This window comes from Eubalaena glacialis, chromosome 4, assembly GCF_028564815.1.
Source record: "Eubalaena glacialis isolate mEubGla1 chromosome 4, mEubGla1.1.hap2.+ XY, whole genome shotgun sequence".
NCBI lineage: Eukaryota > Metazoa > Chordata > Mammalia > Artiodactyla > Balaenidae > Eubalaena > Eubalaena glacialis.
The window spans coordinates 29,389,747-29,624,510 of record NC_083719.1 but is presented as its reverse complement, the minus strand read 5'-3'; the positions used below and the strand labels follow the sequence as shown (position 1 = coordinate 29,624,510).

General features: G+C 39.3%; 2 protein-coding genes across 2 annotated transcripts; both read right to left on the bottom strand.

The window, feature by feature from the left end:
• Nucleotides 1–31,545: 31,545 nt before the first annotated feature.
• On the bottom strand, nucleotides 31,546–210,556 carry SPEF2 (sperm flagellar 2). Its single transcript, XM_061187701.1, is given in 37 exon segments — nucleotides 31,546–31,635; nucleotides 38,068–38,190; nucleotides 38,386–38,625; nucleotides 45,062–45,241; nucleotides 58,361–58,453; nucleotides 63,915–64,097; nucleotides 64,802–64,908; nucleotides 82,054–82,283; nucleotides 84,969–85,107; nucleotides 87,138–87,266; nucleotides 89,451–89,598; nucleotides 93,379–93,559; nucleotides 97,670–97,821; nucleotides 102,833–102,970; nucleotides 106,093–106,231; nucleotides 106,315–106,442; nucleotides 110,805–110,953; nucleotides 117,632–117,706; nucleotides 121,441–121,614; nucleotides 124,879–125,036; nucleotides 126,070–126,178; nucleotides 132,681–132,937; nucleotides 135,582–135,685; nucleotides 137,615–137,676; nucleotides 139,041–139,101; nucleotides 140,628–140,776; nucleotides 142,663–142,882; nucleotides 162,793–162,961; nucleotides 168,168–168,355; nucleotides 172,442–172,630; nucleotides 180,558–180,744; nucleotides 186,053–186,117; nucleotides 187,950–188,090; nucleotides 188,672–188,842; nucleotides 191,930–192,182; nucleotides 199,715–199,817; nucleotides 210,427–210,556. Coding segments are annotated over 37 exon segments (5,442 nt in total). The 5' UTR covers nucleotides 210,485–210,556.
• On the bottom strand, nucleotides 183,234–183,872 carry LOC133089623 (large ribosomal subunit protein uL22). Its single transcript, XM_061187700.1, has one exon. It carries the CDS (start codon nucleotides 183,820–183,822, stop codon nucleotides 183,268–183,270), a length of 555 nt encoding a protein of 184 aa, XP_061043683.1. The 5' UTR covers nucleotides 183,823–183,872; the 3' UTR covers nucleotides 183,234–183,267.
• Nucleotides 210,557–234,764: the final 24,208 nt, after the last annotated feature.

The following is a 234,764-nucleotide window of genomic DNA, read 5'->3' as shown; positions in this document are numbered from 1 at the left end:
TCCACCTACACCCACAAATGGAGACATTTACTATATTGCCTTGTCATTATTGGCTACGGGAGAAGGGAGAGGGGAGAGGTGAGAACAGCAGATGTGGGAAGATGCTCAAGGCACCTGAACCTCCAACTGTGGAATCAAGATCTGAGCAAAAAGCAGTCTTTGATGGGGCAACTTGATCGGAGCTTACATTTTCTCCTTCTCTTCTCTCATCATTTCTTCTCATTGCTACCTTTCTCTTCTTTCTGATGTTGTCTTCCTTTAGCTTCTGGATTTCCTATGATGTGGTGAATCGTAGCAAAAGCATTTTATTGTTTCTCATATACAAAGAGAACAGAGTGACCTTGTAAGACTTCCAGGATCAGTTGATCCCATCTCTCCTTTCTTTCTTTTTTTGTGATCATTTGGACCATTTGTGAAGCTGACAAAGCACACAAAGAAGATTTTCTTTTATTTTCATACTGTAATAAGTTACGTGCCCTCTGTGTATAACTGATTAGAGTCCTAAAGAGCTCAGAGAACTGACCTTCTAGCAAGATTTGAAATTCTGTAATGTTTGAGTTGGAGGACTGTGTACACTCTTTGATTGTTTCTTGTTTGTTCACTTGGTAAAAATCCCCCCCAGGAAGTCCCATGTTTTCTCTTTTTCCCCAGTCAATAAGGACAAAGATATTGCTGAGCAAATTCAAGCTGAGAGCTTAATTTATTGCTAATCTTCACTATCTCGATTCTTCTCTTAGGAAGAGAAATTTTATTTCCATCCTTGACGGAAATTATAGAGTTAGTGGGATAGACAATGTGTTGCCTCTTTCAACACCCTTCGGAAACAAACTGTTTCAAAAGCAAAAGTATTTCTCTGAGTCAGTTTTTAGATGAAGCTTATAAAATAGCCCCAAGCATTTAGTAATTTGTCTTAAATGAGAAAGATGTAAAAGTCACTCACCTTGAGATTGAATATTAAAGGAAAATCAAGTGAAAACACGGCAACAATAGTAATAATAGGCAGTATGTTGCTATAGGAATACACTGAGCAAAATCCGACGCTGGAAAAAATACTCAAAAAGTCCCAAAATACATTCTTTGAAATCTGTATTAACCTCCCCTCTGCCCACTGTCACTTACCTTTTAAAATTAAAGATTAGATTTTACCCGTAAGAGGGAAAGCAATCATTGGCCCTGCCTTCTGCCGGAAAAGAGAAACCCAGGTGAGCTCAGTGGAGTGACTGGGGACCCCCGAGCGCTATGGGAAAAGAGAAATAAAAATGCCCAAGGGTGTCAAGTAGGCGAAGAAGGCTGTGGGGAAATCTAACTTTGCCTTAGTCCTAAGTCATTCGTCTTTAGCATTTTATCAGTGTGTGCTGAGTCAGGCCCCAGGCTTCTAAGGGGGAGTCCCAGCATCGTGAAGTTTCATTTCCAGGAGCACAATATTTTCCTTGTTGTGGCTCTTCTTTCATTTCCCTTTCCTCCTTACCCCACGTCTTCAGCCTCATGACTTGCTGTTGCTTGTGTTTTTTCTGGGCAGAGTTTGACATGCCAGAGCTGTTTTGTCTTTACAAGATTTTAGTCTCTGTCTTTGGAGGGAACAAAAAAGGAATATTTGAGTACCAACTGGTCACTCTTTGCTAAAGACATTTCTGCCAGAAAGTGAATAGTTTGATGCCAGGACATGCCCACATTTTGATAAAAATGTGATCACGAGTGCCGATCCTTCGGGAAAGTGGCACGCCTTCTGGCCATGGCTGCAGACCCCGGAGCTTCTGCGGGCATCTGGCAGGACATGGGTCTACCTACAGCACATGGTTTCTCTTCAGGCCCTTCCTGAGACGGTCCATGGCAGGCTCCTGCTCATAACTGTCAGACACAGTGTCCCACTGTGCTTTGGAGAAAAATCTGGATTGACACCATCCTAGACTGTGGCCCATGGCCCTGCACAGATTTCTTTGCCTTGGGGTGAGCTCCTACCCTCCCACAGAACACTTTCTGAAGGACTGCCATGCTGACTGCATCCAAACCCAGACAACTGGGAAAATTGGCAAGAGCCCTCAATTCTACATCTTACGCTTCCCCTGCCCTCTTAGATCCCAGCAGCTCCAAGAACAGCATTGGCATCCTCTGATGACCCAAGTGGAATATGCAAAGTCCACGTGAAAAGTGACCCTGACTGATACAGTTCATGGAATTACCACAGAGAGGCAGCATGGTTCCCATACGATTTGACTCTGGGCCAAGTTTTTAAGATACAATTGTCACTTCCAGAAACTTTTCAAGAAAGTACTTCCTATTTAGGCTTACCCACATGTAAGCCTTTATGCTTGTTCCTTACCAGCCTCAGGAGACTTTGGAATGGGCTATAACATGTTTTCATGGTTTTGGTATGTATTACTTGGGCCATGCTGCTGAAACAAGGAGGCCCAGAAATACAGTGGCTCTAAGACAGATGCAAATTTATTACTCTTTCATAGTAGATGATCCTTGGCAGGTAGACAGTTCCACAAGTTCATTAGTAAGGAACCCAGCCTACTCTTTTATTTCCTGGGATGTTGCTTGTGTCTACAGATTTGAGGTTAGTTTACCAGCACCATGATCCCACTCCAGCCCTTGGGAAGTAGAGACAACAAGTAAGTGAAGAGAAACCAGTTTCCTTTTTAAGGACATGATCTGAGAGTTGCATATATCACTTCTCTTATCCTATTGGTCACAAAATAGTCATCATCTTTAGCTGCAAAGGAAAAAGGAAAAGGTAGTCTGCAAAGGGGTAACTATGTCCCCAACTAAAACTAGAGGTTCTATTAGTAAAAGGAAGAAGGGAAGAATGAATGTTGGGGAGAACAAGTAGCCTCTGCAAGAGCTGTACACTCAGTAGTTTTGCAAAATTGTGCTCGAGGAAGAACACAGGTAGTAGTATCTCTCTCCACCTGTGGGAGGGGAGAGTAGGCATTCCATCTTGGGATTGAAGTATTTGAAATGACCTATCAGGAGAGTGGCCCTAAATCTGGGCAGGGCAGAGCTGGCACTTGGCCACTGGGGAAGTAAGACTTTTAAGGCTTATATCAGGGCCATTTTCTCTGATCTCCAATCTCTGATCCCAAGAGGCTTTAAAGAGAATCAAAAGTCTAAAGCCAGGGTTCCAAATCTGCGTACTCCATCTGCGAATCTCCTGAAACTTTAAGCAATATATAGGGATAAAAGGTCCTTTTCCTTTGTTAGAATCTCAAAAGGGTCAGTGATTCAAAAATTTAAATTCCCACACATTGACCCAGAGGGGGATACCATGCCAAAGCAGTTGACTTGTCATCATGGGTCCTCTGGACTTTGAGAGACCGGGCAGCTGTGTCTGAGACTCTTGATTTGGGTTTCTGTGTATTGAGATACTGTAGGATCTTGGCCAGTTCTCTCCCCTCCATCTTGGCAGGTGAGGGGAGGTATGTCCAACAGTGCAACTCACGCATTGAGCACGTGGTCTGGTCCTACCTTCCCTACTCAGGAGCAGATGGCAGAAGGCAGTCCTTTCTTATTCCAGCCCTGAGACAGGAGGGAGGTTGGTCTTGTTCCTGGGGAGGCTTCTCACCATTTTCTCCTTTGTAAACACTGCTTGTGCCTTTCCCAAAGCAACTCTCTTCCTCTCTACAAACGACGTAGTCTATTCCTTAACTCTGACCAAGTTGTGTGATTTCTTAGCTAAACTCTCTTCCACTGCTGGAAGCAGAGAGGATGGGATTTCTTTCTGCTAAACGTAGAATAATAAAGGGGCAGGGGCAGGCAGGGAACTTTAGACTTTATACCAGTGCACATCTTGTACTTGTTTTTTCACTCAAAGGACTCAGTTTTTCCAGTTCCTTATGGGAATCTGAATTTTGCCTACCCTGATCATTTTACAGTGTCTCCCCCAAAGGAAAAAAATCTATTTTAAGTAACATATCAGGTCATTCTGGGCAGCGTTTTATGCCCAAGTTTCCAGCGTGTCCTTCATAAAGGCCTTCATAAGGATGTGGGAAGGAAGAGGAGGAGCCTGAGCCAGCATGCTATGGGACTAGCCCCAGCATGGTGGTGTTTTGGAAACATTAATCACTGTTCCTCCCTACCCCGGCCCATAGGTTTTACTTCCCTTTTTTTTTTTTTCTCTTCTTATCCCTTGCTCCTCATGCAAGAGCCAGGCATTCTGAACTCTTGGGGAAGAAAGATGCCAGTTGAAAACACCGAAGAGAAGAATCTCTTCCAGGCTTTTGAATTTCAAAATCCTGAGCCTTGGAGGTAGTTAAAGAGAAGAGTGGCATAAATAGGGTCACAGAAGAAAGGATTATCAACTCCTCTGGCCCTGAAAATACCATTCCGTCCATCCCTCAGACTAGAAAAGGATTCATATTGGGGGAGAAGTGAAGGGAGAGAAGGATGGGAAAAGAGGGCAGGTTCCCAGGCTATGAGGGAGCAATTGGAGGAAATCAGGTGGGAAGTGATGGAGCCCAGAGCTGCAAAGCATCTACCAATACCTAGGACCTCCTTGCAAGGTGAAACAGAGCCCCATCTCTCCACTCTGGAGTCCCCCACACACCGCATAACTCAGAGCTCCGCCATATGTCCTTCCCATGGGGCCAGTGAGGACTTCACTTCAACACAGCCATCAAATTCCCCTCCGACTGCCCAATAAGGACAATGTTCTAAGATGGTCTGGCTTTTCCCCCCAAAAAGTTTCAGGTAATTGCAAAGTCCCGAGAAGAAGAAAAGTACAGCCTTGGATATTCAGAAGAGGCTGGAAATAGGGAAATGAAAATCCTGTTCTTTTATCCTCGCCATGGACCTGAAGGAAACAAAGTGAGAGTACTCTGGGTCAGAATGGTAACCTTCCTCCTGCACAAAAACCTGTTTTATAGTGTAGTTATCTGTGTAGGATTTTGTTTGAAAAATAAAGGAGTTCTGCTGCTTCAAATTTTTCAATCTCTGAATTCTAGTGAATAGCGATGGTCTCAGAATCACACTTGAGTTCCAATTCTGTCCCTGCCAGTGCCGCTCACCTGCACTTGCCTAATCTGCAAAATGGGGCAATAGTATTTAATTCTGAGGGTCACTCTGTGGTTGAAGTACATGGTTCAGTGCCTGTCACATAGGTATTTAGTGCACATAAGTTTTCTCCACCATCTGCTTTCATCAAGAGGGTAACAAATGTGGCAAATGATGTTGTAAAATGTTAAACCACATGTCTCCCCTCCCATTAACTTTTACCCCTTCCTCCAGCAGGTTTCCAACACCCCAAGTGAAAATTGTGATACTAGGAATCAGAGACTTTAAATTCCTGATTTTCTATTTCAAAAGCCACACTCCGTAAGACAGGAAAGATTTGGAACAATTGTTTGCCAGGTCAGACACTTCTCCCTTCCCTCCCTCATCCTGAGCCAATCCAGATCTCTCTCTCTCTCTCTCTCTCAACTAAATAAAGAGAATCTAACTGGAAAAGGGGAGGAAAACAGTGGAAAACAGAGACTTGAGTGCTGATGAACACTTATGAGAAATGTAGACTAATAAAGGGGCAGGGGCAGGCAGGGAGCCCAGCATCCTAACACCTCCCCGCAGTGGGCTGTAAATCCAAGGAGAAGGAGAAGGTCCCTGGACAGGCTTGGAGCATTCATGAGTAGAGGGAACCTATATTCCACTTCTCACTTGCATGCTGGGAGGTGGCCAACCCCACGGGTTTCCCTAAACCACTAGGGCACTGGACAGCAGAGTAGAGATGTCTGCTAAGGGTACCAATGCAGAAAGGCTTGAGCTAATCTCAGAGTCTCTGTGTGTCCCAAAGCCACAGGGAGAAGCCTGAGGTTTCTCTCAGCATTTCTGACAGCTGTGCAGATATGACACAGATGCTCTGGGGTGAAGGACTATTGTCAACAGATTTCACATGCATGGAGATGTTGGGGGCTGGGTAGCACCTCGGATACCTCAGCAGGTGACATTGTAGAGAGATAATGTGCATGATGTCTGGGTAAAATGACATTCCAAAAGATGCCAGAAAGGGGAAAAAGCACTTTTGGAGAACCATGGGCTCAAGGGCTACTCGCCTGATGACATGACATCACAAAACCATCACTCATGTCAAACCCCAGACAAAACTAAAAGTCAACCATAGAAGAAGAGCAAGGAAAGGAGAAAATCCCAAATGAATTAATGTAGCTGAACAGTAGAACTTCAAAACTGGAAGTGGGGCGGTGTGTTTAGGAGACTCTTTACATGGATCCCCTCTTACTAAAGAGAAGTAAAGTAAAGCAAGCCCAAGTTTAAATGCCTGCCTAAAACATTGGCTTCAGAGGTCACAGGGCAATTTTATAGGTGGAATTCTTCTAATTGCTGCAGGTAGATGAGTTTGGATGTTACCTAAAATTGGTTTGGTTCTGTGAGAGCTTCTGGAAAACAAGAGATTCCCGATGAGCTCTGCTGAGCCCTGGATGTCCTGCCCTTTCTACTGCAACTTATCTTTGTTTCTGTCCACATGGAGATTGCACTATTTTTCCAACATCAAAGAATGCTTTGATGTTCAAGAGATGTGATCCTTTATTTTTGGAACTCAGTTTTGTTTTTACCTTGAGTCCCTAGTCTACCAACGGTGAAAAATTTGACCTTGCCAATTCAGAATAAAATTCATATGTTTAAATGATAGTTGGGTCCCATGCTTAACTATGGTTTGAGTTTCCGGAGATGGTTGTATGTAAAGAACAGTAAATCTTGTGGAAGACACTAGAATAGATTCTTTTAAAGCATTGAGAAGATCTCTAGGTTTCTCCAAATTCCCAAGAGGTCTGTGACCTCAAGGATGTTAAGAACAAGTGCTTGTCTGGCTTAAAGCGGGAGGTGGGAGGTCGGACACAAAAAGGTCAGGTCAAGGGCTCAGCCTCCACTGTTGCTCCTGACTCCCTGACTCTAGAACGGGGGTCCCCAACCCCCGGGCCTCGGACCAGTACCGGTCCCCATCACGCCCCATCACTCACATTACCGCCTGAACCATCACCACCCCACCGTCCGTGGAAAAATTGTCTTCCACGAAACCTGTCCCTGGTGCTAAAAATGTTGGGGACCGCGCTGCTCTAGAATCTCCTTTTCTAGTGGTTCTCAATCCTGGCTGAGCATCAGACTCACCTGTGGCACATGTAAGACTTAGCCTGCCCAGTCTTACCTTAGATTTGCAGCCTCAACATCTGCTAGGGTGGGGCTGGGGAGTCCACTGGAGATTCTGGATGCAGGAATGATGGAGAACCACTGCCTTTCTCTTTCTCTGCCAGCTCCTTCCAACAGGTTGAGCTGGTTGCAGCTTTGACTGCTGACCCTGAATGCTAGCGCTTCTGGCCCCTCCCTATCCTCAATACATGTTGCTAATCTCTTTCTCACAGTTTAGTGGAACTGAAATTTTAAAAAGGGATCTTAAATTTTTTAAAAAAAGGAGTTTAGGGAGCATAGTTTTCTTTTCCCTGTTTAGATTTCCTAATGAAGTCTAATGAGCAATTGAGTAACAGCCACTCAACTCAAGTTGCTTTCCCATGCCTCCATCGATCCTGACTGGCAAACATTACCTCAAAACCCCCATTGTCCTTGAAGGTCATTCCTACCTGCTTTCATTTCCTCTGGGAATGGCCAAAACTCTCCCCACTCCACTCCCAAATAAATTCCATCTAAAGAAGAATTAGGACAGCTATATCCTCTCAGTGTTCCCGAATACCTGAGCCCCTAGGCCAGTGATGCAGGGCTGGTCCACCATCATCCTGGCTGCTGTGCTGTCTTGCTCTTTCCTCCATTCTGTGTCACATGTATCATTGTTCTCACATGCAACATTGTCATAGGCATGAGACAAGGAGAGAAGGCCCTCTCTGAATCAGGACTTCCAACTAAGTTAGCCTGCCTAACTTGGTACCTTCTCTAGAGACAGTCATGGAAACTCCTCCACAGCTTAGTTGGAGAACATGTGAGTGTTCCTCACTGCTGATCATTATCTGTATACTCTCACCCCTATCATCCAAGCCCTTCCATCACCTCTCATCACCCCTCACCCTCACTCCAGGCCAGGCTAGTGGCAGCCTTTGGATCTTTTACTGAAAAGTCTTATTGATGGAGTCTCAGAATATAACAGCTGTCCCAAAGTTCTCACCATTTCTCTAGGCAGAATTCTACCATATACAAAATGAAAAAGAACCTCATTCTTTTGCATATGTATATACCATCTTTGGAAAGGCTATTTGTTGAAAAGACTATTCTTTCTCCTTTCATTTGTCTTGGCATTCTTGCCTGAAATCAATTAACCATAAATACTGTATAAGGTTATTTTCCATGGCCAGTACTACACTGTTTTTATTACTGTAGCTATGTGGTAAGTTTTGAAATCAGGAAGTATGAGTCCTCTAGTTTTGTTCTTTTTTTTCATTGTTTTGGCTATTCTGGGACATTTATTTTCCATATGAATTTTAGGGTCCACTTCAGCTTGCCAATTTCTATAAATAAGGAGGCTGAAATCTGATAGGAGTAAGCTGACTAAACATCTACTTGGGGAGTATTGACATCTTCACAATATTAAGTCTTCCAATACGTTAATAAAAGGTGTTTTTCCATTTTAAGGTTTTTATTAATTTCTTTCAACAATGTTTTGTAGTTTTCAGTGTAAAAGTCTTACACTCTTTTTTTGTTATTTTTATTCCAAAGTCTTTTAATCTCTTTGATGGTCTTGTAAATGGACTTCTTAATTTCCTTTTCATATTGTTAATTGCTTGTATAAAAATACAATTGCTGGAAGGGTAAGTTGGGACAAAGTGAGAGAGTGGCATGGACATATATACACTACCAAACATAAAATAGATAGCTAGTGGGAAGCAGCCGCATAGCACAGGGAGATCAGCTTGGTGCTTTGTGACCACTTAGAGGGGTGGGATAGGGAGGGTGGGAGGGAGGGAGATGCAAGAAGGAAGAGATATGGGGACATATGTATATGTATAACTGATTCACTTTGTTATAAAGCAGAAACTAACACACCATTGTAAAGCAATTATACTCCAATAAAGATGTTAAAAAAAATACAATTGCTTTCAGAATATTGATCGAATATCCTGCAATCTTTTTGAACTCATTAGCTCTTATAGTTATTTTTTTCTTGTGGATTTCTAAGGATTTTCTACATACAAAATCATGTCATTTGTGAATAGATGGTTTTACTTTTCTCTTTCCAATCTGAAACACTTTTATTTCTTTTACTTGACTAATTGCTTTGGTTAGAATCTCCAGTACAATGCTGAATAGAACTGGAGAGAGTGGACATCCTTGTCTTCCTGATCACAGGAGAAAAGCATTCAGTCTTTCATAATTAAACATGACATTAGCTATGGCTTTTTCTTAGATAACCTTTATCAGGTTGACTAGTTTCCTTCTGAGTCCTACTGTGTTGAGTATTTTAATCATGAAGGCATGTCGTGTTTTGTCAAATGCTTTTTCTGAATTTATTGAAGTGATTACATGTTTTGTCCTTTACTTTACTAATATGATATATTACTTTTATTAATTTTCAGATGTTAAACCAAACTTCCATTCCTTGATTATGGCCTAATTATATTGCTGGATTCAAGTCTGCTAGTACTTTGTGGAGGATTTTTGCATATATATTCATATTGAACATTGTCTGTAGTTTTCTTGCAATGTCTTTGTTTGGTTTTGGTATAGGGTAATATCGGCATCAGACAATAAATTGAAGTCTTCCATCCTCTTCTATTTTTTGGAATAATTTGTGAAGAATTATCATTAAATCTTTAAATGTTTGGTGGAATTTATCAGTGAAGCCATTTAAACCTGGGCTTTTCATTGTGGGAAGTTTTAAAATTACTAATTCAGTCTCTTTATTTGTTTAGGGTTATTCAGATTTTCTATTTCTTCTTGAGTCAGTTTTGGTAGTTTACATCTTTCTAGGAATTTGTCCACCATCTAGGTTATCTAATTTATTGGCATACAGTTGTTTATTGTATTTCCTTATAAGTCTTTTGTTATTGTAAGATCAATAGTGATGTCTCCTCTTCCATTCCTGATTTTAGTAATTGGAGTCTTCACTCTTTTTTTCTTGGTCTAGTTAAAAGTCTGTGTAAATTTCATTGATCTTGTCAAATGTGTTTCTAATTTATCATGAGTGTAAATATTTTAAGCGAATAGTTGAGAGGAGCAAAGAGGGGAGGGCAATATCTCCATGAGAATGTCCCATAAAGTCCCATTCTGATATCTAATTAGGGAAAGTATTACTAACAAGAGAGTCATATTTTAATATTCTAGTCTGATTAGCTAGAATCACAGCACAAGTAGAGGAAGAGATGAATCATAGTTCAGATGATGTGATTTGAAAAATTATATATTGTTCAGGGGACTCCAGTGAGATTGGAATCTCTCTTTTCACATTAAGTAATAAACTCACAGATATGCACAGGGGACAGTGATCTCTCTTCTTTGAAACTGCATTTTATTTCATGGTAGCTACAAGCGTGGTGGAAAGCATATTGGAATAATAGGACACTGAGGTGTTCTCTTTGGATCTGAGAAATTGGACAAGATTAGTGTACAGCTGAAGGAATGGTGGCTGGCTCTCCAGGGGCTTGTTCCAAGGCACGGTGACCACGTGCGGCTGAGAACCAGGTGTTAGTATTGGTGGACAGGTGACTTGCTCTGTTTTCCTTAAGGAAAGAAATGGCTGTTGTATGTATGTGGGGAGAAACATGGGCATGGATGTGGAGAACTTGAGCACCCAGAGAAGAGAAGGGGATGGGGGATGAATGACAGAGAGAGATACACTGAGCTGATGTGACAACTGCCGTATGGCGTAAAACTTTGGATAAACTGAGAGTCTTAGGCTATGTTATGGTGTGTTGTAACATACGACAGCTCTGCTCCAAATTCTCAAGAAATCTGCAGTAAAATTATATTGGCTATCAATGCCTTTACTCTGTGTGTGTGTGTGTGTGTGTTTGATGTGACTACTTTCAGACTGGCTGTTTGGCAGGAGCAAGGTTATGAAAGGTATTTGATGGCTTTCACAGAGCTCTAGGCCTCTGTGGAGGTTCTCAGGGGACACGGAGAAAGGGTGGCAACAGCACTACCTGCTTCCTCTATAATTAGTCCAGGTCCCTTCATAATTTTTTGATATATTGCAACTCTTTTTAAAATTTTCCTTTGAAGAGAAAATTTCACTCTTAAGAGCTTTTGACTGAAAAACAAGGAACTAGATGATCTCCAAAGTCATTGCTGTAGAGTTACAGAATAAACGTGAATACACTGAAGAAAGAAATCAGAAGATACATCTGAGCTTTTAACTTTCTAGCAGCTTTGTTATCAGCAATAGTAAAGGAGAAACAGATGGGGGGCAGTGAACACTCAAGGGTGACAATTTAAATTCTTAAAAAGGCTAAGTTTATTTCTGCAACTTATTTATCCTGTCCCTCTACTTTGGACTCTCTTCTTTGTCTAATTGAAGATTTGGCCCTGCTTCTTTTACGTTTCCTCTTGTTATTTGACATGAAATGCAGGAGGTACAGCAGTATCAGTAACTGATAAACTGATCCAAGAAGGCAAAACTCGGCTGTCCTCTCTTCTTTTGATTATAGTGTTTAGTACATTCTCTCCTAGGTGTGTGCAAAAAGGGAGAACAGACAGTAATAACAGCATTGATAACAGACGCTTCCCATAACTAACTCTTTAGATTAACCAATGGTCTCTGTCTGCTCTGTAAACATAAACTTAGGGCACACTGACCATCCCAGGTGCTCTGACCAGTAGAGCTGTTTATTTACTGAAGATAAATTGTATTTGTCACATTGTTTGTGCCAGATGTACTTATCGTAATTATACACGTTAGTTACACACTACATGAACTGATGAACTATTAATACAATATACATATTGTTATTTCTATGAAGACACATTTGAATTGTCAACGACAAATTGGCACTTGCCATCTACCTCTATAAGGATTAAATCAAGAGCCACTGTAGCTGCTGACCTTCAACATCCCCTGAAAGGAGTTCAGGGTGGAGAATAGGAATGAGGCACTCTGTGCTCTGGGAAAAATTAGCAGAACAGGTCTTTAGATAGTTAGATATTTTCAGGAGAAGATTTTATGAGCCCAATTCTTGCATCTCTTAGTATCTAGAAAAACACTAGAATTCTTCATGGTGACATCTGCTCCTTGTGACTAGCAGTAACTTTCTTCAAAAACTATGTACTTGATTGCATGCACTACCCCTTCACCAAAATCACATATATACTGACCTTCCCCCCTACCTATTTGGAGCAGTTTCTCAGAGCTATCTGAAATGCTGTCTCCTGGCCTATAGTCGTCATTTTGCCCCAAATAAAACTTAACTCACAACTCTCATGTTGTGCATTTTTTTTCAGTCAACAGAGTTATTCAAAAAAAAGTTGATTCATTCATTGCATTGAAATATTTCAATCAAATTAGGTGTAGGACAAATGTTAATGATTGTAAGGAAAAAATCATAAACATCTAAACACATTCTTTACTCAGTTTCACAAGTATCATTAGCTTATTAGTCCATTTAAAAGAAATATAAACTGGAAATTATTGGATGAAGCCTTGGGAGTGTACATGGGAAACAACACCAAACTCCAGTAAGAGAATCTATACCAAAAACAAACCCCCCCAAAAACCCTTAGTCTTATATCAAGATATTGGTAACTGAATTCACATTAACTTTTTTTTTAGTAAAAAAAAAAAATTTAGGTTATGAGTTTTAAATGATTTTACTCTTTATTCTATGATCTTTGAAATCAGGCAGAACCCTGGAGGCCCTCTTGGGTACAAATCCTTTCCTTGTCTTGTTTCTTTTTTGTAGGAAATAGGCTTCATACAACCTCTGAGACCTTCCCTTAGTTTCAAAGGGCAGATTCAAACAGTTTCTAATTAGGGAACTGAGGGGATGCAGAAACAAAGAAGGAGCAGTCAAAAAAACACCAAAACCAAAACCAAACAAAACAACAACAAAAAAAAACCCCCAAACAAATGGAAAAAAAAAGCAGAGTCCGGGTTTCCTCCTCAAGGAATATACATAGAAATATATCTTTGAGTTCTTCTACAGGAAATAAGGCCCCCAACCAGGTAGAGGATAGTACTTACATACTGAGACCCCAGACTGGTTGGAACCAGAAGGCTGATGATTGAGATTCATGGAACACCACCCTGTTACCAATCAATCAGAAGAAAGTCATGCCCCCTGCAGCCCTCACCCCAAATTTTGCCTATAAAAATTCTTCCCTGAAAACCATTGGAGAGTTTGGATTTTTTTAGCACGAGCTGTCCATTCTCCTTGCTTGACTCTGCAATAAACCTTTCTCTGCTCCAAACTCTTATGTTTTGGTTTGTTTGGCCTCACTCTGTGTCAGGCACACAAACTTGCCTTTGACAACAGATGCAATCCCTGAGCATTGTCTCCAAGTTAACCTGGCCCCACAAGGCTGGAGGAGATGGGTAGCTGGGGAAGAAGGAACAAAGCTGCTCCATCTCTGGAATGATTTTAAAAATTCATCTTGCTGACAGAAGGAGGGTAGGAATAAGCAGTCTTTGCTACAGTCTGAATTTATTTCAACACTTTATGGTAGACAAGTATTTCCTACATGTTATCTTTTCTTCTTATGTGAATTTTTATTTGCCCCTCACTTGGCGAAAAAAAAAAAAAAAAGATTTAAAAAAGTTGTCATATTGTCAGTTTTTTTTAAAAGAATTCCTTTTAAAAAAAAATTTATTTATTTATTTATTTATTTATTTATTTTTGGCTGTGTTGGGTCTTCGTTTCTGTGCAAGGGCTTTCTCTAGTTGCGGCAAGCGGGGGCCACTCTTCATCGCGGTGCGCGGGCCTCTCACTATCGTGACCTCTCTTGTTGCGGAGCACAAGCTCCAGACGCGCAGGCTCAGTAGTTGTGGCTCACGGGCCTAGCTGCTCCGCGGCATGTGGGATCTTCCCAGACCAGGGCTCCAACCCGTGTCCCCTGCATTGGCAGGCAGATTCTCAACCACTGCGCCACCAGGGAAGCCCCCATATTGTCACTTTCTGTGAATGTAGATAGAGTTTTCTTCCCCTTTTGTTTTCCCATCAATTTTGGCTCACTGTTGTGCAGAACATTTTCTCCTTTTTGGTCCTCAAGATGATAATTCATCACTGTGCTTCACATTCACAAATGAATAGAGAAATGGGATCACAAAGTATATTTCACTATGTTTAAATTTATAGTTATTTGGAAATTTTAAATTTCATCACTTGGAAAATTTAATCAAAAATTTAGTTACAATAATAAAAAAGAATATTGGAAGTATGTACAAACACTACCCACCAACTCCAGACAAAGACTTCATCAACTTGAATAGTCTCATTTCTTCAAAAGTTTAGTCATAAAGCATCACTTTCAGTCTTTCTCTGATTAACACTGAAAAAAGAAACCGGTGCCACCTACTCCTTTCCCTCAACTTTCTAGGTAGATGTTTTGCAATTACAAGAAATGTTTGTTTATGAAACATTTAAGGGATTGACTATGATGCAAAGTAAGAATTCATTATTAATGCTGGCAGACAGTTAGGAATCGCTAAGACCATCACTGAGGGTGGGGAATCATGAGTACTTTTATCAAAAGAAAAGTCTGAAAGTTCTGAAAGGTGAGTGGAAAGAACCCCAGGAAGGAGAGAGAAATACAGCTCATAGTAGGAAAGCTACGAGTGAAAAAGCAATTCCCTGAAGGGCTGCATTGCAGTGAGGGAAGGGCAACTCTAATTAGGCTTGCAATTAGCAATGGTTCCTAAAAGAGCCAATTAGCATGTGCCTATGCACCGGGCTCACTATCCTACATCATCGTCATTGTCATCACCACCATCATTGCTAATACGTGCTGAGCACCTTGTTTTATCTCATTTAATTATTACAACCTTAGTTAGTAGGGGACTGAGACTTTGAGATGTTAAATAACTTCCCAGGACCATGCTGCTATTTTAAGGAGAATGCAGATCTGTATGATTCCAAACCCATCCTCTTAAGTGCTATACTAATCTGTCCCAAAGAACACAATTTAGAGATGATGTTTATACCTTGGAATGAGCCAAACTCTAAAAGTTAGTCTGGACCTAGAAAGACTCTCTCAAAAGCATCCCAGTAAGAGAAAACTGAATTCTATCTCGGAGAAACAGACTCCATAAGCTACTTTGACTCCAATCCTAGATGGTCCTCTTATATTGAACACATACATACTTCAGTTGTCCCTCTGCTGCATTCCCATTGCCTCCTAAGTGCTCATGGTAATGGGGAGTAATGACCTGTTTATTGGTCAGTGTCCTTCACTAAGTGGGGAGTTTCTGAAAAAAAGCTTCATGCCTTGTCCATTTCCATAGCACTATCATAGTACCTGGTGCACAATTGGTACTCAATAGGTATTGAGAAAATGAATGCATGGGTGAATATTTGCAGTTTTTTTATCAAGTAGGAGTCACAGAATCATAACCATATGGAACTTCATTAGAGGTCTTCTAGTGATAGTTTAATTCCTCATGAAAAGTTCGCTGAGTAAAGAGAGTTAAGCTAATTCCTTCATGCAGAATTTAGGCTCATTTTCTTTTGTTGAGGTCAGTAAACATCAAGAGTTGCTACTGACTGGTTTTCAGAGGAGCCTTCACATATACGAAGAACATAACATAAATTATGTGCACACCTCAAATCCTTTATGTTTTTATTGCCTTGTCATCTCCCAGCACGTTAGCTCTCTGAATGGTTTTCCAATGTCTCTCCAAATTGTTCTGCTCCTGCTTAGTTTAAGATCACAGAATGGGATTTGGGATGCCAGCAAATGCCCATCGGCACTGACTCTTGAGAGTCCTACCGTATTTGCTATAATCTGAAAAAAATACCCCTGCACCTTCCATGAGGGCAAATGCATATGTTGATATTATTTCAATGAAACAAGTAGAAAATAACAATTTTTCAGTTTTTCCAGGGACAAGGTAGCTTTTTATATAAAAATTTTAATATGAAAATAAATGGATTGACTTTGAGTTTAAAAAGAAAATTGTTAATCAACCTATTTCAATGTGCCCTCTCATTCATATTTCAATTAATGAAAGCAAGACATAGTCTTAAACACGTTTTTGCTCCTCTTTCTTCCTCTTCAGTCCCTTCCCTCTTTTTTTGCAGATAACACAATTGCAGATAAGACAATTGGCTGAGGTCTGATTGGCTACAACTATTCCCGTCTTGTTATCTTGCTATGATTACTATGAGTTACTCTGCGAGTAACTACGTCAAAGAAGCAATATCTCAACCATTGCAGGCAGCATCTTGATTTACCAACAGGTTTGCTGAACAACAACAAAAAGTGTTCAGGTAGGAAACTTCAGAGAGATTAGGTTTTCCTGTTTATGTAGTTTAGAAAACAGTTCTATCTTGACACATCAGCTTTTATTTTTGTGATGTACCAGAAGTTGATTTGGGTTGAGCCACTTTGAAGTAGTAGTACGCTATGAGACTGAGTTCAAATGTGTAGGGTTTGATCTTGTTTTCTAGGCAAGAAGATCAATAAAAATCTTGAGCCAATTTTGAATTGAAATGAAAAGGATTCCCCACATTTCTCTTCTGCTTCGTTTTTGAAGTCCAGTTAATCCTAAACCCTTTATTTCTGTAGACCCTTTACCTTTTGAGCTGTTAACCAGCATCTGTTCTAAGTCAGCACTTTGGGCCAGAACCATGTTGATATCAAATTTTGCTTACGGATACAAATTGCTCTTGAACAAACTGCGGGAACAAAGAGTTTGTTTAATCTGACACTCTGCTTGTGGTTTATAGGTGTTAGAAACATTTTCCCCAATAAGGGAACACCCAAAATACATGTAATTAGCACTTTGGTAATTATATAATAAAAATGGATGGATGGATGATTTATCTGGGTAATTCTAGAACTTACAAACACTAGACCCTCCAAAAGCTTAATCTAGTACCATTTTGAGTTGTATTTCCATGTCTCCTAAATAGAGAATATTTTATGTGCAGCAGTGTTCAGGATCCAAAAAGTGATATTTGGGCAGTGTCTCACATGATACTAAAAAACAAAAACAAAAACAAAAAACAAAGAAACAACTCTGCCAGATAATTTGTTCAAGTCCTGCAAACAGCTTTTTAATTCTGGGATTAAATAAATTCATTCAGCTATGAGTCATCATTCTAGTAAGATGAATTAAACTGGTCACTTAAGAGGAGGTAAGAGTTGACTAAAGGAGCAATTTGGTTCTTAAGGATAATTCTTAATGAATCATTAAGAACACACAAGGAGAAAAAAGAGGAATACAGAAAAGATGTCGCCATCTGAATAGTAGAGTAGAATAGACTTTTATAGTAGAATTTTCTGTCATTTTGCTTCTGTCTAATTGAAGAGGCAATTTCATAATGATTTTAATTCATGTGCCCTCTCAGTAAGTGTTTCAGAGAAACCTTATATAATTGGAAAGAGGTCAGCCAGTGTTTGTAAGTGATTTGCAATCGTACAACCCATTCCCATCAAAGTAGGTCAGGCCAGTGTTCTGCTAAGCACAATGCTACTTGTGTAAGAAGTAGCTCTGCTCTCACAATAAAAATCTATGTAACATTTGAAAACAAGGAGGAATAAAGTTAGGGTTACATAGCTCTTCTTGCAAAGTGATGCAGTATGAGTTGCAATCCATTCAATGGAATTGGGTAGAATGACCCAGCCAGTCAGGCTTCAAGCCAAGAAGGAAACAGATAGACAACAATGGTAACAGTAAAAATTACCTTTAAAGGAAAATATCTTTAGTGTGGCACCAAATACTTCAGAATGTTGGTCAATTAGGTAAGCTAGAAGGATGTTTAATTAGGTAGTATCAATAAATAAAACACTTCCTAGGTCAATACATTTAAAAGAAACAAACCAAAAACCTAAGATGGTATAATTAAGAGAACAACTTATTTTACAAGTACTTATAATTGCTTTAGAACCAAAAACATTCGTATGTGAATTTGGTATTATTTATTGCAATGCACCAAATCTAGATGACATTAATTTTAAGCTTCATTCCAATTTCAGAGATGTTAACTTGTGGGAAAAAAGCTAATTTATGAAAACTGTCCTTTGATCAAGAAGCACTTTTGTCACCCTAGTTCCTGTAAATGTTTGTCCTTAATATTTATAAACAATAGAATTGTACTGCTTGGAGAATGTCATATTGCTTATTCTTGTCCTTAATTCAGAAAGGAAGCCCTAGTAAATCATACAAATTACTATGTACCATGCTATGAAGTTATAAGACAGGGGGCACTCAAGTTGTAAAACACATGGCTTGTACGTGCTAAATCTTATGTCTTATCATGGGTTGTCCCTCCCGATCCATGGATCACCCTAGATTCCCCTGCAGTACTCTTCAGCTGCATTTCCAGGAACCAGCAACAGGTGTAGAACTCTGAATTCCCAATTGACTTTAATATTCTTAAGGTGCTAGGGAAAAGTAAGAGTGGGACTTTATCTCCCTGGTGCCTTCTTAACCTATCGAGGCTAATACTTTGTTGGGGACGGGGGGTCCTCGATACTTACTGCACAGGGGCAGTGTAATATTTGGCTGGAAGGGAAAGTTATGATGGATCAGCGGCTATGGTTCTTCCAATTGCCTTGGTGATGGCTCCCATTATCTTATTCAGACAGGCTTGGGGACTCTTTTTCTACTTGATGTTTCCCACAGATGGAGGGAGGGACACAAAGTTATTTGCCAAGGAAGACTAAATGTTTACACCTGGTAGGTGTCTGAAGCCCTCAGAACATCAACTTTTACAGACTCACCTTAACAAACCACGAGTAAACAGTATGCTGCCCATCAGCACTATTGTGAGAAAAGTTAATGCAGGTGACAAGAAAAATGAGACAAGGAAGACTACCTTTGTCCTAATCTTTGACTAGAAATTTCCTTTATGTAGGAAACTTCTCAGAAAAAGAAGGAAGCAGATAGCAGATGTTTTGGACGTCTGGATGTATAGATGTCTTAGTTCTTTTGAATTCGCCATAAAAATAAATATTTTGGGTGATAATAACTGAACGTATTAGATTACATGTTTGTTTAGGTCTAACAATTTTGCCATTGAAGTCAAATTAAAATCTGCTCTGCATTTTGGAAGGAGAAAGAACTAGAAACCTGGTTCCATTTCTGAAATAGTTAAAGCATTGCCCTGGATTATAAAACCAGAACAGTGGCTTGGAAGCAACCTTTTATATTATCTGAAAATCTTCAAAACAAAATGCAAGTGTGGCCATATTTTTTTCTAGCTGATCTGCCGTATGTGTATTTTAGGTGTCTGTCTGATTGCAGTCAGATGTGGGTAAGTGGTGGGGAGGAAAAAATAATGTTTCTTAGCTCTGAGGATAAAAAGACTTGAAATTAGGTGCACCTCACATACTTTGGTAACCTGCCCTACATTCTGCACCATGATATGGGATAGATACTGCTAATTTGGTGTTTATTTCTTTGGGGGAGAACAAGCTTTGAAAAGAGCACTGTTACGGATAGGTGACAACTTCTGTGCTATATGAAGAGGAATGGATGATACTGCTCAATGAAGACTTCAAGGGGATTTAATCAGTTATGGAGACTAGCCTTAGGAGCAACTGATTTTGGGAATCTCAAATCATGTCCTCTCTGGTCATTATTGAGATATCAAACTTCACTATCTGTTGTTTTTTTTTTTTTGCTGAAAACAACCAAACAGGGAGGTACCATGTAAGCACCAATGAGCTAAGAAAAGCTTCTTGAACATTCATACCAAAGCCATTTTAAAGCGATTAAGAGAGGAAGACCATGTTCTAAGTACATCAAAGTCTCCTGTTTTAGCTTGAAACGTTATGTATAGTTTGTTCCCTCTGGGCTAGAGCCTCAGAATGGAATTGCTGGATTGATGACTTCAAATATTTTTAATTTTAATAAATGTTGTCAGATCACTTTCCAAAAAGAAAGTACTAATTCACGTTCTACCAGGATGTATTAGAGTCAATACAGTGTTCTAAATACTTGCTATTCGATGCGTGATCCAGGGACCAGCAGCCTTGGCATCACCTTGGAGCCTGTTAGAAGTGCAGAATCTTAGCCCTACTCAAGATTGACTCAATCAGAATCTGCATTTTAATAAGATCCCTGGGTGATTCATACATGCATTACCATTTGAAAATCACTGTTTTAAATCACTTGCAATCTGTGTTAAACTGAGAAGGGTTGTATCGATCAAATATCTTCTCTGGAAGGATAATTAAGAAATTAGTAAAGGTAGTTGACTCTTGGGTGGAACATTGTGGGACTGGCAGAGAGAATGGAGACGGGAACTGGCTTTTGACCATATATTCTTATAAGCTTTGAACTTTTCCATGAGCATGCATTATCTATTAAAAAAAAATTAAGAGCAACTTCCTGCAAATATAGAGATTACTTTCTACCCGCAAATCTCCAGGGAGATGGCAGCCCAGTGGTTCCACGTGTTCTCCTCACACACGTCTCCTGACTTTGTCATGTTAGTGTACTCCGGGTTAAGCAGCATGGTGGAAAAGGAGAACTTTCCAAGCCACACAACTTCCTTTTTGAGGATATGAAAATGTAATGATGTCAGTGGGGGTTTAATCTGACAAGGGAAGATTTGACAGGGCAGACAGAGTGAGTCATTGGTCATGGGGCACCTTTGAACATTTTCTGTAACATACCCATAGTTTGAACTGTGATTATCATTCCCCTGTTCATTTTGCAATACTATACGATTTCCCAGCACCAGAAAATTGCATTTAAAATGTTACGACTGATTCAACTTCTTGAAATACAAGAGTTCTTGAGTTTCTTGTAAGTCAGAGAGCTGGCAAGCCGGTTTGGAACATCTCAGTTTCAGAGTCCACACTGGATCTGCTGACACCAAGACGGGGGCAAGTTTCAAGGAGTAAGGGAGGCAGCTCTACCTCTGGAGGATAGAAATGGAGCATCCTCACCGCCCTCTCGCTTCCTGGAAATCTTCCTAGGGCAAGAATCCCCTTCTCCCTCAGTGATCCACTGTGTATAGTACAACTTATTCTTAGGAAACGTTTCATACAGGCTAAATTGAAAACATATGGAAGTTTTATACAGGCTCTGAAGGTTAAAGTACATGAATCTTTTAAATCTAGTTTCTCCAGATGTTGCCACCTTACAGGTCTAAATAGTTTGATAAGAACAATAATTCAAACTTCTCTGGCCCTTGAACCCACCTACTCTCTCAGGACCACCAGCCTCCTGAAAAAGGTTGCCCAAGTATTCTGGGGAATCTTTGGGAGGGTAGAGGTTGTTTTTACATGTGCTCTCAAACCAACGAGGTGGGCCACCAAAAATCTGCCATTTCTTTCTTTTCCCTGACTTTGGCCCCTTCCTCTGAGCATCACCCCTCCTGTCAGGATTTTTTTTCCTTTTCTGCAGAGTATCTTCTTTCTCCTAGTGGGCATCTGTCTCCAGCTGCATCTGGGACACCGGAGCCTTAGCGTATGTGGGGAGTGGAAGGGATCGAGGCTGCAGGGCTTTCTCCTGGAGAGGAGCAAAGAACTTAGTCTTCTTTTGGTGTCATTCTCTTTTAGAGGCACCGTGTCCCAGGGTTCTTGTGAAACAGCCCTTGTAGCATTTACTTGCAGTACCCTCTGTCTTGAGTTCACGGCCATTTCACTGTTATTGAATCTACCTGCTCTAGCTCCTTCTATGCTCAAGGTACGTTTTGTCTCCGGATTTTATCTTCTGCCAATGGGCTTCTGAGTCTCATAAACCCCAAGTTTATATTAGGGTTCCTGCTACACCCCCAACAGAAACTCTAGGTTCATGAGAAATAATGGTTTATTGCCTGGACCTTTCTGGGCTCTGGGACCTAAATAAGAGGGTTTCGTGGCCAAACAGATACCACCTACTCAATTCTTGAGCAGCCTCCCAGGGCAGGGGGCCAGCCAGCTGCTCAGTCACGGGCTTCATGGTGGGGATGTTTGGTGTCGGTGGGTGGGTGGGAGTGCTGGGATGGAGGTGGGGAACCAGAGGATGGGAGGAGCACAGCGGGAGTGCCTTCGCCCACAGAGCCCCTAGAATCAGTATCAAGCTTTTCAAAAGATACATTTTATTTTCATAAAATATTATTTTATTTCCCCAAAGGGTGAAGGTGGTGTGATGGTGGCAATGAAAGGGGACAAGGTGATGGGGTAGGCATGGAGAAAACATCTCCTGACCATGCTCTTCTGTCTCTGGGAATTTCTGCGAAAAGAAGGGGGAGCCTTACGAAGTGAGTCTGCAGCCAATTTGGGGAGCGATCCACCAGCTGCGGTTTCCAGAACAACAGTGTGGTCACAATTGATACGTGCGTTGTTAATAATCACTACCTCCGTGGTCTTGCCTGTTCCTAGACATAGGGGGAGGGGTGGCGACAGGAAGCCGTGCTGGCTCTTCCATTTCAATTTAGTCTTGCAGGTGAAATTGAGAGTTCGGTAAGAGGCGCATGGCTAAACAATCCCTAATCCAGGGAATGTGTGGGCAAATGCCTGGGCAGATAGTGGGCGGCTTTGTGTGCTCCTTCTCGGATCTGCCCTAGTTCACCACCTCCAGGTTTCTTCAAGGCTCAGCCTTATCTGTCTCACGCATAGCTCTCTTCTACCCTTCCGTGTCTAGCATAGATGGGAGATGCAGGCAACAAGAAGACAGGCTGCAGAGAGGGTGGTACCTCTGATCTTAGTCTAGCCGTGCACTCCTAGTCTCCTGGGAGGTCGAATGCCTGGCAGCCCAGGATTTGCAGAAGGATGGCTGGAGAACCGTGGCCACTGACTGCCTTCCTTCTTCAGATTATTTTTTCTTTTCGTCCACATGGTTGGAGTGTCCAGTTGTGCTGGATGGGACCACGTCAAGGCTGCTGTGCACGGTTGGGCAGTTTGTGCACTGTGAAAATGCAACCAGCTGAGAGGAGAGTGAGGGTGAGCTCTGTTAGCCCTGAACTAGATCTGCCGTGGCCTGCCATGGTGCCATATCAGGCTGCAGGAAGGGGTGTCTCCCAGACGGTGCCTGGTGCCGTACGAGCTAGTGGTGGCCGTGGCTCAGGGTGTATTTGAAGCTGTGAAACATAGGGCTTGGCAGCAGCCTCTACTCTTGCTACCACGACCAGCCCTCTGACTTGCTTGGAGTGAGCCCCTCTGGGAAACCTGACCGCGGAAAACTGATAGGAAAACACGCAAGGCCCACGAACGTAATCGTCTGGCTTAGACAGAGTTGACCCAAACAACGTTTTAAACTATTTGAACTAGTTGTCAATATTTACAATTTAAGAGATTTTGCATGAGGTTCAGAATTTCTGGCTTCCCACGGCACTGCCAGGTAATATTTGGTCGCAGCCAATTAGTGTGTGACAGTCCTCGCCATGCCCTGAGGCCTCTCCAGCACTGAGGATGAGTGCTAATTGCTGTTTATCATAGCACTTGTGCTCTGTTTTCTGGTAGTAGAATAAAGAGAAGTGAAATCTATCCTGTGCTGTCTTTGAAAAGTGGGAAAATTAAAGATAGACTAGGAAGCCATTACAAAAATATCCTGACATGCTATGTATTTTTTAAATACCTGCCAAGTCCTTCTAGCACGGCTCCTCTGCAGTCGAGGGCTTAGCTTGGGAGGTGTTCTGGGGTCTCATCTGTCCCTCTGGCCTCAAGTGTTTTTGTCAGGACAGAGGGTTTAGACCCTTCCTGCTGAACTGGGGGGCTAGATCACAAGCGGTCAGGTTGAAGGTCAGAGAGAGGGATACCATGATAAGACATATGGAATCTGAAGGAGGAGGAGGGGGACGAAAGACAGAGAAATTGGGAACACAGACATACCACAAAAAATACCTGACATACCACAAAAAAGTCAGGTATGTAAGTCAGTGGCACCAGATTGCATAAGGCAAGGCCCCTGGTGGCAAATTTCTATCAGTAGGGAGGCATTGCTCAAAGGGCAGAGGGCTGAATCCTTAGCTGAGGGAACTATTGGGAATTTTACACACGTGGTTATACCTTGGGATGCCTCTACCTGATGCCCACATGACAGAAAAGCAGCGCGGTCCAAGGGTCAAGGGCAAAGACCCTGGAAACAGATTGCATCCCCCCCCAGGTAGGAATCCTAGCCTCTTACTAGCTGTGCAAGTTAGGTGAGCTCCTTACTCCCTTCACGCCTTAGCTTCCTCTGCTTTATAATGAGGATAGGTATATACCTACATTCTAAGGTTGCCTATAGATGAGAATTAAATAAGTTAATTCTTAGAAAGTGCTTAGAAGAGTGGCTGGCACTTGTCAAATACCCAAGAAGTATTTATTACTACCAGCTTGCTATCTCTCCCGCCTCCCCTAGGAAAACGCAATATTTAGAAACATGGTTATCAGCTTGGAGGAAGTTGTCCTCTGAAAGAAATAAGAGCAGCATAATTTTAGAGTTGCTCCATTCAGAAGGAAGTTGTAAAGTTCTCCTGGAACATGAGAAGCTAAGAGATGTCTTCCATCCAGGGCACTCTTCCTGCGGACACTTTTGCAAGGAGCATGGTGGCAAAGGCTCTCCTTGATTTATAGGAGCTTTACCGTGAAAGGGGCTCAAAAGGGGGTGACATTGGTGGGAGAAGGCTCAGCCCTCGCTCTTGGGAGTCCATGGCGCAGTCTGCCCTATGCAGAACACAAGGATGTTGTGGTTTCAGCCTGGTTTGTGGGGCGCATAACAAGGTGAGGCTGCTTCAGACAGCGCTCAGTGTCGCTGTCTCCCTGTGGTTAGCCGTGAAGTGAGCAAAGACACAACAGTGTTTGTTTGGAGCTCAAGTGCTCGGGGTGCTGCTTTGAGCCCTGTGAGGCCCTTGTGGGGCTTTGAACTGTGGCCACAAGATGCTAGTGGCATCTCTTTCCAGATTTGTTTTGACACACGCTTGAAAACAACGTTTCTCTCTGTCCTTCTGCTAAGAATCTGACAGTGAATGTGCTAGTAAATTTGTTTAGCCCTGGCTCAACAGAATCTTTGGTGATGCCTTGAGTAACAGAGGATGCTCTAAGTCTGTATCAGAGAACATGGCAGAGAAAACTTTGGAGGTGGAAGGAGCTATCCAACAGGCAATGTAAATTTCTTACTAAGTCAAACGTGCCAGCTAAGTACAACAGGAGACAGAATAAGTTGCAAAAGGTGTTGGAAGCAGAGTTAGGGCACCTTTTATTTAGAGAAAAAAAGGGTAGGAGCAGGGGAGGAGCCTGAGGGAGCCCAGACAGCGGGGGTTGCTGCACTGACCTGTTCAGGGTTAGACTAGGCTCCCAGCGCTAAAAGGAGGTGATTATAATAGGATTCTTGGTTCTCATTAGCTTCGTGAGTCATTCAGCCTCTAGCAGATGTACACTGATGTCACTCAGCCTCCCTCCTCCAGAGCTGCAGGGGGCCATTTGGGGAGGAGGAAAGTGACCCTCCTTATACACACACAGACACAGACACACACACACACACAAATAATATTGAAAAGATTAAATTGGTTCTCTCCACAGATCTAGAATAAGGGACATATAAGGTTGTAGGAACATCTTTACTGTAAAAAGGTACTCTACACCTGCTAGAATTTCTGTTAAAAGGAGACATTCCTCTTCACTCATTAATCCATTTCGTATTTATTGAGTATCTAATAAGTACCAGAAGCCATGCTGAGGGAAGCTGTGTCAAGTTGAGTGTGAGAAAAAGATGATAAGCATGGAAAGATAGAATCAGATTCTAAATAACATCCTAAGAGGTGTGGAATCTATTTGATAACAAGGAGGCGGAAGGAAGGTTTTTAAACAAAAATGTGACATGCTGAAGTAAAGATTCAGAAAGATTATTTTGTGAATAGTGTAGAGGCTGGATTGGGGTAGAATGATGGAGGCTTTGGGAGAAGACACAGAAAGTAGGGGGGTCAAATGAGGACCACTGCAAGAGTCTAGAAGAAGGATTTTGAGGGATTTTGAAATAGGGTGGTGAGTGGGCACTGAAAGGAAAGGAGAGATGTGAGAGATATTTGTAAGAAGTGATCAGTAAGATTGGGTGTGAAGGGGGGAAAAGGATGAAGAGACAAGGATACAGCCCCAGTTCTGAGAATAGGAGTCCAGGAGAACCATAGGTGCTGCCATTAGTATAGCATGGGAGGTTGGGAGGAGGAGCTCTCCCAGGAGAACTTCAGAGATGGGCTGGGCCATATAGTCATCTAGCCAAATGCTTCGTCCACTGTCTGTATCTCCTCTACTCCTATTTAATCCTCCCTTAGACAGCCCCAGGCTGGCCTGGACAGGATAACAGCTAAGTGGCTGGAGTATGGTAATGGACACCATGGGTAGGAATTCTAGTGCAAGGAAATAGGGGGTGCTCAAACAGTGGGATGAGCCTCCTCAAAGTGTTTTAAAGAGAGGTGAGATCCACACATGATGAAGACCACACTGAAAGGCCCCTTTGTGGAGATGGAAGTTGGGGTTGCAGAGCTGAGGAGCTGATTCAGTAGAGGTAAAACTACAGTCGGAGGAGGACAAAAGGGTAAAGTTCTAGGTTCCCTTCATGGTACCACATGGTACCCTGCATCTGTCAGAATACTTCTGGCAACAGGGAGCTTGTAGCTTCTCATGGTCAGCTGAAATCTGCCACGCTGCAACATCACCACTAGTGTTGGTTCATCCCTGGGGACTACAGAGAAGCTACTTCATCTGGACAGCTTTTCAAATAGTTGGAGATGGCTCCTTTGCCCCTTACATTGGAAGTTTCTCTACTTAAGGCTAAGACTATGGGGTTTTGAGTTTCCTCCCTTCTGAATATATATATCAGTTCCTCTGCATATATAAACTGTGCATATATTCAAGTGTGTGGCCAGGAACTGCACACAGAATTGCCGGTGAGGTCTAACCAGCACCGATCAGAGGAAAATCAGCATCTCCCTTCCTACCAATGATGCTCTGAGGACACTGGACTCTTCAGGGGACACATCACACAGCAAAATAGATTCAATTCACTTTGACCAAAACCCTTCTGTTTTTATTTTTAAACATTGCTAAGTCATACTTCTTCCATCCTGGGCTTATGCAATTGGTGATTTGTACTTCAAGTTGAGCAAACTAGGTAAGAGGATGGCTTTGGGTGCTCATGTTGGGTTCCTAGTCTATGTCTATAAATTACCAGCTGTGTGACTTTGGGCCACTTACATAATCTCTCTACTTGTCATTTTCATTATGTGTAAATGGCCATCTTAAGAGTACTTACTTCACAGAGTTATGAGACTAAATGAGATAATGCCTGTAAAGCACTCAGCACAGTGCCTGCCTCACAGTAGAACTTCAATACTATTAGCTATTATTACCTATTGTGACCTATTATTAATATCCTAACCTTGTTATTGAGTCCTATTTTTCTCATTAAGCATAATTTAATTCAAATTTCTTCCAACATTGTGCCAACCACAATTATAATTCACATGAATTCTATCTCTCTCTTTGAATTTCTTTTTGATGTTTGTATCACAGAAGTAAGAGAGACATAGTCAGTATTTCCTATAGCTAACAGCCCATTAAGGGAGAGGGAAAATAAATAATTCATGTCATGAGTCTTCTGTGTTTGTGAACCTCACTCTACTGGTTACAAACTCACTTGTCATTCAGTCCATATTTGTTTACGTTGTTCCCAAGGATAGCGTGAAGATATCATGAATAACCCTGTAAAATGTCACATTGCTGTCCAGAGGAGAGCAACTAGGATAAGATTCAGATTCATCTCATAGAAGCGAGAGCTGGAGAACATAGTCATATTTAGTGCCAAAAAGAGAGGAGATAGTGCAAATAGTGGGAGATGTTGAAGAGGGTGACAATTTGGTGTGTGAGTTGGATGAGGGTGGAGAGAAGGTGGGCATGGATGACGTGAACGTCCACTGAGGCCAATGTTATGTTGGCGGCAAATGATTCTGGAAGTAGCTGTTTCAAGCAGTCCATGCTGATACCTCCTTGACCTATGATTTAGAAGAAATAGTGGCCCCCTTTCGGGTTTTTCTCAAGAATTAGTCTAAAATATCAGTCTTTGTTAAAGAGGAAGAAATGGATCTTTGGAATAAGTGGACATTGACAGCCAGGCAAGAAGGAGGAGGAGACCTATACAGGGGAAGAAAGAGAAGAAAAGTTCATGGTAAAGTAGTGAACTTCCCCAGCTTCACTGCTCTCTCATTCATCTTAGGTGTGCCGGAACCCTAACCCTTTGCCTGTACCATGCATTAATGGACATTTTGTTTCCTTGACCATCTTTACCCAGGTAATCCCTTCATTGAGACATCACTGGTGATATATTTATTTTAGAAGAAAATAGCATCAGCTTCCCTTTCTTTTCATAGGAAATACTATATTATTTTTTGACAGTTTTAAAATGAGTTCTGGGTGATCCCCGAATCTTGTAATCTAACATACACCAAAAGTGCAATGATGTACATCAGAACCATTGCCTGGTAGAAAGGTTGGCTCAGCTGTTCATCATGTGACATGATGGCCTCTTGAGGGTTGGCTTTTCAAGATTGGTATTTGGGTTGAATGCACAGAGTCCTGAAAGGGATAGCTTCCTTTGGGAGATTTAAAATCAGATGAACTCTTTTGTTTTAAATTAGATGAGGACTTGCAGGGGAGCACAGATGCTGCCACAGGAGAGGGCAGACGGTTCGAGGCTCCAGGAGTTTCCCAGGAGGGAGTGAGGAGATTTCCTGTTCCAGGGCTCTGAGACCAGGACAGCTACGCCACCACGTAAGTAGACAATACACGTGTACTAGATGGTAGAATTGGGTTATAAATTTTCTTTTAACACCATGACAATAGAATACAAAAACGTATTTGAAAGATGAATTTAATAGGGTTATATGTAAATACCTGTACTTTAACAGTTTTAAAAAATGGCCTCTGTTAAGATAGGTGGAAATGTGGTTGAACTAAAGCACATGAAACAAAGGCTTAGAAGCTTTAGTTATTTGTAAGTTTAATATAAGTCATCAGTTTCTTTTGGTTCCCTCAGACTCCTCAAAATCTGCAGGTGTGGGTTCGTGTGTGTGTGTGTGTGTGTGCGTATGCCCATACACAATGGCTCTGACATCCTGGGCTGCATTAAGAGAGGTATCTTGATGGTGTATCCAGAGTCCGAGATCAGAGACTTCAGATCCGTCTCACAAAAGCAATAGCTGGAAGACATGGTAATGTGCAGGGCAAAAGCAGCCTCAGAATGATCTGAAGATGGTTGGGTGCTCACTAGAATTATAAGACTTGGAAGGCTCTTGGGGAGAGGAGCTTCCAGTACATTCTTTCTTCTTCTGGAAGAATCCCAGGCAGTCTCTGCTTTCAGTGTGAAGTTCCACCCTTGCCTGCTCCAGAACCTGCAGTGCGAAAGCTCCATTTACATCTCTAGGTCATGTTCCACCACCAGATCTGCTCCATCTTGATGACTGGAGACTGACATGGTGGCAAATACCCGCCAGGGAGACCTTTGTGTGGGTTGCTCTCCTACAGTTCAGATGAGATAATGGGCCTCAGGAGGGAAATTCTGCAATTTCCTTCGTTAACTACACTGTGCAAGAACATTATTACAGCAAGAAATTACAAGGAAATATAAGGCATTATTACAGAGCCATTGTCTCCGCTTTTAATTTTTTTCTAGTGCAATGTAATTTTGCCTTGTCCTCTTCAATCCTTAATAAAATGTGGGTTGGTTGGCTGCCTGTGTCCTTATCATGATATTTTATTTATTTGAATCCTATTTTCAGATGTTCCTCAGCTCCCTTCTCTAGAATAACTAGAACTACGAGTGAATCAGCTAGTTGAAACTGTGAAATCTCTGGCTGGGTTTCTTCTCCACCTCCTAAGCTTCTGCATCACCATCCTCCATCATCTTGAGGACAAGGGTTCTGGGAATGGAACCCACAAGAAGCAGATTTAGGCAATGTGTCACTCTCAAGAAATAGAATGAAATTCTCACTGACAATTGAAATTGTCTTTGGATGGCTCATTTTTTTGGGATCAATCAAAATGTGATACCTCTACACATTTTGCACAAACGTATTATAATGCAACTTAAAGCTGGCTATGATTTTAGTCTTAGGTTCAGGAGCATAGCAATAAAGAAAATACACAAAATCCCTTACTTCATGGAACTTACAACTTAGTGGAGTGACAGACAAACAAAAGAGTAAACATGCATTTGTCAGATGTTGATAAGTGCAATGGAAAAAAAAAATTAAAGTGGGCATGAGAGGTATGGGGATGGTGGGTTATTTCTATGTTGTATTATGTGTTGAGGGAAGGCCTTGCTGACAAAGTGGCATTTGAACAGAGGCCTGAAGGAAGTCAGGGGACAAGCCATGCAGATATTTGGGACCAGGCAGAGAGAAAAGCAAGTGCAAAGGCCCTGAGGCAGGCATGTGTCTGTTGTGTTCCAGGGTCAACAAGGTACAATTGTTGCTTAAGCAGAGTGGGCTGGGGGAGAATATCGGGAAATGAGATCAGACAGGCAGCGAGGGGTAAAATCAAGGTGAGGACTTGGACCAGACTCTACACGAGATGGGACTCCAATAGAGGGTTGGAGCAGAGGGGTGACGTGAAGTCTCCCTCTCTTTGGCTAGGATATGCTGAGTTTGTGATGATGATAAGCCATTCCTGTGGTAATCAAGTGGACAGTAAGAGAGAAGTTTGGATTTGGGGGGAAGACGGGAATAGAAACTTCAGCTTTGGCCCCATAAAGTCATGGAAATGGATGACTCATCCAGGAATTGACTGTGGACAGAGAAGGCTGAGTGCTGGGGCCCTCCAACTCTTAGAGGCTGAGTAGAAGAGGAGGGTCCAGCAAAGATCCACAGAAGGAGCAGCCAGTGAGGAGACCCAGAGGGGGTTTCACAGAGGCCCAGCCGCTGAAAATACATCAGTACTCACTTAAAAATGCAACGAAAACAACAAAAACAAAATCACTTTCTTCAGATAAGTATCACTGAATTTGAGTCACTAATTTATACAAGTGCTATAATTGTACCTCTATGTATACAAGAAACATATTCTATTAATAAAGAATTATGAATAGATAACAGGATCATGACTATACCAGCAGCTGATAACACAGCCTTCTCCTTGGCTAGTGAGATACACCTTGGAATTTTACGGAGCAAGAACGACAAACTGTATGCAGCCACGCTGCCCTGACGTGGAGCTTTGGGGGAATTTTCACTGTACCTGCCTAATGTAGATACTTCTCACAGGGACTGTTCATGACTTAATGTGTATGTTTATATTTGAACATATTGTTCTGGTGCCTTTTATTTTCAGAATCACTTCAAAATGCACTCCTCCTTACTTTGGATTTTTGCTTGGAAATTTAAAGTTTATTACAGAATATTCTCCGAGTTAAGGAAGACTCCCTTTTCCGTGCCCCTCATAGCCTGGTAGGGGTCATTTCTACACTTATGATGACAATGTATACAACAAACACCATGTTTACATTTGATGCTTGGAAGATTCATTGCCCCTCTCTTGTCTTCATTTCTTTTCCTCTGTGAGTCTTGAAGGAGACCTCTCTTCATCACTTCCTTGTACATGCTCACTCCTTTGGAGAATTATTTTAACATCCTAAGAGAAGAGATTCAAAGAGAAGTCACAAATATTAATAAATGAGTTAGAATTAATGATCACCTAATATGTGGCAGTGATTAAACAGTAAGTTGTTTTCATTTTTTCCTTTGAGAAAATTGTTCTCTATTTAGCTTGAATCCTGCCTTGCAACTTACTAGTTGTGCCCTTGGAAAGAGCAAAGATCTTAGAGATTCCATTTCCTCATCTAATAATATCTAATAACAGAGTTGTCATATCAGATTAAATAACATCTGTAAAAGCAGAGTTTGTCAATAATGGGCAAGGCAAAACATTATTTCCCTATCAATCAATAACAAACAGTATCCACCTTCTATTAAAGGAAAAGTCTAATGCCAAATTAATCATGTCTACAGATTTGTAGAATTTTAGAACAGCAGATTATTTTGAGGGTGGGGGGACTATCTCATTTCTGTTTTTTTTTTTTTTTTTTAATGTTAGAGATTGAATGATCTGTTTTTTGTCCACTTAAAATACCCAGCTATGTTACATTTTAAATCACAGATGTTTTCAAAATAAATTTAAGACATTATCACAATGTAGAAGGGGTACAAGCACGTGTGAAAAATGTAGAATTATATTTATGCAGTTTCTAGTTTTTTTTTTTGTTTTTTTTTTTTTAGGAAAGTGCTTTAAGGATATGTTTCTTTTCTTCAGAGCTGAGTTACAAAGGTTTCTTTTTTTTTTTTTAAATAAATTTATTTAATTATTTATTTTTGGCTGCGCCGGGTCTCCGCTGCTTTGAGCGGGCCCTCTCCAGCTGTGGCGAGCCGGGGCCACTCTTCCCTGTGGTGCGTGGGTTTCTCACTGTCGTGGCCTCTCCCGCCGCAAAGCACAGGCTCCAGGCACGCGGGATTCAGCAGCCGTGGTGCGCGGGCTTCAGTACTTGTGGCTCACGGGCTCCAGAGCGCGGCCCCAGCAGCCGTGGCGCACGGGCCCAGCTGCTCCACGGCATGTGGGATCCTCCGGGGCCAGGGATCGAACCCGCGTCCCCTGCACGGGCAGGCGGACTCCCAACCACTGCGCCACCAGGGAAGCCCCAAAGGTTTCTATTTGACCGTAGTCATTTTACTCATGAAAACATGAGTTAGTTCAGCGTCTGAACGGACCCCTGCTGAGGGACGCACACATAGCTGAATCAGTCACTGCCAGGAACCATAGTGAATCATTTTCTTGAAAGAGCTTGTTCTTTGAAAATACAGATCTCCTACAGCCAAGGTCAATCTTAGGTGAGCTAAGTGAAAAAGAACAGCTGCTCGCCCTTGACCATTCTGGTCCTACCCTCCACAGCTCTTACTAACATGTCTTCTTTGCATAGCATATTGTTTGTAAATGGCTAATGCTGACTAGGGACTGTTAACTTGGGGATTGAGGAATGAGCTGTCCTGTGATTACTTGACACTCCAGAGCAAGGGGGAAAATTATAAACTCTAGTATTTAAATCAGATTGGCTAGACTTATAGCTGAAATCAGGGGCCATAGTTTTCAGTAGCAGTTAGTGGAGAAAAGCCTGAGAGAGTCTGGAAATGTTTGACATGGGTGCCTTGAAAACACAAAGCGCCGAAGCAGCCATCATGTTTTGTTATAAACATAAAGGAGATGGTTGGAGTATATCTTAAAGTCAGATACCTTGAAGACTGTGTCCCTTCCAGTTACATTTATATTTATAGGTATTTTGCCCTCACGTAATTGGGTCCTGACTCATTTGTTTCTAAGAAATTCTCCTGTGACATTATGATTTTAACATGCAAAGATTTATTTTTATCTCCTAGTGAATGGAACCCTTAATTTTAAGGCTGTATGCTCGATGTACAGGCTTGTTAGAAGAAATCTACATTTATTCAGCATATGTTTGCATCACAAGAAACTGCATTGGCTGGATTAGTATAGAAAATCCAATGTCCACTTATACTTGTAAATCTATTTATCAGAGGAAATTAATTGACTTTCCTCACTAACCACCCACTGACAGTGTCCTCATTGATCTTGTTACATTTAACCAAAGCATTTTCTTAACAATTTAGGAACGTTCCTTGAAAATAACCTCTCTGTAAAAGATCTATGAAACTAAAGTTAAATAAGTGACTTTAGATTAAATAACTATAGAATCCAACACAAAATCTGGATCTTCTGCATAGGAATTGACCACATGGGGCTTCCTGGGACTTTGGTTTGGACCCTCTGTCATCATGGCACTGCACCAGTGAAAGCCTCCTTTCTTTCCAAAGAGCAGACACTGAATTCAGGAGTTGAAATGCCAGCTTTTTAGTTCATCCATGTACAATTTTGCACGGCTCAGAATATTTCCTGTGAGCTGCAACCACTGGCAGACCAGCAGTAATAATTACAGTGATAATAATTACTATGTATTGAGTGCTTTCTATCTACCAAGCATGGAGCTAAGCACTTTATATGGATTAAGTCATTTCATCCATACAAGGACCCTGTGAGGTATGTTTGATAATTAAGCCTATTTTACAGATGGGGAAACCAAGGCACTATGAGGTCACTTGCCCAAGGTCACACAGTTCTTAAGTGTGAACCCAATCACCGTGGTTCCTGACTCTGCTATCCTAACCACAAAGCCAGGCCACCCACCAGCAGGAGCAAAAAATACAACATAGCAAAATAATTACGCACACTTGCTTTTTTTTCACATGTATTTAAAATGCGTGCTGCTTCCAAACATGAACCTTGTAAACACAGAGCTGTTAGGCGACAACCTTCACTTCCCACTGTTTATATCAGCAAACAACATTCTAACCTGAAAAACCACACTCTAGTTTTTGCTCTACTTATCTTGAAAGATCTTCAAATAACATCACTGTGGTTAAAGTTCATTTTAAAAATGTGATCTATTTACTTGTACATGGATATCTGGAGCAAAAAAATGATGACAGGACGAGAGTGTTGGTAACTGAGTCTTCAGAGATTTTTTTTTTTCTTTTCCTTTCTTTCTTTTCTTTATTTGCTTAGTGAAAATGAGAATAGAGCACCTTACTGGAAAGGGAACCTCTTTCCTTTTCAAACATCACATTTAGGCTTTTCAGGTCCAAGGCTCAGCTCTCCTTGGGTCACAATCAGATGAAAGCGCCTGGATTAGATGATAGCGGGTGGTCCACTGTCCTCTCATGAGATTCCAGGTTGGAGCGACAGGGAGGAGATGTGAAGGACCAGGAGGGGAGGGTTGAAGAGGCTGACTCAGCAGAAGCACCTTGGCAATAAGGAATGAACCATCGGACAGACAGACAGATGAACTCTTTTTCTACTGTTAGAGTATCAGGGGATACCTGAGCTATTAGCCTGGTTCATGGGAGGTCAGATACCCTCCAGCTGGGGGGCTCTCAGCCAGAGGGGTCTGTGCACCAGAGAGGATTTGGGGAATGTGCAGAGGTCATTTTGGTCATCAATGCATCAAGGTGCTCCTGGAATATAGTGGGCTGCAGCCCAGAACATCAGACATCCTGCCACAACGGAGTCTGTCCTGTGCTGCTCAGAAACGTCAGGAGTGCTTCAGCTGGGGCGCAAGTTGATAAAACTCCTTCCAAAATGAGGGAAATATGCAAACTAACTAGAGCCCTGTGGACTTCAGCTTTCCCTGGGCGTCAGAACACATCTTCAAGGGACTTAACTTCAAAGGCAGTCGGTCATCTGTTGGTGGGTTTCTTTTTTCAGCAAAGTGCCAATAGAATCTTCTCTGCAAGTCAATCATATTAAGTCATTCTAAAGTCTCCAGAAGTAAGAATGTTCCCCAGATTGTCTTGACTTTGTAGGGACTTCTTCTCCCATTATAGGAGGAAATAAGCGTGGCATCGTTTTAGGGTCCTAATTGTTCTTGGTAATGTAAGATAAACCCTATTATATATAATTCTAAGGATTTGAACATTATTTTACTGGCTTAAAATAGGAGGGCTGTTCCCTGAAATGTGGAACACAATGTGTAGGATGAAATGCAGGCTCAAGTGATGGGCTTCTGGAACACATCTCACACAGAATGACGGTTGCCAGAGGAAAGCAAAAGCAGGGAGACACCCACAGCTGGCAGACTGCTGCCCATCCTTTCTGTGACACCCACCCACCCACCTCTCTCCACCCTTTGTCTAGTTCTGATGTGCTCTGTTCCCACTAATTCCAGGGTCACACTGACTTATCCCCTCCTCATCCTAAGCGGGGAAGAAAGCTGGTCTTTATTAACGAAAGTATGGAGTATAAGATGCCGAAAAGGGACCTGTGACGTATCAGTCTCAATGTGAAGAGTAAATGTTTGTGGGATGTATGAGTACAATGACTTAGAACATTGCCAACCACATTTCCAAATATTTGGGGCCTGTTTAAATAAAGAGACATGAATAATTTAAAAAAGAGGCCTGTTAAATGTAGAGACAAAATGATATGATATGATTACGAGACAAAGAAACACTTAGGGATGAAGAAATTCACATCACCTCATGCCCCTGCTCAGAAGCCTAGCCATTCTCCGTTGCTTTTCAAATTGAAACTAAATTTCCCCATGTGGTGTCTGGGTTCTTTGCAATCTGGCCTGATCTTACTAATTCAATGGGATCACTCCAAGCCCTTCACAGCCTGCTCTCTGCTCTTCAACCAGTGGGGTTCCACTCCTCCACGCTGCCCGGCTTCCATGCCTTCCCCCGGGCCTCTCTTTCCACCCAGGATGTGGTCTCCTCTCCACCCCTACAGCAAAATCCACATAGACCTTCTCTTCGCACCCTCTCAACTTTCTTAAACCCCAGCCATCTTTGAAGACTCAGTTTCTAGCACAAAAAGTCCTATGTTTTGAATTCCTGTAATTTTGCACTTGGGTGTGGTTTACCTTCTATCATTCTGTTATTGATGGAATTCCTGTGAGTAAAAATTCTGTTGCAGACAGAAGTGAAATTTGCTTGGGAACAGCAACTGAGTTTGGTACTCATGTTGCTGTCTCGCATGGAAACTTATTTTAGTAGCCTCAGTGGTAAGTGCTCAGTATTGAATAGATATCCTAACGGCCATCGTTTCTGTAGTACTTGCCATGTGTCAGATACTGTGCCCAGTGCTTTAGAGGCACCATTTCCTTTAATCCTTTCCACAACCCTTTGAATTATGAATGGGTGTTATCCCCATTTAACAGATGAGAAAGCCAGGGTCAAGAGAAAGTTAAGGTCAGGTATCTAGTGAGTGGTGGATCCGAGATTCAGTCCCATGACTTTATGATTCCAGAAACTATGTTCTTAAATGCTATCATCATACTTCACTACTGGAAGTGCTTAGTGTCTGCCAGCTGGTTAGAAATCAATTTCAATTATTGCCAACAGAAGTAATAAAATGTAAAAAGGATCATCAATTTAGAACAAATAAATGTAGGTACAAAGATATTTAAGTCTGGATAGTCTGATTTCTGGGCATAGCAGGTTATCACTGAGGGGTCAGGAGAAACGCCTCTTAGATCACTTGCATCTTATCAAAGTGAAAGCGTTTTTACCTTAAACTCAGCAAACTCTTTGTAGTCCAATAAACAACTAACAGGAGGCAAATAGGAAGACTTCACGCTGTTAAGTGTATGAGGCTTGTGAGAGGGTTGTAGCAACCTGCCACACTCTGAAAGGGGGTCACCCCCCGCTTTCTGTAGCCCTTACTGTTGGGGACCCGGGACTTGCCCGGTGGGAGCACATTCAGCACGTGTGGTTGAGATGTGCGTGGTTAAGGTAGCTCTGAGACACAGCTCTTCCTCTCTTCCTTCCTTTATTCTGCTGACTTGGTCCGGTCTCTTTAGGTTTTGTCCTCAGTTTTCCCATCTTGAACAGTTTCTCTGAGGGAACCCTCACACATTCCTTCATAAGCACTGTCACTGCATGAGCTACAGAGACAATGTGTACCATGATTAGAGTACGGTGAATAAGTCAGCACTTGGTTGGGGATCATGGTCCCCTTAGTTCTCTTTGGCAGGCGGACTCTATTTTCCATACTCTTCAATCATAGGCCAGGGCCATTCGATGGCTGGAATAAGGCAGAACATGAATACTGCCCCCCACCCAGCTTTACCTGCCATCTACCTCCAGCCTTCTGTGGTAGACCCAAGTCCTCAGGTCCCGGTGGGGCAGCTCCGTGGTACTATCCCTCGTACTGGTGGTCCTATCTGTAGTGTTAATAGTATTAGCCATATACTGATAGTCCTATCATGGTACCGATGTACTGATCGTCACCTCTACTCTGTCTGAACTTGCTGCCATTTGGGTATTGAGGGCTGGCCTTTCTGGCCTGATGCTGTTACCAGTTTAGCTTCCTCAGACCCTGTGCTAGCCTAGCCCAGCTTCTTCCCTCCTTCTTCTCCTCCACATTTGTGATATCCCACCAAGCCCTGAACCTGAACTCAACCAAACTAAGACTGTATTAGGACCTTTGGGTAATACTCACAGGGATTTTATAGTCTGGATAACTTGAAATCAGATCTTGAATAAAAGGATGCTTCAGAAGAACAGCAACTTCAATTGGCTCCAGATTCTTGGAACCTAGGTCCTGAAATACTTTTATGAAGCCCTTAAAAGGAAAAAAAAAAATAAAGTTGATTAACTTTACAATCCTGATGATGTTAAAATTTTTGTTTTTTAAAGGAATCATCATAATTTCTATATGATGATACATTTGGGGAGAAATTCTATGAACATGTGCTCAAAATTGAGGGAAACTTTTCTTGGGTACAGGTTGCCCCTTGTATGAAATAATCTAACCAACCTCTGAATACATGTTCTCTGCCTTTTGGTGGCTGGCAAATCTGTTAGCGTCCCATGCTTCGTTTGCTCCTCGGAACACTTTGAGTAGTGTTTCCATGGAAATCATTTCCGTGTTCGCATTTTCAGAGATTTCTTCTTCCTTTTCCTCCCCTTCCTCTTGTAATTCCCTTTCTTCACTTATAAAATTGTCTTCAAGTTCAGGATATTCCTCAATGGGACTCATATCAGTAAAGGAGGAGGTCTGTGCAATTCAATGAAGAGAACATGAAGCCTTTCCAGGAATAGAGAGATTTAGAAAACACCAGTTTGGTCCTGCACTTTTTATGCCCTGGGATGATAGTACCTACCGCAAACTAGCTAAACAAAATCTAGAGATAGAATATGCTGGCTGCGCTGGAAATGATGTTGAAATCCCAGACCAGTTCTGCTGGTAGCTGACAGAGGCCTCAGTGTAGGGGTGTCTTACTCACCTCCATACAGGCTGCTGCTTACTACCCTGCCAGATACACCGCATTCCTCAGAGAAAGGGCAGTGGAATGAATTTGTGTAACCACTGTCGGACTTTTACACATGAAGCTAGATTTCTGAACAGGATTTGCTTTGGAAATTGCCTGCAGTCAAGAGGTTGTGGGCAAGTTAATTTCTCAAGCTTGACAGATTCTAAGAAGCTTTGGGAATGTTTGTTTGGATACTGGAGGTTAAACCCGACTAAACATCCAGAAGGTAAAATAGAAAACAAATTGAATACAGACAGATTGGGATTCTTATTGCTGTTCTTTGACACTTGGCCAAGAGCCATGAACTCAGATACTGGCATTCTGAGCATGGGAAAGAGTGAATTGTTTCTGATGGAATTTCTTACGTATCAAAAGCCTGAAAAATATGCTTACCCTTTGATACCATAATTATTGATCTAGGAATTGATTCTAAAGAAATATTCATGTACACAAAAAGTTTTGTATACGGATGTTCATTCCGTGTTACTTACAGCAAAAATAGAAAACCTATGGTTCCAAAAATGGGGAATGGTGACATCAATGATAGTATTGGTCTGTGGCAGAATACTATGCTGCCGTGAACATGTTGGTTTAGAAGGATACTGAGTGACATGAGAAAACACTCATGGGATGAGTGCAGAAAGGAAACAGAACACAAATAATAAATATACCAGGATCCTCATCTTCTTATATATCTATACTTATAAATGAAAAAAAGAGAAACAGATACATTAAAGAATTGAAAGAAGTTACCTCTGATTGGTCAAACAGGTGATTTCTTTTTCACTTTGTTTTGTATTTTTCGAATTCTTTACAGTAGATTTGTACTTACTGCACTTACTGTTATAAATGTGTGTGTGTGTTTCTGATGATGAGGTAATAGATATTCAATGATTTGCCATAGAAAAATGGGCATTTTCAGAATGTTGACTGGCCCAATGTCAGAGAACGCCTGAGGGCTGATTCTCCTTTATTCCGATGAAGGAAAAATGCTAATTTAGGCGTAAAATTAGAGCAGGGTGCCAATACCTGTAAATGCTCAATTCAGCAGAAGCATTAAGTGCATAGATCGCGCAAGTTCTTTCCAAAGAGCCACGTAAGTCCCATGTGTAAAAGGATTATAACACAGCACAGAATTAAGCCTCTGGTTGTCATAAGCCCCTCTGAAGGATTTGCAGGGGCTGAGGATAGTGCAGTGGAGACAGGTTGTATTTGTTCTAGCTCTGTGTGGTCACCTTGCTTTAGTTGGGTTTCCATATCCTTTGGTAAATTGGGAATTTAATTTAATCTTGGAGGGTGGGGGGAGAATGCTCTAGCAGGTGAAGGTTTTGGAATTAAGTACAAATATCTATCATCTACCTATCTATCATCTATCTATCTATCTATCTATCTATCTATCTATCTATCTATCTATCTATCATCTACCTATCTATTATCTATCTATCATCTCTCTCTCTCTCTCTATCATCTACCTATCATCTATCTATCTATCTATCTATCTATCTATCTATCTATCTATCTATCTATCTATCTACCTATCTATCTATTCATCCAGCCTCTTCTCCATTTTAAACAGTTGAAATACTACTCGGCAGAAATGTGAAACTAGCTTTTTTGTCTCCATCTAAGAAGCTTGGGAATCATCACACTGGCTACCCGTCAATAATCCCCCCGGGGCGATAGAATATTTGCTGTGATGAAATGAACATAGTCGGGGCGATAGAATATTTGATGTACTGAAATGAACATAGTCGAGATGTAGAACATCTTGCTGAATGACTGAAGGATGAATGAATTTCTATTCAGAGGGCAGCACAGGTGCTACGCGGACAAGACAGAGACAGAACCTGTGGGTGAGCACATGACTAGTTGGGCTGGATGAGCAGGCAATACCAAAATTGAACAGAGAAGGAACCTGCTCTCTCTGCACTATTTCCATAACTACAGAGGGCCCAACTTCTCAAAGACTTGCTATAATCATCATGGGATAAATAGATTTTTTATTTTAGTCAAAAGATAACAATTTAAACATTTGAGTGAAGAATCCTTAACTTGTTATATCAGAGGATGCTTTATAAATGTTTGCTATTTTTGCTCTCTAGGGGGTTGGAACAGAATAGACTTAGTGGTCCAGTGGGAGGGCAGGGAGCAGAGGGAGGCCAAGATCGGGACCAAAGGAGCCAGTTCAGCATCCTGGCGGGACTGCAGGGTGTGCACAAGAGGGGGCTCCCAACAGACGCTCTGAAAGACCACGATTGTGAATGTGGGTGGATGAAAAAAACCAGGGATGTTGTTTTGGAAAAAAGCCTGGGCTTCTGAATGAGCAATTATTAGTGGCATCAAAACTCTGTGTGAGTCACATTATCTTCTAAGCAGCGGGGCAGATTGTGGCAGTAACAAACACTATGTCACACCCTCAGAGACAGCCCTCCAGGACTCCCAGCAAACGTGCCTCTGGAGTGGTGCCTGACTGTGCATTTCTACCATTCAGTCTGCTTAGTCCCACATCTCAGAAGGCAGAACAGAAGATCAGTCCTTGGGACTAATGTGAGCAAAGCATCAAAGAGCAGAATGGGATGCACATTTAAGTTTTTCGAAACCCAAGGCCTCAAACCATCTCTGTCAGGATGCTTTAACAAGACTCTCAAAATGTGGGAGGTTCAAGCTCATAATTTACTAAATTCCAATATCATAACCCCAAACTCCACAGGTCAGGATGAACCATTTTCTCAAATATCAACTTCTTTGAAGCTTCATGATGACTAGTGCCTGCTCATGAGTGCTTTGCTCTTGAGCTTCCTTTAAATTACCCCAAAAGCCGTGGGTTTTAACAGGAGGTCTGTGCCATGGTGAATAAAACAGTGTGAGTAGCAGATATAGACTAAGAAAGAATGACATATCAGGGAGATTTCCAGTTGTTTTTTGGAAAGCAAAAGCCGAGATCCCATTAAATGTCTTGGGAGTGAATATAGATCTATTGGAGGTGTTATTTCTGAGCAGGTTCATTTTGCCTTCCTGGGATAAAGTTGCCCAGGGAACTAGAATACAGTTGGAAAGGACACAGAAAGGGAGGCAGGATGGTGAGGGCTAGGAGTAGGCAAGAATGAGGAAGGTGGGTGGATCCTGTATTTCAAAAGCTCCTATGGTTCACTCCCAGCCAGGAGTAGTCCTGCGTGTGTGGTGTGTGACAGACCTGCACTCCATCCCTGCCCCACCCTGGTTTCGTCTCTGTTGTGCAGTGGTCATGGGGCAGTTCCTGTACAGTGTCCTTGGGCTTTAAAAGAGCTCTTGAGAGAAGTACTCCAGGGGAGCTGCTTCCTGGATGGGCACTAGCTCACGGTGAATGACCCACCGGGTCAGGGACAGAAGGGATGCAGTGCCTTCCTGTGCTAGCTGGCTTGGCTGCTACCCACCCAGAGAGCTGTCTGTTGCTATGGCAACCATTGTAGCACATACTTCCTTTTCCTGGTCTTTCTGGCTCGGTGCGGCCTCCTGAACCTGCTGTTGCCTCTGCCTCTGGAATGTCTGCTCTCCTCCTCTCTACCTTGGAGACGGGAGTCCCTCCCTTCCTTCTCTCTTCGTCACCTTCTTCCCTTCTTTCCCTGCCATGTTCACAAACACTAATCGAGTATTTGCTGTGTGCATTGCTGAGCACTTGCTACTTTGGAGGACATAAAGATGGGTAACAAGTCATCCCCAACTCAAGGTAGGAATAACAGCAGTAGGATTCAATAGATAAACCACCCCCTGCCTGAATTACTAGTTCTCCTTACTTCCCTCCTTTGCCCCCTACAGTCTGTCCTGTATGGGGGCACATTTTAACTCAAACGACCCTGCTCCAATGACTTCTCATCTCATCTCTTGACACAGTCAAAGCCAACGCCCCTCCAGGGCCCCTAGGAGCCCTCTCCCCCTTACTATCCTTGCCTGCTACTCTCCTCCAGCTCAATCCTCTCCAACTACACTGGCTGACTTGCGGTTCCTTAGGGTCCACCAGGCATGACCCCACTTGAGAGATTTTGCACTCACTGCTGTCTTCACTTAAAATGTGCTTCCTCCAGAGGTCTATCTGCAAGGCCCTCTCCCTCACCTCTCTGGGCCTCTGCTTCCATGTCTTTTCACAGAGAGACCTTCTGTGACCATTCTATTTAACACTGCAGCTCCCACCCAGACTCCTATATTTTTCCCTCTATTCTTTATTCCCCATAGTGTCTATCACCATTTGCTGTAGTCTTTATTTTACTTGCTTTATCCCCAGAGGTGCTGGATAAATGTTTGTTGAGTAAATGCACAGGTGCATGTGATGGTGCTCAGCCTTGCCAGAGAGGACCTGGATGTAAATGGGGCCCAGTTGCGGGAGTGCTCCGTGTGTTGGGGGAAGCTTCATGAATGATCTGGCGGTTGAAATAGGCCTTGGATACTGGGGAGCCCTCGAACCTTTCCAGATGAGCTGGAGGGGACAGCAAGAGCAAAGGTACGGAGGTTGCAAAGAAGAAGGTTTAGACCCCTCTTTTGATCTGTAAAGCCCATGTTAATCTGTCCTTTATTCTGTGTTCCCTCCATGTGTGGGCCATCATTCTCCCATTCTTTCCTGTATGGATAGGGGCAATTAAATGGAATCCCTTTAGGGGAGCAAATTTGGCTCTTTCTATATCCTTTGCAGATCACAGGGCTACACAGAGGGTAGGATTTACAAAGCTAATGAATGAAGTAATTGATTGCTCCACTCAATGAAATGTTTACTGAGCTCTGTAGCAGTAATTCAGATTCAGGAAGGCAGGTTAGGGGATGCAGAGCAAGACAGATGGCCCATCCCTGCCCACAGGGTGCCCAGAGTCCAGAAAGGAAGCTGACACTGTAGAAGTAGTTATCTATGAGGATTATGGTGAAGGGGGAAGCACAGCATGCTATGGGAACACAGGGCAGGGTTGCCTGCCACCAATCCAGGTCAGGGAAGGTCTCCCTGAGGACAGGTTAATTGAGACCTCCAGGCAGGTTATGACCCATGCCAGTGTTGGGTTAAGGAGGCCCAATCTATAGAGAGATGCAGGCAGACCACATCTAACTCGTCATTTATTTGGGAAAATGTAAATTGTCTTCCTATGTTCTAAGAAGACAGCATTCTTGAGTGGAAATAACAATAACTCCTTCCTGAACTTTCTGTCACTGTGTCAGTGTTAATGCTGAGTCTAAAGTACATGGAGGTGAAGAGCCCTGAGTTGTCATCTTCCTAGGCAGCACTCTGGTCTCGTCCTGCCCCTGATGGAAGGGGTAGGAGATCCTCCAGGTCATCTGCTCAGGGCTGAAATATAGGGCTGCCTTTAAAGAGTCTATGTCTTTTGGGATGTGAAAGCTGTCATAGGAACTACCCATTTTTTTCTCAGACAACCCAGCATACTCTGTTTTGACAAACATGTATGAAAGGAAAAGAACTGCAGCTAGGACATCCAAGGAGTCTGAACTGTGCAGCATCCCTCGCCCCTCTGTGTCCACAAAGAAGAGCAGAAAAAAGCATTCCATCATGAGGGCCACCGCTCTGTCCCCAAAAGGTCAGGTGAAGACTAAAAAGTCATGCCAATGGACACCTAATAAGTGTATTAGTTATTTCCCTGTTCTGAGGCTTTTCTACCTCCCCCAAAACAGGGAATGTCAACCCTTTAGAAATCGACAGGGGGATGTGAGGTTTTATCGGACATTAAGCTTTTCTGTCGCTGGATGCAGGTGACACAAAGTGCCTGTGGAATTCAGGTGGCTAGGTTTGGGCCTGAAATACTATCAAGTGTCACGTACATGTGGGATGTGTCTGAGGCCTGAACTTGTTTTACAAAGAATTTCCACAGTGTGTGACAAATAGCCTGGGTTGATACCCAGTTCTTTCTCATTTATCAGGATCAGCACTTCATGCAAAATAAAGGCTGCCCTTTACAGAACAAATTTTGGTTTCACCAAAGAAACTTTGAGCAAATTTGGATTTAACTACCAAAACATTTTTTAGATAGTGGGTCCCTAGTTCTTAATCCAATTGAGTAAGGCGTTATCGAAGACCTAGTAAAGTATCGTGTGAGAAACCTGGGAAAATACGGAGATTGAAAAAAAGAACAGTCTTTGTTCTTAGAAGTTTAGGATCTTTTGGAATCCCCTCCAGACCCCAACGCTAGTCCATTTCTGGACCACAGTTACCTTTTCTGCAACAAGAGGAGGCATTTCAATTGGCTGGAAGACATGAGTCCCAGTGGCCACACTGAGGGCCCTGTAGACACCTTCCATACTGTCTGGATGGCAAGCAAAATAAAGCAGCATCTGTGTGTAGTCAAGCTGAGGTGGAGCCTTCTCACAGTCAGCAAATAATCTAAAGAAAAACTGTCACACAAAAGAATTTCAGCCAGAGGTCAAATGCATACGCTTCGGTAGACAGTAGATGGACGGGCAATGAAGAATCCCTCCTGAAGTTTTGGAATACAGTCACTTTCTGAGGACTGAATTACTAAAACTAACATGTAATGAATGGTATTAACTGAAGAGTATGTTAAGTAAAAAAACATAAAATGTAGGGCTAGAAACATTCTGATGTTAAAGAAAATTGTATGCTAATCAATGGTACCAACATACTTAGGAATGAATGTGCTAATTAAGGTGGCAGGGATGACATGTTAAGTAGGAAAAGGGAGCAAAGACCCCTCTGTCCATCCTCAGCTCCATCCTGACAAACTGGACCCTGACTCCCAACCATGAAGCTTCTGGTACATCTCACTCCCTGGGGAGTAGGGAGAAGGCAGGGAACAATGCCCAAAGCCACTGGGACTTGAGCCATTAGACTCTTTAAACTGGCCCACGTTGCGCTGAACTCCCTAAACTATTGACTGTAATGTGACTTCTTCCAGTGTAGACTCCTATGCGGAAAGAGTGTGCTTATCACTGAATATCAGCTTGTTTGGCAAGTCTCTCTTGCATCCTGAATGATTGAGCTGATGCTCAGATCTAGATGCAGTGTCTCATGCATTTGACAGTGTGAGGAGTTAGTGCTCCAGGACCTAATATCCTCTGGGGCCCTGCAAATCCTAGGCCGAGCTCTGGGACACAGAGGTCACACCTAAGCACCTACTCGGCCCTGTTTGGGGAGGTGACTGGCTCTTCTCAAACATTTGCATTCAGTGACCTGGAGAATCTTTTTTCTTTCTTTCTTTTTTTTTTTTTTTAATAAATATGTCTGTTTATAAAGTCATGGAACTGTTTTTTTTTTTAACATCTTAATTGGAGTATAATTGCTTTATATTGTTGTGTTAGTTTCTGCTGTATAACAAAGTAAATCAGGTATACGTATACATATATCCCCATATCTCCTCCCTCTTGCGTCTCCCTCCCACCCTCCCTATCCCACCCCTCTAGGTGGTCACAAAGCACCGAGCTCATCTCCCTGTGCTATGCAGCTGCTTCCCACTAGCCATCCATTTTACATTTGATAGTGTATATATGTCCATGCCACTCTCTCACTTCTTCCCAGCTTACCCTTCCCCCTCCCCATGTCCTCAAGTCCATTCTCTATGTCTGCATCTTTATTTCTGTCCTGCCCCTAGGTTCGTCAGAACCATTTTCTTTTCTTTTTTTTTTTAAATTCCATACATATGTGTTAGCATATGGTATTTGTTCTTCTCTCAATTTCGTTTCTTTTTATGGCTGACTAATATTCCATCGTATATATGTGCCATGTCTTCCTTATTCATTCATCTGTCGATGGACACTTAGATAGCTTCCATGTCCTGGTTATTGTAAATAGAGCTGCAATGAACATTGTGGTACATGTCTTTTTTTGAATTATGGTTTTCAAGGTATATGCCCAGTAGTTCTATTTTTAGTTTTTTAAGGAACCTCCATACTGTGCTCCATAGTGGCTGTATCAATTTACAGTCCCACCAACAGTGCAAGAGGGTTCCCTTTTCTCCACACCCTCTCCAGCATTTATTGTTTCTAGATTTTTTGATGATGGCCATTCTGACCGGTGTGAGGTGATACCTCATTGTAGTTTTGATTTGCATTTCTCTAATGATTAGTGATGTTGAGCATACTTTCACGTGTTTGTTGGCAATCTATATATCTTCTTTGGAGAAATGTCTGTTTAGGTCTTCTGCCCATTTTTGGATTGGGTAGTCTTTTTTTTTATATTGAGCTGCATGAGCTGCTTGTATATTTTGGATATTAATCCTTTGTCAGGTGCTTCATTTGCAAATATTTTCTCCCATTCTGAGGGTTGTCTTTTTGTCTTGTTTATGTTTTCCTTTGCTGTGCAAAAGCTTTTAAGTTTCATTAGGTCCCATTTGTTTATTTTTGTTTTTATTTCCGTTTCTCTAGGAGGTGGGTCAAAAAAGATCTTGCTGTGATTTATGTCAAAGAGTGTTCTTCCTATGTTTTCCTCTAAGAGTTTTATAGTGTCCAGTCTTACATTTAGGTCTTTAATCCATTTTGAGTCTATTTTTTGTGTGTGTTGTTAGCGAGTGTTCTAATTTCATTCTTTTACATGTAGCTGTCCAGTTTTCCCAGCACCACTTATGGAAGAGGCTGTCTTTTCTCCATTGTATATTCTTGCCTCCTTTATCAAAGACAAGGTGACCATATGTGCGTGGGTTTATCTCTAGCCTTTCTATCCTGTTCCATTGACCTATATTTCTGTTTTTGTGCCAGTACCATACTGTCTTGATTACTGTAGCTTTGTAGTATAGTCTGAAGTCAGGAAACCTGATTCCTCCAGCTCCGTTTTTCTTTCTCAAGATTGCTTTCACTATTTGGAGGTTTTTGTGTTTCCATACAAATTGTAAAATTTTTTGTTCTAGTTCTGTGAAAAGTGCCATTGGTAGTTTGATAGGGATTGCATTGAATCTGTAGATTGCTTTGGGTAGTATAGTCATTTTCACAATGTTGATTCTTCCAATCCAAGAACATGGTATATCTCTCCATCTGTTTGTATCATCTTTAATTGCTTTCATCAGTGTCTTATAGTTTTCTGCATATAGGTCTCTTGTCTCCTTAGGTAGGTTTATTCCTAGATATTTTATTCTTTTTGTTGCAATGGTAAATGGGAGTGTTTCCTTAATTTCTCTTTCAGATTTTTCATCAGTAGTGTATAGGAATGCAAGAGATTTCTGTGCATTAATTTTGTATCCTGCTACTTTACCAAATTCATTGATTAGCTCTAGTAGTTTTCTGGTATCATCTTTAGGATTCTCTATGTATAGTATCATGTCATCTGCAAACAGTGACAGATTTACTTCTTCTTTTCCAATTTGGATTCCTTTTATTTCTTTTTCTTCTCTGATTGCTGTGGCTAAAACTTCCAAAACTATGTTGAATAATAGTGGTGAGAGTGGGCAACCTTGTCTTGTTCCTGATCTTAGTGGAATGGTTTCAGTTTTTCACCATTGAGAATGATGCTGGCTGTGGGTTTGTCATATATTGTCTTTACTATGTTGAGGTAAGTTCCCTCTAGGCCTACTTTCTGGAGGGTTTTTATCATAAATGGGTATTGAATTTATCAAAAGCTTTTTCTGCATCTATTGAGATGATCATATGGTATTTCTCCTTCAATTTGTTAGTATGGTTTATCACATTGATTGATTTGTTTATATTGAAGAATCCTTGCATTCCTGGGATAAACCCCAGTTGATCATCATGTATGATCCTTTTAATGTGCTGTTGGATTCTGTTTGCTAGTATTTTTTTGAGGATTTTTGCATCTCTGTTCATCAGTGATATTGGCCTATAGTTTTCTTTTTTTGTGACATCTTTTGTCTGGTTTTGGTATCAGGGTGATGGTGGCCTCGTAGAATGAGTTTGGGAGTGTTCCTCCCTCTGCTATATTTTGGAAGAGTTGGAGAAAGATAGGTGTTAGCTCTTCTCTAAATGTTTGATAGAATTTGCCTGTGAAGCCGTCTGGTCCTGCGCTTTTGTTTGTTGGAAGATTTTTAATTTCAGTGCTTGTGATTGGTCTGTTTATATTTTCTATTTCTTCCTGGTTCAGTCTTCTAAGGTGTGCTTTTCTAAGTATTTGTCCATTTCTTCCAGGTTGTCCATTTTACTGGTATAGATTTGCTTGTAGTAGTCTCTTAGGATGCTTTGTGTTTCTGCAGTGTCTGTTGTAACTTCTCCTTTTTCATTTCTAATTTTATGGATTTGAGTCCTCTCCCTCTTTTTCTTGATGAGTTTGGCTAATGGTTTATCAATTTTGTTTATCTTCTCAAAGAACCAGCTTTTAGTTTTATTGATCTTTGCTATTTTTTCCCTATTTATTTCTGATCTGATCTTTATGATTTCTTTCCTTCTGCTAACTTTGTGTTTCTTTTGTTCTTCTTTCTCTAATTGCTTTAGGTGTAAGGTTAAGTTGTTTATTTGAGATATTTCTTGTTTCTTGAGGTAGGATTGTATTGCTATTAACTACCCTCTTAGAACTGCTTTTGCTGCATCGCATAGGTTTTGGGTCATCATGTTTTCATTGTCATTTGTTTCTAGATGTTTTTTTGATTTCCTCTTGGATTTCTTCAGTGATCTCTTGGTTATTTAGTAGTGTATTGTTTAGCCTCCATGTGTTTGTATTTTTTACAGTTTTTTCCTGTAATTGATATCTAGTCTAATAGCATTGTGGTTGGAAAAGATACTTGATACAATTTCAATTTTTTTAAATTTACCAAGGCTTGATTTGTGACCCAAGATATGATCTATCCTGGAGAATGTTCCATGAGCACTTGAGAAGAAAGTGTATTCTGTTGTCTTTGGATGGAATGTCCTATAAATATCATTTAAGTCCATCTTGTTTAATGTGTCATTTAAAGCTTGTGTTTCCTTATTTGTTTTCATTTTGGATGATCTGTCCATTGGTGAAAGTGGGGTGTTAAAGTCCCCTACTATGATTGTGTTACTGTCGATTTCCCCTTTTATGGCTGTTAGCATTTGCCTTATGTATTGAGGTGCTCCTATGTTGGGTGCATCAATATTTACAACTGTTATATCTTCTTGGATTGATTCCTTGATCATTATGTAGTGTCCTTCTTTGTCTCTTGTAATAGTCTTTATTTTAAAGTTTATTTTGTCTGATATGAGAATTGCTACTCCAGCTTTCTTTTGATTTCCATTTGCATGGAATATCTTTTTCCCTCCGCTCACTTCCAGTCTGTATGTGTCCCTAGGTCTGAAGTGGGTCTCTTGTAGACTGTATATATACAGGTCTAGTTTTTATATCCATTCAGCCAGTCTATGTTTTTTGGTGGCAGCATTTAATCCATTTACATTTAAGGTAATTATTGATATGTATGTTCCTATTCCCATTTTCTTAATTGTTTTGGGTTTGTTATTGTAGGTCTTTTCCTTCTCTTGTGTTTCCTGCCTAGAGAAGTTCCTTTAGCATTTCTTGTAAAGCTGGCTTGGTGGTGCTGAATTCTCTTAGCTTTTGCTTGTCTGTAAAGGTTTTAATTTCTCTGTCGAATCTAAATGAGATCCTTGCTGGGTAGAGTAATCTTGGTTGTAGGTTTTCCCCTTTCATCACTTTAAATATGTCCTGCCACTCCCTTCTGTCTTGCAGAGTTTCTGCTGAAAGATCAGCTGTTAACCTTATGGGGATTCCCTTGTATGTTATTTGTTGCTTTTCCCTTGCTGCTTTTAGTATTTTTTCTTTGTACTTAATTTTTGATAGTTTGATTAATATGTATCTTGGTGTGTTTCTCCTTGGATTTATCTTGTATGGGACTCTCTGTTCTTCCTGGACTTTATTGACTATTTCCTTTCCCATATGAGGGAAGTTTTTAACTATAATCTCTTCAAATATTTTCTTAGTCCCTTTTTTTTGTCTTCTTCTTCTGGGACCCCTATAATTCTATGTTGGTGCATTTAATGTTGTCCCAGAGGTCTCTAAGACTGTCCTCAATTCTTTTCATGCTTTTTTCTTTATTCTGCTCTGCAGTAGTTATTTCCACTATTTTATCATCCAGGTCACTTATCCGTTCTTCTGCCTCAGTTATTCTGCTATTGATTCCTTCTAGAGAATTTTTAATTTCATTTATTGTGTTGTTCCTCCTGTTTGTTTGCTCTTTAGTTCTTCTAGGTCCTTGCTAAATGTTTCTTGTATTTTCTCCATTCTATTTCCAAGATTTTGGATCATCTTTACTACCATTACTCTGAATTCTTTTTCAGGTAGACTCCTTCTTTCCTCTTCATTTGTTTGGCCTGGTGGGTTTTTACTTTGCTCCTTCATCTGCTGCATATTTCTCTGTCTTCTCATTTTCCTTAACTTACTGTGTTTGGGGTCTCCTTTTTGCAGGCTGCAGGTTCGTAGTTCCCATTGTTTTTGGTTTCTGCCCCCAGTGGATGAGGTTGGTTCAGTGGGTTGTGTAGGCTTCCTGGTGGAGGGCACTGGTGCTTGTGTTCTGGTAGATGAGGCTGGATATTGTCTTTCTGCTGGGCAGGGCTGCGTCCGGTGATGTGTTTTGGTGTGTCTGTGAACTTACTATGATTTTAGGCAGCCTCCCTGCTAATGGGTGGGGTTGTGTTCGTCTTGCTAGCTGCTTGGCATAGGGTGTCCAGCAGTGGAGCTTGCTGGTCATTGAGTGGAGCTGGGTCTTTGCATTGAGATGGAGATCTCTGGGAGAGCTCTCGCCGATTGATATTACATGGGGCCAGGAGGTCTCTGGTGGTCCAATGTCCTGAACTCAGCCCTCCCACCTCAGAGGCTAAGGCCTGACAGCTGGCCAGAGCACCAAGACCCTGTCAGTCACACAGCTCAGAAGAAAAGCGAGGGAAAAACAATACATAAAATAAAATAAAGTTATTAAAATGAAAAGTTTTAAAAAATTATTTAAAAAAGAGTAATTAAAAAGAAAAAGAGGGGGCTTCCCTGGTGGCGCAGTGGTTGAGAATCTGCCTGCTAATGCAGGGGACATGGGTTCGAGCCCTGGTCTGGGAAGATCCCACATGCCGCGGAGCAACTAGGCCCGTGAGCCACAACTACTGAGCCTGCGTGTCTGGAGCCTGTGCTCCACAGCAAGAGAGGCTGCGATAGTGAGAGGCCCGCGCACCGTGATGAAGAGTGGCCCCCGCTTGCCACAACTAGAGAAAGCCCTCGCACAGAAATGAAGACCCAACACAGCCAAAAATAAATAAATAAATTAACTAATTAAAAAAAAAAAGAAAAAGAGAGCAACCAAACCAATAAACAAATCCACTAATGATAACAAGTGCTAAAAACTATACTAAGATACACATAAAAATCAGAAACTAGTCAATCGCATACAGCAAACCCCAAGTCTACAGTTGCTCCCAAAGTCCACTGCCTCAATTTTGGGATGATTCGTTGTCCGTTCAGGTATTCCAGAGGCAGGGTACATCAAATTGATTGTGGAGCCTTAATCCGCTGCTCCTGAGGCTGTTGGGTGAGACTTCCCTTTCTCTTCTTTGTTCGCACAGCTCCTGGGGTTCAGCTTTGGATTTGGCCCCACCTCTGCATGTAGGTCGCCTTCTGGCACCTGTTCTTCACCCAGACTGGGGGGCTTAAAGGAGCAGCTGCTTAGGGGGCTCCGGCTCTCTGAGGCCAGGAGGGAGGGGCACGGAATGTGGGGCGAGCCTGTGGGGGCAGAGGCCAGCATGACGTTGCACCAGCCTGAGCCGTACTGTGTGTTCTTACAGGGAAGTTGTCCCTGGATCATGGGAGCCTGGCAGTGGGGGGCTGCACAGGCTCCCGGGAGGGGCGGTGTGGATAGTGACCTGTGCTTGCACACAGGCTTCTTGGTGGCTGCAGCAGCAGCCTTAGCGTCTCATGCCCGTCTCTGGGGTCCGCGCTGATAGCCGCAGCTTGCACCCGTCTCTGGAGCTCGTTTAGGTGGCGCTCTGAATCCCCTCTCCTCATGCACCCCAAAACAATGGTCCGTTGTCTCTTAGGCAGGTCCAGACTTTTTCCTGAACTCCCTCCCGGCTAGCCGTGGTGCACTAGCCCCCTTCAGGCTGTGTTCATGCAGCCAACCCCAGTCCTCTCCCTGCGATCCAACCGAAGCCCGAGCCTCAGCTCCCAGCCCCCGCCCGCCCCGGCGAGTGAGCAGACAAGCCTCTCGTGCTGGTGAGTGCTGGTCGGCACCGATCCTCTGTGCGGGAATCTCTCCGCTTTGCCCTTCGCACCCCTGTTGCTGCGCTCTCCTCCGTGGCTCCGAAGCTTTCCCCCTCTGCCACCCGCAGTCTCCGCCCGCGAAGGGGCTTCCTAGTGTGTGGAAACCTTTCCTCCTTCACAGCTCCCTCCCACTGGTGCAGGTCCCATCCCTATTCTTTTGTCTCTGTTTTTTCTTTTTTCTTTTGCCCTACCCAGGTAAATGGGGAGTTTTTTGCCTTTTGAGAAGTCTGAGGTCTTCTGCCAGCGTTCAGTAGGAGTTGTTCCACATGTAGATGTATTTTTGTGGAGAAGAAGGTGCACTCTATGTCTTTCTCCTCTGCCATCTTGAAGGTCCTCTGGAGAATCTTTTTAAAATGTATGTATATGTATAGCTGATTCACTTTGTTATAAAGCAGAAACTAACACACCATTGTAAAGCAGTTATACTCCAATAAAGATGTTAAAAAAATAAAATAAAAATAAAATGTAGATTCTTATTAAGTAAACGGCTCTGGAGCAGTCTCAGATTCTGCATGTTTAGCAAGGTCCTGTACAATTCCCAAGCCACTGGCCCTGGCCTACACTTAAAGAAGCAAGTGCCTAGATCTAGAGATACCATGTTATTCTTTATTACTGACAATCCTTACAACTATGAGCAAATCTAATTATACATCCATGAGATAACAATTGGAAAAATTATTTTCTGATATTTGACAAATCCAATAAAATTTAAATAAAAATAACTTTGATAGGAAAATACATAAAGTCTGTTATGCTATGAATCAGAAAAGAATCTTAGAGGTCAATGGGCTCTGCAAGCTCGTTCATTCAGTCACCCCTTTTTATCAAACGTTTACTGAGGGTCTGCTGTGGCACGGAGCTAGGCTCAGATGCTTCAAAACACTCTCTGATGGTAAGGCAGCCTTAGGCATTTGAAGAGTCATGATCCAGCTTTTGGGTTCCTTCAGGACCTTATATTTTCTTCATCTCCCCACTTGCCTTTGGAAATCCTCAGGGATTCCCAGCAGGACTAGGGGTAGAAGGGAGCTGACACCAACAGATAACCATGGCATTGTCCTTTCATGTTTATCTTCCATTTCTTTCATATGAATCCTTGAACTTTAACATTATTTTCATTGAAATGCTCTTTAAAAATGCTGTGTAGGTGCAACACATTATTTCCATTAACAAAGAAGTTCAATATGATATATTGAAGGAAGATGGGCAAAAATAAAATAAGTTGACATGTGAACTCTTTCTGTAATTACACAGGCTTGATTTTAAACCAATGGATGAGACATTCAAAAAAGGTAAGGCCTACTATGTTCTTAAGATCATTTAAAACGTTGTTATAGGAAGACTCCTAAGAAGGCTTCGAAGTTTCCCTGGAAAACCCTCTCAAATACATATCTTGTATAATCCCTTCCCCTTGAATATGGGTGGGATTTGTAAATGTGATGGAAAGCCAATTTTCAGGAGTAAAGGTAAAGAGATTTTGCGGACACAATTAAGGTCCTTAATCAGTTGATTTTGAGTTAATCAAACGAGAGCCCAACCTTGGGCCCTGATCTAATCATGTGAGCCCTTTGAAAAAGGACCCAGGCCTTCAGGGAGAGATTTGAAGCCAGCAAGATGCTTTCCTGCTGGCCGTGAAGAAGCAAACTCTGAAACTGTGAGAGGGCGTGTGGCAGGGAACAACAGGCAGCCTCTCGGAGCTGAAGTTCTCAGTCCTACAACTGCACGGATCTGAATTCTGCCAGCAACCCACCTTGGAAGCCAGTCCTGGGACCAATATTGGAATTGGCCTCAGCTAAGACTGCAACCCCAGCTGACACCTTGATTTTAGCCTTCTGAGACCCTGAGCAGAGGACCCAGCTAAACCATGACTGGACTTCTGACTTACAGAAACTCTGAGGTAATAACTGGACCTTGGTTTAAGCCACTAAATTTGTGGAAATTTGTTACATAGACTCAAAACCCAACACAAATACTACGGTTTCATTCATTCAACGAGTACTTATTGACTGTGCAGAACGTTAGATGGCTCCAGAACGGTACTTAGGACCATTCTAGACTGTTCTAGGTGCTTGAAATGCACTTACTAGGAAAGAGATAAAGATGCCTGCTTTTGAGGAGCTTACTTTCTAGAAGAGGAAAACAGACAGAATAAATAAAGTAAATTAGATAGTAATTATGGAAACACAGGGAAAAAAAGTAGGTCAAGGAAAGGGGAATTGGAGTGAAGAGTGGGGAAGGGGGGCAGGTTGCAGAATTGAGAAGATGAAATTTGGACAAAGGTTGGAGGTGGGCAGGGAGTAGGCAGGTAGGACACGCAGGGGAAGGGCCACACAGGGAGAGGAGAGTGCAGAGGCCAGTGTCCTCAGGTGGGAGCACGCCTGCACATTTGATCAACAAGGAGTAGGCCAGAGTGGCTGAGGCAGGGGTCAGAAGAGGCAAGGCCGGTTGGTTTCTTGAGGGCTTTGGGTTTTCCTCTGACTAAAACACAGTGCTGTGGGATGGCTGGAGTAGAGGCTGCTGTGATCTGCCTGTGACCTGAGCCAAGACAAGGGAGACATGGAGGACCTGTGGTGAGGCCGCTGCTGTCATGCAGGTGAAGTTGGCTGGTTTCTTCCAGTGACAGCAATGGCACTTGGAAGAGGTGGTCTGATCTTGGACGTATTTTGAGGGTAGAACTACGAGGATTTCCTGAAGGACTGGACGTGGGGTTTTGAAAAGGAAGAGAACTGGGGATGACTCCTAGGGTTTTGGCCTGAGCAAGAGGAAGGACAGAGTTGCCACTGACTGACATGGAGAGGGCTCTAGGTGAAGGTGGGGCAGTGGGGTGGTGGGGATGGGAGGTCAGGGACCCAGTCTTGGACATGATGAGTTTGAAATGTCTACTAGAACATTCAAGTGGAGATGTCCAATAGGCAGTCGTGTCTATGAGTGTAACGTTTGGAAGAGAGGTTTGGGGTGGAAATAGACACTTGGGATTTGTTAGCAAAAGGCTAGTATTTCAAACCACGAGCCCGGCTTCAACAAATATTAACAGCCCAAAGAAATAGAAGGATTTCATATGGACGGAAGCTGTGGAGAAGAGATTAAGACAAAACCGTGAATTTGCATATGGTGAGATTAAATTGCCTTTTCTCAAGAAATCTCTATGAATTTTTAAAACACTGGAATAGTTGCTCTTGATGTTGTGTGGAAAGCTGGGCAGCCAGGCCATGGCTGAACCTTGTCAGTTATAAGGAAGTGACTTGTCACTGTCAGGGGACAACGATATGATTGCAACACAGACGTGTCTCAGGGTTCCTTTTTCGGATGCAACTGGACCTCTTACCCAGTGCCTAGGACTCTGAGGTCATCCGAGCCCACAGACGGCGGTAATTACGGTCTGTCTCTGGGACCCCTGGAGGCCCTGGATTGTAGAGAACACAGATGACAAAGCAGGGGAGCTGGGTGTGGCCAGCTAGATTGTAGGCCAAGCCCTCTTTTTAAGCCTGCAGAGGCCCTGGCAGGTGAAGGGATCTATTCAAGGTCCTACAGTGGGTCAGGTCAGCACTGGGAGCAGAGGCCAGGCATCCTGACGCTCAGAATTCCTCTTCATGGGGTGTTTCTTCCCCTGATTGGGTCTTTACTTATTCTAATTATGGCCAAAAAAGTAAACTTATTATATTGTTTTATGTTTTCCCTTTGCACCCCTTTCTTTAGCTTCTTAACCATTAACTGGTGTTTTACCATGTAGAGTTAGCGTGGTTAGCTGCTGTTTAGCTGACACTTACGTCGGGCTTACTGTGTGCCCATCACTGTTCTAAAAGTACCACACATATGAACTGACGCTGCACAACACTCCCAGCAGAGAGGGATGAAAATAAAACCACCGCACAGAGAGGGTAGGTAACTCCATCAAGACCTCGAAGCTTGTCAGCCGTGGCATCTGTGCTTTTAATCCCAGTTGAAGGACGTTGAGATTTATGAAATGCTGAGCATCCAGGCCATGGGGCAGAGAGGACACCACCCTCTTCTGTCCTCTGGACAACACACACACACACACACACACACACACACACACCTGTCAACCATCCTTTGCCCTGTAAGAGCGCTTCTTTTTCAGGCTCTGTGGTCCTGCCTCTACCCCCCACTTTGTTCCTTTCCTATGTTCACTTTCCAGCAGTTTGGATAGCAGCAGGTGGGAGCCACACCCTTCCTTGGCATCCCAAGGCCCTTTCCTGCCTCACTGTGTCGCAGTCCTCGGGGCTAACCAACACAGGCTGTCTCCTGCCTTTAGCAGCTCTGTGAGCAATGGAAGGGCTCTGCTCTGATAAACACTTCTAAAAACTTCTGGCTGAAAAGGAAGTTACTTGACATCATATTCAGACTGCTGGCTTCTTCCCAAGGAATGAAGAACCTGTTTATATTGTTGACAGATTTGTTCACAAAATCATATAGAGACACCTTCCAAAGCTGTACAGGAGAATTGAGCTCAGTCCTCCAGTTTATAAAACAACCAACAACCAAAACAAAAAACTGCCCATGCAACTGCCAGCCTCATGTCTTGGACTTTTTTGGGTAACTCCCTGACCCCTTTCTTTCACCTGCTCTCCTGCTAGCATCTAGCAGAGATGCTCAAAGAATATGCGTCCAATTGAAGGGAATTGCTCACTTTCAGGTTACGACTGGAGTCATGTTCAATTTTGCACTGCAATTTTTAACTCATGGCTGGCTGATATACATAGTTTGCTGTCATGTCTGAATCTACCATTCAACTTTTCTCATAGTTTATTGAGCTTGGCTGTGTTGAAGTCAGAACGGTTTTCAGATTTTAAGGGCTTGCATTCTATTGTGGCCTCAGGGATAGAAGCTAATGATAACAATAATGATGATGATGATATTTTTGATGATAATAATGATAATCTGATGGGTAGTGGGCAATACTGTATGCAAACTCTTGGAATGTTGCTCAAGTTAGTCAAAATCAAAGAGAAATGAATGAAGACATATATTGGTGAAAGTCAGTTCTTATCCAAAGCTTTTACAATTGGAAGGGCATTTAGTGAAAAATGTGTTCAGTACCAGCTTATTTGCTAGATGAGAAGAGTGAAACCCGGAGAGCTTATGGATATTGTCTGGGATCACATAGTGAGTATACAGGAGAAGCCTGTCTACGATTTTGGTCCCTGCCTCCCTCCAGACTCTCCTATGCTGTCACCATAGTGAATATTAAACTCTGCACTTGGGGGATACAACAAAGGAACCGGGAGTCGGGGTGGAGTCTAAGACTAATTACACAAGTGGAAGAAAAGACAAAGAAATGGATCAATGTTATGGTACTACATACAGTTTTTAAAGATTGCAGGAATTACCTCTATAAGATGCTCCTGCCTATTGAATGGAAGAGGTTCAAGGGGATTTTCTGGAATTTTTATATCTTCATCTCCCGTAAACCACAGACCAGCCTACATAGAAAACAAAAATGAGAATCATTAAAGTCACACTGAGATGTAATTGTTCCTCTGAAAGCCACAGAGATTGAAGCCATCTCTGCAGGTGTCTAGAGCAGTGGTCTCCAAAGTAGGGTGCAGAAACCATGGGGATGCTGGAGAAAATACTAGAACTTCCATTCACGTGTATTGGATCTCATTCTTTTGTAATTTTTATTTAAAAAATTTTGATAATGTATAGAATGCATTAGTGCAGTAGTACACGTGAATAATTTATAAATGAAACCCCACAAACTGGGATGCCTGCTATACTGTAACTGTTGGAGCATGCGACGGAGCTTGGGGGTCCCCGCCCTGGATGTTGCTTGCATAGCAGTACTTTGGAGGGGTCAGTGCCCTCCAGTAGCTCATCTTGCTCGTGTCCTGTTCATGTTGCTCTCTGTTCTCAGAGCCGAGTGTGGTGCTGGGGCAGATTGTTGGTGTTGGAAATCTTTGCTGAGTGAGTGACTGACTGAATCAAGAGCTCAGGACCTACTTTTTAATGACAACCTTCATTCTCAGCCCATGTCTGACACTAATTACCAAATCCCTAGGTTCCCATCTGGCGATGCCTCGCCCCCTCTCCTTTCCTCTCACGTCCACGGCTGCCACGCTGGTGTACAGCCTCCTTGCCTCCATCACGGGCTGCTCCAGCAACCTCGGAGCTGTCTTCATTTCCAGTCTCTCTCTTATTTGTTTCAGCTCAGACCATTTGACCATATCGATTTTCTCAAAACTTTAATCTTGTCATGTCATTCTCTGCTTAGAACCATTTCCTACTCTTGCTCTTTTGCTCACATCGTTACTCCTACTTGAGGTGACTACCTGTTCACCAATGTAAACCTACTCATCTTTCCAGACCCAGCTTAGGTCACACCTCCTCAGGGAAGCCCTCTTTGATGTCTCCTCAAAACTCCAGTTTGACTCGTTTATACCAGATATTTGGCATTCAGTTCATTCCTTTGGGTGTTTTCATTCATGTCTGCTATTGAACATCAGGTATTAATTCCTTGGGTTCGAAGAATGTGTCTTGCCAAGCTTAACTTTTATACATGGCAAGCACTTCATATACATAAGCATCTTGTTCCTAGGTCTTTCTCCCTTACCATCTTCCAGAGTGACAATCTACCCTCGGCACTGCCTACTTCCAAGAACCATTGACCAGCCTAACCTGACTCTGGCCTATGCTTGTGCCTTCTTTCCTTCGAGAATCACCCGTGTTTTGAGAGAAGGCTGGAGTGACACTAGGTAGCTTGTAAGGGGATGCAGCCCCCAGAGGTGAAGACCGGGTTTTCTTTTCATTTAGAACAGAGGAGTGCTGGCCATGCAGAAGCTTGTGAGGGAGAAGACACAGAAGAAGCTAAGGTCCAGCACGGGCTCAGGCTTTGAATGTAAGTGCCTTGCACTGACCAGGAAGAGTCCTTGCCCCGTGGCCAATCTGTGGACCATAAGTACCGCTCCATGGAGAATAGAGAGATGAGGAATGTAGGTAAGATTTATGCTTCAGGCCATGATGGAGCGACAAAGCTCAGAATTACCCTCTTGCCTTAAACAATAAAAAAAATGACCAATATATATGTAGCATAATATTTTCAGACATTAGACAACAGGCAACACAGGACAGTAATTCCTGAAATAAGGAGAGCAATGAGGAGCCCAACTATTGTTCAGGCTACAGTGTCAGGAGAGGCATCCAAATAGAGCTGGCATGTCATCCTGGGTTGAGAAGATAGATTTGGAGTTGGGGGAGGCCACGATGACTAGAATTTTCAGGGCAAAACACTAGAGATGCACTGAAAGAGAGGGTGAGCCCTAGAGATCTGTAGAAAGATCTCCTCAAGTCTTGACTGAAAGCCAACCTCTGGATGTATGTGTGGAAAATGCCAGAAGCTGGAGAAAGAACCACAGGAAAGGAGTAAGCTGAACTGTTCCTGAGTCTCACACAGGGCTGGGACTATGTTACCACCAGGGAAAATGTTACCCCCCGGCAGAGTGGAAGGACCTCCTGATACACAAGGCATTGGGTAGCACCCCCAGGAGGATATTGCCTTAGTAGTGGGGCTAGATTAGCCCTAAACTAAAGGTTGCTCTGGACCCACCCTTATCTATCTTAATGTAACCTTGAAAGGATAAAACTGATTGCAAATAACATTACTGCATGCCCGACAATATTTAAAGGTATACAAAATTGGACACCCACCAATATAAAATTTATAACATTTGGCATCCTATACAAAGGCATGCAAAAAAGCCAGAAAATATAACCCATAGTCAGAAGAAACATCAATCAATAGAAACAAACACTGAAATACACAGATGATAGAATGAACAGACAAGGATGTTCATTTAGCTGTTCTAAATATATTTCATTTATTCAAGGAGACAGAGAAAAATGCATATAATGAAGAGAGAAATGAAGGATATAAAAAAGACCCAACTTAAGGAGATAAAAAATATATTTCAAATAAAAATACACTGGATTGTATTAATAATAGATTTGACTCTGCAAAGGAAATGATCAGTGAACTAGAAGATGAAGAAGTAGAAATGAATACAAAATAAAGTCAGAGAGAAAAAAAATTGGAAAGAAAAAAGAATCCAGGATCAGCAACCTGTGGGACAAACATGTGACTGGATTTTGAGAATGGGGGAGAGGAGTACAGAAAAAATATTTGGAAAAAAATTTCTGAAAAATTTCCAAATTTGACAAAAACTGCAAACCCACAGGTGCAAGAAGCTCAGTGAAACACAAGCAAAAGAAATATGAAGAAAAGCACACCGAGGTACACAATAATCAAATTGCTGAAAACCAGTGATAAAGAGGAAATATTAAAAGAAGGATTCCTACTCATCCCTGATTTCTCAACCATCAATTCCATATCCAGTTGTTTCAACGCACAGGAATTTTCCCTTATTCTTAAAACCAAGAATTCAGTCATGTTAGTTTTTAAAAAATAGATGATATTTTAAAGATTAGGAAACTGTTTCAAAGTGTTTCACATACAAGAGGGTCACATGAGAAAGAAGAAAGAACCTAATCAGAGAACAACTTATATTTTTTAAAAAGTCATCCATGAAAACGTTAGCAGTGCGAAATGTTAAACGTGAATGTAGGGTTGGGTTTAAATTGATCAAGCAAGGTTCAGTCAACCACATCTTGCCCCACTGGAGAATCAGGTGATTTATCCTTGAAATGTGGAAATGTCCTTTGTACTCTCTTGCTAAAATATGGTCAAAGAATTTTAGGTTAGTTTACTTTTCCTTAGAGAACAAGTGCTGCGCTGTTTGGATCCTAGAACATCTGACTCATTAATCCTATGATAACCTGCATTCTCATTGACAGAAGATGAGTCGAGAGAGTTCACCATCAAAACATTCTGCATGAGTGTGACTAAACATCCACACTTGACAGAGGCAAGAGTGTGACGGCTGCAATAGGGCTGGAGCAAAGGCAGGTGCACTTTTATGCTCGCGTGGCTTAGCCCAGGTATGCAACCCCAGCAGCTTCCAAACGCTGTATCTTATTCCATTTTAGAAGCTGGGGAAATCAGCACACTCTTAAGTGGCGGTTATGGTGAACTTGCAGTTAGTTAAAAGAAAAGAAAAAAGACAAAATAAAAAGCAGAGTAGGGAGCTTATTTATTTATTTATTTATTTATTTATTCCCCAGAGAACTTCATTTCAGCAATGTAGTTGTACTATTTGACTACTGTATTCGAAGGCGGCATTTTTAACACATCATAAAATTTTGCCCTACTAGCTGTTTTGATAGTCCCATGAAAGAACTCTGTGTGTGTGATGTGGCGAGCGCTGGAGATCTGTGAGTCACGTGGGGAGGTCAAGCGGGCCTCTCCAAATGTCTCCTTGTCCTGAGCCTCCTGAGGAGTGGGCGTTGGGTGGGTAAGCTGAGAGGGCAGAGTTCAGAAATCAACTGCTCCCAAAACCCAGGCAGTGTTCTGATAAGTATTTCTGAGTTTCTGTTTCATGCAGCAGCCAACTTTCTCTAAGAAATTCACACTTTTGGTGAGGGAGCTTTCTGGTTTTGCTCAGCACTGTGGTACAAATTACCAACACCTAAGTTCGTCTCACGTTTGTGCAAAAAGATGTTTAAATTGATAACCTGTGTTCATTGGCACGTACTGTAAAGAGTGAAGGTTGGTACATTCACGAGCGCCCACTTTTTAAAATCTTAAGCCAACAAGAAAATGGAGTAAGTTTTGCCCTGCTGTTTATGTTTTTACACAAAACATCTCTATAAGTTGTAAGCCCAGGTCCAGGACAGTGAAAGAATTCACAAAGTGCTCTACTTGGGAAGTATGTAAATTAGAACCCAATCAGCTATGCACCTTTCTTGATCAGGCTTGAAGAACCTCTTCGATGTGGAAGTGCTATTTCCTCTGGCTCAATTGTCTGAGCGTGGGAACGTCAGGGCTGTCTATGAGCATGTCTTCCATTAATCAAGGAAGAAAAGAGAAGCAGGAAGAGATGTGATCTTTCAATGGTGAAATATACACGAGCTACAGGCACCTAGAGATTATCACCCCGTTTCAAAATCAGCACCTTATAAACGTTTCCACCTTTCGTGTCTACCAGCAATGTGAAGTGGTGAGCATTAGGATGAATTTGATTAGTAGACACAAAATAAGTCATTCAGGCCCTTCTTAGTTATGGCATTTCATTCTTCCTCCCTCCTTACTCAAGCTTCTCAAAGATGAATCGACTGTCTTATCTTCACTTCCTAAAGACCTATTTATTCCATTACTCCTCTGCAATCTAGACTCTGTACTCTCCCAAAATTGCTCTGGTGAAGGTCAATAGTTACATCCTATCTACAAGTCCAATGGCCAGGTACCATGTTCCTGGATTATCCATCACTTTACACACTTGCCTCAGGTGATCTGGTCCATTCATAACTCCAACAACTGCCTACGTGATGGTGACTGGCTTCTGCATCTGCCGTATCAGATGGGACATTTCTGTCTGCATTTCCCACAGACATTTCAAACTCAACTTGTCAAAAACCACCTCATCATTCACCACGCTTGTGACCAAAAGAAAAACATAAAAAACCCTGCCCCTTTCCCTGTGTTCATTGTAACTGCTGTTGCTACTCCCGGAGTATTTGGTATTGGGCATTGGGCTGATTAAAAGCTCTGCAGGCGATTCTAATGTACAGCCAAAGTTAAGAACCACTTGGTAGGAGGACAATTATGTTTTCTGTGATTTCTTTCAGAACGCTTAGCTCTCCAAGCAGTTCTGACATTTTCAGACCCTTCCCTGGGGGTGGGAGCCAGACTTCTACCTGGGACTTGGACAGTGCCTGTGCTGCCTCTAGGTGCCTAGACATGGGCCATGAGACCTGGTGTTGGGAGATCAGGGAGCTTCTTAGGTCAGAAGTACTCTGGTAGGATCAGTGCCACCAGGGGCTGGTAGTGACCTGCATATACTGCTCGAAAGTGACTGTGCCCAGGTGCTCCTCATCCACAGCCTGGAATCTCTGCAGGGTCTCCAAGAGCTCCTCCTCCAGAGGAATGGGCCAAGGCAGCGCGACTACTAACAAGAATTTCCGCCAGTCCACGAACTCCGAGTTTGTTACCAATAAAGATGTTAACTCCTGCAACTAGAAGAAAACAGGAAATGCCACTGGAATGTTTGTATGACTCTCTTGTGACACTCTACCTATTCGTGTTTCTTAGTAAGAGATTCCGATGAAGGAAGTAAGATTTTAGCTTGGCCAATAGGGTCAGTTCTCACTTTTGTTCCCTCAGGTTCTACCAAGCAATCCACACCAGACAGAACTTAGTGTTTTTGATTTTTTGCTTCCTTGACATTTGTGGTTTTTGCTTATTGTTACACAAGGAATTAACACTTGTGACTATAGTACACTTTGTACCTTTTCAACAGAGACGGAATAAAGATGATAATTACAAGTGTGGGAGGGCTCTACAGCTTGTAGGGAAATACTCTTTAACCACTTTGTTTTCTTAAGGAACAGAATACAAGGAAAAGCAAGCACTGCCAGAATCATCTACTATTACTAGTTAGGATCACTCCATCTGGTAGTAATAAATACAAACTCACTGGCTGAGCCTCATGGTCTCTGTAATGTTTCATTGACTGTCAGCATCATCACTCATTTTCAAATACTGAGCATGAACATACTACGTGCCTTAACTTGAAGTTCATTCATTTGTTCATCCAGGTTTATTGGCTGCTACTAAATGTCGGATACTGTGCAGGTACTGGTTATTTGAAAACTCTTGACTTATTGATTAAAGAAGAAGAATTCTCAAAGCTTGAAACCTAAACAAAATAGAAGCTTACTTCAGGTTGAGTGAGGTTCATCCAACTACTAGGAAAGCTGTTTGTTCCAAGATTCAGGGTTACCAAATCCAGCAGAATGTCAGCAAATGCTTTGTTTCCTATTATGCCTAAAATACAATGAGAAATATTTTTCCATTTTATTATGTGATTTGTTTCTTTCACTAAAATAGAACAAATAATGGATATTTGTATAATCACTTTATTCATTCTCTTTAAAACTTTAGCCTTTAGAGAAACAGAAGACACTTTGGAAACATAAAAATAATAATCAATTTCCTGATTTCCTCCCACGGTTGTTTCTCAGCTAAGTCAGCACGTCTTTTTCGGTGAGTAATAAATTGTTCAGACTGAGTAAGATACTGAGGCTTTATATTTTAGTTTGGAGTCTTCTTTGACCTTGTACTCAGAATAGGTTGAATTTTAAAAACTACTGCAAGGGCTCCTATTTTTCAGCAGGGTGCTAGAGTAAAATGTTTTGGTAAACATGGGATAAAAGTGTTTCAAACGCCTGCACATCACCACTGTGATCAAGGTAACACATTTATCCTCATTTTGCTTTTTTAGATCAGAATATATTTGTTTTGGTAAATGTCGGGATATTTGAATTATTAAATTACTAGATTGGAAGTGCTAATTTAGTCATCTAATTGGCTCAAACACTGTGATATATTTTATAAAAGATAACTAACCTTTTAAAGCCTTTTGCTCTTAAACACTAAACTACTTTACCTTGAGATGTTTATTTAGTCTGTTGCTCATTTCAAATTGCATGCACATGCATTAAAAAAGAAATAGGGAAGCAAAATAAATGTAGTTGCTTAAAAAATGTTTAACTCCCATAGTGTCGGTACCTTCTAGAACCAGGAGACACTCCTACATGTTTTCGGGTATCTTTCAGGTCCAGAGTATATAGCTATTCTTCTTTGTTTAGGAATAAAAAGAGTGAAACGTAGATGTAGAATCTCAAAGTTTTCTTCCTATATCTAAGTTTTTAGCATTTCTAAAGTCCAACATGAACTTTATCATTTCCTCTAACCTTTAGGAAAATGTAGTAATCCTTTTAAAATTTCAGTGGTTCAAATAACATGCACAAGGTTCAGATCTGGAAGGCAATTTTCTGGGTAGCAAGAGCAGAATCTTTCTTTCTTTGATAAGACTGGCCATCCAGCAGGTTGTTCAGAAATAAATTCTCTATCCTTTTTGATCAAACCTGAGTATCCAATTTTATAGAGATGAGAATAACTTTCCCAGGTAGTGGAACTTTTGGTAAAATGATCTTTACATAACACTATATTGGTTTACAGACAAGTTAGAAATTAACCATTCATGTTTCTCAAGATGAAACCACAAATAAACTCAATTGAAACCATAAAGAGGCTCAAAGTATTTAAAAATTCTGGTAGATATGTAAAATATTTCCACTGTCTCTAATAGCTATGGTGCAAGCAAAGTGTAAGAAAATACTTTCAGTTCACATAGGAATTGTTTATCTGGGAACTCTAGTGTGAAATGTGAAAACTATTTTGATATTTGGCCTTGTTACTTAAATGACCAAGGCATATAATAATATGGCCTTCACATATAATGCAGTAGCGGAAACAGATAAGCTTACAAATTTTGTTTACAGATCAAAAACAATTCTCTTTCCATTTGGCCCTAAGTTAGTTACCTAATGCGACCATCATTTAGAATTATCCAGGAAAAACAGTTAATTGTAAGCCAGGCCTAAAGGAACTCAGATCATAATTATAGTCTAGTTACCCTTAGCAGTAACTCTCAGAAAGATGACATCAAAATAATACCATTGCTTAGAAGTATATACTTCACCAAAAGAATGTGAAAGAATGTGTGAATATAGAACTAGAATCAGAAAGTCAGAGGAAAACCAATCTTTGGATTTTTGCTCTGTAGGTCTGGATGATGCCAAATGCCTTTTGTGTTTGATATGAAGACTGGTGACTTTTACTTTTAACTTTCAGGTTTTTGAAAATTGTTCTTTTTGCTATGATCAGTGATGAGGTCAACATTTGTCACATTACTAATCACTTTCGTCAAGCCTTTCTGAGTTTGATGAACAATCCGAGATAGCTCTTGTGTCACCAGTTGAAGATGGTGTTCTTGTATTCCATAAATGAATGGCTTTCCTAGGGTCAAAGTTATAAATGTCTGGAGAATTCAACTGAATTATCAGGAGATCTGTCATGCTATCAGCCTTGACCTTGGCATGCATTTGTGACTTAGTGCCCTTCATCTGACTAAAGCCACGTTCTGCTTCAGCTGAACTTGCAAGGAGGCTCAGCACTAGGTCCACGAGTGTTAGGATATTCGGATACTTGTGTAAATAAACAGAATTCACAAAATCCCAGGGCAATTTGCGGATGTTCTGAAATCTAGGGGGAAAAATGAAAAATGTAAAAGATTGAGACTCCTAAGTTTTACTCCAATATTTATAAATATCAACTAGGTTACTTATGCTCACCTAGCATAAATCTCTAATTTCAACATGCTCCATTCTGTGTCTACTTCTTAAATTTTCACCTTGGCAGCTTCCAGTACTGGTTCATAATGTGCAATCAGGATGGACACCTCTTTCTCTCCAAATTCTGCAATCAATACGCCAAACAAAAAGTCACATATCTTAAAGACATGTATACAGACAATCAAAGAACAACAGATTCAGAGCCGGAGTTCATACGTTACCTTGATTTATCTTTGCTGGCCATAGTTTAAAGCTCCCAATCGTGGCTGCTTTCACCACATCTTGGTTGACATCTCTGAAACAGCCTCGCAGCCTCTTGATAAGATGTGTTAAAACCAAGTTTCTCATGTCAGAAATGTTTCGCTTTCCCCCGAGGAGGCAGTTACCCTGAAAGTGTGTGACTGAATCCACCAGGCGTTCTTTTGGCCCTGGTCTGGGGAGGGAAAAAAAAAATCCCCCAAGTAGACAGTTACGTGCAAAAGCACCTAGCAAATGGTTTCCCAAGTCCATCTGTCTGGTTGGATTGACTCTCAGATCATCCTGGACTCCTCACCTTGTCTGATATATTCTGAGCATTTCCAGTGTTGACTCTAGGGTGGCAAATATATCAGCAATTGAAGAGTTTCTGTTCTGATTGACGCGGGACAGAATGCTGAGGACATCAATGACATCCAGCAAGAAGTGGACAAATTTAACAATGTCTGCCTGTAGGAGGGACTCTAGAAGGTCTTTAGCTTTCTGATGATTGGTGTCACTTCTGCCTTCCCTTGTCTGTAACATGGGCTAGGAAAAAACAGTGGTTTATCTTTCTCAAAATTATTATTTCAAATGGCTCAGTAAAAGTATTCTTTTTATTCTGAAAAAACTAAAATAGTACAGTATTTCAAAATTACTTACCGAATGCAGCTGCTGGACAACTGATATCCTTTGAGAAGGTTCTGGAGGGAGGCCTGTAATCCTTGAAGCCACCTCCGGCCTCCTACTTGAGAAGGTATCACAGGTCGAAGGTGAAGGCCTTTGAAAGTACCAGAGTACTCTTATGAACAGGAGAATTGTGATAGAAGTGGTAAGTGCTGCGGAGAAGGTCTCTGACATCGTTGTACAGGGGAACGCTCTGGAACGCCGCCTTGTAAGATACCTCGAGATGATACGCAGAGCAATACACAGTCAGCGCACGTGGCTGGATTTCTCTTAAAAGCAGGGCCACCCCGCTGCCGTCTTCTCGCTCTGAGCCAGGGGCACCATCACTTGCGAAACCAACCAGTTTCTTTGCCCAGTCTTGGTTCGACAGTCAAAGTTGAAGATTTCTCTCTAGAGTTTTCTCAGTGGCATGTTTTATTGCCAGAGGTCCCTTCTTTTCCCCCGTCTGTACCCCAACGATTTGGCAGTGTACTTTCCCTGCACACACGCACTGCTCGTACCCAAGGTCGGCTTCCTCGACTGAACTGTCTGGGATCCCATCTCTGAGGACGGAGAAAAACTTACTTTTTTCTAATTTCTCTCTTAGAGTTCTCCGTTCTGCTTCAGCAATATACTATGTAAATGTTCTGGCCGATTTGTTCGTTCTGAATACCTGGCCAATATCATCACCCTTCATATCATCCAACGAGCACATCCGGATAAAATCTTTGAGGGGACGTCCGGTCTTGGCGATGGCGTGGCAGGATGGGAACAAGTTCTCCACGCTCCCGAGGGTGACCTTGCTCGTGGTCCTCACCATCAGCTCCGTGGTGGTTCTGCTCCCTGGGGAACCGCTTGTCGCTTCCATGAGGGAAGGCTTGGCGTGAGCCTCGCTGACATGGTGCGCGTTGAGAAATTCAGTCCGGAAGTTGTCGGTGCCATAAAAAAAACCTCACTTGATTTGCCTTCGACTTCACTCCGTGTTTACGACACAGGCCACAGAACATAAGATCTAGTATCTTATCATACACAAGCCAAGGGTATTTTTTAAGTCAAGTTTTCAAAAATTGATTGTTCCTCTTTTGGAGGTAACGGTCAAGCTTCTGAGACCTTTTCTGCTTTTTGGTGACTCAACTCACAACATCTGGAGAATTCCTGCCTTTAAAATAACTCCATGTGGTTATTTTAAGTAATCACCAACGCCTACCTGCAGTTTTGCTTAATCCCTGCCCCCCCTACACTTGCTCATTATTCCTGGAACAATCTTAGTGAGTGCTTACTACTTAGCAGGCATTTTGGTTAGTATGCCAAGTGCTTTACATCATTTAATCGTCATCACCCAGTATCCCTATTTTATAGTTAAGAAAGTAGGCCAACTACTAGTATCCATCACCATTTTATGGGTCAAAAACCTAGGGCACAGAGAGGTTAATTAGTTTGTCCGATGTCACAGTGGTCATATGTGGTGAAGCTGGCGGTCGCTAGCAGGCAGTCCTACCCTCCACGTTTACACACTTCATATTACAGGTTTCTCCTATGGGCAAAGGGTGCTATGGTCTCCTTCCCCCTAGAATCCGTTTCTCCAGGCAGGAGAGGGGCACGGCCTTTTGCTGTCATTTCCTTCCCGAGGTGAAAGACAAGCATCACAGGACATGCAGGGTAGTGTGTCTGCAGGATTTGCTTTGGACGCCTCTCCCCTCCTGCCTCAGCCCCGTCTTCTCTGGCAGCGGTAGGGCCAACTTACTGCAAGAAGGGCATCCTTCCCGGATGGTCTTGAGGGACGATCAGACTGTTTCTGAGAGCGGCAGATGGCTACTGTCTCCCCTAAAAGCCTCAACTAACCAAGAGGCAGGGGTCAGCGTACCTGGCTTGTTCCCTGAACGGAGTAACTAGAAAGCTCTGTGGGTTTTCCTAGGCTTAGCATCTCTGAGAAAATTCTAAAACTATGATACTATATATCTGCAGGTAAGTAAGCCCCCTATTTTGGTCTGAAAGGTGATTAAGTTAGTCTGACACTTACACAAATCAAGAAATACAGAAAGATTTCTGAGAAAAGGTATGATAAGAAAGGACTGATGTTATTGACAGGAATAGCTCAACCAGGTGGCAAAATCTAGGGATCAGAGCAGAAAGGAGTGTGGCCCCCAGGTGCCCTGTGGTTTTCTCAGCGGGTAATCTCCTTCCGCTTGCTTAGATTCAGATCACAGAAATATGTCATGCAACGTCAAAATCTCAATGTAGATTCCATTTTCCCCGGTGCCTGGAATACTCCACCCCTGTTTCGCTTCCTGGAAAGTTCTATCCAAAAATTTCCCATGGGCTACAGCCTTTGCTGACCCACACAGGCAGCAACAACTACTTCGTCCTTGAATTCCTGTTAAAACCACGTAGCTGGATGATCTAGCCTGGCCAGTACAGCCTAGACTTCCTGAATTTGTGCCCTGTCTCTGAGACCAGTCACTGATTCTAAGGGTCTCTAAGAGGAGTTTGAAGGAGGGACCCTTGTCAGTTTTTAGAACAAAGTTATAGGCCTTGAACAACTAAATTCTGCGTTCCTTGAAGGAGTGAGGGTACAGAATTTGCTGGATGGTGTTCTCTCTTGATAGCCTCTCAGCAGAAGCCAAAATAGCTATGAACTGAATCTCTATAGGTATTACATAAAGTACTGATGGGCTTACAAGGAAAAGGAGTTCTTATGGTTTAAGTGGAGACTTTGGAACACTGCAAAAGTGTTCTAGTTTCAACAGACTCCAAATTGCTTCCCTTGGAGAAAGACTGTCTTCCTGATGTGCTGGCACTTGATGTTTGGGACAAGATGTACCTACCCAGAGCTTACTGCAGTACACAAAATGAGTGTTTTTGTTTTGGATGCTACAGTCCCCAGGGAGCCGCATACCTCATGGTTCAATTCCACCAGGTATTGTGGGTTTTTTCTGAAATTGTTCTAGGGTAATGCTGCAGGTGCCTACTAGGGTATGTGCACCTTCAGGATACCGAGCTCACATTTTGGATAATAATAAGCATAGTTTGTATCAATATTGTATATATTATATAATAATGTAATATTACTGTAATTATATAATTAAGTGATAATGGCTTATTTCACACTTAAATTGCACATTCAATGCACCAGACGCTTTTAAAACACTTTACATACATTAATTACTTTAATGGTCATAACAGTCCCATGAAATACCCCATTTTCCAGATGAGGAAAGTGTGACAAAAAGAGGTTAAATAACTTGCCCAAGGTCATACTACAGTCATTTGACAAGAGGGGGATTTGAAAAGAGCTATCTGACTCTCCTTACTCATGGATGGGTCTTCCTCATCCAGCCATGGGCAAGAAGTGTATTAACGTGGAAATGGTATTATGGGGGCTGATACATAGGGCCTAGCACCATGCCAATATTGGCTACTGACATAATTCTGAAAATACTCACTAAATCCCTTCTATGCTGGGACTATGCTCATGGGAATGATTCTTGGGGCAGTCAGTGGAAAGAACGTCTTGGTGATTCAGGCTCTCTCTTACTTAAGCTGCTTCTAAAATTCTGAAGTATAGATCTGTGCTGGGTGGCAAGAAAAATGCTAAGCATGATAAGTTGTTTCATTACATTTTGCATAATCTTGTGTGATTACCACATATAAGGTCATTTTTTTATGGCATATTTGTGACAGTCAACAAATGGTATTTTATGTCTAATTATTGCCTTTTCCAAAGGAGATTTGGAATCATGACAAGTGGCAGAATTTGACAAGGAAAGGAGTGCTGAATATAAGCACTCCTTATATACCATATTTGACAGTATATGATGCATTTTTAATTTTCCATTGTTTTCAGTAAGGACTATCTTAATGAAAACTTAATTTTCATATGGGTAACCAGTACTCAGTGAAAACTCCTTAAGCTTTACTTCTTTCCATTAATACCTTTTATTTTTTGAATTTTATTTTATATTTTTTATAGAGCAGGTTCTTATTAGTTATCTATTTTATACATATTAGTGTATATATGTCAATCCCAATCTCCCAGTTCATCCCACCACCACCCCCTCACCATGCTTTCCCCCCTTGGTGTCCATACGTTTGTTCTCTACATCTGTGTCTCTATTTCTGCCTTGCAAAATGATTCATCTGTACCATTTTTATAGATTCCACGTATATGCATTAATATACAATATTTGTTTTTCTCTTTCTGCCTTACTTCCCTCTGTATGACAGTCTCTAAGTCCATCCATGGCTCTACAAATGACTCAATTTCGTTCCTTTTTATGGCTGAGTAATATTCCATTGTATATATGAACCACATCTTCTTTACCCATTCATCTGTTGATGGGCATTTAGGTTGCTTCCATGACCTGGCTATTGTAAATAGTGCTGCAATGAACATTGGGTGCATGTGTCTTTTATTTTTTCTTTTTTAGTGTGATGCTATTTACTTCTGGTTTTTTTTTCAACATCTTTATTGAAGTATAATTGTTTTACAATGGTGTGTTAGTTTCTGCTTTATATCAAAGTGAATCAGCTATACATATACATATATCCCCATATCTCCTCTCTCTTGCATCTCCCTCCCACCCTCCCTATCCCACCCCTCTAGGTGGTCACAAAGCACAGAGCTGATATCCCTGTGCTATGTGGCTGCTTCCCACTAGCTATCTATTTTACATTTGGTAGTGCATCTCTCACTTCTTCCCAGCTTACCCTTCCCCCTCCCCGTGTCCTCAAGTCCATTCTCTACGTCTGTGTCTTTATTCCTGTCCTGCCCCTAGGTTCTTCACAACCTTTTTTTTTTTTTTAGATTCCATATATATGTGTTAGCATACGGTATTTGTTTTTCTCTTTCTGACTTACTTCACTCTGTATGACAGTCTCTAGGTCCATCCAACTCACTACAAATAACTCAATTTTGTTTTTTTTATGGCTGAGTAATATTCCATTGCATATATGTGCTACACCTTCTTTATCCATTCATCTGTTGATGGACACTTAGGTTGCTTCCATGTCCTGGCTATTGTAAATAGAGCTGCAATGAATATTGTGGTACATGACTCTTTTTGAATTATGGTTTTCTCAGGGTATATGCCCAGTAGCGGGATTGCTGGGTCGTATGGTAGTTCTATTTTTAGTTTTTTAAGGAATCTCCATACTGTTCTCCATAGTGGCTGTATCAATTTACATTCCCACCAACAGTGCAAGAGGGTTCCCTTTTCTCTACACCCTCTCCAGCATTTATTGTTTGTAGATTTTTTGATGATGGCTTTTCTGACTGGTGTGAGGTGATACCTCATTGTAGTTTTGATTTGCATTTCTCTAATGATTAGTGATGTTGAGCATCCTTTCATGTGTTTGTTGGCAATCTGTATATCTTCTTTGGAGAAATCTCTATTTAGGTCTTCTGCCCATTTTTGGATTGGGTTGCTTGTTTTTTGATATTGAGCTGCATGAGCTGCTTGTATATTTTGGAGATTAATCCTTTGTCAGTTGCTTTGTTTGAAAATATTTTCTCCCATTCTGAGGGTTTTCTTTTTGTCTTGGTTATAGTTTCCTTCGCTGTGCAAAAGTTTTTAAGTTTCATTAGGTCCCATTTGTTTATTTTTGTTTTTATTTCCATTTCTCTAGGAGGTGGGTCAAAAAAGATCTTGCTGTGATTTATGTCAAAGAGTGTTCTTCCTATGTTTTCCTCTAAGAGTTTTATAGTGTCCAGTCTTACATTTAGGTCTTTAATCCATTTTGAGTTTATTTTTGTGTGTGGTGTTAGGGAGTGTTCTAATTACATTCTTTTACATGTAGCTGTCCAGTATTCCCAGCACCACTTATTGAAGAGATTATCTTTTCTCCATTGTATATCCTTGCTTCCTTTGTCATAGATTAGTTGACCATAGGTGCCTGGGTTTATCTCTGGGCTTTCTATCCTGTTCCATTGATCTATATGTCTGTTTTTGTGCCAGTACTATATTGTCTTGATTACTGTAGCTTTGTAGTATAGTTTGAAGTCAGGGAGTCTGATTCCTCCAGCTCTGTTTTTTTCCCTCAAGATTGCTTTGGTTATTCAGGGTCTTTTGTGTCTCCATACAAATTTTAAGATTTTTCATTCTAGTTCCGTAAAAAATGCCATTGGTAATTTGATAGGGATTACATTGATCTGTAGAGTGCTTCGGGTAGTATAGTCATTTTCACAATATTGATTCTTCCAATCCAAGAACATGGTATATCTCTCCCTCTGTTTGAGTCATCTTTGATTTCTTTCATCAGTGTCTTATAGTTTTCTGAGTACAGGTCTTCTACCTCCTTAGATAGGTTTATTCCTAGGTATTTTATTCTTTTGGTTGCAATGGTGAATGGCATTGTTTCCTTAATTTCTCTTTCTGATCTTTCATTGTTAGTGTATAGGAATGCAAGTGATTTCTGTGCATTAATTTTGTATCCTGCAATTTTACCAAATTGATTGATTAGCTCTACTAGTTTTCTGGTGGCATCTTTAGGATTCTCTATGTATAGTATCATGTCATCTGCAAACAGTGATGGTTTTACTTCTTCTTTTCCAATTTGTATTCCTTTTATTTCTTTTTCTTCTCTGATTGCCATGGCTAGGACTTCCAAAACTATGTTGAATAAGAGTGGTGAGAGTGGTCATCCTTGTCTTGTTCCTGATCTTAGAGGAAATGCTTTTAGTTTTTCACCAGTGAGAATGACGTTTGCTCTGGGTTTGTCATATATGATATTTATTATGAAGTAGGTTCCCTCTATGCCCACTTTCTGGAGCGTTTTTGTCATAAATGGGTGTTGAATTTTGTCAAAAGCTTTTTCTGCATCTATTGAGATGATCATATGGTTTTTATTCTTCAATTTGTTAATATGGTGTATCACATGGATTGATTTGCATATATTGAAGAATCCTTGCATCCCTGGGATAAATCCCACTTGATCATTGTGTATGATCCTTTTAATGTGCTGTTGGATTCTGTTTGCTAGTATTTTGCTAAGGATTTTTACATCTATATTCATCAGTGATATTGGTCTGTAATTTTCTTTTTTTGTAGTATCTTTGTCTGGTTTTGGTATCAGGGTGATGGTGGCCTTGTAGAATGAGTTTGGGAGTATTCCTTCCTCTGCAAGTTTTTGGAAGAGTTTGAGAAGGATGGGTGTTAGCTCTTTTCTAAATGTTTGATAGAATTCACCTCTGAAGCCATCTGGTCCTGGACTTTTGTTTGTTGGAAGATTTTTAATCACCATTTCAATTTCATTACTTGTGATTGGTCTGTTCATATTTTCTATTTCTTCCTGGTTCAGTCTTGGAAGGTTATACCTTTCTAAGAATTTGTTCATTTCTTTCAGGTTGTCATTTTATTGGCATAGAGTTGCTTGTAGTAGTCTCTTAGGATGCTTTGCATTTCTGCAGTGTCCGTTGTAACTTCTTTTTCATTTCTAATTTTATTGATTTGAGTCCTCTCCCTCTTTTTCTTAATGAGTCTGGCTAAAGGTTTATGAATTTTGTTTATCTTCTCAAAGAACCAACCTTTAGTTTTATTGATCTTTGCTATTGTTTTCTTTGTTTCTATTTTATTTATTTCTGCTCTGATCTTTATGATTTCTTTCCTTCTATTAACTTTGGGTTTTGTTTGTTCTTCTTTCTCTAGTTCCTTTAGGTGTAAGATTAGATTATTTGAGATTTTTTTTGTTTCTTGAGGTAGGATTGTATTGCTATAAACTTCCCTCTTAGAACTGCTTTTGCTGCATCCCATAGGTTTTGGATTATCGTGTTTTCATTGTCATTTGTCTGCAGGTATTTTTTGATTTCCTCTTTGATTTCTTCAGTGATCTCTTGGTTATTTAGTAGTGTATTGTTTACCCACCATGTGTTTGTGTTTTTTACATTTTTTCCCCTGTAATTTATTTCTAATCTCATAGCATTGTGGTCGGAAAATATGCTTGATATGATTTTAATTTTCTTAAATTTACTGAGGCTTGATTTGTGACCCAAGATGTGATCTATCCCAGAGAATGTTCCATGTGCACTTGAGAAGAAAGTGTAATCTGCTGTTTTTGGATGGAATGCCCTATAAATATCAATTAAATCTATCTGGTCTATTGTGTCATTTAAAGCTTTTGTTTCCTTTTTAATTTTCTGTCTGGATGATCTGTCCATTGGTGTAAGTGAGATGTTAAAGTCCCCCACTATTATTGCCTTACTGTCGATTTCCTCTTTTATAGCTGTTGGCATTTGCCTTATGTATAGAGGTGCTCCTATGTTGGGTGCATATATATTTATAATTGTTATATCTTCTTCTTGGATTGATCCCTTGATCATTATGTAGTGTCCTTCCTTGTCTCTTGTAATGTTCTTTATTTTAAGGTCTATTTAATCTGATATGAGTATTGCTACTCCAGCCTTCTTTTGATTTTCATTTGCATGGAATATTCCATTCCCTCACTTTCAGTCTGTGTGTGTCCCTAGGTCTGAAGTGGGTCTCTTGGAGACAGCATATATATGGGTCTTGTCTTTGTATCCATTCAGAGAGCCTGTGTCTTTTAGTTGGAGCATTTAATCCATTCACATGTAAGGTAATTATCGATATGTATGTTCCTATGACCATTTTCTTAATTGTTTTGGGTTTGTTTTTGTACGTCCCTTTCTTCTCTTGTGTTTCCCACTTAGAGAAGTTCCTTTAGCGTTTGTTGTAGAGCTGGTTTGGTGGTGCTGAATTCTCTTAGTTTTTGCTTGCCTGTAAAGCTTTTGATTTCTCCATCGAGTCTGAATGAGATCCTTGCTGGGTAGAGTAATCTTGGTTGTAGTTTCTTTCCTTTCATCACTTTAAATATATCATGCCACTCCCTTCTGTCTTGTAGAGTTTCTGCTGAGAAATCAGCTGTTAATCTTATGGGAGTTCCCTTGTATGTTATTTGTTGTTTTTCCCTTGCTGCTTTTAATAATTTTTCTTTGTCTTTAATTTTTGTCAATTTGATTACTATGTGTCTCGGCATGTTTCTCCTTGGGTTTGTCCTGCCTGGGACTCTCTGTGCTTCCTGGACTTGGGTGGCTATTTCCTTTCCCATGTTAGGGAAGTTTTCAACTATAATCTCTTCAAATATTTCCTCAGGTCCTTTCTCTCTCTCTTCTCCTTCAGGGACCCCTATAATGTGAATGTTGGTGCGTTTAATACTGTCCCAGAAGTCTCTTAGGCTGTCTCCATTTCTTTTCATTCTTTTTTCTTTATTCTCTTCCACAGCAGTGAATTCCTCAATTCTGTCTTCCAGGTCACTTATGCATTCTTCTGCCTCAGTTATTCTACTATTGAGTCCTTCTAGTGTATTTTTCATTTCAGTTATTGTATTGTTTATCTTTGTTTGTTTTTTCTTTAATTCTTCTAGGTGTTTGTTCTTTAATTCTAGGTCTAGGTCTTTGTTAAACATTTCTTGCATCTTCTCGATCTTTACCTCCATTCTTTTTCCAAGGTCCTGGATCATCTTCACTATCATTATTCTGAATTCTTGTTCTGGAAGGTTGCCTATCTCCACTTCATTTAGTTGTTTTTCTTGGGTTTTATCTTATTCCTTCATCTGGTACATAGTCCTCTGCCTTTTCATTTTGTCTATCTTTCTGTGCCTATGGTTTTTGTTCCACAGGCTGCAGGACTGTAGTTCTTCTTCCTTCTGCTGTCTGCCCTCTGGTGGATGAGGATATCTAAGAGGCTTGTGCATGCTTACTGATGGGAGGGACCGGTGGTGGGTAGAGCTGGGTGTTGCTCTGGTGGGCAGAGCTCAGTAAAACTTTAATCCGCTTGTCTGCTGATGGGTGGGGCTGAGTTCCCTCCCTGTTGGTTGTTTGGCCTGAGGCAACCCAGCACTGGAGGCTACAGGATATTTGGTGGGGCTAATGGTGGACTCCAGGAGGGCTCATGCCAAGGAGTACTCTCCAGAACTTCTGCTGCCAGTGTCCTTGCCCCCATGGTGAGCCACAGCCACCCCCTACCTCCACAGGAGACCCACCAAAACTAGCAGGTAGGTCTGGTTCCGTCTCCTATGGGGTCACTGCTCCTTTCCCCTGGTTCCTGATGTGCACATTACTTTATGTGTGCCCTCCAAGAATGGAGTCTCTGTTTCCCCCAGTCCTGTCGAAGTCTTGCAATCAAATCCTGCTAGCCTTCAAAGCCTGATTCTCTGGGAATTCCTCCTCCTGCTGCCGGACCCCCAGGTTGGCAAGCCTGACGTGGGGCTCAGAACCTTCACTCCAGTGGGTAGACTTCTGTGGTATAAGTGTTCTCCAGTTTGTGAATCACCCACCCAGCAGTTATGGGATTTGAGTTTATTGTGATTGTGCCCCTCCTACCATCTCACTGCAGCTTCTCCTTTGTCTTTGGATGTGGGGTATGTTTTTTGGTGAGTTCCAGTGTCTTCCTGTTGATGACTGTTCAGCAGCTAGTTGTGATTCCGGTGCTCTTGCAAGAGGGAGTGAGTGTACGTCATTCTACTCCACCATCTTGAACCAATCTTCTCCATTAATATCTTGATACTAGTTACTCACAAGAATGTATTCAGTCACTTGTTTTAATGAAAGATTATCCATTTCCCTGAATAATTTTGTTTATGTAGCATAATTAGAGGGAACGAAATATAACTTAATCACATTGATACTCCTTGTAGATTTGCTAAAAAAAAAAATCTTACTTTGGGCTTAGTATCATAATGATTGTTATATGCAAATATGTATGTTGTTTCCTAGAAAAAAATTCATCTATTCAACATACTTTAATATATTTTAGTGAGCTTGAAGTTTGCATCTTAAATATCATAGGTTAAATTGAAATATGTGAAACAGTGTAAGAAAATGCTCACATTTCTTGGCTTAGAAATAACAGCAATTTTCAAGTTCAAGCAGGAAGTTCTATAGGATTCCACATTTAGAAATGTACTACTTGTAGCCAGTTGCTCTATACTTTCAAAATTGTTATTACTTCAACTAAGATCGTCTTTTGAAATTGTAGATTTCTAGGGTAAATACCATGGGATGTATCATAAAAGATTGTTTTCTAATTCTTGGAAGGAATATGACAAACACTTCATGTAAAAGATGGATTGGTGTGTATCCTTTAACAAGAATGAAGAAGAAAGACTCAAGTCAGAGGATGTTTTTGGGGCCAGGGGAACTGGGAGAAGGAGTGAGTGGTAATCATTGGACTTCCTCAGGCAGGGGTAACATTAACATTTGCTGCCTGACTTCTAAGATGTCAGCAGAGAACCTCTAATTCTGTGACTCTGGGATCCAGAAAATGGAATTATTATTACTTTGCCTTCCCTTTATACATTAGAAAAATGATGACAATTAATATTATTTCTATTGATAGATCCCCTGGTACTGTGCTAAGTATTTTACATGTATTTAAAAAGTGCCATATGCAATATATATATTTTCAAATAGTATAACTGAGCCAATAACAAAGAAAAGGGTTTAAACTCTTTGCTTATAGACCGTAACTCATTTTGTACCATCAAGATCCCCAAATCCCACAGTATTGTACAGCTTTGTCAATTCTGTGTTAATTACAACAATTATTCTTAAATCTGGATAATTCTCTAGCTTGGGTGGCTGGAGGTTGTTCCCCAGACAGAACTGACCTCTGCATCTGTTTTCCTGCAGTTCATGCAACTGGGGAGGGAGAAGCAGAGAGGTCCCTGACCCTCCCTCAAACATCCATACTCAAGCCACAAACCTACACATTTTCTGGTGGCTGTTCCCCCAACTTTAAATATCCTCTGTATCCTTGACATCCAGTCACTCTTTACTTCTTTCAATTCCTCCCTCCGAGGTGTTTTTCCACACAATTTTCCTGACCAACCTCATTGCACACTGATTCTCCTTTTCTTTGCATTCTTGAGCACTTTTATCAAGTTCAGATTCTGTTCCAGAGGAGAACCTAAATAGAAGTTTATATTTTCTTCTTCTTTGCTTGCCTTTTCAAATTACACTCTAAGTCCCTAGGGCAAGTGGTTTTCCTTTTACACCTACTTTTAAAATATATATATATATATACACATAACTATCACCCTTCTCCTTTACCTCCCTTTCTTTCTTCTCCCTTCCTTCCTCTTCCTACCATACTTTGAAAGCTGTTGTATGCTACCAAACTCTGAAAATAGAGAAATGTATCAGTTGACATCTTTTAGTCTCAACGGTTTCTAGAGTTAATCTTCTAAGACATACGTTATGTCAAGTTATAACTGATATTTGTAATTTATGTTTAAACTTTTAGTTGAAATGCAAACTCTGATTTTGAGGTTGGATCCAAGAATGTATATCGATTATCGCCATGAATACTAAGGTCCTTTCTGAAAGGGATTATGAGTGGTTGATAATTTTCCACCTACTCAAATGCCCCCCAAAACTTTTAATTTTGACCAGCTTCTAGTCACCCTACTTTAGGATTAAAGCAAATTATACTTCATATACTTCTTCTTATTTTATATGTAAACAATATGGATAAAATGAAGAGCAAAAGCAACTTTGAAGAAGGAAATAAGTAATAAAAAGACATTGTAAGCCCACACAAAGGGAAAGAGGATGGAATCTACCTGACTGAAGGACTGAAGGGATTTCATGAGCTGGCTTTATACAACTGAGATTTTTTCCTGTACCGGCTGATGGCCATATTTTTTTGACCAGCTGCTTCCTGCCTAAATGCTGCCAACCTGAGTTGGTGTTCATCCACTGTTGTAGTGTGTGCCTTTATATCTTGGAGGTGTAGACCCACTCAAGCTGATTAGATGAGGTGACACTTGCTAGGGTAGGGGTCTACCCAGGGAAATTGTTACACCTGTTTCACCCACTGGGCTTAGCAAGGAAGTCTTCAGACTTAGTAAAGTAATACTCTTTTGACTAATGAGATCTAATGTGGTTTTCTGGGAATACTGAACTTTAAAAAAATAAGTGAAGTATAACCATTATGAAAGTGAAATTGTGTTAGTACTAGACAAATGTCAGTTGACTATTCTCTAGGGAAAAGTAATGATTTTCCAGTAAGTAGGAGACGTTAGAAGATAAACCTCTTTATGAGAGACAACTTAGTTTAGTGAGAAGGGGCAAAACCTTTGAACCTGAAGAGTCCTGATTGATATGTGACCATAGGCAAGTTCTCAACTGCTTGTGACTCAGTATCCTGACCTATAACGTGGAGATGATAATCCTACATGTTCTGTCAGAATTACTTGTGCTATCAACTGATGGAATTCATTGATGAATATCTATAAGTAGAAAGATCCCAAATTAAAAAAAAAAAGCCTGTGTAGATGCTACAGAGCCATAATAATAAAATGTGAAGGAAATCAAGAATTTGTGTGCAGAAAATAACATGTACACTTACATGTGAACAGATTAATTAATTAATCAATCAAGCAAATATGTATTGACAAAGGTTCTGCTCTTGGTCTGTGAAACATTGAGGGAAAAGGCAAATATAAAAGGGAAATTCTCTACTCCCTGGTCTCCCTTCCCAGACTAGTGGGGGAGACAGAAACACAAACTCAGAATCCCCGTACAAAACTTAAACTAGAAGTATGTACAAAGACGGTCTCTCAACTGCCAGACAGAGTAATACTCAAATTTACCCACCTGCCAGCCAGGGGCAGGGAGGGCAGGAGAGGAGAATTACCAGGGATGAGGATCACCGCACTGCCAATGTATTAGCCACTGTCTTGCTCTGTTTAATTCAGATCTATGTTGTATGAAGCAAATATGAGATAAATTAGAATGAAACAAGGGCTTGTTTTAGTGCCACACAATCCCAGAGGGCTGTTTTCCTTGTGGACAGGTGATTGCCATCCTGGTTAATCTAACTTTATTTTGTGCTCTTTTCATAATAATTACTTTTCTTACCTTTGGGTGCTATCTCTAAGAACTGATCCCGAAGATTGCCAAGCCGTTCGATGGTCAGGGTGCCATTTTCTTCCCTTTCTACAGGTGGAGGGCGTATCGGAGGAGCTAGGTCTGGAAAGACTTTTATATCGCCGTTAATGCAGAAATCTTCTTGGTCTAAATAAAGTGCATTCTGAATTTTGGTTGATGTTTCAATGTGATAGCGAGCTACCTCAGTTAATTTTTCCACACTGAAAGTGGAAAAATGAATAGGGTTATCCTCATTAAAAATACTATCAGATTAATAGTGTTTTATTAGATATACACAGAGAGTTAACACATTAGAAAATTTGGCTAAGCTAGAAAATTCAATCCGCATGATTAAAAAATTCTAATTTCTCCTCAAAGCCGTTTGTAAAAAGGCAGGGTATAAATAAATAAATGTAGATTAGAAATAAAATACATGCTCATTCAGGGCTAAGAGTTACACATTTTATACAAATCTGAGCAAAAGAGACTCCACTAAAATGGTTTTATTAGTATTAGAACATATTTTACTATATAAACGACTATGTCAATAGATGTATTCATTTTAAGTATGAACCGGAATAAGGTTATATGACAGAAAAGCCTGTAAAATATGACTGTTAGAATAACACATTTATTTGGAATCGGGACAAATTGTATGTAAAGTGAATCAACTTTGATAATGGATGTCAGGAAAAGTGGCTTTTCTCTAACTTTATATCAAGGAGTTTGATGTTATCGAAGACACATTTGACAGAGTGGACTCTGACGAGATAACCCATTGAAACTGCTTTGCTATCTTCACAGAGAATAACAATTCCCAGCTAAATCACGTGGTATAAGCAGCAGTAGTTCGGAACCTTGTGGTGCAGTGGGAAGAGCCCTGGAAACTGAGCTCTCATTGCAGACCCCTCTCCAGCCATGGGTCCTTGGGAAGTGACTCAAGCTCTCTGATTTCCTCATCTTTGCAATGGAGCCAAAAACACACGACTCCATACCTTACGGTTATTCATGTGAAATCACATAGGGCATAGATTTAGGCTGTACTGGGGATTATAGTTATGGCCTTAATTAAAGGTCACTTTAAAGGCCAGAGAAATTTTATACATAAGTACAATATCACTGTATTACAGAAAGAATCTTATTTATATATTGCAATAAAGATTGAACATGGCAGAAAAATGCATATTTAATCTGCTTTTATATAACTCTGGAACACCAAATATTTGTATACTGAAAATTAAAAAACATAATATTAGTCACTTTCTTTCAAAAGACAGTCTGGAATTTAATTCCGGCACACTGTATTTGTGAGTGCCCATATAGTCTGTATTATCCAGGTACTTTTTGTGTGGTGGTGTTTACGTGCTGGAAGCAAAGGAAAAGGGCACTGGAGAACTACAGAGCTTGTAGCCCTGAGTGAGGAGGGACTCCAAATGTAGGCACCCAGCCAGAACCAGCACAGCGAAATCAGTGTGCCATCTAGTGGAAGGTTACCAAGAGTAACCTTCTCAGAAAGGGCGGGTGGGGAGGGGGGGCTAGGGAAATCCCATGAAAATGGAAAGTGGGATTTGAAGTTCAAAGGGATCTGCTAGGTCTCACTGTTCTTTTTTTTCTTATCACTGGAGAATTTTTGCAAGAACCAAAAGAGAAAGCATAGCTGGACAGTCCTAGGTTTTAATTTCTTGTGGCCATATTCAGAGGTCAGATGTATATATCTGACCTCACACACACGCACAAAATAAATCTGAGAAATATGAGTTCATCTGATAAAAAAAAAGAAACTTGGCCACGTGCCTCTTGACGTGACCGCAAGGATGGGCGCTGTGAACCCTAAGAATGAAGAAGATATGCTTTCATTTGTAGGCAGCAGGCAGAGAACAGAACTGAACATCACTGCTTCACAATGCTGATGAGTAACTGACAAATTATTTTAAGCACTACTGCAGTGAGGTTACCAGGCCGAGGTGTGTGTGTGTGTGTGTGTGTCTGTATGTGTGTTTTACTATAGAGCAACAGATACAAACAACTAGGCTGAGGATTTTACAACAGAGCTTTCATTTTGAGACAAGGACTGGAGAAAACAAACCCTAACAACTGTCTTCTAGCTGGCCGATGTTGCTTCTGAGAATACTTGCCATTTGTATACTATGTATGCCACAACTTCCAAATTTTCAGGAAATATTTATTGCAAACTGTAGTGTATCACAGAATCTAGATCTAGTAGAAACCTTTACAATAGCCTGGTTGGAGTGTTTTCTTTTACAGATGAGGCCTGTGGGGCCCGAAGTGGTTAGGCATGCTGTAATATGTGGACAAGGAGAGATTCCCCATCTCCTGGACCATCAGGTTTCCTGACTCTCCGTTGAGGGCTGTTTCCGCCCTGCTGAGCTGCCTCTTTATGCCTTTCAGGGGAGAATTAAGAGATGAGACCTGGTGTCCCTCACTAGCAATGAGGATCTGGAAAGCCTTTGGAACCCAATAGAAAAGTAGAACTGGCTGTCACAAGGGAATCGGCCTAACGGGTAAAACATTCCTGTGAATGACTTCATCTCCCATTCTTTGGCCCTGACTAATAAGTCTGGCATTAGAAAGATATGAAACATTATACTACTTCTAAAAAATATTTTTAAATTGCTTATAGTTTTACCTTGTAAACTAAGGTCCTCACTGAGCAGTGTGAAAACCAAATTTATAAATAATGTGCAATAGCGCCCTTTGATACATGACTTACTATTGTTAAAAAGAGGCAACACAAATGCATATGTGATTTCCTAAAAGGTCAAAATTTCTATTTGTAACTATAATTCAAGTCTGTAAACACCTTAAAAATCTTTGTCAATTTTGGTCTTCAGGAATTAACAAAGTAAATATTTTAAAATATTTTAAAAAGTCACACAGTACTTTACCTGGCCATTTCTTTCAAGTACCTCTCACCGAGCCACTGTTCCATGAGTTTATATACATCAACTGCCTTTGTTACTAACTCTTCCAGGAAAGCCAATGCTTTTACCTTGATCAGTTCAAGTCTGAACTGTGCAGCTATCTCTATTTAAAAAGAGAAGCAAACATTTTTTACATGTTTTATATGTCATGCATTTTCTGATTAGCCAAATTCAATTTTAAACCAATTACGTTTTAGTCTGTGAAGCTTTAGGCATACACTTGATATACCAGTATGGATAACTAATACCCTATCTGTCTCAGAAACAAAACAATGCGTGGTTAGAGTCGTTTGACAGTTTATTTAAACCAAAACTATAATTCAGCTTTACACGTAATTGCATTTTATTGCAATATACCCTTTGATAAATTGGAATGGGAAAACACAAATAGATAATTTCTGAATTTCAGAAAGGGGGAGGGTACTAAGTCTCTGGATCTCCCATCTCAGAACCTTGGGAAGGCGACGCCATCATCCTTCTCAGCACAGGTGACAGGAGGGTGAAGCCCATGGTCCCAGCGCCCATTGATGTTCTGGGCACACAGTGAGGTCTGTGGATTTTCCTCTAAAATATCTGTCCAATCTTTCTTCCTTGCTTTTTCTATCACCACGTTTGGGCACTGCTTTATGTCTCGCCTCAGCTACAGCAACTGCCTCTGTCCTGCTTTCTCCAAGTTCCTTTCCCCTCCTCAAATCCAAATCCACTTCCACCCGCCCCAGAGTAACCCAGCTCACCTGTGCACGTGCTCACAGGTGCTTTCTGCTCAGAATTCTTCACTAGCTCCCAGTCGCCATAAGGGAAATGTAACTTTCTGGGCAGGGCCTATGTGACCCTCCACCTCCCTGATCACTCCTTCCCAGAATGTGCTTCAGACTCCGCAGCTACTCCCCACCAGTCACCTAGCTCTCCTCCCCAATCCCTGCCGCCCCCCCCACCCCGCCCCCCGTCCCCTGCGCACATTTCCCACATTCTTCCAGCTCTGCTCAAGCATGAATTCATCTGCTCGGAAGTCTTTCTTGACTCCCGCCATGCTTCCTTTCTCCTGTCCGCCTAACCCCAATATCACAACATATTATAAGTGATTGTTTGCATTTCTCTTCCTCTAGATCGGGTTTTATTTTTGTTTGTTGTTTTGTGTTTGTATATATATATGTGTATATTTCTTTCAACTACTACAGGACCTGGCACATAGTAGAAACTCAGTGAACATTTACTATATAAATGAGTGAATTTAGCTACACTAGGCACCACGTATGGAATGAACTGAAGGATGAAGCATACTTAGCTACTGAAAGCAGATGTGGGGATGGGCAACGGGACAAGCATGTGTCCTGACTTCCTGTGTTCAACATCCTTCAGATTTTATGCTTGGAATTATGAAAGCAGGTGGTAGGAGGATGGAGAGAGGGAGAAAAGGAGAGAAGCAAGGGGTGGAAAGCATCTTTAGTAGTTAATTGTCATTGAGTAGTTAATGGGTCCCAGCTTACCCAATGCTGCATTTTTATGGTTTTGACATCTAGTATATTGACCATGGTTTCTTTCCAATTAGGATACTTTGGCTCAATTTCTTGATCTTTTCAAATTTCATTTTGAATTTATTATAAGCCAACTGGAAGAGCCAGAAGGAGACTATGTCTTGTAAAATTGTTGCTCTCTTTAGAGAAGGAGGCCCTTGAACATTATTGATCCATGACTGGCTCTTCTGTGGCCCCTGCTCCCAAGAACTCACTTTCAGGACCCGTTAGCCTTTAGTCAGGGTATACTTTCCTAATGAGAGGCCTAAATTATTCTTATTATAATATAGAAGCACCTCCTTAGGTAGCCCCAAGCTTTCTTTCAGCCTGTAAAATCACACCAAGTCTAAAGTACTGCTTTTGTTTCTTTTCCTTGAGATTTTAATTACTGCTGGTGCTCTCCTAACCTCTTCCCAAATTCCCTTTTTGAGAACCCAGCAGACAATCATACGACAGTCAGATCTAGTCTTCATATGGTCACATGAAAACAGCCAACTGAATGTTGTACTTTTCAGTTAGTTTGCTTTGTGGCCTCATAGACAAAAGCCAGCCAGGGGCTGTTTGCCCACTGGTCTGTTTTCTACTTAAAAGTATCATCTTAGTTCTTTCCAATTGCTACCTTCAAACTGCAGGGCAGCAAGATGCTCTTCCTTTATTCTGAGCCTCAGTTTGTTTTTTATTTCCATTTCTTCAGCCTCCTCTGCTGTTACTATTACAGGAGCGGTTTCTGCCATAGGTGGGGATTTACCTGAAAGGGCAATGAAATGTGCTGAGTTACCTGCCAACATACAAGTGTACACGAAGGGACTTGGATAAAATGAGTACAAAGTGGAGTGTGTAGGGCGATACGTGTCTGGTGATTTAGAAAGGAGACACCCCGGTCCAGACAGTGTGAGTGATGAAATATTGATAATCTTTCCTTGAGAATTCTCCATGTGGTGTCTGGCTGGACACATATAATAATGCTCCATTCGTCTAGCATCATGGAAAAATGAGGTGTGCGGCTCGTGCAGACAGGGTTACAGACACCAAAGAGGATGCAATTTAGTGTTTGGGGACAGAAATTAGCAAACCCCAACATACCGTTGGCCACCTGGAGAAGTACCACTTCACAAGGGATACTTGTATTGGCCAAGTGTTTCCCAGGTCCTCATCAAGAGAAGATCAGAGAATAACCTCAAGCAGATAAGGTGGAAATGTAGCTGATGGTCAAGAATTCGTAATCTACTTCATTGTCTTTTAACTAGTGCTTAAATACAAGTACTTCAATGATTACACACGAGAATTAGAAAATAAGAATTTGTCAGTGTTTGGGCTTCCCTGGTGGCGCAGTGGTTAAGAATCTGCCTGCCAATGCAGGGGACACGAGTTCGAGCCCTGGTCTGGAAAGATGCCACATGCCGTGGAGCAACGAAGCCCGTGCACCACAACTACTGAGCCTGAGCTCTAGAGCCCACGAGCCACAACTACCGAAGCCCGAGTGCCTAGAGCTCCTGCTCTGCTACAAGAGAAGCCACTGCAGTGAGAATCCCGCGTACCGCAAGGAAGAGTAGCCCTTGCTCACCACAACTAGAGAAAAGCCCGTGCGCAGCAACAAAAGACCCAACGCAGCCAAATATAAAATAAATTAAAAAAAAAAAAAGAATTTGTCAGTGTTTGAGAATTTGCCCATAAGAAATGGCAGTGAGATTCTAGCTGCAGGCCCAGCTTGTACTATTCTACTTAGTTCAATAAATCTTTCTTGAAGGTCTGATCTCAAGGGGTTCAAATTTTGGGAAGAAGACAAATGTAAACAAAGAAATTGTAATAAGATGTGTTAATTTCAATAGTGAAGGTAAGTATAAATTACAGATGAAAGAGCCCTTAATCTCTCTGGGTTTCTGTTTTAACATCTGTACAATTAAGAGGTTGGACCCAACCAATTATTCCATTAAAGTAAATGGAAGCATTTCCTTCAAATGCTGCTTATTTCCTTTATGCTCACCATCTGAAATGGACGCAGGTCGCCTGTCTTTACTGTGGGGCTACCCTTTCCTTGGCTTCAGGGGCCACCACCTCCCCCAACCCCCATCCTGAGGGCTTTGTCTTAACTCCTACTCTAGCTGCTTGGATGGACTCCATCTGGAAAGCATTTTCTACCCCCTCAGATGGAGTGAGATAACCGCGCTCTCCAGGGACCTCTACCTCCCCCATAAAGAACAGTGATCGGTCACGTGTCTGTCTCTGCCATTAGACTACAGTCCTATCAGGGCAGGGACCACGTTTCTGTTTTTTTAAGTTTACCACTGTGTCCTTCGTACCCATCCTCATCATGTCCTGCACGGTGGGGGCCTAACAAACACATCCGGAGCAACTGATCAGTGGAAGGACTTTTGCTCATGTGCTTCCCTCTCTTCCTCTCTTGCCTCAAGTCACTGCAAAAATGTACGAGTGGAAACATTCAGAGGGGAGGGTAATGTTTGTGGTAGAGCCCACCCTGTCCTCTTTTCATTCCATCCTGCCTCTGAGGCTGAGTTTTAGGTAGGAGGCCTCCAGGGCAGAAGGACTTGCTTGAATGAAACCTGAAACCTGAATTAGACCCGAAACTTACATACTCAGAATTAGCTTTTAACCCTTTCTTGATTAAGGCAGCCAGTGTCAGCCCTCTTGCACACACTTTTCAGATTACATAGTGTCATCTTGGAGTTCTTTTACATGTTCAAAACTGTCTTTGAGATTTATTTCACCCTGGATACACTTGGCTATTCGGAGAAATGCTGGCATGGAGAATGTTTGCCAGCTAACACTCCGGCTCACAGAAGACTGGGTCTCGAAGTAAAACCTAATGAACAGCATTCTAGTAGCTCAGAGGCTCATGTGCCTGGTTAAGTGCTTGTTCTCCACCAAGGAGAGGTTAAGCATCCAGGGTTCTGGATGCTAAAGCCATGAATACCTTTTCCTTTTTTGTCCTCTTTTTTTTTCTTGGGCGGCTCCTTTTTCACTTTTTTATTTGCAGCTACCTGAGGAGGTTTTTCTTTTGCGTCTGCTGGCTGGTTTTCTTTTTCTTCTTCCATGAGCCTCTGATGAATTTCAGCAGCCACCTGGTTGTATAAGAGCAACATTTCAGTTAATACAACATTTATGAAAGATGATAGCCGTTTGGATTTAGCCGTCACCCAATTCCATTGAAACCTCATTCTACAGCAAACATGCCATGTACTCAATCTTTACAGAAGATTTAAAAGATTCTACTTAAATGGAAACCTGTCCCTGTCCCAAGATGTAGCTTCCCTGAGGCCACCTGTGTGGAGGCCACTCACTTTCTCAAGCCCTGCCTGCCATTCGTCTTTAGTTACGCAAACATTTCTTTCTTTTCAATCTCAGACCCTATGGATTTAACACCCACTATTCTTCCAAGTTCCTGTTATTTCTTGGTCTTCAACCTGGGGCATTCCTCTATATCACTGTTTCTCAGGGTTTTTTTCATTATTGATTGTTTTTAAGTCAGTTTCTCCTAACCACATTCCCCTTCCTGAAATTTTAATACTGCAGAAGGGTATATGCCTATGTATTTTATGTGTGTCTGTGCTTCATACATAAAATTGCTGAGAATTTTTCACGTCCTCCAACCAAGTTTTGGGGGCACATGCCCTGTATTAATTGGGCTCATGGACACTTGAATCCTGGGCTTCCATTCTATTCTAACACTAGACCTCACCCCACCAAGGTGCAGTGTTCATGAGGATGACCTGTCCCACAGGCTAACTGCATCATTGCTTCTTAACTTCCTCTACTTGGGGGAAATTTCAGCTTCTCTCCATATCAGCACCCTCCTTCTTTCACTCTCATAGATTTCCTGGTATGAGAGATTAGTTGTGTGGTCACAATACAATAGCTGATGAAGGGCAGAGAGGGAGGTGTGCGAAGTGCTGCTGGGATCCCTCCATCTCGCCTATGAGGCTGGCTCTGCTCTGCAGGCAGCAGGAAAACCTTGTCTTGGGGCTTGTACAGCTGGGGCTGTGCCTGCAGTTAGAAAGACTGGACCTTTTGAACCATGTTTTTCTCCGGATATATGCCCAGGAGTGGGATTGAATTTGAAAAAGAATAAATACATGTATATGTATAACTGAATCACTTTGCTGTACACCTGAAACGAACACAACATTGTTAATGAACCATGCTCCAATATAAAATAAAAATTAAAAAAATAAAAAAGAGAAAGACTGGACCTGCTAAAATAAGTTCACCTGCCCCTGGTGAGGTGAAGGGCGTTTACGGCTGTAAATCTGAGAAATGAGAGCTGAGACGAGACTCCCAAAATGAAGAAAGAAAACCCACACACACCATGGGGGCAGTAGCAGCGTATGGTTGAAAACTTAAAAATCTCAATAAGGCAGCTGGTGAGGAAATGGAGGTCCATGGGAGTTTATTTATTTATTACAGTGCTTTCTGTGTCCAAGCCTGATGCTATTTCTGGGGAGAATTGGGTGAGGGGCCCAGAGGAGAAACAGGAAGTTGCATAGAGGTGAATAGAAAGATGAAGAGGGCACAATCTAATCTCTACTCTCAAAGAAGCTTGCGGTCTTGCGGGTGCAATAGACCAGCCAATTCCTGTCCTCTCCAGATTCCCACCACGCTTCATACCCACAGCTGAGCATATCACTGCCCCCAACTGTTCTACGAGTGTTAAATCTTGTCCCCAGTCTCCAAATGAAATGAGCGCTCTGGAGGGCTGAGCCAGCCCTGCTTCTTGGTTTTCTCCATAGCTTTTAGCATCTGTGCTATGCTCATAGAAGATGTCCAGGAAATGCTTATTGATTGATGGAATTTCTTTAAAAATAATCATATGCTACAGAATACACCCACAGCTTCTTCAGTATTAGCAGAACCTTGGAAGGATGCAGAAATGTTTCAGAGAGCAAGGCAGTTTTTTTGTGGGTGTGTATGCGTTTTTTTAATCAGATGTTCTTTTGATAAAAATGGATTTCATGATATATACTGTACTTTCAAATTCTTGGTAAAGCTGAAAGCAGACTTGTTAACATTCTCCCCTAAATTGCAAGCAATTCATTTTTGAATGTGTTCTTGCAGACCACGGTGAGTTAGCAATTTCCTTTAAAATTGGATTTTTCTCCTCTGTAAACAACCTTGTGATGATGATGATGATGATAATTATCATCATCCACATTTTTCTGGTCCACTTCCCTCAAACACCCCTGGGTCTCTTTCAAAAATTAACATAATTCACAGTACATCCAGCAATCTAGCTTGTAAGGCTGAAGAAACTCTAGAAATAATGCTTTGACACTGTGGGTGTTAAACATGACTTATTTCTTTGAAATCATTGCACACCTGCTAATTACAAGAAAGTTTTACTAAAAATTAACATAACGTACTAAATGAATAGCTCTTGGTAAAACTGCTGTGTAGCGAAAAGCCCATGTTAAAGTGCTCTCATTCCAATTGCCCTGATCTCAGCTGGTCCTGTTCTCCCTGCAGCAGTTTACTGAATCAGGCCTGTCTCATCTGAAACTCAAAGTTCACTTAAAGACATGTAATATCAAAGTCATAAAAGTCTATTAGAAATATAAAAGCAGGATTCAAATGTAATTATTAGGAATATTAATTACTAAACAATCCTTCCTCCTGTGCTTTCTACGTGGTTTTCAAAGGTTCACAAGCAAAGTGGTACAGTTTTGAATAAATTTCTTAATATAATAATCTATTATATTTAATTTCTAAAAAACTTTCATATACATTATTTCATTTGATCTTTTCAACCATTCAAGAAAGGAAAGATAAGGTAGAATGTCTCCCATGTTACAGATAAAGAATCGAAGACTCAGAGAGGTTAAGTGATTTTCCTAAAATCACACGGCTTAAACAAGAAGTGTAGCCAGTGCTCTTTGTGCTGTATGATACTCTCTTTCTAATAATCTAATATTTAAAATCTCATTTCCCCAGGTAATTTTAATGGAATTCATAAGACTTGTAAGTTGTCTTTATGTTCAATTAACAGTAAGGATAATAATTCATCTACTTTTTTTAGAACTTCTAGATCCAGTTTCCCACTCTCTGGTGCTTGGTAGCTGTAGTCTTTGCGGTGATCCCCCTTGCCATGACCATCATCATTTATATGAACATCAGTGTCACCAGCATAGTGGCAGCAGCATCTCAAGGATGTGCTGAGGACTCAGTATTGTGTTAGATGTGGGCATTATGCTGGATGTAGTGGATACAGAAAGTTTTAGAACCTAGTTAAGCATTCAGGAAAACACTAATAAGGTAAAAATCACAAACAATAACCTAGATACTAAGAGTCAAAAGTGGGAGAGACAATAAATGCTACAAGGATTAGAAGTGCATGCAATCAGAGAAGGCTCAGGCTTCAGGAAACAGACAACCAACTGGTTGGGAATCAAGGTAGGAACTAGTTCTGAAGACTTAAAGAAAGTATAGGCTGAATTTCTGACTTTAAAACTGGAAAATCTGGCCCTACTGGACCCCATTCTTAAATGGCAAGGTTGGCTAGGTGCCTCTCTAGATGGGGTTGTTACTTCCACTTGGCCACAGTCCCACTCCACCCTATTGCCTTATACTTAACCCATCTCATTGACATTTCCTGTAGAGCCCTGCACTTGGAGCTCTGGGCCAGCATAGAAAATAATCTAAATGTTGGTTCACTCCTTTCTTGACCTCATATATTTTCTGATTGAACTGTTTCACTTCTTATTTCTTTCAGAAAAAAAGAAAAAACTTCTGGGAGGTATAGATTTATATTGTGAACATTGTGTAAATTTTCTGTTCATAGCATATTACCAGCTTTGGAATTTAATGAATGGGTATTACTGAAAGGAAACGTAGTAACCAGCACTGCTTACCATGTGAGATATTGCTAAAGAAGACTGCTGCCACGTGTCCATCACCATCTTCTCAGCGGCCTCAAAGTTTAACTCTATGTTTTCCAGTGAGTAATCGATCTTGCCCTTCAGTATGGCTTTTGGTTTTGGTTTGGATAAAGCTGGCTCTGGAGAACTGGGTCTTTGAGGAACTAGGGGAATTCTTGGGAAAACCAACAAAAAAGAAATATAAAGATTTTATTTAACAGAATTCTATTTTTGTGTCCATGCTACTTGGTGAATTTCGTTGTCCTGCTTTAATCTCAATTTTCAAAGTTTTCTTGGAAGAACACTTTAGATGGAGAAAGGACTATGAAAGGTTGTATTATGGTCTACACCTCCTACAGAAATGGAAATAAAAACAAAAATAAACAAATGGGACCTAATGAAACTTAAAAGCTTTTGCACAGCAAAGGAAAACATAAATAAGACAAAAAGACAACCCTCAGAATGGGAGAAAATATTTGCAAATGAAGCAACTGACAAAGGATTAATCTCCAAAATTTACAAGCAGCTCATGCAGCTCAATATCAAAAACTCAAACAACCCAATCTAAAAATGGGCAGAAGACCTAAATAGACATCTCTCCAAAGAAGATATACAGATTGCCAACAAACACATGAAAGGATGCTCAACATCACTAATTATTAGAGAAATGCAAATCAAAACTACAATGAGGTATCACCTCACACCAGTCAGAATGGCCATCATAAAAAAATCTACAAACAATAATTGCTGGAGAAGGTGTGGAGAAAAGGAAACCCTCTTGCACTGTTGGTGGGACTGTAAATTGATAGAGCCACTATGGAGAACAGTATGGAGATTCCTTAAAAAACTAAAAATAGAACTACCATACGACCCAGCAATCCCACTACTGGGCATATACCCTGAGAAAACCATAATTCAAAAAGAGTCATGGACCACAGTGTTCATTGCAGCTCTATTTACAATAGCCAGGACATGCAAGCAACCTAAGTGTCCATCAACAGATGAATGGATAAAGATGTGGCACATATATACAACAGAATATTACTCAGCCATAAAAAAATGAAATTGAGTTATTTGTAGTGAGTTGGATGGACCTAGAGTCTGTCATACAGAGTGAAGTAAGTCAGAAAGAGAAAAACAAATACCGTATGCTAACACATATATATGGAATCTAAAAAAAACCAAAACTGGTTCTGAAGAACCTAGGGGCAGGACAGGAACAAAGACGCAGACATAGAGAATGGACTTGAGGACACGGGGAGTGGGAAGGGTAAGCTGGGATGAAGTGAGAGAGTGGCATGGACATATATACACTACCAAATGTAAAATAGATAGCTAATGGGAAGCAGCCGCATAGCACAGGGAGATCAGCTCTGTGCTTTGTGATCACCTAGAGGGGTGGGATAGGGAGGGTGGGAGGGAGATGCAAGAGGAAGGAGATATGGGGATATATGTATATGTATAGCTGATTCACTTTGATATAAAGCAGAAACTAACACACCATTGTAAAGCAATTATACTCTAATACAGATGTTAAAAAAGAAAAAAAATGTTTTATGGTCCAGAAAGTCTAACAAGAGGAAACTAGAGACAAGCAATGCTAAAACATAATTTTTAGGTCTAATTCTCAGTAATTACGAGGAGGGGGATTAAACAACGGCAATTATGAAGAAATGCAATTTTGAAATTTATCTGGGATATAAACTTCCGACAAGGTGTAAATCAGTCATGAAAAGCAAACCAATAGAACTGGACGTCACTTCTTTAAAATGACTAGCAGTTGGCTTCCGGAAGTAGACAGTTAAAAAGCAGGATATGACAGATGTGAGGTCTGCAAGGGGGTGCCCATGGAGGTGTGAGAGCTCCCGCAGCCCTCCCCACCCTTGAGAATGGGTGATGAAGGCTGTCTCTGTTTTGTAAAGTGCTATGGGAACACAGAGTTAAGCTCTCTCTCCCCCTTTCTCAACCATATTGCTGCCCCTATGTAGAGATTTTAGAGCTGCCTCTGGGAATGTTCTATCCCCGAAGGATCCCAGGATCTCAAAGGCTAACTGCAGGGAATGATCCACAGAGCAGAATGCTAATTGCGACTGGGATCCCCCCTCGGTGATAGAACATAGGAAGAGCTTTCCTCTAGGGCAAGGAATGGGCCGAGAGGAGCTCCAAGGATGCCTTTGCTAAAATTTGAGGAGGAACAAGCATTTGGCTTGGCAGACTCAAGTTGCTGGGGACCAGAGCAGGGATGCAGAAAGCTGGCTGTGAACTCCAGCACACAATTAGCTTGGCCTTGTTTTGAAGCATCAGGCGCGGTTTTCTGAAGTTGGCTCTTTGAGTCTCATAGCGCTTGGAATTCTGACAGTGCACCGTGCCTTATAAAGGCAACGTGTTGAGGGTCTACAACTCCGTACATGTCCACCCACAAGGACAGTTGACGTTTTAATAATCAAGTAGTGCTTAATCTCAGTCACTGAGACGTGAGATTCATGTGTCTAATAAGATAAAGGCTGTGTGATCATCTCTACATGTTTAATACGGGGCAATAGGCATTCCTAACACCTTGCTTTGGAGGACAGCAGTGGTGGCGTATCATTTAGAAAAGGAATCTGGATTTGGAATTCATTTACTGGGAAAAATTCTGGTCAGCTATCTCTCTCACTATCAGTAGATGTATCAGTAGATACGAACTGGGGCATGTCACTCGACTTTCTGAGGCTCCATTCCTTCTGGAAAAATACAAATATAATAATAATATTGGTACACATTATTGGTTATTAGTTAACACCATTATTATTATTACTATTAGGTTGTTGGAGGAATAAAATAGACAAGCTATGTGAACATGCTTAACACTGCTCGTTTCCCTATACATATTAAAGAGACTGGTTGGTTGGTTTGTTGGTTGATGCATTGATTGGCTGAGAGTTCCAGGTGATACTCACAGCAGTGATCTGAGGTTGAGATTGATGCAGATTGTTTTGCAAAAAGTAAGAACTGGCTGTTCTTTTGCCTGTTTCATTCTACTAACGAACATTAATAGCTTCCCCATTATGCCTGACTTGCCTTTTTGTGCTAAGAACAGAATGCCCTGCTACTGTAGACATTGAAACTTGGCCTCTTTTGATGACTCTGATGGTTCATATCACTTTGGGAAATTTTTATTGTTCTTAATTTCAAAGTTCTCTTTCAGAAGCTTGCTGAGTTAAACATTTCTCTTGTATCTGTGTCAAAAAGAGGGTTCAGACTTCTTGTGTGTTCTTGCTTACTCGTGGTCCTGACAAGGACATGATGGGACCAGATGGAAGAAGCCTAGAGAGAAATGGGCCTCAGATCACTGTGGAATCCTATCGTGCACAGGCCATTTCAAATCCTTTCTGGAATAAGGGAGGGTAAAATGAGGAGTGTAAGAACATGCGATACTCACAATTAAAATAGTGCATGTGAGGAAGAATAGTTTGTTGTCATATTATGCAATAATATGATGACGATAATAGTCATCACTTATTGAGAGTCACTGGGACTAGGTCTCAAGTCTTCTGACTCCCAGGCATGGTGCTACGTGTTTTGAGGATTTCATTTTCTGTAATCTTCACAACAACCTTACTTTACAGATAAGGAAACCAAGGCTTAAGAGAGTTGGGGTGACTTTCCCAAACAAATTGTTTTAATTTACTTACATATAACTAGTAATTGCCTGAAAATGTCATTTTTCTTCCACTCTTACCACCAAGTTTATTTTCTTACTGGTGGGAATCTGATGTTAGACTACTACTAAGTTTCAGTCTCACAAAGTCATAATCACATATGACTGAGTCTTTACTGTTTCTCAATTTCCTAACCTGTAAAAGAAGACTCATAACACCTTCCATTGTCATTTATATAATGCCATGCACACACACAAATGGACACATACACACAGAGCAGCTTGGGACCTTTCATAAAAGTGGTAGAGGGTCATGATCCCTTACTAGAAACCCTTGTGGTCAAAAGTGTTTCAGAATTCAGAATTTGTATATACTATATATTCCATGATATCCCCAGCAGTCTGTTGCAAGCACTCTGTAACAAAACACACTATATCTCTGCAGCAAAAATGAGTAGATATTCACTATAAGTGGGATAAATAATGCATATCAATAGTCTTGAGTCGAAGTTTTCAGTTTTTAGAGTTTTTTTTGGATTTTGGATTAGCAGATACAAGACTGTGGTTTTATTAGTGGTATTCAATTTAAAATCACAAAGCTTTATGTTGAGACTGATTACAGGGCAACGTGATAGCCCGCCTTACCTAAGCTGGAATTCCAAAATATCTTTACTATCCAGTTGGACCAATGGGACTTGAGTAAATCTCTTAGTGTCGTCTGTTGGGATTTTACCTTCCATTCCCCTGTAATAATCTTGAAGCAGTCTCTTCGTATCTTGGAAACGGTTCAGTTCTGCCTTTAATAGAAAATATGAATGTTGATACCCAAGACAGAACAAGCTGATCTGTACATATGTTCTATATAAGCCCTGTAAGCACTATTTTATTTTTTTCTAAGATTATTTATTTATTTATTTATTTTTGGCAGCATTGGGTCTTCGTTGCTGTGCGTGGGCTTTCTCTAGTTGTGGTGAGCGGGGGCTACTCTTCGTTGTGGTGTGCGGGCTTCTCACTGTGGTGGCTTTTCTTGTTGCAGAGCACAGGCTCTAGGCCTGTGGGCTTCAGTAGTTGTGGCACGTGGGCTCAGTAGTTGTGGCTGGTGAGCTCTAGAGTGCAGGCTCAGTAGTTGTGGCACACGGGCTTAGTTGCTCCGCGGCATGTGGGATCTTCCCGGACCAGGGCTCGAACCCATGTCCCCTGCAATGGCAGGCAGATTCTTAACCACTGCGCCACCAAGGAAGTCCCTGTAAGCACTATTTTAAAACACTGAGGTTGAAATCAGTTTTCTGGACATTAAGAAAGACAATCGGCTTCAATTGTATATCTAAAATTTCATAACAATTAAAGAAAACTGGTGAGTTTGCTTTCTCTGTACTTAGTACGATTCCACTTAAAAATATGACATTTCTATGCCTCTTAACAATGTGACAAAATGTTGTATGAAGTCTGAAGTAGTGTATATTATTTATTATTTTGACATTAGGAATTCTTCCTGTGTCCTGTATTCAATCAACCAATATATTAACAAACATTTGAGTGTCTTCTGTCATAGGTAACATATTAGTTGATTTGGGAGATACCAAAAATATTATATATACAAATACATAATATAAATACAGATACAGATACAAAACAACTGAAATGCAAAATAAGACTAGGTTTTGGTCCTATAGGACTATGTAATGTAGCTGTGGAGAAATAACAAATGGTGAGGTAAAGGGATAATGAAGAGTTCTCTTTTCACAGTTTCCATTCTCGCTCAACATGAACAGAAGGGTGATCACTCGTCCATGCTGACAGCGAAATCCCTCTGCTGGCTTTGCCAGTAGGTGTCTTGAGGGACAGGAAAAGGAGAAGCATAGAGGAGCATTGGTTATTCCCAAGTGACTCCCTTGCAGCCAGGTCGTTTCCCTTTGCAGTAACGGTGACATGCATGCACAATGAGACCCTGCACAGTGTCGATTACACAAACGTAGAGCATGAGTTTTCCAACCTGCTCTCCTGTTAGGTGTCAGATCAGTTAGCATATCTGTGCTTCTCTCTGGTGGTGTAACCATGACCTCCATCCTTTGCTTTAGTTAGTGGGGCTACTTAAACCAGTACCTGAGGGTTTAAATATTGAAGCTCTTATGCAGGTGTATTACATAACAGCTAGTTAATTATCGAAAGCATCTTTTCTAAAAAGAACAAAACTGACCTGGTGTTCAAAACCCTTTGCTGAACCTAACCCAGGATATTTATGACGGGATCCCTATATTCAGCAAGAAATTAATATGGCCATTTATTTAATAAAACATCAAGAAGTAGTCTTGTACTACCATATTCACAGTTTGGAACAAATAAACATCTGCTCTGCATTGTAGTCTACAACAAAAGACAAGGACAGTTTCAATAGGTTTCTTTTTGATACAGAAAAGTGTATGCCAAATTGCTCCTGAAAAGCTGTTCTCTGCATTAGTAAACTTTTCTAGCTAAATGATTGAAACAGGAAGAAATTTATTTGGTTAATTTGAATCTATGTTGTAAATAAAATTACCATTCATATATTATCTTAAATAATAGAACATGTTTTAAATACTCTACTTGGATTTTAAACACATATATGTTTAAGTAACTTTTCAAACTAGCATTTTGAAATGATTAGGAAAACTAAACATTTTTCTCTTTCCCTCAGAGAAACCAAATCAAGCTTTAAAATATTTATATATGAACTAATCTCACAGTTTGACAATAAATGTTTGCACCTTTTGTGCTTAGATTTGGTAAAACAGTAGAGAGAAAATGATTCTTGTAAACTATACTCAAGAGAATCTTCATGATACCACATTTACAACGAGTAGCATGCAAATATAAACTCAATTTGGACAAATTGAGTACTGACTAATAATTTTGGGGAATTAAAGAGAAATGTTGTGAGGCTATAAAAATTGTTAGTAAACCATAGTATTACATCATTTGGTAAATATATTTAGACATCAGAAAATTATTTCCTCCTTAACTTAGAGAACTGAACTCTTTAATTATGATTAAGTTTAGTAGATCCTATTCTATACAATTGGTATTTGAGACAGTGCTGGTATCCATGCCTTAGGCTAACCCTGTTATATTATTTTATATAAAATATTAATTTATTTGGGGGAACATAATTTGATTCATTATACAGCTAACTATGAATAAGATGCTATCATATATCATATAAGCAGAATTGATCAAAAGTCCTCTCACATTTATGGTAACTAGTAAATAATGCTTTCTTACTGTTTCTCTCATCACAGAAACTTAGTTTTGAAAGAAATCTTAGAAATCATCTAGCATAGCATTTTCTAAAGTTTATTTTGTAGAAGCTTTGTCCTATAAGCTCTTAATGAGCACCATGCTGGGAAAAAAACAAACAAAAACTTTGCAACGTCAAATAATTTCAGAAATGTTGGGTTAACATACCAAAAGAGTTTCTTTATTGCAGGGCATCTTAATATCTTAATATGTCAATATGCTTGTCAATCTCCCAGGGAGAGGGAAGGGTAGAGTACATAGCCCTTCCCAAAGTCTTTTGATCAACAAGTCCCTGTTTTGTGAAACATCTTGTAGGACTAGTGTTCCGTGGAATCCACTTTGGGAAACACTTATCTAGGCACAGGCCCTTGAAAACTTTCATGAAGATTCTTTCCCCTCCATAAATATGTGCAAGCTTCTGTTTATGAACTCCTGGACCAGCCGCTCAAGTGCCTGAAAAGTCTGTTATTCGATGGAGAGTTCCAATCATTAGGATCGTTCTTCATTTATTGAACTGAAATCTACTACTCTCCTGTAGTTTACAGCTTTGGGTTTTTATAGGATCATGCCAATCAGTGCAGAACTAGGCTTCTTCTGTTCTAGGTGGCTAGCCTTTAACTATGTGAACGCCGATGACAGAGCAGTGGTTAGGGGTACTGGCTCAAGAGTTAGATTCCCTCAGTCCAAATCCCAGCTCTCCTACTCCTGGCATGTGGCATTGGGCAAATCACTTCTTCTATGTTTGCCTCAGTTTCCTCATCTGTGAAATGAGGATTGTGAAAGAATTTACAGCCTAGGGTTGTTGTGAAGGTTTAACCTTCACATGAAGAGTCCTTAGAACAGGGTAAGAACTTAATAAATATTAGCCTTTATTTCCTTTACCCTCCTTTTTCCTAGTTGTCTTTAGATGTGGATTCTGTTTCTCAGGGAGAGGGTCTGAAATGTAGGTCTTGTGGGGTGTAACAGCTATACCATTTCCAAAAGAGGCACATATTGCTTGGACTAATGGGAATGATTTACAAAAATTCTCTAATCCCTTTGCCTTCGTTATTGGATTTCAGTTATTTCTACCATAAACTTTTGAAACAGCTGTTCCAGCATTCAGTCTCTGCTTACCCAAACTGGTGTCCCGGGGATGTCACCCAGGCAGGTTTAGGCTGCTGGCTGTCTTGCCTTCATCCTCAGCACAGCCCATGCCTTGTAGCCCCCACCTGGACCCCAGAGCTAGCAATCAGCGAGGCTACTCCTGCTTCTCAGGCTGCTGCCTCCCGTGGTCCAGCTTGCCCCCGAACCAGGGGCTTGTCCCTGTGAGTGCTGGAAGTACTCGCATCCACGGTCATTTGTTGAACAAGGATTTATTGAACACCTACTATGCGCTAGCTCCGGCGATCCTCAGCTAAATATTCTCATTCCCTGCAGTAACTCCTCCTGTAAGCTAATCAGTTCAAGACCTGAAAGGTACCCTTTCCCACTCTATCCTCACTGCTATTTTCTTAGGAAAAAATACTCAAGTAGACACAGCTTGACCAAGACAGCCTTCATAATCCTCTCAGCATGACTAAATTATAGACAGGTTTCTTCCTAACTCCAGACTCCTGACCTCCCTTTTCTTAGAGTATTTACTTTAGAAAACTTGTCTTTGTAAGTCCATTCTCTGTCCCTTTGAAATGTATATCTTTTCAAAATCTTCCTGCTGGTTTTAGAAATCAGAACTGTCTCTTTCAAGAACCTGGGAACCATCTCTTTGAAATGTAAGCATATGAAATGAAAATAGAACTCCTATGTCCTCCTCTGGGAGGAGAGGAGTCTGACTTGGGAAGACACCTTGCTCCAAGTTGTAAAACTACGTGCATCAAGAAGAGAAGGGAAAGTTTACTTTTCCTTTAGACGAGGCCAATCAAGCAACACAGGTTGTGCATGACACCCCACCTTGCCCCAGTTCTTAAAAACTCTCCAGCCCTTATTCTTGGCAGAGCTGGGTATCCAGACTTGGTCTGTGCTCTCTCCCCTATTGTTGACAATACCTTGGCGTAAAATCAACGTCTGTCTCTTCAATTTGTCCAGTGCAATTCATTATTTTAACAGGCTGCAAAAATAAATTAATCAGATTGTTCCGATGAATGGTCTATTTTTCCAATCTGGACACAAACGTTTTTCAGGGATCAAGTGCCTGCTGAGTCTGATCCAGCCCACGCTCTTGTGGCAGGGCTGCTTTCCCGGGGACACGTTGGGTGTCCGCTGGGAGAGGCTGGCGTGGTAACGACCCAGGACAGACACCATCTCTGCTGTGCCCTCCACAGCTCTAGGCCACCTGGAAACAGCTGGTGAGTTGTAGCTTGAGATGCTACCAGTTCTGGTGTTTGTCTGGCCGGGGACAGAATGGCTTATTTCAGCTCACCTCCTTGGCAAGTTGGAGCTCCGGCCGGGCAGAGTGCTGTGAGTAAAACAAGCCTCTCGCATTCCCAGAGGAGTGGTTACAGGACGGACGCGGCCATGGAGAGAAGAGTCTGTGTCATCCTGACCGGCCGCTCTTACCTGCATCAGTGAGAAGAAATGGTTCATCGCGATTCCCGTCGAGTCCTGCAACCAGCTCTCGTTAATGATGGCCAGACGTTCCTGCTCTGCCTCTTCCTTGCGGGCATCACAGATGTCCCACAGGCGGTCCCGTAAATCCTGAACACGAACACTGCTGTGAGGCTTCAGAATCACAGCTCAGATGACCTCCGTATAATAACACTAAAATCCTTTGCCTGTCTTAATGTGCCTGAAGAAAATTTAGACCTAATACACTCATATATTTTATCCCTTTGGTCAACAAATATTTATTTTGCTTCTACTCTGTCAGGCTTAACTTTCTAAGACCCCCTCAGCACACCTTGTGCCCAGGTCCACAGTTTACTTTATTCATGCGGGGCTATGTTTTAGGTATTCTAATCCTTCCTCACAAGATTTGATTGGCAGAAAAAGACCTTTCAGGGAATTTTTGAGGAAATGGTGTATTGTTGGTGGAAGAAATATGTTGCTTTATTGAATCCGAGGGCATAGGCTTGTTAATTAATCATGAATGGAGCATGTCATTCTCCAAGAAATAGGGTCTGAGCTTAATAGGATTGTCTGAAAATAAGCTTTGTATTACGGAGCTAGCAGTGAAAAAAAAAATCTTTTAAAGATCCCAGCTCTGCCACTTACCAGATCCTGAGGAATAATGATGATAATACCCTTCTATGTGTGTCAGTGTTCAGAATATAAGTCATTATACTTATATTGACTCATTTAATGCCTCACAACCACCTTGGGTCCTATTATTTTCTTCATTGTGCAGATGAGGATACTGAGTCAGTCATAGAGAGGTTATTTTCCTAAAGTCACATTATGAGCAAGTGGTGGAGTCAGGATATGAGCCTGTGGTCTTGTCTGTACCACTAGATTAGGGCTCAGTTCCTTGACCTGTGAAATGGGGATATTATTTACCCTTTGGACATGCTGCAGTTAGCCTAAGCCTATAAAGCACTTATCACAGTATTTAGCACACAATAATTCCTCAGTTATAAACAGTATCATAATCTTATTCATAGCAATAAAATATCTGTTTAATTAAAATCTCATTAAGAAAATATATACAGTCCAATAAAACTTGACAGTTTTCACGATCATAATAATTTATTGAACATTTACTGTGTGTTGGGCATTGTGTTCAGTGCCTGACATTGATTACCTCACAAATCTCCACAATAACCGAGGGAGAAGTTTCTGATGAGAAATTTGATGCCCAGAGAGGTTGAGTCACTTGCCTATGGTTTCAGCGTGGTGAAGGCAGGCATTCGAACGCAAGCAGTTTGATTCCAGTGCCTACAGTGGATTTTACTTCTGTGATGCTGTGTTTATGGAACACTTAGCATTTTGGTTTGTTATCTTGTGGGGGCTTCACATGAAATGAAAACATCACAGGCATTTTTATAGCTCTACGCTAATATCAGAACAGTACGCCGTTCTTTTAGATCTGATCTTGATGTCCCCCTGGTCTTTGCACAAATGCTATATCAGACATCAGTGAGGACTAGCTTCTGCTCCTCGAACATTTATACATTTTCAAAAGACAGGAGAGGAAGCAGTTGAGGAGAAAGTACAAAAGCAGGAGCCTGGGACCTCGTTTCTAGTTCTCTCTCTGCTCCCGACTCACTGGGAGGCCTTAGCAAGTACCAGTGTCTCTGTGGCTTGGTTTTCTAATGGTAAAGTGAGGACAACATGATAGCAGAACCTTTCCATTAACTTCTTAGGATTGGAATGAAAGAAGCCAAGAACAAGGAATATTACCAGGAATAAAGAGGTTAACTACTGGCAAATAGGATTATGGATGTGTCATTTCCAATTTTGCTTCTTTTAAATATCTAATCTGTCTCCAATAAACATATGGTACTTTTGGAATACAGGAGGGCCAGGATTGTGAATAGGCAGGAAAGAGATAGGAAAGGCAGATATGTTTTAGGATTACCGTTTGAGGAATGCCTAAGAACAGGTAAAAGGCTTCAGTTTACTGGGACATTGATTAATTCAATACTTCCTGGATTAAACCCTCCAGCACCCTGGTCATCCAAGTTACCATAATGCCCTCACTTAATTTCAATAGCTTCCCAGTTGGTTTTCCAACTGCTCTCAAACACACCAAGTGTCCTCCCTCTTCAGTGCCTTTGCTTTTCCCTATGCCTGATACACTCTTCCTCCCCAAATCTGCATGGCTTATCTCATTCAATCTCTCCTGTCCTGAGTTTGCTCAAATATTGCCTTCTCAGTGGGCCTTTCCACAACTACCATATACTAAATGGTACATCAACGTTCCTTTCCTCCCTGCCCTGCTTTCCTCCTTCACATAGCTCATATTATCAGCGACATACTCACTATACATTTACTTGTTTATTGCTTATCCTTTGCATTCTGCCCCCAGAACATAAATATCCTGAGGTCAGAGGCTTTTTGTTCAGTGTTGAATCCCCCGCCCCTTGAGCAGTGCCGGGACCATGGTAGATGCTCAATAAATATTCACAGAGCAGATGAATGGGTCATGGGGTAGAGCTTGGGAATTTGTTGTTGTTGACAAATAAATACTGAGATTATAATCAGATATGACTACTAGTAGCCTATACTTAAGGTTGTGGAAGGGGAAAGAATTCCCCTGACAGGATAAGGGGCTCTGTAAATCTACACAGGAAAGACAAAAGGTGAGAGATTGAAATCAGGCTTCATGTACATCAGAGGACCTTTTCTAAAGCATCAGGGTAATATACTCCATTTATGAATTTATCAAAATCTGCCTGTCTACCAAGTGCCAGGCACTGTGCTGCTGGAATACAAAGATGTATGAGATTTGGTACCTTCCCTCAAGGGATCTATTCAATAGTGGCAACACTTTAGGCTTTCTGGGATGTTCCCTCATTCCCCTTCTGCCTGACATCAACCAACCATATAACTGTATCCAAGAGAGTCACGTACTTAATACCAGGCTTGGACACACTTACATGACCCAACAAAAGGGTTAGGAGTCTACAAAATACATGCCCGGAATGCTCTTGCACCGCTGGCCTTGGCTTCTCCTTCCAGAAGCATTGGCTACCATATTCTCATTCTGAACTCAAAGTACAGAAGAGCGATTGTTCTTGAAAGTCGGCAGGTCAGTGTTCAAACCATTTCCCTCCTCATCCTCACTCCTCATGAGAGTAAGAAGGGGATGAATTAGGCTTTTGAAGTACAAGATTTGAGAGTGTGGAAACTCTGGCCCCCCGGGTCATGGATTCCCTTACATTCACTCTTTGGTGTAGTTCAGCCTTCGTTTCCTCATCATCCCACAGGTCATCAGGAAGAGAGTTGAAATCAGCCTGCCACTGAGATACAAAATCTTGCTTGTGGTCCGGACGCCTTAGAAACTGCTGGAAACCTGTTCTGTAAGGCATTCGGAGAATCAGACGGAGCTTATATGTCCCGCCTGTAAACTACACAGTTGTAACTTTGAAAACTTTACTTACCTAATATCATATAAGTAAGCAATCACCGTATGCTGGCCTTCTCTCAGGTGCCTGAGTACTGTTTTGATGGAATTTATATAGGAATTTTCTATCAGTTTCCAGTAAGGTACTAAAAATGATCGTATTTCCTGTTAAATGGTAAAGCATAAAAATCATAATTTCGAAGTGAAAATTCTTCTGTGTAATTGAGTCAAAAGGGCACTACTAAGCAAGAAGCTCAAGATGCAACTGAAGCCACTTAAGGCATCTCTGTGAAACTTCTTGATCCTCCTTCCTCCCCCTCCCCCAGCTAATTCCTATTTCAAATCATTCTTCGTGTCTGAGCTCAGACATATTTTTTTCCAGAAATCCTTCCCTGATCCAACAAGTGCATAGGGTCATCGTCTGAAGTTCTGAAGTCCCATGTTAGCACCCTGTACTTCTCTCATTAGAGAACTGATGGCATTAACTGTAACTGCTTATTTATTTGTCTGTATTCACCTCTAGAACAGCAGTCTCATAAAACCAGGAAGAATTACTATCTTATTCACCACTAAACAGTTTTTCCTATAATTACCACAGTGTCTGGGACATAGTAAGTGCTCAGGAAATATTTATTGAATGAATGAATTGAATAATCACAGACCTCACATTTTGCCTAAGTTGGAGAACACCTAGGGTTCATGTCAGGGTGATGATGAGTTATTTCTCTGAATTCCCCCTTGAGGTTTTACCTTTGCTGTAAAGTGCACCATGAAAATCAGAAAGTTTCTTTTACATTATCTTTAATGATGCAAATAAACAATGAAAAATAAGAAGTAATCAAATTGAAATAAAATTGAAGATACATATTATATTTTAATATAAACTTGCTGTACTAATTTTTCCCTTATTGGTTGTGCATTTATTTATTCAGGGACTTGCACATGGGGACCTTGGAGGTCATCTGGGCTAACTTCCTCTTCAACTGAGAAATACTAAGAGATCTAGAGACAGATTATCCAATCTCTGTGGACCTTGCTGATACATTAGGCACATTTCAATGCAACCCCCTCCAGGGCCACACAACTTGTGTCAGTGGAAAATGCTTCCTGTGTTGAGCAGAAATTTGCCTTTCTGTATTTTCTACTTATAAGCCCTAGCTGTGCCCTTTGGAGAAGGACAGTCTACATTCACACCATCTTCCCTATGACAGCCTGTCAAATATTTGAAGACATTGGTGAGGAGAAGTAGGCTGGGATTCAGGATGAAACTCGCTTGCTTTTGTATTTCCAGCACCTAGTACAGCATTTGCAAATAACAGGTACTTAACAGATGTTAATATAGATGTAAGCAGAGTCACCTGAACCCAATTTTATCATCAGTTAAATTTTCAGGAGACTGGATGGCTTCATCTGGTTCTAAAGGCCTATGATTCTATGTCTAACCATACTTCAAGTATTCATTTATCATACACATTTACAGTTCTTTCAATGCTCCTCTGAAATTATTTTAACACCTTTCTCTTACCTAGAGCCCCTCTCTGGTTTCTAATTTTTCATGATCTCTCTTAAAAGATGTGGTATCCAGAGTGGTGCTGAAGACCATTTTAAGTAAGCTGACTACTAAACCTCCCTCCTGGTGACTTCAAGCCATTAATTAACACTCTGTGCGAGGAGAGTTACCACCTAGGAATGGACCTAACTGAACTAACATCCTGTTCACAGTTCTTATTTATTTACAAGAACTTCATGAGAAATTGTCAAATACTATTTTGAATTCAAGATATACTATGTTCATGGTACTTCTCTGACCCACCTACTCAACCTTGCTATCAAAGAAAAGGAACAGGCCAGTTCAGCAGGACTTAGTCTTAGTAAACCTGTCTGACCTCTGGGTGATCATTTTGTATGTTACAAGTGCTCAGAAGGCATGTGTTTAATAATTTTCTTTCCAATTTTGGCAGGGATTAACGTCTGGATCATTGGTCTTGTATGCTACTAAATCCCGTCCACCTTTTGTTAAACATTTAGTCATTAGCCCACATCTGGTCGTCTAGATTCTCCCATATCTTCTGTGATTTCTGTGAGTTATCGATAATGTCCCATCTGTAGTTTATTTAATTCTCTGGGATGTTATTTTTCTGGGTCTAGGCACTTGAACTTATGTGATGTGACTAGATGTTAAGACCTATCCTTTCGAATTAAATAGTCTTCTCTTCATTGACTGAAGCATAACAGGAAATTGGGTAGCCAAAGCAAGTATCTTCCAAGCTTCAGAAGCTAGAAAGCAAAGACCTATCACTCCACTGCCTGCTTGGTGGTCTCTGAACCTTCCCTTGGGGCTGGCAAAGGGATAAGGACCCAGGCTCCCCTTGAACTTGGTTTCTGTCTCCAACTGAGAGATCCAGATATGGAAGCAATCCCCCTCTTTCTCTCACTCTGTCTCCTTCCCCATGCCTATTGAGGTAAGGTATATATGGGGTCCCTGGAAGGCCTGGAACTAGGGTTGCCAGATAAAGTATAGGATGCCTATATATACTTCATTGATTATCTGAAATTCAAATTCATTTAACTGAGCATCTGTTTTTCCTCTCCATTAGTAGGTAAGCTGTGCAGCTCATGTGTGAGAAGCTTAGAGTAGAAAAGGACTAGGGTAGGTCATATGGCCTGCTTTGTTTCCAGGTTCTAGGCTAATTCTGCTTGTAGCAAAAAGGAGTTCTCTACATGATTTCACTTAGGTAACTAGAGGTCCGGGCTGTATACCCTCCCATCGTCCCCCCAGACCAACTCCCCATCCTTCACTCTCCATCTTGCTCAGTGATTTCTCTAGGAGGCTAACTCATGTGAACTATTTCAGGAAACTGCCTTGCCTTCCACGTCCCAGGCAAGAGATGTGAGAGCAGGAAGGACATGAGGTCTGGTTATATGCTTCCCTGCTCCTCTCTGCTGGTCACTGTGGGTGGCTGCATCCTCTGGGAAGGCCACAGCCCCTGGCAGGTGGCCCTCTCCATGCACAGGTCTTCTTGAGGTCTGGACATCTGCTCCCTGTCCTCACCTTCTCAGGCCTAGGGGCCATAATAGCTCCTGGCTATCTCTTGTTGAGGGTAACAATCTAATCCTTGTAGATTTTCTCATTTACTGGCCACATACATATAAATCATCCTTTATTCAACTTTCTTTAAATTATCTTCTGTTTTCTGCCAGGATCCTGACTAGAAGATCTACAATGGAAGCTGGTGCCATATCTCAGTGTGAATATTTATTTTTCACTCATGTTCTCTATTTCCGTCTTGTCCTCTATGAATTTATTTCTCTCAAGGGCGTCAATGTTTGGAATAAAGGATTAGATTTTAATATTTTTGTCCCTCACTCTCCAACTCCTACCAAATATTATCATTTTAATTTTATCTCCTTCCTAACAACCACTTCTGTATCCTGCTTCTATGACAGTTTTTGAATATATTTATTTTTCAAAGTAGCTACTATTTGGCTGAGTGATATTAATTACACACATCTGTAATTCTATCATTTAATGTTCTCATCTTCAAATATTTTCTGTTCTAATTTCTCCCTCAATGCTAATTAATTCATCAGAGCCTTATCAAGAATCTCTAGCATACTCTTCACTGTATTTGATTCTGTATTGAATACAGTGAACTGTCCCACATGTTCCTACCCTCCCCCAAAGAGTTTACAATTTAATTGAGGAGATAAGTAAGACATTTCCCCAGGAATGCTCAATAATAATTGCAATTCATGATTGGGTGTCAAGTGCCTGGCACAGATGGTCAGGGCTAAGAGTTCATAAGAGTAAGAAACCATGGAGGACTGGAATTAAGAAGACAGGGACTGAGTCTTTCAAAAAACTGTTTGTCTTTTAAAAAGTTTTAAAAGAAAGACCATTCTGTGTGATTCTCCCAAGATGATTTATCTATTAAAGCAGCCCGATTTGCCTAGGTGACAACTGGGCTTTGCAGCTGTCAGAGCATAAAGAACTGAAAGGAGCTTCCAGGGCTCACCTGGGCATCTCCTTGCCTGACACTAGGGTACCCATTTAAAGAGTTCAGGCCAGATAGCTCTCTGTTCTTTTATTAGTTTAGTTAGTTTCAAAATTTTCCTTCTATTTCTAAAAAGTCAGGGGTTAAACTTCACTTGAAAGCATTATGATGTGGGCATAAGAGCATGGTTGGAGGGCTATAATTTGCTGGATATGTGTTCTGGGGAAGATATTCTTCCAGGAAACTGCATCTCTGCTTGTCCCTGGGGTGAAAATTGGTCCTCAAAGAACCCATTTGTTCCCCTGATTGCAGCACTCAACAGCCGCTCAAAGCATGACTCAGAAACTTTAGGGAGCAGAGAAAGCATGGGATGTGATTCAATGAGTATTCGCAAAAGATCACCTCGGCTTTTTGATGAATATATATATTACCAGCTACAAAAGGCCTTTCGGATGGTGCAAATAATGGTGTGAATCTTCCTATAAAGAGGAGAAAGAACAGATTCTACTAGCTTGAGTCTAAACTGCCGTACCTCAGGAATTGGTTCATTCACATACACCCATTCTTCTGATCCTGGCTTAGATGGGGGTGGCACTACTGGGGCAGGTGACACATCTGTAGAGTCAGCAGGTGATTTCTTTACTGGAACTTTCCCTCCTGGAGATTTTCCTCTGGGAGAACCTTAAACATGCATATTAAATCATGCCATTACAAGGAGATGAATGAGACCAGATTGTGGTGGATTGATAAACCTATGATGCCATGGATTTCAGGCAATTCATTAACTACTTTTTAAGCAACTTTGGACAGCCTTATCAAATAAAAAATAAAAAAACATCATTCTCTATAGCCCCCAAATTAACCAATAATACCAACAGCAATTTTTTTTTAAAGCAATGCAACTTCTCTTGTCCAATTAGCTGTGGAAAACAACGATATTTTATTTTCATCTCTGTCCTTGCTTCCACAATGAACACATGGTTTTTACAAAGTTTAGGTGCCAGAGAAAAGTGTATTTTATTTACTATTGCAAAAACTGGCAAATTAAACACTCACCCTGAATGAGAAAGAGGGTAGCTATAACAGGAGCAGTGCTCTTAGTGTTCTTTGAAACCCAGGGGAGGAGCAGGGAGAAAGAATGCTATTGTAGGAGTCAGTGAGGGATGTAGGGGAGGAGAAGGGGTACCTCCTGAATATTCCACATTCCCTGGATGAGACAGAGGGCTTCTGAGCGGGGAAACTATATCTCTTTCTGCAGTCAGGGTGTAGGGATGAAGGCAACTGCTGTGCTCTAGGTCTGGCTGAATTAAGGCATGCGGGGGAGGGGAGAAGAAGAGAGGGGAGAGAAGGAGAGGGAATGGAAAGAGAGGAAGGAGGAGAAGGAAGAAAATGAGGTGGAGGAGGAGGAAGAGAAAGAGGCCTAATTTCAGTTCAGAATCCAGAAAGGGCATGTGCCCTACTCTCTGTGAGAACATCCAGGGTGGGAATCTAGACCCGCGAAGCAGTACCCTTATGGTCTGAAAGATCTTGTGATTGATCAAACTACCTTAACTCAGAAAGCACTGATATTTCCTCAAAGGATCAAAGTTATAGTTTAGAAATTCATTAAGTTTAAATTCCACTTATTTTCAGTTTCCTTATTAAGATTTTAGATGCAGTTTATAGATGCCTACAGAATTTGCAGCACTTTCTTTCCCCAAAATATATTTCTTTAATGAGTACTATTTAATGATAATGCTGTTTAGAAAAGTAAATACATCTTCCACTTTTATACTAGTTTAAAATATATGGATTATAAGTAGACGGGATATTGTTAATTATGTCATATGAACAGTTTAAATTACTTCTACTTATACAATTAAAACCAGTATTCGTAATCTACAAGTTTAAAGTTGCATCTAGGTTTTTTTAAGTAGAAAAATTTAAGAGTATCTTTGTTCAGGTGAAAACCAAAAATGTTCATAACTTGATATATTTTTCTATATGATAATTTTTCATTCTCTGAACTGAATCTCTGGTGAAATAAAAGTGACAATACTATGGCCACTTTAAGATGAATTTCTCAAAGGAGAATTCCTAAGGAGAACTTTGTAATTATAAACGTGAGACTGGAATGAGTTTCTTTTTCTTCTTTTCTTACATATCATGAACATTCAGTGAAAACTAAGGGAGCCAGGGAACATTTTTGGACGATGTGCTTTGATTTCATTTAACTTTTATCTAATTGTTAACAATGAAAATGCTAAAGGGTAAAAGATTTGAATGAATAAAAATGTATCTATGTCACAGTGAGTGAAAATAGGTGCCACTTTTGAACAAAATCTATCGACATCATGAGGGTCATTCCTTTTTAAGTACCACCCATGCAACCATGTGAAGACTTCAGTTTCTAATAAGATATTTGCTTTCATTTGGAAGTTGGATTATTGAGTCCTCAGTGTGGCCATTCTTCATGCATAAAATTCTCGAGAGTAATCTATGCTTAGCATACAGTAAAGATAGATTTTAGCAAATTTTTTTTTTGTCCAGTTGTAAGAACTTAATGGTATTACACAGAAGCACATAGAGTGAGAATAAGTATAAATAAAATGAGGTCAAAAGAAAAATGCAATTTTAGGACATGGGATTTATTTAATCATTTTATCAGTAAAATAAAGGTCAAAGTTGAAACGATAGAGCAATAGGCTTGAGCAAAGAAAATAACATAGTAGGAGCTCAGTAAAGGTAAGAATAAACTTCATCAATTGATGAGAGGACATTAAGAAAACTAGAACACTTTCAGATTAAGTTGGCACTACTCAGGGAGATGAGAGGATTATAGGAAGAAGGAAAAGATGCGAAAAGTCTGATTTTTTTAAAAGAAAGGCATTATTATTACCTTTCAGTCCTAAAATATTTCCTAGTAGGATCTGGCTAAATTAAGGGCTTCCCTAGGTAGAAGTTAGAAGACTGGTTAACAGTGATGGCTTTCTTATTGCCTTGCTTCAGCGAAAAATGACGCTGGGTGGTAACTGAAGTGGAGACTCAGGATGCCTTGGATAAGATGAAAATTTTTGCTCTGCAGCAACGTGGCCAGGAAGAGAAAGAGGTCAATGCCAGGTAAGGAGCCAGAGATGGAACATGAATCAGCTTATTCTCTAAATCGCTATTAAGAAGCTATTTTGGAAAAGTTTTCTCTCCTTGGTGTCCTAGAGTTCACGTTGTTAGTCTATGTGGAGCTGGAGATATGGAACGTGGACAACTATAAAGTAATGAGGACTGGTTATTTGGAATCCTTTATAGGACCTGATTTTAGTATAATTATACTCAGTGATAAGCGTTGGAAACTCCTTAAGTCAATTTTGCAAAGGATTCCCCTTTATTGCCCACAGTCTTTAATAACTTGGTCTGGAGTCAAAAATCATATCCCATACTTATTTAGCCCCATTTACTCTGAGCCAGATTCTGTTCCAGCTGCTTTTTTGTATATTTACTAATTCCTTACTACAGCCACAGAGAAGTTACTTTTATGACCTCATTTTACATACGAGGGAACTGAGGCTCACTAAGGTCAAGTTACTTGCCCTAAGTCACTCGTATGGTAAATGGCAGAGCTAGAATGTCGGCCCAGGCAGGCTGGCTCCAGAGTCCATGCATTTGACTGTCATACTTTATTGCCTTTTAGTGTCTATTGATGTAATTCATGTTCAAAAGTGTTCATTAGATTGATATTTAGAAATTTGCAAGCTTTAGAGTAGTTCTTTTAATACTACTTGCTTGGCTCATAAATTGATTTTAAGACTGTGTTCTATTTACATTACATTACAATTAAATTACAATTTAATTTTTCTACTTGTGGTGAAAATTTTATTAAAAGCTACAGTCTGAGAAATCAATTCATTGAAAGACTCATACTAAAGAGTATAAATAATATTATTTAACTCATTTATATTAGATGATGGTATTAAGGCAAAATCCAGGGAAGCTATGAGAATAGTGTTGAGAGTTAATATGGAGTGTAGGTTACATTCGCCAAAGTGTAAAGAGGCTCTAACTTTTCCTTCTCATAGGTTAATGATTCCTAACAAAACACTACCTTATTTATTTTGACTCTCAATTTCCTCATCTTTGAAGTGGGAAATGATCATTTATACCTCACAGGTGGTTATGAGGATTATGTGAGATTATAAAAATTATCTTGTATAGTGCCTGGCGTAGGGTAGGTACTCCATAAGAGGTAGCTTGTTACTATGATTATGAATTATATTATCAAAGGAGATTGTTGAATTTTGATATCTGAACCATGATTGTAAATTAATCATCAACTTTCTAATGTGTGGCATCAACTTTCAGATGAAACCTAACGTGTTTTGCATGTGGTCTAAAATCTATTAAGACCTTGTATATTGCACCACATACTCTCCTCTGTTTAAGGTCCCAGGTGATAAAAAATGTATTTTAGAAATTAATCCTAGAAAAACTTAGGGCTTTTTATTTCTATTTCAAAGTATTGTTATATACATGTTGTTTTTAAAATTGTAATCCTACTTAAATATTTTGGGGAACAGGACATATTATAAGTAATACATTAGAAATAATTGAATGTTTCTGATATTCCAATGGCTAAAATAGAACAATAAGTCTTGGGCATCAATATGGTAGTTCTTCAACTTTAGGGATCACCAGAATTCCCTAGAGGGCTTATTAAAACACAAATTGCTGGGCTCCTCCAGGAGTTTCAGATTCAGTAGGTCTGGGGTGAGACCAAGCATTTGTTTTTCTAATAAGTTCCCAGGTAATGCAGATGCTGCTGGTCCAGGACTGAGCTTAAAGAGCCACCATGTTAGTAGATGCATCTAGGTATTTCAATTCCATTTCACTTTCATCTTTTTTCTCTGTTCTTCCATGTCTTTCCAATTAAATGTCATTAATGTTTATAACATTGACAAAACATTTATTGCTACGTGGCCTGGTAGCACCTAAAGTTTACGTCAAATCAGAAGGCAAGCACTGGAACAGTCCCAATACTAATACATGGGCAGGCCAGAAGAACTAAAGAGGACATGATTTCCAAACATTTACCCCACAGAGCTCTAGTCCCAACGGATACCCCTTCAAGAGAGAGTTCTGCAGCCACAATGTTTTGGGATTTTACATAGTGTATCTCCTACTGTCTTAGAGATAGATGATTACAGGAGATACATATCTATATCGACATCTATCTCAGTTGAGATTAAAAACATTTTAATTTGGTGTAACTCAGCATTTTCTGAAATTGGTTGATTAAGGAAAACTCTTCATTTAGCCCTTAATTAACACCTCCTACGTAAGGTCATAGAGTTGAAAAGCCCTTATTTTATGAAGGAATAAAATGGGGCCATGGCAAATGGTTGAAGATAATAAGAAATGCTTTAAGAACATCATAAATACAATTGCAAATGGCATTTCAGTGTCAAGATTTTGGAGGGAGAAGGTTGGGATTGATCTAATACACAGAGAAAAATAGGGATGAGTCAAAGATGCCAATAGCAGGAAACAATGATAAGCCTGAAGGAAGGAAAAAGGAGATGGTTCCTCAAACCATAAGAGATGCTTTCAGTATAAATGGCATCAAACAGCCTGTGAGGTAAACAGATAACCAATGAATAGTGTTCACCCCTAATGGAATTAGTTCCAAATATTAAGAATTAAAATCATTAAGTCTTCCTCTTAATGAAAGAAATCCTGTTATACATGCCAAAACAACAGAATTTCTATGTAAAAGAAAGACTTCTAAATCTTGATCGAGAGTTTACCTATTTCAAATATTATTGAACACAGTAGAAATTGTGTTTATGGAAATAGAAACACAATAGTAAAATAAAAGCAAAAAAATGTTTGAAAGTTCTTGGAGTTACTTAAACTGAGCTAACTGCATGACTCCAGTGAATATATATTTTACTGGTTGAACTTGTAGTTGCTTATGGTTTGAGTGTGTATACTTTTATCTAAGGATGCTCTCAAAGCATGTGAATTATTATGTCTAATGATGATTTGGCACCTAATATGCATAAATATATTTAATTCCTATTTTTGATGATTCTATGCTGATCCTTCATTTGCTTTTGCTGATCACAATAAGAAAGCAAGGGATGCATAATGTAAATGTGAAAATTATTCTCCTATTTGTAAACAGGTGAGATAGAGCAGAGCATAAATTATAGCCAAAATTATAGCTAAATTTTTCATCTCAGTGTTAACTCACCAATGACTCTAGTTATATAAGCCTATCAGGTCATATAATCAGAGAAGTATAAGATTCTTTGAGAATCATGGTTATGCATCTTTAAATGCCAAAATAAAGATCCTTTTAAGCCCATCATTTTGTGAACATGGCACAATCTTGGGCTGCTACTACACTGGCAATTTGTAATGAAAAATTAAGCAAAGGTACATACTTCATGACAACCCCCTTTGTATGTACCCTGCAAAAGTCAACTGTATGTGTCCATAACTGCATTTCAATCTTTAATTGGTTGGTGTAGCAGCTTCAATGTACAATCTAACTAATATGCTTTTTAAAGCCTATTTTCTTCTACCAACTATTAATTATTTACAAAATTTTATCCTCCTTATTTCACAGAAATAATTAAAATAAAACAGAAAAAAAAAGAAATTAGGGTCAGGAAAAATACAACTTAAAGTAGAAGGTCAAAACCAGGAGAGGAATTAGAAAGCAGACTCTGGGATCTAGGTCCTTGCACAGATACTAAAATCTTAGACACTAATTTGTTTCTGTACTTCTAGACAGCCAAAACAGAAAAGGAAGTGCTATCATTTAGAGGTGCTAATTATCTAGCCATGCAGAGGAAGAAAGATTTTCCAGTTCCTTGATTCTGAATGAAATTTCCCACCTAGGATTTCACATAGGGGTGACTGAATAATATAATGGGTATACTATCCCTTCAGAAAATAAAATACCAGGTTATTATTGGTATAATAAATGTTTTACCTCCACTGCTATTGTGTTGAGGACTTTATATCAAAGTGCTTATCAGTGAAAGCAATTCCATGGGGGGCCCAAGAAAATATGGTTCAGCATGTAGTTTTCTGATGGCTTAGCTTAGCTCAAGGATAACACCTATAATATCTATGATGAATGGATATTCTGTATCTTAGATATTCTCTAAATTATTCCTCACAGGCATCACTTTTCTCAGCAGGACCTTTGCTAAGACCCAGGCTACAGAAACACTGAGGTTCTGTTTTATTGGCAAGGGCTTATGGTTTACAAATGCCTGAGAGAGGTATTCAGTGTATACTACTACATAAATATAGCTATTTTCATGGAAAATTATAAAATGCAGAATTATATTTAATCATATCTATCTTGATCTGTACCTTTTCTTTTGAGTGAAGTTTCACTTTTCTTCCCTTTTCCTTCCTGAAGAGATTCTCGATTACCATGCAGGGGTTCTAAACAAAATTCAACACATAAATATCATTGATGATTTTCTTCAATATCCTGGGCTATGATTTGTAAGCAATCAAATGTTATTTCTCAAAAACAGTTATATTTGTGAACTGCCTAAAATGGCTTAGGCCTTTACTGTGAGTTAAAATTAATCTGAAGACAGACTGTGAATTGAAATTTCTTGAATGACAACCCTGATAGTACTATTCTATTTTGTGACACTGAGAAGTTGAGTCCTAAGCTTAATATCAACATTTGGTAGTGCATTTGATTGTAAACTCTTTAATGCAACATAGTTGCAGAATTTTAAAAGTTAGTCACAAGTCCATTTGAAGCAGATGGCTCTATTTGGATATAGTTCACTGGAATGATCCCTATACAATAAGACAACTAGGTCTGTGACAAGAATGATGCCAAAACACCTTGAAGAAGAGTTAAATAACCACATTGCTTTGCTATGGAGCATCCTTGAACTTCTATTGACCCCACACTTGGTTGCCTTGTGACTTCTACATTCCACTGTGCATTGACTGTAGCTTGTAATGCAAAGGATGGTTTGGGAATATATACGTTGTGTTCCCCGGAATCTAATTCAAAAACATATTGGAAAGGGGAAAATGGGAAACTGATGAACTGGAGGTCAATAAGATGTCCCAAATAATAATTAGTTCTTTGAAAAAATCACTACATCCTACATAATTTACCAAACAAGTTTAGTCGTCTTCCTCCCTTTGCCCTGGGCTACAGTTTTGTTTTTTTTTTTCCTTCATTGGAAGAATGCACATACGGGACAATTTAAATGCTTGTGATGGAGAGATCATCTGACCTATTCTTTGTATTTAGAAGTGTTTGTTAGTTATAAGAATGTGTAAATACATAACTCGTATCACTTACATTTGAACATCTCAGCTCCAAAAACCAAGATTCCATAGAAATAAGACAAGTGAAGGAAAGAAGGATTAACCCTGAAACTTTGTTAACCTCCATAAAAGGACTTTTAAACATCCAAATAGTTGAACACCAAACTCATTCATAAATAAATAAATAAATCCAAACATTTAAATTAGTTGCTTTTTTTTTTTTTCTTAGAAATAAGCTTAATAAAAGAAGTCTAGATAACCTCTTAGTTCCTTTAATAACAATACTCTGGGTAACCAACAATTTAGCTCTAAACTTTAGCAAAAGGCAACAGCAAAGAAGGTAAAAATAGAGACACCTAAGACATTGAACTTATAAAGTATTGTGAGCAAGTCTAATTTCTGCTGGGGATAGCACGCACTCTGCCTATTTTTAAAAATTATTTCCAAAATGTATTCTGAAATTGCAAAATATATTCCTAGCAGCATGGATAGATAGCAAGCACTACCATACTTTGTCATGCTCAGAACTTTATTTTTAAATTAAATTCTGACATTTGGTAGTAGACTTGGTAATAAACCCTTTAATGGGACATAACTGTGAAGTTTTTCAAATTTAATCTCAAGTGCATTTGAAGCAGATATTAAATACAGAACTGTAAAAAATTAATAAACAGAAAGCACAAATAGAGTCAGGAAACCAGAAGGGGGAGCTCTCATGCCCTAAGAGGACAGCATTTCCCAACAGGAGGAAGGAAGACTCCTCTTCTTTCCTGGCAAGGACTCAGCCAATGAAAAGTCATGGACTCATCAAGTACTATGGCCCTCCCAACTTCCTTTTCCCCTCTATAGAAGCATTCTCCTTCCCTTGTCATGCGGAGACTTGCACATGGCTTGCCATGGTTGCAGACCCCGAATTATAATTTCCTGCTAATTCTGAATAAACCCATCTTTGCTGGAGAAATATCTGGCAGTCTATTTGTTTCAGGTCAACAGACCCATATACAATGTAGAACTATATTTGGACAAAATGACTATTAGTACTCAGTGTACTATGCTTCCTTCTTTACCCTATTTCCACCCCCTTTTTTTTTTTTAGTAAATAATTTCTCTTTTCTTCTCAACTTTTAAAGGAGATTGTAATTGGATGTTTGCTTTGGGCTTGTTCAGAAGCCTTAGGCTTTTAGTTCTGCAAGTATGTTCTTTTGGAAAAAACTGTAAGTTATTTATATAAAAATAAACAAACCTGGGAATTTCCCTTCCTAAAATCATTTATCCCAGCTTCCCTGAGCTGTAAGGGCAGTGCAGCCTGCGCTATTGCCTCATCAACATCTACTGGCACTGAGATCTCCTTGCAATGATGCGTTGCAGTTGGAAGGCAGTAATTGGGCCCCTGGGGATTTATTCTTCTGTACATTTTTAAAGATCAGGCACTAACCCTGCCCTTGGTGGAAAAAAGAGACAGATACAACCACTCTTTGAAGCAACAATAGCTTTATTATTCCTCAGATGCACAGTATTCAAGTATACAATTTTATTTACTTTCACGAGCAAACAAGAAATTTAAAGACTGAACCGTGTTGTAACCAGAAATGCTGAAGATGGGTTTCAGGGAATGGCTCCAATCCACAGATACTCCTGACTGTGAGGCTGAGGGGAGGAAAGGGAGGGGAGGCCATGGCCATAGGTTAAAGGCCTAGATGGGTAACTCCAGGCTCCCTTGAGCCTCTGTGGAAACTGTCTTCCCTGGCTAAACAGCATTTTTAAGGTTTCCATTTGTCCTTCAGACTGCTTTGTTTTTCTAATGGGGAAAGTATGTATGGTTAATTAATTGCTTTGTGCTTTATTGTTTCATATGCTAAAATTTATTTTTAGAATTTGCATATTTTGCCTTAAGCCCCATTTTATTGGAGTACAATGGTCTTTAATAGACCATAATATATGTTATTAAAGTTTTCAAATGTATTTGTTTAATATAAATAAATTTAATTAAAAAAATCAGACCCATCTCAAATCTCCATGAAGTAGAAATATTATGGAGTTTAGAAATGCAATCATGACACAATATCAAGAATACCTAGGTAGACTTGTGTAACTGCATAGCCAGCTACTTACAAAGCTAAAACCAGCCACTAGAGCCACATTTGTTTCATACACACAGCACCAAACTGATCCTGACCTTCTCCCAATATCACACATTTCAACAATTGAAGATTTTACTTTTGTCATTATATTGTCTACCACTTGACTTAATGGTCCTTAGTGGTTAAGGATCTAGAAAGAACTTAAGCTAAAAAATATTCTCTATACAAACTCTATTCATGTATGTTATATATTATAAATATACAAGTTTACTGAGATGTCAGGTGCTTGTTTCTAGCCTTTTATAATCACAGAGCACTGAAGAGTGACAGTTACATATAAATTTTAGTCTCTAAAGAATGCTGTTGGTATGTTTCCTTATTCCTATGGACAACAGGTTGTGCTAACTCATTTTCTGAAGATGGTCTCGCTTTTTACATAAACACAACTCTATCACTCTGCAAATAGATGTCTGTCCTCTTGATCTGCTCTAATCTCCTTCTGGTTATTCTCTGCGCCCTCCCTCCTCTCACCTGTGGTCTTATTCTAATCAGTAGATCTGGGTGTGAGGACTCCACATTCCTTCCCACACAGTAAAGCACCTCCGCTCTGTGACAGCTGTGCTCTCAGTGACTACTGCTTTTCCTCTTCATCTGAGCAGACAGCTTGCTTTCATATGACTGAAGTTGCTCAAAGCCTGAATCTAGATAAATGGACTGGTACTATCATTTATAATTCTTTTCTAAAATGAACATGAGAAACTGGCAAACAGGATTAGAAATCATTCTGTCAATCACCTGATGCTGGTTTTCCTTTTGCAGCAGGAGTTTTGGAACGCTCATGCTGAGGGTGGACTTCCTTCTCTTTTTCTGGTTCAGGAGGAGGAGGGGGAGGAGGGAGAGGTGATGTAGCCTCAGTTGGGGAAACTTCTTCTTTTTCCTCAGCTTCCTTTTCTTCTAATTTCTTTTTCACTTCAAAAGGATGATAAGAATGGACCTTTATTAGCGGCTCCAGACACCTACTATTTCACTTGAACTAAGATAAACCTAAATTAATATAAAACTGCTCTTACTGAATTAGAGCGAAATTCATGTTTTAGGGCTCTCCTTTAAATCATTCAGTCCGTAAAACTAAGATTTGAAGTCTTCTCTGCCTGGTTAGAAATACCGTCTCCCCTGCCTCTGTTGGGGATGATGTGTGTGGGTGTGTGGGTGTGTGTGTGTATCAGGTGGGAAGGCTTGTTGAGGGGGTGCCATGTGTAAAACCAACAATCTAGAAGTAGCTGGTGTGTTGGGATAGAAAAATAAAAAATTATGTCAAAATTTCCAGGGGAAAAACAAGGTGAAAAAGCACAAAGAGAAGGTGAAGAGCGATGTGACAGAAGAGGTGAGGGTCGGGAGGACACGGAAGGGAAAAGAAATGCGCGGCACCGACATCTAGGGGTAAATACATATGAAGCATTTAGAATGATGCTCAGTACACAACTAAGTCTTAGCATTTCATTCTTTTATGCAGCAACTACTTATTGAATCTGAGTTGTGCCGTGAAGAAAAGGAAGGGTTATAACAATAAGGTAAAACTACACCAGTACTGTCAGTAATAATAATAATAATAATAATATGAACAATGCTAGGCACAGTTGTGGTTGCCAGAGATACAAAAGTAAAACAAAAGAGAAAAATCACTGCCTTGTGAAGCTAAATAGAACAGAGTAAAGGGGGTCAGGAGTGCTGTGGGGCAGCTCTTAAAGTTTATTTAACCAGAGTGCTTTGCAGGGTAGACCCGCTGAGAAGGTGGCATCTGAGCAAAGACTTGAACAGGTTCAGGGAACGTGTGCTCCAGGCAGAGCAGACAGTCAGCCCAAGGGGCTTGAGGGGCGGAGCAGGGCTGGTTCCTGAATGTCTAGGCTGCTATCGTTGTTATGACCCTTTGCCTTTTGGGATTCAGGCTCACCCTTCCCAGCATGCCCTCCCCACCCTCCCTGACTTCCCAGCCCTCCACCCTGGAAATGGCCGCAACTTTACCCCTGTAGCAGGGGCAGTGAATAACTGCACCCATGTATGGCTTTTTTATCCATACTCCCTTTGCCCTCAGATTATTCTTTTCAATTCAGCAAGCCAAGGAGGCTTCATTCTATTAGATTTTTTTCCAAACTGGAATTTTTTTTTCTGATTATAAAAGTGATATATAATTATTGTTTTAAAAATTCCAACAATTTAGACAAATAAGCAGGAAGAGAAATTTCCTGTTAAGTCTCTTTGTCCTCCTCCTTCTCCCTCATCAAGGATTGTACGGCTAAAGAGAAAACCACAGGCCCCAAATGGCGTCACTTGCGCTAAATAAAGCCCATGATACCAAACCTAGACTTACCACCTGCCTCAGTTGCAGTTTCTACCTACTTCAGAAAAGTAATTTTAATCCACCAGCTTGGAATTTTCTGGTCAGCACCAATGAGGTGATCTGTCATGTGGGTCCTCTCTATATCTCCCCACCCCCCCAAAGAAGAAGAGGCAATCTGCATGGTAAAGACCCTTGCAGTCCTCTTCCTCCAAAAAGAAGATGTCCTGGCCCAAAATAACCCTTTTTTTTTTTTTTCCCCTTTTGCTAATGACTTCCCTGCCCCACCCTCCTATCTAAAAAAGCCTTCCATTTGTATTGTTCCTCAGAGTGCCCTTCTAGTTGTTAGATGGGATGCTGCCCAGTGCAGGAATAGTTGAACAAAGCCAGTTAGAGCTTTGAATTTACTGGGTTGAATTTTGTTTTTTCTTAGCATATATTGTCAGACTCTTTTCTGTGCCTATATATTTAATAATAGACATACTCTTAAAAACAAAAAAGGGACAATTTAAATATAACCTGATTTTCCCTACTTGACAGTATATTATGATCATTTTTAAATAGCAGAATATTCATAGAAGCACCGTATCCTTTTATTTTTTGTTTTTAGCTTAATCAGGATGTTTAATACAGAGCACTGGGCTAGGTAAATGTTTATTATTTTAATGACAAAATATTTATTAAAAATAATTAACTAATTGGAGTGTAAATCTTAAATAAGTGGCAGTAGAGTCTGTTAATGTAATAAGTGATCAGAATGTAAAATCTTTAGGAAAATGTTGAAGTGAGTCTGATAGCTGGCAAAAACACTGATTCTAATTGGTAGATGTTTGAAGGTACAGCCTAGAATCAGTTTGCTTTTGCCTCCCAATCAAGACCCTAGAGGTTTCCTCCCTCCTCTCAGCCTAATTTCTGAGTGTTAAATAACATGTTAAGCCTCTTATATAATATATGGGTTGATTTTTGTTTTGTCTGAAAGCTTCACATGGGTGTTTTTGGGGAGCAGACGTTTCGATGTGGATGCTTGTCTTTCTAAGTGTGAGCTCCTGGGTCCCCAAGGTGACTGTGGCTTATATCTATGCACTATTTTGGTGTCAGTTCACCGATACATTATAGTAGTTAGGTCATAAATCTAAGGATGGGAGACAGCATGCTACCAAGGCAGTTTTAGAATCCTTGTGATATTATTAATTTTGACCATTTTTTATTATACCAAGAAATTGCAGTTGTCAGTATAGTCAGGGGTGATTGATAAACAAAAGGGAAAGATTTATTTCTGAATTCATTTCTCAAAGGTAAAATCTCCATTGAAGTCTGGCATTGACAGTATATGAGCCTAAAATTCCTTTCAATAACAAATTCCAATAATACTATGAAAAGTTAATGGGCAATTACTATTGGTTGAATGAAGGAGGAAGGAGGTTGGGATGGTTTAATGTAGGTGAGATGCACCCAGAAGCAGGCTTATAAATAAGTAGTTAATAGTCAGTAAATTCATACCAACACAAGAAGATTTGGGGGGAATAATCTGCCTAGTGTTTTCATCCTAAAAGGATAATTCACTCTTTGCTTCCTTATAATGCTGAGGTCAACAGATTGAAATCTTTACTCTTCTCTATAACATCTTTAATTTTAACTCTGCTATTTTTTTTCACCTGAAAGCAACCTTTCAGCAAGATGACCTCTTTTGATTAAATTAAATTAAAGTGAAGAGAGAAAAATCTTTTATTTAGAAACATTTGCAGTGGAAAGCTAAAATCAGAGGTAGAAGATACTTATAGATGGTATGATCCAACGAGAAGAGAGAAATTTGCAACCACATTTTCACTTCCTCCTAAATTCATTAAAACCACACATTTTCGTTACGTAAGCTCAAAATTATAAAGAACTGTAATTACCTTTATTCTCTTTTTTCATTATTTCAGTCATAAACATTTCCTTTACTTTTTGGCACAAAGACTGTTTATCTATGTCAGCATTAATTTTTATCAAAATGTTTTCTGGCTCTGTAAACCATTGCTCCAATAAAGGCCAGTTGTCCAAGAAGCCTACAATTCTGCAAAACCCAAATGTTATATGAATATAACATATTGACTGAAATATTAGAGTAACATTAAGCATGATTTATCTGATGTACATAATGAAAAAATAAGCTGCCAAAAAAAATCTGAAAAAGCGACTTTAAGAAATCTACAGGCAATGAAATACTATCCACTTTAAAGAAGAAATCATTTAATGCCGTCTAGCCATATATTTTGAGGTATATGAATGAGTAAAAGAAGATTTGGCAATTCTATCACTTCAGGAAACCTTTAGTGTGGGTTCATGTCTCTAAGTGAAGATCTAAGGAAACATCACCTATACTCATAGCAGACTAAACTCTGAACACCCTTCTGATGGTAGCTACAGCCTGGGCCACATAGGTCACCTACTTTTTCTTAGAGAAGTTAAAGAGACCTTTGAGTAAGTAGAGATGGCTCTTACTTATTTGCTTTACTCAAATATACTCTTGGAATGATTTTTGAAACAGTCTTGTCTTCCGAGAGTAGACAGGCTTAATGTAGCTCAAATTCCTCTTCCCTGGTTCACTTCATATTTTTAGAGTTCTCAAGGTTTCAAAAAATTGTCTAATTTTGTCTAATTTTTTTTCCAATGAGCAAATTGCATACGATTGAAAGAAGGTTTTTTAAGCATAACTTCATTTTAGTAACACAGAAGTAGTTTTAGAATTACACTCTATAGTCTGATGCCTAGCTCTTTGACATTCCATGATCTTCATTGGCATTTGCTGAATGAGGGCTGAATTAGGATTCTATATAATGAACTTGTAAGTTCATGTAGCCATAAAGAGAAATGTTGCCTGATTTAATTCTTTTCTTCCCAGAATATGATGACTTGTGCTCTGAATATAAAAGCTAACACATAAATATTTCACTCAACATCGAAGCTACTTAGTTTTGTTTTACCTGTAAAAGACTGAATGCTAAGAAATACATCTTTTTTCTAGATCTGATGATTCCAAAGTGACTAGTTGTCAGTCTGTTCAAAGGGTAAGAAACAAGAAGCAAGACATTGAGTTTTAAACTAACCTATGGTGTATTTGATCTCTTAAATTCTGGTCCTCATCCACATCTTGGTTTTTAGCAGCTACACGTTGACTGATGTCTTCATGAGGAGTTTCACTTGAAAATGCTTCAGCTATGTTATGGAAATTACTTAATTAGACAATTTGCTAAAGCAGTCAAAGTTGCAGTAGCACTGCTAAAATGTACTGATACAAGAAAGTCAAATACACATGGTCCTGCCTTTGGTCCAATATTAATTAAAATGTTTAACAAAATGTTGAAGAAGTATAGCTTTGGGATCAGAATTCAAATTTCCCTTGGAAATTGGGGAAAAGGAGGTAAAATACAACATTAAAGAGGAGCTGTAGTTTTAAGGTAGAGCATCTTGGGACTGACCATGAAGAGATGAGAATAAAAAATGATGGTTTGTCATGAATAACAAATTAGGAAACAATTAGAAAATCAACACCATGCTGTAAAAGCTAAGAATGAAATAGCAGGGTGGCCATAAAGTCAAATATGCAACTTATTTGTGGATATTATATTACAGTACAATAAAGTGATTTATCTTTCTTTCTAGACTTTATGATTTTTCTAGAAGAGACATAAAGGAATATACGACAAGAGACCAAAACCAAAAACGATCTCAACTTCTCTGATTTAGTCCTATTCAGGATTAAGGTACAAAGTCCAGAATACTCATGAATTCAGAATAAATGGAAAATCATAAAGAGGAAAAAAAGCCTTGAACTAGATTAAAAGGAATTAGATTACTCAATGCAAGAGAACATTGAAGAGCGAATTAATAGTGTTCAAGAAAATGAAGGACCTTCACAGGATATAGCAATCAATTGTTCTCCCTTTACATTCATGATAGAAAAAGAGGAAATTAGGTATTATAAGTAATCTAGAGATGACTTAAAGTATACAGGAGGATATGCATAGGTTCAATGCAAATATCACACCATTTTATATAAGGGACTTGAGCATCCTTGCATTTTGGTATCCGAGGGGGTTCTGGAATTAATCCCCTACGAATGCTGAGGGAAGACTGTATTACATTATTTTATATTCACAACAAAACTTGTGAAGTAGGATTGTGATTCTAAAATTGTCCCAAATGGCATAGTTCATAAATGACAGAGAAAGGATTTGATTCCAGTCAATCTAATTCCAAGCTCTGAACTTCTTTTTAATTTTTAAACTATTTATTGAACTATACCTGCCAAAAAGAATGCATACATGATTATATAGCTAAATGACTTCCCAAACTGAAAACAGCACCCAGATCAAGAAACAAACATTATCAGCCCTAGAAGCCCCCTCATATTTCTTTTCAGTCACTATAAGTGACTAAAGTTATCCATCCAGAGCCTGCACTCAAAGTCTCTCAGTACCTCTCCCCATATTATGAACACTGCTGTTCCCTCTCAGGCTGACCAATGGCCCAAGGCACTGGCTAAAAACCCAGGCAGCCACCTATTCTTCCCTTCTGACAAAAGCTTATGCTCCCACACTGGCTGAACCTTCTCCTTAGGTCTCCCGGTCTCCTTCCAGTTGGCTTTGAGTGTGGGCCACTCCTCTCTGCCCAGCCCTGGCAGGACTGATGTTCAGTCTTTGAGCCCGCTTGGCTTTGGCTGCATGAAGGCTGCTTCCCTGTGATGACATTCTTCAGGCTTCCCCACGGACCCCAAGCATTGCAGGGCCATGCTGCAGCCAATGCTGGGCTCCCACACCCCAGCCCAGGCCTCAGGACCCCAGCCCACTGGTCTGGGAGGAGGAGAGAATAACACCTTTATTTTGAAAATCTGTCTTCCTTTGGCTTATATGACATTACTCTCCCTGGATTTCTTCCTTTCTCTCTAGCTGCTGCTTCTAAACACTTCTTCCTTTGCTCTCCCCATTGGCTGCCTTGGCTGTCATCCTGGGTATTTTTTAAAATACACTTTTCTTCCTAGATGATTTGTCTTACCTTCAAGCCCTTAACTTTAGTACACACTTCCCTCCTGACATCGAGACCCATTTATAGAACTGCCCTCTGAACATCTTAGCTTAAAAGTCCCATAGGTACCAGGTACTTCAAGTTCAACATGTCCCTAAAGAAACTCTTGTGTTTCTTTCCATATTGTCTAAGTGAATGGTATTATCATTCAAAAAGTTGTGCCAGTCAGAAACTTGAAGTCACCCTGTTCTCCCTGCACTAAATTCACAACAAAATGAATGCCCCCATCCCAACTGATCAGTAAGTTCTATAGTTTCCCCCTAAATAGCATCTGAAGCTGACTCTTTTTACCTTGCCTCTCTAGCTGTCTTAATGCCTTTGTTGCTTTTCAGATGGTAATAGTTTTATAACTCATTTCATTGCTTCCAATCTCATTCCCCTTCCAATGCATCCTCCACACTGCAGCTAGAATGACCATTACGAAAAGCATATTGAATTGCATTAAATCTCAGCTTTAATAGAATTCAGTGACCTCACATGGCTTCAGGATAAAGTTCAAACACTTTAACTTGGGGCAAGACTTTTCAGCTGGCCCCTGCCTACCCTCCAGGCTCATTTCTGTCACTCTTCCACACCCTGCTGCCTCTCAGTCCTAATGATAATCTTGCTGTTCTCTAGATGGACCCTGCTTGCCAATTCCCTCGCCCTTCCTCCCTGTCTTGGTCTGGTAAATCTCTTCCCATGCTGGGCTCACCTAGTATAGCATATAAGTGACTATACTATAATAATCAGCTTACTTTTGTCTCTTCTCCCACTACATTGTCAACGACTTGAGGACAGGGACTTGCCCTTCATTTCTGTACTATCATTTCCTGCCATGTTATAAATGTTAGATAAATATTTACTAGTGGCACCCTTTTAGCTCCCATCACTTTATAACAGTGTTATCTGATAAGACAGACCTTTCTGAGATGATGAAAATGTTCTGCATCAGTGCTGTCCAGTATGGTAACCATTAGTCACATATGTATATGAAATGTGGTCAGCGTGACTGAGGAACTGAATTTTTAATTTATTAATTTTAAATCATTTAAATAACCACCTGTGGCTATTGGCTGCCGTGTTGGAAGTACAACTCAATACTATAACTCCTTGTTTCCTTAGCTACAATTTCCACTAAATTCTTTGAAGGCAGGATCCATTTCTTCTTTATTACAGTATCACCAGTGCCAATCACAGTGTCTGGCATTTAGCAAGCACGCAATAAATAATAAATGAATATGTGAATGAACGAGATATTTTTGAAGGATAGAATTTCATCTGTCCAAAAGAATTCAGGTGGGGTCTTGCTTAAGATGAGGAGAGCAAATTGGCAAAGTGATCTTTCAATGGCCATTCCAATCTTATATTCTAAAAAAGAAAAATCTTAAGATATGTAAGAATCACACTTTATCTTAACTTAAAATACTTGAACATAAAAGCTAAAGATAGATTTTCAAAGTTGTGGACATATTTAGCCTACTGAGTTCTGACCAAAACAAGTAAGAACTATAAACTCAATGATTTCATACTAGTTTTTGTGATTTAGAAGAACCTAATCTAGTAGTTGGCTCAGTTCACTTCAGACCTAGAATATATACGATTAGAAATACATATAAAAATAAAAAAATTAATTGTGCTTTAACACTAAGTTCTGAGGGTAGATAAGTAAGATTATTTATGTGTATATGTACAAAAAACTTGACAAAAAAAAATTCTCCCTGTCGTAGTGAATAAAGGGCATTTCTGAGACTAGTTATAAGTAAGTGGTCTAGAATTAAGAAATTAAACTAGTTAGATGCTAACATCAGCTTTGATAACTTTTCCAGAACCATTTGTCATGTAATTTTGATACAGAATTGAAAGAACTCAAACTGGATTGAGTAGATTTCTTGAAAAATTTGTGCCAATTGGTTTCCTTCTATTTTTTGAAACACACAACAAATGCTTCCTAGGGATCCTCAAGAGGGTAGGCAAAACTTCCAAGGCCCTTGTAGGATTATAATCAGCTTTCAGGGACCATCTCACCCACAGGTCTTTGTGTGTACTTAATAACTCATCATATCTTGAAAGCAAGTCAGACTGATTTGAGTTCAGGGCCTTATTCTGTCAGTAGATGGCCATGGATTGGCAGTATTCTTTGCCAACCGTCAGATGATCCTGAACAGGGATGAGAATTTGGCTGAACAAGCAGAATCATCACTACTGTCAGCATAGCTCCCTTGTATGGAGAGAAGTAAATTCTCCCTTTTGAGATCTGATGGACAGCATCCAGTTTAAACTACTGGGCTCAACAGCTGAAGTCATATCTAATGGCTTTGTCATTGTATTTAAGTAAACAATGAAAGGAAGATCTCAAAATTATACAAACTCAAAATAAGGAAGAGTGTGACCTTGGACAAGTCAAGTGCTCATGCTTTAAATGTCCACCTATAAATAAAGGCACCGGAATAGATGATCCCCTAAGTCTCTCCTAGCTCCGAATGTCATTGTGTTAGTAGTAACAGCAATAATGAAAGAATGATGTTACCATTTGTTAAAGGGCAGTTTTTTAAAAAGGTAAAATCAAGACACTCAAACAAATGTAAAATGACATCATCTAATTTTTCAAGTAATGAGGGAACCAGTAAGATGTGATGTTACAACTAGTACAAATGACAATCTGAATAACAGACCTATTTACAGGTAGTCAGGAATGCTGAAATAGATGGTAATAGATGAAAGACTGGTTACTATGCATACAGCAATGTAATATTTGGAATCATCTTTTCAAAGTATAGAAATTAATTTTATCTTAATTAAATCAAATTCATTTGCATGTCCATGAACCAGAATCATTTGAATTATTATTAGTTTTCTACAATTTATAGTTACAGAAGAGCCGAGTCAAAGCCAATGAAAGGCATAGACCCCTCTGAAACCAGACACTCCTCGGGGTCCAAAAGACAATACTCAACCTTCTATTGAAAGGATATCCAATAATCTTTTGTTCATTTCAAAGTCTTCCACTATTTTTCCTAGCGGATACTATGTGCCTAGTATCACGTACCAGATTCTATCCTAAATGTTTAACATTTATCTCATTTAATACCTGTGATATTGTGATATAATAAGAAATATATATTTGGACTTTGGCTCCTGACACAGAGCTCTGAAAACCCTTGTAATTTCCTGAGTGATAGAGGTAAAAGGAGCATTTTTTTAATTCATAATATGCCCCTTTCAACTTTATCTGAGTTTATGCCCAAGAGGTGACTCTTGGAATGGTAGGACCCTGTTGCCTGAGAAACCAAGTGACTCGAGGGCTAGAACTTTCAGTCCTACCCCCTGATCTCTAAGGAGGGGAAGGGACTAGAGACTGATCACCAACGCTCAATGATTTAGTCAATCATGCCTACATAATGGAACCCCCATAACAACTCTAAAGAAGGGATTCAGAGAGCTTGTGGGTTGGTGAATGCATCCATGTGCCAGGAGTGTGGCACCCCCCCCCAAAACTCCATGAGCATAGAAGCTCCTGAGCCTGGGACTCTTCCAGACCTTACACTATGTACCTCTTCATCTGGCTGCTCATTTGCATCCTTTATGGCATTCTTTATAATAAAACAGTAATAGTAAGTAAAGTGTTTCCTTGAGTTCTGTGAGTCATTATAGAAAATTTTCAGACCTGAGGAGGGGTCATGGAAACCCCCAATTTGTAGTCAAGTCAGACAGGAGTGTGGGTAACCTGGGGATCCACTACTTGAGACTGGCATCTGAAGTGGGGAGAAGTGTTGTGGGACTGAGCCCTTAACCTGTGAAAACCTGTGATAACTCTGGGGAGTTAGTGCCAGAATTAGCCTAAATTATAGGACCCCCAGTTGGTGTTTTTCAAGAATTGGAGAACAGGGTGCTATGGAAAACCCACACACCTTTGGTGTCAGAAGTGTTGTGAGTAAAGAAACAGTTTTCCTTTAATATCCAAAACAATACAATGAAGCATTCTATTATATAGGATGTGAAATGGAGGTTTAGAAGAATGAAGTACCTTTCCCAAGATCAAATGCCTAATAACCTGGAAAGCCAGGGTTCAAGAATATGTGCTTTTACCCATAACCACTGAATTTGTGGAATAAAGTAATGTTTTCATTTCAACAATGAAAAGTAGTTAAATAAACCATGACTCTTGGCAAGACTATTTGACCCCAGTGTGGAAGGACTGCAGCCAACTGATACCTGCTCCTCAGTTAACACGCAATCCAAGGGAAGGATGTTACCAGATGCTTGCTTGCAGCACCAGTGTGGTTCATGAACTTCATTTGGGTGGCACACCAAGATGTACTAGATAGCTACAAGAAGCTCCTCCACGTATGCAAGCCTCGAAAAGGAGGGCGCCTCTGGGCCAGGGGAGCTGCCAAGTTGATGGAAGGGTTGAATGCGATGCTTGTAGTTGGCATGGAATTCTCCACGAGCTCCAGGCTTGGGCTACAGTGCTGAACACTGACAGAGCCCCAGGAGGCAACTGTGCTGTACTAGGTAATTCTTTGGAAGCCTGAAATGGATTCTTTATTATCCACTTATAATTGTAAATGGCAATATTCACCATTTCAGGCAAAGAAAAATAAAGAGCTCTGAATTATAGAAAAGAATATTTTAAAAAAGGTGTCCAGCTTACCCATGATGTCATTCATGCGATTCAGTGAGGAATTATCTGAAATATCTAATAACATGACAAAATCAAATGCAGAAGGGGGAAGAGGCACTTCTCTGGAAGTTGTAGGGTCAACAGCCAATGTGGATATTTGTGATTTCTTTCCCTCCAGTTCTATGAGGTTTCTGTTGCAGCCTGTGAGTGCTTCCTCCAGAAGCTTCGCTTGGTTTAATGTCATTGGAAAGCCATCCAGGACCCAGCCTTTATATATAGGTATCTGACTAAATTAGGAAAGGACAAATCATTAACATTTTGATAGACGCAAGTTCTTCAGAAATAACACAGTGAATCTTGCTTTTATCTTTCTTTCAATTTCACAGTAACCTCCTTCTGCATGAATTTTATTTCTTTACAGCCAAAATTAGGTTTCCTAATGTACCACAATCGCTCCCTTGCTCAAAATCCTTCTGTGGGTTCCTGCTGCCCTCCAAATCTATTCTAGAAGCCATAACATGGTATTTAAAATGAACTGGCCACAACTTACTTCCTTATAACTTCTTCTCTCACAATTTTGAACCATTCACTTTGAACACACCAATCTCCTCACTGTTATGTGAGTATAAATTGCACTTCCTAGCTGTGTTCATAGGCTGTTCCTGTTTATAACCTCAATTTCCTCATCTATACAGTGGGATAACATAACACACCTCACAAGATGCTGGTGAGGATGAACTGAAATGACGCATTTTAAGAACCCAGCACAGAGTGTAGCATATGGTGGATACTCACATCGTCAACCTGGAAATTTCTTCCTACTCCACCCAATCCAGCATGGAGTCATAACAGCCTGATCTGAACTCCTCTGGACCCTCATTCACTTCACCACACAATTTGTAATTCTTATATTTCTTGACGGAAAAATTCAAGTGAGTCTTCTTTATCTCAGTTAGATTATAAGTTGCTAAAGGGCACAGGTCATTTCTTTGGTTTTTGTACTTAGTGCAGCATCCTCTATAGAGAATAGGTGCTCCAAGAATTATTTTAGTTCTTTAAATCGGAAAAAAACTTCAAATTTGCTCTTCCAAAACCCTTTAATTATGTAAGATTAAGATTTTGATTTTTGGATAAAAAGTTATGATTTCATTTCTTTCTCTGTTAGAACTCATTTAAATAATTAGAATCCCTTTCTAAAGGCTTGGAAGTCTGCTTTGGTGCCTGTACGTGATCTTTCTATCAGTGTGGCAAGGAAGAAGGGGGAAAACCAAAGTTCAGAGAGGTTTTATTACTTGTTCAAAGTCGTAGAATTGCAAGTGACCCCAAATCCAGTGATCTTTCCGCAGTATCAAGCTGCCTTCAGGTCACTGCTTCTATTACCCCTATTAGGCTATGAAGAGCAAGGGAAGCCTGCATTTTGCTTTTATAATTTGTCCAGAGTGTGGTAAGCATTCTGCACAGAAAGAGTTTGTTGATTCATTGGCCTCAGCTTGAGGAGAGAAATTTCTTGAGCACTTTACCAGGTCTGAGGGACCTCTTCTCCCACCTCCAGTCTCAGGAGCTACTTCAGAGGGAGGAGAAGGTCAGGGCCACACTTGTCATGCTGTAGTGTGAGGACACCAGACAACAGGGAGTGAGGAGATCTGGGCTTTGGCTCTGGCTACGCCACTAACCAGATACGTGACTGGATTGCCTAACTGAGCTGCCACGTGCCTTCCTTCCCTCACTGAAAAAGGACACATATGGACTAAATGAAAGGATGTCAAACTGATGACAGTTCTTTAACGGTGCCTCAGGGGCAGAGGGGATGACGGTAGTGGTGGTGGTGGTGGGAGGGTAGTGGAGTTCTGGGGATGGGGTGTAGACACTCCAACTTCAGTGAAACCACAGCTAAGATCTGCTTTATAGCTGATGCTTTTCATATACCACTTTCTTTGAACAAGGACTCCCATGGCTTATTCCAGTACTGAAAAATGTTGCAACTATTAGAATGAGATCCCTTCCAGCTTTGAGAATAGCATCTCTGTGGCCCAGTTTCTTCAGTGTTGCATTCAAAGAGTAATCAGTCCAAGATACATCACAACTGAGAGGCAACTTAAATCTTTAATGAGGTCTCTTAAGAAAACTCTAAAGGGGGAGTCCATTCCAGATGCCCGGCAAAACTTCTCCCAAACTTCCGGTTCTCACATCTCTCAGTCTTAACGTTTCCCAGGTAGCACAGCTACCCCAAACCCCTCACTCACTCGAAGCTCTGCAACACCCTGCAACAGGAGCCTTGTTGATTCCTTTTTCCAGCCTGTTCAGCCTCATTTCTTTATTACACGGATCAACAGAGCCCTTATGGATTCTTTTAATTTCTCTCTTTTCTGTATTGTAAAGGAGGGCTGAGGAGAATCCTCTATCCTTAGAAAGGAGGAATTACAATATTATAGCCTACTTAAATTTTTTCTTTACGCTTATTGCACATCATCTCTGTGCTATGCATATATGTGAGTCCTTGCCTGTGCAACCTCTACTTTCTCATGGTCTTCCTACCCTGCACTGCCCAGCCTTTAGGTCGCAGGGGTCACTCCCTCCTTCGGAAACACAAAATGAGGAAGCACACTGGCCCGTGACCACATAGTTAGGGTCTCCCTTCTCCAAAATCTGTCCCTTGGCTTTTCCAAGTATCTAATGTCTCCTTGAAGTCCCCACACGGGATAGAACTTAACCTGAATTCACATCTGGGTGTATGAAGTCAAGGTTGGTAAAGGGTGGGGGGGAGTGAAATATAGACATGTAAATCACAAAATTTATCTTTATCTTGCTGTGTTTTCTTAGGTAAATTCATTAGATGCTGAACATAAAAATATTTCTGTATTATTCTTTATACAACTCTATTTGATAAAGAACATATTAAATAGATATAAAAGAGAAAAGTGTGATACATACTTAATAGCATTTACCATGATGCTGGCTAGCAACATATCAGATATGCTCTTTCCTTTCTTCAGCAAATTTTCTGATTTTGCACCAAGCTGAGCACGCACGGTGAGCTGTGAAAATAAACAATGGTAGGGGACAGCTAATTTAAAAGTCAGATTCCAAATATTTGGAGGGAAAAAAAATTAAATGGTTGTGTTCTCTGGAGAAGACACTGATCGTTTAGCACAATTTTGGAATCAGCCAAGCGTTTAAGGAAAATGTATATGCAGATTTCGGGGCTCCTCCTCTGGCTCCCTCCTTTCCAAGATCTTCCTCTTTAATTATCAGCTGCTCTGGCATCCCCAAACTTCATTCTCTAATATCTTAAATCAAAGAGATTAGGGCTTTCTGCTCGAGTTCTAACCACTCATGGCACGCAGATGCGGCATGTCCTCTGGGGTAACTTGCATAAACCTGGCTTTTGCCCACTGAAATTTTCTTCTGTCAATGGTCAAATCCCATATATTTTCTGCCTGGTTTTTGCTGTTTGCTTTTTTGCTGCCTGCTTCAGGCCCTCAGATAATTAGCTTTTGTATTTTGTCCAGACTTTATCTTGTTATCTGTAGAGGGCTAGTCTAATTAAGCTACTCCATATCCACAGGAACATCCCTAGCGCCTATTCTGAAATAGAGTCAGCCACCAGAGTGAGCTTTTTATAAGTCAAATGATACTCTGTCTCTACTGAAAACCCTGCAAAGGCTCCTCCTTTACTCCCAATGTCCTCATCACTGCCTATAAGGCTCTGGCTGGCCTGATTCTTCTCCCTTTCCACTCATCTCTCTAACCTCATCCCTTCTCTTCCCCCACCTTGCTGGCCAACCACCTTTCTGCCTCAAGACTGTCGTCCAGCTATTCTGGCAGCCTGAAATGGTTCCCCAGATCCAGTGGGTGATTCTTTCAATCTGCTTAAATCTCACTCTCTCAAGGTGATCTCCTTACGCTCCTTTTTCTTTTTTGATGGCATCATCACCATCTAATGGTTCCTATAATTCATTTATTTGTGTATTTATGGTTTATTGTCTCTTTCCATCCTTTAGATTGTAAACTCCATAGAGTCCAGGAACCCTGTCTTTTTTGTTCACTGACATACCCACTCCCCCTTTACAACAATGCGTGGAACAAAGTATGCCCTTTGAACTGAATTGAATATGGAATTTGGGGGATTTGTAACTCAATAAATGTAAATATAAAAATATACTTAGCCTTTCTGCTAATTTACATTTAAAATACACAGAGTAAAAATTATAAGTCCCCGTTTATCACTTTCTCTAAACCCATTTCTCTCCCCATAGGTCATCACATTTACAGGTTGCTGTATATTCTTCCAAAACTTTTTCTATCTTTAAGCAGTTTTGAAATCTAAAATATTATGAAACTGGTTTCCTTGATGAAACAAACAATAAAAGTAATCAAATATACTTTTATTTATTTACTTTCATTTTATTTAATAAAATCCCACTTGATTAATCTGACCATTCTATTTGATGATCAGAAATGTTTCCAATATACAGTAAAGCAATACCATATATAGAAATATTAGTTTGCATTAGAAGCAATAGGCTGTAGATTGTTGTAAACATTTTTTCAGGGATTAATAAAAAATTCTGCAGAGTCAACAGTAAGTCTAAGGATAAATTCTGGAAAAAAAATACTTAAAGGTAAAGAAATTGTGAAAGGAAATAAAAGTCATAAATTAAGTGATAAAGAAAAATACATAAATATAAATTTGGCATAAGTCTAAACTTTTTAAAAGCATGTGTATACTTTCTTACATGGCAAAACTGAAAGCAATTTCCACTGCTTTAGATTCAAAGAATTTTAAGAATATAAAAAATATCAAGTAAATTCAGGTTTAGCTAATTTCACCATCAGATTTATTTTAAACCAAAGAGGAGCACATTGCTATTTCATTTCATTTGAAGATGAAAATGCTGTGAAAAGGCTACGAATCAAAACACATTTCAATACACTAGTAGCCAAAGTTAGGTTATAGTACTTACTTCAGAGAAACTCTCACTTGTTATGACTTCTTCAGCTTTTCGTGTTTTTCTAGTATTGGTACCTAGCAATAAAAAAAAGTGGTAAGAACATACTCTGGTATTTACAGCTAACAACCATGTTAACATTTGACCGTCTATGGCTTTGGACATGTGGGTTATCGGATTCAGCTATGCCTGAGATACTCAGAGGAAAGGAGTAAAAGCAGCAGCACAGCATGGCGTTTACCTTCATTCCACAACATTAAGTCCTGGCCACTGTGTGGTTTGGTGTTTTCTACTTCCTTTCAGTATGGCTCACTCAGAACAATATCATTAGAAATACTTTAACATAGTTTGGGTTCTCTTTTCGGAAAACAAGCCAAGATCTCAAGAGAAGTCATTAAGATGTTAATTTGTTACGTTTTTACTTTCCTGGATTATCAAGTTATAGGTAACAAACACTTCTGAAAGTGGAAAACTCTAGAAGTCAGAGGGTTTTTTAGTTAAATTCCACGGAAAAAATAAGTTTTCAGAGTCTGTTTATAATTTACTGGACTTCTGTAATAGAATATGTCACAAAATATACTTACGATAGTTTAAAAAATCAATTAAAATTATCTTGTAAGAAACAATTAACTGAAACAAGGGACAGGTTATATTCTTTTAAAGGGTGGGAAACTTGACTGCTCTGGCGGAGTTGCCTGCTCATGATAAATGTGCACATTGTCCAAGGGTGATAGCAAGAATTGTGATGGCACAGAAGGAACCGATTTCATGCTAGAATATGAGGCAACAATTGAATATGGCAAAGCCTTACTAGCACAAATAGAAAAGATATTTAAGATTTAAAATTGTTTTCCTTCAATGGTTCTACCTAGGATCTGAAGGACTAAAGCCCGGATCCCAAGGGAGGTAACGTTTCGTTGGGTTTGGGAAGCTTCGTTCTATTTGCTTTGCTCAAGGCTAGGAATAAACTTAGCTTTATCTAAGGAACCACTGCTCAGGTGGGTGGAAGAGACAGAGCCGCAGCCTCCCTCATCACAGTGAACAAAGCAGCAGCGTGCAGAGAGCACAGCAGTACTCCCCCCAGCTGCATAGGTGAGAAGAAACCATAAACTACTGTCTGCCTGCAAAGCCAGGAAGAGTGACGATGATTTAGCCTGGTTGTTTTCAAAACCACAGCAAAACTGAGCAGCTACTTGAAGGGGTGTGAGAAGATTCCTTTGAAATTGTCATCTCTTACCCCCAGTTGTAGACAGTGGTTAGGGACGTCTGGGTTTATCTTGCTGTCTCTGTCACGTGACCATGTAGACAGGCATGCATCCCTCCCCATCTCCCCTTTCTTTCCCTGAAAGCTGGTTTGTGCTCACATCCGTGTGCTCTTACTGTTCGTCTATCTGTCTCTCTCATGAAAATGATGGATTATTTGTTTCGATATCTTACTTACTAAGTCTGCTTTTATCTTCTGTTTCTGGTAATGCTTCAGCTGAAAATACATTTTGCAGATCCTTTGGGGAGGAAACACACGCGAGCACACATGGAGAGATTTTAACATTGTCATATTTTAATAACATTCTTAATTTTATGTCTATAAGTAGGGTTTAAAAACATAGACTATTTTATCTAAAACATTAATGATATTAAGAAGAACTCAGTGAGTTCTGGAAGCAAACAAAATTTGATAATTGTACTTATAGAAACACATAGTAACCCATGGTATAATCTGTCTTTCAATTTCTATGTAAAATAAAGCAACTGCCATTTTGAAAGTATAATGGAAGCTGAGAAAGAGGTAGAGTTTACGGAAAACCACCTTAGAAAGAACAATCTTAGAGGTGTCAATCATAGCCAAAAGGGAAATAAAGGAAAAACATGTACATTATCTATCACCCTATTGATTAGAATACAGAGTACCACAACAGAGAAGAAGAGGCAGCCCACCGTGAAGAAAAACTCTCCCAGTTATTTCCAGAATCACGTTTAAATGGTATTTATTTTGCAGCTTATGCAAATGACCTGGATTAGATTCTCCACTAATTTATTCAATTTCAGAAACAGGATAAGGCAGGGAAAAGAGTACTGGATTTAGAATCTGGGATTCCAATCACAGCCTAGCCGTCAACAAGCCTCTGACCCTAAGCAAATCAACTCATGCTTAGGGTCTCTACTGTCTCCCTTTAAAATGAGCAGGTTGGACTACACCATGATTCTCGGGGGGCGGGGGGGGGGCACATTCTCCTAATTCCTGCCCTAGAATCTTTATGTAATAATGTAGCAAGATGCAACACTGACGGAAACGGTAATGCAGGTAAACCGTAAGAGACCTTCCCCTACCAGCCACCCCTCAAAACTGAGATCTACTAGTCTAGATCAGAGGTCTGCAAACTATGGTCCCTGGACCAAAATCGGCTGGCTGTTTTTACACAGTCTTTGGGCATCACTCCACAGGATAGCATTGTGAGGACCAAGCCAGGTGCCCCCCTCGTCCTCTGTCTGCTCCTCTTCAGCACCCTCCTTGGCTGCTGCCCAGGACTGGCATCAGGGCTGCATCTACGAGATGGGGACTTGCTGTTGGCCACTGTCAGGCTCTCGGGAGTGGAACTCCATTCTGAAAGCTGGTGACGTGGTGAACTCGTCCAAAACACTCATACCTCACCCCTCTCCAAGCTCTCACAATTGGGCCCCTCCACCCCTTTACCAGCTTTACCAGCTGGTGGCTCTTTCCTCAGGAGAATGTCTCCAGCTGATGGTAACTGGGCACAAAGCCAGCCCACCACCCTGGGATGGCCCGCCTAGGCCAACTGATGTGTGTGTATGTATGTGCGGAGTGGAGAGGGGGGTTGAAATTTTCTCTCGTTATGTAAGTACCTATGTAATATCCTCGATATTGCTTCTGGGCCCATAAAACTTAAAATATTTACCCTCTGGACCTTTACAGAAAAGTCTGACAACCTCTGGTCTAGAGGATCTCTAAGATGCCATCCAGTTGGAAATCTCTAATGTACAAGGTGAAGAAAACTAAAATCTCACTTGCCTGGCTTTCTTTACTACCCTCTTGCCTAACTGGTAGAGCCTTTTCTTCGGCTGCTTTCTGAAGGGCTCCGCTGATCTTCTCATTGTTGTGAAATGCTTGGATCGCTTCTTGGACGAGAGTGTCAATAGAAAGTACCTGAATAGGAAAGCCTAGAATACAAAAGACAATTTTATTAATAACTTTTCATTTAGGAAATTGACATCATTGTTCTTCTGTGCTGGCTTCACCCTTAGAATACGCTCTTCAGGGTGCCCCAGCAATGTTTTTTGGATCAAGCTGGTTTTTTTACTATGGCAGTAAAATTCACATAACATAAAATGAATCATTTTAACCATTCTAAAAGATGCAATTCGGAGATATTTAGGTCATTACAATGTTGTCCAATCATCACCACTACCTTTTTCCAGAAAATGTTCATTACCCCAAAGGAAACCCTGTATCCATTAAGCAGTCACTCCCTATCTCCCTACCCTTACCCCCAACAACTAATTTTCTTTCTGTCTATGGATTGGCCTATTCTAGATGTTTCTTATCCATGGAATCATACAATATGTGGTCTTTTGTGTTCAACCTCTTTCACTTAATATAATGTTTTCAAAGCCTATCCATAGCACATAGAGTATTTCACTCCTTTTATGGCTGAATAATATTCCACTGTATGGATATATCACATCTTGTTATCAATTCAGCAGGTGATGAACATTTGGATGGTTTCCATCTTTTGTCTATTATTAATAGTGCTTCTATGAACCTTCCTGCATATGGTTTTTTTGGAACACCTCTTTTCAGTCCTTTTGGGTATATAGCAGTGGTGGAATTGCTGGGGTCATACGGTAATTTTTTATTTAACTTAATGAGGAATCACCAACTACTTTCCATAGTGGCTACACCATTTTACATTCTCACCAGCAATGTATGAGAGTTCAGACTTCTCTATATCCTCACCAACACTTTTTTTCCAATTTTTAAGAATTATACCCATCCTAGAGGGTGTGGAGTGGTATCTCATTGAGCTTTTGTTAGGCTGCCTTTTAAAGAGGTCTATTTAACATCTCAATAATGACTTACTCTTCTCTGCCTTGGACTGTTACAAGACAGACTGGCCTCAGTGAAAATTTTGAGTTTTCCAGTAAAAACAGTAAAAGGTAAGTATTAGTGAAGAAAAACTAATTAAATAGATGGAAAACTATGATTTCACTTCTAACTGAAAGAACTTCTAGATAAAAAGCCAAAAGTTTATTAAAGGGAAAGAACTCAATCAATGTGAAGAATTAAAACATTTATAATTTTAAGTTGATTTCCTGTCTTTCTTTTTTTTTAATTAATTAATTAATTTATTTTTGGCTGTGTTGGGTCTTTGTTGCTGCGTGTAGGCTTTCTCTAGTTGCGGTGAGCAGGGGCTACGCTTCTTTGTGGTTCCCGAGCTTCTCATTGCAGTGGCTTCTCTTGTTGCAGAGCACGGGCTCTAGGCACGTGGACTTCAGTAGTTGTGGCTCGCGGGCTCAGTGGTTGTGGCTCACAGGCTCTAGAGTGCAGGCTCAGTAGTTGTGGCACATGGGCTTGGTTGCTCCACAGCATGTGGGACCTTCCTGGACCAGGGCTCAAACCCGTGTCCCCTGCATTGGCAGGCGGATTCTTAACCACTGCGCCACCAGGGAAGTCATGATTTCTTTTCTATTTGTGACAAGTTATTACTTTCCTACTTCATCTATTGGTAAAGTAAAATCTATGATGAAAGTTTAAGTAAAGTTTAAGACATTATTTCTCTTTATACTGTGCATCATAATTATATAGCAAGCTCATATATCCGGGTTTCCCTGGGACAGTCCCAATTTGTGACTCTCTACTCCTAAAAGTGTCTGACTTGGAAAATAACTTATGTGATCACCCTATTACAAAATTCTTGATGACAGAATTTCCCAATATAGTTGCAGATTCTCATGTATGTTTTCTACAGACATAGCCATTTGCAGCTACAGTCATTGTAAATAGAATCCAATAAAGGAAAAAAACACAAACAAAAAAGAAATTTTACTTTTCTCTAGAGACTTTAGAGCAGTAGTTTTTCCACTAAATGTTTTCCCCAACACGCATCCTTTTATAACAAATGAAGGTAACTCAGGTACTGTTGATTCAACTTGAGGAGGAAGAGAACTTTCAATTAGTCTGTGAATCACATGGCCCAATATGCAATTGTTGGAGGGTGGTAAATTATCAACCATTTCTTCTGGTAGGGCCCATTCTCCAACCATGTTCTGCAAAAATAATAATGAAACAAACAAAACAGAAATATTCTTAAAAGTGGAATTTAAGTGTGTAGGAAATATGAAAATTGAAAGTAAATACAAATTATAGCAAACAAAAGTGAATCAATACTTTAAATAATTACATTACATAAATGAGTAATAACATGAATAATACTTTCATATTAGACAGTGAAAAATGAGCTTCCCATATAAAAGTAAAAAAAAAAAAAGCTTCTAAAATACTTAACAGTTTATGAAAGTAGGCATATTGAGTTGAAACAAATTGTAATGCAAGTTGAGCATTAAGACACTTAAATTGATATTATCGGTATAGAGATAAAAGACAGTAAGAGTTATTCGGCTACCCTATGCAAGTACTAAGCTTAGTTTTACATATTTTAAAGTAAGATAGATAAAAGAGAATTTTCATGCCCAATATGTTGTCCTCTCAGTTTACTATGTTCGACTTCCAGTTTTTTGTCTTTTTTTAAAAACATCTTTATTGGAGTATAATTGCTTTACAATGGTGTGTTAGTTTCTGCTGTATAACAAAGTGAATCAGCTATACGTATACATATATCCCCATATCCCCTCCCTCTTGTGTCTCCCTCCCACCCTCCCTATCCCACCCCTCTAGGTGGTCACAAAGCACGGAGCTGATCTCCCTGTGCTATGTGGCTGCTTCCCACTATCTATCTATTTTACATTTGGTAGTGTATATATGTCAATGCTACTCTCTCACTTCGTCTCAGATTACCCGTCCCCCTCCCCATGTCCTTAGGTCCATTCTCTACGTATTACTCAGCCATAAAAAGAAACAAAATTGAGTTATTTGTAGTGAGGTGGATGGACCTAGAGTCTGTCATACAGAGTGAAGTAAGTCAGAAAGAGAAAAACAAATACCGTATGTTAACACATATATATGGAATCTAAAAAAAAAATGGTTCTAAAGAACCCAGGGGCAAGACAGGAATAACGACTTCCAGTTTTTTCAAGTTTCTTGCTTAAATGATCAAACAATTAGAGGGAAAGAAAAACAAAAACAAAAACAAAAACTGTACAGTCCACATTCTCTGACCTCTGTGTAATAAAACTAGAAATCAATTTTAATTTAATTTTAAAAGTTAAAAACAGTTTTTTGAGTGATTCTTAGATTAAAGAATAAATTAGAACTATAAATGTCTGTAAACAACAGATTAAAACAAAACATTAAATATAATAGATTTATTAAAAAATATGAGATGGGATCAAACTGTACTCAGAGGAAAATTCATAGTCCCTTAGCCTAAAATGCTTTGATCTAAAATAAAAAAGAAGGAAAATAAATGAACTAAGCATGAAAATAGGAAAAGACAATTTAAAAATAACCAAAAAGGAACAAGGAGGAAGAAACTCGTGATAATGGAAGTTGACAGAGAGCAAAACTATTGAGATACTTTTTATTGATATATTTCTAGAACTTATCCATATTAATTACAATGAAATTGCTACCAGTTCTGAACAAAGGTGAAGAATAGCAAGTATCAATTTTGTAACATAGGAATGAAGGTAACAACAGATTTTAAGGAGACTTAAAAATCCTTAAGAAATAAGGTGTTGAACTGCCTTGGATGACAGATTTTAAGCTTCTTTACCTTTTAAGTGATCAGTTCGATATTTGCCTTTAAAATCTTTTATTGTCACTTTGGCTAAGTGAAAAACAATTGTTTCACAGCAATGTATGATCTTATCTGACTGAGTGTTCTAAACCCTTTTGTTGTTTTTTTTTTTTTTTGTTTTGTTTTTTTTAATTTAATTATTTATTTATTTATTTTTGGGTGTGTTGGGTCTTCGTTTCTGTGCGAGGGCTTTCTCTAGTTGTGGCAAGAGGGGGCCACTCTTCATCGCGGTGCGCGGGCCTCTTGTTGCGGAGCACAGGCTCCAGACGCGCAGGCTCAGTAGTTGTGGCTCACGGGCCCATTTGCTCCGTGGCATGTGGGATCTTCCCAGACCAGGGCTCGAACCCGTGTCCCCTGCGTTGGCAGGCAGATTCCCAACCACTGCGCCACCAGGGAAGCCCCTGTTTTTTTGATAAGACTTCCCAAATCAAATTGTAATGAAGTTTCTTTGACCTCTAGCTAACTTTGGGGTGCTTCAAAGGGCCTCTCAAACATCCCAAAGAGAGATGTTACACTAATTAGGTTCATTTGGTATGTTAAAATTACATGGGAAGTGTTGTCAAATGTGTAATAAATCTTCTTAGGTTATATTGTATGGTAATTGTTACTAATATAGATATTCTAGAAATTATATGGAGTTTCAAAAAAATTCTGATATGTCCTGGTAAAATGTTATCAGTCATAATTCTAGTTATTATCTTAAGCATCATATGCCACAACAGTAACCAAGTTACCTTGTAAATTACATTGTAATCAGATTTTTAAACTTGCCATAAGTCTTTTGTCATTAGAGACACTTACAGTTTCACTCTGAAGCTTTTGCAAAGATGCTTCCTCTTCAAGAAGATTTATAAAAAGGACTTTTGGATAAATGCAAGTTTCTGACTTTCAGACCATAATGCTAAACTGGATATAAAGAAGCTCTTCTCCTCAAGCTACTTTAAATCAAACAGTCAGGGCTATGGAAAATCCAAGACGGCTGCTTGGCTTTTTCCGGCTCCCTGATAAACCTCATTTTTTATTTGATGGGATAAAGCCTTCCCTGGTTGCGGGGTTAATGCCCTCACAATGAAGAAAAAAAATTATGTTTTACTGAATATTAAATTCTAGTTTTGTTAATTAAGGTCTGTGTTTACCAAGACTCACTTCCCAGATAGTTCCTTGCAGTTATGTTATATTGCTAAAAAGTTTAATTGAATTATTAAAGGCCACTCTAAGTTTGTTTCTAAAGCTTATCTCAGTAATCTATCTTTGGATGAAGATCAGATGCCCCACGGCCTACAACCAGGGGATTATACATACTGGAAAAGACATAATTTAAAGGACTATCTCCAAACTGATGGAAGGACCCTTATCAGATTACAATAGGTTCACGTCAAGATAATGATGATGCAAAGATTCCAGCCATTTCTCAGAACAGATCCTGCCAAAACAAAAACAGAATTCACCCTGGGGTCCTTAATAAGACAGGGCAAGAGCTCTGTGACCCCAACTAGGTAGGGTCTATGAACCCCTTGCCAGCCTGAGGAAGCTGCAGAAGACAGACCGTCGTCCCTCATCCTCCCAGTAAAGATTTCTTGGGGTTCACGTCTCTCAGGGGGGATTTGAAATAGGAGATAGATGGGCCCCTGGGCCGGACAGCTGGTGTTTGTCAAGTGGAGCAAAACTGAAGTTTTGTCCTCAGCCAGACAAGAACGACGCCCGTTTCCCTTCCTCCATTGATATAGAGGGAATGAACTAGCAGTGGGGAATTTGTTGCAGCAAAAATAGAAATGAAGTTTTCCCTCCCCTGAGAACAAGGGAAATAAAGGGAACAGTGAACAGGCTAGAGAAGAAACATAACCTGGCCTGAAAGAGTTAATCACGCCTTGGTTTACTTTAACTGTCACTAATTTGTAGTAACTAGATTTGTACTTTACAAAGCTAACCTCACTCCCTGACACTATGTAATTCACATTCGGTACCCATCACCCCTAACTCTGTGTGAGTTACATCCCGTGCCTCTCACCCCCTAACCTTATTATGTCCCGGCACTTACATTCTACATGCCCCTGGTAAGAAATCACCCCCTATAGTTTTTGCATTTCAGAAACAAGGTCACCGGCCAATAAACCAGAGGCAAACGGACACAATTACCAGACTGCCGGACCCCAATTACCGGGGCGGCCTGACGCCAGCTATGACTGTTTTGAAATAATGCAAAGGAAAGGAAGAATTCAAGACCTTCACTACTTTGATCCTTATCATAGACTCCGGACTGCGAGCCCCACATATAAAATCTTCCCTGATTCCCAAGGAGGGACGGCACAGCTCTGGAGGCGCTAGCCTGCTGTGTCTTCCCTTCTGCCTGGCAGAAAAATAAAGCCATCTCTCTCTTCCTCCCAAAAAAAAAAAAAAAAAATCCTTAAGAAAATATTATGTACAACTCTACCATAATAAATTTGAATTTATTAATGTATGGTAAAAATGATATTTTAAGAAAGTACAAATGATCAAAGTTAATTTAAATGGAATATTTGTAAAGGTGAAAGCCATGAAAGAAATGAAAACATTGTCAAAGAACTATACCTAGCAAATGTGACGACACTGATGGTTAACAGAAGAAAACAGAAAATTTTTCATTCCTTAATTAAATAGAAGTTTAAATGTTATTTAAAGTCTTCTGAAATATGGAAGAAGATAGAAATCTTTCCAGCTCACTTGGCAAGACTAACAAAACACGGATACCAAAAAGGTGTCAAAGATAATTGACAAAGACAGCATCCAAAAAGAAAATGACAAGTCAATCTCATTTGGAAATACATTGCGAGAATCATGCATACAACATTGACAAAATCAGTCTATATTAAGATAAAATAATTATATTAATTGACATTTATTACACACTCAGTATATCCCATATATTGCTGTTTTCAGGAATTATCTCAAATGATTCTCACACAACTCTCACATAAGTATTATTATCTTGCCAATTTTGCAGAAGAAAACCCTGAGAATTACAGAGGCTGTTACTTGTCCATGATCACAGTAAATAGTAATGGCAGAGCCTAAATTAGGACCCAGGCAGGCAGATTCCAGAACATGTGCTCATAACCTCTATACTATATTGAAGTTGTCTCACCATGACTGAATAAGAGTTATTTCATGAATACAAGGAAGGGTAAATATTAGAAAACCTATTATTATATCACGTTAATAGGTTAAAATAAAAAAATACAAATATATGATAATTTTGACCCAGACGCATCTGATAAAATTCAGAATTCGTTTCTAATGAGAAAAAAATGTAAACAAAACAAATCTCTTAATATGTTCTGAATCAAAGATGATTTCCCTAACATTTTTACATATCTTACTAATATGTAATGGTGAACCAAAATGAACAACACATTTTTCCATTAAAGGCAGGAGCAAGAAAAAGATGCTCATCATTTACATTAATAGTCACATTATTCTGGAAGTTCTAGCCAATGCAAATAAGATAAAGAAAGAAGTAGCAAATGAACATATCTACCAAACAGAAACAGACTCACAGACATAGAGAACAGACTTGTGGTTGCCAAGGGGGAGGGGGGGGTGGGAGAGGGAAGGATTGGGAGTTTGGAATTAGCAGATGCAAACTATTATATATAGGATGGATTAACAACAAGGTCCTACTGTATAGCACAGGGAAATATATTCAATATCCTGTAATAAACCATAATGGAAAAGGATATGAAAAAGAATGTATATATATACATGTATAACTGAATCACTTTGCTGTACAGCAGAAATTTACACAACATTGTAGATCAACTATACTTCAACAAAATTTAAAAAAAAAAAGAAAAAAAAAGAAGTAGCAATGTTCCTAGAAGTAACAGTTGAGTTCCTGGTGCAGAGGTAGCTGCTGCAACCTGAACCTCTAGTGCTCCGTGGTGGTGACAGTTTTCTCATCAGAACTTGCTGTGATGGTTCTGATCATTTTCCTTGGAAGTTTAACCTTGTGCCTGGTTCTTGAATCTACCTACTGATTCACTAAACTACCCAGCATATTTTGAATGTGTTTTCTGCTTACTCAGCATAAGTCAACTTTTTTGCTTGCAATTAGAAACTTTGACAAAAAACATTGGAATTGACAAGAAATAAAGAGAGAGCCTATATATAAACAGCCTCATATTTCTACTGAGGAGTGTAAGAAAAATGACTTGAATAAAGGGAAAGTCAAGAAGGTCCAATATTATAAGCCATTTAATTCTTCTCCAGATTAATCTGACTTAATGAAATGAAACAAAAGTGTTAGTGTCATTTTTGTTTTCCTTCAGGATGATATCCAAAATGGTTCTAAAGTTGAAGCAGAAAAAGAATTGTAACGGATAAAAACATTCACTTAAAAACTGAAAAAGAAAAGTAGTATGGGAGTGTTGCCTAACCAGATATTAAAGCACTTATTAAGAACAAAGTAATGAAAACAAAGATTTGCAGAAACAGGGTATTCAGTGCACAAAAATATAAATTCTAGAAACAGATCTAAGTGTGTGTAAGAATTTAGTACCTAGTGAGATTTATATGTCACATTAGCAGACAAAAAATTAGATTATTTTACAACTGGTATTATCTGGTTTGGTGCCTGAATTTATGATATGAGAACACAAGAGATAAAGAAATACTTTTTGAAACAAATAAACAAAAAAGTATTCATAACAGGTTTTTCTTTCAAATTGGTAGAATTTATTAGTATATACATATATTTGTCACTTCTATACAAACTACCCTTTATTTGTAAAATTTATTTTGTTTTAGTTTAATGCCTTTGGTTTTTCTAACAACTCTGTGCATAATAATTACATGCATTATTCAAAATTAGGTAAATACTGAATTGATTTGCATAATTATTGATTATTATGATTGATTACTTGTTTCTGCTTTCATTCATTGGACTCATTTATACTTCTAACTAGACAAGTGATAATTATTCTATGTAATGTGACAATCAGAAAATAACCAAATAAAAAATGGAAACCAGAGAAACTGTGCTATTTTAAAATTAAAAAGGCTATAAGTCCAAGGTCAAGTTTAAGTGGAAAGTTTGAATGTTCTAATGATTTTTGTGCTATGCAGTCATTTAATTCATTCTGAAGGAAACAGTCTAGGACTTAAATCAGATGACCTGGGTTCCCATAATAGTTCTCCTACTTACTTGTTTTGCACCCTTGTCAATTCCCTCACCTTTGTATGATAATAATATCTATCTCACAGGGTTGTTGTAAAGATTGAGTGAAAGGCTTGTGTAAGTAGCCTACGTGACCACTGACTTTAAATGCTTAACTAGAAGTTCTCAGGATGCTGCTGCAGGCACATAGTAGTGCCCTAAAGGAGGGGTGACAGCAGTCATATTTCTGCCCAAAGAGAAACCACGTCCAGCTTGTGCCACAATCAGAAAGGCGTGCTTCCTCACAAAGGGTTCAGAAGAAAGCCCTATTCTATCACTGATTAGTTGTAGAATGTGTCCAAACACAATGGGGTAGAATGTTGACTGTGAAGAGAACTGAATGCTGAGGTCAGGGAAAGGACTGAAGCCTGACCAGTGGAGATGGACAAATCGAGGATTTGATAGAACACATTTTACAGCATCACCTTAAAGATACAGTTGTGAAATTCCTAATAAGACTAAAGATAAAAGATGAGTAAAGGGAAACATGTCAGGTTGGAACAAGAACATGATGAGGGAAAAGGAGGTCAGGAGAACTGAAAAAAGAAGGAAATTAGACCAGAATAAAGATGACTAGTTTAATGACAATGAGCTAAAGAGATTTTACTAGTTCATTAGTGAACAGGAACCAGAAATTTTTACCAGATCCTTATTTTATGTTTGTTATATATAATTACATTAATTATATGATAAAATTACATAAAATTATAAAATAAAGTATATAATTCTTATTCCTTCAGGTATTATTATAAATTGACATCTGACTATTAGTTTCAAGACTTTGATGCCCAGAGTGGGCAACACCAGGTAAGTATCACCTGGTACAAACTATTAGTTTACTAAGACACTTTTTCTGTGTAGATGTGTTCCATGATACTTGCCTTGATTACTATAAACTGTCATGCACATATAACAAATAATTATTATCTCTTTATTTTAATATTAATATTTTTATTGTACCTGCATAAATATCATCTGTATGCATTTTGGAGAAGGTATAAGATCCACCATCACCTAGAGTCCACCTGTCTTTGTGAATTCTTGTCTACCTACACACAGAGATCATGAAATACAACAGAGAGTAAACAGCCTCTGCCTTTGGTCACAACCTGTTCACCAGTACTGTTTTTATTAATTTACCTACACTGAATTTTCTGGAAACTGAATCCTGCCTTGAGACCATGGTATCCACCTATTCTTCCCATCTTCACAGACTACATGGACCTAACACTGTTTTCCAGGCTGGATCCAATACACTCACATGCTTCCCTGTATTCTGTTGTAGGTACCGCATGGTTACCCAGACTTCCCACTCTGGTTGCTTCCACCCTGTCAAATCCTTTTTGTTTCCTGTGGCCTAATGTGTCAGCATCCTTGGTCCTCTTGTTAGTAATCATGGCTAAAAGCATCATGAGTATTTACAGACAGCATCAGCTCGGAACCAATGTGCTTGAATGTGGGGTGAAGTGCACACTTCAAGGGCAAGCCTAAGATTGTCCATGTATTCAGTCCACTAGATTCCTCCTTGCCTGAAACATTGCCCAAGTGGTTGGATAATGATGCTGGTGGAGCTGCGTGGTTTTCGCAACAGATTCTGATTATTTCCCTGCACATGATTATCCCTGGACCAAAGCAAATGCATCTCATTCTCATTTCTTGCCACTTCTAAAGATTCAAATTGGAAATACAGCTTTCTGATCTACCCTTTAAAGAGGGGGAGATGAGGTTCACTTTGACCAACTTACATAAACAGAATCTGGGCCTTGGGAGATATTCACTAGTCCATAAAGTCTGAGTGTCACTAGCACAACATTCAATAAAAAACATTGGGCTATGCCAGTGACATTTAGCAGTGATATTCAAATGTGGATTTTGGAGAGTGGTGGTACTAATTTGAAAGTACACATGATCCAGTGTTTGTCCTCATAGATTGCTAGAATTTATCAACATCTGCATGGCCTGAAGTACCCCAGATATTCCCAGTTTGGTAGGCTCCAAGCATTTCACAATTCAATTACTGGCGCATTTGGAAAAACAGGACAAATGCCTTTTCTCCTAAGACAGAGAAAGAACCTCCTAGGGGATAAAACACACTGTTTTTGACACCTGCTAGTTTCCTTGAGCTTTCCTGAAATGCAATCTTCTTACTTATAGATGATAAAACCCAACAACAGATAGATTATATTGACGCAATGGCCAAAGGACTTAGGGTGAAAGCTTCTGATAAACTGACTTCAAGAAACAACACAGGTAGCAACTCCACAAATCAAGGCTATGCCCCTTTTAGAGTACAGCTTACCAAGACATTGGAGCTACCTTAATTCTGCTTTTCCCATGGCTGGCTTTCTCTTGGCACACCACTCTGCAGTCAGTGAGGAAGAGATGACCCTTCGTGATACCTGAAATACAACTAAGGTTTGTAGTAGCAGCAGCCTCAGGGGTTGTTGTAGCTATCGCCAATCCTCAAGTTCCAGGGGACATTATACTTATATTCATCATGATGGACTTCTCTCTAGCCATCCAAGGCTTCTGGGTCAACCACTTCACCCAATGTCTCCATTATTTATTGGTCTGAACCCCTGTGAGGGTACCTCAACCTGCCCAGTTTCTCTTGTTGCACAATTTCCACTTGTACTGCATCTTCTAAGACATTTTTTTTTAACCAGGTCCTTCCATAAAAAATACAGTTTTGCATTGTTACCTACTATTTGTATACAGGTATATATAGAACAGAAAAGAAAAAGTTTTATGAAATGCTCATCCTTACTACCTGGTAATGTGCTTTATTTTCTATTATATTGCATTGTATTTCTCTTATTTTGTTGTGTTTTCATTTTTTTAAATAAATAATGGTTGTGATCCATAAGTTAATTTCATAATCTAGTCTCAATCTATTGTTTGAAAAATAAAAAATAAAGGATCTTTTATTCGACAAGACATCAGGAATCCTCAGTTCTGATTTCATGTCTTTAAGTACCACCTTGGATTCACCTCTTAGATATCTGCAAATAGGAAGAGTAAATGCTTAACTTTATACTAACGATGACTCAAACCAGAGAGGTACAGAGTAGATATTTACTTATCAAATACATTTTTAACATAATAATACAATTCTCAGTGAAATTTCTCATAATTGGTAATAATTAAAGATCCAGCTCATATTTTTAGATCTTATTTTGTGTGATTTAGATCTTAGTTTAGCTTGCTTATTTTATAGTATCTTAGAAAATAGTTCTTTGTACAATTCCTGTTTTTAAAATTTTTTCATAATGTAAATTTTAAAAACTACTATCATTTATTTTTATTACTCAAAATGAAATAAAATTTTCAGGCCTGTTGGAAAACAGACCAACTAATAGCTAAACTGTATCCAAAGGAAAAGTTTTTGTGAGTGGGAAATGAGGGAATTTGTTAACTCAAGACCAAATGCGTTGGGCAGGAAATGATGTCTTAACCAGGTACATTTGCCCAATTGTCCATTTATAATATTTAAATTCACTGGAAAATCTACATATTTCTCTTTAAAGTTTTTTGGACATACTCAAGGTGATATCTTTAGCAGTAACTGAAAAATTCTGATGAGGCAGGTGACGACTCTTAATTAGGACACCCAAAATACTTCCTGAGCTTAGTTTTGTCTACATGCTTGAAATTAAATGAAATCATGGAGAAAATACAAAGATAGGGAGAGAGTACAAGTATAAGCTCACAGTTCATAGGATTAGGTCAGTTTTGAGTTAATACCTTTAAACCAACTGACATCTACTCATATTTCACAATTCAGTTGAAACTCATCCCTTCTAATGGGCCCCCCATAACCTCCGTGTTTATCCATACTTAATATCATGCTCTGGAATGGTTTTTCTCTCATCCCCACTAAATTGTGAGCACCAAGAGGGAAGGATCTCTATCTTAATCAACTTTATATCCCTAGTTCCCAGAACAGTGCTGGAACATAATAGGTGTTCAATATTTACTGACTGACTGACTGAATGAATCAATTAGCTGTATAGGCTCAATATATGTGAACTGAATAAATGAGTGAATGCATGGATATTGCATTTTATTAATTTTGATTACATACAAAGATGACTTAGTTCTCCAAATAAGATAGGCACAACCCAAGCTAAAATCTAGGAACAAGACCAGAAAGTGTCATCCTCACAGATGGAAGTTAGCAAGAATCCACACACTATGTATGAAATTAGCTAACCCTGGAAGCACTTCTAGAAGTAACAGCTTGTAGTATGATTTTGAAAGAGCTTCTCTATTAAATCAAGCCATCCTTTTTTATGGCAGCAGAAAGCATATCAGTTAAAATGTACTAAATTATAAATAATTTATAAATTGGGACTTGTAAGAAGTTCTGCCAGAGATTTTAACAGGGTCCAGAGGGGATAAGGAGCAGGCTGAGTGAATGGATAGGTAAGGTCTGCTCTATGGCAAGCTGTTATGACCTGGTTACTTTCATATTCCTAACTGGATATTTGTCTTGGGTCTCCTAAACTACGTTGACCCAAAGGTGTACCACATGACTGGCAGATAATAAAAATAAGCTGCAGAAATTCCAGCTCTGTTTGTGGCAATTGCCCAGGGCCTCCTTACTTAACTTCCAAGCCTTTCATCTGAGTCCTGGCCTGTTCCAGTACTGCCTAACTTCCAACCTGCTGGCTTCGTTTCCACTTTCTAGTCTGTTTCTTACCCAGTCTCAGCTTTGATCATTGACTTGCTCAAAGGACTTGGCTTGATCCCACCTCTGCCTCTTCCCGTTTCTGGCTACTTCAGGTAAATTATCTTGACCACCTTGGTTCCAGCTCTAAGAACCCAACCCCTGGCACTAGCTCTCATGGTTGGCATTCTGTTGGGGTCTGTCCTGTCTCCTACCAGAAGGAATCAGATATAGAAGCACATCTATTTTATGGCAACATGGAAAGTCTAGTGGCTATATTACAGCTACTGTGCTTGGGGAATTTGGCACCCAGGAAAAAACCAAACTTCACAGGGAAATACTGAGGTAAAACTTCGCAGCTTTTGGAGCCTCTGTTCTTTGCCTTCTCTTCCCAGGCTCTTTCTCCTCCAACCATCCAAAAACCCTGAGAGAATCTGGAGGAACTGCTTAAATTTGTAATTCAGCTGTTAAAATTCCTCACAATTATCCATGGTTCTCAGGAGAAGAAGAAAGGATGGTTGGATATCTTGCCTGATGGGGAGTTCAGCTCATGTAACCTGGCAGCCCTACAGGGTTTCTTGACCACTGTGTGGGACCTGTTTGATAGGCAGGTTCCTATCAAAGATTGGCAAGATTGATGGAAAGATGGATGCTGCCTTCTACTGCCTCTGACAAGCAGGAAGGGAGGACGGGGAGTTAGCTGATGTGCAACTCAATCCTGACCTCTTATCCAAGAATTGTCATGGAACGGGCTCTCTATCGGGACCCAGTTCCAAGAAGCCCTCAGAGCAACTTCAAAAGATGAGCTGGCCCTGCTGAGTGAGTTTGGCAGCCTTTCCAAGCCACCTGACCTCCAGTCAGGTCAGAGTATGGTCAGCTGCCTGGCCACACCTTCCTGCCAGACAATTTGGCCTTCAGCTTCCAGAGAAGGCAGGGGCATGGTGATGTACAGTTATCACTGACATTGGCATGGTAGGTGCATCTGCAGAGAGGAGGCATGCCTCTGCACTAGAGTGCTGAGTGTGGACCACATCTTATCTATGGCCAGGAAGTGCAAGCGTCGCCCATGGTAACGAGGGAAAGGCAGATGTTATCACTACTTCACCTGCTATGCTCAGCTGAAGACTGTTCGGGCTAGAAGCAGCATTGTGAGTAGCCAATGCCTTTCTATAGGTCGATCCCATGGTTAATTCTGGCTCATCAGGAAATCTGAAGAACGGTCCGAGTCCAATAATGGCTTTCATTCAGCAGCTTGCTCACTTCTGTCCCAGCAGTGGCCTTCCCCAGTCTGCCCTGATCTAATACTATGGAAACAGACATATTTAATTCTAGTCTGTCACAAAAGAAGACCCAGGACAACAGACTCCATCTACCTTGTGGTTATTTTTGGAGGGAAATTCAAATTGGCCATGGTCAGTTAGCTAGAATGTGACAAAGATCACTGTCAAAGCCTACAGGCTCACACTTGAGGGAGCCTGGCACCTCCCTATGCAATCCAATAGCTCTAGCTTCTAACAAGTCCAGAAGTTCAGAAAGCTCAGCAGTTGTGAGCAATGGCAGGCTTCTTTTTCCAAAACTCCGAGCTACTGATTACTTGTAAGTTAGGCAGCTAGAATCATTGGGCTGATACTTTGTCTTACAGGTTTGATTACCAGGGGTAACTGAGACTAAGCCACTCTGAGAGGTCCTCTGTCCTGAAAACTTACATTTCAGTGCTGCTGTAATTCAAGGACAAATCAGATGCAAACAGTGGGCAGGGGCTTCTGCTTAGCACTCTGATTCGACACGCGCAAAGTGACCCACTGAGATCGTGTGGAAGAGTAGCTTACCTGCCCCCAAATGACAGGCTCCTACTCTTGGTTCCATTCTCTGTCCTGGAAAGCCACATGGCCCTCCAAGGCATTGATCATGGCACACTGGGAGCTGCAGCAGCTGTGCAGCTAGCCCAGTGCTTTTCAAAGCAGAATTGCCTGGGTCTAAAACAAATTAAGACTAAGGCTACTGCATTTCTCCTGATGCCCTAGTGCCCTTGGGACAGCAACACACTGGACTTTATATCACATCTCTCCTTGTGCCATAAACAATTCTGGCGGTAGTGGCCATCCTTATGAAAACAGTAATCTCATTCCTTAGATGCTCAAACTACGCTCTGTTCATCATCAGGGAGGTGGTAGTCTTCCTCAAGATCACTTTTTTACTAATTTCTGTGGTGTTGCGGACCACAGAAAGAACTTTTCCAGAGACTTCTACATCCAAATTCACCTATCTGTTGCCACTGCCCAGCCAAGGACAGTCAGATAGGCTTGGTTAAAATTTCTTAAATGTCACAAAGCATGGAGACACTATGACTTGGTCTAACTCTCTTGTCACTGCAAAATTCACACAATTTTTCCACACAGAATACCCTCTCTCATAATAATGACCACTGTCACTCTCTCTATTTTCTTTGTTTCACTGCTAAGGTTGATACCTCAAAGAGGTGTAGAGCACCCCAAAACAGCTTAGAAATGGCATTGACCAATATATGAAAGACTACTCTAGGGCCAATGTACTAAAGAATATGGCTGACAGACTCTGGGTACTGGACAGGAGTGGTAGGGTACGGGGTCTTGTGGATGGGAGTTTCTCTGGTTCTCAGCCCAACACATCTGACCAACACCAAAATTCAAAGACTTTCTTGGATCCATTCAAGTTTCTTGTAGTTACCAACCCCAATGTATTCTTGCCATATTTATCTGCCAAGACATAGCTTTAGTGTTCAGATCCCCAGAGCTAGCTCTAAAATACTAGATGGGAAGTCTGAGCAATTGATTGAAGAGAAGCTGGACTTGAGGCATAGAAGCTGGCTTCCACAGTTGTCCAAATAGGTAAAGGATGAACCAGAAAATCAGTGGCAGGAAACCCAGGGAAGACTTGACCATTCTCTGTCTTGCCTGGTCCCAGATGAGAGGGAGCCTGGGAGAGAATTAGATTCTCCCTATTCTATGTGATCTAGAGCAAACAAAAATGAGTGGTGAACGTTTACTCTAGTCTCATTCATATCAGTCACCCAGGGATCTTCTCGTTGGCTATGTCCTTCTCACTCCTCTTTCCATTCCACTTGTATCTGGGTGCCAGTTCTTTAACTCTGCAAACCATTTCTCAATTCTGGTCTAACGCCTTGAACCTGACACCTTAATTCAACTATTCCTACCATGGTTTTCTAATGAACTCAGCTTGTCTTCAATTCTAGTAATTTGAAGCCAAATACCCTTCCCATGACCCAGGCTTCCCTTCTATTACACAAGACACATACCCTATAGACACAGCCCCAGACCTCTGCCAAGCCTACTCCAGCCATCTGAAGTCCTTGGCCCACAACAGTTAGAAGACACCCTTGGGCCTAGGGCAACTATAGCTCCCTTTGAAGACTAATATAGTGACATTTTGTTTTGTGAGTTAGTATCACTATGCTTGATAACCATTAATCAGTATTGTAGGGCATAATGGTGATTCCACCAAGACACAGACACACAGTGAGGTCTAACCTGAGAAAGCCTTACCATTAGAGGAGAAATTTAGTGAGAGCCTGAGTCAAGAATGTAAGCAAAGGGAGAGGAAAATTACAGCAATGAATGCATAGGACGAACCTGGGAACGTTCCTTTCAGTACCAAACTTCTTTCTTAGCTCCTATTTTGGAGGCTGATAATGGTTTTGTTACCTATCTTGGAAAATGTTTGTATTTTAGCAGATGCCTCTGACGTCTCCATCCATGTCTGTAGCCCACATGATAATGTGGGCCATCAGGTACAATGGCAGGCAGGAGTTCTAAAGCAGAATGGCTTGACGGAAAATCTCAACTCCCTTCATGTAAGCAAGTGTTTACTCCACCTACTTAACAGTCACATATATTCCTGCATATCTGAAAATAAAAGATATAACCATCATAAATTCACAGTCAAAAAGTAAGTCATTAAGACTTCTTAGCAGGGCACAAAAGAGGCTATGAAAAAAAAAATTTCATTTGAAATTAGGGGTTCCTTGCTTGACTAGTAAGCTTGCACTTTGCGACATTTTATAAGCGTCCTGAATAAGCACATATGTCATAGACTGAATTGTGTCTCTCCAAAATTCATTTATTGAGGCCCTAACCCCCACTGTGATGGTATTTGGAGGTGGGGCCTTTGGGAGGTAGTTAGGTTTAGATGAGGTTATGAGGGTGGAGGCCCCATGACAGGATTAGCGTCCTTTTAAGAAGAAGAAGAGAGATCAGAGTTCTCTTTCTTTCTCCTCTATGTGAGGACATGACAAGAAGGTGGCCGTTTGCAATTCAGGAAGAGAGTCCTCACTGAGGAACCAAATCAGCTGGGACCTTGATTTTGGATTTCCTAGAACTATGAGAAATAAATTCCTATTGTTGAAGCCACCCAGTCTACAGTATTTTCTTATGGCAGTTTGAGCTAATACAATGGGTATCTTTAAACACACACACACACAACAAAAACAACAATGATAACAGCCACAAAAAAAATAAGATGATCTATTCACATGACCTTAAGACTCATCTACTAAAATCTATCACTGTGCTTGGGTCAGTTATCCAGTGACATCACTTGAGTGATACAGGCTTCAAACTGATATTCTGCCCACAGGGAACTGATTAAATACTAAACCATGAAAATTTGGGTCATTCATTGGGAAGCCAGGGAGCAAGGCAAGAGCTAGGCTGGAGAGTCCACTGTCAGATGTCAAATCTAAAAAGCCACTGGATCAGCGCCAAAGGCTGGGATTGGAGAGTAAGAAGAAGATAGTATCTGGATAGTGCCTTTAGGTCAAACAAGTCAGATGAGACTTATATAGGAAGACAAACTACCCAATGGTGCATTTAGTCCCACATTCCTATTCCCCAGTGGAAAAAGACCTCGTGATAATAAATGTCATTCTATAAGTAAATTTGGGGATGGGTAGGTATACATCTGCTGTAGTGACAAGAGTATGAATGTTAAACCATAACATATACAATTACATCTTAAAGTCTAGTTAAGGGAAAATCATAAGCCAAAAGTGCAGCTGATAAAAACGTGCATTTCAACACACGCTGTAGGGTTAGCCCAACAACCACAGCAAACTCAAGTGATCATTAACTTCAGTAGTAATTTTCATTAAAAACAAAAATAACAGCAATTAAAAACTATGACCAGCTTCAGACAACACGGATGATGTGCTGGACACAAAACATCCTTCCTCCAAATTGTAGGAATTCCAACTACAACTTGTTCGTGAGCATGCGCAGTAGAGCCCTGCAAATTGCCAAGTGCTTCGTGGCATGGACTTCTTAGAAAAATCTGCATCAGCAGGAAACCATGGCCATAAGCTAATTTTAGTTTATGAACACCCCATTTTAGTAACTCAAATTCATTCAGTAGATAACTGCTAATAAGCAACTTATGTTAAAATAAAATGCTATGGAATTGTGAGTCATTTGCCAGGAAGAATCATGGAAAGGATTTGCATTTCGGGGAGTCTGGGGTTTACCAGGAGGAGTCCACTGCATAACTGAGAACCAGTGGCTGCTATGTGGGGGGTATGCTGTTAGCTGAACTGGAGCAGCTGGGCTCCTGGCTTAGCCTGCTGCCCGGGGTCCATAGGATTTCGGGGCTCTTCCCCACTCTCTATTAAACAACTCCTTGTTATCCTATGGCGGTTGGCTGGGAATCCCAGTAGGGTTTGGCTGCTCCATGATGTTGCTTCTGCCTACTTCTTAGGAGAGATAAATGATAGTTTTGGCCACACCATTCCTGGGCTACAGCTCTCTCACATGTAGCCAGTCTATAAAGAGAGTATGATGATTGGGAAATAATGTCAAATTTTTGGCAGCTATATATGACATGGACATGAGCAAAATTTTGTTTTTATGCCAGTTTCTAGGTGTGATATTTAAAAATTTTAAATATGATAGCTTACTCTAACAGAGCTTTAAAAATATGATCTCAAAACCAGGAAGCATCAGTTCTACACGGATGGTGGGTACAGGCATTAATAAAATATGCTAAGAATGTAAACTTTTTGAAGATCAATTTCTAAGCTACGTGTTTGCTTGACGGATTAAAAATCCTGAGCAAAGTTAGCACTTTGCTAAAACTGTTTCACGTTTATTAAGCCAGATGTGTTGATCCTCTGCCTGTTGTGAAAGACTATTTAAGCCAGATAATGTATTTTCCAAGTTGAGACATTTATTTTTTACTTAAATGCAAAACATTTAACAAGTATCTGAAGAGACAAAAGCTCTAATAATAGGGAATGATAATAGGATAGTTACAGTATATGCTAACACCTGTATGTGGTATATTTTCCATCATGTAGTCAAAATGAACACAGCATATAAACACATATCAGAAATCCTAAGGTAATATTCACTTCTAGGACAACAGCAAAGGCCATAAACAAAATAAACTGCATTACCAGACGTCCACGTACTCCTAAAAAATGTTTATAATTTCTTGCAAAAGAAACGTACCTGCTGCTTCAGGATGTGGGTGAGACAAGCATGTTCCTGTGGTAACAATTTCCCAAACAAGAAAATAGTTAAAAAGACAAATCTTTGCTAAGCTGCAGACTACCAGGTCTCCTGATTTATGAAAGCAACAAGATAGAGCTGGTTAAGAAATAACTCAGAAATAAATATTTCATGAATCAGCAAAATCTGTCAAGTAAAATGACTTTTGAATTTACAGTGGAAAGAAATGCCTTCACATAGTTTGACACTGTCAAAGCATTTTATTATGTAGCGTTGTACTTTAGGTTGACATACTAGATCTAGAATATTCTACGACCATGCAAAATAAATATGCACATATATCCCGTAAGGTTCTGGCCAATCCTTAATAAATAATAATTATTTTAGTGATCCAAATATAGATTCATCCAATTAAAATATGGTGTACGTTTAGTTTCTCATAATCTCATTTTCTTTCCTTCTTTTTAAAATAAGCTTGTCTTCTTCAATAGTTACATATTAGTGCTATTTTACACTTTGCCCTGTTCATTGTCGTTCATTCATTTTATTCGTGAATCCTTTCAACAAACATTGAGTATTTGCTAAATACCAGCAGATGATTGGGTCAAATCATCTTTTCTTTTTTTAAAAATTTATTTATTTATTTTTGGCTGCATTGGGTCTTCATTGCTGCGCATGGGTTTTCTCTAGTTGTGGTGAGCGGGGGCTACTCTTCGTTGTGGTGCGTGGGCTTGTCATTGCGGTGGCTTCTCTTGTTGCGGAGCACGGGCTCTAGGCGTGTGGGCTTCAGTAGTTGTGGCACGCGGGCTCAGTAGTTGTGGCTTGCAGACTCTAGAGTGCAGGCTCAGTAGTTGTGGTACACGGGCTTGGTTGCTCCGTGGCATGGGGGATCTTCCCAGACCAGGGCTCGAACCCGTGTCTCCTGCATTGGCAGGCAGGTTCTTAACCACTGCACTGCCAGGGAAGTCCCATCTTTTCTTTTTTTCATGTTGCATTTACTACTCTTCTGAAACTCATTCAATAATATTTCTAATAATTAAAAGCCTTATTCTTTACCCCATTGCTGATGATCTACCCAGAACTTCTATCCCATAGCCATTCATTTCACATCTTTCCCACTAAAGGTGAGGTGAAGTGGGGTAGGGAGGGCAGGGTGGTGAGGAAAGAAACTGGTACATATTCTTTGCATCCAACACTCAGTGCACTTGGTTAAGTGTTTAACACATATTATCTTAAATAAGTTTCACAACAACAAAATAAGGTAGTCATATTATTATCCCCATTTCATATATCGTGAAACCGAGACTCTTAGCACTTAAGGGACTGGCCACCTAAGGTCTCACAGTTAGCAGTTGGCAGTGCCAATAATGGGACCTTGGTGTGCTTACCCCAAAGGTTTTTCAGCAGCTCTTCTAAGAAGCACAGTTGGCACCCCATACCTTTAAAAAACTCATTGAATAAAATTTTGTTTGCATCTATGCTACTTGGAAAACTCAGACCTCCTCTTCTTCCATTTTCCTCCAAAAACAATATGCTATTTAGATAAATTACTAGAAAAATACATTTAACCAGGGGTTTTGAAGCAAAGGTAGACAGCTCACACAAAGAAAATTGCTAATGAACAATTAAAAACTTTAAAATTCTGAAATCTACCTATTGCATTATGTGTAATTTTTTTTCAGACCACCCTCTAGTATTACTGGAAGTAACAGATAATAGATTATGAATAGGTTAGGTATTTAAAAGTTAGTACTATAAATACAAATTAAACCAAGGGAAAATGCAAACATAAAATGCCCAGTTTTATTAGTAGAGATGAAAAGAAATAATATCACAAAATTAATGCTAAAGCAACACTATTTATTATGTTGCATTCTCTTTAATTATTCCACATCAGTAGGTACCTTATATTCTTCATAATCATTGTTATCTAGCAAGTCCCTTTTCTCCAGTTCTATAAGCTGTTCTGCAGAGAGCTTAGCTGGCAGATGTTTAAGAGATGCTTGCTCATATATGGGCTTTCCATTAAAAAACAGTTCCTTCCAATCATGCATCAACTTATATGGAATCAGGCTACAGCAAAAAAGAAGAAAAAAAGGTCGAGAGGAATCAATGGTTAGTTAAATACACATCTTAAATCTTAGTCTTTCTATTACCATGTTCATTCACCAGGATCTGCTATTTGAGGTCAGAGGTTCCTCTTACTATGACATTTCTAATAGCCGTAAAATGGCTGAAACTTAGTAGGTTTGAATGAATAAATGTTACTAAAGCCATTGGTTCTTCAAATTTTCTTTGACTGTGCACTGAAAGCACAATATATCTAAAAATACTGACAACTATCACAAAACTTAGGTTCTTTGATTTCCGGCTGTGATACTAAATGGCTGTGCAAGCTTTGGAAATCAGTTAAATGCTCCAATATCAGTGTCCTCCTATGCAAAATGAACAGACTGAATACTTTCCAAGGCCTCTTTAAGATGACAGTTGGTTTACATATTTTCAAATAATTTGTAACAGAAAAAAAATCTAATGTTATGGTAGTCTTATTGTCATTGCACGTTTGGTAATCTGTGCAATTATTTTTCAGTACTTTTTCTATTTAAGTCAGATGAATGACTTGGTAATCAGGACAGAGTGATGGGAAAGTAGTTCCAAGAGGAACAAAATGTGCAAAGGAAGGAAAGAGCCTGACATGATTCAGATGCATTTCTCTAAAAATAGTGGGACTAAAGCTTGAAATTGCAACTTAAAAAGTTGTATTTCATTCTGATACATGCTACAACATGGATAAACCTTGAAGACATTATACTAAATGAAATAAGCCAGACACAAAAGGGCAAATATTGTATGATTCCACTTACATGAGGACCCTAAAACAGACAAATTCATAGAGACAGAAAGTAGAACAGAGGTTAGCAGGGCTGGAGGGAAGGGGAATGGGGAGTTATTATTGTATTTAATGGGTACAGCACTTCAGTTTGGGATGATGAAAAAGTTCTGGAGGTGGATGGTGGGGATGGTTGCACAGCAGTGTGACTGTACCTAATGCCAGTGAACTCATAAATGGTTGAAAACCACTTAAAAACGGTTAAAATGATGCATTTTATGTTATGTATGTTTCTCTACAATAATAAAGTAGTATTTCGATTAAATGTGAACTTCAAATATAATCATTGCTTTCCATTAATAAAATATTTATATTCGTTAAAGATTAATTTATAGAGATATGAAGTTTAGAAATTAATAGCTTAGGCATAGAAAAATTCTGTTTTAAAAGATAAAGTCCTATTTGTTTTTTTCTGGGTTTTTTTGTTTGTTTATTTATTTGTTTATCTGTTTATTTTTGGCTGCGTTGGGTCTGGGTCTTCGTTGCTGCGTGCTGGCTTTCTCTAGTTGCCATGAGCAGGGGCTAGTCTTCGTTGCGGTGCAGGGGCTTCTCACTGTGGTAGCTTCTCTTGTTGCAGAGCACGGGCTCTAGAGCACGGGCTCTAGAGCGCAGGCTCAGTAGTTGTGGCGCATGGGCTTAGTTGCTCCGCGGCATGTGGGATCTTCCCGGACCAGGGTTCGAACCCGTGTTCCCTGTACTGGCAGTCAGATTCTTAACCACTGCGCCACCAGGGAAGTCCCACATAGAAAAATTCTAACATCAGAATTATTGAAATGGCATTGGCTCCTATGGTGAAGTAAATGATTAACAACTTATATATTGTCCAAAACTTAATGTTGCAATTACTGAATTAATATTCTATTATCTGAATATCAATTATTTTATTAAGGAGCAGTCTTAACAAAAGTCAGTTCATGTAAGTAGGCTGATACCAAGAATATCCTTGTGCTTTAGAAAGAAATATATATTGATAACATCTTGTTTAGGGAAGTACATAGGGAGAATAATGTGAGTTTATCTCGACTGTTAGTAGTGTAGACTAAAAAGATCTTAACATATACGCGTAATCATTGTATTCAGTTGCAAGTAAAAGATACTTATAATTTCAAAGTAAAAGACCCCTTCAAAGTTTAGGGTATCAATACCTCTGGAACTTTAAAATTTTTTGTATTTTTTCATTAAAATAAAAATGGCTTCATATAACCAATATATTCTCAATATTAATTTTCACGAAGCAGGATTTATAGAGTAATAAAAGGCAGACTATATATGAGTCTGTGAAATATTATATTAGTCAAACTCAATACACACAGGAGGTCCTCAACTTACTAATAAGTTGCGCTCTGTAAGGGGATTTTTAGGTCACCTATTTGACATAGAAATAATACTTCTAGGACAGCTGGTTACCATCTGATTCCTTTCATGCTGGCCCCCAGCCAGTGCTACTGGGACTATCTCCACGACCTCTCCCAACAGAAGCATTCATGGAACTGGGATTTGAGGAATCCTTTTCCCACAGTCTTCTTTCCAGGCTCTCCCAGGCTGGTGTCATGGGGATCTCTGGCATTCTCTGACTGGCAGCTTCATGACCCGTCGTTGTCACATGGTGTCCTCCCTGTGTGTCTCCTCTCTACTTCTTATAAGGACACCAGTCATATTTAATTAAGGTCCCATCCTACATGAGTATGACCTTATTTTAACTAATCTATCAGTAATGACTATTTCCAAATAAGGTTACACTCTGAGGTATGGGGGATTAGAACTTTAACATATCTTTCTGGGGGGACATGATTCAACCCATATATAAGCATCTATATATTGCCTTTTTAGACACTTAAAATTTCAAAGTATTAATAAAAGCTCCCTTAAAAGTTTATGATACCAATACCTCTAGAACTTTAATTTTATATACTCAGTTTTTACATTCAGTTTGAGCTCTTCCTGGTTCTTGGTATGATGAATGAGTTGTTATTGAAGTCTGCACATTTGCGGATTATGTTGCAAGACTCTGAATCTTGCATAAACCTTCTGTTCTAGGTGTTTTTTTTCTGACGTTGCTCAGGCAAGGGAAAGAGAAGAGGCCATCGTGTTACTGGCAGGTGTGGACAGAAGTCCTCACGTGGCCTTCCTCACCACCTGAGGGGAGGGCATCCTTGTTACTGCAGGAGAAGGTAGCAGTTCTGGCCCTCCACATGGTCTCCACTGCAGTGCGGGTGGCCTTGTGACCACTGGGCGATGGTGAAAGTCCTGACCCTCCCTAGGCTCCTCTAACACCGCCCCAGTAGGGAGGGGAGGAGTGGCCAGTACTGCCAGGTCGGGGTGGAAGTCCATGCTTCCTACTTGGCCTCTGGGACACCACCCTTGTGGTGTCCCAGAGGTCCCTCGTTACAGCCTTGTGAGGGTGGAAGACAGGCTCTCTATTTGGCCTTTGCTGGCACGGGTGGGAATGGGGCTACATTTTTGTGAGTGTGTGTGGTATTTGGGGAAGAGTGGTTATTGTCTAAAAGTTTTCCATCTTGCTAGGCTGCTCCTTAACTGGTTCTTTGACTAGAGACAGCAGGCTTCTGTTGGGGCTATTTTTGTCGACACCACTGGCATGTCTGTTGCCAGAATATTCAGTTCCAATCTGGGATGTGTGAGGACAAGGAGAACCCAGGAAGCTCACCACTGTGTCCTGAGGTCCCCAGCCAGTCTCACTTCTTCTGTCCATCTTCAGAGTCTTCTTATGTTTGTTTCACACACAATGTTCAGGGCTTGTCATTGTACTTAGTGGGAAGAATAGGGAAAAACGCATTCTACTCCATTTTCCCAGAGCAGAATGGGATTTGCATTTATGTTTTAATTTGGAATTATGAGCCTTTATTTGTTTAGGGAAATCAATCTGTACTTTTTTCCCCTCTGAATTATCTTGTGTTACGTTTTTATATTTAAATCCACTATATTTATCTTCTGTAATTTAATCTATTTTTTTACCATTATAATGCATTGTATCACCTTTCCTTTTTAACTCTTTTATAGATTGCCTTCCTCACAGTTTTATTCTTATAATTTCTGAACTTTTGAATTTATATTAATCTGAAAAGTATTTTTAAACATTTACTCTTGAATTCATTTCAATTTTTAGTCTTATTTATTTTCTTTTCTCAATCTTGTACCCTTATAGTTTTATCTTCAAACTGTCCTCATCATTATGTTATTTCATTTAGTAGTTTTTATATGGCAGTACATCAGAAATATAGCTGTTGGGGTGAGAGCTGTGGAGAAAGCTCCTATCAAGTCCAGGGGTGATGGGATGGTTTACCCATCTTCTATCTGACCCTGAATATCATGTGGCTTTCATTATTTTCACTGTGGGTTCTCAAGAAATCTCAGTCTGGGTAATATTAGAGGTCAAAACTTTAAGTGGAGTGACTTATCCTTGTCCTTGCAGAGATGCTTTCACTGAGATCTGTTGTGATGTCATTCCCTTCAGCTTCCAGGAAAGGACATCACAAGAAATAGGTCTCTGAAGCCAGATGCCAGAATGCTGAGGTCATTCTCCACCAGATCTACTACACTGCTCATTATACCTTAGGTGGGGCCACATGAGAAAATCATTATTCTAAACTGAGGACCAAGAAAAGTTTTGTATTTTGTAAAGAACTAGAATGGAAAACAGAAATCATAGGACAAACTGTGTTGCCCTTTTTGCTTTGGCCACCTGGAAGCTCAGATAAAATTTGCAGCTCAGTTGCAGTATCTGGCAAATCTACTGGTACCGGTATAACTGTGTTTTCATGTATTCCTTGTTTTTAACTTTCTACTTTATTTGAATTTTCTTTTTCTTCTTTTTTTATTGGTCGCACCATGCAGCTTGCGGGATCTCAGTTCCCCAGTCAGGGATTGAACCCAGGCCACGGCAGTGAAAGCCTGGAACCCTAACCACTAGGCCACAAGGGAACTCCCATCCTTTGTTCTTATTTTGGCATATTCTTAATCTTTTTTTGTATTGTTAAATGTTTCCTTACAAATAGGTTGACTCCTTTTAGAAAGAAGGTGCAATGAAAATCTATTTAATGATTAGTAAAATAATCTTTAAGTAATTCCTGTCTTCTAGGAAGTTCCTAGTGTTTCAAATAAATTATCATAGCTGTCTTTGTAAATTATAGAGAAGTTACACATAAAGTTTAAATGTTAAAAGACATAAATACACCTTAAATCAGGCTAGTCATTGGGTGAATTAAGTCTGTAATCAAGGTATCCTGGACCCCAAGTCTTAGTCTTCATTTCACAAAACATTGTTACCTCTCTTTACTTATCAACTTAGTGCCTACATCACAATCTTACCTTTTTCTCGTTTGCTGTGGTGTCTCTATTGTATTAACTACTGTAGTAAAAAACAACACTTACTTATTTGTCAACATTCGATAGTCCGCCACTTTAGTGGACAAATCAAGGATTTGATCCAAAATTTCTGCACATATTGAATAATGCTTTTTGTAATGAGCTTGAACCCTTTCCACGGCAATCTGCTCATGAATTTCCTTAACTCTGAGGGCTTGTTCTTCAAAATCAATCTTGGCTTGTCTGGCCAAAGCCTAAGAAGCAAAGACATATTTTTAAGTCACTGTAATTGGGCAATGATTCAAGTAGAAATAATGTCATCATTTCAATAGCCAAAAAAAAATCTCTAAATAGAATGAAACTTCCTTTTATATCAGGAAAAAATAAATCATGAGAGAGCACTTTCTCCTTAATACATTAAGTACTGAGTGTGATGGCAAAGACAATATTGGAAATATCCCACCCTTAGCTTATGTTATCAGCAAAACCCAGTACAGAGAAAAGTGTGCTATGTGGATTAATGATAAATTGGATCTGAAGTGTTTAAAAAGAAGTCCTGAGTTCATGGACTGCAAATAGAGTTGGGGATCACAGAGAAACAGGCAAGCATAGCTGGCTCCTTTGTACCCATCTCAGGAGCCTTAACCTGACACATCTGCTCTGGCCAATGCCCTATGTCTTTTAGTGGGAGACTTCTAGGATACTGATTTATACTTAGAAAATATTTTGGAAATTCCCTGATTATACTGGCTTGAGAATGTAACACATTTGCCAACAAATGTTAAATGTGTTTAGACAACAAAACCTTCTGCTGTTACAGCCTTAATAAATAGATAAAATTCATTCATAGAGACATGTATTTCTGCAGAAAGTAAGAAAATACTTAAATAGTTTGGCATTACCCTCTGTCTGCTTTGCACTATTATTTTGTTTAGGGAACCCACTCTTCACACTAAGTACAAAGGTCAAACTTGGCATGACCAAATGTTGCTTTTCAAACAGTTATACCAATTCCTTGAGAAATTCTATCCTGTGCTAACGTGCTCCAGAAACAAGAGCTGCCTCCTGAAACTTAACCCAACAAGTGTACGATGGCGGTAAACATGGGTCTGGCAGAGCTGTGCTCGAATTCAGGCCTCAGCTTGTACAGGTGTCAAGTACTAGCTGCGGGACCTTGGCCAAATCGGAGCTTCCCTATGTCTCCACTTCCTCTCTGTGAAGCGGGGATGGTCAAAAGACTTGGCATGAACAGAAATTAACTGTCAGAGCAAATACCTATGATACTATTCACAAGTAACTAAATGCGTGACCGTGGGCTGCTACTGTCCACTGAACCAAATGGAAGCTTCATTTGGTTTGTTATTGTTGTTTTATTTTGTTAGTTTGCTTTATTTTTGTTGGGAAAGAAGTTGGTCTGGGTGACCTCTGAGGTTGATTCTGTACATTTGGCACGTTCAGGAATGACACCAGAATTTGTTATTGTTGTATTGTTTTGTAGGCCCTGTTTTCATGGAGAAAGCATCCAGTTTGAGTACAGAGCCTTACGGCATGCTTCATGAAGTGTGAAGAGTTCAGAGGGAAGAGGAATCTGAGAGAGTAGGAGCAGCCAGATGAGAAATTACGAAGCGAGCCAGTGAAATGGGTTGTGAGGCTGGTTTACTACTGAGTGCCTGGAAAGCATGTGGAAATATTTAAGATGCCACAGAACCAAAACCTTGACGGGAGCCCAAGAACACCCCCTGCAGGAATGGAGCAGCTTTCTCCCAGTGTTCTCTCCCTCCCTCCCTGCTCCGTCTCTCCTTCCAGGCCTTCTTCCTTCTTTTTAGCCATGGAGTCTGCTATTTCTACCCGCTCCCCATCCCCCGTGCTACACCCACCACAATTTCCAGTCCCGTTACAGCAAAGTGGCTTGTAGCCCTAAATAAAGAAAGAAGGAAAAGGAAAAAGAAGTCTGTGGGAGCTAGTAACTCTCAGCGGTGATGAGCCTGGACTTTAGCCTCTGAGAACCGCTGTGCTAGGGCCACACCACCAAGCTGTGCTAGGGCCACACCACCAAGTCGTGCTAGGGCCACACCACCAAGCTGTGCTAGGGCCACACCACCAAGCTGTGCTAGGGCCACACCACCAAGTCGTGCTAGGGCCACACCACCAAGCTGTGCAACTTTGAGCTCTCTGAGTTTCAGCTTCCTGACAGATGAAATGTACACAAGAACAGTATCCACTGCCAAATGGTGCTGTGAGAATTATAATGCATGTAATGAACGTAGCTCAATGCTGGACTCAGAGTGAATGCTCACAAGCGTTAAATGCTATTGCAATGAATTACTGTGAATAATAGTAGGTGGCACTGAAATTTGAAATCGGCAACCGTTTTTAATTAATATAGAATAGATGACCATTTGCCTTCAAAAAAGAGATCAGCAGATTTAACCTAAAAACCAAACCAAACAAACAAAAACACCTGATGGTGAAAAACATGAAGTTCTCTTTGCCTTTCTCCCTCTCCTCCTCCCTCCTTACTTAGGAACCAGCCTAAGTACTTAGGAACCACTCCTGCTGGAGGACGTGATGCATTCAAACTGTGAAATCAGGCCATCTCATGGGGAGGGGTGCCCGACAAGCAGATACCTCAGCTTTGGGAAAAGGTAATTGTGTAACTTTTTTTCAGGGGCTTCAGAGCCTCACAATTCTGGCCTCTGAGGCTCTAGCAGACCGAGTGCCCCAATCCTCTGAAGTGAGTCCAAGCCCAGGTAAGGAAAGAACAGGTCATGCTTCTCATCACAGTGAGACCCGTCCTGCTCTGAGACGGGTGCTTTACTATTTTGCACTGAATTAACTGGGCTTGTGAAGCAAACATATTTAGCAAACAGGCACTTATTTCTAATGTAGGCAAATGCCACTCAATTCATTCAAGTTTACTCTTGTCAAAAAAGAGAGATGAAACAATTATCCAGATAATTCAGCTATTAAAGACACTTGAGATCATGCAGGTCAAATTCATGGGGTATGGCTCCCCACTCTACTCCTAACGTTTTGGCTATGTCTGTTCTACAAAGGCAAAAGCACCATTTTCCTGACTCCGGAGAATACTGTACTTTCCGAATGACATTTCTCAAAATTGCATAATTTTGGCAAAAAAATGTGTTTCACTTTCATGGAATATCACAGTGGAAACCATGATGCTGATAAATAAAGCATTGCCTTCCTATTTTCTGTAAGGTTTTCTCTTCTGCTTAGCCTGGTTTTATGAATATTTTATGGCAGTAAAGACAGGCTATCTAAAATGCCACTCATATGAGCTTTATATTTCTTCAATCAAATCTGGCTTAACAGACTGAATAAATCTGAAACCACCCCAAGAGGAAAAAGACAAGAAGTGATTCATATAAATCCCTTGATAAAATAAATCTATTTTGGTTATTAGAACTGTACATATAAAGATAAGGAAAATGTTAATATCTCAAATAACTAAAAGATTAGATAATTTGATTTTCAGAGTTATAAAGGGCCTAGGCACAATGATACCATGGTGGCCAAGAGCACACCTGGCACCCAAATCTTGGCTTCTGTAACCATTCTCAGCTACAGGGAACCAGGGTACCCTAGAAAAGTGTCTTGTTCTAGTTCTGAGGAAGGAATAGTACAGTATGGGCCTGGGAAATCTTGTTTTACCAGAAAGCAAGGAATTGCTTATTAAAGACTAATGGTGTCTTATCAAAAGCAGGCAGCTTGAAAGTGCTCTCACTGCCTGAAAATAGCATTCACTTAGAATAATGAACACCAATAACATTCCAGTGAACTTAGTGGACTTTAAAGAAAAAGAAAGTCCTTTATGCGTCTAGAAAACAAGAGTAATGACTCAAGGAAACAAAATTTAGATTATCATTCTTTTTTTTTGACAGCACACTTTATACCTGAAGAAAATGGAATAATGTATTTAAGATATTCAAGGAAAGAAAATGTGAACTTAGGATTTTATATACAGCAAAACTGACGAGTATAAAAGGCACATGCTGTTATCAATATGCAAGCGCTCAGGGAATATTGTTCCCGTGAGCTGTTCTTGAGGAATCTACTGGAGAGCTGCAGACAACAGAAATGACCAGAGAGATGTGGACATAAGGACTGATGGTGAGAATAAAATATTTGTAGAACCAAGAGTAAAGGGAGAGAGTATAGTATGTAGATGCTATGTGTGCCGTCAGGGGAGATAACAGAGAGATCATACAAAAAATTAACTCATTAAATGATTGGCATCTAAACGCAGCCTTGTTTACCTTGACTTGGTAGGAAGGATCAAAAGTAACCTTAGGAAGGTTTTTAAGGGATATATTGTTTACCGCTTCTCGATCGAGAGCATCCTGGAAGTCTTTAAGCCGTCTTTCCTCATATTGTTTTTCTCTGAAAATTCTGTTTTGCCGTAAAACTTCCTTTTCGTGCCGAACGTGCATGAGCTGCACGGCGATCCTGCGCTCCTGCTGGGACTGTCGCATCAGCCGGTTGATGAGCTGCTCCTCCCGATAAGCCTCCTGGAAACACCATTGCGAGAGCCAATCATTTGTCAAGGTGATGTCCACATTTCCCACTGGGCTGAGAAGCCTACACGTAAACCATGTGTAAAAGGCATAGTATTCACCTGCAGAATTGATATTCTGCTATTTGATTTAAATTTGAACATGGCAAAAATCGAGTTATAAAAATGAAAATTTCCACCGACAGTTGTATAATTTTGGTATCCGGAAACACATGGTTTTGCAAATCCTGATTCTAAATGAATTATTACTTCCTTTAAAATCGGATCAAAATAGATTAGGTAAGTTTTTTCAAGGTTTTATAAACAAAGGGTGTAATTTTCCATTTATAAGCATGTTTTCAGAAACTTGGAATAGTGCTATTTGCACTCTTAACATAAATACTAGTTGTAAAAACAAATGCAGACATTGTCTGGCTGAGGACGGCAGATCTGCTTAGTTCCCAGGGGGGCCATCTCAATTCCTACATGATAGATTGGGCAGATTGGAGAAGAGGTTAAGGGGAAATGACCTACAGTTTATCTTAGAAAATCTGAGTGGTTGTAACCTGAGAGAGAAACTAGATGCACTCTCTTGGCTCCCTGGGCTATTTTAAGAGAACCGAAGGGGAACCAGCGAACAGTGGAAGAAGCATCAAACGGGGAATCAGAGGCCCTTGCCAGTGCAGCCCCAGCTGTACCATTAACTGGCTTGCAGCCTTGGGCAAGTAACTTGGATTTTCTGGGCCTATTTCTTGACAGGGGAAATGAAGGGTTTGGGTAGAAGATGATCTCCAAGGCATCTTCAAGCTCTCTCACTCTGTCTAAACAGAGACACCATGTGGAAGGAGGCGGTAATTAAAGTTCTCCAGGGAGAAGACTTAGGAGAACATCTAACTAAACATTGGGGTTGTCCATTTAACACTCAACAATCGAATTGTTCAGGAAGAAAATCTGGCATCACTAGTGACACTGTTTCAGATTGTGGGAGAAGTACTATATATATGTTCAGAATCAAGATACAAATAACAATAACACTCTGTGGAAAATACCAAAACTTGAACTTGGGGATTATATAAAAGTGTAAATTAAATAAAATTCAACTGAAAATAAATATGAAATTTTTTCTGTTCTTAATATATCAGATAAGAATAAAATCATGAACAACTTTGAAACATATGTCTCATCTAGTTACAACATTCTAGAAGCTTTAATGTTAATCATTTGTTTCTTTTGAGGTCCAATAGTGGAGGTGAGGCAGAATGTAAAAATGGCCACAGATTCTTCAGTTTTCTTCATCCACAGCCTCCAATGCTATCCTGCAGATATTCCCATCAAAAAGTAGAATCTATTTCTTCACTCCTTAAATATGGGGTATGGGGTGACCTCTGACTTGAACTCACCAATGGGACATTAGCAAAAATAAAACAAAACAAAACACTTGCGGTCTGACTTTCTTAATTCTCTTGCAACCCTTGCCACTGTCACCACAGTTTCTGCTCATCTAGAAAATGAGAAACCATAGAAAAAGAGACACCAGCCTTCTCAGCTGGAACTAATGAAACTCTTCCAGGTCAGCCAGCCTCAGCCAACCCACCAGCCAACCAAAGACATCTGAGAGAAGCCAGGTAAGACCAGCAAAAGGCATACATCTGAGCCCAGACCAAACTGCCTACCACATTTTGGGGGTGGTTTGGGATACATAAAGCATAGTCACAGCCATATTTTTTAAAAGTAAAGCCTTAATTTATTATTCCAAGTGAATTCTATATTGAATTTGGAATATATTCTATATTTGTCTGTGTCTACATGGCAAGGCAACTTGGTTGTTGAGATGAGAGCTGGTCATTCTGACCCTGATGAAGAAATGTGTTGGTCAGATATGCCTTGGTTATTGCTTAGATGACAACACATTATGATTAAAAAGGAAAAGAAAAGAAATTACTGTTGAATGGCTGAGTCAATGCTATGTATATGAAGCTTCAGTATGAAGAACCATCAAGTGTATTAAGACCTGCAACCAAAAATTGAGTGGAAAATATTCTTTTTTTGTTCCATTGTACAAGTAGTTCATGTTTTAGAAATATACTTTTCCCCAAAGTTTCATTACAATTTGGGACACATTTTCTCATAGAAAAATATGTTACGGTTAAGTGCTTAGGGCAGCCTACAGATGTCTGTTTAACCCTTAACATCGATGAAATAGTCTACATCTGCAACGAATAAAATAGAAAATAAGAGAAGTCACATTTCTCTTTTCAGTATATTTAATCATATTTGGGTAAGACTTATAGATACACAGTCCAAAACATGCTCAGTTTGATTGCCAAGACCTCTCCTTTCCCATGAGTTGGAGCTAGGAGCTTACTCTGGTGCATACCATTGCTTTAATTCTCCAAAGATGCCCGAGTGGCTCTCCTGGAGGAATGGGGCATGGCAGGAAAGACGTGGAAGCTAAGTATTCAAGGGTCTTTTAGTTAAGAGATGGGGGGGCTGTCTGGTGTTCAAATGCCAGTTCCAAGGAAATAATCCAGAAAAGGTTCTGGGAAGGTAGAGTTAGTTGTGCTGGAATGAATCCCAAGAACAAGCTAAGATGCTGGCCAAATGATCACACTACCAGTTGGGAGCCATATAGAGTTCACGGTCTGAAAGTCTCCACTTAAATGCTTATGAAGTACTTAAATTCAACCAGTCCTAAACTAAACTCACTAACTCCTCCTTAGACCTGGTCCTCCCCCAGTATTTTCCCATCTCCACTGATGACACTATAAACCTATGACTCGGTGACCTAAAATGTTAAGGTCATCCTAAGTCCATTCCTCTTGTCACCCTAATACAATTCTTGAAGAAGTAGTCTATTTTGCCTCCTATGTATGGTTTTAAATCACTGTCTACTCCATTCGGTACCTATTGACACTGCCCATTGACACCCCATAGTGGACAACATCAGCCCCTCCTTACCTTGCCTTCCCCCCAATCCCTCTCCAGAATCTATCCTCTAAAAAAGTTAAAGTGATCCTTCTAACCTTAAGTCTCATCATTTCATTTACATAATGACATCTCTTTATGGATAACTAGGCAAGATAGCAACCTGAGCACAGATCTCTGGCTCTCTCTTTATAAGTCCAACTAAAACAAGGGTCTGTAAACTCCAGAGGGAGATTGCAACAACTTGGAGGCTAGAGCAGATATTATGAGGCATTTCTGATAGATTCACTGCAAATGGAGCCAAATAAAAGTATCCAGGGCTGACACAAGATTCATGTCACGCTCCCGAAAAGCAGCAGATACTTGAGGGAAGCAGAGGAAATGCTAACCCTGACAAGTACCATTTTCTCTTTGGAGGAGAGTAGGATGGATGGGAAGGCAGACCATGGGGCACATTCCACCACTGTGGAGCAGGGGCACTTGGGTCAGCGGCACAGGCAGGTGGGGACACTTAATGGGAAGGAAGCAGTGGGAGCGGAGGTCCCTTGCTGCATGACCCAGCCTGGTTCTAGAAGTAGCAGCTTCCCCAAACACAGAGAAGAAGCAGCACAGAGATGAGCTCCCTTGGTGGAAATATCATTAGTTAGAGCACCGACCTCCTTCAATGTCTCTTAGGTTGCAGGATCCCCGAACAGATCTCCAGCTAGAGCCTTAAAAAATCAACGCTAAGAGCATCCTGGTTGAAAGTGAGGAAAGCTAGAAAGAATTCATTCACCCCACTTTCTAGGTAAATATCAATCATGGATTATAAGCAGAAAAATAGAAAGAAAAAACCTAGCAGCCAACACACAACTGTTTTGTAAAATAAATGAAAGTGTGTTCAAAATCCTATTGCTAGTTAATGAAACTTGAAATAGGTAGTTATTTTAAAATCTACTTTTTAATCATCTAATTTTCATAATTTGTAATTCTTTTAATTAAAAGAGTGACTATCAAGCTGACTGAGTAAAAATATATGTGAATCTGAAGTAAGAAATAACCTTTTAGCACAAAGAGATGGCAGAGTTATTCTCTGAATTTTTCACTAGGAAAGGAGTGACTGCATGGATAAACAGTTTCACTTCTTCATACTTACATGAAGCTTGGATTTCCCTTCAGTTAACAGAACCACTGAGCAGACCAGATGTAGTCAGGTGAATAAAAGAAGTATCTTCAAATGGTCTTTCACATTTCAGACATACAGATTTGTCCTATTTACATTAACAACTCAAATCACCTTCCTCCCCAAGTGCGTTCCTCTTACCATCTTCTGTATCACAGCAAATGACTCCTTCATCCACTCAGCTGCCCAAGCCAGACACTGGGTCCCTCATCCCACGTTTTCACTCCCCCATGTCTAATGAATCAGTAAGTCCCATTGATTTTACTTCTAAAAGAGCTCCTGAAGCCACTTCTTTCCATCACTACTGCCACTCCCCTAAATTTAAATGGGGATAGTTTCTTACCTGGATTACAGCAACAGCTATAACTTGGTTAGCCCTCCTGTAATCTATTCTTAAAACTAAAGCCAGAGCGATCTTTCTATAAGGCAAATCTAGCCTTGTCACTCTTGTTCCCCTTTGCACTCAGGACAAAATCTGCTATTTGCCTCTTTATATCTTACAAGGCCCATTATGATTTGACCTCTGGTGACTCCTGCCTGATGACATTTAGTTTGCTAAAAGCCCTGAGCCTTTCTATACGATATTCTCTCTGGAGACACAGTTTGCCTTCCACCATTTTGGCTTCTGCTGGAAACTAACCCTCATCCCCACCCCCTAAAATCACCCCTACCTTCAATTAGCTAACTCCGACCCTTCCTCATGCTTCTGTGCTATCCCCCTCCAGAAATCATCTCTGAACCAGGCCAGGGCTGGACTTCCCTCCCATGTGTCTCCTGTCCCTCCCATCACCCTCATGGCGCCTCCACACTCCAATGTAGTTGCTTGTTTACAGATCCTCTCCCAAACAGCAAGGTCTGTGAGAGCAGATTTCCCATTATTCTTGTTCACTGTTGTATCCCGGGACTAGGACAAGTCCCCAGAGCACAGAGGAGGTTCAGTAAATATGTGTTCAACATAAGAGTTGATCAGTGATTCTCAATCTATAGCTGCATCAAATCACCTAGCGGGCCTGTTAACACGGATGATGGGACCTAATTATTCACATTCCTAAAAGTTTCCTGCTGATGCTCATGTTGTTGGTGCAAGAACCACACTTTGAGAACCACTGGATTAGATCAAACTGAGAGGACTAACTAATTTTCCATGTTTTCATTTAAAAGTTCCCTTTTTGATAATATCAACTGATACAGAAAAAACATTTGAAACAATTCAGTATCCTTCCATTATAAAAATTCTCAACAAATTAGGTATAGAAGGAATGTAACTCGATATAATAAAGGTCATATATGATAAGCTCACAGTTAACATCATACCTAAAGGTATGATGCTAAAAGCTTTTAGATTTTCACCATTCCTCTAAGATTAAAAATAAGACAAGGATGCCCACTCTCACCACTTCTATTGGTACTGGAATTCCTAACCAGGGAAACTGGCAAGAAAGAGAAAGAAAAGGCATCCAAATCAGAAAGGAAGAGGTAAAACGTCTCTGTTTGCAGAGGACATGATCTTATATATAGAAAACTCTAAAGACTGACTAAAAGAAAATGTTAGAACCAAAAAACAAATTCAGTAGTTTCAGTATACAAAATAAACATATAAAAATCATTTGCATTCCTACACACTAACAATGAACTATCTGAAATGAAATTAAGAAAACAATCCCATTTACAATAGCATCAAAAATAATAAAATATTTAAGAATAAATTCAACCAAGGAGGAAAAAGATCCACACTGAAAACTATAAAACATTAATTAAAGGAATTGAAGAAGACACAAATAAATGGAAAAGATATCCCATGTTCCTGGATTGGAAGAATTAATAATGTTAAAATGTCCATAATACCTAAAGTGATCTACAGATTCAATGCAATTCCTATCAAAATTCCAATGGCATTTTTTACAGAAATAGAAAAACAATACTAAAATTCATATGGAGCCACAGAAGACTCCAAACAGCCAAAGCAATCTTGAGTAAGAAGAACAGAACTGTAGGCATCACACTTCCTGATTTCAAAATATATTACAGAGATGCAGTATTCAAAACAGTATGGTACTGACATAAAAACAGACATATAGACCAGTGAAAGAGAAGAAAGAGCCCAGAAATAAATCCACATATGTACAGTCAATTGATCTTCAATAAGGGTGCCAAGGCTATACAATGGGGAAAGGACAGTCTCTACAACAAATGGTGCTGGGAAAACTGGATATCCACATGCAGGAGAATGATACTGTACCCTTATCTCACACCATATATAAAAATCAATTCAAAATGGATTAGAGACTTACACATAAGACCTAAAACTATAAAACTACTAGAAGCAAATATAGGGAAAAACATTTCTTGACAGTAGTCTAGGCAATTATTTTTTTAACATGACCCCAAAAGTACAGGCAACAAAAGTAAAAATAGACAAGTGGGATTTGATCTAGCTAAAAATTCTGCACAGAAAAGGAGACAATCGAAAGAGTGAAGAGGCAACCTACAAAATGGGGGAAATTACTATTTGCAAACCATACATTTTGGTTAATATCCAAAATATATAAGGAACTCAAATAACTCAATAGCCAAAAACCATATAACCCAATTTAAAAAATGGCCAAAGGATCTGAACAGACATTTCTCAAAAGAAGACAAACAAATGGCCAACAGGTATTTGAAAAGATGATCAATGTTACTAATCATCAGAAAAATGCAAATCAAAACCGAATAAGATATCACCTCATATCTGTTAGAATGGCTATTATCAAAAAATATAAAATAAAAGCAAGAGATAACAAGTGTTGGCAAGACTGTGGTGAAAAGGGAACCCTTGTAAACTGTTGGTGGGAATGTAAATTGGTACAGCCACTATGGAAAACAGTATAGTGTCTACTTGAAAAATTAGAAATAGAACTACCATATGACCCAGCAATCCTACTTACGGGTACATATCCAAAGGAAATGAAATCAGTATCTCAGAGAGATGTTTACACCCCCATGTTCACTGCAGTGCTATTCACAATGGCCATGATATAGAAACAACCTAAGTGTCCATTGATGGATGAATGGATAAAGAAAATGTGAGACACAAACCTACATACATATGTATGTGTATATATATGGAATACTGTCAGCCTTAAAAAAGAAGAAAATCCTGTCAGTCTGTCAGTTGTGACAACATGTTTGAACTTGGAGGACATTATGTTAAGTGAAATAAGCCAGACATAGAAAGACAAATACTGCATGATCTCACTTAAATGTGGAATCTAAAAAAGTTGAACTTATAAAAATAGATCTTAAGTATTCTCACCAAATACACACACACAAATGGTAACTATTTTTTTTTTTTTTGGTGAGGTGTTTGGTGTGTTAATTAGTTTGATTATGGTAATCATTTCACAATGTATACATATATCAAAACATCACATTATACATCTTAAATATATACAATTTTTATTTGTCAATTATACCTAATAAAACTGGGATGAAAAGTTCCTTTTTACCTCTAAATGTAACAATAGATATACATGGCTGACATAGATTTTAGATTCCTATTTTTTCAGTATTTTTTATTGTGGTAAAATATGCATAACCTAAAATTTACCATTTCAATTCATTTTTAAGTGTACAATTCAATGTACAATTAAGTAAATTCACAATGCTGTATAACCATTACCAGATTTTAGATTCTTTAGTAAATGTTTTATGTAGATTTGTTTTCTGAATGTTATTTGCTGTTATGATGTGAGGATGTGACATTGATTCAGAGTAGCACATAATACATACATAAGATACACATACGTGTGTATAAAAGACTACATTTTGTAAAATCTTCCAGCACCATTATTCAATCAACAATTAAATATCTTACCTCTTGTGCTTCGTGGGCTATTAACTGGTCCATTAAGAGTCTCCGCCGTCTTTTCTCCCTTTGTTCTCGTGCAAAAGCATCTTCTTCGAGGCGCTTTTGGATTTTTTTAATGTAGTCATCATCCGAATAAGTGTTTAACAAATCAGCGGTTGTCTGGCCTGTTGTATCTAAAGAAGTCTTGGATGCACTAAGGACAATAGTTTTTATTTAAATTTTAGAAAATAACTCAATCACACACCACTACTTGTGACTGTGGAGGAAGACCTCTGGAGACGGCTCCCTTGAGTGCTCTGTTCATTTATTAATACAAGCATCGAAGCAAATATTAGAACTTCAGTGTGAGATCCACAGCTTATCAACAGATTCCATTTGCCTCACCCCATTTCTGGACTCTGTATCTGTGAGGTCCTTAGCATAGCCTTCTTTCTAGGCCTGGCGCCTACTTACTCTTTTACTTCTCATGACCTTCACTGTGCCCAGAGATTCTGGATTTCTCTCCCTCTTCTTCCTGCTGGCTCTAGGCCTCCTGCCTCCCCTGCTTGGAGTCAAGAGTAAGGCAATATCGATAACCCAAGTGTCAGGGAAGGCATACTTCTACAAGAGTCAGCCAGGTACACTAATGTGAGGACCCTGAGAGTACTTCCATGGATGGTTCTGTCCACTACAACTCTCCTCTCACCTATGTGAATGCAAGTTGCTCTGTGAGCTCCCAGTAACTTTCCGACTCCTTAGGGCAGCAGCCCAGCTCTTACTAGAAGCTCAGCAGTGGAGAGTTGACTTGCACCACAGGTCTGACCTAGCCTCTTGCCCAAGTCCTGGAGAACCAAGTGAGAAGATCTACCTTGGGGCTCTTGTCCTACCTCATGTCCAGAACTTACGGATCAGGAAGAGTTGGTGGTCTCACCAACAGAAAGCAAACACACTCAATTTAGTGAGGCAAATGGTGGCTTAGTACAGAATTTATAGATTCATTCAAAAGTTGCCTTTAAAAGTAAAAGATACATTTTTATGTACCTAAGGATCAAATAATCAATTCTCATCTGCATACTCTTTAAAAAATAACAAAAATACAACAGTACAGTGGTATAAGATATAACGTTACTTGCCAAGAAATAATGAATTTTAATATTATGAATAATTATTATTCTTAATGTCATAAGTTATTGATGTGTTCAGTTTAAAATATAACTTATAATCTTATTCAAAAGACAAGGACACATTATTATGGTATGCAGGGATTCAACAGTCATCAATTCTCATATAGACAGAAGTGTTCTTATAAAAGCATAGCTAATTCATGTTTAATGAATAATCACACGTCTTGTTTTTAATCTGTGGCCATGCAGTTTCATTAAATCAAAGATCAAAATCATTCACATAGTTGAATTAAAATTCTTAAATTATAATTAGTTCTGTTTAATAATCACATATTTATGGTACGGATATTTTATTATAGTTCATTATTTGTACATTTGCCGCTTCCAGTTGAACTCTGAGCGCAGAAGAAAAGTATCCTAGTTTACTCTCCTGTGTACCTGTGCCTCATAATCCTGACATGTAGCTAATGTCTGCTAAATTTCAAATAATATGCTAAGAAGCACTATACAAGTGTAATATAACTTAAAAAATCACACATTGAAATTCTGGTTATTTTACCAGCAGGGGCTCAACCTTCGATTGTATTCTGTCACTGAGAGTCACTGAGCAGAAATTGTGTAGCTAACAAAGCCTCAGTAAGATCAAAGACAAATTTTAACCCTATTTATTTATTAAGATTTAGTGCAATTAAGTATTTATGAAAATTGTGTGGCATAACTTTTTCAGATCCTTCATCAAAATCCTTACTATATTTTTACTTAAATGTGTTGTTTAAAAGATTTTGCCTCAGATTGAGCACAGGTTAATAGCTCTCTCAACACTGTATTTATGCCACCAACAATATACTTAAGATACTGGTTCTCCTTTGTTCATCAATCAGTCTGTCCAACCATCCATACATACACCCATCTGCTGTCTTATGCCAATTAAGGCCTGAAGAAAGCTACTTGAATAAATATTCATTTTACTGAGATGTGGGTTTCTTGAGGGCAATAATTACGTTTTCTTTATATCTGTTTGCTTGCCAGGCCTCCATAGAGTTAATAATTGTACGTGTATGAATTATTAGTGATAGGAACCTTGGCCAAATTTGTGTATATATATAAGCAGTTGCTAGAAGGAGACTAAGGTAAATCTGTGAATCCAAATGTCAGATTACAGCAGCCAACAGCCTCAGCTAAAGAAACAAATAGCAGATGGCATTTATTATTTGTCTTAAAAAATAAAGAAATAGTTCATGTGGGGAAAAAGCAGCAGTGGTTGTCCTTGCATTGCTCTCACTGAGACATCATTTCATTCTTTCACAAAAGAGAAAAGATAGACTTTGAAGTGACATCCCTGGGAAAGTCTTTCATGAGCAGGCTGTTAAAGGGGCAGCTGTAGAAATTGCTCCTAAGGTCAACCCAAGAGATGATTTTAGTGCTCTCTGTCATCAAGTAGTGTGAAGTTTCTGGAAAAGCCCAGAACATGCTTGATTCTAAGCTAAGGATTCAGAATGAACTAAAGAAGCAGTGGTCAATAACAGAGATTAAGAAAGGCCACATTGTACCGTAGCTCTTTTTTTTTTTTTTTTTCTGCTTTTACTTTTATTTGCATTTATTTTTTGCAGCATTTATTCCCGGGCCATAAGTTTTTGTTTCTTCAATTTCTTCTGGGATATCTTTTTCTTCTGGGCAACCTCCTCTTCTGGTTTAGGAACAATCTGTTCTTTTTCAGTAAGGATCATCTCAATGTGGCAGGGAGAGCTCATGTATGGGTTGATCCGACCGTGAGCTCTGTATGTCCTGCGCCGCATCTTGGGGGCTTTGTTCACCTGGATATGCTCAATGACCAGAGAATCTACATCTAAGCCCTTAAGTTCAGCATTACTCTCTGCATTTTTGAGCATGTGCAGTAAAAATTCAGCACTCTTTTTGGGCCACCGACCCTGCGTCCAGCCCCACTGTTTGGCCTGGGCACACCTACCGACTCCACCATTGTAACGACGGAACGGCACACACTGCTTCTTTAAAGTGACATCCTTCAGATACTTGGTGGCTTTTCGGATATGCATACCCTTAATGGCCTGGGCTGTTTCACGAGTGTTCTTAAAGTGAACACGAAGATTTGAACCTCTCGACTTGCATGATTTTGTGGGGTTTTCTGGGTCAAGTGAATAGCGAACCATTTTGAGAGGTCACCTCAGGCCGCTGACCGGAAAAGGAAGAGTGGGGGTTCATGGGAGAATTCATGAGAACTCGACATCTCGCCTGTACCATAGCTCTTTTTTCTTTAAAAGTTTGCTCTAGACCAGTGCTTCTCAACATTTTTTATTTGGGGGTCCATCAGAAAAAATGTCCTTTGTGAAGTGTACTGGAAGGGATTTGGAGTCACAGATGGGGCTGCTCACAGCCACAGGTGACTGGTCCAGGGACTCTAGCTGCCCCAGGCCCTATCCTGCTGCTCTGAGAAGTGAGGATGTCCATATCTCATGGGCCCGCAGCGGTAAATCTCTGGCAAGACCAAGTGGAGGCTTCTGCAGAGAAAGGACTTGTGATAGACACTGCTATTTCCCTCCCTTTTCCCTCAAAACAGAGCCACGGTTTTATTCAGGAAAACAACTTACCCAGCTAAAGTCTACAATTCCCAGCCTCCCATTCTGCTAGGTATGGCCATGTGACTGAATTCTGACTAATAAGGCATAAGCAGAAATGTTATATGGGGCTTCTGGGGAGGCTCGTATAAGGAGCGATTTCAGATTGGATATCCACTTTTTGCCTCTCCTCCTTCCTGATATTGGAACGTGGGCCAAATGGCCGGAACCTCGGAAGCTATCTCTTATTTGCGAACTTGACTTTGAAGACAGAAACCACACATCAGGACAGTGGAACTAAAAGGAAGGCTCAGTCCTTGTTGACCTTGGAGCAGCAATACATGCCCTGGGCTGCTTACCTTCGAATTTCTATTAATATTATAGGAGAGAGAAGTAAATATCCATCTAATTTAACCCACTCTGGTTTTGGGGTTTCTAAGCTAACTGATAGAGAGGCCTAGGTTCAGGTTGGGCTGGGAAGGCAATGAGGATCAGGGTGAATGTTTGTACAGGAAGGATCTTTAAAACATTGAACCATGGACAGGGCAAGGACACTAACGAATCAAAATGGATGCTGGTACAGGGATTGGAAGATGCTGTTGTGCTTGGTGTTGATTCTGGTTGCTAAACTGTGTGGAAATCGAGGCGTCCCAAGAAAGGGGTGGGCTGCGGGGCTGCAGAGAATACCATTCACGAAAAGCAACAGAGTGTTTCAATATTTTAAGATAGTCATTCTGGTGGACACCGTCCGTTTGTCACTCTGGAGCATGTGGCTGGTGAGATAGATGAGTGAAAGAGTTGGAAGAAGTGGAGTGGTTTCATGGGCCAAGGTCAAGGGTGGGCGTGGCGGGTGTCAGGTGGCAGCTGCATGGGGGAGTAGGCTTGGGCTGTGGTTATTTTAGGAGTGAGGTGAGCACTGATGAATATGGGGAGGGCTCAGAGTAGGGCATCAGGAGTTTCTGCAGAGGGAAGGGGGAAAGGCAATTAATGTTTACATTCTTCATTCTGCTTCACTTTCCTTTCACACTTGACTTCCTCACCTCTTCTCCTTCTAGCTTATTCTTATTCCTCCTCATTTGACTCTATTCCCTCTCCTCAAAAATATTAATATGGAACTGAAGTATATAATTCATGTATATTTTTCTTCTTTAAGAGATTTATTTCCTATTCTATAAAACATAAATGAGTAGAGTTTAGATAGTTTCCATGAAAAAAATGCAGAGAAATTCAAGCTGTTCCTATATGTGTAGTCCCTAATCAATTATTTTCTGTGAGTCAATGACCCTTAATAGGAAACAAAAGGGGAGAAGATCTTTACCTTTAGGAAGAAGAAGCCCATTAACCAGGCATTTTCTGTAAAGAACTCATTGAACTGTTTTAGTGACATTCAGTCAACAAACTCATTCAACAACTTTTTACTGCTGGTCCCTGTGCTAAATGCTGAGGATGCAACATGACAGCAACCAAACTAGAGTCTAATAATGGCTTTTTTGTGACAAATGTAAATTAATAGTAACTTGAAAAAATGTTAGTGAGTGTTTAAAAAATATGTGTGAACTTAAAAGGGTAAGTATAATGTAGAAAAATAAATTAACCTCACATCTCATAATAGCCACTTTCCCTTTTGATCTTTACAAAAATTGTTAATGAACAACTAATCTGAATTTTAGCTCATTTATCATCCTTAATATACACTCTTAATGAAGATTCTACAAGGTGAAAACATCTTTGGAACAGCTATTTCAGGTAAACTATTTCTAAATATTCAAAAGTTAAAGTAGAACGGAATGCAGTTTTGTGATTACTGAGATAATTTGCATCCCACCTTTCTTTTGCTTGGAGATCCTTTTTTATTAATGCTTCAAACTTCTTAATCTCATTGGCCACATCCTTTAAAGGAAATTCATTATCAGTTTTTCACCTCTAAAAAAACATTGAACATTTTCATTTACCACATTCATTCAAACTTATAAAGTGACATGCATTACTAATTCAAGCTAATTAGGAAGCAAGATCTGAAAAGCTACATTCTAGAATATTTTTCTATTCTGATTTGTTACTTTTAGACTAGGCTAAATATATCTAGAAGAAGGTGAAAATTGCCTAACCCAAATCATTCAGTTCACAAGTCTAGCTCTGACAGTACATCAAAGGGCATTTAATGAGAATAAAGATTATCAAACAGTCAGGATGTGCACTGTTAATTACAATTCTTTTAAATGAGAATAAGCGTTTTTTTAGACATAAATATTTCTTTAAAATCATCTTGAGTGTTTTATACATTTAAGGTTGTGCAACCTTACCTACACTATTAATTTGCTCTCTGAAAATTAATTTTAGCTGATCCTCTGCCTCCTGCAAATCCTTATTAATAAGCTTTAGTCAACTCAGGGAAACATGAGAATTAAATACTTTTACTAAAATTGGGTCAGAAAAAATGCCTCTGTGGGTAGTACTTTTTAGAATCTAACTATAGGATTTTTTAATATTAAAAAAAGTGAGGGGCTTCCCTGGTGGCGCAGTGGTTGAGAGTCTGCCTGCCAATGCAGGGGACACGGGTTCGAGCCCTGGTCTGGGGGGATCCCACATGCCGCGGAGCAACTGGGCCCCTGCGCCACAACTACTGAGCCTGCGCGTCTGGAGCCTGTGCTCCGCAACAAGAGAGGCCGCGATAGTGAGAGGCCCGCGCACCGCGATGAAGAGTGGCCCCCACTTGCCACAACTGGAGAAAGCCCTCACACAGAAATGAAGACCCAACACAGCCAAAAATAAAAATATAAAAATAAATAAATAAATAAAAATGCAATAAAATTTAAAAAAAAATGTGAATTAATATAAAATGCAATGGATTTAGAAATCAGAGAGACCTCTCAATCTCTGCTTTAACAGCCTTGTGTACTTGGGTAAAACATGTCAGTTTTCTGAGTCTCATTTTCCTTATCTAAAAAATGGGGAAAATAATACCCTACTTAGAGAATTATTTACAAATTAAAGATGATGTGAAGTGCCCAACACACAGCCTGGCATATAGCAGATGATCAATAAATGGTAGTTATTAATCTTTTTTCTTAAGGGAGAGAATATCCCTAACAATCATTATAGCAGTATGCAGTGTAGATTGCAGGAATTAGTATCAAAATGTAGTATTGTTCCCTTGTGAAATATAATGAGATGGCATCCTATTGGAATGATTGACAGCTGGTATGGTCTAGTAAAATATCAATAGTGTAAGTATCTTAAATTTAAATATGATGAGAGCAAGCAAGTTTCTCAAAAATCCTAACATTTCTAGGATTCATAGAAAGACAACATGGGGAGGAGGGTATTGAGGAAAAGCAAATAGTAGGAATGGCACATGCATGGTATGGGTACCTGGACTGGCCCCTGTTGTACCCATGGGTATCATGACCCATTACAACAGCACCCACTCTAGCATAGTTTGTTAGTGACCACAGAATCCACAACACAGGAGCCACACAGGTTCTGTCATTTAATAGAATTTGCCATCCCTGTCCTAAAGCTACATTCTCTGTTTCTGAACAAATAACTATAAAATGGATTGGATATGCATATGGTGGAGGAGTTTTAAATGAGAAGGGACAATACCAGAAGTAATTTGAAAAGGAAGTAGGGAGTTCAGGGAAGTCTCTCTATATGTTTTAGGGAAAGATCATCCTTTCATTAAGATAAACACAACACATTATTAAAGGGTTATCACTTACCTCTGCCTCTTTTTTCTTTTTCAACATTTTTTGAGTGTCAAGTGCTTTCAGAATACGGTTTGATGTGGGTTTAGGAATCTGTATGATAGCTGCTTGGATTTTAGCCATTATTTCATTTTGTCGTCTTCTGCTCAAGCGTTGCTAAATATCCCATACACATTAGTTTAGTTATTCAGTTCGTCAGAATAATATGCAATGTTATACACTCACAGGTACACAGATATACAAATTTTCCATTGAAATTTTCGGAACTCAGCAATTAACCAATGGACTGGGTGTTACAACTGTGTAATGTTAGGAAGCAAGTGTCAGTATAACTTATTTTGAAAAGTATGATATTGAAACACAATTTTGGAATCTCCAAATTATGCCGATCAAATGTGTGTATTTTCATTCTGGGTAGCAACCCTCCCCCATATCACGAAAGCATCTGAAGCATTCATTTCTACCAGACAACTTAAAAAGAGGTCAAGTTGTCCCACTGTTCCAAAGAATGGCAGTTCTAGTTCTTAGCCGCAGGGAGATGCGACCATCAGCAACAGTGGAGACAGAGAAAGGGGAAAAGTGAGGGAGAAAAAGGTGAGAGCAGGCAGAGCATGAGTCATGTACCAGGAGCTGGCAGCTCGGGCTGGATTCATGCTTATGCAATGCGTAATATAGACATAGGTGGCAAACAATATAATATGCGCTAATGAGTTTCTGGAAAAATTGTTCTATAAAACCTTTTAGATTTTAAAAGATCTTTGTTCTTCCTGGAGTTTTTGAAATTTTTCAAGTTTCTCAAAATGCATGTGGACAAGATCTTCGTTCGTGTGCCTATATTTTTCTTGAAACCTAAGTGTAACCTGCGTCAGATTGAAATCAGTTTGACGTGGTATCAGGTTTCTATGTCTCTAAATGAAGAAAGCATTTCAAGAAGATTCCATTATTAGAGAAAAAAGAGTATATTGTCATTATAAGCACACATAAAATTTGCCTTCAAAATAAAATTTCTGTGAATTACTACTGTTGATGGCTAAAGCAAATTCAAGTCCCATACCAATCACTCACACCCTTAATTGATGTAAGGACAATGAAAATGCATGATTTGAATGCCTTCTTACAAAAGTCTCATATATACTTTTTATAATTAAACTTTTTGCCCTGAGTTTGATTTTCAATGAATGGTATTTGTATCCTTACAAATACATTTCCATAAAAATAATTTATAAAACCAATTTCAACATAAAAGAGATAATATACAAAGCTAGATTCTGTCCATTACTTAAGCCACTTCCTAGTAAAAAGTGAAGAAATAATGAAAACTTCCAGGCCACTGGCAATGAGGGTACAATAGTAAAAGAAAATGAACTCTCAGTGATGATTGTGAAGTGGGACACAGAGCAATGGCTAACGTATTTAACTAAAACTTTTATATTCAAAAGTAATCTACTTAGAAGCTGATGACTTACTAAAAAAATTTTTTTAAATGGTACCATTGCTCAAACCATTCTTGGTCCTTCTTTTCTAAAACTGCCTCAGTAGATACTGACACTTACTCAGAAGATCAGTTAAGGCCCTGTGAGCTGTCTTTAAGCACTTACACACACCTCTGCTCTTTTCACTGTTAAAAATGTCCTGGCCTCCATCTTCACAGTGGCAATGAACATGTAAGGTCCTTCAACATCCTACCACCTCACTTCAACATATATATATATATATATTTTTTTTTCTTCAACTTAATTCTATTTCCCCCCAGCCCAGGAAATATCCATTGAGCCATCAAATAGCCTGCTGTTAAATGTGTGGAGTCAGAGTGCCTAGGTTTGAGGCTTAGCTCTACTACCTACTAGCTTCATGAAGTTGAGCAAGTTACATAAGCTCTCTCAGTTTCATCATCTGTAAAATGGGAATAATAAAAGTACCTATCTCATAAGATGGTTGTGCAGGTCAAATGAGATAATATACATAAAGCACCTGGAACAGGGCCTGGCATCTCACTATGTATGTTCAATAAATTTTCATCATTATTGATATTAACATGTAATAGACACCTGCATCCTCCACCTATATCAAAGAAAAAGGCATCTCTACTTTTTTCATAAGATATCTCCTCCTTCATCTGAACCATTGATTCATTCTTCCTCTTTTCTTCCCCAGAGGGTCTCCTTCCACTTGGGTCCTCACACCACTCATCACCTGCCACTGATTCTTTTTCTCAACTGCCAAGTTGTCCCAGTCTCCACGTCCATAAAATGAACAAATAATCTCACACTTCTGTTGAGCTTCTCTCCTGCAGCTACTGTTATTCTCTCTTCTCCTTTATCTCCATGTGTCTTGAAAGAATAGTCTATGCTCCATTCTTCCTCATCTCCACTGCAATCCACACCACTCTGCTGAAACATTTTTCTCTCCCCAAAATGTAAGCTCTAAGAGAATTGGGGTTTTTCCTGTACTACTCACTGTGTGAGTGCCTGACATAAAGTAGGATCCCAACAGATCTTTGTTCAATAAATGAGTAATTGACTTTGGAAGGTCACCGTGGCCAACATTAAACCCAATGGTTTTTTGTTTGGACTCAGCTCCACAGCACTTGTAGCACTTGTTTACACTGACTGTTTTATACTTTACAAAGAATTTTCTTATATATTGTTTTTCTTGAAGTTACCAAAAAACCTAACTCTCAGGCAGGTAGAGATAAACATCCTTGTTTTTAAAGTTGGAAAAAGTGAGACTGAGACTGTTCCAGGGACTGACCCAACGTTAACCAGCTTGCACGTGAAGGAAGCAGGATGAGACACTAAGTTATTGACTTTCAGCCTAATCTAATTTCTAGCTCTCTGTGGGTGCTGAGTTCATTCTGCTACCAGACTCATAAGGATGTCCACCAAGAGTAGACAAATCTAAAAGTGGAAGTAGCTCTCACATTTATTGTCATTGCTGCTTCATAAATTAAATTTTAAAATTTAATTATTTTCATTTATTTTTGTGCATTACATCAGTACAGTACTCCCCATTATCCTACAGACCTGGAAAAGTTAATGGCCTTCACTTATCATAAGGAAACAGCACAGGAACTACAGAGATTTGTCAACTAAAGAGTTGTATCAAACAATCAAGAGACACTTCATGAGTATTTGCAATGTTGAAAGCATTGTACTAGGCATATTTCTTGAACTTGAGGAACTAAAAATCTTGTGAGGCCATATGACAGATAAATAATGAAAGTGAGTCAATACTATCAGCAAGAGGAGGTTAACACCAAAGAGTAACGATTACCTGTGCCCTATGAGCTCTGCAGAAAGAGTCCATGTATACTGGGAAGGTTGCACAGAGTAGACGGAGGAAAGTTTGGGGGAAGCGGAGATAGGAGAAGGGTGAGCTTGGGTGGTAGAGTGGGAAGAGCAGAAATATACAAGTCCTATTCAAGGACAGGCTGCCAATCAATGTAGAAGAAAGACTCTATGCTGAGGGTTATGAAGAAATAAAGTTAGAAAGACAGAATGAGACTCTTTAGTGAAAGAACTTGGATGCTAGTCTAATTTGGTGACAAAATTATTTGTAAATTATCAGGTTTCTGAGCAGAAGAAACCAACAAAAGTGGAATTGAGGGCAGATTCACCTAGCGGTTGATTAACCTCCAGTAGAAAGCCTGAAGATCGGAAGCCGCATTAGTAGGTTACTGCAGTAGCTCAGCAGGAGGTCTGAGCAGATAGGATGGGGTAGAAATGGAAAGAGAGGAGCAGGCATAGAAAGCACTGGGAATTAGGAGCAAACAATTGATAAGTTATTGGCAATTGGTGGATAGGATGGAGAGAGGCATCAAAAATGGATAAATGCATTGAAAATATTAATATAAAATAAAACCCAAATATGGCCAATAACATACATCAGGGACATATATGCCCGATGGGGCTTCTTTGAGAATGCAACATCACTGCTGTGTCCCTTTACCAAGCTTTATACTGTGATATGCTTATAATATTTCTTTATGTACTTACATCTTGAAAAGTCTCGCTTTTCACGTTTTGAACTTTTGTATTTGTCAGGGGTTGCATGGTTTGCATTTCCACTCCAGTCAGCACACCTTTCTTTTTTCTCTGGAGAGCAATGTACAATTGATATAAGAGTTTCGTGGCCGCCCCAGGCTTTTCTGTGATGATATTGTGGGCCACATTCCGATCAAACTGCACACCCAGAAGGTGAAGTGTGGGCTCCAAGCGAGAAAAATTATTAAGTTTGGCACTTGAAATCCTAGGCATTAAAATATTTTACATAATTAGACACTGAATTAAAACAACAAATATCAGAGGTATTACCATGATCCCAAATTATGAATTATTCCATGTTCTTTTAAATATATCAATTCTCTCTAAAACCACTTAATCATGTAGATACATTGAGATTTTGTGTATTGTCCTCACTCCATGCATTTATTTCTCTTGAATGGCTAAACTAAAACCCATTAATTTCATATACTCTTCTACTTAAATAGATGCTAGAATTTCTGCAAGAAGCCAGTACAAAAACATAACTAAAGGCCTTCTTCTAAATGGAAAAACTTAACTATCGTTTTGAAAAATACTTTACTCAGAAGACAAAATTGCAATTTAAATGTCCATTTCTTTAAGTGATGTCATTACTAGAACCTGAAAATAACCTTATTTTCAGTTGCAGTGACAACTCTCACAATAACCCCCTCAGGCATTATCAGAAATATTTAATTAAATAACATTAGCTATACAACTAAATTAGTTATGTAATCTTCACTGTACACTTCATATTACTTCTTCAAGAATCGCTAAAGACTTTCTAAAATATATGTATTATTGAATCACCTATTATCAAATTAGGCTCACATTTTAGAAGAAATTCATTAATTCATTTATTAATTTACTCTCTCAACTATACCAATAATTTATTTAATTTAATAAATTTTTATAAATTTATTAAAGTCTTACAAAGATAAGACACCCTGCCCTTTAGGAGGGAAAAAGTGAGAAATAGTGGGAAAACAGATGAATAACAAGTAGTGATAAATTGATGTAACTGTTGTAATAGAGGTCTCAAATGACCTAGGGCTGTCAATAAGCCTATGAATCCAGTGGCAGAAAGAAAGCAAAAGATGTTAGATGCATTTTCAACTTTTGTGCCTCTCTGTGATCAAACTGCATGCAAATGTCAATTTTAACCACTGGTCTATTTTCTCCTTACTTTAACTTCCAAAAACTCAGTGACATTCTTTGATGGAAAAAATACACTGAATATACTTAAATATAAGTCAAAGTCACATCCTCTCCCTGAAAAAAGACGATACTTTAGAACAGAGGGAGTTGGCGGAATTTCTAATATTATAGGGTTACTCACTCAATAACTTCATTTTGGACTATAATATTATTTGGGGAAGATACAATGACCTTTAATGACCTCAACTGAATGTTTAGAAGCTGAAAGAGATCACTTAGCACTTCTTTTTTTAATTTATTTAATTAATTTATTTATTTTTGGCTGCATTGTGTCTTCGTTGCTGCGTGTGGGCTTTCTCTAGTTGCAGCGAGCCGGGGCTACTCATCATTGCGGTGCGTGGGCTTCTCTTGCTGCGGAGCACAGGCTCTAGGCATGCAAGCTTCAGTAGTTGCACGTGGGCTCAGTAGTTGTGGCTCGTGGACTCTGGAGCACAGGCTCAGTAGTTATGGCGCACGGGCTTAGTTGCTCCGCGGCATGTGGGATCCTCCCGGACCAGGGATTGAATCCGTGTCCCCTGCACTGGCAAGCGGATTCTTAACCACTGAGCCACCAGGGAAGCCCAATTAGCACTTCTTAAACTTTATATACTGTTCCTAGTATATTATTTCTCAAGAGATAGCTCTCAAGAAGTGGTTCTAAACCTTTTTTTTTTTTTTTCTTAATCACATATACCATCCTTTGGAAATCTGATGAGAGCTATGAAACCTTTTCCACAGGAAAGAAAACACGCATTCATGCATATACACAAAATGTGTATACCATTTGCGGGTATTTGTGAACATCCTAAAATCTAGTCTAAAAGTGCCTGTTAGCTGCCAAGGAGGTGGATCTGGGGAAATATAGGAATGATTTCTAAATATAAATAAGGAGCCAGTATCATGCAAAGGCCAATGTCAACAAATGTAGTGACACAAGACACTGAATTCCTTTTCCAGTTCTGTGGTGTAACTTATCATCCTATTTCCTCTATTTGGTTAAGTGTATTTAGTATGGCATACCACATCAACCAAACTTTGAATGAAATATTTTAAATTGATAAAGAGAAACAGATCTTAGAGGGGATAAGAAGAGATAAGGAATGCTACAAGGTAATCTTATCAACAAAAAGGGTAAAACATTCTTTTAGGTCTTCTCATGTCATGTCCAGTTTTGCAATTTGTTCCCCCACAAATGACCTTACAGTTTGAGATAACAAACACTGGACTAAAATGATTAGGGTACAGCAGACCATGTTTTGAAGAGTCTTATTGTGACAGAGGACGGTCAAATTAAAGACCTGTGTTCACATTCCTTGGACGGGCACCTGGCATCCCCTTTTGATCTTCCATCATAGTTCATCCTTTCATGTCCTTCCTATCCTAGGAGTCCCGTATGCCTTGTCCACTACACTTACTTGGAAAGATATGGCCTGAGAGCCACTTTTCAGAGATTTTGCCTGGGTCATAACCTTGGGCTTCAGAGGTTAGAGGCACCATAATTAGTGAGGGAGAATCCAAAAACAAACACTGTTCATTTCCAAATTTTATCAAAATTTAGCCCTGTACCCAATAAAAGTGAAGAACACTTCCCCTCCTCTTTCTTGTATTACACAACCCCCAGAATGCAGTGTAGCCTGCTAACACTAGGGTTCAGTGACACAGTAGGCTTTAAAATGACTTTTATGGTCTGGCCGAAGTGTCCAGGTGTAATAGTATTTCCCTCTGGAAGCTTTTAATATATACTTTAAATTTCCAACCAAAATTTTGGGAATATAACTGGTGTGTAAATTGGTGGAGTCCACTCTTGTTACAGTATATGCTCAATCAGTATAACATGATAATCAACAGTTGTTTTTGAACCCAGAGAATCCACTGGGACATCTTTGCTCTGAAGACATAGCATATGATGTAAATGATGACCCCCGAGGGGATAAGGAATGTATTCTGGGAAAAGTCTTCTCCCTCTCTACTTGCAGTCCTTATTTGCCAAGGGATTACCAATCTCCTCTCCTCCTTGCCACCTGGTGAGGGAATACATCTCACAAGGTAATTAGAAGCTGCCCTCCCAAGGGATATCCATGTTCCTTTACTTTTTATTCTTTTAACTAATCTGCTCATTTTTCACCCTCTGAGATGGACTAAAGATATTCCAAAACAGAATTCTTTCAGAGTTAGATGAGTTATTCTTAGGATTAAGTAATTCCCAAAGCAAATAACTTCAAATTAATAGCAACATAGATTTAGTTTACTGTTAACATTTTAGACTAAAGACCCTAGAAAATATTACACAAAAATCCCCAAATCATGAGCTCTGGCACTAGCTAGCTGTCTAAAAAACAGGCTTTACAAAGAAGGGTCCTTTTCCCCACTAAATACACTATTACAAAGGTCAGATCCACAGAGTTACTAATTCTTGCCTTCTTTAAAATACCATGTGCCCTGGAAAAAATGTGGGTTGTTCCAGGAACTAAAGATGGATAGTATTTGGTTGTCAGGACAAGTAGGTCCCTCTCCCCATGTTAAGAAAAGTAATGACTCAGTGGAACAGAAAGTGAGTCCTCTGCAGTGAGTGAAGGGCAGGACTGCTACACATGATAATACTCAGGGCACACACCTGTGCAGGGGTGGGGCAATACCTGGCATGAGGTTGTTTCAACCAAAAAGGGGCTTCTTTTTCTTTGCACAGAGGTCTCTCTGTTCACTAAGACCTGTGTCTTCACGGTTACCTCCATCCATATGGGGTCTCTATTTCCATTTCACACAAAGGTCTTCCATGGCCTGGCTAACAAGAGCCAACTTAGTACACGTGAAATACTGCATGCATGATCTGATCAGTATGGTTCTTTAAGTTTTCTGTACCGAACCAGATATACTTTCTGAAATCATTCATTTATTTAATAGAGAAACATTATTGTGTGCCTGTTATGGTCCAGGGACAATGCCTGGAGCACAGAGAATAAACATACTACGCAACTTTGAGCAACTTTGCAATCTAGTTAAGGAGTAAACATTCATATATTCATTATCAAACATTATTTGGGTTCCTTCACGTGGCAGTAACTCTGATAAGAACTGACATATAAATAAACAATTATAACTTAATGTGATAACAAAAAGGGATGCCCAAAGTGTTATTAAAACAAAGAGAAAAAAAAAAAAACAAAGAGGAAAAGAAAATTAAATCTGCTAGGGAACCAAACACAGTTTAGAGAAGAGGTGGATTTTTAGGTGGATCTTAAGGATGCATAAAAGTTTCTCATGGTGGAAGTGAAGGACGAATGTTAATATGCAAAGTTGCAAGGCATAACAAAAACACATGACATGTTTGTGGACCAAAGCAGTTTATGTTAGGGCTCCAGACTGGTGGAAAATGTGGCTGGAAAGGTGGATGAGGGTCACACAGGGAAGCATTTTGTAAGACAGGCCTTGAGAAACAGAAACTGGAATATCTAAAGTTTCTTAAGCTGATGGGGAAACCACACTTAAAAATGTGGGTGTAGAGCTCTATCTGCCTACAGAGACGTTCAAACAAGGTGTCTAAATGCAGGATTTATCAGGATATGCAGCCATTCATTAATTCAAAAAATATTTACTGAAAGCTAAACATGTGCCAGGCCTGTGATGGCCCTGGGGATGCAAAGAAAAATAACTCATACCCATAACTTTAAGGCACTTGAATGTACAATGTGCAACGTGAAAGAGACACAAAAAAAGAAACTGACAACAAAGTGACCAGTGTTATAATACGTAAATGTACAAGATAACTTTATAACTTTCATAAAGGGATAATAAGCAACAACAACAAAAAAGGATTGGAAACCTGGTTACATGCAGACCATCACAAATCAGTCTGGTCATATGAGAACTTGTGAGAAAGCAAAAGGAGAAAAGAAGGGCATAGACACTGACTTATCTACCCTGGAAATCTTATACCTTAGAGGCTGATGCTGGCTTCCGTTGGAGGGGAGGAAATTAAGGTAGAAGCAGAGTGGGCACAGGGCTAGGAGCTCAGGCTGAGGAGGCAGTTGGGGCTAAGCTGTGAAGGACCATGTATCCCTTGCCCTTGAGGAAGAGATGTGAGACATGGGGTGTAGGGTATGGATTAGAATGTTACCCAGTATGCTAGAAGCTTAAGAAATTGTCTGGGATTAGCAACAGAGGCTTATTTGGTATGAAAATGTATTTCCAATCCATGGCTCCTCTTGTATTATACTATTATTACCTGTACAACTAGCATAATCTGGATTGTGAAAGAATGACTCACCTCTAGAATGGAGGTACCAGATTCTTTTGCCTTAAAGTCTTGCAACATAGGTACTGCTCAATGGAAGCCTACCATTCCAAGCAACCAAAAACTAAGAAATACTTGAGTGGGAAATATCAGGTTAAAACATGGATATGGAGCAGGATGTCAGGAGTGGTAGAGCAAGGACCTCCAAAAATCCATTCCTCCATAAAGGCAAAAATAAAACTGACAAAAATTATGAAAATCAACTTTTTCATAACTCCAGAAATTATCCAAAGGCTTGTAACAATCTAAGAAACATTTATTTAAGAAAAAACTTAATCTCAGCTTCTCCCCAGCTCTACAGTAGCCTTGCAACAATAGAAGCTGTAAAAACCAGCAGCCTAGCAGCCATCAGAGAGGACAAACAGGTTTAAACCTTCTCAAAAAGTCCTATCCTCAAGACATTGTCATTATTTGATATTTTTTAGAGTTCAATCACTGAAAAAAGACTTATTCCCAGGGTATTAGTAAAAAACAATCAGTGGCGATTGTTTAAGATCAGAGCTACCTAAAGCAGTGATACCACTGGAGCAAATAAGAGCCTACCCAAAAACTTAAAAGGAAGATATAAGAATAAAATATCCCTTGGGGGCTTTGAAAAGCTCTGACATATTCCTGGAGATCTAGAGGGCCATATACATGTGTAGGAATGTTTGGATAAGCAGGAAAGACAGAAGGAGGCCCAAATCTCTCACCTCTGGCTGATCTTGAGGTTTTGTACAAGCAGGAAGTAAAGGCTAAGACAGGGTTGTAAACTATGAAAGCATTGGAGACACCTCAACAAACTCACAGTCTCTCAGTCAGGAAAGATTTATCAGTTCAAGATATTTTGAAATATCTCTGTTCATTTGCTGAGCTCTGTTCATTTGCTCTATTCACTAAGCTAACCAAGCAGAGTCTTCAGCTGCTGTACACAACAAGGAATACAGACTTTCCAAAATTAGTCCAAGAGAGTCATTAAACAAACAAGAAGCAGCAGCAACAACAACAAACCATGGGAAGGTGGGATAATCTGAGTTAACTCGTATTATTTTAAATGTCTATTTTCAACAATTATGAGACACACAGAGAAAAAGGAAAGTATGGTCCATATATAGGGGGAAAAAAGGTCAATAGAAACTCTCTGAGGAAGCCCAGATGTTGAATTTATTAGACAAAGACCTTAAGTCAGCTATTATAAATGTTAAAAGAACAAAAACAATCCATTTTTTAGCCATTAAAAAAGAAAGTATGAGAACATCTCAACAAAAATAGAATATCAATAAGGAAATTGAAATTATAAAAATAAGAACCAAGTGGAATTCTAAGGTTGAAAAGTACAATAACTGAAATGTAAAAATTCACTAGAATAGCTCAACAGGAGATTTGAGTTGTCAGAAGAAAGAATTGGTACACTCATAGATAGATCAACTGAAATTATTCATAGGAGAAACAGAAAGGAAAAAGAATGAAGAAAAATGAACAGAATCTCAAAACACATAAACTCATTCTAACCCTGAGAAAAAATATCAGACAAATTCCAACTGAGGAACAATGTACAAAATACCTGACCAGTTTTTAATTTTTCTAAACTGTAAAGATTATCAAAAACAAGGAAAGTCTGAGAAAGTATCTCAGCCAAGAAGAGTCTAAGGAGACATGGCTATAAAATATAATGTGGTATCCTGGTGAGATACTGGAACAAAAAAAGACATTAGATAAAAATTATAACAAATCATTGGTACAAAATGTACCATACAAATATAAGATGGTAGCAGTAGGGGAAACTGGATGTGAACAATATGGGAACTCTCTGTACTATCTTTGCATTTTTCTATAAATCTAAAACTGTTCAAAATAAGAAGTTTATTTTTAAAAATCAACAAAGCCTCAGAGACCTGGGGGATACTGTCAAGTATACCAACATACACATAGTGGGAGTCCCAGAAGGAGAAGAGAGAGAGAAAGAAATGGACAGAAAGGACTTTTGGAGAAATGATGGGTGAAAGTGTCACAAATTTGATAAAACACAGGACTGCAGGAATACAGAAGATATTAAAATGGGGCCCATCTAGAGATGAGGGCTTGCTGCAACCTTATAACTTTCTCTCCTTTGTACTCCTGGGACAATGAAGTATGTATATGTGAGGAAGCAGCAATTTCCATACCAATGGATGCTTGTCTGGTTTAGGGGAATCTTGTGATAAATGATTCTTTAATGTTAACTTTGGGCTAAAACCATCCAAATGCCAAAGGAATTGACCTTTTTTAAAGTAAGGAATAATCTCACTAACCTGCTTTCTGAAAATTCTGCAAAATCATCCTGAAGTGCAAACTTGTGCAAAACTTCTCCAATTAGATAGCCATTGGAAAATGCCTTTGCAAATGACTTGGGACCTGAATTTTAGAACGTAGAGATTAAAAAAGGTAAATATAATGTTGTACATAGAACTTATATATTTTCACTATATACACATAGAGTAAAACTTCATAATTTAACTTGAACTCAGAATGCCATGAAAATACTTCTAAAAACATCCTGTAATAACCAAATGAAAATATTGAAGTTTAACAGTAGACATCTTATAAAGACCCCTGAATAAATGTAGATCAGTACTTGATAACATATGACATTTTGAAGGAAAAGACAACTTTTGATCAAACCAAACAAAACACAACCAATAAAACATATAACCTTAGATCTAAAAACAAACCCTCAATATATTTTATAAAATTATACTCTAATACCTTAGTTATCAGTAAAACCTGTGGATGATGATTTCATATTCTGGCCAGGTAAGGTACAATCTAACTTCTTTAAACCTCAAAACTTAATTTTAACCATTTTGCAATGGAAATTTTACAGAAATCATCTGCACCTTCTTAAATAAAGCCTACTGAACATAATCAAGCTTTTCCTTGTTGGCTCCAGGGTTTACCCCAGTCTAGTTGGTGTTCTGTGCAATGATGGAGAAGCCCAGAGGAAGACAGACTTTGGAGCCAGAGATATCTATGCAGAAATCTTGGCTCTGCCTTTTACTAGCTGTGCAACCTCTTCCAAGCTGCTTAAGCTTCCTGAGTTTCTGTCCCCTCATCATATCTATATCTATCTTGGAGAGCTATTTTAAAGATTAGAGGTAATGTATGAGAATTCCTTGGTACCATGTCTGCTACATAGTATGCACATAATGATGAGTGCAGAAAAAGAAATTAAGTGTTAAACAGAATTTGCTTTCTTTAAAAGTGTCCTTAGTTTGGGGTCCCTTGTATTTTTCTTATGAAGTGAAGGATATAGGGTTACATGGTGTTCAAGAATGATATACAAAATCGATACATAAAATAAATATGTATAAATAAATATCATAGGACAAAGCCATCATCTCTCAAATGACTTCAAAATCGTCTGAAAATCTTCAATGTATTTCTATCAGAGTCCTTTAGGCAATAGCAATACTAAGTATCTATAAAATATTATATATTATCACAGTATCGCAAACTCATTCATACTGAATTATCCTCTTTTATCTGTTTGACTATTAATAAGGTGGCTATCTGAAAATGAAGAAAAACTAATTTCTTCATGATTTGTAGAACTGATGCTTGGTGCGTGGTTGCAGGGAGGTGAGTTGAGTTGCTCCACAAAGGCCACTGTACAGAGACCTTACTCAGAAGACTTCACATTATCATAAGACTCTTGCATATTTGACACCAGCCCACAATTTTGCCCAAAGCTTTCCTAATATCTGTTCTCAAAGTATTTGATACTCAATAATACCCCAATTCTTAGGTTAAATCAATATAATTATAAAGTAGTTTAAAAAGATGTCAACTATTCTCACTGACCCTGTTTACTTGGGGTGAGCCCCTAAGCTATCTAGCACTAGAATCTATTGACTGCCTTCTGGCAGCATACAGCAGTAGTCTTGGAAGCAACTGAAATCCAAATAGCTCCTTCTTCCCTCAAAAGGCAGAGGTGTGCCATCTCCTCTTGCTGAGTCACTGCAGATTTCTCCTTTCCTCACAGACTCACCACTGCTGGCCTCCAACACTATTCCCTGGTTTTCGGCTGCCACCACTGTCCTCACTGTGCCATCTGGGCTGCTCTGGCTGTGCCTTGCACCTCTTCTGTCTGTTGCTTTCTCCTTTCTGCTTCTTTCCTTTCTCTCTTCTATAGCCCGTCCCTATTCTTAGCTTTCTGAAGTGCCATTGGACATACAGTCATTGTCAGACTATGGATTCCTACTAAAAATCTAAAGACTATTATTTTGTATTCAGGGGCTACTGCTATGTTGCCTTTGGGTGGTCTCGTTCCCCCACTCTCACTGGATTTTGCACTTTGCCTATTGTTCCTGTTGACTGAAGACCTGAAATCTAGCCTGTGAATAACTGGGGAATAACTGTATCCTAGTCCATCACTCTCAATTTATCAGGCAAATGGTCTGTAGCAAACTCTTTGCTACAAAAAGTCACTAGAAAAATAAAATCATAATTCACTTCCTTTGAAGTGGCAGGACTTATTAATAAGGCAATTCTGATACGGTTAAAATAGGGGCATTTTGGATATAAAGGTCAAAGAAGAACAGTAAACACATTATTTCACTGTCAAGTAGTTTACTATAAATAAGTATGAAAGCATGTGTCTGCAGCTCTGTGTGTATTAGACACTTTCAGATTTTTTTTTTTTTTTTTTTTTTTTTTTTTGCGCCACAGGAACACAGAAGAGAATAATGAGTGAAGAGCTATAGCAAACAGCAAAAGTAACAGAGAGAAAACACATAGAAAAAATGAAAGAGGAGAAAAAAGAAGAATACATGCAAGAAATCAGATGAAGAAAAAGCAGATAAGCCAGGAATATGTAGATTAAAAAGTATGGAAAGGAAGATAAGAAGCCAGAGAGAGAAAGTGAAATGGAGAGAGGAGAGGGGAGGGAAACAGTAAGGAAAAAAGAAAACTCAAAGGAAAGATTTTTTTCCCTTTGGTTTATCAAATTTTCCTTCCCAGTAAATGTTCCGGAATACCATGACTAACTTCATGACAGCCACCTCTGTAAGTTAATTGGCACTCACAACTGGAATTACCTACAGGAAAGAAGAGGTGGGTTGACTCTAGGGTAAGGAGCAATGCAGAATATGAGAAATACATGAACCATGGGAGCCCAGTGACGTTCTTCACCCTGAGGTCTAAAATGATCCACATCTGGGAAACGTTGTTCAGCAGCCACTCAGCCATGCCTCCAGTCTTCCAAGCCTCAGATCTGACCCCCATCACTAATGTTTTCATTTGCTGAAATCTTTGATGTGGGCCTTTGTCTACCTTAGGCTGGGACAGAGGGCAAAATGGTCTATGTGTTTCTCCACCTGAGCCAGCTGGAGAAAGCACAAAAAAAGATAAGCCTTCTACATTCTAAATGGTAATGAGGAGAGCACAGGCTCTGGAGAAATATTCTCTAGTTTGACTCTTTGACCATTTATAAGCCCCGGGACTTTGGATAGTTACACAGCCTCAGTGTCCTGTCTTTAAAAGAGAGAGAGTGATGGGTTCTACATCCTGAGAGTTGGTTTGAGAATTAAATGAGATAATTGCATGTAAAGTGCGTAGCATAATTCCTGGCATATAGTAAGTGCTCAGTGATCATTTTATTGTTATTATTACGGCCTCCTAATCTAAGACAACAGGTTATATCAATTACACAATTGTTAAGCTCAGTAATAGATCCTCAATGACTACAGTACAAACATCTTTATTTAAAGGTAACTCAGTACTCAGAGAACAAATATTTGACCCTATCCTTAAATTCAGATACAGGCCTACTCTTGGGGCCAGATAAGCTATAACACTCTCGCCAGTCTGGGGAAGCACATGTAATAAAACATAGTTGATTTTTACAGCAAACCATTTGAGTGGGAGAAATAAAGACAAAACGTAGCCTCACAGCATTTCTGGTCAAGTTTTGCCACCAAATGACTAAAGAGATTTGGGGATTTGGGGATTGTAGACAAGGGGCTATAGACCTACACATTCTATGCTAAGTGTCCTTTGCTACTCCTTCACTAGAAGATCAAAGACCTAGCCTAGGTGATCAACCACATTTTAAAAGCCAAGCAAATTTACTTTCATTTGAGAGAGAGAAAAGCAGCTGTTGGTGGCTGGGTACTGGCCTGGCCCAATTAGGCCCTGGTGTTCCTAGGAGTTGGCCCAGCACTCACAGCTAGACCTTGGCCTTCTCCTGCTGAACATAATCAATTTCATATCACACTAACACCAGACAAGGCTACTCAGTGACCCTGATGGATTAAGACAAAAACAAAATCTCTCTGTAATCATGTCTGAACTCAGCCTGAAACAGTATTGGCCAAAACACAAAAAATGATCAAATATCATATCCCCCTATTCTGACTGATATGAGTGGCTGCTGCTTTTTCTTTTTCCTTGCTTTGCTCTCCCCACTTCCTAGATAAGTTTTATTAAGATATCCAATCATAGAGTTATCTATGCTTCCTTTACAGGTTCCAATTCAGAGCAAAGCGCTGCTTCCTTGAGCCCTCCCCAAAAAACACCTAACACAAACCCAAATGCTATAAGGCCTTTCTAACATCCTCTTCTTGAGATGCCCCACAGTTCCTCATGGTATGTGTTGCAACAAGTCAGTAAACTCAATTTTGTTCAACTACAAATGTATCCTGTGCTCTTTGGCTGGAGGACATTGACAATTTCTTTTCTTCCAGTACCAGAATAGGATGATCAATTTTTATAATTTTCTCCTTTGAAGACTTCATCATAATTCTCAAGATTTACTATCTGAAACAAAATCTCAGTTGTTATATTATATAACCTTCTTTAATGGTTAAAATGTTGGGTGGCATTCTTGGAACTTCATATCTTAAAATTTTGACGTTGATTTATACAGCAGTCTTCTGTTATTAGATTTGCTGTCTCAATTTCTAGTCAACAGAGGCCAAATTTCAATCAAGGAAAATGCTGCTGAACTAACCAGGAAATATCAAATAATTTGTTACATTACATGACAAACCATGTATTTCCTAATGACCCTGAAAGGCTAAAGTATGAGAAAATGTGTGGTTTAATAATACCTGGGGGAAAGAGGAATGAACTAAAAGTCAGCGTACTCAGAATCTGCTACTAACTTTCCACTACCTAGTCGTATAACCCTAAACAAATCTCTACACATATCTGATTTGATTTCCTCATGTGCCAAAGAAGAATTAAATGATGTCTAAGATCCTTTTTCAGATCAAAAATTTTATGTCTCTATATGGTAAGGTCACAGGCTAATAAAAGGTCACTACAACACATTATAAAATATGGTATATAAATAAATATTCAATAGGATTTTTTGATATCTCTATTTTTTTCTTAAAATAAAATTTGGTACTTTTGAAAAAGTGTGGACATAAGACCTTTAGTTAGTGTACAAGGGCACCCAAATTAAGTATAGTTAGTGCACAAGGGGTTAGTTAGTGCACAAGGGGGTCCAAATTAAGGATGTCCCTAAAATTTGGGACATCAGTAGAAAATATCACTCTCTAAAACAAAAACTACTGAGATTTAATACAAAAGGACAAACTTAGCCACCTATGGAAACCCACTTATAAAAAAAATACCAATTAACAAGGAATATAGGCCATCTCTTAAAACTCACAATTTATCTATTTAAATTTTTTACGCATCATGTAAATGATAATCTTGAAATGTATTAGTTAAACTTATTCAGAATAGAGATATGCTGCAATGGAAGAAAAATACACAAATATCATAATTTTAGAAGCTTTTGTAGTAGTAGTAACACTGGAAAATATCATTGAACAGTATGATTTCCCCAAGCACTGGGGGAAGATAAGGAGGAGGAAATCTGACTTTAATCTAATCTAACTTAATCTAATCGAATCTAACCACTCACTGATATCTAGATAAAATATCTCTAGAGCAGAAAAGTAAAACACATCAAGTATTAGCTTGATTTGAGGATTCTTTTGGTAATGTCTGATTTCTAATTGTCAAGGAGCAATCTGATCTATAAATTTGGTCTCCTCCTGAGTGTACCAGCCCACCAAGACTTGCATTACGTTCCATTGCCAGTATACGTTATTCTGCTGTCCTTTTCCACATGATGAATTGGTACTGTAGCTGATAAAATCAGCAGAATGTAATTTCTGTTAGCATGTGACAATTCCTAAGAAGGTGCTTTAAGTAATAAAGCAGAGCTTCTGAAATCACAAAGGTGAGGATCAAAGCACCCAGGGTGATCTTTTCGAGATGAACAAATCCATAAGGTTCAGTCAAAAACAGTACTTTACCCTATTTTTGTCTCACTCATACATTCTCATGTAATAAACAATTATTTACTAAGTGTCTATTATGTGACAGGCACTATAATAGACATACTTCTAAAGTGAGAGGCAGAAAAGTGGTTGAAATAATATTTGAGTATCTAGCTCTAGTATAGATGATAGGCACTGTGGTAGATATTTTCCATTTGCAATCTCATTAGATACCCTCCCAAATATATAGCAATTATTATTATTACTTCTCAGGGTATAAAATCGGGACTAGAGATCATTATTTATAATTTGGCTACTACAAAATCAAGACTTAGAGATACTAAACTTTCTTAACTCAGTTTTCTCTTTATTGGTTCCTTGTTACTATTGATAACAATGTTTAAGACTATTGAAACAATAAAAATATGCAAAATAAGGTATTTACAATTTTCAATATAGCTCAATCCAGAATCCAAAATAATATGGACTGTCTTACACATCCATTTTTACAAAGAATCTGATCTGTTCAGTACATGGAATTCAAATGCTTCTACTCATTTGTGGAGAATGTTTAGTTATGACATTTTGATGCCAGTTTCCTCTTACAGTGTATTCACAGGCGTTTTGTAAAACAGAGGCAATGCTTATTCTTGAAAATAACTGAGAGTTTGTAAAGAATTTTACAGCAGATCTCTTAGTAACATTATTCTATATTGCTTATTTTTGTTATAAAAATAATTGCTTGAATTTCAGATGTGATTTTGTGTTGAACAACTTTTTGTATTTTAAGACATTTCATTAACATATACGTCTAAGCATTATTTTCCAGGACAAACCGTTTAGTTAAACTTAACTCACTGGAGATCCTTAGCTTTAGTAACATAGATCTGAATCTTCAGGTGTTGACACTAATCAAGCCTCTGGTGACTCCCAGAAACCTCATTAAGTGGGGGGAGACTATTCTCAATTGAGGATCATTGAAATTCATTTTCTTACTGCTGATATTCAGGGTAGTCCAGACAACACAAAATTCAACATGAGATGCTTTATCCAAATTGACTTCTACCTTTCAGAATAATCCAGAAATCAATCGGCTTTAGCTACCCCTCCAATGACAGCAATGCATTCACTTGGCATTCTCATTCTGTTTTCTTTGTCCCAGCAAGCAACATATGGACTCAACCACTTTTTAAAAACACCAATAAATCAACCTTTGCCATTTAAGCTTCTAGGAATTAGGTTATGCCCTGTGAAGTTACAACACGCCTGGGTGGTTGAATTTCTGTACTGCTTGTGACTTCAAATTGAACAATAATCCTCATTAAAAGGAGCTCAAATGAATACATTTGGGAGGGTACATTTTTTAAAAAATATATTACCTAAGCATAAACTCTAATATATAATACAGTGCCTAAGAGCACTAGTCAAAGATCTAGCTTCGGGGGCTTCCCTGGTGGTGCAGTGGTTGACAGCCTGCCTGCCAATGCGGGGGACACGGGTTCCAGCCCTGGTCTGGGAGGATGCCACATGCCGCGGAGCGGCTGGGCCCGTGAACCACAATTACTGAGCCTGCGCGTCTGGAGCCTGTGCTCTGCAGAGAGGCTGCGATAGTGAGAGAACCACGCACCGCGAGGAAGAGTGGCCCCCACTTGCCGCAACTAGAGAAAGCCCTCGCACAGAAACGAAGACCCAACACAGCCATAAATAAATTAAAAAAAAAATCTAGCTTCAAATTCTAGTTCTAGGACCTACTAGACGGGTGACCCTGAACAAATTACCAAGCTCACTCAGCCTCTTTCGCTCATCTGTACAACTGGGACAATGCCTCTTAGAGCTTTTTTAAAGATTAGAAAAGAAAAACTATGTAAAAGGCTTAGCACAGCGTCTGGTGTAAATACCTAAGTACTCAAGAAGGGATAACTTTAATTATTATTCTTCTTCCATTTATAAACTTTATTAGAGAAAATAACTCTTATGTAACCCTCCAATACTTTAAGATACTTACTATATTTCAACCAAAATGTTAAACCTCTTTTTCTCCTATTTTGTCATGTGATGTTTGAGCTACTTCTTTGATTTTATATTTGTAAGGCTATACTGTATTTTCCTTTCAAATTATAAAGGCAATACAAGCAAAAAGCCAAATAACACAGATGTATTAAAAAAAAGCCAGTAATCTTCTTTCCCAGGGTAACCAATACCAATACACTGGTTTATATCCTTCCACACTTCTCTCTATGCTTACACAAACCACAAAATGAAGAGTTCCGTGTATGTCAACAGCCCAGTATATGCCTCTCCACACTTTTCTCTCACACATCCTCATGCAACAATGAAATTATACTGGTTACAATAAGCTATAACTTTTGTGTTTTACTTGAGCATTCTTTAGGTCAGAAGTTATAGCAACTAACTCATTTGTTCTAACAACTGCATAACAACCCATAGCATCATCTACCCAAGTATTCTGCTACTGAAGGTTATTCAAACGGTTTCCATTTTTTTTTCTTTTTGCCCCTACAATCCATGTAGCAATAAACATCCTTGTTCAAATGTCCTTACATATTGGTGATTTTATTTTTGTATGATAGTTTCTGTAAAGTAAGATTTGGCATTACTATGTCTCAGGGACTATTCTAAATGTTTTACATTTATTATCTCATTTAGTCTTGACACAACTCAATGCAATATTATTATTACCCCTATTTTGATTATCGTAAAATTTAGGTAAATAAATTGCCCAAGGTCACTAGCTAGTAAGTGTGAATAAGTGATTTCAACCTAAACAGTCTGGCCTCCAAATCCTTGCTCTTAACAGGACCCTTACCCAGCAATTGCCCAATTACTTTCCCCAGAGGTTGTACCCACTTACAGTCCTTCCATGAGAGTTCCTCTAAACCATTCTAAGCCTTCCATTGTACACCATAGGATGGCTTATCTAATGACAGAAATCAACTGGCAGTGTGCTTCTTAGGTGCACAAATCCTATCTTGTTTGTTTCCAAACACAGTTGAATGTGTGCCCTACAGTCAGAAAAGCCTTTTACAATATGGAATTTGGTTACTTAGGGGATTGTCTCTCTCTTTTTAGGCTCCTCTTAGCAATTGGGATCAAAAAATGAATATGTATTGCTAGTGAATGGGATGCAGAATACTGCAGCTGTCTCTGCTAACAGCTTCCACCGTTATGCTTCAGGAAAGCAAACACTGGGAATTTTCCATTTATAGTTTATGTTATTTAAATTCTTACTTTAAAAATCTCCAGTCTTTTAATATTCACGAATGAAGTAATTCTTCCTCCTCCTCTCACAACCAAAATTCCCAAACTGATTACAATTAGAATGGCATATTACTGTTTTTATATATTTCTTATGAATTTTATTTACTTTTCTCAAAAGTGTTTCAATATACAACAGAGTCTTAGGGACTTGAGCAAAGGGTGCGGTTTTTATTAATCAAGTAAATAAACCAAATTAAACTCAGCAATTTGTAACTGCTTTTCTTCGGAAGAGTATATCTTAAGGGCATGTTATTACATTTTGGCTCCTATGGTGAGAAAGGAATATGAAAAGAAAAATGCTAAACGCCATCCTGAGATCAGCATCGTATTTTAGGTGAGGAACAGTCAGAGACACATGGGATGATCATAGAATCCTGGGGAAAAAAATTACTGCGGTTCCCAGGGCATGTGCCGGTGGTGGTTTGGCAAAGAAAAAATCCGGGTTTTATGCCTCAAGAAAGGCAACTGGAGAAGCTCCAAAGTTAAAGATCTTAAACGCTGATAACAAATACTGTGCGGCTGCTGAAACACTACTGATCTAGTAAATTCTGTGGATGACTTAAGACTTAAGGTTGAGTTGGCACTATTGCCCCTCTGGTAGCAAGTTGGCATTATGCAAGGATGAAATGATTCGGTCTGAAAACCTCTTGCTTTGAGCAAAAACTGTACCAGCTGGAAAATGAACTGCTTAAGAGACAACAGAAAGAAGTTGAATGGGGTGTAGTGCTATTCTGGAATTTTGGCTGTCACAGAAGGTGCCAACATGTAAAACTGCCTCTGTGGTTGTGAGATTTAGAAACTTGGGGCGGCAACTTCATGGCTCGGGTAAAATCAGGTTAGTGAAGAAGGTCAGCTTTGGGAAGAGTGAAAAGTGGTCAGAAGCAGCTAATGTGTACATTTGAGCTGAGACTGCTGAAATTTGTAAAAGTTAACATATTCTGCATTAACTCATTTCACACACCCTCCTCTCCTGCGAGGCAGTTAGGTATGGCAAGTATGACTGGATCCATTTTATACTGGAGGAAACACACTGGAAGAAGGAGAAGGTATTGTAACTTGTCCAGGGGCACACATTTAGTAGCGCGGTAGCTGGCTTTCAGGCCTCATATTTCGTTGGCTTAGTAGCACACCACGCTTGAGTGTGAAAGGAGCAATGTCAGGGCCAGACGATAGAGTCCAGAAAATTCTTCTCTCCAAAGGAGCAAGGGAGCCCTCCCTGAAGCCTCTGATGGCTGAGCACCATGGTAGGTCAGAACCTGCGGGATTGGGACCACCGTGCTGATGGATAACTCTGAGCGGCAGAGCGGAGGCGGGAGAAGCCCTGCAGCGGCTGAGGTGAGCCGGAGCGGGCAGCTAGCGCCTGCCCCGCCACCTTCCATCAGCGCGCCGCGCTCCAGGCTCCGCGCCCCGCTCGCCCCGGCCCGCTCTCCCCAGGCTGTGACACTCACTCACGGTCTGGGACACCTTCAACTCCTCGTTGAGCCACTGGCACAGGATCTCCGACATGGCTCGGCCCGCGCCTCCCACCGCAGGCAGGTGCCAGGAACGCGCGGGAAACCCAGTCCTCCCGCCCGCGTCCTCCTGTTGCCAAGGGCGACCCGTTGCTAAGGAAGCGTCTCCAGGCCAGAGCTAAGGGAAAGGCTGGGAGAAGAAGGGCGCCAGAGCCCAGCCGAGGAGGACAGAAAATCGTGACTTGCCCCCTGCTGGCGGGTAAGACCTGGATGTGCGCAAGCGCAGTGGGCTTCGAAGGCCGGAAGACGGTGGTGCGGACTCTCAAGAGCGCTAAGTTAGCAGGAGTGGGGTGCGGAGGGGCGAGGCAGGGAAGCTAGTGGACTGAGCAAGGGGTTCTTGGACAAGCAGAAAGAGAAGGAAAGAGTCTTGATTGAAAGGGAATTTTTTTCTTCCTGTTTGTCTCTTAAAGAAACCTATGGAAGGTCCTACTCTAATGGCCAGTTTTAATTGCTACATTGTATGGGCTACCCAGACAGGGACAGAATAGGTCTTATTCATCTTTTAATCCCAGAACTGGTATAGGTCCTGACCCGCAGCAAGCATTCAAGTTTTGTCGGTGGTGGTGACAGAACTAACATTTAGGGTAATTCACTTCTTTATATTGTTTTGAGAGGTGAATATTTAATGAGCTTCTTTTCTGGTCAGTTTTGCCTTCCAGGTAATATTTTTAAATTGTAGTTTGAGAAAGACTCTCACCTTGCCCAAACCCGAGTCAGCCTCCTCTGAGCCCTCTTCCCTCTGAGGTCCCACCTTGAACTCTGTCCTTGGCCCCTTTGTCAAGTTTTAGCAAAAATCCTGCTGGGTCAGTTTAGTGAAAATCCCCCACCCATATCTGATCTAATACCTCATCCCTCACCCTTGACAGCTGACCATTCTGGCCTGTCTTCAGCAGGGATCCTGTCAAGTCAGTTTAGCCTTTAACCCTGCTGTTTCCTCTTAGTAGTTTTCCACCCATAGACCCAACCCTGCTCCTTGGCTGTAAATCCCCACTTTTCCTTGTTGCATTCAGAATTGAGCCCCAACTTTAGCCCCTACTGCAAAACCTCACTGCAGTAGTCCCTTGAATAAAGTCTTCCTTATGGTCTTTAAGAAAAATTTTCCTTTAATAATTCCTACAAGTTTAGATAGAATAATGGGAAAAATTATATACATATATAATAGTATATATATGTATGTCACAAATATAAGGAATTTTCCCCCCCAAAAGCTTGGATACATCAAATTATGATTCTTTTAAACTGTAAGAATAATAACAGTAATGTCCTAATAGAAGAAATGTCTTAAGATTAATCTGAAATTGATCCATGTGTCCTGATTGGATAAAAGTTTAGTACTATTTCACTGTTGGCTTTACTTAACTTTGAAATCTCCTATCCCATGAGTTTCCTCACACCCAACACAGCAGGCATAACTAAATACAATGGGAATTCTGAGGGAGATTTATTGCCAACAGAATTGGAGCCTGATGCATTTGCTATGTCTCACATTAGAGTTATCCAAATTCGGAAGACTATAAGATTCTAAACAGCCTCTACAGCTTGGGGGAATATATCTAGTAAACCTTTATCCATTGGAAATAAGTCATCCCTGAAAATGCTTCTAAGGGATGAATACCTGCCTGGAAATGACCTCCAAGACACTCCTGCTGCTTGTCATCCCAGTAGTATATTTAAACTGAAGACTAGTGTTACACATTTATTAAGAAGTTCCAAGCTTTAATTTCAGTCTATAAAGCCTGGGGGATAGAAACCAATGTTTTCTAGATTGCTGAGAAAATTGCTTTTGGGGAAGGTGTAGATGAGGGTGCATCGAATTCCACAGCTGCACCAGAAGAGAATGCCTGAGCTCATAAACCATCCATAGATATGTGCTATTATTCCCACGTCAGAGCAAAATATTTCTGTGCCCATCTGTAGGAGCTGTTTGGTTGTTGTTTGTTGTTTGTTTCAAAGAGTTATTTGTAGTGTTTGTCTTTGGAACCCAGCTCCCAGTCGGCCAATGTGGTATTTTGGAAAAGAGATTTTTATACAGAATTTAGATAAATGAAGAACAGACACTACAAAATTAAGGCAAAGTCTTTCATTTCACAAAAAGAGTATGATAATTTTTTTCAGTTCCTAAAGCATCCCAGTTGAAAGTGATCTGACATTAAGATATTAATGAAAAATTTGAGCTATTACTGAAATACATGCATTTTACTGTGTGTTTTTTCTTGAAATTGCTAGTTTAGTTATTATTCCAAGTTTCCCATTAAATCTATTGTCTTTCCATTGAAATCCCAGCTCTGGGCAAGGTTTCTAGCACTGCTCATGTTGGTGTTTTGCATTAATATGATATGTGACTTGTTTGTTTCCCCATGTGGAATCAATTGGGAGAAGAGATGATTAAAGAAATGGACAGTTTCCCATCTGTTCTTGAGATGGCATCCTTACTGTTTTTTAATTAAATTTTTAGCATATCTGGATCTTGCATTTAATCGTAACTATCACAGCAATTTTAAAACTAAATTAAAAATTTATTTTTTAAAACATTACCTGTCATTTATTTATAAATCCTTATTTATTCTTTGTAAATAGTCAAGGATGGATTACAAAGAGTTATTTTGAGACCACAAGTTGGCTTGAAAAGTCCTGCTGTGTACCGAAATGAAATACACCTTATTCTTTTAAAAAATAATTGTAACATTTTTTCATAAATAGAATTTTACACTATCGATAAAGCCCAAGCTTTGGAACCAGATACACCTGGCTCCAGATGTTTGCTTTTGATCCAACTAGTTTTTTGACTTTGGAAAAACTACTTAACTTCTGAGGCTCAGTTCCTTATCTGTAGAACAGGACATCAATATTTGTTTGACAGAGTTATGAGGATTAAATGAGAAATTGTACATATTAATGTCTGACTCATTGTAGATGCTAAACGTTTCTTTCCTTTTCTCCTGAGGCTCTATGAATTTTTCCATTACATTGATGGTTGGCTTAGTTTTGAGTAGTTTAGATTTGCTTCTAATATTTCAATAAGTTTTTGAGACATTTATTTCATAAATCTGCTTTGATTTTATTTATTACTAATTCAATATTTATACATACATAAGTATATATACATAGATGGATTTTTTAGAAAATCTTATTTGGTCCTCTACATATGTCTTGCATGCATTTCTTCACTTCTCTCTCATCACCTTAGATCATTCTCTCATTCCCTCTCCTCGACAGGTTTTGCAATGTCCTTGCTCACTTTATATTCATTAATTCAACAAATGTTTCCCCTAGTGCCCACAATTAGCAGCCAAGCCAGATTTCCCTGTCTCTTCCCCTCTAGTCACTCTCTGCAGCCAGTCCAGTTCATATTCCCTCTCTATTCTTCAACTCAGACACTTTCATGAATTTCACAAGAGCAGCATTTACTGACTGTGGGTTTTGACCTCTTAAAAGAATATGTAATTCCTATGGTGGATCATGTCAGAATTCTTTAAAAATGAAACAGTGAAGAATACAGTGGAACAGAAAATATCAGAGGGCATTTCATGTAGGGAGGGTGAAGGTGGGGTGGGGCTGGAAACATTTTTGGAGCCACTGTCCTGGAGGAAAAAGACCCCATTGGAGGTTCTTTACAATCTAGCTTCAATCCAAACTTAACTGTAAGCCACACATTCCCTTTGCACAACTTGCTCACATTTCTTTACTATATCCCACTTTTCCCATCTCTACATCCTCTCTTTGCAAAAAAGGCAGCTTCCTATCTCAGCCAATTCTACCTGTCCTTCAGGGTCCAGCTCATCAGTTACCACCTTCACAAAACCTCCTATTCTCTCCATCATCCCAATCCCTTCTCAATTCTGAAAGCTCAGAATAAGTGCTTTCCTTTCAACTTTCATCCAAGACACCTAACTCTTACCAACTACCCATAACTTGGCCAACAACTCAGTTTTGCAATCTTCTAATGTCTTTCTCAACACATTTTCAAACAAGTATTGATTTAGGTTCATATTATTTGTGGCAAATAACTATAATGCTGTGAGAATTTAATTCTGTTTCCAAATTCTTGAGGTCTTTTATATTGAAGCAGATATGACCTTTTCTTTTATGTGTCATATTTTCCAGGCCACATGATTTGTCTTATATATGGGTTGTGCCTTTCTCAGGCAAACACTTAAATTTTCAATCTTAGAGAGCAATCAGATTTGAAACAATATCAAGTTAAAAACAAAACAAAATAAGACAAATAACTTGGTACCATATGAGAAAAAGTGAGTCATATGTTCTATGACTGAGATAAGCCAAAGTTCATTTGTCAGAATTCTTGCTTTAATTTCTTATTTTCCCATGTTGAAGTTTTCAGAGAAACCAAAACACCTTTAGTATCTTAAATTTAGAGCCATGAATTCATTTCTTACTTTTTTCTTCCTCCAGGAAAAAAATACCATTGCCAGTAAACCCTTAGTTTTGCTGAATGTGATCAAATTATTCTTATTGCAACATTGCACTTGTGTACATAGGCCCACATCTTTATCTCTCTCATGGAATATGCTTTAGAGCAAACTGGATCTCTACATGTGCCAAGTTTGACAACTAACTCCACTGTAGTTTCTCTATAAATGAATAATTTCCAGAGAATTACAGTTTTGATTAATTAATTCTTGAAAGTCATTATCCTCTATACTTCTCCTCTTTTTTTAAAAATAAATTTATTTATTTATTTGTTTATTTTTGGCTGTGTTGGGTCTTCATTGCTGTGTGTGGGCTTCCTCTAGTTGCGCCGAGCAGGGGCTACTCTTTGTTGCGGGCTCTCATTGCAGTGGCTTTTCTTGTTGCGGAGCACGGGCTCTAGGTGCACGGGCTTCAGTAGTTGTGGTGCACGGGCTCTAGGGCATGCAGGCTGCAGTAGTTGTGGCACGTGGGCTCAGTAATTATGGTTTGCAGGCTCTAGAGTGCAGGATCAGTAGTTGTGGCACAAGGGCTTAGTTACTCCGCGGCATGTGGGATCTTCTTGGACCAGGGATTGAACCCGTGTCCCCTGCATTGGCAGGCGGATTCTTAACCACTGCACCACCAGGGAAGTCCCTATATTTCTACTCTTGATAGGATCTTTTTTTTATTATGCTTCCAATTTTCCATACGCAGATAAAGACTTATCCTGTTATTTCTGAATACTTCTGGCAGTCTAAACTTCCTTCATCATGCTATTCCTTCCTTATACATTACAAAACTGCAGTGGTTCCCCACCTCCTGTTAAAAGTATATGCCTGACTTTCCAGACACTCCAGAATCTCTAATTCCACACATTCCATCATGAATAGCAATATAATGTACCAATTCCTGACTCTTCTTCCTGACCAATTGCACCAAAGCCTACTCTTTCATTCAAGTCAGATTTTTCTTAAAATTATTATTGACAGCCCTAATTGGTAACCTTTTCCTCTCAATTCCAGTGGGCTAAAATGTACCAGTAGAATCTCGGATATCTGAATACATGTACCGCTTTTCATTTTCAGATATACAGAACCTAGAAAAATTTTCACAGACCCAAACCTAGAACTGTCAAAATGCTCACTCAGTAAATATTGTGGGGTGAATCTATGTATGCCAACAGGATGTTTAACATGTACCAGTCATTTTAGCACCTATATTTATGTTGTATAATTTGTTTTTGTTCTGTGTCACAGGCTAGGTCCCATTCCTCTGTACTTAGGACAATGATGATCACAAAGGGACATGTGAACATAAGAATTGCTTCTTCCCATGTTCTGCTTCTGGTTATGACCATGACGGAATTAAGAGTATCATGCTTCCCATCCACTGTAATCAATTATAAAACTAGAAATATATATAAAGCAAGTTTTCAGGCAGTGGACATATAGTGCACAGTCTCCCCAGATTTCTTCCTGGGGGATATTTCCTGACTGTGACTTGAAGAAATGGACACTAAACAGAGGGAAAATGTCTCACTAAGTGGAGGAAACAGAGATTGGAGTTTCAGGATGAAGAAGCAGCTGGAATTTATGGGATAGAATAATGGAGTAGAAGAAACTATGTACAGAAGTAGCTGTAGAAATTAGCTCAGTGTCTCCTTGGATCTGACCAAAAACAAGCCTTCCCATGCACAGGGGGATTGGGAGCTGATTGGAAGTTGCACACTTCTAGAAGTGACTGGAGTTTCAACCAGCTAAAGTGGAGAAACTTCACTAAAGACTCTGAAAATTAGGGTGAGAACCCGGAAAGAAAAGATGTCTTTCATTGTAGGGATACTTTAACCATAACATAAGAGTTAACAAAACCTAAAAAGAAATTCTAGTAAGATAAAGTTGATTATCCAATAAATTAACTGCCAACCAGAAAAAAAAAACAAAAACCTTAATCTTTACAGGAAGACAACAAATTTTAGAGTTTCAACAATGTAGCATCTTTGATGTCAAGCAAACAGTCAAGAAGCAGAAAAATGTGACCCATAATCAGAAAAAAAAATCAAAAGAAACAGATTCAGAAATGACACAGATGTTGGAATTAGCAGACAAAGACAATAAACAACTGTACAAAATATAAATATTTTAAGGATGTAAATGAAAATATGGATGTAATATGTGAACAGATACAGAAGCCAAGCAGTGCAATGGAAATTAGTTTTTTAAAAATAGATGGAAGTTCTACATCTGAAAAATCTTTTTTCTAAAATGTGAAATGTATTGGATGGACTTAACAGTAGATTGGAGACTTTAGAAGAAAATATAAATGAACTTGAAGTAAGACACTAGAAACTATCCAAACTAAGCACAAAGAGTAAAAAGATCTGAAAAAAAAAAATAAACAGAGCTCCAGTGACCTATGGAAAAATATCAAAAAGTCTAATATGTGTGACTGAAGATTCAAAAGAAGAGAAAAGAGATACTGGTGCAGAAAAAAAATCTTTGAACATACAATGGCCATTTTCTGAAGTTGATTAAAAATATATATACATATACAATTATAATATACATATAATTTCACAAACAGGAAAAACACAAAGAAAAACTACACAAAGGCTTATTGTCAAATGTCAAATTGTCAGATTGCATAAAGATAAAGGATAAGAGAAAACCTTAAAGTACATAGAGAAGAAAAAAATATTACATACACTAGAGGAAAGCAATGAGAAGAATGACAACTGATGGGATTAAAGAAATTCAAACCAGGAGACAATAGAATATCCTTAGAGTATTGAAAGAAAAAACCTTCAACCCATAATTCCATATCCAGCAAAATTAATCCCTCAACAATGAATGCAAAATGAAGACATTTTCAGATAACAAAAGCTGAAGAAATTTGATACCAGCAGACCTGCACTGTAAGGATGTTAAAGTAAATTCTTCAGGCTTAAGGAAAATGGTACCCCATGGAAACTCATATCTACATAAAGGAAGGAAGAACACTGGAAATGGGGAATGTCTTAGTTAATAAATATGAAAGACTTTTTTCTTGTCTCATTTTTTAAAGGCAATCAATGAATGCATGTACAAAACAATGTATTTTGGTGTTTATAACATATATAGAAGTAAATATATATGCCACCAATATGGCACAATGAAAGAGAGGGGAGTAAGTAGAACTATATTATTGTAAAGTTCTTAACAATAACTTAAGGTACTGTATAATATAAATTAAGGTGTATATTAATAAATTCTGGTTACATATTTAATCCCTAAAGCAACCCACTAAATTTTTTAATGATATAGCTAAAAAGCTGGTAGAGAAAATTTAGGAAAACTAAGCAAATACTTAAGTCAACAGCTTGTAGGAAAAGAGGGAAAAAGGAATAAGAAAAAATGGGACAATTATAAAATAAGTAGCAATATAATAGACTTAAACCCAAATGCAACAATAATTCCATTGTACATGAATTAAACAATTAAAATACATAGATCATCAAATTCGATTTAAAAAAAAAACAAGACCCAAATGTATATTGTTTAAAAGAAATGCACTTTAAATATAGAGATATAGATAAGTTAAAAGTAAAATTGTAGAGAAACACTTTATTATGTTAACATCATTCCTGAGAAAGCTAAAGTGGAATCAATTTCTGACAAAGTAGACTTCAAGACAGGAGTATTGCTAAAGTTAAAGAGATACACTTCATAAGATTTTAAAAGTTAATTAATCCAAAATATATATAATAATCCCAAATACCTAAATGTAAGGCCAGATACTATAAAACTCTTAGAGGAAAACATAGACATAACACTCTCTGACATATACCGCAGCAATATTTTTTGTGATCCACCTCCTAGAGTAATTAAAATAAAAACAGAAATAAACAAACGGGACCTAATCAGACTTAAAAGCTTTTGCACAGCAAAGGAAACCAGAAACAAAATGAAACAACCACCCACAGAATGGGAGAAAATATTTGCAAATGAAGCGACTGACAAGGGATTAATCTCCAAAATACATAAACAGCTCATGCAGCTCAATGTCAAAAAAATAAACAACCCAATTGAAAAATGGGCAGAAGATCTAAATAGACATTTCTCCAAAGTAGACATACAGATGGCCAAAAAGCACATGAAAAGATGCCCAACATCACTAATTATTAGAGAAATGCAAATCAAAACTACAATGAGGTATCACTTCTCTCTGGTCAGAATGGCCATCATCAAAAAAATCTACAAACAATAAATGCTGGAGAGGGTGTGGAGTAAAGGGAACCCTCCTACACTGTTGGTGGGAATGTATACAACCATTATGGAAAATAGTACGGAGGTTTCTTAAAAAACTAAATATAGAACTGCCATATGACCCAGTAATCCCACTCCTGGGCCTATATCCGGAGAAAACCATAATTTGAAAGGATACATGCAACCCACTGTTCATTGCAACACTATTTACAATAGCCAAGACATGGAAGCAACCTAAATGTCCATCGACAGAGGAATGGATAAAGATGTGGTACATATATAAAATGAAATATTAGTCATAAAAAAGAATGAAATAATGCCATTTACAGCAACATGGATGGACCTAGAGATTGTCATACTGAGTGAAGTAAGACAGAGAAAGACAGATATCATAAGATATCACTTACATGTAGAATCTAAAAAAAATGGTACAAGTGAACTTATTTACAAAACAGAAATAGAGTCACAGAGGTAGAAAACAAACTTATGGCTAACGGGGGAAAAGGGGGAGGATAAATTGAGAGATTGGGATTGACATATACACACTACTATATATAAAATAGCTAACTAATAAGAACCTACTGTATAGCACAGGGAACTCTACTCAATATTCTGTAATGACCTATATGAGAAAAGAATCTAAAACAGAGTGGATATATGTATAACTGATTCACTTTGCTGTACAGCTGAAACTAACAGAACATTATATATCAAATATAGTCCAATAAAAATTAAATATATATATAATAATCCTATTTGTCACACAACTAATAATAGAAGCAAAAACTGGCAGAACTAAAGGAAAATTAAAATTATATAAAATTAAAATGAAAAGTATATAAAATTATATTTGAGACTTTGAAAATTTACTCTTAATCAATAAAGTAGATAAAATATTCTTTAAGGATATAGAAAACCTGAAAAAACACTATATCAATCAAATTAACATAATCGATATTTATAAAGCAATATACCTAACAATATACATTCACTGCCCATTTTGAAAGGAAAGAGCCATTGAAGGCTGATTAACTACACGGTAGTACAACTAGAAATAGAGGTAGTATAGATTAGGTTGATTCTCTGATGACTTCAAAAATCACGTGGAGAAAGTTACTTTTAATTTTTCTTCTCACTATGAATCTGTATTTTCATCACGATGCATTAGGTTCTACACAGTTAAGCTCTCATTGATTTTTCAAACTTCATCTGTTCACATTTTTTATTGGCACCTTTCAAATATGTTATCAAAAACTACCATTTCATAATCATTTCCCTAGATTACTAGAAGAAAAGTTTATTGAATTATGTGATATTTTTAGGTCAAAGGAAATCACAATACTAATTTTATAGGAAATACAGGATTAGAGGGAAAGAAATATGATATCTTGGCAGCAGTTCAGTCATCCATGTACTTCATGAAATAAGCTATAACCATACTACCGTTACATTCCCTCTTGATTATTTATTTACTTTTTAGCTTGCTTTTTTGTTTGTTTCTTTTTGGTTTTTTGTGAAGAGAACTTCTCTGAATGGACAGAGCAATAACATAAAAAACGTTCTTTGGAATGGTTTATAAAACCAAAATAATAATTCTCTTTCATTTAGCAAGAATGAAGGAAGGATGTGTGCTCCATGCTCCAAGTGTGATAATGATTTCCAGACTCTTGGATTTTCCAGCTGGTAATATTTCAAAGGCAAATTTGAAAGCCAATGTCAGGTTGCCAATTTTCTTTCTTTTATTTTATTTTTTCAAGTAAAAACATAAAAACAAGCACCATATCTTCTCTGGCCATCATTTCACATAGGAAAGAATGTTTTACACCAAAAGATGTAAGAATCAGAAAATTTGAGAATGAAGAACAGTACTTTAAACTGAATAGACTTTATGAAAAGCCCACAGTATGTTATAATAGACTTGTGAATGTCTTTATAGATTGGACCTATTGTTGCCAAACTCTGTCCCAGAACCTGATACCTAGGTACCACTTGAATCTGGATCCTCAATCTCCATGGTATTTGCAACCTTTCCACATTGGAATGCTGGAAAGCTGGGAGGTGTGTGTGTGTGTGTGTGTGTGTGTGTGTGTGTACATGTTAAAGGCAAAGTATCTGTGGGTACTTTTTTCAGCCTTAGCCAGTTTCTTTTTTTTGAGTATTATCTATCTTTCTATGTCCTCCAAAAGAATAAGTAGAGGGTTACATGTTGAGGGGAACATTCTTAAGGCCTACATGAAGATTACAAACTTTCATAGAATTTGAAGGTCTTCTATAGGATCAATAGACACCACAGCCACAAACTTTACCTCAGCATTCCACAAAATTCCACATAGTAGGAGACAATTGCCTTTAATAAGTCAAATCCCCAAGGAGAAAACAGTTTGCCTTCAGATTATGCGCCACCCTGGAGACAGCTGAATTCTTGTACTACTAAACTGGATTCTTTAAATCATGCTATTTTGAATTGCATCAGGAAGTACAATCCAAAGTAAGGCCTGTATTTGCTCTGGCTACTAGCAATTTCCATACATATTCTTACATATCTGATTTAAGCATGTGATTAAACTTTCAAATCCTCTAAAAGTTTGAGAAGACTGGCTAGAGCCATGCAAAGTAGATCCAGACATTTAAATGAAGCATGAAGTTAACTTCAGTGTTCTTACTTAGTTATCATCTACGGTATTTCACCAAGTAATAACAGGTCTTCAAAAATTTTATTTATTCCAAACCACTCAGATGTGAGGAACTGTGATGAAGTTATAATGAAAATACATAGATATTTATTAAGAAATTGATTTTTTATGCTTAATTAGTTTTTGAAAAGTGGAACTCAGTGTCCAAGTACTATTAATAATTTGATATATCTACCAGATGGATCTCTTCTTATATTAAATTCCTGCTGGCTTGCCAAATAATTCCTATTAAAGATACTTAGGGTGTCTCCAAAGACAAGGCAGGATTTTAACAGCATCAGGAAATTAATGATTGTAATGTATGCTAAAATCGTGATGATGTGAAGACCAATAATTATATTAAGTTCCATTGCTTTGAAAGTAACATTATTTCGTTAGTCAAGGTGGAATTTTTATTCTGACAAAATGTTCATGAGGACAAGTCTACTGCATATGAATTTAAATAAATTGTCAGTAGAAAATGAAAATATGCTGTATCAGGAAGTCATATCCAAAGAATGGATTCTATCTTTGCCTCTTCATGCTAGCTACTAGCAATTTCCATACCATATTCTTTGATATGTGTATCCATATACATATATATTTATACGTGTGTGTGTATAAAACCTTGCATAAAAAGTGGAAAGAGAAGAAATCACTGTGCTTATTTCTAGTACAGGTTGAAAATGCATGAGTATTTGGAAGCACAGAATAGACTAACATTACATAAGAAGCCTGTTAAAATATAAGCCCAATGTCTATCATATAATTCTAAAAGCTGCTTTTCTTTCAGTATTTAAAGTTTTTAGAAATCAGGAGCCCTCTGTTAACCCGAAGACCGTTGGAAACTTAAGGGATCACATCTTATACCTTATTCCACTTACACCATAGTTTTATGTTAATTTCTTAAAAAAGATTAGCAGAAAATGGGATGCAGGAAGTTGTAGATGAGCTGAGTGTAATGAAAGAGATAGTAATCCTGGAAATGGAAGCGGGAACTGATAAAGGGAAGAAGGACAGACAAACTTTTATTCCTTGTGAAATTTACATAAGATTAAGTCTGATCTTTAGGGTGAAATCTGGGGTCAAGAGATGCTACATAAGGGAAAAGTCAAACAAATTCTGATTAAAATATAATATTGGGTTGGCCAAAAAGTTCGTTTGGGTTTTTCTTTATGATGTTATGGAAAAACCCAAATGAAATTTTTGGCCAACCCAATATTAGGACTCCCAGAATTGATATCAACTTTGAACTACCATGAATGACTGCATGGGATGTGGGGCAGGAAGGGAGCCAAAAGAACCTTCTGACAAGGAATGGGCAGAGAAACTCAAAGATGAATGATGTAATATATCTCTTTCTCCATTAAAGCCACAAATACAAGAGTGAAAGATGTGGCAAGAGAGGTAAAAGTCAAGAACCCCAATGGAGAAAAAGCTGTTAGTTGTTTAAAAATTCACCCAGTTACAATTTGATGTTGACTTGGCATTTTTCTCGACGCCTTACTCATATTACGGAAATAGCTGATGAGGGAGAAGACCAAAGATGGAAAATTTGATATGGTGATTTCCTTTTGCTAAAAACATCAATCATGTAATTATCAACAACAACAAAAATATGCCAAGTGACCGAATTCCTTTATATAATATGAATCCTCGCAACTTCTCACTGTTTCTCAGTGAATGTACCATCTGACCATGCATTCCCCTCCAAACCTGTAAATCTATTGACAGTTTAGCACCCAGAGGTAAGTAAGTTGGTTTAACCAAATTTAGGGTTCTAAAGCTTCTGCAAAGTGGAAGAACTGAATCTGAGCCACTGACATAAAGCCAGTAGCCTCAAAGTACTCCCTCATAGGCTAAAAGATTCCACCCACCACCTCAGAGAAATGTTGAGAAAACTTACATGTTTTTGTGTGTTTTTTAATCTTTCAGACAGCTGGAGGTGTGGGCAAAGTCATCCAAAAAAAAAAAAAAAAAAAAAAACCCAAACAAACAACAACCAAAAAACACCCAAAGCTTTAAGACAATACTATGTGTCAGATTTTCATTTATACAACCTGTGTGGTGCTAGAACTGAAACAAACAAACAAAAAAACATAAAAACAAATGACAGGTAGTAAAACATGATGTGATCCAACAATAATACATTCTGGAAAAGGCAAAACTATGGAGACAGTATAAAGATCAGTGGTTGCCAGGGGTTTAGGGGGAAGGAAGGGTGAATAAGTGGAGCACAGAGGATTTTGGAGGTCGTGAAAATACTCTGATACCGTAATGGTGGATACATGACATTATGTATTTATCAAAACTCATACAATGTACAACACAAAAAAATGAACCCTAAAGTAAACTGTGGACTTTGGGTGATAAAAAACAAACAAAAATCCAAACAAAATAAACACTTTCCCCACACAATATGTACTTGAAAATTAACCAGAGGTGTACACGTACACACACACACACACACACACATGCACACACTTCTATATAATCAGTGCATCAGAGACAAAATCACAGCACAAATTACAAAATATTTGGAACTGAGAAGCACTTAAAGAACTACATATAAAAAATTGTGGGCTGTAACTAAAACAATATTTACCAGAAAATTTATTTCCTTAAATATATATATTAGAAAATAAAAAAATTGGAAATCAATGTGCCTAGGCCTTTCTCAAGAAACTGGAAATTAGAAATGTTTTTTAAAAAAGAAAAGAAATAATGTGTTAGAATTGAATTTATTTTTAAAAATGGAGCTGATCAAATTAGAAGTGTGCATGCCTATAGTAAGGTCTCTGTGACTGTGAGTTATTATTATAGTTATTTAATTGTAAAGAGGTAATGGAAACATATTTTATCTACTTAGGGTCTGGAGATCTGTTTTCTAGTTCTTTTTATTTAAATGACTAGATATTGTGTCACTTGGGTGATTCACTTTGCTCTTCTGGACCTTGATTAATACTTATTAATGTAAAATGAAGAATCTGGAGGAAGAGTCACACCCAGCTCTTCTGGGATTCTACTTTTCCAGGGCTCTTGGGGAGGCAACACTTTGCCTGATAGAAAATTCAGCGTATAGAGACTATTGTTGTCAAATGGACTGCTAGTGCCTGCTTGGGAGCCTGGAAAGTGAAACAGTGAGTTCCATCTACACAGTGCACAACATTATTATTATGGTTAGTAGTAGCAGTGATGGTGGTGGTAATGGTAATAGTGTAACATTTATAGTAAAGGTGACTCTCTAGCTACTATTATTTCCTTTGAGTGTGGTCACAATTAGTTCATAACTAAATTCTCAGCACTAAAACCCAAAACCTTTCCTCTCTTTACAATATTTTCAGTAAAATTTATAACTCTCTTCCAAGGCACTTTATAGAAGTTCCAAGTTGCTTCTAAGTGTTCCTAGGGCAAAGTGGCTGACAACTGTTTTGTTAAATCAGTATTGTGTTCAATTACTCGAGACTCTGGTCTGAAAAAATAATCACCAGGCTCTTTCATTTTTCTTACAACGAGAATAAAATAAGACTCTTTCTTTTTCAAAGTTAGAGAAAAAATTCACAGTGCGTTTTTGCTCATAATGTAGAAAAGTCTTCCTTCACTTTCTCTTGCTCCTTCCCTTTTGCCACATTGTAAAAAAGATGAATGACAGCTGGGAACAGGATACCAGTGGACCTACTTTTTCTCCCCCTCTCCTATCTGTTCTCTCTAAACCAGTGGTTCTCAGTGTATTGTCAGAGACCCTTCCAAGGGGTCTGTAAAGTCAAAATTATTTTCCTAATAATACTAAGACATTATTTGCCTCTTTCATTCTCATTCTCCCATGAGTGTACAGTGGAGTTTTCCAGAACTATATGACATGTAATGTCACAGCAGCTTGAATATGGAAGCAGATATGAGAATCTAGCTGTCTTCTATTAAACCAAAGGTTAAAGACATTTACAAGAATGCAAAACAATGCCATACTTCCCACAAAGTATTTCTGGCTTTGAACATATGTTTTTCATAAAGATATGTTCTTTATGTTAATATGTCAAGGGTTTATTATTATAATATATATTAATGTACTATACATAATTTTAATGTAGCATTTATTTATATATTTATTATATAAATAATAATTATATTTAAATTAAACTAAGAATTATTATATACATTTATTATATACATTTATTATATATTTAATTTATTTTGATATATATTAATAACTAACATATATAGTAAGTGAATAATTCTCCATTTTAATCTCAAAGGTGGTAAATATTGATAGATACTAATCCACATGAACAAAATTTCTTTATAATGTTAAAGAATGTAAAGAGTTCCTGAGATCAAAAATTTGAGAACCACAGCTTTAAGTAGTTCCTTCTGTAGCAAAGAAGAAAAATAGAAAATAAATGAACCTAAAATCCAGAGAAAAGGACAAGAGGCACTTAGATGCTGAGCCAACCCCAAAAAGGAGGATAAAGCACTTGGAAAATTTCTCCCAGCCTCCATAATTGTTTAGACTCAATGTGAGTAACAAATAAACTCTTTAATTCAAAATCATGTATGAGATTAGGCTGGGATGAATAAAATAAAAGAAGAGTTAAGGATAAGTGCGAAAGGGATCAAACTGGACTCTAGATTTTTAATGCTTTATAAGGCACTCTTACCGCTTATCTTAAAATATACTATTTGCTAAATGCTCCATGAATCTGTGTGTTTTAAATGCCTGGGTTGTTGTATGTGTAGCATCTATGTACATGGTTTAAAGTTTACTGTTCAGAACATGTAGCCCTGTCCTCCAATTCTGGATGGGAATGGTAGCGTAGGCTATAAAGGTTCAGAGCAGAGATTCTGGAATCAGTCTGGCTGGGTTGAATCCTAGTCTTTCAAGTTACTTAGTTTCTTCATCTATAAAATGGGGTTGATAACAATAGCGACTCTGTCATGGGGTTACCATGATGAAAAAGTGAGTTAATATTTGTGACTACTTGAAAAGTGCTTAGCACAGTGCCTGGCCCACAGTGTGTGCCATATACATGTTGGATTAGCAAATAAGTATAACCAGAGCTGCCCAGGTTAGACGCCAGGAGAAAACAAGGGCCGGGGCTGTGAAGCAAACACAACCTGGGGGAGCAGATCGGAGTGAGTTGCTAACTAGGAAAAACAGACAGCAGCCTTTGGGGATAGAATGAGTGGGCATAGACAGACCCCACAGCAAGTCGTCAAAGCTCAAGGAGCCAAAGAGGCTTTAAATGAGGGGGCAGGGCTTGGGATTGGGCCAAACACAGTCTCATGAGAACTGTTTCACGGAGACTGAGCGTCGTGTGAAGGGCCAAAGGAGGCTTTGCCCCTGCTAGCTGACTTCCTCAGGGCCAGAGGCACCACCCTCTGAACCCAAGCATCTCCTCCTCTAGTTATAAAAAATTACCACCACCGCTTGATGGCAGTGTGTTCAAATCACGCACATCACACCATTTTCCGTTACTAGATCATTTCCAAATGCTGTCCTAGTGCACTGAAAAAATGTATTTGAAATATTCTGAGATCCAAAGAAGGCGGAGACTTTTTTTTTTTTTTAAGTCATGCCACATTTTTCTTTCCAGGGGAAATTTAATTAAATTTGAAAAAAGTGAACTTTGATTTACCCTGGCATTTATATTAATCTGTTCTAATCTCATTAAGAAATCCAAATGCTTTTGAAAACACCCTTGTTAAGTATTTTATAATAATTACATTTTAATTAAATGTACTATTTATTTAACTAATCTTGTTCAAAAATTGGGCCTTGCTAATATATATTAAATGTATAACTCACAGTTTGGCACGTATGGTTGTAAACATATTTTTTTTAAACAACAAAGACTTTTAACCATTGTGTATTCAGAAGTAAATACTTGGCTTAATATTTTAAAGTCAGACACAATTTAATTTCTAGTAATTAAATGAGTCACAATAGCTAAACTTCAGAGTTGCAACAGAAATCCGTTTGTTTCTATGAAGCTTTAGATAGTTGAGGTAGGAGGAATTATTCTCCGACCACAAAGTGCCTATAGTCTTTTCCACCCAAATACAGGATCAAGTCACCATCTTTAAGCTTATGGTATAACGCCAGAATTGCAGGATTAAACTTTTGGAGAAAGATTAACTTTCTAGTATGCACACTTCCTGTAGTTGGAATCCAGTAAATGTACAGATAATGATTATAATTGGAAGGCTTCTTCTAGAAGCAAAGTAGAGGAACACAGCCTTCCAAAAGTTCCAAGCTGATTTCTTCTCGGTGGTATTATATAAAAGAACGCTGATGCTACGTACTAGGGAGTGGCTTGTCTTCCTTCTGTTCCTCTTTAAGAACAATAGGGAGGGACTTCCCTGACAGTCCAGTGGTTAAGACTTTGCCTTCCAATGCAGGAGGTGCAGGTTCAACCCCTGGTCGGGGAGCTAGGATTCCCACATGCCTTGTGGCCAAAAAACCTAAACATAAAACAGGAGCAATATTGTAACAAATTCAATAAAGACTTTAAAAATGATCCACATCAAAAAAACAATCTTTAAAAAAAAAAGAACGATAGGGAAAAGTTAAATAGGTATATTTGCTTTCGTTGGGAGAGGAACTTGAATTGAATACTTGTGCTTTGAAAGTGACATCTCTGCTGAGCGCTTGTGAAGTGTTTTGTATGTATAAATTTTTAAGCAGCCTCTGGAACGAAGCATAAGAAATACAAGGATTATGCAGGTTATGGGCACACCCCTGATTCCTTCAAGAGCAAACTTTTCTAGAGAGTTTAATAATGAATTCGTAACACCTGAGGACAAAGTCAGTTTCATTTCTAAAGGAAGCTTTGAAAAAGGAGATTTTTGAGGCGAACATTATGTCTTCTTTCCCATTCCTTTCTATTCCTTAGTTGTCCTTTCACTTACTTCCTTGCCTAAGGGGTATTCATTCATTTATTCAACAAATATTTGTTGGGTGCCTATTCTATGGCAGCCACTGTTTTGGGACTGGCTGACAGTGTTGAATTTTACCTGGGCCTGGAAAACAGGATTCTCCCGGACAACAGTGAGAATCATTGAAGAGAAGATCCCCACACATGCAGTAAGACCTAAGGAATCAAATTCTTGTCTTCAGGTCCAGTAGTAGTGAAATAAGTCCTCCTAAAACTGAGTTCCTCTGATGAGTTTATGATTAACCTCTCTATCCAAAACTTTATTCCCTTTCTTGTCTTACCCCTATTCCCCTCAGGATTGAAGAGTGTTAAAGAAAAGTGGGGATAAAAATGAAAGGGCCCTGTGGAGCCCGCCTGGTACAAAGCACCTTTGTGCCCCACATTTCATGTTTGTAGATAAAGGCATTAGTCTCCTAGGTCTTCCCTGACTTTCAAAGAGCAGACTAAGAAGTTATTAATTAGGGAAGTGAAGGAATGCAGAAACAAAGGAAAAGCAATCAAGCAAGAAAAGGAATGATAGCTTAAACAACAGTTCAGCAATAAAACAGAGTCCTAGTTCCTCAAGGGATATGCACTACAATCTGCCATATATCTTTGAGTTGTTCTGCAGAAACTAAGACCCCTCACCCAGGTGGAGGATGGTGACTACATGCTGACCACTAGCACATAGACCCCAGACTGGAACCAGAGGTTTGATGATTAAGATTCCTGAAACATCACCCAATTACCTCTTACCTCACTACCAACCAATCAGAAGAAAGTCCACCAGCTGCAACCCTCACCCCAAGTGTTGCCTTTAAAAACCCTTTTCTGAAAGTCATCAGGGAGTTCAGGTCTTTTGAGTATGAGCTGCCCATTCTCCTTGCTTGATACCCTACAATAAACACTGTACCTTCCTTCACCGTAACCCAGTGTCAGTAGATAGGCTTGGCTGAGTGGGGGGCAAGCAGACCCAAGTTTGGTTCAGTAACAGTAGTTCAAAGCCAAGGGCCTGATATATATATATATATATATATATATATATATATATATATATAGAGAGAGAGAGAGAGAGAGAGAGAGAGAGAGAGAGAGAGAGAGAGAGATGCCTGATGGTCTTGCCACCACAGACTAGATAAAGACCTTACTAGCTTGGGGGTAAAAGGGGGATGAATAAGGGGACACAAACAGGGGAGTCCCTGTACCCTGCGCCTCTATCTCTTGCCTGAGGCTGAGTCCCTGTTGTGAGTGAGGTAAATGATAAAACCTTTGCATGCGTTTGGGAATCTGTGATCTGAGAATATCTCATTTCTTTTGTGGAGCCCCCCAAAATTCCAAACTTCTCGGGTTAGCCCCTTCCACTCCTCCCTGTTCCCTCACACCCAAGCATGCTGAAGCAGTCATAGAGGAGAAATGGTAGCATAAAATGTTCAGGCAGAGAAGGCTGAGGCTCTCTCCCCATAACCTTGCCCCACCCACAATATACACAACCCAAAAAAGAGCAGAAGAATGAACAAAATTTCTCTCCAGCTTCTGTGTGTTGGGAGGAGGTGGCTGAGAGTGGGCTGCAGTTTGGGTGTGGTCTCCCAAGGTTGAGGAGAACACAGTTCTTCACAGGCTGGTTTCTGCAGAGCAGAGAGAGAAGGAGCTGTTACAGCAAATACATTGAGACTCATTGGAGGAAACCAGATGGGACAGATGCTGATGACCAGGCACCAGAAACTTCTCTCCCAGTGATGGTAGGACAATGCATGAGCTACAGTTTAGGAGTCTTCTGGGGAGAAGAGGAGCAGTGGGATTAAAGGAGGAAGCCCTGATTTCACTGAGTTCATACAAGAAATAATGGAAGCAAAATCTATATACCCTGAATTGATCAGACTAGGTTTTCTACAATCAGATGAAATACAAACTTAAATAGAGATTAAGCTGAATATGTGGTCTGAAGTATCACACTAGTTCCATTATTTTATAGTATTAATTATTCTTAGTATTAATAAGGAGTGAAGCCATACCACATTTGAGTGCTGTTTCTCTGATTCTATATTTTGTTTCCCAATATCTGGCAGAACACTTCTGGCACTGATGTTTAGCTCTTTAATTTTGGACATTCAATAAACATCTTCTTGTTTGGCTGTTAGTCTTTTTGTGTCTTCCTCATGAAAATTCCCTTTGGGTATCCCTTCACATTAGCCAGAAGGGGACATGTGCCCGCTAGTCAAAGAGAATAAACAGTTCAAGAGTTGCACCAGTGTTATTTCACTGTGCAACTCCAGGGGGTGACACATATTGATTCTATGTAAATGGCACTTTATTGAGTTGGGCAACATGAATCTCACCACTCACAGGCAGCCACTCTGTAATGATCTGGGTATATGCCCTTCCACCCAGCATTTTTGTATGCATACTTCATACTCTTTGTAAACATTATTTTAATCCTTGCTTAATAATTGTAATAATTATGGCATAATTTACATAGTTTATTTTTTTTTAGAGAAGTATGTTTACAAGATTCTGCTATTAAAAAAATAAATGTATAAACGTTCACATGTACAATTATGTCTCCACATTTTGAGTTGTTGCTTTAGGATAAATTCTCAGAAATAGGTCAAAGGGTGTGGACATTCTCAAGACTCTTAACACTCAGCTAAAAATTGTTTTCCAGGAATATTGTTCTGATTTACTCTTCCATTAACTGTGTATGAGCATGGCTTTATCATGCAACTTTGCTAGCACTAGAAGTCTCATTTATCAAATGGCAAATTGGCAGAGGTTAAGACAGTGAGTGAGCTGGAGGGAGCAAAATTTTGTAAATTTCAAGAAAACAATTTGTCTTTTTCTTTCTGAAATGATGTACGCAAGGATACTAGAAACATACACACCATTTGAACTAGTTACACTAATCACAAAAGTTTTTCCTAAGAAAAAATGGACAGCGAGGGCAAAAATTAGCATTTAAAATGTTAATTGTGGTGTTACAAAATAGTGAAAAATAGAAGCAACTTATACAGGGATTATTGAATAAATTGTGAAATAACTACATGATAGAGCATTATAAAGCTACTAAAAATGTACAAAAATATTTAAGATGGAATGCTAACAAGGTACTAAGCAAAAAAAAAAGTCATCTAACCTATCAGTAAAAAAACATTTTTGAATTTTTAAAAAACTGTATGTTGATTTTTTTTTAAAAAAGTCTGGAAAGAGATACCAAAAGTTAACAATGGCTTTTGGGGTGTTTTGTGTTTGTTAGTTTTGTTTCTCTCATTATGTTTTATTTCATATCTCATCTTTGTAGAATACATATTTTAAGGGAAGGACATATAAGGATAAAATCCTTATTTCTATGTCTATAAAACAATTATCATTGGTTCAAAAACTTACCAAAATCCATTATAAATAATATTAGCATTTTAAATACTGTTATTTACCATATTAATCAAAGCCATTGTTATCCACTTTGTTTTTATTCTTGGGAAAATGGAGTTTCTTCCTCAGCTCTACTAATGTGTTGAATTATTTTTTATCATGCCTTTAACTGCAATTATGAGTGCATGCAATGCTTTATATTTTACCTGATTTGTTTCATGAAAACTCATAAAACCTGCCAGTATTTCCATATGTATTTCCATATATTTTACCATTAATAAAGATTAATTGGCTTTTTAAAAATCAAAAAGTTTAAGATTTTTAAATACATTAAAATGTGTGGCTCTTGGAAGTCCATCTAAACAGTGAGTGAGTCTCTGCCAGTTCTCTTTCCCAATGTCTCCCTCTCAGTCAAATCTAATTATTGCTAAGTCAATGTACCCCTTTGATGCTCCAGATGTGGTCTGTTAACCAGTGGCATGGCTGTCTCCAGGGAGTTTTTGAAAATGCAAAATCTTCAGCCCCCATTTTAGACCCACAGATTGAGAATCCATGGGTTAAGTTTTCCAAAAGATTCATATGCACGTTAACATTTGAGAAGCACTGGGCCAGGAGTGACGAGAATAAACTCTTTCAATCTTCCTCCACTTTTTGTTGTGTTTTATTTGTTGAACCCTATTTAAACCTGACCTTAAAGGTAAAAACAAGTATTATAGTGCTTTTCTGCCCAGCTTGAGACAAACTTTTTTTTTCTTTGACTGACTGGGGACAAGTGCGGCTGCATGATTTCAAACCAAAAAAATCAAGACAAAGCTGAAGTTTTCCTGGAAAATTCAAAGGTGGAAAAACAAATCACAGACAATTGTTTAAGTATACCTGTCAAAACTAGATATATTTTTCAAGTGATAAGATTTCTTCTTTCTATATCAAACAAAATCATAAGTTCCTGTACATAAGCAATTACTACATCACAATTTATGGATGACATTTTCTGCTGCCAGGACTTCCTTCTAGTGAAGATGGGTTCTGTCAAAACTATGCTTTTAAAAAATATGAATATTTGGACCAAAACAATTCAGAAAAATAACGTGACACTATTTGACCACTTACACTGAACACATCTGTGGAAAATAATACCCTTGGTTTAAAAGAGCAGATGGAAAATTTTCTCCTGGAAATCAATGTTCATAAAACAATCTTTTCAATCTTTCCAAGAATTTCACTATGTTTACACCTGTAAACAGAATAACAGGGAAAAATAGGATTATTTTCTTTCTATGATCCCAGTGGAAATAATTACTCTACTCAACCTATAAGGAGTAGAGAGGTAAAAATCTCTGAAACAAGTTCTTCCACAATTGGTGTATCTTTTCTGAGAGGGGTTCCTGTGACCATTCTAGAAGCTGGATTTTAGGTAGCTAATTGTGCAATACTTGGCAGATTAAGATGTCATAAATTCTTTGATATTCCTCCTTTCAAAAGGTGAGATCTAATGCCCCTCTCTTTGCAGCTGGGGTGACCTTGCAACCAATAGAATTCAGGGAAAGTGACACTTGTGCAGTCCAAGGCTAGATCCAAAGAAACCGTGCAGCTCCTGCCCTGCCTCTTGGAATCTAAGCTGTCTAGATATTTCGCGTTAGGTCTCCCCTCTTGAAACTCAGTTTCCACACTGCAAGAAACCCAGGGTATACAAAGAGGCCTTGTTCCATTGCTCTGTGTGACAGCCCAGCTGAGAGCCCTGTGAGTGAGTCATGTTGACATTTGTTGCAGTCAAGTATTTAGATGCCCAGAGCCCCAGCCAACATATGACTGTAACAGCATGTGAGGCCATAAGTAAGAATCTTCTGAGCTCTTCCTGAATTCTAGACCACAAAGTTATTGGCAAAATCAAGTGGTTGTTTTAAGATGCTAAATTTTGAAGTAATTTCTTTCACAGCAATAGAAGAAAACACCAACAAACGCCCACAATCCCCATATGTAGAGACTATGCTTTCCTTTCCCTGCTCCATGTCTCACATAGCACTGACTATTTCTTTAGCACTAATACTAACCATAGCTTTTTCTGGTCATGAATAACTTGATCTCAGGTTGCTAAAATGTCATTTACCTAGTTTCATTTTGTATTTCAAAACTTAATAAGCTGATTGAGTTAAATGATGGCAAAAATAAACTTAGAGAATATTATTGCTGTTGCTAGGATTGGACTGTAGAATGAAGGTAATAGCTTTGGGTACCTGGATCCATGAAAAGTCTAAGTACAGGCTCAAAAGAGGATTATCTAAGAGGTAAGCAAAAACTGGTCAATGAGAGCATTAAAAACACTGTTGGCTACTTATGCAGAAGGCTTTTCTAAATAGGACATTGTTCCATAATCTGTTCTAGAGCAAAACTATTTTTACCAAGAACTTTAACATTTATTTTTGTGAAAACAGGCCAACTGTTTTCAACTACTAAATTGTGTTGATGTTGATTTCTAATGCATAGAAAAAGGAATTTCTAATTTGAAATTAAAGTTTGTTTGCTTAAGTGACAGGTTAGTTTCAGGCTACAGCTTGGTCTTCTTGACTTAAACTATAACTATAAGAAATGTTAGAAGTAAAGACCTCAATCATTTTATGCCATTTTTAACCAAAGTCCATATTTATCTTTCCTGCCCCTGCAGGCCAGCTAATCCA

What these genes read in the sequence shown, in the direction of transcription:
- LOC133089623 (XM_061187700.1), bottom strand. Translation starts at nt 183,822, where the DNA reads ATGGTTCGCTATTCACTTGACCCAGAAAACCCCACAAAATCATGCAAG.